General features: G+C 43.3%; 2 protein-coding genes and 1 long non-coding RNA gene across 5 annotated transcripts in view; 1 reads left to right on the top strand and 2 right to left on the bottom strand.

The window, feature by feature from the left end:
- The window catches only part of LOC309389499, a 43,342-nt gene extending 39,808 nt beyond the window's left edge, over positions 1-3,534 (bottom strand). The window contains exon 1 of the long non-coding RNA XR_014174950.1: positions 3,464-3,534. This is a non-coding gene — a long non-coding RNA (uncharacterized lncRNA). The remainder of the gene's footprint in view (positions 1-3,463) is intronic.
- A 45,754-nt stretch (positions 3,535-49,288) lies between these two features.
- FGFRL1 (fibroblast growth factor receptor like 1) lies at positions 49,289-192,886 on the top strand. 3 transcript variants are annotated; one of them, XM_081947910.1, is made up of 7 exons: positions 49,289-49,474; positions 51,888-51,984; positions 114,049-114,321; positions 176,936-177,016; positions 183,253-183,537; positions 186,272-186,625; positions 188,859-192,886. In XM_081947910.1, the coding sequence occupies exons 2-7, from the start codon at positions 51,921-51,923 to the stop codon at positions 189,266-189,268; spliced, it is 1,467 nt and encodes a 488-aa protein (XP_081804036.1). In that variant the 5' UTR covers positions 49,289-49,474; positions 51,888-51,920; the 3' UTR covers positions 189,269-192,886. The 3 variants fall into 3 exon arrangements, with proteins under 3 accessions (XP_081804036.1, XP_081804034.1, XP_081804035.1); XM_081947908.1 differs by lacking the exon at positions 49,289-49,474 and adding an exon at positions 50,266-50,642; XM_081947909.1 differs by lacking the exon at positions 49,289-49,474 and adding an exon at positions 50,399-50,646.
- Positions 192,887-278,400: 85,514 nt separating this feature from the next.
- SPON2 (spondin 2) lies at positions 278,401-286,487 on the bottom strand. Its single transcript, XM_081947929.1, has 6 exons — positions 286,101-286,487; positions 284,847-285,071; positions 282,825-283,048; positions 281,152-281,343; positions 280,622-280,796; positions 278,401-279,387 (listed from the first exon to the last, which is right to left on the bottom strand). The coding sequence occupies exons 2-6, from the start codon at positions 285,067-285,069 to the stop codon at positions 279,209-279,211; spliced, it is 993 nt and encodes a 330-aa protein (XP_081804055.1). The 5' UTR covers positions 285,070-285,071; positions 286,101-286,487; the 3' UTR covers positions 278,401-279,208.
- Positions 286,488-288,358: the final 1,871 nt, after the last annotated feature.

Genomic DNA, 288,358 nt, shown 5'->3' with positions numbered 1-288,358 from the left:
GACATTGTAATTATAATAGATTTCTTTATATATCAGTGTGTATAATACTATTTTCCCAATTTGTATTCATCTTCTCCCACCCCCACCATTTGTTGGTGTTCTTCTACATTCACAACTTTGTCTTTAAACAACGCCATTCTCTCTTTATGATTCTTTAGCACTTCCTCCATAGCTACATTTAAACATCAATAACATTTCTTTACACCATGCGCTTGTTGTCCCCTGCTTAATCACTAAGATTTTAATATTTTAAAAATTACTCAATACTCAATATATAGAGATATAAATTAATAAGATTATATCTTATTAATAATTGGCTTTAATGGTGTTTCTAGAAAATTGAGATATTGGAATTATGAGTTTGTGGATGGTTTGATGGGAAGAGTGACTTATTCCAAAACCCGACCTCTTCTGATTTCTCCTACCCAAATGATGCCTGTCCTCACCCAATCGAGGTGGAATCATTCCTGTGGGGTTTTGTTATGGAAAGGAGACAATTCTTTGTGGAACTGCCAGAAAAACTCAAGGAATGCTCTCCTGTCTCTTTTGAATTCCATTGCAAAGGAGAAGTTCTCCAGCTGGTTTCGGGGCAGAAGTATATTTAGAATTTAGAATGGAATAGAGCTGGAAGGGACCTTTGAGGTCTTTTAGTCCAACCCCCTGCTCAAGCGGGCATTTCTCCCAGAGAAAAGCTGCCCCAATTTAAAACGGCAAAGCCTTCTCTGAAATAGTTGTGCCATGTTCCATGGGGAGGAGGACATTGTGCCAGGTGAATGTGAAACCAATGTGCCAATCGTGATAAGGGAAAAAGAAATAGCAGATAATCCAACTTGAAATTTTCCACAATGGACCTCTGAATTCCTGTTGTTAGGTGAGACATTGGTTAAGTGTGTTTTGCCCTCTTTTACGGCATGTTTTGCCACCATTGTTAAGTGAACCACTGCCGCTGATCAATTAGCAAGACGGTTGTTAAGTGATTCGGGTTTCCCCATTGTCAGAAGGTCGCAAAAGGGGGTCATGTAACCCAGGGACACAGCTACCGTCGTAAGTCCATGCCAGTTGCCTCTGCATTTTGACCGCAGGATGCTAGAAAGGTCGTAAGTGTGAAAAATGGCTCTGTCCCTTTGTTCAGTGCCATTGAAACTTTGAACAGTTGTAACTCAAGGACTGCCTGCATCTCCTTGGAGACAGAGGTTCAGGCTGCAGGATGAAATCAGACAAAAAAAAATATTCTGTTTTCTCCTGCCTTTCCTAGATGTGCGCAAGTCTTCGGCTGCCCATTTCACCATTTCTGAACCTGCAAGAACATTTGACCTTCACAAGGATGGAAGCAGCAGAAGAATTCCAGGCTGCTGTCCGCAAAGAGCCTGATGGATGGCCTGGAGCCATGGCCAGACGTTAGCGTTGAGTGACGTCAGAGTTCTACCCAGGGCTACGAATACCAGCGAACCCTGGGACGGGCGCAGGGCAGAGGGGCAGCCCGTTTTGCCCTGGTGGGTCCCAGAAGCAGGACCAGCTTCCGCACAGGAGCGCCAGAAATGGGAAGAGCAGCTCCTTGGCATGCATGTGCGCCCCAGGAAGCTGAGCTTCTGGTTCCGGCATTCGCACGTGCATTGGTCACCTGACCTTGCCGTTTCTGGCACATGTGTGCACAAAGACCAACTGGCAGGCACGCATGTGTGTGCTGGAAGCTGGAAGCTGGGCTTCTCAGCATGCGCATGCGCCCCAGGGAGCTGCTCTTCCAGTTTCCCACACATGTGAATACCAGCTGGCTGCATACCAGAGTCTGGAAGAGCAACGTGCTGCAGCTGGCGTGCCCAGAGAAATGGCTCTGTGTGCCACTTCCGGCACGTGTGCCATAGGTTCGCTATCATGGCTATAGGGTCTTCTGCTTGAGCAGGGGGTTGGACTAGAAGACCTCCAAGGTCCCTTCCAACTGTTATTCTATTGCCATGTTTCCACGAAAATAAAACAGGGTCTTATTTTCTTTTAACCCCCGAAATAAGCGCTTGGCTTTATTTTCGGGGAGGTCTTATTATTTTTGAGGTGCAGGAGGCAGCCAGCATGGCCACCTCATGGCTGCTGCTGCTGCGAGGCAATATTTTTGGGGAGGGCTTATTTTCAGGGGAGGGCTTATTTTAATACATGCGCTCAAAAGCCCGATTGGGCTTATTATCCGTGGAGGTCTTATTTTCGGGGAAACAGGCTATTCTGTTGTCTGCTGGAGTTGTGGGTTCTTTACCACTGGAGGTTTTCAAGGAGAGTCTGTACAGCCACTTGTCCACAATGGTATACGATCTCTGACTTTGAGCAGGGGGTTGGACTGGAGGACCTCCAAGGTCCCTTCCAACTCTGTTATTCTGTTGTCTCCAGAAGCTGTGGGGGCTCCATCACTGGAGGCTTTCAAGAAGAGATTGGACCACCATTTGCCCTGAATGCTATAGAGTCTCCTGCTCGAGCGGGGGGTTGGACTGGAGGACCTCCAAGGTCCCTTCCAACTCTGTTATTCTGTTGTCTCCAGAAGCTGTGGGGGCTCCATCACTGGAGGCTTTCAAGAAGAGATTGGACCACCATTTGCCCTGAATGCTATAGAGTCTCCTGCTCGAGCGGGGGGTTGGACTGGAGGACCTCCAAGGTCCCTTCCAACTCTGTTATTCTGTTGTCTCCAGAAGCTGTGGGGGCTCCATCACTGGAGGCTTTCAAGAAGAGATTGGACCACCATTTGCCCTGAATGCTATAGAGTCTCCTGCTCGAGCGGGGGGTTGGACTGGAGGACCTCCAAGGTCCCTTCCCACTTCGTGATGCTGTCATTTTGTGTTGCCAGAGCGTCAAAGCATTTCAGGAAGGACCCCCAGAAGTGGGTCCCTCTACCGTTTTCCTCGGTGCTGATGCCTTGAAGCCGCAGAGCTCCGGTTTTTCTCAGCTCTCTCCTTTCCTTCCAGAAGAAGACCGAAAATGACAACAACCCACCAAGTTGAAACCAAAGTCGCGGAAAGGGCTGAAGGCAACCCCGTGGCTTCCAGGCGTTTTGCCAGGGGTTGAGTGACAGGCTGCTTCCTCTCCCTGCAACATTCCACTGGCTCCCTCCTTGCCCTGACTGACGCCAGCTTCCCAGCTCAACCCCAAAGCAAACATCGGCAATTGGCACGGCTGCCTTGTTTTTCTCAGCTCCCCCATTCACGGTGCCTTAAAATGTTTGGTTCGGTTAATTGGGGTGTGTGTTTGTGTGTTTGTGTGTGTGTGTGTGTGTGTGTAGGGTTGTGCGAACAGGAACGAAAGAAAGCGACTTTTCCAGAGACAAACTCTGCTCCCCCTCCGCCTCTTTAGAAGCAAACACTTTAATAACAGAATAACAGAGTTTGGAAGGGACCTTCGAGGTCTTCTAGTCCAGCCCCCTGCTCAAGCAGGAGACTCCATTCTACAGTATTTCAGACAAATGGCTATCCAACATCTTCTTAAAGACTTCCAGTGTTGGGGCATTCACAACTTCTGGAGGCAACTTCTGTTCCACTGATTAATTGTTCTAACTGTCAGGAAATTTCTCCTCAGTTCTAAGTTGCTTCTCTCCTTGATTAGTTTCCACCCATTGCTTCTTGTTCTGCCCTCAGGTGCTTTGGAGAATAGTTTGACTCCCTCTTCTTTGTGGCAACCCCTGAGATATTGGAACACTGCTATCATGTCTCCCCTAGTCCTTCTTTCTATTAAACTAGCCATGCCCAGTTCCTGCAACCGTTCCTCATACGTTTTAGTCTCCAGTCCCCTAATCATCTTTGCTGCTAATTTCTGCAGTCTTTCCAGAATGACAACTTTTTTTTAAATAACATGGTGACCAAAATTGGTCATGATACACCAGAGACAAATGGCTTGTGTGTTTTGGGGAATAGCTTCATCCCCTCCTCTCTGTGGCAGCCCCTCAAATATTGGAAGACTACTCTCCTGTCTCTCCTGGTCCTTCTTTTTCATTGAACTAGACATGCCCAGTTCCTGCAACTGTTCTTCATATGTTTTGGCCTCCAGTCCTCTCATCAACTTTGTTGCTCTTCTCTGCACCCTTTCCAGAATCTCCACGTCTTTTTTTAATCTTTTGAAAAAAAATCCATTCCGAATTCTTGTGGCCACGCTTGTACTATTTTCTGCTTAAAAGGTCTAATTCCTTCTTTCGAAGGAGAATGATAGTTCCTCTCCAAACAAATGATTGATTGAAAACGATCGACCTGCACCCTGGGACCCCCTATGAATTCCATGCTTTTATCTTTTCCGATAGCCTCGCTTTGATCCCTCCCCCACTCCTCTTCTGTCTGTAAATGTATCCCCAAAGACGGGCAGTCAGTTCAAAAGAGGTTTGTTTGTGGTGGGTAGACCTGTTGAGGGCCCCCCTCCCCCCACTGTGGAGAGAATGACCGTCGGTGGAGGACACGGTGTCCTTGTCTGCCCAAAGGCCAGTCCTGGCTCCATGATGGCGTGGTTGAAGGAACATCGTGGCTTTGGGAAGTCAGCCAAGAAGGAGGGAAACATCTGTGAAGACGAGGCGAGGCGGGAGAATCACCCCCAGGGACGTTCCAGGTCAAATTAGAAGGAGACCATCACAGCTTTTGTCGCTTCTCACCTGCCTGTTGTGCAGAGAAGGGGCAGGAGGACCAGAATAACACAGGCAGGACTGCTAAAAGCAAGGTTAGATGGCTCAGCAGTGGATAAAGACATTATTTTCATGCGATGGTAGATGTCACCTTTGCTGGAAGATGAAGCTTTGGAGAGATGCCACTGTTATATGGGGTATGCAGTCCTTGGGGCCCAAATCAACACTTCCATCTTGGACAAGTTTGTGGGGAAAGAGAAAAAAGTAGAGACAAGTACAAAGACAAGAGGCTTTACTCATAGGTATTTCTCCTCCTTCTCCTTCCTCTTCCCTTTCCTTCTCCTCCTCCTCTAATCCTCCTTCCCCCTCTCCTTCTCCCTTTCCTTCTTCTCCATGCTCTACTTTCCCCCCTTTCTCTTCTTATTCCTCTTCTCCTTCCCTTTCCCCTTCCTCCTTTCCTTTTTCCTCCTCCTCCCCCTTTTCCCTTCCCCCTCCTCCTTCCTCCTTCCTCCTTCCTCTATCCCCATTTCCTTCACCTTCCTACTTCCCCCTTTCCTCCTTCTCCTTCCCCTTCTCCTCCATATATCCAGTTCAGTGGTGGGTTGCCATTTTTTTTACTACTGGTTTGGGCGCACTCACATGAGTCTGGGTAGGTGGGCGGAGCCTCCTCCTGCTGCTACTATCAGTTCACCCGATCCAGACCTAACTGGGAGCAACTCCCCTCTGATCCAGTTCCTGCTACCGTTCTTCGTATGTTTTAGCCTCCAGTCCCCTCATCATCCTGGTTGCTCTTCTCTGCACTCTTTCCAGACTCTCAACAACTTTTTTAGTCGTGGCGACCAAGACTGGATGCAGGATTCCAAGTGTGGCTTTACCTTTAATAAGGATAAATTTACATTTAATAGGGATGAATGACAATTTCCCAGGACAGGTAGTTGATTATTGGCTGGGATTGTGGGCTGTTTTGCAGGTGAGGACACGATCCCAGAATGTCACCTCTGAATCCTTTCTACACTTTCTATCTGGATTAAATGTCAGCCACAAGAGGAAAACGAACCTGGTCTTGAATACCAAAGAGCCCAAAAGTCCAGAGCAATTCGAGAACAGTTTCAGTCGAATCTTATTTTTTTCCCTGCTGCCTTTTGTAGAATAGGCTTACAAATTGATTTGGTGCCATAGATTTTCTTCAGCCTTGGTACATTAGTTGTACAAAGCCAAAACTTTTGGGAAGGGAATCCAAATATTATGCTTCTTGGAAAGCTGGAGGATATGGGGAGCCCCCAACGTATGACCAAAATTGGGACCAGTACTTCCATAGCTAAGTGAGGCGGTTGTTAAGTGAATCACACCCAATTTCACAACCTTTTTTCCCCCATGGTTGTTAAGTGAACCATGTGATTGTTAGGCAAATCTGGTTGGAAGCCAGCTGGGAATTTGGCAAAGGGGAGCAGGGTGACCCCAGGATGTGGCAACTATCATAAATAGGTGCCAGTTGTATAAAGTGTCCAAATTTTGATTTAGGATGGTAACTGAATAAAGATACCTTTGGAGGGAAAAGTGGAAAAATTGTCTACATCAGCTATCAATTTAATTGAATAACAGAGTTGGAAGGGACCTTGGAGGTCTTCTAGTCCAACCCCTCAGCTCAGATAGGAAACCCTAGATCATTGGCTGTCCAATCTCTTCTTGAAAGCCTCAGGTGATGGAGCATTCACAACTTCTGGTGGCAAGCTGTTCCACTGGTTAATTGTTCTAACTATCAGGGAATTTCTCCTCAGTTCTAAGTTGCTTCTCTCCTTGATTAGTTTCCACCCATTGCTTCTTGTCCTGCCCTCAGGTGCCTTGGAGAATAGCTTGACTCCCCCTTCTTTGGGGCAACCCCTGAGATATTGGAAGACTGCTATCATGTCTCCCCTAGTCCTTCTTTTCACTAGACAAGCCACGCCCTGTTCCTGCAACTGTTCTTCATATGGTTACCGGATTTCCAAGCATCTTGCAAAAAAACAAAAAAAAACCACCCAAAATATTACTTGATCTTCTCTGCTGTGAATTGGAATACTTTCCCCTAGTCGTTTTAGGCCATAAATCCTTGGAAAATGTGTTTGGAAAACTGTTCTCTGTTTTTCCAGAGTCCAGGTCAAAGAATGATGGATTGTTATTATAGCCAGCCAGACTCCTGTTGAGTATTAGAAAACATTTCCGAAAAATAGGAGCAATTCAGCAGTGGATAGTTTGAGAGGGGATGAGTTCCTCTGGAGGTGTTCAAGGATAATTTGAATTTGAATTCTTGCCTTGAGCAGAATGTTTAGTCTTGATGGACTAAACGAGTCCTCTGAATTACGGTTCTAGGAGTTTACTGCTTGTTTATAGGAAGTTCCCCCATCTTGCCTGGTAATTTCAGTGACACAAACCTTCCGCACTGCATGACCCACCGACCGGAAGGACTGTGGGACCTAAATAAGCATGGATTTCCTTGGTCCCCCGTCTTGATTTAGAGACCCAGTTTAGGTTAGGAAGCAGGAGAGTTCTTGTCCTTCTATCATTCTATGATTCTTATGCACAAATCCAGCTGGGTGACTTTTGGGCCAGCCCTTTTCTCTCACCTCTAGGAAGGAATAACAGAATTACAGCGTTGGAAGGGACCTTGGAGATCTTCAAGCAGGAGACCCTATACCCATTATGGCAAACCTATGGCACGCCTGCTGCAGGTGGCACACAGGGTCCTCTCTGTCGGCACGTGTGCCATTACCAGCTGCTCTTCCAGGTTCTGGCGCACACATGCGCGCAATCCAGCTGATCTTTGCACCTGGAAGAGACCAGCTGTCCAGCACATAACAGAACCCCGAAGAGCAGCTGGCCGCTGCACACCAGCAGCTGTTCCCCTTTGGGTTCAGGTGTATGCGCTGGCCAGCTGGCCTTCAGCGTACATGTGCGTGACAGAACCAGGAAGGGCAGCTTGGCACCACACGCATGCGCACCAGCCAGCTGGTCTTTTCCAGGTTCCGGTGCTCTGGCACACACACATGCTCCATTTTCGGCACTCAGTGCCAAAAAGGTTAGCCATCACTGCCCTATACCATTTCAGGTAAGGGGAGGTCCAACATCTTCTTAAAGACTTCCAGTGTTGGAGCATTCAGAACTTCTTGTGGCAAGTTGTTCCACTGGTTAATTGTTCTCACTGTCAGGAAATGTCTCCTCAGTTCTAAGTTGCTTCTCTCCTTGGTTAGTTTCCACCCATTGCTTCTTGTTCTACCCTCAGGTGCCTTGAAGAATAGCTTGACTCCCTCTTCTTTGTGGCAGCCCCTGAGATATTGGAAGACTGCTATCATGTTTCTCCTAGTCCTTCTTTTCATTAAACTAGACATACGCAATTTACTTGAAGCTTAAGGACTTGGTTTATTTCATCCATCCTGAAAGGTCATCTGGCAGAGTTCTCCATTTTGTCTGTCTTATTGTGTAAAAAAAGAGGAGGAGAGAAGAAGTCACAGTGTCTATTAATTGGACAGAAGAGACTTTGGTGTGAAACTCTGCTGGCCTAGCCTGGGGAAAGCTGTTGAGAACAGAATAACAGGGGACCCCGGAGGTCTTCTAGTCCAGCCCCCTGCTCAAGCAGGAAACTCAACTACCATTTCAGACAAACAGTTGTCCAAACCCTTCTTAAAGACCACCAGGCCTGGATCATTCACAACTTCTGGTGGCAAGTTGTTCCACTGATTAACTGTTTTCACTATTAGGAAATTTCTGCTTAGTTCTTGGCGATCCTCAAATCTTTGCCAGAAAGTCTGTCCAGGCAGTCACGAAGATTCAACAGTGGCTCAAAGAGACAAACCAGAGGTGTGGTCCTACCGCTTCAGACCGCTTCATCCGAACCAGTAGTGATTCGGCGGCCTGGGTCGCTGGAACCAACGGCAACCCACGCCTGCCTTGCCCCCAAACCGCTTCTCCTGCAGATCTACCATCTTGATTTTCAGTTCTGTGCATAAGAATTGTGCAATTGTAATTGCACAAATTTAATCTCCCCCCGCCCATTTTTTAACATCTTGTGCATGCCCAGACCTATTTTTGTGCAAATGTGCACAAATCGGAACAAAAATTTTGCACGCACCGAACCGGCAGGAATGCCGGGAACAATGCAACCCTGGGACAAACATTTATTTATGTGTACATTTTTGACTTTTATCCCACCCTCTGCTTCAGGGCTCGGTTCCAGCCAGCGTCACTCTCACTTTGCTCGTGGGTGGGCTGGGGGGGGGGGGCATGCGCAATTCAATAGAAATTGTTCTGCCCATGCGCAGAACTAAAAAACAAGATGGCGGCGGTGACTGCGGTGATGGGGGAAACAGTTTGGGGGCAGGGCCAGCATGGGTTGCTGCCGGTTCTGTGACCCAGCCTGGCATGCCACTACCATTTCGGCCAAACTGGGATGAACCGGTAGGAAACCACCCCTGCTCTGCTTGTATCCCAAAGTCTTAGGATCAGCAACGACCTCTGAATCCAGACATGCAGCTGAGGCATAGACAGGATGTCAGAAAACAGCCTAGCGGCCCCACCAATCTTTCCTCTGCCTCCCTGCTTGTGGGAGGTGATTTTGTGCCTCAGTGGTCAAGAATAAGGTGACTTCTTTCCTGCTTAGCCATCTGTCAAGGCACCAATGAATGGGCATAATTAAGCTGGAGAGAGAAAGAGAGGGAGGGAGGGAGGGAAAGAGGGAGGGAGGGAGAGATAGAAGAGAAAAGAGAGAGAGAGATTAAAAAAAACCACACAGAGTATATACTTAAATAAATGTAATATAATATTTTAAATCTTTCCCATTTCTTTATTTCCTTCTCTCTCTTTCTCTTTTTTCTCTTTCTTCTCTTCTATCTCTAGCACCCTCTTACTCCCCCTCTCTTTATCTATCTATCTATCTATCTATCTATCTATCTATCTATCTATCTATCTATCATCTGTCTGTCTGTCTGTCTGTCTGTCTGTCTGTCTATCTATCTATCTATCTATCTATCTATCTATCTATCTATCTATCATCTATCATCTATCTATCATCTATCATCTAATTTAAATAAATATATATTAAAAACTCAAACAATTCATCAACCAGGATTGGCTGACAGATTCTTTTTGTTGTTAGGACTTTCTGGAATTTCTTTAAGGCAGTTTTTCTGGTGAATAATTCTCTACAGTAGAAGGGAAGCATAACCTGGTTTATTTTAATCCCATTCTGTGGTGCCATCTAGTGTTTTACCTCATAGCTCAAACAGTTTACTAAACAGATTCTCAAAATTGCCTTGGAACTCTGTTTTAATGTGCATTTTCTTGGTATCCCTGTATCCATTTTAGAAGATATTTAAAACTGCAGTCCAGCTGAATCTAAAAAAAAGAAAAGGGCCCAATTGTTATTTTGGGGGGATTTGATGGATGGATTTTGTGCCATCAAACCATTTTCCACTCCTGATAATCACAAAGATTTTCTGCAGGACGATCCATCTTTAGTGACGCTCGGAAGTCTTCCAGTGGAGATGGGTCCTTTGTTCACAATTAATGACCATTCCGACATCCTGATCCAAATTCAGACGCTTGGCAAATGACTCATACTTATGACAGGGATCCCGGGATCCCCTCTGGCGACCTTCTGACGAGCAAAATCAGCGGAGAAGCCAGATTCACTTAACAACCAGGTTACCGACTTAATGACTGCAGTGTTTCACTTAACAACAGTGGTAATAAAATGGGGCAAAACTCACTTAATAAACATCTCACTTAACCACAGAGATTTTGGGCTCAATTGTGGCCATAAGTTGAGGACAGCCTGCAGTAAAATATCATTTATGGACAACTTTTACTCTGAATTCATACTTTTGAAAGCGTGGTAAATAACTCCTCTTTTTATTCTCTTTCCTTGAGAATTGGGAGAAAGCCCCATTCATTCGTAGCCTCAATTCTCAAAGTGTTATCAAGAGAGGCATTGCTCCAACTGACAGATTTTTAAGGATTTATTTCTAGTGGGGTTTTTTTAAGAGCCAAAATAACTCCTCTCTGACCACACCATTGTTTTGTCTCACTGGTGCAATTATGATTAAATTGTGCAGAGATTTTATTCCTCTTCCAAGTTCCAAAAAATTCAAGCGTCTTTAGCGAAGCAAGTCATCACCTGAGGAAAACAACGGTAGAACATCTAAAAGAGCGTCTTTATTTTCTAAGCACTGTGGCATGATTTAGTGGTGCTTTAAAAGAAATTGGTGTGTGTATTCACATGTGCACAATCCTTGCTTTAGCAGTTCTGCTTTCTTTAAGAAAAACAGGACTGAATTGTTCCAAGGTAGAACTTGATGGAAAAATTCCAGGGCCAAGTTAAAATTTCCATTTAACTCAGTTCCCTTAGTTGTTGATAAATTTTTCCACCATTAGTAAATGCCATTTATAAAGTAAAGTTTTAGTCCAAACACAGTTAATTCATTGTTAATTTTCTATTAGAACCCGGAACAGAGATTGTTGGAAGGGACCCTGGAGGTCTTCTAGTCCAACCCACAGCTCAGGCAGAGGACCCTATACTATTTTGGACTCATGTAACACATTTAACTCATCATAAATATTAGGCTGAATTGTGGTCGTACGTCGAGGACTACCTGTATATCTTAAGTCACAGGGAGACTACTGAGTGGTAGCTCTACCTTTAGCATTGTTTCTATTACCGTATTTTTCGGAGTATAAGATGCTCTGAAGTATAAGACGCACTAGATTTTGGGGAGGAAAACTCCTTGCAGCAAACAGCCTGTTTCAGTTTCAGCTTCAGCTTCAGCACAGCCTGATTAGCACAAGCAGCTGATTGTCAGTTGGGTCGGCCTCCCAATGATCAGCTGTTTCAATGCTGCAGGGATTGCTATATTGCGGCCTCCGCACACCCAGTTTTCTGTGCGCTCCATTTTCTGTGTGCCCCATTTTCCACCTGCTGGGTGGCAGAGATCAAAATGGGTGGAAAATGGGGTGCACGGAAACGGCAATAGGCAATGGCAATACCTGCAGCCTGAAACAGCTGATGGTTGGCAGGCCAATCCAACCGACAATCAGCTGCTTTTGCTAATCAAGCTGTGCTGAAGCTGAAGCTGAAACAGGCTGTTCGCTGTTTGCAGCAAGGAGGCAAATTGCTGAGAGGCAGAGGCCAAAGGGTAGGGGGCGGTGGGTGGGCAAGGCTACATTTGGTACATTTGGACACACCCACATTTTCACCCTCTTTTTGCGGGGGGAGGGGGGAGTGTGTTTATACTCCGAAAAATATGGTAAATAGATTCACTCTGAAAAGACTATTGCTCTTTTCTTTCTAGTAGAGAATTAGCCTTAATTCTACTCTGAGCCCTAAGTTGACTAAACAGCAGGATCACCACAGTGTAATTAGGTTAAATTAAATATGCTAAACTCCAGAAAAACCTATTTTCAGGGTTGGGGTGAGGAAAAGCTTTAATTATTGATCTCAAAGCTGCCAGGCAGGTTGGTGCAAGCAGGGGAGACAGTTCAGGCGTTTCTCTGTGAGACCAAAGAAGACAGAGATCGCAAAAACCTTTGCTTCCAATCTTTGAAGGTCATTCATTTACTGCAAAATCTTTGTTTTACTTAGGAAGCCTCCTGGTAGGAGATTAGATATTGTTCCAAGAATTTGGGGTTGACTGATGGTGAGGTGGGCAGAATATAAATTTAGTTGACGAATAAATAAAATGAAACTAAAAAAAGAATTATATTATGAAATTGGAATAGAATAGAATAATAATAGAGTAGAATAATGATACGGAATGGAATGGAATAGGATAGGATAGGAATAGGAATAGAATAGAAATAGAATAATAATAGAGTAGACTAGAATGCAGAATTAGAATAGAAATAGAAATAATATAATGGAATACAATATAACACAATACAATACTTTATTGGCCAAGTGTGATTGGATACACAAGGAATTTGTTTCTGGTGGAGAAGCTCTCAGTGTACATGTGAAAAAACAAAGTAATAATAATCATAATATCAAAATAATAATGATCATAATAAGATGATACCAATAAGAGAAGGTAGTAGAACAGACGAGAAGGATCAATAGAACCACAGCCATACTCCATGGGTAAATATACTTAGGCATAAGACAGAGCGGTGGGAATTAGGGGGTCAGCAGAGTGATGGTACAGGGAACACAACTGTCTCTATGTGAATTATCTGTTTTGTCAAATGCAATTTTATGTTCCCTGCGGATGAAAAGAGCATGGATAAACCAACTTCTTTCCAGGAGTATAAAATAGAAAGCTGCATCTTGTCTGCCCTAATGCAGCTAAATTGCATTTTTATGTAGCATTCTGCTGCCCCCTATTGGCCATCTCAGGTCAGCTAATTGAACAACTGCCAGCAATGTCCTCTCTACCACATGTTAGGTTTTTGTGTGTTGCAATCCACAGCTGCTCTTTGTAACCTGTTGAATTGAAATCCCACATTTCTTAAACTATATATACAGAGAGTCCTGGACGTACAGCCACAACTGACCTCAAAATTTCTGTTGCTAAGCAAGGTCATGTGCCTTTTGCCTCATTTGACCACCTTCCTTGCCACTGTTGTTAAGTGAATCACTGCAGTCGTTAAAACAGTCTCCCAGTTGTTAAGTGAATCCGACTTCCCCGTTGACTCTGCTTGCCAGAAGTTTGCAAAAGGGGACCACGTGACCCCAGGACACTGCAGCCGTCATAAATATGAGTCAGTTGCCAAGCCTCTGAATTTTGATCACGTGACAAGGGGGGATGCTGTAATGGTCGTAAGTGTGAAAAATGACCATAAGTCACTTTTTTCACTTTTAACAATCACTAAACAAACTCTTGTAAGTTAAGAACTACATTGTTTTTAAGAGCTTGCATTTTAAATTTGCTCACCAGGTGGCGCTATGGGGCTAGATATGCTAGATAGCTGTTGCTGTAATCCTTATTTTGTTAAGCAGCTGCCTAGCTAGGTAGTTATCAGAGATGCGGAGGAACTTAAGGCTGTAATACTGAACAATCTCTCTTTGTTTCTCATGTTTTGTTTAATCGGGGAAAGCAACGCATCTTTCTGCAGCGGTCTTATGGAGAGGATGAACCAGAGCCTGAAAGAGCCAAAAACATTGGAGTACGTGCCCCAAAGGTTCTTTTTTCAGGAGGCAACTGGACTTCTCTGAAGAAGCTTCTTGGATGAGAAGAGAAACGTCTTCAAGGAAAAAAACCAGAAAATCCAATTGCCTCCTGAAAAAGCACCTTTGGGACAACCCTGGCCTGGAGGACGGAGAACCTCCAGAGACACTGGGGTACATGGAAGTTCCCAGATATCTATAGGATTTTAGCTGCTGCATAAAGAGACAACCTTGTGAGAATCTGGTGGCTTTGAACTACAGGTGGGGTCACGACTAGTTAATTTCTCACAGCCTCGTTTTTAAACCAGGTAATAAGGCTTACGTCTGGTGTGCCCTAGAGCTAATTGCTAAAAATGGGTCTAGAACATAGAATCATAGGGCTGGGAGGAACTTCAGAGGTCTTCTAGTCCAACCCCGTGCTTAAGCAGGAGACCTTAACCATTCCCGGCACATGGCTGTCCAATCTCTCCTTAAAAACCTCCAGGGATGGAGCAGTCAAAACCTCTGAAGGCAACTTCTGCTCCCAATTCTGGATGGGGCCAGTCTCGCTTCACTTGCTCTGTGAATTGTTGGCATTGTTCAGTTTTGTGATATGTGTATCTGCTTGCTGTTGACGCCTCAGCAACTTTTTCTGCCGATGATGGGGAGACCCGAAGATCGGCCACCACAATATTCAAGTTCTAAAAAGCAACTTGTAATATTCAATATTGAAGTTCGGATAAGCAATATTCAAGTTCTAAAAAGCAAGATTTGATTTTAGGATTTTGGGAGACTTTCAAGATGGATCATTTGTGTAGTAAAGTAGAACAACTTAATCTCACCCACACAGATTTTTCCCCCTGTTTCATTGTATATTAAACAAAACCAAGGCAGGATTATTTTGAGTTTCTTTCTCATGTGTCCTTCTATCCCAGCATGTGAAGTGTCTTCTCCAAGTACCAAGTAGATGCTTCCTTCTCCCTTCTCCACTTATTACCTCTTTCATATCCTTCCCGAAGTCACGTCTAAATTTCTTTGTAGCATTGTGGTATCTTCTATATAGCATCCTATTTGGAGGGCATGACTTCACAGGTCTTAATTACTATCAGGAGGAAAAGTGATCAATAACGATAGAAAAGAACCATGGGAAGCCCATGGCAGAAACGGATGGGGCCTATCAGCTTCATTTCTTAAGCCTAACCCAATAGTTCTCAAATTGGAGAACTTTAAGATGCTGGATGAGGAATGCTAGGCATTGAAGTCCACACTCCTAAAGTTGCCCAGTTTGAGAAATACCTCTTTATTTACCTCTTTATTTAATATCACAAATACAAAGCTTTGAAGGGAAGGACTAGGGGTAACAAGCAGAGTTCCGGTACTTGAGGGGCTGCCCCAAGGAAGAGGGAGTCAAGCTATTCTCCAAAGCACCCGAGGGCAGGACAAGAAGCAACGGGTGGAAACAAATCAAGGAGAGAAGCAACTCGGAAGTAAGGAAGAATTTCCTGATAGTTAGAACAATTAATCAGTGGAATGACTTGTCACCAGGCATTGTGGGTACAAGCCAAGATTGTAAACTGCTGATTACCGTCTTCCCCGCTTCTCTTTTTAAATTTTTTTTTCAATTTTATTAACAAACATGCAAGATACAGACACACAAAACTTAGACGTACAACACATTTACACAATGCAATACAAACAGGAGCTTCCTGTTCTTTCTAATAGCAATTATCAATCGATACCACTCACCTTATATTATTTCCCCTTCTATTGTATTTCATTTGGATTTAACCATTCTTAACTCTCTTATTTTACTCATAAATATTATTTTTGAGTTTTGTTACATTCCTTCATAGATTCTTGTTTCTTTCCTCCATCCACCTATACCATTTATCCCATATCTGGTAGAATTCTGATTCTTCTTTTCCCTGAATTTCTTTAATTTGTCCATTTCAGCACAATCCATAACCTTTCTTATTATTTCATCTTCGCTTGGAGTTAGTTTGTTTTTCCATTTCTGAGCAAAGGCAATCCTTGCCGCCGTAATTATATATAGTATTAAATACTGGATTTCTTTTTTATATTTTGCAGACATTATTCCTAATTAAAAAAATTCAGGTTTCCATTCTATTTTAACCCCCGTTATTGCCTCCAGCCAATTTTTGATCCAAATTTTTTTAGCTTCCTCACAGGTCTACCATAAATGATAATATGTTCCGTGTATTGATTCGCATTTCCAACATTTGGGGGAGGTATTTGTTGAGATTTTAGCTAACCTTGTTGGTGCCAGGTACCATCTATAAAACATTTTGTACTGGTTTTCCTTGTATGCAACTGATAATGTCATTTTAAAGTTTGTTCCCCCAAAATTTTCCCATTTGTCTAATTCAATATTATAGCCAAAGTTCTGCGCCCTTTTTATCACTTGTTCTTTCACAATTTCCTCTTCTATTTTATACTTCAGGAGAAATTTATATATTCTCCCTAATATCATCTTTCTATCTGAGCTTTGAATAATTTTATCCAATTCGTGTGGTTCTGTGTCAATGTCGTATAATTTGGTATCTGTATTTAGCTTTGATTTGAAGGTAAGTTAGCCAGTCAACTTTCATGTTCTGTTCTGCCAATTCTTCAATTGTTTTTTAAATTTCCCTGTTTATCAATTAAGTCTCTATATCTTAGCATTTTGTTCACATCTATACAATTTGGATGGGTCGTCCTTTCTGTCGGTGATAGCCAATTCGGAATTTTCACATAGTGGATTTTCTTTTATTATTTTGAGCCATTTTTGCAATAACGCTCTTCTAATTAAATGATTTTGAAAGTATTTGTGTGTTTTATTTTTATCATCCCATAGGAATGTATGTCAACCTGCTTGCAAAATCATGGCCTTCCAAGGTCAAAATTCTTTTATTCTTTAGCTCTATCCAGTCCTTCACCCATTTTATTGTTACTGCTGATGCGTATAGATCCCAATTTGGTAGTGCTAAACCTCCCCTCTCCTTGCTGTCTTGCATTGACTTTAGTTTAATCCTCGCTTTTCGTCCCTGCCAAATAAACCTAGCGGTTATTTTGTTTAATTCTTGAAAGAATTTTTTTACCTGGATTAATAGATGCGGCTTGCAACAGGAATAAGATTCTTGGTAAAATATTCATTTTAATTGTTGCTATAGGTCCCATGAATGGTAGTTGAATATTTTTCCAATTTTCTAAATCTTTATTTGTATGACTAATTTATTATAATTATCATCTTTAATTGTGGAACATTTTGCTGACACCCAGATCTCCAAGTATTTCACTTTCTTAGTTATTTGCATTCTGGTTGTTACTTCCAGTTCCTCTTCTTGCTTTTTTGTCATGTTCTTGGTTATCATTTTTGTTTTGTGTTTATTAATCTTTAGTCCTGCCACTTCGCCATATTCTTCTAATTTTTGAATTAATTTCAGGCTGGATTCTAGAACAAATACTAAGTCTTCAGCATAGGCCTGGGCCTTGTATTCTTCATTTTTGAGTCTTAAACCTTTTATTCCCTGGTCCTTCCGAATTTCATTTAATAAAATTTCCAAAGTCAATATAAACAGCAAAGGAGAGAGGGGGCATCCCTGTCTGACTCCTTTTTTTTATTTCAATCTTCTCTGTTAATTCTCCATTCATCAGAACTTTGGCTATCTGTTTGTTATAAAATCCTTCTGTCATTTTTATAAATTTTTCTCCGAATTTCATCTCATCCAATAGTGTTATTATAAATTTCCAGATTACGTTGTCAAATGCATTTTGTGCATCAAGGAAAACCAGTACCATTTGTTTTTCTGGATGCGCCTCATAGTACTCTATTATATCTAGGATGATTCTCGTATTATTTCTAATGTGTCTGTGAGGTAAAAATCCGTTTTGGTCCGGGTGTATTCGTTCATTTAAAACCTGTTTAATTCTTCCTGCCATAATTGCTGCAGATATTTTATAATCGGAGTTTAGTAATGAAATTGGCCTGTAGTTTTGAATTTCTTGTAGGCTGGTTTCTTCTTTTGGGATTAGCGATATTATTGCTTCTGTCCATGATTCCGGTATCTTGGCTTTTCCTAAAACTTCATTCTGCTTGTAATTTTTGTCAATTTGCATTGTACTTTCTTTCCCTTGTTGCATCTTTGATCCCAAAGCTTATCTTCATTATCATTCTTTTTTACTGTTATTTTAAAACTTTGATGACAAGCAAGTCTGCAATGAGTGAATTAACTAAACCATTTTACACACACACACACACACACACACACACACACGTTTGAGTGCTTGTGCATGTATGTTTGTATGTTAAGGTAAAGGTAAACATTCCCCTCGCACATATGTGCTAGTCGTTCCCGACTCTAGGACGGCCTCATCTCCATTTCAAAGCCGAAGAGCCAGCGCTGTCCGAAGACGTCTCCCTGGTCATGTGGCCGGCATGACTAAACACCAAAGGTGCATGGAACGCTGTTCCCTTCCCACCAAAGGTGGTCCCTATTTTTCTACTTGCATTTTTACATACAAACTGCTAGGTTGGCAGAAGCTGGGACAAGTCACTCCCTTATGTGGTGCTAGGGATTCGAACCACCAAACCTCTGACCTTTCTGATCGACAAGCTCAGCATCTTAGCCACTGAGCCACCATGTCCCTGTGTATATATGTATATATTTCTCCAGGCACCACTTAGTTACAAAAATGCTTGATCTGCATTTTTGGTGACTTTTCAGAGCTGTGCACCAGTTTCAGTTTCCTATGAAATTAAATTGCATGTAAGCCAGGGAAATGCAATTGTTTAACAGCTGGATTGGGAGGTAGCCTGCTACTGTAGAGCTTTCGCTTGAATGGCCCAGCTTCTGAAAACCCGAAATATTTTTCTAAGCTGGTCTTTCTCTCACCAGGAGCGAATGCGTTTGAGCCAGCTAATCACAGCTGAGACAAAGACGCAGGGTGTTCAGAAGTTAAATATGAAACTAATGGATAAGAAATCCCTGAACCACACTTGGAATCAATTTCCTTAAACTTCAGTGTGCAACAGATGGAAGCTTGTTTAACAGTTTTATTTTCACTTTCTGTGCCAAACACCTGTTGAAGTCTTCTAGGGATCTAGAGGTCAGGGGTCACCTTGTCATGAAATCACTCTGAATCGCCTTTCATTTCCTTCAGGGAAGGAGGAAGGAAAGAAGGAAGGAGTGAGGAAGGGAGGGAGGAAGGAAGATGGAAAGCAGAAGGCGGAAGGCAGGAAGGAGGAAGGAAAGAAGGAAGATAGGCAGGGAGGCAGGAATGCAGACAGGCAAGAAGGAAGGAAGGAAGTTTCTCCTTGATTCCAGTTTGCTTCTCTCCTGGATTAGTTTCCATCCATTGTTTCTTGTCTGGCCTTCAGGTGCTTTGGAGAATAGGTTGACCCTGACTTTCTCTGTGGCAGCCCCTCAAGTGTTGGAATATTGCTACCATGTCGCCCCTAATTCTTCTTTAATACCCTTATTAGGTCTGCCATAGTTTTCCTCCCAAAACTTAAGTTAGATGCCTGTTATTGCACAAGACATAGTAAGGAAGACGTACTATTTTCTTTCACCTTGAATGCAAGGTGGCTCACACTTTTTACTAGCCAATGCATTCATCCGTTAAAGTCTGTTCCAGACTGATTTTGAATGGCAGATCTCAGGGACAAAGTATTGGAAGTTTTATCTCTGTACTTTGCTTGTTAGGACTTCTTGAAAATTTCTGGAGAACAGAAAAGCCGCCCTGCCCTTTGGTGCGATTGTGATGGGCCCCAGTACGACTTTAGCTGGTCCAATCGGTGCATTTGAGACTCCTCCTCTCTCCCCAGATGAACCAGCATGGTTATGATGGGCTTTTAAACGACAGGACTGTTTCTTTACAAAAGTTGGAATTGAACAGGGTTGAGTCTTCCAAAGTAGGTCTCAAACTGAAGTCTGTAAGAAAAGAGGGGAAGCAATAAAACCAGCGATTCTTTCCTGCGTGATCTCTTCCATATGTCTGTTGCCCTTATATCTCCCACGGATTTTGAATGGTTTTTTTAAAAAAAGTTCCATCATTACTGTTGATGTTGAACCAACAGATTTCTTATCTTGGCACTGCTAGGTTTCAAATTCTTCCTCCAAATGATAAAATCATTTGGACACTCCTAGTATGATCCCTACAAAAGGACTTAAGTGCGATGAGAAGAACCCCATCTGGTGCTTTGGTCTTTTTGAGTGAGGTCATGTTTGAGCTGATTTAGATAATGGCTGTAAAAGAACACAAAAAACAGAATAACAAAGTTGGAAGGGACCTTGGAGGTCTTCTAGTCCAAACCTTTGTTCAAGCAGGAGACCTTATGCCAGAGGTCTTCAAACTTGGCAACTTTTAAGACTTGTGGACTTCAACTGTACTAGCTCTGCTGGCTGGAGAATTCTGGGAGTTGAAGTCCACAAGTCTTAAAGTTGCCAAGTTTGGGGACTCTTGCCTTATGCCATCCTTGTCAAGTGGTTGTGCAGTCTTTTTCAAAAACCTCCAGTGATGGATCCACAACTTCTGGAGGCAAACCATCAATTGTTCTCATTATTCAGGAATTGTCATGAAATGTCAACAAAACTTCACAAAAGAACGACCACCAAACTTCGTATGAAATGAAAAAGAAGTTGTACTTCCAGAAGGAAAAAGAGGAACATCTAGGAAACACGTTGAAATGGGCACAAGGGCCTTGAAATATATCAAGCATGTTGCTTGCCCTAAAGATTAAAGACATAAAGGCAAAACATCTTTTTGGGGGGGTTGAATTCTGCAGCCAGCAGATGGCAGCCTTATTGGCCTATGATATATTCATTTTAGAACTGATCTTCAGAAGATTGTCAGAGATGGACTTTGGTGTTCCCCAAAATTCACATATTAGGGCCTCGTATGTTTGCAACCAGTTCCGATGGGACAACTTTATAAACATTATAAAAAAGATGTTGAGACTCTGGAAAGAGTTGCAGAAAAAAGCAACAAAGATGATTAGGGGACCGGAGGCTGAAACAGGTGAAGAACGGTTGCAGGAACTGGGTATGTCTAGTTTGATGAAAAGAAGGACTAGGGGAGACATGATAGCAGTCTTCCAATATCTCAGGGGCTGCCACAAAGAACAAGGGGCTAAACTATTTTCCAAAGCACCTGAAGGCAGGACAGAAAGCAATGGGTGGAAACTAATCAAGGAAAGAAGCAACCTAGAACAAAGGAGAAGTTTTCTGGCAGTGAGAACAATCAACTTATAGAATAGCTTGCCTTCAGAAGTTTTGGGAGCTTCATCCCTGGAAGCTTTCAAGAAGAGATTAGACAATCATTTGTTTGAAATGGTGTAGGATCACCTTCCTAAGCATGGGGATGGACTAGAAGACCTCCAAGGTTCTTTCCAACTCTTATTCTGTATATGAAGAAATATATATGTATACGAAGGAGTTGGGTATGTGCAGTTTGATGAAAAGAAGGACTAGGGGAGACATGATAGCAGTGTTCCAGTATTTGAGGTCACAAAGAAGAGGGAGTCAAACTATTCTCCAAAGCACTTGAAGGCAGGACAAGAAGCAATGGGTGGAAACTAATCAAAGGGAGAAGCAACCTGGAATTAAGGCGAAACTTCCTAACAGTGAGAACTATTAACCAGTACTTGCTTCCAGAAGTTGTGAATTCTCCAACACTGGTGGCTTTCAGGAAGAGACTGGAGAGCCATTTGTCTGAAACAGAATAGAGTCTCCTGCTTGAGCAGGGGGTTGGACTAGAAGACCTCCAAGGCCCCTTCCAAATCTATTATGCTATAAATTCTGTAAAACCACCATTTGCCTAATTTTGTCCATACCTTCCTAAATGATGGATGGGGTGGTGACTCTGAAAGAGACTCACCCCTGCTGGCTGAAATGCTACCATGTAATTTTAACTCTATTCCATAGCCATGTTACGAATGCTGAAAGCCATCTCGTACTTCCTTTTGCTTTCCGCACGGGTCAGAAGAAGCGGGTTCCAGGAGAAAAACCCATATTTTTGATAGGTGGATCATTTATTTTGGCTTCTTTTGTAGATCCAGGAACATTGAGGTGGCAGGTGGCCCAAAACGATGCCTCTCTGCAAATCAAATAAGCTCTTTTCCCCGAGAGAAAAATTACAATTCGTTTGGTCTCCAGGATCTCTTTCTTACCATCGGGAAGTGTGTCCAAAGCAAACAAGCTCACCAAGCAGAGCAAGCAAACGCCAGTTATTTGAGAATGCAAAATCCAGAACTGCCCTCTCAAGAGAAGACAAGTCCTTCGTGCCTTCTCCAGAAATCCAACCTTCTCTTTTGCTACCAGAGGTGACCAGTTCTGGAGAACCGGTAGCAGAAATTTTGAGTAATTCGGAGAACCAGCAAATACCACCTCTGGCTGGCCACGCCCCCATCTATTCTCTGCCTCCCGACTCCCAGCTGATCGGGAGGGAATGGGGATTTTGCAGTAACCTTCCCCTGCCATGCCCACCAAGCCACGCCCACCAAGCCATGCCACGCTCACCAAGCCACGCCCACAGAACCAGCAGTAAAAGTTTTTGAATCCCACCACTGCACCACATGCTTCTCTTCAGCAATTGCCTCTCTTTTCATAACGCCATAGGTCACGGGGTCTGATGAACAGCTTCTGCAGGCTGTCTTCAACTTATTACCAAAACAGGGACCATTGTTTGCATCACTAAAGAAAGTTGTTAAGTGAGCAACTCCTGACTTTAAGACATTTTTTTGAGCCATGGTTGTTAAGCGACTCACTGCAATTGTTACGTGAATTCTGGATCCCCTCAGTGACTTATTGAAAGTTGGCTGAGAAGGTTTCAAATAGTGACCACATGACCCCAGGACACCACATATGTTGTAAATAGAGAGCATTTACAACTTCTGGAGGAAAGTTGTCCCACTCATTAATTGTCCTCACTGTCATGAAATCTCTCCTTGGTTCTGGGTTGCTTCTCCCTCTGATTAGTTTCCACCGATTGCTTCTCGTCCTGCTCTCAGGTGCTTTGGAGAATAGTTTGACTTCCTCTTCTTTGGGGCAGCCCTTTAAATAGTGGAAGACTGCTAGCACATCACCAGAGGGCAGGACAAGCAGTAACAGGTGGAAGATCATTAGAGATCCTACCTAGAACTGAGGAGAAGTTTCCTGTCAGTGAGAACAATTAATCAATGGCGTCACTTACCTGCAGAATGAGTGGTTTCTCCATCACTGGAGATCTTCTAGGTTGCTTCTCTCCTTGATTCGTTTCCATTTATTGCTTCTTGTCCTGCCCTCATGTGTTGTTCTGACCTGGGCTTCCTGAGAAAGCCTAAATCACAATCTTAGTCCCAAAAATCTTCTTTTATTTATACGGCTGTGAATTATGGTCATTCACAGCCCGCATGGTTTCATAAGCAATCTGTGAAGATTCTGACAGATGACTGCTCGAGTTGCCACAGTCTTTCAGGGGGAATGTTATTAAGCACCCACCTTATCTCCCTTGAAACTCTGCCAGAGACCTCATTGCCAAATGCAGAGCAAGGCCAAACTTAGCACAGAGTCAAACAGAACTTTTCAAAGCTTGAACCAACCAGAATGAACTAATTGCTTCCTGCAAAGGCTCACGTCCAGTTCGCTCCTCTTTTATGTCTTATGGGAGGGGCCAATCATCTCCAAGCCTTACTCCCAAGTCGACCCTGTTTTCTTAATTGTTCTTGCCTTCTGGCAGTTCTGCGCATGCACACATTGGGAACAGGCTCCTGCTGTTCTTCTACCTCGCTGATGTCAGACTCCGGAGGCAGCAAATAACTCCCAGATGGCCTTGGCCCCCTCTCTGCCTCTGATACAGAGCCCTCCTCAGAGCCTTCCCCAGACTCCAGGACTGACCTATGTTCCACCCCAACCTCCTCACTGTCCGAATCTGCTGCCAGCTCCACAGGCCGCTGGAGGGCCACAACAGGTGCTTTGGCGAATAGGTTGACCCCTATTCGTTGTGGCAGCCCCTCAAATATTTTGACATCTATTCTGATCAGAGTTTGATTCCATTCACTATTACCTCCCACAGATAACTGGCTGAAAAAGGATCAAGACGGTGGCCTACTTCACAACGTGGAATTTGTTACACAAATGGCTTTATGCTTCGTGTTCTGAAGCTTGGAGAAGTCTTCATAGAAGTCTCCTGCACCCAAAGGAAGTCTCTTCTGATCTCAAATAGAGAATTTGGCTCGGATCTCAACAGGGATATCACAAGCATTAGCTGGGGCTTGAGGGGTGAGTTGTCATGCACCATCTGGCCCAATCAAGGATCCTTCAAACATCAAAACAAGATCTAAACAACGGCATGGTTTCCAGAATCGGTGCTGAATCACTCGGTTTGCTCTTATCTTTGATGCTTTTGGCCCTGCATGAAAGCATGGATAGAGGAGAACAAAAATTTGTTGGGAGATTTTCTGGCTCCTCAGATCTTTTGGAGGGGGTGGAAAAAGTGCAGAAAGTGTTGTTTATTTGCACGTCTGAAAGAAGCCGTCAACATTTCTCTCTCTCACTAACGGCTGCCAAGAAAGCTTAGGGAGCACAGAGTGGAAATGTAGAGATTTCCCAGTGAATTATGGATGAGTGAAACAACAGGAATCAGAGGACGTGGTTTGCAACCTGGAAAACCTGTGCTATTTAACCGGGTTTAAATGACATTATAACGGTATAGGTAGTCCTCACAGCCTTTCCTTCAGCAACTGTTTGAAGTGATCATTGTCCTGAAAAAAGTGACTCAGGTCAAGAAGTGTTTATATAAAATATTGCTAGCAATGTAACTGTGAGATTTTGTGTATAGCTCACATACAAAACACATACCATATTCTGTGAATATGGGCTTTCTTTCCTTCCTTCCTTCCTTCCTTCCTTCCTTCCTTCCTTCCTTCCTTCCTTCCTTCCTTCCTTCCTTCCTTCTTTCAATCCCTCCCCCTGCTTCCTTTCCTTTCTGTCCCTTCCCTTCCTCCTTCCTCTTTTCTTTTCTTTTCCTTTCCTCTACTCTACCTCACCTACCCTACTCTACACTCTACACTCTACTCTACTCTACTCTACTCTACTCTACTCTACTCTACTCTACACTTTACTCTACACTCTACTCCACTACTCCCTTCCCCTTCCCCTTTTCATTTTCTGTGTTTTCCTCTCAAAGCCAAGACTTCATAGCTTCAGAAAATGTTCAGCACTAAGTTTTTGGAACATCTCCCCACTTAGTCTCCTCTCCCACACTTTATTCTGCAAAATCCTGTGACCCAGTCCTCTTCCATTGACTGAGCATAGATCTCCATAGAACTTGAGCACTTGTTTCTTCTTTTGACTTCATCATCCTCATATTTTAAAGCCAAATTCGATGCATTTAAGGAATGTGAAACTTCAACAGTCTGTTGAGAAAGCCAGGGAAAAGATCTCATTCAATAAGGCAAGGATGAGTACTCTTCAGGTTGCAATATTGCCCATTTCCACTCCCACAAACTTTGATTTGCCAACTGTGAAAGGTTTTCCTCATCCATCCACAAAGTTCTACGCATAACCTTGCCAACAAGGATGAGAAAAGATGGAAACTATTTCCAAGAAGACTCATTCCTTCCAAAGTCACACTGAGGTGACATGCCACGGAACTGCTTGCCAAGACAAATCCAAAGAGAAACAGATAAATAAAAAGTCCTTAAAAATGAATAGGGATAGTGTTGAGGCAGTCAGTTGGGCCAAACATTCTGGCTGTAATTTTCAAAAAATATGCGGTACACGTTAATGTCAAAACATGCTTTCAAAAAGTCTCAAAGGTGTTTCCCTCCCCCCCCCCCTAAAGGCAACTGGACTTTCTTGGTCTTTTTCCTTGAAAACGTTTCACCTCTCATCCAAGAAGTGGCTTTAATTCTTCATGGGAACTAAATGAAGAACTGATGAAAAGTGAAATGTTTAAAAGGGAAAAGAACCAGGAAAGTCCAGCTGCCTTTTGGAAAAGCACCTTTGGAACAGCCATGATGTGGATGGTTGAGAATTTCCATAGAAATGCTTTCAAAACAGAAGATACAAGAAAAATCTGAGTATGAACAGTCAAGATTAATGCAAATTGATGTAGCATAATGATCGAGATATTGTCCATGAATTAGGAAGACTACTTAACTACTTAAGGCATATCTTAACTACTGCCTGAAATTTACTATACTCTTTCAGCTCCCAACCCAACCCAACCCAGCCCAGCCCAGCCCAGCCCAACCCAACTCCAATATGGGATTAACCATATCAACATATCTTCCAGACCTGTTGAAAGAATTATACAGGAGAATAAACTGTCAACAAAATCATAATAAATAAAAATATCTCTTCAACTCTGTAGAGAGGACATTGAAGGTCTGAAGTGTTAGAATATCCAGGCTACATATCAAAATGCAAGTTTTGCTACCATATTCATTATGCTACTATATATTTGTAAAAAAAAACCTCCAACCCAACACCCCAAAAAGCAACATTTCATTTCTTGGTATTTTCCTTGGAAATGTTTCACTTTTCCAAACTTTCAAGACCTGAAGAAGCTTCTTGGTTGAGAAACAAAATGATTTCAAGGAAAGAACCCAAGAAAGTCCAGAGGCGTTTTGGAAAAGCATCTTTGGGACAACCATGAGGTGGAGGATTGAGAATCTCCATCAACATTGAATAAGGACAATAATAGACATTTAAACTGTTGTGCCCCTTGGGTTTATGAAGGTACTTAAGACAAATTCCTAACTACATTTATGTTGTTTCTCCTTTGCCTTTATGTCTATTTTTCTTCCAGGAATTTATTTTCCATGTTTTACAATTTAATGCACATTAAAATACATACGTAAAAATATATATTTCCCATCTGTAAACTTCCAAATTCATCTCATGCACAAAATTGCCTTCTGGTGAAAACTGCTAACCTACATAACAGAAGTGCTCAAATATCCATGAACATCCTCTGGCTTCAGTTTTACAAAACCCTGGCAATCGATTCATTTCCAATAATCAATAAGGAATCCTGTAGTATTCCCCGTAAGAATACCTGTGATCAGATTATGCAAATGAATAAATAAAAATAATAAAAATGGTCTCACGTGTGACATATTGGTTTCATCAAACTAGCCAAGAAAGAAATTAGAGTATTCTGACAGCTTGCATAAATATTTGCAGGATTTACATTTTAAAAATTGTATTTATATGTTTCATGGCCACCAGTGGCTGAATCAACAGCAGCTGGAATTTGTGCTAAAACGTTTGCTTGGAGGGTGATGAAATCCAATTTGTTCTCTAGCTATTGAGCAAGACAGAACCATTTTCTTTGCTAATGAAGTGTGCGTAAAACAGAGTTATAATCCTCGTTATTGGCTTGGTCCAAGACATGAGTTTTGCAGTAGATTTTAACTGAATGGACAGTGATAGTTTGAAGTGACACCTTCAACACGTATCTGTTAAGTTCTCACCATTCCAAATCCATATTGATGCTTCTGAATGTTGGTGTTAGAGAAGACTTTTGAGAATACTATGGAAAGATAAGAGAAAAAAATGACATCAATATATATTGAGGATGGAAAACAGTAAAGGAACGGCTACTCCTTTCTTGGTCTCATTCAAGACAACAACAAATCTACATACAGATGGTAGGTTGAACAACTAGCCTCGTGGTGCGACCGGAACAATCTCTAACTAAACACACTCAAATCGTAGAAATTGTGGTAGACTTTAGGAGAAACCCTCCCATACTACCACTTCTTATAATACTAGATAACACAGTATCAACATCTCGAGACCTAAAATGGACACCTAATATCAAAAACATCATCAAAAAAGCACAACAAAGAATGTTCTTTCTGCACCAAACGAGGAAGCTCAAACTGCCCAAGGAGCTGCTGATTCTGTTCCACAGAGGAATTGTTGAGTCTGTCCTCTGCACCTCCATAACTGTCTGGTTTGGCTCTGCAACCCAACAAGACAGACACGGACTTCAGAGGATAATCAGAACTTAGAAATTGAAAACAATTACTGCCAACCTGACTTCCATTGAGGCCTTGTACACCGCACAAGTCAAAAAGAGACTTCTCACATCCTGGACATAAATTGTTTCAACGTCTAACCTCAAAACGATGCGAAAGAGCACTGCACACCAGAACAACAAGACACAAGGACAGCCACCCCCCTCCCAATGCCATCACTCTGCAAAACAACAAATTTCCACAACACTGTCAAACTATTTACTAAGAGTGTATTACTATTATCTTCTCATCTTTCCTATCTCTTTTTCGACTAGAACTGTGTTGCTTGTATCTTTACGATTATATTGTTTATTTAGTTTCCTAATATAATTTTGATTGCTTATTTAGTATCCTATGACTATAACTAAGTGTTGGATCATATGATTCTTGATGAATGTATTTTTTTAATGTACACTGGGAGCTTATGCACCAAAGACAAATTCCTTGTGAGTCCAATCCCACTTAGCGAATCAAGAATTCTATTCTATTCTAAAAACTCTGTTCTCTTCTTCTGCTGTGTTAGGAATGCTCACTGTCACTGCAATTTTACTCACGCTAACCAATGCATTTTTAGAGTGAAGAATCTCTTGAGCTTTGACATAAGGACAAGATATTCTCCATCGCATTTAGCAGAAAAAAAATCTACGAGGGTCCATATGTATAACTTTCTGGCTAATTAAGAATTAAGATATGGGTTTTGTCTCAAGTTACAGTTGTTCAATCCTGCAGCCACTCTCCCTTATGGGGTCTGTTGTAATCAGAGAAATCTATATCTGTGGGGTGGACTTGAACTGCCTTTGTTTTCCTGATGAAACGAGATGGCCGTTGGCTTGTTAGGGGTTTGCTCATCACAAGGGATTGTACCTAGAAGGATAAAGGGAAAAATGTTAAGAGCGACAATGCATGAGGTGCACTTCAAAAGCTTCTGATGGAGGCAAACGATGGATGATCTGAAACCGGACCAGGAATGTGAGCATCAAGAAATGTTGGCTTAGGATACGGCCTCTGAAGACTTCGATAGCCTCCCTTGATCTCTCAGCTTTGGAGCAGTTCAGATCTTGAGCCAAGGCCTGGGTGTCTGTGGTCCACTGTTGATATGAAAGTGGTAGGCTTAGCTGAACCTTTTCCCTTATCCCTGGGGTGGGGGGGGAGAGGGGAGAGAGAGAGGGAGAGGGAGGGAGGGAGAGGGAGACCTGCTAATGTTGTAGGTGGCATTGTCATTCTTTTGCATTGTCAAGAAGACGCACTTCCCATCCATATTGGTTCTGCGTTTTGATCTTGGTCGTCCCGCATTTCCACTTTCATCTCTGGAATGGCAGGCTATAAATAAAGATCACGGCTCGGCCTGACATTTGAACTGGCACAGAGGCATGACTGACATTTAGCCCAAGTAGGGGTTTTTGGATGGGTTTGTGGGGGTGTCCTGCTTTGTCCTTCATCGGAAAAACCTTCTTCCACTGAATACCATCCAGCTCTTTCCCCCAACACTTCAAAGGCAGATCTGGGGGCCTCCGACTCTTCACTCTCGGGTGGTTTTTATTTATTTTGGTGGCAGATTATGACTCAACGGGGACAGGAAGAGGCATGTCCGTTAAAAGAGCCATGATGGCCAACCTATGGCACACCTGCCAGAGGTGGGACACAGAGCTGTCCCTGTGTGGGCACACCTGTTGTCACCAGTTGCTCTTCTGGTTTAAAAAACAGACCATTTTGGGGCTCTTTTCAGGCCAAAAAACTGCCTGAAAATGCCCCAAAACAGCCCAAAACAGCGCGGAAAACAGCCTGTAAATGGCCCCCAAACAGCCTGAAAAAGGTCCCAAAACAGCCCAAAACCAGGGATGTGCACACCAGCCAGCTGGTCTTCGGGTTTGCCGCACTCCGGCGACTGCAAACACATACATGCAATACATGTTCTGGTTTGCCGAAAAGGTTCCCCGTCAGTGGTTAAAGGGATTCCTCCAAAGCCACCTACATGTTTGAATTGTCCTTCAAAAGCTGCAATTCCCAAGTAACTTGGTTGCACGCCCTTACCAATCGTATTATATCTGTAGAGAAATGCATTTTTTCTGCAAAAATAAGTATAAACTGTAAAAAAAATAACAGTAAAAATGGGGAAAAGCAATAGCAAAATGCAGAGGAGCCATGGTGGTTAGAATGCAGCATTGCAGGCTGATTCTGCCAACTGCAAGCAGTTCGATTCTGACCAGCTCAAGGTTGACTCAGCCTTCCGTCCTTCCGAGGTGTGTCAAAGGAGGACCCAAATTGTTGGGGGGTAAGAGGCTGACTCTGTAAACCGCTTAGGGAGGGCTGCAAAAGCACTGTGAAGCGGTATATAAATCTAACTGCTGTTGTTATTGCTAGTGCTATTCGATTAGAGACGCAGTTGGACACTGGATGTTGAAGGTGTATTAAACAAAGATACAGAAGAAAATATAGGATTGATTGGGTCTAAATCCACTGTTGAATTTAGCTGATGTAATGAGAGATGTTTCAAGAAACTATTCAGAGAACGACACGTGTACAGAAAAAAAAATAAAGATGTCAGTCTAATTGCACTCAAAATAATCACCTTCTGAAGTTCAGACATTTCTGTTTGAGAATTCTTAAAAGCATTCCAGAGATTTCATTGGGGGTGGTGAAAGCTAACTGGTTAGAAACCAGGAGACTTTTGAGCTTTTCTCCTGCTTTTGGCATACAATGCTAGCTGGGTGGCCTTGGGCCAGTCCTTCTCTCTCAGCCCTACGAAGGAGGCAATGGTAAACCACTTGCCCCCAGAAAGAAATCTCACCAGGAAAACTGCAGAGACTCATTCAGGTGCTCAACGGGAGTCAGGAGTGTATGGAGGGCACCAGCCTGCAGCACTCAAATATGAATTTAATGTCCTTCTAATAAAAATACAGTAAGCAACTTTCACTCAAGATTTCTAACCCAGGAATTGCGAACGTTGCACTGTTTTTTTTTAATGGGGCCTGAAGGATGGACGCAGGAAATGCTGGGGCACTTAGCTTAAAATTCCATCTGGCCTGAAAGTGAAAACAACCAGATATTCAGAAGACTTAACCATAATGAAAAAGAATGATTGCTGCTTCGATAAACACACATTTTAATGTAAGCCTCAAGGTTTTTTCAATGTTGAGGAAAAGGGGGACAGACAAGACCAGACCAGACCTGAACAGAACAAAATAACAGAGTTGGAAGGGACCTTGGAAGTCTTCTAGTCCAACCTCCTATTCAGGTAGGAAATCTTATACCATTCCCAAACAAATGGCTATGCCATCTTTTCTTGAAAATTTCCAGTGTTGGAGCATTCACAACTTCTGGAGGCAAGTCGTTCCACTGGTTAATTGTTCTCACTGTCAGGAAGCTTTCTCCTTAATTCCAGGTTTCTTCTCTCCTTGATTGGTTTCCACCTGCTGCTTCTCATCCTGCCTTCTAGTGCTTTGGAGAATAAGTTGATCCCCCTCCTCTTCTTTGTGGAAGACCCTGAGATTTTGGAAGATGCTATCCTGTCTCCCCTAGTCCTTCTTTTCATCAAACGAGACATAACCAATTCCTGCAACCGTTCTTCATATGTTTTAGCCTCCAATCCCCTAAAGGATACAACGATGACCGACAGATCTGGCCTACTTGACTCTCAGCCTCTTGATCTGAACGTCCAAACAAATTCATCAGCCATGGAATAAAGAAAAAACAGTCACGGTTACAGACCCCTTATTAGGTTGGGGAAAAAAACACAGATGGAGAAAATAGGAAGAAATGAACAGATTATTGCATTCGAAAGGTGTCTGAAACGAGGCTCTGCAGAGTTGGGAGTATTTTTAAACTTGTTTATAAAGGATTCAGGATTAAGAGGGAGCTGTGAGGTAGCCAAGCTTACCGATGATTTTACTGCTGGTGGTAATAAAATAAAAAAAGAAATGACGAAGAGCTGCCAAGAGATTTTTTCCAACCTGAACGAGAAGGCTTTAAAATGGCATTTGTGGCGAAGTGCAAAAGGGAAAACACATTCGTGCCTGAAAAGGACCATATTTAAACATCTGCATTAAGGAAGTATAATTTGGCAGGAAGCGATCAGGTTAAAGTTACGAAAACGCACATTGCGATGGGTGGGTAACACAGCCAAAGATTAATATAATGGAGAACCACTGTGAAAAATGCCATTTTTTCCCCTGCTAGGGATCATTACGAAGACATTGAAAATAGAACGGACGGCTATATAAATCCTTGGTATGCAGACCTTTGGGATAGGAGGCAGCCTTCTGGTTATCTAGCCCATCTTGAACAGGATATTGTAAAACTAGGATAGAAACCAATAATAATGCAAAAATAACAATATAAAACGGACACTTGGGACTTTTAAATTTGGAGAAAAGGCGGGAGACGTAATAAAGATATATAGAATCACGCGTGGTGTGGAAAACAGGGGCAGATTATTTCCTTTTCCGGGACGCTCTGTGTTTTGCTGTCAAATTCTAGACAAAAAAGGGACTTCTGGGGGAAGAATTGGATACCTTAATTTTCCACTTTAAACCATTTTGCAAAAGATGAAGCAGAGCTATGAAAATTGGTGTTATTAGAGCTTATTCACCTCCTTCCTAACTCTAGGACCGTGATGGTGAGCCTGTGGCATGCGTGGCCCTCTCTGCGGGCAGCCGAGACGTCGCCCAGCTGAGCTCCACTGCGCATGCTTGCGCGCCTCCCGCCAGCCAAATTATTTTTGGGTCTCTGCCGCGCATGTGAAATATGTGCACGCATGCGTGGGAGGAGTGCGGGGAGGGGGCACTTCCCGGGTGTCTCGTTTTTGGTCCCAGCAGGCTTCAGGGAGGGTGGCTAGGCCCAAAACGAGGCACGGGGGGTGTCGTGCGTGCCTGCGCAGAGGGCGGGAGAGTATGTGGGGTCGCCTGTGAATGTGCAGGGCATGCGGGAGGGTTGTCTTGCATGTGCATTGCATTATTGGTGTCGCATGCATGCTTTTGGCACGTGAGGACAAAAAGATTAGCCATCAATGCTAGGAAGATGATCCCCTGCGCTCACCTGAGGAGCAAATGTGTTTCTGGTTATGACCTTCTATGCAGATCAGTTGGGGCCTTGGCTTAATCCCACCTGAGGAGACTTCTGATGAGTTCATGCTTTTGTGATTTCATCGTGTCTTTGATTTGTATCTTGCCTTTCCTCCAGGGCTTCTCCAAGAGCTCCTTTCATCCTCCAGGCGATAATAATTATTGTCATGAGGTTAATTCTGTCAGGTAGAGTGTCCTGAGAGGCAACAGTTGGCCCAGAGTCATCCGTGGGGAAGGTGGTCTTGAATCCAGGTTCTGCATGGGCCTAATCCAATGTCTTCACCACTGTTATTCTCTCAGTAAGTCTTCATGAAGTTGGGCTTCATAACTTCACATTTCTTTGAACACATGGTAGCATAAAATGCTGCAGAATGGAACCCTGAAGGCCGTTTTTAGATGATGATGATCTCCTCCTCCTCCTCCTCCTCCTCCTCCTCCTCCTCCTCCTCCTCCTCCTCCTCCTCCTCCCATATCCGTCATTGGATGTTGGCAATCATGTTGGCAAGCCTATTTTTATCAACAGCAGCACAAAATGCTGTTGAGTTTTGTCCAAACTGATACCTTACATTTTGAAGCCATAATGTTATTCTCCTGCCTGGATCTCATTTGCCTTCAATCTTTTCTTGGAGGATTAGGTAAGTGATTTATGCCGTATTCTTCCGGGGGCTGAATCCCATGTCCAAAATATTTTAACTTTTGCTTTTTTTATGGTTTTGATGATTTCCCTTGGCTTTCCCAGGCGGTTTATTTTTAGGATCTTACAAATTCTTAAATCAGAAATTTAAAATCAATTTTCTATTTGTGTCTAACATCGGAACTAGTGACTTCTGTAGCAATGACAGCAGATGCTGCCTGCAAAACTCAATAGGACCTCTAGATGGCAGTATAAATAGACCTGGAAAATCCCTACCTATTTGCTGCCCTCTAGTGGCCATCTAAGTACATTTCAAACCAGAACTGCTGGCTCTAAAATATGTAATACACAGAGAGGGGCAGTCTGAGTCCAACATGACCCAAAAGAGAGGGGGAAATGTGTGTGTGTGGGGGTATGTATGTATGTATGTATGCATGCATGTACTAGCTGATAACTCGGTGTTGCCCAGGTATTTATTTATAGGGGGAAAATGTCTGGACCAAACGTAATTTCTAATGCTGTATTTTCCCCCTTACCAGAGGGAGTTCCCTTGTGGAGTACTGTGAAACCATTACCATTGCAATTCCACTGTGCTGCACAGTAGAAGCCATTTTATGGCAGTACAGTAGAATTCATTTTAAGGCACAACAGGCTGCATCTTAACAGAACACACACCCTGAAGGGTGTTAAGAGGTGTCTTACCCCCACAGTATTTGTTTCCAGAGAGTAAGTCATCTTTGTACCAAGCTTACTTGAAATTGTTCGAGGCCTTCCAGAGTTATGCTGGAACATACACACACACAGCCATTTATAAATAGATGATGATGATGATGATAAAGAAGAAAAAGATGATGATGTTAAAGGCTCTTTCAGTGCTGACACTGCAAACTGCATACTAAAAAGGTCTTTTTCAAGTGTTCTTAAAGTGCCAAGATGCGCTGAAAATCTAACTGTGGCTACAGTGCAGGAAGTTCATGCATCACTTTTCAATTCTGCATCTTCTGTTACACAAAGAGCAGCCACATTTCCCCCACATTTTCCCCAGCAACCGCTCTGTTCCGATGGTTTTCTGTTTCATCTTTAAACAGAATAGACAGAGATTTTTTTTTCAGGAAAGGTAAGAAGAAGAGCTGTTTTTTTCTACTGGAGCGGTGAAGGTCGGGCCAAACTGTAAGAGAAGGGTGCCTGCAGACTAAAGAGCACAGCTTGCTTAGGAAAGAAGTCACACTCAGGTTGCACATGGCTTTTTGAGGAAATGTGGGTCAGATTGGGTTGAGTGTGAAGGAAAAACACATTCAATGTGCGGGGCATAGGATTCCGTTCCAAGCCATGTGCCATTGGCTCCAGGCAAATTCTGTCGAAAGTCTTTTCATCCATTTTCCAAGGAAAGGGATGCATTAATTGGTTGTACTAAATTTAGAAGCCAGCCAGCCAGCCTCAAACACACTGGGTGGCTTAGAGTTCCCAAAGTAACAAACAATGAAATAGAGAAATTCCATTCCTCACCATCCAGTCAGAGTTTGAAGAAGCTGCTTGGATGAGAAGTGAAACGTCTTCAAAGAAAACCCAAGGAAGTCCAGTTGCCTCTTGGAAAAAAAGCACCTTTGGGACAACCATAACCTGGATGATGGAGAATCCCCATAGACATAAAATAGAGAAAAAACATTCATTTAGAATAGCAGAGTTGGAAGGGACCTTGGAGGTCTTCTAGTCCAACCCCCTGCCTAGGCAGGAAACCCTATACCATTCCAGACAAATAGTTATCCAACATCTTCTTTAAAACTTCCAGTGTTGGAGCTGTTAAGTAATTAAGCAAGTTAGTATTAAAATATAGTAGTTTACTATGTAGGAATATAGAGGTATTCAGAGTCCGGTTAATAGTCCAAGTCATACACGGTTCAGTAATTCAGTTATCAAAATAGTCAGTCTAACACACAAAGTATAGCTAAACAGTAGCAAACCACAATACCTCAGTATACACCGATCAGCTTCTAACAAAACAGAGAGAGAGATCTAACTACCTTTCTGGCTCCCTCTTATGGCTGCTTGAGGTAACAAGCTGATTACATCTCTGAATCATTTAAAGTAACAGTAAAGTATTCATAGCTTATATACATTGCCAAGCCAAGCCTAGGGTTACATCCCTAACAGGAGCATTCACAACTTCTGGAGGCAACTTCTGTTCCACTGATTAATTGTTCACACTGTCAGGAAATTTCTCCTCAGTTCTAAGTTGCTTCTCTCCTTGATTAGTTTCCACCCATTGCTTCTTGTCCTACACTCAGGTGCCTTGGAGAACAGTTTGACTCTCTCTTCTTTGTGGCAACCCCTGAGATATTGGAATAATATCGTTGACAAAATTCGTCAAGAAAAAAATCCCACGAAGCTAGCTAAGGAAGGCTCACCTTCCTTTTTATTCATGAAATTAAAAAAAAATGCTTTATTTAAGAAACACATTGCCTTTTCACTCCAAGGTCTGGGAGAATGCCCAGTTTTTCAAGGACTTTAGGGCAGGCACCACAGAAATCTCTGGAAAGCTGCTGCTGCAGAGGGCAGGAGCCACGATGGTTGGATGGGAAAGGTTGCAATCTTGAGATGCTTTCAATGCCCAGCATTTTCATGTGGCCACTTTGGGCCTGGCCAACCTATGGAATGTCAGATGGCCACATCTCATTAGGGATGATGGGGACGAAACCATCATAAACCTGGACGCAGACAGGCAGGGGAGGGCTGACATAATTTGTACATCACCACCACGCTAATTATAAGCGCCACGTGATTACACAACTTACGGGCGCGTGCAAATGTTCCCACACCTAATTACAGTGCATTTCAAATGTGTGAAGCAGTTTCCCCGAATTTGAGAACTCTTGTCTCCTTAACATCTGTCAGTCAATGAAGTGAAGAGGACCATTAAGCCAGTACGGTATTTATTTATTAATGGCTTCAATAAAAATATGAAAAAATCCAATTGTAAACATTTCATGAGACGCTAAAGCCAACGCTGATGAATGAAATGAATAAAACATCAAATTCGGTTAAAGGTTTCATTGAACCAGTTTTGATTAAAGAATTGCCCAAATGCTTATTAAGGGAATAAAATAGCAAATTAAATTTTAATTAAATAATTCAGTCTTTGTTTATTTCCAACTACTGTTGGCAGAGGGGAATGTATGCTTACTTGTGCTCATGTAGATTAGAAAAAGAGGAAAACGGGAAAATGTCAGGAGCAAAAATGTGAAAAACCTTTTCAGGAACGCCAGGGAAAAAGAACAACTTCTCAATATTTCCTGCCTATGGTTTAAAGTCTTTCTATTTTTCTTCTTAAAAATCCCACCCCTCACTTTTCCTTGCAGAACTTGGCAGTTCAGAGATATTCTTAGCCCACCTTGAATTCACCGCATGTTTGAGCTCTTCGGATAGATTTTCAATAATATTCTGATTTGGAGACTATGGAAGCCATTCTGAAATTTGTATTTTTTTCTTCTTCTCAACATGTCCTGTCTTGGGAAAAAAAAGATGGTTGTATTGAAGAATAACCTGTTGTGGCCTGCCAGCTGCCAGCAGAGCTGGCGGCAGCCTCGGACGCTGAGGAGGTTGGGGAGGAACCTGGAGTCCGGGGAAGGCTCCGAGGGATGCTCTGCGTCAGACACAGAGATAGAGACAGGGCCGTCCAACATTTCCCAGCCACCGGAGAGGCAGCTGCCTTTGGAGGCTGATACGAGGGAGGAGGAAGAACAGCTGTGGACAGATGCACAGAGCTGTTAGGAGAGGAGAACAATGGAGGACAAGGAGTCGACTCGGGAAGCAAAGCACATGTGGATGCTGACTGGACCCTTCCTGGCTGGGGAATAAATAGAAGGAAAGGGGAGTGGTTGTCGTAGGAGACAACAGTTCGTATTTCTGAAGATTTTGCTCATTGTGTTTCGTGCCACAAAGACTGCTTGCCAGAACTTAATTTGCAGCCTTTTGTTCCTGTAGGTGAGTGCAATTAATTCACAAGAGGTAAATAAAGAGGGTTTTTTTGTGACAAGGAGTCTGTTTCTTGCTTCAGCTAAGGCTGGGTCAGAACATGACCTTGCGGTACCATTTCTTCATATACAGGTAGTCCTCGACTTACAACAGTTCATTCAGTGACCGTTCAAAGTTACAGTGATGCTGAAAAAAGTGACTTATGATCATTTTTCACACTTATGACCATTGTAGCATCTCCATAGCCAGAATTCAGACACTTGGCAACTGACTTGGACTTATGACGGCCGCAGTGTCCTGGGGTCATGTGATCCCCTTTTGCGACCTTCTGACAAGCTAAGTCAATGAGGAAGCCAGATTCCCTTAACAACTGACTTAACCATTGCAATGATTAACTTAACAACTGTGGCAAGAAAGGTCATAAAACAGGGAAATTCACTTAACAGCGTTTCACAGCAACAGAATGTTTGGGCTCAGTTGTGGCCGTATGTCGAGGACTCCCTCTATTGAAGAATGGCCTTGTGATTCCCATTTCCTGAGCCAGAATAAGAGAATAAGAAAGTTGGAAGGGACCTTGGAGGTCTTCAACCCTCTGCTGAACCAGGAAGCCATTTGAGGATGCGTCTGTTGAATACAAAAATTAGAAAAAATATTGACAAATGGGATTAAGAGTCATGACAACCTCGGCTTTTAAATGACATTTGCTCTGATGGCTTATGAATTCTATTTTGTTTTCCTTTTTCCGGTTCGATAAAAATATGTTAAAAATGTGACTTAGTTGGAAGTACTTGGAATATTCCCTCTTTAATCATCCCGAATAAAAGGCATGCTGTTCCAATGCTTTTAAGGCACATTCACCATCTTATTTTCAATGTAGCATTTATTCTTGGAAGCATCGTGGCCTTCTTTAAGTGCAGCTCAATTCTTCTTTGAGAAATGAAGCTTTTAACCGCAGGGGGAAAAACCATCTATGTTCTGATGTAGTAAAGGGAATATTTTTTCTTTATGCTTGTGCTTTGCCAGAATTATTGCATTCTATTCAAACATGTCTTTTTTAAAGTCTTTAAACACAGTCCTCTTTATTTAGGTTGAGGGGCAGTGTGCTAATCCATTAGATTTTTACACTGAATCACATCCATAGAATAATTCTATTGCAAGGACTCTTGACTGACCGTCATGGTGGAGAAGGACGATGGCAGTGTCTCAACAAACAGGGAGAAATATTTTTATATCTCTGGTTAGGGGGATTTTTTGTGGTTCATGAGAAGCAGAGTAACAAGAGTTGGAAGGAGCCTTGGAGGTCTTCTAGTCCAACCCCCTGCCTAGGCAGGAAACCTTATACCGTTTCAGACAAATGGCTATCCAACATCTTCTTAAAGACTTCCAGTGTTGGGGCATTCACAACTTCTGGAGGCAAGCTGTTCCACTGATTAATTGTTCTAACTGTCAGGAAGTTTCTCCTCAGTTCTAAATTGCTTCTCTCCTTGATTAGTTTCCACCCATTGCTTCTTGTTCTACCCTCAGGTGCCTTGGAGAATAGTTTGACTCCCTCTTCTTTGTGGCAACCCCTGAGATATTGGAAGACTGCTATCATGACTCCCCTAGTCCTTCTTTCTATTAAACTAGACATACCCAGTTCCTGCAACCGTTCCTCATATGTTTTAGCTTCCAATCCCCTAATCCTCTTTGTTGCTCTTCTCTGCACTTTTACTGGCGTCTCAATCTATTTTGAATAATATGGTGACCAAAACTGGCTATGATACACCAGAGACAAATTCCTTGTGTGTCCATATTTGGCCAATAAAGAATTTCATTCTATTCCATAGAGAGCCCTCATCTTAAAACAAATCATCTAGTGATCCTTTGAACATACAAAGGCACTGGGAAAAGGTGACTTATGACCTTTTTTCACACTTATGACAGTTGCAGCAGCATCTTAGTCATATGATCAAAATTCAGATGCTTGGCAACTGACTCATATTTATGACGGGGCGTCCTGGTGTGATGTGATCCCCTTTTGTGACCTTCTAACACGCAAAATCAAAATGGGAAGCCAGATTCACTTAACAACCATCTTCCCAACTTAACATCTGAAGTGATTCACTTAACAACCATGGCAGGAAAGCTTGTTAAATGGGGCAAAACCCATTTAACAAATGTTTCACTTAGCAACATATATCTTGGGGTCAATTGTGGCCCTGAGTTGACCTGCATTCTATTTCTATTCTAAATGACATATACTGTATAGACATGATAGAAATGATAAGTGTAAACAATAAGTCAGTAATTTTCATGCATGGGGAAAAACGTGTGCATGAACGAAGGTGATGCGTAGAGGGAAGGATTGGGGGGGAGTGACCTTTCTGGTCCTTTCCAGCCCCATAACTCTATGATTCTACATTCTTCTCCCATCCTCAAGCTCAACTCTATGACCTGCAGACAATCCAGATTTTCAGGAATAGAAAAAATGGCTTTTCCCCTTCATTTTTCCATTTCAAAAAATTCCGTCCTTCTGTTCTCAGTGCAAAAATCACTAACCCATTTTTTAGGGGGTGGGTGGATCAAAAACATATCTTATTTTTTGGGGGGAAAACTCCTGCAAAAGCAATAAAAGAGGAGAACAGCTGGTGGAATCAGTAAAAGGCAGAACAGATTTTCAAAATCCTGAGTTCTTATTAAGATCCTTCTCTTAGGAGTGAAATTCCAGGGTTGGTTTTTTTCAAATCTGAAGGCAGGAAAGAGGTAAACGGAGACCATTTTGTTAAAACATACTCAGCCTTCCAGTGATTAACTGTCGCAGACATGAACAATATAACAGATGCTGAACGGGAAGCAAGAAAGTGCGTGGAGATTTATGTTAGGAAAAAATGCAATGTTTTTAATATTTTTTGGGGGGAAATGTCTTTGTGGTTGCATGTTCCATTTTTTTTTCTTAAAAAGCAAAGGAAAACTTCAGCTTATGTCATTTGTGTGCCTGGGAGATTTTAACAGGATATTTTAAATTGTTTTCAGATTGTTTAGATAAAAGGAAGCAAGATCTGTGCGTTTGTTTGCTTTTCACCCCTTCCAAATGGAAGCAACCTTCAATTTTTCACCTACTTAAGGACTTTTGGACACTGCTAAACTTAATTACTTTTTGTGTTGAGCTGGCTGGAGAAGACATTGAAGGGATTGGTTTAGAAAAGCTTAGTGTGTACAAAGGATATTTAATGTGCACACAGGATATGTGTTAATTCCTGCCTAGCTAGAGTAGATAGTTGTGGTTTTCAGTATGTTTGTTTAGGGCTCCCTTCTCTAGTTAGAAGATAGCAGAAAAAGCCTAAAATCCTGCCAAGATTAGAAAATATCAGCTACATTTCCTATGAGGAGGAATCTCATCTATCTTAAAATATTTTTCTGGCTCTGGAAGAAAAAAAAAGAGGATGTCTTCTTTTAACTGGATAACATTTTGTAAATTCTAGACTGGGGGTCCCCAAACTTGGCAACTTTAAGACTTATGGATTTCAACTCCCAGAATTCTCCAGCCAGCTTGAAGACCTGCGTTCTAGACATTGGGCCATACACGATATCAGGTGCAGAAATACTGAAGATGATGCTGAAGCTTCGTTGGCCACCAAATGAGACGAGGGGATTCCTTGGAGAAGACCCTGATGGTGGGAAAGATGGAAGGCCAAAGAAGGAGGAGAGAGCATAGGTTAGATGGTGTCATCAACACAATCAACATGCAAGTGGGGCACACTTTGGGAGACACTGGAGGAAAGGACCACAACCACATCATGGATTTTCTTCATGCCACCTGACCTCAGTCTGTTCTTCAAATATTTCAAAGGTGTACCTATCATCGCCACAAATAGTGTAGGGTCTTCTGCTTGGGTGGGGGGCTGGACTAGATGACCTACAAAGTCTCTTCCAACTCTGTTAATCTGTTAATTGCTGCAACTGAGTCATCCAATCCACTGATTCTTCTTCTTCTTCTTCTTCTTCTTCTTCTTCTTCTTCTTCTTCTTCTTCTTCTTCTTCTTCTTCTTCTTCTTCTTCTTCTTCTTCTTCTTCTTCTTCTTCTTCTTTTCTTCTTGGTTGTTGTTGTTGTTGTTGTTGTTCTTCTTCTTCTTCTTCTTCTTCCTCCTCCTCCTCCTCCTCCTCCTCCTCCTCCTCCTCCTCCTCCTCCTCCTCCTCCTCCTCCTGTTTCCTTCTATCTTTCTTAGAATCACACTTTCCCCACAGGCCAAGACTGTCTCCTAATGTGTTTGAAATAGGAGTAACTCTTTGAGGGAGATGGGTGATTCAGAAAGGTGAAAAATAAGTAAATAACTAAAAATACTTTGAACTTGGTCATTTGTGATTCAAGAAAGAATTTTGGGTTGATTTGGTTCATTGTCCATTGGTTTGTTTCTTGGAAGTCCCCAATGTTCTGAGGAGTCTTCTTCAACACCAAAGTTCAAAACCTTCAATCCTCTTTGTGCCCAGCTTTTTCAAACTCCATCTGTTGCTTCCATTTTATCTGGCTAATTATTCCTTTTTCGCCCTTTACATAGTGTTGGTTTTCAAAAAAGAAAAAAGAAAACCAGATAATGGTTAGGAATAAGTGTGAAATCTATGTCAGAAAGAATTTGGTCGCACCGTTTCATCTAATATGTTTTATTAAAATGCTTAAAATTTCAGGTGTTTAAGTTCACTTCATTAGATCAAGAGAGATCAAAAGCTGACACATTAAAAGATATCTAAAGGTCGCTTATGATTAAGGTGTCAAATAGCTTCAAAATGTATTGTGTAAACCTTAACATATTAAATCTGATATCCATCCATCCATATAATCTCTTATCTATCTATCCATCCATCCATCCATCCATCCATCCATCCATTTAATCTCTCATCCATCCATCCATATAATCTTCCATCCATCCATAGATCCATCCATCCAATCTCTCATCCATCCATCCATCCATCCATCTATCCTCTCATCCATCCATCCATCCATATAATCTTTCATCCATCCATCCATCCATATAATCTCCCATCCATCCATCCATCCATCCATCCATCCATCCATCCATCCATCCATCCATCCATCCATCCATCCTCTCATCCATCCATCCATATAATCCATCCATCCATCCATCCATATAATCTCCCATCCATCCATCCATCCATCCATCCATCCATCCATCCATCTAATCTCCCATCCATCCATCCACCATCCATCCATGTATCTATCTAATCTCCCATCCATCCATCCATCCATCCATCCATCCATCCATCCATCCATCCATCCATCCATCCATATAATCTTCCATCCATCCATATAATCATCCGTCCGTCCATCCATCCATCCATATAATCTTCCACCCACCCACCCACTTAATTTAGACATTTCTTTCTCAACTCATTTTATTAGGAAAGGATTTTAGGATTTGATGTGACTATTTAGGCATGTTTTTCTGCTTATCCACTAGATGGCAACCGACAAGAAACATTCAAAATCCTACATAAATATGACTTCAGGCTGAGGCTCAGAGCTTCTGTACAGGTAGCCCTTCACTTGCAGTTCATTTAGTGACGATTCAAAGTTACAACGGCGCTGAAAAAAGTGACTTATGACCATTTTTCATACTTTTGATTGCTGCAGCATCCCCACGGTCACATGATCAAAATCCAGATGCTTGGCAACTGACTCATATTTATGACGGCTTCAGTGTCCTAGGATCATGTGATCCCTTTTGCGACCTCCTAGCAAATAAAACCAAGGGGAAATCCAGGTTCACTTAACAACCATGTTCCTTACTCAACAAATGCAATGATTTACATAACAACTGTGGCAAGAAGCGTCGTAAATTGGAGCAAACTCACTTAACAAATGTTTCACTTAACAATTTAAATTGTTGGGCTCAATTGTCGTTGTAAGTCAAGGACTGTCTGTGTAGCTTCCTACTTACAAGTTCCATATTTAATATTTAACAGCAGATAAAGAATTATTATGTACCTTGTGCCATGTAGTGTTTACTAAAATATTTCTTTGAATTGTAATGTTTGGCTTCCCTTTGTACAATCCTAATTTCAGAACTGGAAGTATTTTCTCTCTCTTACCATCAGCCTGGAGTGTGATTTGGTGCTGGCATCTAGCCAAACTTGGCTGATCTCAAAAAGATAAGCAGATGTCAACTTGGTTAATATTTGGTCGATCAGAAAGGTCGGCAGTTGGGCAGTTCGAATCCCTAGCGCTGCGTAACGGAGTGAGCTCCCGTTACTTGTCCCAGCTTCTGCCAACCTAGCAGTTCGAAAGCAGGTAAAAAAATGCAAGTAGAAAAATAGGAACCACCTTTGATGGGAAGATAACAGTGTTCCGTGCACCTTTGGCATTTAGTCATGCCAGAAATGTGACCAGGGAGACATCTTCGGACAGCGTGGCTCTTCGACTTTGAAACAGAGATGAGCACTGCCCCCTAGAGTCGGGAACAACTAGCACATACGTATGAGGGGAACCTTTACCTTTACCTAATATTTGGGTAGAAAATCCCAGAGGTTTTCAAACCTCTTCCTCCAACAAGGCGCTTGCAAATTACTTCTGTATGTCTAGGGAAAACTTCAAGAGTTTTGCTCAAGGAGATTATCTTTTCCTTCAAGGGACACCCAACAATTTTCTGGAAAAAACAATAATACCCTAAAATGCAAAATTGTAGTATTCTTACTAAGGGCTCTCTGAAAGAGACCAAACAGTGTTTCACTGTTAGTTGGCAAGAATTTTTTTTAAGGGGGAAAAAACATAGTTTCTACAACTTGTCTTATAGGTTCCTTGTCCTGAACAAAGTTCACATTTGCCTACAGAAACCACTGGAATGCTGCTGAAAATTTTGACCCCAAAATGTGTCTGTTTACCAAGTCATCACACAGAAGTCCTTTTTCTCAGGCACAAAGCTGTTCTTAGTCCAAACTAAGATGTTGTTGAGACTCTGGAAAGAGTGCAGAGAAGAGGAACAAAGAGGATTAGGGGACTGGAGGCTAAAACATATGAAAGACGGTTGCAGGAATTGGACGGGTCAAGGGTTTCCTGCATAAGCAGGGGATTGGAGTAGATACAGTGGTCACCAACTGAGGGTCCGTGAGAAAATTTTGGTGATCTGCAGAAACATTATTTGCAATTTTTACATTGCACTAAATCAGGGGTCCTCAAACTACAGCCCCTGGGACGGATACATGCAATGGACGTTTGTGTTGCTGCAGAGAGTCCCCCACTTCGGGGTCTCTTGGGGCAGGTTGGAGGGGGGCAGAAATTCCAACTTGGAGTCTGCTTCAGCCTCCTGGTGAGGGGCTTTGGGCGAAGGCTGGAGGGCCTCGTTCCAGTGGGATTGCATCATGGCCTGGAACTGGCTGACCATCTCAACCCGCTGAGCCTCCAGGTACTGGCGCCTGGCCTTGCACTCCCGCAGGTCTTCCCTCTGCTTGGAAAGCCCATGCTCCTAGTCCTCAGTGAGGTGCTTCTGCTGATCCTCCTTCTCCGCCAGATCCAATTGGAAGTGAGCTGTTTTGTCAACTCTTTCTCCTGGTGGCTGCTTAGCTCCAGCAGCTGCTTCCTGTTGGGGCCCTAAGGAGCCCGGGCGGGCAGGTGAGGAGTGGCTGGGAGGAGAGTGGTGAGGGGAGGCTGGTGAGGGGGCCCTAGTCACATGACCACCTTGCCACACCCACCCAGCCGGTTATTAGGCAGATTATATTAGTGGTCCGCGGGATTTAAAATTATGAATTTAGTGGTCCCTGAGGGCCGAAAGGTTGGGGACCCCTGGATGGAAGTCCTCCAAGGTCCCTTCCAACTCTGTTAATTCTGTTATTATCTGAAAATTAATCTACCTATTTATTTCTGGGTACTTGCAAGCCGTCTCCTTCCTTGCAGCTGGTTCTCTTACTGGCTTACCGTGTGGGCCCGTCCTACCTCTCCCGTGTTCGAAAGCCATTCTGGCAGCCTTGGGATTTGGTCTTTCAAGAGTGACAACAAATGAACAAAGGAAGTGGATGAGCGTGCTAGGACTGGCCTGATGCATTCATGGCAGAGAATAACGCTTGGGGCTACATCTCGCTGGTCGCAGCATTGAGTAAGGAACCTGCTTTGACTGCAGGAGGAAGGAAGAATTTCCATTGTGACAAGGATAGAGAGTAATGGCCTCCAGCTGAGTGGAGCAAGGGGCTGCTTGGCTGCAGCGTGCGTCAGAAGAAGGCTGGAGTGAGAGTCCCAGGGTGGGAAGGGATCTGAACTCCTTAGTGATAAAGCATAAAACCGTTGGCATGTCACGAGTGATCGCAGTGCTTAGCCAGAGAGGAAGAGCAGGGCCTTTCAATCAAATCTTTGGTGATTTCGCAAGTGGGTATATAGAATCAAAATTGAATAGAGTAGAATAGAAAATAGAATAGAATAGAAAATAGAATAGAATAGAAAATAGAATAGAATAGAAAACAGAATATATAGAATCGAAGAGAATGGAGAATAGGATAGGATAGAATAGAGAATAGGTTAGAGAACAAAAAATAGAATAGAATCTAGAATAGAATCTAGAACAGAACATAAACACAATAGAATAACAGAGTGGGAAGGGACCTTGGAGGTCTTCTAGTCCAACCCCCTGTTTAGGCAGGAAACCCTATAGCATTTCAGACAAATGGTTATCCAACATCTTCTTAAAAATCTCCAGTGTTGGAGCATTCATAACTTTCGGAGGCAAGTTGTCCCACTGATTAATTGTTCTAACTGTCAGGAAATTTCTCCTTATTCCTAGGTTGCTTCTCTCCTTGATTAATTTCCATCCGTTGCTTCTTGTCCTGCTTTGCGGGGCTTTGGAGAATCGCTTGAACTTATTGATATTGTATTATAACACCGTCCTTTCAACCGTTCCAAGAAGGTTACACACCCATTTGCCCTGTTCAGGTGATCCTGAGGGCAGAGATAAACCTCCAAGTGGCTTTTGCAATTCTCAGAAATAGCGCTAAGGACCGGATGGCTGCAAGGAACATAAATCCTTTAGTCAGAACTGAAGAAGCAAAACCTCTTCAAGGAAAAATGAAGTCCAGTTGCCTTTTGAAAAAGCACCTTTGGGACAAGTCTGTACATAAAAGCAAACGAGATGGAAACTCAACTTTTCACTAGGAAGAAGCGTATGTTGACATCACACCTTGAAGCCGTGTTGATGGCCAATGCTGGAATTATTGTTGCCGTTGTGGGTTTGCACCTGCCAGGCCCTTCGTTTGCTTCGTTCAGGATTAATTCAATGCTTAAAACAAGAAAAGTGTTAATAAAAAATGGGATGTAAAAGATAAAATAATAGCAACTACTAAATCAGAATGAACAAAAATTATGCCTCCAGTAGTTCTGCTTTAGCTGCAAGGAAAGGCTTAAATCAAATATTTGTATGGATGCCGGACTCTAAGAGAAACATAAAAAGCTTTGGTTTTGTTGGGGAATTTTTCATCAAATCATCAAAACATCAAAGCAACAACAGTTATTTGTGTGTCTTAACACATCCCCTTTCCTTGTATTTAGTCTATTTTGTGAGTGTCTTTGGATGGGTTTGTGTTACCCGGATTCAAATGGAACATTTCCATGCAACGGTATGTGACACCACATTAACACGGAATATTATATGACATTCATTCCTACACGCAAAACACATGATTCTCTTCAAGAACAGATACTTTACTCCCGCCGTGAGCCCATCCCACTTAAATGATTTTTTCCCTACTGGTGAGCCAAATTTTGCCATTTTGGGGGCATATCAGTATGTTCCCCTTCTCACTGGTGTCAGAAGTGTGTTGTGTGTGTGAGAGAGAAAAGCAGAAATGGCAAATTGGGGGGTAATTATAACATTAAGAAAAGATTTCTGATGGAAAGAACAAAAAAGAAAGTTATGAAGGGGAGGGGGAAATGCTGACTGCATAGGAGCTCACTGTACATGGAAGGTTATTTTCCAAAGCACCTGAGGGCAGGACAAGGAGCAACGGATGGAAACTAATCAAGGAGAGAAGCAACCTAAAAATAAGGAGAAACAGTGAGAACAAGTAACCAGTAGAATGACTTGCCTCAAAGATATTTTGGGTGCTCCAGCCTAGAAGCCTTTAAGAAGACATTGGACAGCCACTTGCCAGAAATGGTACAGGGTCTCCTGCTAGAGCAGGGGGATTGGGCTAGATGACCTCCAAGGTCCCTCCCAACTCTGTTATTCTAAGGAAGAAGAAGACTCTGGGGTCCTTGGTACTCTCTGAGCTTGCTTGTTTTCTTATAGATGTTTCATTACCTAACTAGGTAACATCATCAGTGTTAGAAGGGAATGGGGATTGTGGGGAGGAGGAGGAAGAGGAGGAGGAGGAAGAAGAAGAAGAGGAGGATGAATTCCAGTGACTGGTATTTTTAATAATAATAAATAAATAAATAAATAAATAAATAATAAATAAATAAATAAATAAAACAACAACAACAACAACAACAACAACAATAATAATAATAATAGTAATAGAAATCGTGTGTTGTCCCGTTTGTAATTGGAGCCCTTGGAGCAATACCTAAAGGGGTACCTCGCTATTTGAAAATTCTAAATTTACCTGACTTGAACATTCTGATTCTACAAAAAGCTCCCTACTTGGAACAACTTATATCCTCCGACGTTACCTTAACAGTTCCTAGGTCCTTGGTTAGGACTCCAGCTGTTAGGCTACCAACCAGCCCCAAAGGCTGTGAATCTCACCAAAGATTAACCAAATAATAATAATAATAATAATAATAATAATAATAATAATAATAATAATAATAATAATAATAATAATAATAATAATAATAATAATAATTTATCGGTCGCCGAGAAGGAATATGAAAAAATCGCAAAATACCAGGACTTAAAAATTGAAATTCAACGATTATGGCACAAACCAGCAGTGGCAATTCCAGTGGTAACCGGCACACTGGGTGCTATTCCAAAAGCACTGGAATTACATTTAAAACAGTTAAAAATTGACAAAATCACCATCAGTCAAATGCAAAAGGCCGCACTGCTTGGATCCGCACACATATTACGAAAATACGTTATGACGTCCTAGGCCCCTGGGTGGGGCCCGACTAGTAATTAATGCCAAATCCGGCAAAACAACTGGCCGCTGTGATACAATTCTGTTGATGCAATAATAATAATAATAATAATAATAATAATAATAATAATAATAATAATAATAATAATAATAATAATAATAATAATAATAATAATAATAATTTTCTGCAGTCCTGATATAATCAACTGTGCATATGGGAATTCTCTTCCTTTGGGAAGAAATAAAAAGACATTTGCTTCTGAAAAAAGTCTTAGGCAAAAATATCTGCCCTGATAATCTTATTTGCCAAATTCTTTGACATCTGTCAGTTCTCAGACAAGATTTCTGTCTTTCTGAAAAGAAGATCTATTCTCTGCGGGGTGTGTTCCTTTGGTTGGCTCTGAGCTTGTTTGTTTTCTTGCAGATGTTTCATTACCCAACTAGGTAACTTCATCAGTGTTAGAAGGGAGTGGGGATTGTGGGGAGGAGAGGGGGGGAAGAAGAAGAATAGGAGGAGGAGGAGGAAGAGGAGGAAGAGCATTGTCCTTGGTGCTCTGTGAGCTTGCTTGTTTTCTTGCAGATGTTTCATTACCCAACTAGGCAACATCATCAGTGCTACAAGGGAGTGGGGATTGTGGGGAGGAGAGGGGGGAAGAAGAGTTTTTGAGGTCTTTAAGAGGCTTGCTCCAAACTTTCCAAAATAATAGTAATAATAAAAGAAGAAGAACGCTACAGTCTTCATCTTTAGGGAGAAAAGAGTATCGATAACCGGAAAGAAAGAAGGGGTCTCCCTTCCCAAAGAAGGTGGGGGGGGGGCAAAGCACCAAGGTCTCGTTTCCATCCGTCCAAGATGTGTCACGGAGGAGGAGGAAGAGGAGGAGGAGACAAAGCGAAGTGCACTACCGACTTCGGAGAGCCAGCAGGGGCACGGAGAAGCTACAAGGAGAGCTGGTGGCGTCGACGAATCTCTTCACCCAAAGCGACTACGCCTGCCTTTCGGTCAAGCCTCCCCTTCGCGTGGCACTCTATCTGGGACCCAGCCTCGGGGAGGAGAGAAATCCAGGTGCTTTTATTCATTCTCTCGGATCGATCCCTTTTTCTGCTCGGACTGCGTGGCGAACCGCTCGCCTTCTCAAGAGGGTCTCCGTCCGAGGAGGCTCTCTGGCTAAAGGGGCGTCAGATGTTTCGGCTCCGAACCGCAATCTAGACGATCCCGCTGCAACTGCGACCGGAGCGGGGGAGGGGGTCGGGGTGTGTGTGAGCGGGGAAGGGGGTCGGGGACGGGACCCTCGGAGGGAGGGGAGACTCTGCATCGCCAAAAGACAGACCGGCTGAATAAGGGGGGGAGGAGGGATGTACCCCCAATTTACGCACCCCCCCAACCCCCGTGTGAATTCAGGCTGTTTGGAGGAGAAGCTCCCGAATCGGCGGTTCCTCGGACTGCATCGCGGCTTCCCACGGGGATTCTGGCTTCCCGGCACGCTTTCGTCACCTGCAAGGTCCGCGGCGGGCGGGCATAGGAGGGAGCCGCGTCTTGGATCCGCGGCTGCAGGCGCCACCGAGGCCGGGGCGGCCGGCGCCTCCTCCTCCTCCTGCTGCTGCTGCTGCCGGGTCCCCCGAGAGGGCGGGGGGCGCTGGGGGGGGCGCTGGGGGGGGGCGCTGGGGGGCGGGGGCCCCTCCCGCGGGCGGCGAAGCGGAGGCTTAAGGGCGGGGCGAGGGGGCGGGGCGAGGGGGCGGGGGGAGGGAGGGGGAGAGCGGCGATTGGAGGGAAGTTGAGCCGGGGGCGGGGCCGGGAGGCGCGCTCGGAACTGCGGGCTGGCCAGGAGCCCCAGCCGGGAGGGGCGCTCAGTCTGCCTCGCCCGCCAGCCCAGCTCCAGCCGCCCCCGCCGGCCCTCCCCTCCCGCATCCCGCCGCTGCGGCTCCGACACCGGCCGGGCAACTCCGGCAAGCAGGCAGGCAGGCAGAGGAGGGGCGGCGGAGAGGCAGCGGGGCTCCTTTGTGGGGTTCTTGGCTGCCGGGGCGCTCGGAACTGGGCGGGGAGCGGCCCGGGCGCTGGAGCCGCGGCAGGTCCCGCCAGCGAGCCGGCTGTCAAGAGCCGAGCGGGGCCGACGGAGGTGAGAGCAGCCGCTCCATGGGGCGCCCCTCAGGCGGCGGAGGAGCGGTCCCAGGGAGGCCGCCGGCGCGGGATGCAGCGTGAGCCGGGCCGGCGCGGGACTGCGAGGAGGCGGCAGGTAGGTAAGCAGCCACCCCGGCCGCCCCGAGCGCCGCCACTTGTCCGCGCGGGGCTGCAGCCGAGACGGGCGGCTCCCACGTGGCGGGCGGGCAGTGATGGGCAGGTTGGCCAGGTGCTGCTTTTTTCCTTCCTTCCTTCCTCCTTTTCACTTTCCTTTCCTCTCTCCCTCCCGTTTTCCTCCCTTCACCCTTCTTTTCTCTCCTTCCTTCCTTCCTTCCTTCCTTCTTTCCTTCCTTCCTTCCTCTCCCTTCTTCCCTCCCTCCTTTCTCTTCTCTTTCTCCTTCCTTCCCTCCGCATCCCTTTCGCGGAGGCTCCTGTCCGGGACTTCGGGGCTGGCGATTCGGGGCCGGCCGTCTTTCGCTTCGGCACGGCTGCTGCTGCGGCGGCCGTGGGGCTGGAGCGGCTCCTGGCGCTGAGCTTTGTTCGGGCGAGCGCGGAGCCGGGAGCCAAGAACTGCGCGGGCGGCCAAGTTCGGGAGCTCGGCGGCTGCTGCTCTCTTGCGGGGCTGCTGAGTCGGGGCGGCCGAGCGGTGCCTGCGCTCAGGGCGAGCGGAGCGAAGCCGCTTTGGAGACAAAGGCTGCTCTGTGGTCTTGGGGGGCAGGTTCGCTCCGGCCGCCGTTGGTTCCGCGGGGATGGGCGCCTGGGATCCCCCCTTTCCCGAGAGGGTCCTCTCCCCTCCGCGCCCCTCCGCCCTACCGGCCCCCAACCCAGCCGCGGGAGCTCCAATTTGTCGGCTAATGGCTGGGCGTAATTGCTCTTCTCCTCGCTTGACGCTTACATGAGTTGTTGGGTGTCCCGAGGGCAGACAAGGGGAGGGGGGCAGCGGAGCCTCTTCCAGAGGGAGACGGGAGAGAAAGAACGTTGCGGGCAGGTGCAGTCTACCTGCTGCGACTCAGGCTCCCCACGCCTCTCCTGCCCGTCGGGGCTGCGGGAAGCCTTGGGGGGGTCTCCAGCCTGCCTCCTTTGCAGACCAAGGAAGAAAAAGTCGGTGGGTGGCCTGATCCGGCCATACAGACCTGCCCCCCTCCGCCCCCCCTCCGCCCCTGTTCCTGGATTGAGGTTCGCCTAGAAGGGACCGAAAGCCTAAGCAAGGCTCCCCCGGCACGGAGAGGGCTTCTGCCCACGGCTTCCCCGGGGATTCCTGGCTGAAAAGTCCGTCTGCAGCCTTTTGCTTCTCCTTCTCGCTGTTGGGTTTGGAGCTGACGAGGCTCTGGGTTCAAGGTTGGTGTCTCTTCCCTTCCAGGCGTTGGAGAGTCAACTGGGAAGAGCGATCAACATGGGACTCCGGATTGCGCTGCTGCTGCTTCTGGGGAGCTTGGCGTTGGCCGAGGCAGCCAGAGGTAAGGAAGCCAAGGAAATGGTCTCGGAGGAGGAGGAGGTTTCATTTGTCTTTTTTTATTTTATTCCTAATGACTTTTCAGAAAGTGCCTAATAGTGACCCTCAACATGGACTCTTTTCTCTTCTCTTTCCTTCCTTCCTTCCTTCCCTTCCTTTCCTCTTTTTCCTTCCTTCCTTCTATCCTTTTCTGTTTTTTGTTCCTTCCCTTTTCTCTTTTCCTCCCTCTCTCTTTCCTTCCTCCTTCCCCTCCCTTTTCCATTTCCCTTCCTTCCTTCTTCTTCTATCCTTCTTTTGTTCCTTCTAACCTTTTCTCTTTCTCATTCCTTCCTTCCCTCATTTTTTCTTTTTTGTTCCTCCTTCCCTCTTTCCTTCCCTTTTCTCTTTTTCCCTCCCTCCCTCCTTTTCCTTCCTTTAATCTTTTCCTTCCTTCCTTCTAGTCCTCCTTTTCTCTTTCTTCTTCCTTCCCTCCTTCCCTCCCTCCCTCATTTTCTATTTTCTGTTCCTCCCTCCCTCCCTCCCTCTTCCTTTCCTATTCCTTTTTCCTCCCTCCCTCCTTCTTTCCCCTTTTCCTTCCTTCCTTCCCTCCCTCCTCCTTCCTCCCCTTTTCTTTCCCCTCCTTCCCTCCCTCCCTGCAATGGAAGGGTTGCCCCTCAATCACCCCTCCTGCCCCCTTTGCGTATTTCCACCCTGCCCACGCAGGCGTGCTCTCTGTGGCTTTTCCATGGCTGTTCAGTGGGAGGTGAACACGTTGGGCTTTCCAGTTTGCAGTCTGCAGGACGAGGAAAACAATTGCATTCCTGGGTGGATCAGGGCAGCCTCTCCCCTCCTCTAATCTCTCCCAGCCCTGCTCTGCCTAATTCTCCCAATCGCGCTAACTAAACAAACAAATCCATTAACTTCCCAGGAGTGACAGACAAATGACAGTTCTCAACCGCCAGCGAGAGAGAGTGCAGCCTTTAGCCCCGTGGCTCCAATCCACCATCGGATCACCCTGCTCTACACTGGGCCCTTAGAGCAGGGCTGGGGCTGGGGGCTGGGCTGCAGGCGGGTGGACAAATGTGAGATTAAACTAACCAAGGTTTAAAGAACTGGCCCAGGTTTAGGACAATTCCTGCCTTTCCTTATCGGAGGACTCAAAAAGAAACTTTTTAGAATTGGCCTCCTTTCTTACTAAAGGAGCCGCCTTCTTTTTAAACATGGGAACAGCCCCGTTTACTCCCCCTGCCCCAATTGAAGTTACTTTAAAGTACAGGTTGCCCTCGGCTTTTCATTTAGTGACCCTTCAAAGTCACCATGGCACTGGAAAAAGTCACTTAGGACAGGTTTTTGGATAATGACCGTGGCATCATGTGTGATCAAAATCCAGATGCTTGACGACTGACTCATATTTAGGATGGAGTGGGGGGGACGGGGACTCACGAGATATCTTTTTGCAATCTTCTGATCAGCAAAGTCAGTGGGGAAGCCAGGTTCACAACCCTGTTGCTAACCTCTAAGCTGAGTTACCGTCATTAACTGAGGACAGAGGGCATCTTCTACAAAAAAATCCTTTTCTGCAGGCTTCTGGGGTTCTACCAGAAAAGGTCCATGTTCCGCTGGTGAAGAGGAGGCGATCCAGCAGGGCATCCGGATAAATATGGGAGCAAGGCCTTGGTCAACGGTGGGTGGAATCACCAGTGGGTTATAGCTCTTTAAAGCTCCAGCTGACAGCTTCTCTCTCCCCACCCCTCTCTCTTCCTCCCACCCTCTCTTCGCCTCCCTCCCTCCCTCCCTCCCTCTCTCCTCTATGAGTGGGCAGAGAAGCCATCAGGCTCCCCACGCCAAGACCCAAGAGTCATTTCCAACTCTCTTGACCCTCCATGACTTGGGACTTGACCCTAGACCCCCGCTTGGCGAGATCAGGGCTCTTCCTGCAGATAAGCACCAAGTCACGAAGGGGAGTGGGCTGACTGCTGCTCCCCATCGCTAGTGAGAGTGCAAATGCTTTGATGCCTTCAGGGAGTTTGAACTTTTGTTGTTTTTAACTCCCAACTTTCCTCCGAATTAGCAGAATCTTGGCAAGGTGCTTTTGTGCTGGAAACTGAGCGGGTGTTACATGTTTATATAGGCCTGAGAACTTCTGGTTCCCCATCTCATCTCTCTCCCTCCCTCCCTCCCTCCCTCCCTCTTTCCCTCCCTCCTTCTCTCTCTCCCTTCCTCCTGCTCTCCCTCCTTCCCTCCCTCCTCTCCCCCTTTCATCTCTCCTTCTCTCTCTCTCCCTCCCTCCCCCTCCTTCTCTCTCTCCCTTCCCTCCCTCCTCTCCCCCTTTCATCTCTCCTTCTCTCTCTCTCTTCCTTCCTCTTCTTTCCCTCCCTCCTTCCCTCTCTCCTTCCCTCTCTCCTCTTCTCCCTTTCATCCCTCCTTCTCTCTCTCTCTCTCCCTCCCCCTCCTGCTCTCCCTCCTTCCCTCCCTCCTCTCCCCCTTTCATCTCTCCTTCTCTCTCTCTCTTCCTTCCTCTTCTTTCCCTCCCTCCTTCCCTCTCTCCTCTTCTCCCTTTCATCCCTCCTTCTCTCTCTCTCTCCCTCCCTCCCCCTCCTTCTCTCTCTCCTTCTCTCCCTCCCTTCCCCCACTCAAGGTTTAAGATGAGTGTCCAAATACCCAAATATGGATGCTTCTTCCTGGTGTTTCTCAACCTTGGCAAGTTTAAGATGGCTGAACTTCAACTCCCAAAATTCCCCAGCCAGCATGCGGAATTCTGGGAGTTGAAGTCCACCCATCTTAATCTTGCCAAAGTTGAGAAACACCAGGGAGAAGCATCCATCTCTGAATGTAAACAGAGAACTACCTTCTCTTGGGAATTGTTGAGCTTTCCCAGAGGTCAACCATTGAGTATTGACAGCAGCATTATTACTATGTTGTAACCACAGTTGCCTGCAGCCTTAATCTAGCCAACAGGTGATATATTTGGACTGCTTTGGGAATAGAGGGACTGTTTCTCATGACAAACCAACCATGTCTTAACTCTAGCAGAGGAGGAGGAGCAGAGGAGGAGGAGCGGGAAAATGCTTGTTAGCCTTTAGACAGGTGACAAAACTCAGAATTTGAAACTTTCTTCTCATAATGGCCTAATGGTGAGTGACCATGCCCTTTGGCTACAGATCAAAACATTATTTTTCATCCAGATATTCTACATGGGATGGGTGCAAAAAAAGGAATAATTTTTGGAGAATGATCAGAGTACCCAAATGAGAGACTTTGAGAGCAGGGGGACCTAGAAACCTCAACCTTGAGAAAATTGAGTTTCAGAGGACCTGAGAACACTCTTTAAATACCCCAAGCCGATCATTATCTGTCCTTTGTCATCTCATCTTGGAATGAAAGGGTCTGAAATGGTGTTAAAATGACTGGAGAGCAGTTTCAATTGATGGCTTTGAAAATGTGTTAATGGGATGAGGAACTTGATAATGTAGACTTTGCTCAAGAAGCTGATGGATTCATTATTGGACCATCAAGTCATTTGCAACTCCTTGTGACAAGATAGATTGTTTTTTTTTCATGGTGATCTGTCCCTGATCCGTTCTTTCAACTAAGGATGTTGAGCCTTCCCTTAATTGGGCCTTTCCAAATCAAGGTGGATATTCAGGGATGCTTCCCTTGGATTGGCTGGCTATGATTCTCTTAATATATGTTTTTAAAAAGGCTATTCCTTGGCGAGCTCTAAAAAGTATTTATATTTTATGTGTTTGTTTATGCAATTTTTGTTGCTGCCTACTCGACCAAGTGACTCTGCACAGCTTACAATGCTAAATCGATGAAACAATTCAAACAGTAAAAAAAAAAACAACCACCAACAACCATTTTTCTTAAATAGTAATACAGTAAAAACATATTACTTTGGAAATGTTTAAACTCAGGCATTTCTAGACTTTTCATCAGAGAAATGAAAACTGCAGGGGTGTGTCCAATTATTTAATTTGGCCAACTAGTCCTCAATGCTTGTCCTCAACATTTTTCATATGTTTTTTTATGGAAGTGAGGCCTCACCACCGATTCTCAAATCCCCAGTGCTCTTTATTTGACTGTCATAGATAAGAACATCTTTCAATATTCAACAGAAGTTAACATTACTTAAGTTTTTCCTGAAATGAAGTCTTATCAACATGACAGCTGCTTTACACAGTGCATAGCAACCATCAATCAGAATAGAGCTGGAAGGGACCTTGGAGGTCTTCTAGTCCAACCCCCTGCTTAGGCAGGAAACCTTATACCATTTCAGACAAGTAGCTGTGTAATCTCTTCTTAAAAACCTCCAGTGATGAAGCACCCACAACTTCTGGAGGCAAGTCCTTCCACTGGTTAGTTGTCCTCACTGTTAGGGAGTTTCTACTTAATTCCAGGTTGCTTCTCTCCTTGATTAGTTTCCATCCATTGCTTCTTGTCTTGCCCTCTGGTCCTTTGGAAAATAAGTTGACCCCCCTCTTCTTTCTGGCAGCCCCTCAAATACTAGAAAACTGCTATCATGTCCCTCCTAATCCTTCTTTTCTCTAGACCAGAGATACCCAATTCCTGCAACCATTCTTTGTATGTTTTGGTCTCCAAGCCTTTAATCATCTCAGTTGCTCTTCTCTGCACTTTTCCCAAAGTCTCAACAACTTTTTTGTAACTTGGTGGCCAAAACTGGATGCAGTATTCCAAGTGGGGCCTTACTAAGGATTTACAAAGCGGTATTAATAATAATACTTCAAGTGATTTTGATTCTATGCCTCTGTTTATGCAGCCCAGGATTGTGTTAGCTTTAGACAAATCTTTTCGACCAATCTTTGCTTTGTCTTTTACAACACGCTCAGCATAAAATGGAAGCTACGAACTCTGCATTTCCAGACATTGGGCTCGTCACCACGTTTGCTCTTGATTCGCTCCATCTATCTTTATAAAAACACCCCAAAGAAAACAAAACCAGAACAAGAAACTCTCTCTCTGTCTGTCTGTCTGTCTGTCTGTCTGTCTGTCTGTCTCTCTCTCTCTCTCTCTCTCTCTCTCTCTCTGTGTGTGTGTGTGAACAGACTCGCAATTCACTGATGATCTGGACGGAGAAAACATCTGTAATTTTTATTTGGCGCATTGGAGCAAAAGGTGATAAATCCTCGCTTTATATTCCGAAGCGAAGCCCATGAATATGTGGGATTGTTTCAGGTCTGAAGCAGTGCGGGTGTGTTTGCACAAACCGTGCCGTCCAAGTGTGAGCCCTGTTCAGGTTCTCCCCTCCTGAGTTCACAAGTCAGATAAACATCGTCTGTCTCGCATTTGGTGTGTTGCCCTGATTGCACAGTCTCCTCATTGTAGTTTTGTAAACATGGCAAGGAGCACTTTGACTAATCTAACGGTTCCATTTCATCAAAATCCATCCAATTTTCAGGAAGAAATCCAGCCAATAACTCCAGGCTACCTTCTTACATTAAGTGCTTAAACTTAATTTTGAGCGTAAGGAAGAAAAATGTAAATTGGGAACAGAGACCTCTTGGAATAAGCTTTGATTTGTCTAAGTTTCTGCCCTTTTTTAGTCCTCTCTTTCGCTTTTCCCCTCCCTCCCTCCCTCCCTTTCTTAGCTGCTGAAGAAAAGGTTCATTCTTGGCTGGAATGAAACAATATATATATATATTTCTGGGCCTGGTAAATTTATTTTATGAAAGATTTACACAATCTTTGGTATTTGGTGGTTATGGGGCTCTGGAGGGACTGTGGGAAGACGTGCCATGAAGCAATCAGGTTCTCCTTCTTTTTAAGGGTTCAATCTTGGAGATTTCTGCATTTGAATAAAAGAGGTCAGATTACTAATATTTCCAGATACAATTTGGGAAAACCTTATTTACTTTGAACATGGCAGGACCTCACCGCTGTTATCCTTTTGGCCAGGTTTATGGATCTCGTGTAAAAATGTGGTTTTGGAAAGCTTAGCAAATTTGTACATCGTTGTGTTCCATCACTCAGTGATTCATGCAAGACTCATTCTGGATTTCTTTCAAAAACTAACTGTGAGTGAACCTTGACTTATAATAGTCCCTTTGAAAATATCCCATTGCAAGCCCCAAATTTCTCCTCCCCAGTACAATTGAAATACGGTAGGGGAAAAAATGTTTGGTAGCTGTCGAAAGTATTTAAAGATGATATCTATGAATTAAATTCTTGAAAATTTACATCTTTGCTAGCATTGAAGCAAGAAAAGGGAGTTTATGTACAGAACGTGTGTTTTTTAATCCTCTCCTAAACAAAGCTGAATTGGAATGCAGTAGCCCTCGATCTATGACCACAATTCAGCCAAAAATGCATGTTGCTAAGCGAGACATTTGTTCAGTGAGTCTTTGCCTCATTTTATGACCTTTCTTGCCACGGTGGCTAAGTGAATCGTTGCAGTGGCTAAGTTAGTAATCAGGTTGTTACAAAAAGGGGCCACGTGACACTGTGACCGTCATAAATATGAATCGGTCAATCTTGATCACACGACTATGGGGACCTTGTAGCGGTCGTTAGGAAAACAATCATAAATCTCTCTCTCTCAAGCGGCCTTATTATAACTTTGAATGGTCAGTAAGAAACAGGATTCTGAGTCGGACTATCTGTATCTCCTCTACATCATAAATCAGGGGTGTCCAAACTTGGGAACTTTAAGAGAGTTGAAGTCCACAAGTCTTAAAGTTCCCAAGTTTGGACACCCGTCATAAATGATCCAGGCTCAGGCCTGCGTGTCACGTGGTCATTTTAGTCATGTGACACGGGGATGCCGCAATGGTTGTAAGTGTGAAAAATGGCCCTGGGTCATATTTTCCTTTTTTCTTTTTGTTACAAATTTTAAATTCCTTTTACAAACGAAGCGTTGTGCTAGTTTTCCCCCTTTTACATTCTGTCCTATACATAATTGCTTTAACATCACGTTTCTTTTTCCAATTTCAGCCCCATTTATTTTCTTGCCATCTTCCCACCTTAAACTTAATTTTTTTTCTTAACACTTAAACAATATAATTTTTCGCCCTTTCAGAAAATTTACCAAATTTACCATTTCGTTTTCTATTCGTTATTTCTAATTTCTATAGGTAGCATATATCCTCAAATTCAATTTTTATGTAACAAGCGTTTTACTTAATTGGCTATCCACAATTAACAGTATCATCTTATTTAACTATATATATATATATCATTAGCAGTAAACTATTCTCCAGGGCACCTGAGGGTAGAACAAGAAGCAATGGGTGGAAACTAATCAAGGAGAGAAGCAACTTAGAACTGAGGGGAAATTTCCTGACAGTTAGAACAATGAATCAGTGGAACAGAAGTTGCCTCCAGAAGTTGTGAATGCCCCAAAACTGGAAGTCTTTAAGAAGAGGTTGGATAGCCATTTGTCTGAAACAGTATAGGGTTTCCTGCCTAGGCAGGGGGTTGGACTAGAAGACCTCCAAGGTCCCTTCCAACTCTACTATTGTATTGTATTGTAGTATTAACATATTTCATTTTCCTACTGATACATCCCTTCTTTCCCTTCCTCCTTTCCTAACCATTTTCTCTTAACTCATCCCTTACTCTCTTTGATGTTCCATTTTTCTTCAGGTTTCTGCTTATCCTTCTATCCTCTACTCTTAAATTCCCTTCCCCCTCTTTATATGCATTATATCTTTTCTTCTGTCATATTCATACATCGGTCATATTTTTCAGTGTCTTGTAACTTCGAAACAAATGGTTGTAAGTTGAAAACTACCTGCATGCTAATGGGGATGATGGGCTTTGGAGTCTAAAAATGGTGAGATGACCTTGGTTATCCCAAAGGTGCTTTTCTGCAGGAAGCAAAAAGGTGACCCTGAGGACACAGAGAAATCTCCAGGTGTCCTCAATGACCCTATCAAAGGCTGCAAATGACCAGCTGTCTGCAAGGAGTATTAATCCTTCCCTTCCCCACCAAATGGTCAGAGGTGAAGAAGCTTTTGGGATGAGAAGCGAAATGTCTTCAAAAGAAAAACTGAGAAAGTCCAGTTGTCTCTTGAAAAAAGCCCCTTTGGGACAACCATGACCTGGATGACTGAGAACTTCCATAGACATTCATTTGAAAATGTTTTGCTTCTCATCCAAGAAGCTTCCTCAATTCTGCAGAACCGAAGAAGCTTCTGGGATGAGAAGCAAAACCTCTTCAAAGAAAACAAGAAAGTCCAGTTGCCTCTTGAAAAAAGCCCCTTTGGGACAACCTGGATGACCGAGAACTTCCAGAGACATTTAAGACTGTGGCACGGTTGACAGCAGGAGCCAAGTTCCATGTTGTGGCTTTGTGTGACGCTGCCTTCCAAACTATGTTGAACGGAGGTCATCTAAACAATTCCCAGTTCCCTTCATTGCTTGGCTCTGGAGCAAGAAAACAGACCTGGTAGAAATCCTTGCAGTAACATGCCTGTGCTTGTGGTCAGGAGAATTAATGGAGCCAAACGGAAACGCATCCGGACTTCCTTTTTGTCAGGGATTAATCTTGGGGCTTTTGCTGCGAAGAGGAGCCACGGAAAAAGGTTTTGTTTCCCCCCCCCGGGTGGAAATTAGATGAAGGGAGTTGAATCCCTTCCTTGTATGGCTCATCGGGGAGGGAGGGACGTTGGCTGGCAGCCCCTCTTTCACAACCGCTATTTATGCTTTCCTTACCTTAAGGAGGCAGAGAAATGGGACGATTTGTGACTTGACAGATTAACAGAGCCGGAAGGGGCCTTGGAGGTCATCTAGTCCAACTCCCCCCACTCAAGCAGGAGACCCTACAGCTGCGATGGCGAACCTATGGCACGCGGAGACTTTTCTGAGGCCACACGAGGCTTTGCCCTGTCAGCTCCAGCGCCCATGCACACCTGGGCCAGCTGATTTCGGCCTTGATGCATTGGGCTGTTTTTCGCCCTCCGGAGGCTTCAGGGGACTCCATGAAGCCTCCAGAGGGCGGAAAATAGGCCAACACGCAAACCAGAAGTCTGAAAATGAGCCGTTTCTGGGCTTTGGGGGGGCGGGAGAACATTTTTGCCCTCCCCAGGCTCCTAGAAAGGAGTGCAGGGGGTTGTGCATGAATGTGGGGAGGGGGGCAGATAGAATTAAGGGTGGGGGCATGCACACACAGTACCTGACCCCCACACTCCCCTCGCTTTTGGCACGCAATGGCAAAAAGGTTAGCTATCTCTAACCCTGCACCATTTCTGACAGGTGGCAGTCCAATCTTTTCTTAGAAACCTCCAGTGGTGAAGCACCTACAACTTCCGGTGGCAAGCAGTTCCACTGGTTGATTGTCCTCAGGAAGATTCTCTTTAATTCCAGGTTGCTTCTCTCGTGGATTAGTTGCCACCCATTGCCGTCTGGTGCATTGGGGGATAAGTTGATCCCCTCCTCTTTGTGGCAGCCTCTCAAACGCTGGAAGACTGCTATCGTGTCACTCTTAGTCCTTCTTTTCTCTAGACTGGCCAAACCCAAATCCTGCAACCGTTCTTTGTATGTTTTAGCCTCCAGGCCTTTAATCATCTTAATTGCTCTTCTCTGCACGTTTTGTGAAGTTTCAACATCTTTTTTGTAATGTGGTGACCAAAACTGGATGCTCTATTTCCCGTGAGTCTATAACAAGACATGAGAGAGCAGTCTTCCAGTATTTGAGGGGCTTCCCCAGAGAGGAGGAAAGGGGTCAAGCTATCCTCCAAAGCCCCCGAAGGCCAGACAAGGAATCGTGGATGGAAACTGAACAAGGAGAGATTCAACCTGGAAATAAGGAGAAATTTCCTGACAGTGAGAACAATCAACCCATGGAACAGCTTGCCACAAGAAGTTGTGGTTGCTCCATCACTTGAGACTCTCTGGACTGCCATTTGTCGGAAATGGTGTAGGGTCTCCTGCTAGGGCTGAGGGGGGTTGGACTAGATGACCTCCAAGGTCCCTGCCAACTTTGTTAATCACAAGTGAGACCTGATTGGAAACCACTTTTTTCAGCACAGTGGTAACGTTGAACAGTCATTCAACTGTCCTCATAAGGACTACTGCCCTATATTGGTTAATGTGAGTTAAATGTTGCAAATATTTAATGTTAGTCCACTTCTCAAGGCAATCCTAGTTTCTGGAAGGGTTTTCTTTTCTGGGCTGGCATTTTTCTGATGTAGCAATAACCTTTGGTAGCTTTTGGCTCAGCCACATCCTGTAATCGCATCGATACATTAATATATTACATTTGAACCCAGGATCTGGTTGAACAGGTTCTGGTTGCAGCTATTTTAACTCAGCCACTGAATAGAGGAGACTTCAGGCTTTGCTGCATTTCCTTCCTGAGGTAAATAATGTTGAAATTCAGGCCATGGAGAGACTGATAAACTGCCTACGTTTTCCCATTAGAATATTTGGCAATTGCTTGTGGCTACTAGAGTAACGAAGGTGCAGCTTTGAAACCAGGTGGATGGTATGAAAATCTCAGTGGGGAGGGGGTTTTGTTAGCTGTTTTTGAGAACACCCAAACAATATGTAGACTCCTGCAGAGAACTGAAAATAAGCATCTCGCCTAGACAGTTTTCTACCCTTCATTGATAATGGACTTTATTTGGGGGCCAGGAAACAAATTGCAGTCACCAAATACGCAAAATATCTTGAAGTTTCTACTTTAAAGAGTGACAGCTTTTTAAGAGGAATCAAGGAAAATGATTCTTTAATCGTCTATAGACTTCCTTCCTACTTCCTCCCTCGCTCTCTCCCTCTTTTCTCTCTCCTTCCCCATTTTCCTTCCTTCCCTCCTTCATCTTTTCCTTCCTTTCTACCTTTCTGTTTTTCTTCCTTTCCTCCTTCTCTCCCTCCCTCCTCTTTTCCTCCCTCCCTCCCTCTTTTCTCCCTCTCTCTCCATTTTCCTTCCTTCCCTCCCTCTTTTCCTTCCTCCCTCCCTCCCTCCCTCCCTCCCAGTTTTCCTTCCTTCCCTCCTTCCCTCCCTCTTTTCCTCCCTCCCTCCCTTCTTACCTGGTTTCCTTCCTTCCTTCCTTCCATCCCTCCTGCCTCTTTTTCTCCCTCTTTTCTCCCTCTCTGTTTTCTTTCCTTCCCTCCCTCCTCTTTTCCTCCCTTCCTTCCTTTATCTCTCCCTTCCTGTTTTTCTTCATTCCCTCCCTCCTTTCTTCTTCATCCCTCCCTCCCTCCCTTTCTCCCTCCCTCCCTGTTTACTTCCTCCCTCCCACCCTCTCTCCCTCTTTAGATCTTGGTTGAAGTTGACATTCCCTTCCCATAATATATGGGTGAAAGCTCCTGAGATGACAGCTAAGACACCTGAGAAATGCACCCTTTAGTTTTCTGGATTCCCCGACTTCACCAGCTGTCCATCAAGTTGAAAGCCGGGAAAACGGTTCCATTTAGGCTCCTCCCAGAGCACTCCAGGTGTCGGGTGCAAGGGATACCTCTGAACCCTGAAACCAAAGCCCCTTCCCCTCAAGGGGTCCGCCTGTTCCCTCCTCCTTCTCCTCCTGCTTCCTTGTAACAGACTCCTGTTTACATTTCTCTCCCCGCCTCCTTCCCCTCGTTTATGGTTTGGCCAGAGGAAATGAATTAACATAATTTACTGTTTTAAAAACAAGACACATGCCCTGCCCAGGCGCCCAGCGGGAGAAACCCTCCGGTGGGTCCATTCAGAGAGAACAAAGCCACGATTATGGAATGCAGGTTTTCGATTCACGCCCCGTTTGGAAAGGAGCTGCCAAGATGGTGCCCAGGAGCCTGCAACAAACCCTAAGCCACAGTTGGCACAAAAGGGGCAGGCATTGTTCTTGGTGGAAATTGGGCTTGGTTTTTTTTAGAGCGAAAGAGTCTGGAGCCAAGTCTTTGAGATGGCAAAGTTTGGTCACAACCTACAGTTTTGGAGTCTCAAGAATAATTTCTAGAAAGAGGGTGAATTTTGAGATGGAAGCAGGAACCGGGGGGAAAGTTGGAGGGGTAGGAAAAATGCAGTGAAATGGACCGGATACTGAAAGTCTCAATAAAAAAAAGAGAGAGCAAATTTTCCATGATGTCTTAATAAACTGCCACAGTTCTGCAGCAAAGGCAAAGGTTGCGGCCTCCTGGGATGGGCCTCCTGAATCCCATCTTTTCTTGAAGTGGCACCAAAAAACCTCCTTCCTTTTCTACCAACAGAATTGGATGCACAGAAGGTTACAATGTCAAGTGAGACTTTGCTTTTGAATTCTGCGGGGCCGAACTGAAGCCAAACACACTGTTGTTTGTGCGTTGGCTTCCAACAGGCGGGCGAGGGGTGCAGTTTTATAGCAAACTTTGTCCTTTTTTAGTCTCGCTGCGATGCTGGCCACGTTCCCCCCTCCCCCAGACCATTTTGGGTGCCAGGGAAGAGAAAGGTAAAACGAGGAGAAATTAGATCCCTCGTTCGGCTTTTGTTATTCCAACTTTGGTTGTCCACTTTGTGGATGTTGTGGCACCTGGTGGACGTGGCAAAGTGGCACTTTGCAGCCTTCAGTCCTACCTAATCTTATGTACAATCGTAGTCATGTAGCCCACAAAACATGGTGACATCCAAGAGTCTTCAACATGCCTGCACAGCGTAGGTCTCTCACAGAAGATCAGGAGTTGGTGATGTATCTCAGATACTTGGGGCACTCAATGGCCCAGAGCAGGGATCTCCAAACTATTTAGCCACTTGAAGATTTATGGACTTCAAGACTTGGCAATTTAAAGACTTGTGGACTTCAACTGCCATGCTGGCTGGGGAATTCTTGGAATCGAAGTCCACAAAGCTTAAAGTTGTCAAGGTTGGAGACCCCTGATCTAGTTGTTTGACTCTTGGGCTTCCAAAGAGCTTCTGCTAAAGGATCTTACATAAACTTAATAGTTGTAGAATAAAAAAATTGGTTAGCAGGAGGCACAGGATAGTAGTGGAGTTGAGGAAGCTGGTATCTCTTCCAAGAAGCTGATTTTGTTTCTTCATACACATCCCTGCCGCCAGGATGGTGAAATCTGGATCTTCCTAAGAAGATCTTCAGAATGTTCCTTTCTGTATATAAGGAAAAATGGGTAACAAAATGGCCCACATATCGTAATTTGGGAGCATAAAGTGACACTAATAGAGCAAAACACTTTTTAAAAATTTCACATGTTACAAGGCATTAGAATCAAGATCACGTGAAGTGTTAATACCACTTTATAATGCCTTGGTAAGGCCACACTTGGAATACTGCATTCAGTTTTGGTCACCACGATGTAAAAAAGATGTGGAGACTCTAGAAAGAATGCAGAGAAGAGCAACAAAGAGGATGAGGGGACTGGAGGTAAAACATACGAAGAACGGTTGCAGGAACTGGGTATGTCTAGTTTAATAGAAAGAAGGACTAGGGGAGACATGATAGCATTGTTCCAATATCTCAGGGGTTGCCACAAAGAAGAGGGAGTCAAGCTATTCTCCAAAGCACCTGAGGGTAGAACAAGAAGCAATGGGTGGAAAGTAGAGAAGCAACCTAGAACTGAGGAGAAATTTCCTGACAGTCAGAACAATTAACCAGGGGAACAACTTGCCACAAGAAGTTGTGAATGCCCCAACACTGGAAGTCTTTAAGAAGATGTTGGACAGCCATTTGTCTGAAGTGGTGTATGCTTTTCTGCCTAAGCAGGGGGTTGGACTAGAAGACCTCCAAGGTCCCTTCCAACTCTTTGTTTTTCCGTTATGAGAGATATAACGGGATGGGGAGGAAGAGAACAGCAAAATATTTTGCGGTCTTGGATAAATGCAACTCAGTGGCTAGGAGCTGTGAAAAAGTCAGCCCTTTTTTGAACATTTCAATGTGGCCTGTTTCAAATGATTTTTTTTTCTTCATTTGAGGTTGTGGCATGTAACGTTGGTTTTAATGCTTTGTTTAAAACCTGTGATTGTTTGCTTTAGTGGTTCTTTTTATTTTATTTTGTTCAGCTGAAAGCTCTTGGATGCCTTTTTGTAAAACCAAACAGAACCAAAACAGCTGTTAAATTTATTCCAAAAGAATTCGGTTTGTTTTAGCAGGCGTAACAATGAGGGATTTTTTCCCCCTTAATGGTACATTAGTGTCTGTTGGGAAATAGGGCTTCTTTCAAAAATCTTGGAAAGGAAAAAAAATAAAGGGAATGACTAAACTCAGGTGGTTTTCTGAGGGCTTTTGAGAGTCAAAATATTTCTATAAATAAAATTAAAATACTTAAGAAAAGGCTTGAAAATTAAAAACAACAATATACCTGTATTTTCATAAAATTCTATGATACGGCTACTTTGGAAGGTGGTCTAAAGTGACCTAGAGATAACTCAAAATAGCAACTACAATCCAAATACAGGCTGTCCTTGACTTATGACCACAATTGAGCGTAAACATTCTGTTGCTAAATGAGACCTTTGTGAAGTGAGTTATGCCCATTTTTCGACGTTTCTTGCCACAGGAGTTAAATGAATTGCTGCAGTTGATAAGTTAGTAACACAGTTGTTAAGCGAATTTTGCTTCCCCTTTGACTTCGCTTGTCAGAAGGGCGCAAAAGTGAGTCGGTAACACTGCAACCATCATAAATGTGAGTCGGTTGCCAAGCATCTGAATTTTTATCATGAGACTTTGGAGACGCTGCCAGTCACAATTTTCAGAGCTGTTGCAACTACGAACAGTCACTAAATGAGCCATGGTAAATCAGAGACTACTATTTATTATTTAGCAATAAACTAAACTACCTATTTAGGGTTTTTTTTTTTAAAGAGAAAGGCCTTAAACAGCTGCGGTTTTGCAGTTTTGGACGAAAGCTTTACAGTCCTCTCTTCAGATAATTAACATTGCCTACATTTTGGACCTGTGTCTCACCTAGAGAATGGATTGCAACAAGAAACAGATCTTCTCCTTGGCTGCCTATATCAGTGATGGTGAACCTATGGCACGCGTGCCGCAGGTGGCACGCGGAGCCATTTGTCAGGGTACGCGAGGCGCTGCCCTGTCAGCTGAGTTCACCCTTTTTTAAAGCCATTTTTTGACCTCCCCAGGCTCCAGAGGCTTTATAGGAGCCTGGGGAGGGCAAAAAGAGCCTCCTCCGCCCCCCCCGGAGGCCCTCCGGAGGCTTCAGGGACCGTCCGGAGGCTTCCCTGAAGCTTTCGGAATGCTTAAAACAACCCTCTGAGCAAACCGAAAGGTGGGGGAGGCTCTTTTTGCCCTCCCCAGGCTCCTATAAAGCCTCTGGAGCCTGGGGAGGGCGAAAAAAGCATGTAAAAATGGGGGGGGGGTGTCGCGCGTTGTGCACACATGCACATGGGGGGGCGCATTGCATTATGGGTGCGGCACGCCCGCACACGACCCCCCTGCGCTCCCCCCCCTTGTGGCATGCGAGCCAAAAAAGGTTCGTCATCACTGGCCTATATCATTCCTTCTGTTCAGATTTTCCCAAGATTCATTTGGCTGGCTGCCCCCCCCTTTTTTTGGCTGAAATCCATATTGTTGTGGCCTGCCAGCGGAGCTGGTGGCAATGGGGAGGTTGGGGAGGAACATGGGCCAGTCCTGGAGTCTGGGGAAGGCTAGGATGAGGGCTCTGCGTTGGAGGCAGAGAGGAGGCCAAGGCCATCTGACGGTTATCAGCTGCCTTCGGAGCTGGAGATCAGTGAGGCAGAAGAACAGCTGGAGCCTGTTCCCAGTGTGCGCATGCGCAGAGCTGCCAGGAGAAGGGAACAGTTAAGGAACAAGGGCTGACTCGTGAGTAAGGCCACAGGTGGATGGTGAATGGCCCCTCCCACAGGGAATAAAAGAGGAGCCAAAGGGGAGGGGAGTTTGCAGGGGACAATTAGTTCAATGCATGAGGGTGAGGATCTGTTCCTGACTTCTTGCCAAGTAATTGCTACTACAGCTTGCAGTTTGGAAGATATCGGTCTGGCAACTCTCCAAATCTGATCAAGGTCTGTAGCTGTGAAATCTCTTGAAAGTCTGTTGGCTGGGATTTGCTGGAGAGGAATTCCCTTTAATCCAAATAAAAGAGGTTTTATTGGGATGAGGAGTCGGCTGCATGATCTTGGGAAGCCTAGATAAGAACACATTTTTTTGGGCCACTTGCTGATGTACACTTGCAGAATGAATGTGCTGTTAATGGGTAGAACCTCACTAAAAATTGTGGGCTCTTTATTGGAATACTTGCCACATTCCCTAACCATAGTTCCTTCAGGGTTGAAGAAGGCCTCACGTCTCAACGTTTTGGTCCACCTTGACTGTTCAGGAGCCTTGAGTGGGTAGATGAGACCTTTAACTCAAGTGCTCTGTTGCAGCCCCATCGAGAGGATTCCAAAATATCATTGAATAAGAAAACTAAGCTTGAAGCGCTGACCCCTTGGGTTCAGGTCAACCCCTACCATGCCTGATGTAGAAACCTGACAGCTGGTTTAGTTAAGGGAGTTGAAGTGAGAAAATGTCAGGAAGAAACGAGTGAGGTCTTAACCCTTTAACCCACCCAACCTCCCAACTTCTCACTCAAAATGGCCCTAACATTTCTCTCCAAGCTTGAAGTTGGAGGAACGAGGTTTTTTTTTTTTTGGACATTTATGGAAAAGAGGACCACCTGGAGCAACAAGATGGGGATGGGGGAGGAGGAGAAATCTCTTTCCTAACAGAATAACAGAGTTGGAAGGGACCTTGGAGGTCTTCTAGTCCAACCCATTGCTGAAGCAGGAGATCCTATATCATTTCAAACAAAAGGTTTTCCAATCTCGTCTTAAAAACCCCCAGTGATAAAAAGCACTGTTCATCACTGTTAGGAAGTTTCTCCTTAATTCCAGGTTGCTTCTCTCCTTGATTAGTTTTCATCCATTGTTTGTTGTCCTGCCTTCTGGTGCTTTGAACAATAAGTTGACCCCCTTCTTCTTTGTGGCAGCCCCTGAAATATTGGAAGACTGCTATCATGTCCCCCCTGGTCCTTCTTTTCTCTAGAATAGCCATGCCTTGTTCCTACAGCCGTCCTTCATATGTTTTAGCAATTATGGACCCTCCATCTCTAGCCTAAATCCCCTTCCCCCAATTCAAACAAAACCAGTTATCAAACTTCTCTTGCCCTTATCTGAATATGACCTCCATGTATAATGGTTTGATTCATTGCTGCCATCTCTGCTATTGAAAGTTTCCCTCTCTCAATTTGGAGAACATTGTAACATGTTTAACTCCATCCTGCTTGCTTTGCGAGCGCTTATTCCCTCAGTTTCCCCATTGTTAGATCTTGATCTTCCCTTATATATTTCTTTTCGTAATCAGCGTCAGCACATGGAATTAATTTCAAGAGCACACTTTTAACAAAGGTAAAAATGGATTGATAATCTAAGGGAGAAAAGGAGGAAGGGAAAAGAGAGGGATACATGTCTGCATTTTTCCCCCAGCAAACTGTCTATTACAGTATTATTATGGCTGCAAAAATTGTATATACTTAGCGAGGAAGGGTTAGGGTTAGAAAGAGAGATGTAGTCATTTAGCTGTTATCGCCAGGATTATTCCTTCGTAACATGCATTTTTAAGATTAGCAGAGCATAATTTCTCTCTCGCTAATTCCTAACTCTGGCTGCTACTTTGACCTCTTTGAAACTTTCTATATCACACAGAACTAAAATTACCTTTGTCTCAGAAGGAAGCCAGCGTGACTGACAATATAAATAAAATACCTGATGCTCCAAGAAGCACAAAGCGTGGGCCTCCCTCACAACTATACATTGATAAAACAACCTGGGGTAGTTTTTGAATTATAACCATTGATTTGCAACCGTTTGAAGTTACACCAGCCCTGAAAAAAAAGTGGCTTGCAACTGGTCCTCGTGCTTATGACCACCGCAGCATCCCACGGTCACATGATCAAAATTTGGGCACTTGGCAACTGGCATGTACTTATGACGGTTCCAGTGTTTTGGGTCATGTGACCTTCCTAGCTGGCTTTGGCCAAGCAAAGTCAATGACAGAAGACAGATTCCCTTGACCATTCCAGCAATTTGTTTAAAAACTGGCAAAAAAAGGTCGTAAAATGGGGCCCAACTCATTTAACAATTGCCTTGTTGAACAATTTTGGGGTCAATTGTGGTTATAAGTAGAGATCTCCCTACAAGTCGGTAGAGATCCTCCGTCCTCCAGGTCCTGGTTGTCCCAAAGGGGCTTTTTCAGGAGGCAAATGGACTTTTTTGTTTGTTTTCTTTTAAAGATGTTTCGCTTCTCATCCAAGGAGCTTCTTCAGCTCTGACATTCCCCATCATCCAGTCAGAGCTGAAGAAGCTTCTTGGATGAGAAGTGAAACGTCTTCAAAAGAAAAACCAAGAAAGTCCAGTTGCCTCCTGAAAAAACACCTTTGGGTCAAGATCTCCCTGTATTTTTTGTGCATTTTTTAAGGCTCCGGAAACAGGAGGAATTTACATACTCTGGGAAAGGACATTTTCATGCTCCTAAAACGGCCGGTGTCTTCAACCAAACTCACCTCTTTTGCAATCCCTTTGCTATCTTCCTTTTGAGGCATTCCCTTCCGTCTTAGTAATTGAATTTACAGGGACCTCCTGGTGGAGTTAGATCATTAAATCCACCCAGAGGATGGATCAGAAGCATCCATGGCGATGCTGAGATAAAGGATTGTTAGGGTAGAATCACAAATAGATAAACAGAGTCGGAAGGGACCTTGGAGGTCTTCTAGTCCAACCCCCTGCTCAAGCAGGAAACCCTACACCACTTCAGACAAATGGTTATCCAACATCTTCTTGAAAACTTCCAATGTTGGAGCATTCACAACTTCTGGAGGCAACTTCTGTTCCACTGATTAATTGTTCTAACTGTCAGGAAATTTCTCCTCAGTTCTAAGTTGCTTCTCTCCTTGATTAGTTTCCACCCATTGCTTCTTGTTCTACCCTCAGGTGCCTTGGAGAATAGTTTGACTCCCTCTTCTTTGTGGCAGCCCCTGAGATATTGGAACACTGCTATCATATCTCCCCGGTTCTTCTCTTCACTAGACTAGAAATACCCGGTTCCTTCATATGTTTTAATCTCCAGACCTTTAACCTCTTTGTTGTTCTTCTCTGCACTCTTTCTAGAGTCTCCACATCTTTTGTACATCGTGGCAACGAAAACTGGATGCAGTATTCCAAGTGTGGCCTTACCAAGGCCTTGTAAAGTGGTATTAATCCTTCACGTGATCTTGATTCTGTCCCTCTGTTATAAGGATAAGAGCAGTTGCTTAAGTAATTCCCAATCTTTCTGCAATTCTAATCTCCCCCTCTGAAAAAGAGATATACAGTTCAGCCCTATCTCCTGTTCCCACCTCAGGATGCAAAAAAGCAGGAAGGGTGATTGGATCTTATCAGATTCCCAGAGAAGAGATGCAAACAATGAGATCATTTTTGTAGATTCTGGGAAAGGATTAATGGGGTTGCTCACCAGGTTTACTCTAGGCTGATCAAACTATAAACAAAAGAAATGTTTCTTTGAGGTTATTCACTCGGGGAGCCTGCTTGGCTAATCTTCCAGATCTGCAAATCAAGTTAATTGGCTTATGTCTGACTGCTTTGCTGGAGCAGGGAGCCTAAAGTGGGAGCTGGCCCTTCCATGTTTTCCTCCCCAAATAGCTTTGACACACATATACATTATCCTTCCATGTATTACTAATGGTAGAAATAATCTCTGCATCCCCATGTCCGTGTTTCCCAGGAGACAGGCAGATGGTGTGATTTTAATGAAATGGAAAAAGTTTAGCGGAAAAGATTCTATCGGAGTTTTGGACAGAAATGAGGGATTTTTATGTTGTGGGTTAGAAGGCCAAAGTTTGTCAAAGTTTGCCTTGCATTTTGGAAAAAAACACCCACCTGGTTTTGACCGGCCCTGTATAATTTGGACAACACTGAAGTCAATTCGCACTGGTTGTGGTAGATGTGCAGAGGCCCTCTATCAATGGTGCAAAATACCACCAGCGAATTGTGACTTTGGGGCTGAAAAGCAAATTATCCAACAGAGCTGGAGAATCTTCTTGGATGAGAAGTGAAACGTCTTCAAAGAAAAACAAAGGAAGTCCAGTTGCCTCTTGAAAAAAAGCACCTTTGGGATAACCATGACTGGATGACAGAATCTCCATGGACATATTCCAACACAGGATGTCAGAGTGCCAGAATGAAGGCTATAATGGAGTCTGAAGTTGTAATCCAGACGTATGTTTATATTTTAGATTTTGTATTTCATATTTTGCATTTTTTTCTCTTGTGTTTTTAATCGAGAGAGGTTGTGAATGAGCCATGCCATAAACAGGAAGCCGTGAAAATCTGTGCAAAAACCTTTCCTTGTGGGGATTGTATCCCTACTAACAGAATGACAGAGTTGGAAGGGACCTTGGAGGTCTTCTAATCCAACCGCCTGCTCAAGCAGGAGGCCCTAGAGATCATTTCAGACAAATGGTTGTCCAACATCTTCTTAAAGACTTCCAGTTGGAGATTCACAACTTCTGGAGGCAACTTCTGTTCCACTGATTAATTGTTCTGTCAGGAAATTTATCCTCAGTTCTAAGTTGCTTCTCTCCTTGATTAGTTTTCACCCATTGCTTCTTGTCCTGCCCTCAGGTGCTTTGGAGAATAGTTTGACTCCCTCTTCTTTGTGGCAACCTCTGAGATATTGGAATAATGCTATCATGTCTCCCCTGGTCCTTCTTCTCATTAAACTAGACATACCCAGTTCCTGCAACCGTTCCTCATATTTTTTAGCCTCCGGTCCCCCTATCATCTTTGTTGTTCTTCTCTGCACTTTTTCTAGAGTCTCCACATCTTTTTTGTAGTGTGGCGACCAAAACTGGACGCAAGCGTGGTCTTAGTAAGGCGTTATAAACCGATACAAATACTTCGAGTGATCTTGATTCTCTCCCTCTGTTAATGCAACCTAGAACCATGTTGGCTTTTTTGGCAGCTGCAGCACATGGCTGGCTCATGTTTAAGCAATTGTCCACTAGGATTCCAAGATCCTTTTCAGAATTACTATTATCGATCCAGGTACCACCTGTTCTAAGCCAGGTGCCCTCTATTATTTAGTTTAGCACTTCTCTACCGACTTTGGAAAGTTGGATAGTGAAAATTGAAGCTACCTGTGCTTGAAAGGTATACGTTTGCTCTGAAGTCAGCAGGCATTCAGGCACATCAATGCTCTCTGCTTTGTGGCTTGGCTACAGATTGATACATGAATGATGCTCACTGAAGATGCTGAATTGAACTTGTTCCATAATTGAATTATTTAAGCATTGAACTCCTGGCACCAAATAGAGAAAAACTTATTTTTTCTCTCTCTGCTGCCGTTCCCTTCCTCAGAACCAGAGGCGAACCGATTAAAGGCTAGGAAGAAATCTTTTTTTTTTTTAAAAGCCCATCCCTTTTGTCGTCCATCCCTTAAAAAAAAAGGATGATTGAGTATTCATTGGAAATCTCCCATGGATTTCACTTCTTCCTTTGTTTTGTTTCCCAGTAAAAAGCTTGATGGAAAGTGAGGGTGGCAGCAGTGATGGCTGGCTGGTTTTGGGAAAAAAGAAAGGAAGAAAAACAACTCTGTATCTTTTGAGACACGTTTTTTGTTTGAAAGAGAGAAATAAGTGTCCGTTATCTCCCGTTAGAATTATTAGCAGGAAGGGATCCTTTGTCTAGGATCTCTTTTACCAGAGAGGTTTTCCCCCACTTCCCCAAAGCATTTAAACGTTAATGCCACCTTTGATTTCTCCTAGTAATGAGGTAGACATTTGCAGGGTTTTGGAAATGAAATCTTTTGATTCTGTGCTTTTGGCAATTGGCAGATCTACATCCATCAACAAGCCGTTTTCCCAGCTAATTTTTCCTTTTAAGGCAAGATTTTCTTTTTAGCTCAATATTTGTCCTTTTTTCCTTCTTCCTTGTATCGTTTAGCAGATGGTTGCATAGATTTTCCCTTGGCATTTTGTAATCCTGATGGTGGCTTTTAAGTGCTGTTTGTTTGCATCTTTTCAATGCACCGTTTACCTGGGAATGAAATGTCTCTCGTGGTGTTGAGATTCATCGCTTGGGGGATAAAAAAGTTAGCTGAAGGGGCTTAGTGATACAGATATTGTAAGGAACTCCCCCATTTGTCAGCCTTACACCCCCATAATCCGCACCTCAACTTACAACAGTTCAATTTAGTGACGGTTCAAAATTACAACAGCAGTGAAAAAAGAGACAGTTTTTCACACTTTGTTGCAACCTCCCCCTGTTCACATGATCAAAATTCAGATGCTCTGTGAGGGATTCATATTTATGACGGTTGCAGTGTTCTTGGATCATGTGATCCCTTTTTGTGACCTTCTAACAAGCAAAGTCTAGTGGGAAGCCCGATTCACTTAACAACGGTGGCATGAAAAATGGGGCAAAATTAACTTAACGATGGTCTCACTTAACCACAGAAATTTTGTAGTCGCATGTCGAGGACTAGCTGTATAGAGTTATGCTGCCTTCTTGCTCTTTGCTAGTCAAGGGAATGAACTGGAGCACAAATTTGTCACCATACCTACTAAGGGTAGTGAATATCAGGTTAAGGCATCCATCACTCATGCTCGATCACGCATGAAGTTAAGGTCCATGGATGTGGGTCAGTGAGCTGAAGGAAGTGAACCGGCTGAGTTGTGTCTCTTAGTCACAGATTTGCAGTAGCCACGAAGGCGAAATCTCAGTGGTTTTCCATTTCTATAAGTAGTTGGTCTTGCAAATCAGAAGGTAATTAGATCCCTGAAGAAGTAGAGTTACTGACCAAAATTAAGCTGATAACTTTTAGTTTTAACTCTTGTTTCATTTTTAATTCATCATCAGTTTCATATGCCAAAGGTGCTTTTTCAAAAGATAACTAAACTTTCTTTGCTTTTCCTTGAAGATGTTTCTCTTCTCATCCGAGAAGCTTCTTCAGTTCTGAAGAAGAGAACTGAAGAAGCTTCTTGGAATGAGAAGTGAAACATCTTCATGGAAAAAACAAAGGCCAGTTGCCTTTTGAAAAAAGCACCTTTGGGACAACTGGATGACTGGGAATCTCCATAATTTTGTCTACCACTGTTTATTTTGACTACTCCTTCTGTGGAATTGTGTGTTTTAATTCCGAATTCATTCTGAAGGGTCTTAATACAATAGCAGAGTTGGAAGGGACCTTGGAGGTCTTCTAGTCCAACCCCCTGCCTAGGCAGGAAACCCTATACTGTTTCAGACAGATGGCTATCCAACATCTTCTTAAAGACTTCCAGTCTTATTATGACTATCATTGAATAAACTGAACTGAAAATACCTGAATGTAACTCAAGGCCCCTCAAGATCCGATTTAAACAAGCCATTTCTAAGATTTAAATCCACCCAGGCTCACTTATGTAGCAAAGTCTAATGTGTACGCCATGAAATCAACAATTTGAGCATGTAATGTCTCTCCATTGTGCTTAATCTTTGAGGCAAAGACGAGTGTGCAGAAATAGGCAGAATCCTGCTGTAGTTACAAAGCTACGATGACTTGACCCAGCTGTTGTTCCTACCTCTTGTTCTTTCTGCTGGCCTTTGAGTAAGGAGACTAGAACTTACGCTGTGACTCGGCCTTCTGTGGGAGCATAAGTCCTAATAGCGCTTTATAATGCCTTGGCAAGACCACACTTGGAATATGCGTCCAGTTCTGGTCACCGCAACATTAAAAAAAAGTTGTGGAGACTCTGGAAAGAGAGCAGAGAAGAGCAACCAAGAGGATTAGGGGGCTGGAGGTTAAAACATAGGAAGGACGGTGGCAGGAATTGGGTTATGTGTAGTTTAATGAAGAGAAGGACCAGGGGTCACAGGGATAGCAGGGTTGTAATATCTCAGGGGCTGCCCCAAAGAAGAGGGAGTCAAGCTGTTCTCCAAAGTACCTGAAGGTAGGACAAAAACAATGGATGGAAACTAATCAAGGACAGAAGCAATTTAGAACTAAGGAGAGACTTCTGACAGTGAGAACAATTAACCAGTGGAACAGAAGTTGCCTCCAGAAGTTGAGAGTGCTCCAACATTGGAGGCTTTTAAGAAGGGATTGGACCACCATTTGTCTAAAATAGTTTAAGGTGAGACTAGAAGACCTCCATGGTCCGTGCCTTCCCTTCCCTTCCCTTCCCTTCCCTTCTCCTCTCCCCTCCCCTCCCCTCCCCTCCATTCCATTCTATTCTATTCTATTGTATTCTATTCTATATTCTCTTCTCTCTTCTGTTCATTTTCTATATTCTATTCTATTCTATTCTATTCTTTATTCTCTTCTATTCTTTATTCTCTTCTCTTCTATTCTTTATTCTCTTCTCTTCTACTCTACTGCACTCTACCCTACCCTACCTCTACCTCTTCTCCATAGGGCTGTATTTCCAGATCCCTTATCATTCTGAGAGCTCTAATCCGAACTGCCTCTGTCTCCTCCACCTGTTTTCCAAAATGCAGAGCCCAGGCGTGGGTGCAGCGCTTCAAACGTGTTCTACCTAACCACTATTGAACACAACGGAGCAATTGTCCTCCGAAGAACCGACCACGGGGCTCATGCTTTACCTTTGGGAGGGCTGCCTTAGTCACGGCCTTGTCAGGTTCACCTGGTGACCCCTTAGAGCTCTCCCAGCCGCTGACCCCAGGCGGTCTTATTCCCTCCCTGCTGAGACAGAGGATATGGGCGCTTGTCAGAGGAGCAAGTTAGCCTGTGAAACTTAAGTCAGCGCTCAAGTCTTACTAGGCGGTTTTGAACTGTGACGTTGGTCTTCTGTTAAGTGGTCTCCATTCCTGGAAGGTGGCTTAGATGTCTTCTTCATGTATCTGGTGCAGAAGCCGGATTCTGCTCTCCTCCTGAATCTTCAAACAGAGTCCTTTCTTTCTTTCCTACCATCTCCGTCTTGTTTTTCCACTTTGTTCCCATTCTTCAAAGTGGAAATCTGGACTTTCTTAGTGAGATCCGCTTTGAACAATTGGAACCAACCCTTCTTGGACCTTCCTCAAATCAGAAGAGGATGCTGTTCCACTTGGTTTGGGGAGGGGGTTTGTCCTTGCACTTTTTCCAAGGTAAGGAGGAGAATAGAATAGAATCGCAGAGTTGGAAGGGACCTTGGAGGTCTTCTAGTCCAGCCCCCTGCTTAGCAGGAAACCTTACACCACTTCAGACAAATGGTTATCTAACCTCTTCTTGAAAGTCAGGGGAAGTCTGTGCAAAGCCCACCCTCTCCTCCTCACAACTGTCTCTCTCCCCCTCCACTTCCCTCTCTCCTCTCCTCTCCCCTCCCCTCCACTTTCCTCTCTCCTTCCCTCTCCTCCCTTCTTCTTGCCTTCTCCCCCCTCTGCTTCCCTCTCCTTCCCTTCTCCTCTCCTCTCCACTTCCCTCTCCCCTTCCCTCTCCCCTCCTGTCTCCCTTCCTCTCTCCTCCCCTCTCCTCTCCACTTCACTCTCCCCTCCCTTCCCGTCCCCTCTCCTTTCCTCTCTCCTTCCCTCTCCTCCCCTCTCCCTTTCTCTCTCGTCTAGTCTCTCCTTCACTCCCCTCCGTTCTTCTTCCCTTCTCCTCTCCTCCTCTCTTCTTCCTTGCTCTCTTTCTCCTCTCCACTTCCCTCTCTTCTTCTCTTCTCCTCTCCTCCATTCCTCCTCTCCCTCACTGTCTGTCTGTTTGATGAGTGAAAGAAGGCAAAGAGGAGATTTTCACCAAGCTCTATGGAAGTGCTCTTACTGTAGGGTTGTTGTGAACTATGAACTCCAGAGTTCTTGCCTTGGGAGCACTTCAGCTTAGCCAGTTGTAGCAAGTGACCAACCCCCCCCTCCCCTTTCTAAGTGATAGTAAATTGGTCACCAGGAAAATTAAAGCATGTTGTAGGGCTCCGTACCATAAACCCTTCGAGTGTGCAGTTTTCTCGAAGGATAAAGTAGACGGAATCTTGCATAGGATCATCAAATTACATTCTCTGATTTTCAATCTACAGATGGATCTACTCACTGGGAATTTAGATGTCTAATCAAAAACACTTGCAGACCAGCCCAGTGCTTATTTATCCAAAAGGAAAAACAAAATAATAATAGTGTAACAACCAAAACTTGGTTCCCCCCCCTCTTTATATTATTGTTTTAATGTTTCACACAAGCTGCTTGCGTTGCCTTGACTTTGCTTTCTCAATAATATCCAGCATGTATTTATCATAAGTGCCATGAAGCCTAATGGTGGGGCCAGCTAACCATTTAAATTACAGGGTGTTTTCTCCTCCACATGTGAGCAGAGGTGGAGAGAGATTCCTTACTCAGATTTCACCCAGTAGCTCCCAGCATTGAGTTGATAAGAGCTGTGGGGGCCCCGGTGGTCAGAATGCAGCATTGCAGGCTGTCTCTGCATTCCCACTGCCAGCAGTTCGATTCTGACCGGCTCAAGGTTGACTCAGCCTTCCATCCTTCCGAGGGGGGTAAAATGAGGACCTAGATTGTTGGAGGGAAAATGCTGACTCTGTAAACCGCTTAGAGGGGGCTGTAAAAGCTCTGTGAAGCGGTATATATCTGCTTATTGCTATTGCTATAAAAACATTCTCACTGACAGCAGTTCGATCCTGACCGGCTCAAAGTTGACTCAGCCTTTAGGGTGAGGTTGGGGACCGTATGCTGCTTAGAGAGGACTGTAAAGCACTATGGGGCGGTGTATGTACTCCTCGACTTACAACAGTTCACTTAGAGACTGTTCAAACTTACAACAGCCTTAAAAAAAAAGTTACTTAGGACTGTTTTTCACACTTACGACTGTTGTACTTTGTCACGTGATCAAAATTCAGACATTTGAGAACTAACTCACAACATTTATGACGGTTGAAGTGGTCCCAGCACCTGTGAAGGTGATTTTTGACATCAGGAGTTCTTCTAAGCTGCTTTGTATGAATGTCATTCATTCCAGAGATCGGGGTGGCTACCGTGGAGACAGGTGTCGCCAGTTGTGCTCTCTCTCTCTCTCTCTCTCCCTCTCCAGCTGCAGGCATGATAAACGACGCCTTTTAAGTGGTTTCCCAAGAGTTGAACATTCACTCTCAGAAATTCTAGATGGCAAACTGCCCCCCCTCCCCCCCGCCTCTCCGGGGAGTTAAGGAAATTGGATTCCCTTGGCATTCCCCAGCTGGTAAATTTGTTGTGACTCAAGAAAAGGGAAATGGCTAAAACGGGCTCTACCTGGACAGAGGAACTCACCGCTTGGATGTTTCAATGAGATTTCCTTCCAAAGAAGTCTGGGTGTAAAATGAGAGGGAAGGCGGAAGCAGACCAAAAAATAAATAAATAAATTGTGCTCACCATGTTCTGTTCTCAGTCTCTGAATGTGCAAGAATAACAGGATATCAGAGAATGACAGAGTCGGAAGGGACCTTGGAGGTCCCTGCTCAAGCAGGAGACCCTGTGCCATTCTGGACAAGGGGTTGTCCACTCTCAAAAACCTCCATTTATGGAGCACCCACAACTCTTCAAGGCAACTTCTGTTCCACTGGTTGATTGTTCTCACACTTATGGAAGTTTCTCCTTAATTCCAGGTTGCTTCTCTCTTTGATTAGTTTCCACCCATTGCTTATTGCATTGTCCTGTCTCTTCTTGAAAACATCCCATGATGGAGCATTCATAACCTCTGGAGGCAAGCTGTTCCACTGGTTAATTGTTCTTCTCACTGTCAGGAAATTCCTCCTTAGTTCCAGGTTGCTTCTCTCCTTGATTAGTTTCCACCCATTGCTTCTTATCCTGCCTTCAGGTGCTTTGGAGAATAGAATTAACCTTCCACTAGACTAGACTACACTAGACTAGACTAGACTACACTAGACTAGACTAGACTAGAATAATAGAATAACAGAGTTGGAAAGCACCTTGGGGGTCTTCTAGTCCAACCCCCTGCTTAGGCAGGAAACCCTACACCAATTCAGACAAATGGCTATCCAACATCTTCTTAAAGACTTCCAGTGTTGGAGCATTCACAATTTCTGGTGGCATGCAGTTCCACTGGTTAATTGTCCTCAGTGTTAGGAAGTTTCTCCTTAGTTCTAGGTTGCTTTTCTCCTTGATTAGTTTCCACCCATCGCTTCTTGTCCTGCCTTCTGGTGCTTTGGAGAATAGCTTGACTCCCTGTTCTTTGTGGTAGCCCCTCAAATATTGGAAGACTGCTATCATGTCACCCCCTACTCCTTCTTTTCATTAAAGTAGACATTAGTAATTCCTGCAACTGTTCTTCCTATGTTTTAACTTCCAGACCTTTAATCGACATCTAGAGACTCAACATCTTTTTTATATCGCAGCGACCAAAACTGGGTGCGATATTCCAAGCGTTATCCAAGAAAAACCATCGCTGGCTTTGCTTCCCTACTTGATGAAATGAAATGGGATTAAAAAATCGCTGTGGCTCCACTGCTTTGCTTGATAGGCTTTGGGTAATAGGAATGTCTTCTCCTGCTCCAACCTACCCTGGTTTTCATCTCTGGTGGGCTCCTTTTTGGTTGCCCACCATCCCTCTGTAATCTTGTGGTCCTTCTCTAATGCTAGACCTTGCAAACTACTTTCCGTAATTACAAAGTGCGCAAGGCAGAAAGACCAGCTTAGAAAAACTCTGCATTTATAGCTCAGCTCATCTAAAAGGACCAAGCTAGTGAAATAAGCTAGTGAAGTAAGGATGGCGGTAAGGGGACGAGAACACACGCACACACGAGGAAATTCAGAACAGATGCCTGGTGCTTTTTGATTCAAGCTGTAGGATTTCGAAACGTCAGTTTCATAGATTTTGTTTTTCCTTTTAGACCGTCAGTTGCCCAGATCCTAAGCAGTCCATCATTCTCTGGGACTCGTATTTCTTGTACCAGGGCAACGGTCAAGATTGAACGCAATACTAAAATCTGAATCAAAGTATCGTACAATGCATCTTGCAACCATTTGTTTACTCATTCAGAGTTACAATAGCATTGGAAACAAAGTGATTGACAACTGGATCTCACACTTATAAACATTGCAACATCCCCATAGTCACGTGATCTGGAAATTGGTGTGCATTCATGATGGTTTTTGCATCCTGGGGTCAAGTACTGGAAGACAGCTGCACGTCACCTCTCGTACTTCTCAGACCAGACCTAACCAAGCTCCCTCAATTGCTCTTCATAGGATTAGCCTCCAGACCCTTCATCATCCTTGTTGCTCTTCTCTGCACACTTTCCAGGGGTTTCACATTCTTTGGGTATTGTCGTAACCATAACTGGATACCATGTTCCCAGTGTGGCCTCGTGCAAGAGCACTAATGATGATGATGGCATGTCGATTCTGAAAGGCATTTTATTCCGAAAACTCCTCTGTATTGCAGAATGAGGTAAATGTTCGGTTGTGATTTGGGGCTGCTAGAAGTTCCACAAAGAAGCTGTCTTGGGAATAATATTACTTGTTTATTAGACTCTTAGGCCATATTTAATACTTTACAAGGAATTTAAGGTAGCAAACGTCTCTAATACTCCTTCCTCCTTGTATTTTCCCGACAACAACAATCCTGTGAGGTGTGTGGAATTGAAAGAGAGACATTAGGTGAGATGGCTTTCACGCTAGAACTCACCGTCTCCTAGTGATTGGCTCAAAGTCACCCAACCAGTTTCCATGACTAAAGTCGGACTAGAACTCCCAGTGCCCTAGTGATTGGCCCAAAATCACCCAGCTGGATTTGCTGCCTAAAGGCGGGACTAGAACTCACAGTCTCCTAGTGATTGGCTCAAAGTCACCCAACCAGTTTCCATGACTAAAGTCGGACTAGAACTCCCAGTGCCCTAATGATTGGCCCAAAATCACCCAGTTGGATTTGCTGCCTAAAGGCGGGACTAGAACTCACAGTCTCCTAGTGATTGGCTCAAAGTCACCCAACCAGTTTCCATGACTAAAGTCGGACTAGAACTCCCAGTGCCCTAATGATTGGCCCAAAATCACCCAGTTGGATTTGCTGCCTAAAGGCGGGACTAGAACTCACCGTCTCCTAGTGATTGGCTCAAAGTCACCCAACCAGTTTCCATGACTAAAGTCAGACTAGAACTCCCAGTGCCCTAGTGATTGGCCCAAAATCACCCAGTTGGATTTGCTGCCTAAAGGCGGGACTAGAACTCACCGTCTCCTAGTGATTGGCTCAAAGTCACCCAACCAGTTTCCATGACTAAAGTCGGACTAGAACTCCCAGTGCCCTAGTGATTGGCCCAAAATCACCCAGTTGGATTTGCTGCCTAAAGGCGGGACTAGAACTCACAGTCTCCTAGTGATTGGTTCAGTCATCCAACCAACTTCCATGCCTAAAGTGGGACTAGAACTCCCAGTCTCCTGGTTTCTAAGGCCAACCCTTTAGCCACTACACCAGACTATTGCTCCTGTGCCAGCCCAATTAAAAATATCACCTCTTTTCTCAAAGCAGATAATCAGAATCGGTTCTATTTTTCCGTCTACATCCAGGATTTTATTCTGGAAGTTTTAATGCTCCGAAGTTGGATGTTTTTTTTAAAAAAAGCCAGACAGAGAAAGAAACACATTTGTGGATCTCAGGAAAGTAGCCAAGTTTGAGGCAATTTCATTTGGTGATGACAAAGCAGCTTTCAAGAAACGCAACTCTCCTTTTCAGAGATAATTCCCAATCGCTCAGTTTTGGTTTTAGGGGCGACTCTGACTCCCCCTCCCCCTCCTCGAGTTAGCAAGATAAACACTTATTTGATTGAAGGTGAAAATGGGGAGAAGTCGAGGCTGTGGAGGCCCTTTTGGCCAGGTGCCTAATCCCTGCCCGGTGTCTGAAGTCGCCTATCTAGAAGAATGAATGAAGCCATTCACTCTCCTTGCTTGGCCTCCGCGGAGATCAAGAAGGAGTTGTAGTACAACAGGTCACAGAGAAATATCATTTGCACCAGGGGTGGGGAATTTGTCACCAGCCAGATGCGTTGGCCTCTCGTCTCCCAGAATTCTTCATCATTAGCCATGCTTGTTGGGCCTTCTTTTTTGACATCTCGGCAACATCTGGAAGGCCAGAATTGGTTCTTCGCTCCTGTGGCCCAGCTATTTGACTGGGATGGTGGAGGGCTGTGATTGCAAACCCATGGCATGCGTGCCACAGGTAGCACATGGAGCCATCCATTAGGGTGCACAAGGCATTGCCCTGTCAGGTCCAGTGAGCGTTGGGCCATTCTTCTTGCTCTGGGGGTTTCAGGGAAGCCTCCCGAAGGCTCCGGAGGGCGAAAAACGGCCCTACGAGCAAACCAGAAGTCAGTTCCCAAACTCCCGGTTTGCCGATAGGGCCGTTTTTCATGCTCCGGAGGCTTCAGGGAAGCCTATGGAGGGCCTCTGGGGGGAGTGGGGGAGACTGTTTTTGCCCTCCACAGGCTCCTAGAAACCCCCTGCCAAAAGTGGGGAGGAGGGCGGGGGTCACGCGTGCATGCACGCAGGGGTCGAACTCATAGCATTATGGGTGTGGGCATGCCTGTACACAACCCCCCTGCGCTCCCCCCACTTTTGGCACGCGATGGGAAAAAGGTTAACCATCCCTGGTGTAGCGTCTCCTGCTTGAGCAGGGGGTTGGACTAGAAGGCCTCTGAGGTCCCTTCCAACTCTGTTATTCTGTCATTTTGTTAAGAGAAGTCTGTAGAGATTTTCCGTCCTCCAGGTCCTGGTTGTCCCAAGGGTGCTTTTTCAGCAGGCAACTAGACTTTCTTAGGTTTTTTGGGGAAGACGTTTCGCTTCTCCTCTAAGAAGCTTCTTCAGCTCTGACAGGATAGTGGGGAAGGGAAGGATTTGTTAAGAGAAATAACCTTAAACAAGAGTCACATTCTGTCAAGGCCCTGCTTGAGCTTTCTGGATTTGCCAGACAAGTGAAAGAGAGGCTGTGATTAAACTCTGAATGGGGCCTGTGTGAGGAAGATCAATCTTGGGAGACCGTAAAAAATGTTAAATCAACACAAAGGTCAGCTGACTAATGAGAAGAGAATCTAGGCATAGGGGCCGTTGTTGCTGCTACTACTACAACCACGTCAGAGCAAAGACAGACTGAGAACGGCCGAGAACGAGGGAGAGATTTCTACAATGGAGTGACTATTCTAATGGGAAGCCCCCCCTTCCTCCTCCTCCTCCTCCTCCTCCTCCTCCTCCTCCTCCTCCTCCTCCTCCTCCTCCTCCTCCTCCTTCTTCTTCTTCTCTTCCTCTTTCTCCTTCCTTCTCCTTCTTCCTTCTCCTTCTCCGTCACCTCCTTTTCCTTCATCCTTCCTCTTTCCTTCTTCCCTTGTTTCATTTTCCTGCCTGCGTTTTCCTGCCTCATTATCTCCTCTTCAGGATCCCATTATCGTCTGCACAAAATCCCACTGGGAACTACAGATTGTTCATCCCTATTGTGGCTGCGTCAGCCAAGCAAGAATTAAACCATAGTTTATGAGCCTGGCTTGTTCGCTCACCAGAGTGAGGACATAAGAGGGAATTCTGGTTAGTTCAAAAGTCGAAGTGGTTCTTAACAGGTTTTTTTTTGTTCCGTCCAAAATGAGACTATGTGTTGTCCAGGCTCCTTCTGGATGCTGTCATTATCCAGAAATTGTTCCTGTGAAAATTGCTGCCGGGAAGTTGCGTGCCTTTCTTATGTGAATTTCTCCCTGGGGAAAGCATTGTATGTATATTTGGAACGTTAAGCAACAAAAAGAGATTTTCTAAAGTCAATTATCTTACTTTGCTTAGGCTGATTGCATAGGAAGCTGTTAGCTGATCTGATGCATATCTATGGCTTGTTGATGGCCACATACTGTTTTTGACCCAGGCTTATCATCATCAGCCCTTGGCTTAATGTGACATGATGAATTCCTAGCCCAAACTCTGTGGATAGTTAGCCGCTCTGTTTAGTTCATCTGGGTTAACCAAAAGTGAGTTTGCACTCTTGTCTGGCAGGAAGAGTCTGCAAAAAAATGAAATATTCTTCTATTTTAAATTTCTTAAAATTTCTATGGTCAAAATTCTCTAGTTGTTCAATAGGAACATCTCCTAGGCCACATGGTTAAGTTCCAATTAAACTGATTTATTGCTCATGCCTAGACACAGGAATCTACTCAACTAATGGTCAGGACTAAATTGACTTTAGATAAGAGTGAATGGAATTCAAGAGGAGTTGGACTTAGACCAGGGATCTTGGAGTCCTACTAGACAACCATTTAAATAGGAGCCAGCTGTGTGCAGCAGCTGCCAAAAAAGCCAACACAGTTCTAGGCTGCATAAACAGAGGAATAGAATCAAGATCACGCGAAGTGTTAATACAACTTTATAAGGCCTTGGTAAGGCCACACTTGGAATCCGGCATTCAGTTTTGGTCACCACGATGTAGAAAAGATGTGGAGACTCTAGAAAGAGTGCAGAGAAGAGCAACGAAGATGATTAGGGGACTGAAGGCTAAAACAGATGAAGAACGGTTGCAGGAACTGTGTATGTCTAGTTTAATAGAAAGAAGGACTAGGGGAGACATGATAGCAGTCTTCCGATATCTCAGGGGTTGCCACAAAGAAGAGGGAGTCAAACTATTCTCCAAAGCACAATAAATCAGGACAAGAAGCAATGGGTGGAAACTAATCAAGGAGAGAAGCAACCTAGAACTAACAAGACATTTCCTGACAGTTAGACCAATTAATTAATAGAAAAACTTGCCTCCAGAAGTTGTGAATGCTCCAACAGTGGAAGTCTTTAAGAGGATGTTGGATAGCCATTTGTATAAAACGGTATAAGGTTTCCTGCCTAAGCAGGGGGTTGGACTAGAAGACCCCCAAAGTCCCTTCCAACTCTGTTACTCTATTTCTATTTCATTTGTGAGAATGAAATGATTCCAGATTGATTCCTCTCTTGACTCTGCCTGTCCTTATCCTACATCTTCAGAATTTCCCCCTTTTAAATCTCAGCTACAAAATAGACATTAATGATAGATTTTTAAAATTATTGTGGAAGGGTAGGGAGAAAATTATTCCACCAGTTGGTCACTGAAAGTCTCGCTAGCAAAAGTTCAAAAACCTGTGAGCATTTGGTTTAGTGGTTTTTCAACTAGATATAGAATGGTTAGGGTGTTACGGTGAAAGACCGAAATTGGTGAATGTTGACATTCACCGGTGAATGTCGACATTCACCAATCTCGCTTGGTGTATGTCCGAAATATTTGCTTATTTCTGACTTTCACCGAGAGGAGCGTTTTCGCCTCTCTTTGCGAGAGGAGCGTTTTCGCCTCTCTTTGCTTATTTCTGACTTTCACCGAGAGGAGCGTTTTCGCCTCTCTTTGCGAGAGGAGCGTTTTCGCCTCTCTTTGCGAGAGGAGCGTTTTCACCTCTCTTTGCGAGAGGAGCTGCAGCTGCTTCTCTCAGCGCAATATCTTGAACCGAAATCTCATTTATGGGAAGTAACTTTTCTTTACAAATTACGAACGGGTTAGGGTTAGGGTAAAACCCTAACCCTAACCCTAACCCTAACCCTCAAAGAGAGGCGAAAACGCTCCTCTCGGTGAAAGTCAGAAATAAGCAAAGAGAGGCGAAAACGCTCCTCTCGCAAAGAGAGGCGAAAACGCTCCTCTCGGTGAAAGTCAGAAATAAGCAAATATTTCGGACATACACCAAGCGAGATTGGTGAATGTCGACATTCACCGGTGAATGTCGACATTCACCAGATTTCGGACTTTCACCGTAACAAGGGCACTTCTGACTACAAAGACAGAATATTGTCAGTTAAAACTTGGCAGAACAATAGTAGTTAGGAAGAAAAATAAGCCCAATACATTTAAAGCTGAAGGAAGAACAGATAGGGATAAATTTGAGAGAAACCCCCACACACAGCAAACTATGCACAGCTTGAAAGATAACATTATTCAGCTCTCCAGTTCATTGTTGAATAATAGGTATACAAAAAAGTTAATTAGGTTTGCATTCTGAGAGTCACTTATTACTGTACATTTTAATTTTAGGAAGAAATCAATCATTAGTTCATATCCTTTTGGCACAATCCTCCATCATTGTTCCAACAGAAAGTAACTTCTTCATAAAATATTTAAGTGCTTAAAGAAAGTGAGAAAAACTGCCATTGGCTCTTATCCCATTGTGAGCAACTTATAGAAATGAGTACAAATGTAGAAGTTTTTTCCCTCATTAACAGTATTTCCAGGAAACAGATAGTAAAAAAAATTGATGGGAAAATTAACCACTTTTGTTAGTTCAGATACATTTTAACAGCGAATGCTCAGAAAACCACAGTCTTAACAGGCAGTGATTCTTTAGATAGGATGCAGGATGTACTTAAATTGGCTGTTGGAGTTACTGAGGCCAAGTTTAAAGACTGAAAAGGAAAAAGCAGATTATGAATCATTGCTCTAAAATCTTAGCAATTACATGTGGATGATACATCTTAATGTTAAGAGGAAGAAATAAAACTGCAAACCAATAACACGTTGGAAGCCCTGCTTAAAAAAAATTCAAACTATGGCATAGTTGAAAGAAAGCTTCTTTAGAAAATTAGCAAAGAACGACTGTTTTAATTGAAAGCTCATGAGGTACTGACAATGCTTTCTTCTAGACAGGCTGTCTAGAATCTCATTTTAAGGATATAAGCCCATGTAGTATTTATACCTGAAGAAAACCTACATTTTATTTCAGTAAGAGAAGATAAACTTGCAGAAAATGATGGTTCTGTCCATATTTTATTTACAATCAAGAGCTATTTACATTTATCCTGGAAAGTTTAAGCCTATGGCTACAGATAGAGGAAAGTCTAAACAAACCATGTTTGTGCCTGGGGCAGACATGTGGGGTTGGTTGTTCCAGACCAGAATAGCTCCATTGACTGGCACTGAAAGCCTCCAAGATCGAACAGTCTCAAAATAACAGGACATGTGAGAAGAAGAGAATCACAGCTGGAGCAAAACTAGGGGTTACAAAGAGAGAACTGATAGTAATAACAGAAATAATTAAGGATATTTCTTTTGGTTTCTGTCTCTTTCAATTTATCATCGCATTTTCCTGTTTACCCACCAGTTGGAGATAAGTTGAGCAGGAATGATACTAATCCTGGCCCAACAGTTTGAGGTGGGTGCTATTTGGGAAAATAAGAGGTGGATAAGATTTACGTCTCAGAGTAAATTTCTCAATTTGTCCTCGAACTTGCTTTGTAGTATAGGTAACATGCAAAGCAGCAGAGAAGATGGAAGTCCTACCTCCCACTTTAATCCTCCTATTAATGTGAGGGGCCAATCCTGTAGTAAAAATCAAGTCTCAGTTCTTGGTGATGATTCCATGACTACGTATAGTTTCACTGTTAATAGCACAGAAGTACCTCTCTTTTTTTGCCTTGAGTGTCTTCTCAAGGAAGTTTTATAATTTGTTTATTTTACATCTCAGATTTGGAGACTGCCCATTTCCCTCCCATTGTGGCTCTTTGTGACTTTCCCTTTACGCCTGAGAGCCATTGGTAGCATTTTTGTAGCGTTTCTTAGCTAAATATTATTCAGGCCCAAAGTCAATGATGAGATACTACTTAGTTGGGGCGAGGAAGAGAAGCATGACCCAAGAGGGATAAAAGAACACAACTAAGGTCATCTTGACCGTAACCTGGGATGCATGTTCAGCTGCTTACAAATACGGTGAAGGTGGACTCCAAAGAACTCAGCTGATGAGATAAGCTTTCTGATCAGGAATGTGTTCGGGGGAATTACGAGCACTCGTTTTTTGGGTAGGTCTTTGGGGCTCAGGTTGCACGCTCTAGGATGATGAGCTGGATGCTCTATGATATCAGGAGGCGGAGCTGGCGTGTATTCCCACCCTCTCTACTCAGTTGTGTTGCATTGAACTCTTGAAGAGGGTTCTGATGGAGCTATCCAAGGTCCTGTACCTCAGATCTAACCCTGCAGCCTCCTTTCTTGAACATACCCCCTCTTCTTCCTCACTCTTCTCTCAGTCTTCTGTTCAGAGAGGTCCCATGACGATGGAGTTGAAATATTGCCTTCTGCAGCAGGAGAACCAGGTAACCCTGAATTAGTTCAGACAAATGGCTGCCCAGTCTCTTCTTAAAAACCTCCAGGGATGGAGCACCCACCACTTCTGAAGGCCACTTCTGTTCCATTGATTAATTGCTCTGTTAGGAAACGTCTCCTTACTTCCTGGCTGGATCTCTCTCGGGTAGCTTTCCATCCGTTGCTTCTTGCCTTGCCTTGCCTGCTTCGAAGAACAGGCTGACTCCCTCTTCTTTGATCCTCCCCAGGTAGAGTCCCCTTGTTGAACCCAACCTACAAGCATCCTGCTATGTTTCCATCAGCCGCAGGGCGCTAGGCTTTGGGAAATGGAAGCCAGCACTGTGCATCACTACAGCTGAAGATAATGTACGTGCGACACACCCGTCCCACCTGCGCATGTGCGCATGACCCCCCCTGTGCCCCATTTTGGGCCTAGTAGGCTTCCCTGCAGCCTACTGGCACCAACCCCCCCACACTCCCCTACCCCCGCGCATGTCTGCATGACCCCCCTGCCCATCGTGCAAGTGCATGCGCCCCCCCCACCTGTGCATGCGCGCATGACCAAAAATCAGCTGGCTGGTGGGCGGTGCACGGGCATGCGCGGTGGAACTGAGCTGGGGCGATGGCTGGCGTGCCCACCGAAAGGCCTCTGTGTGTGCCACCTGTCTCACGCGTGGCATAGGTTCCCCATCAGGGTTATAGGATGTAAGTCATCCATTCTCGGACCCCGTTTTTTTTATTCCTCTGCTGGATGTATTGGGAAGAACCAGGCAGGTCGGCCTTTGGGGAAGGTCTGAGAAAAACGCCCAGGGCCCTTCTTCATCACCGGAGCTTTTGGAAAGAGCCACTGGCTGCTACGTCCAGCCTTGTGTGCCTAATTCCTGAATCCCTGGCATCCTTCAGGCCTTCTGCTTAACCTCTGCTTAATCTCATCTCCCTCTGAAGGTTTCCACGAATCCTTGGCCCTCGTGCCCCTCGCGCGCCTGATAAACGGTGTCATTGCTTGGATTCCAGCAAGTCTGCTTTTTGCATAGTTTCGCTATCGACAGAAATATAGCAAGATAATAGCCAGGGTTTGGAGTCCCTATCAGGGCAATTTAGATGCCGGGGATACACAACAGGCTTGGTCGGAAGGCGAGGACGTTTAAATAGATCCAGTGTTGTTTGTGAAAGATACGATGGCTGGCAAGATGGGCCTCCTCGCTAGTGTTTAAAACAGCCTGCATGTTGACGGCTCTCCCTAGGCCCAAAGTAGGTGGCCTTTTGCAAATTACAAAACCCTGTTTAGAAAACATTTCAAGGAACCCGGTGCAAGGAGGACTGAAGAAGGTTACGATGATAAGAACCATTCTGAGAGGCCTCGTTCTGAAAGAGACGTAGCACCAAGGATGTTGCATTAGGAAGTGTTTTGATTCATTACTCTTGAGCCTTGGTGCTGTTTATTTTACTAATACTCAGCAATAAGACACCCTATCATCTGATTGTCCCAAAGGGGGAGAGGGAGAGAGAGGGAGGGAGAGAAGGAGGGAGGGAGAGGGAGATAGAGGGAGGGAGAGAGATAGATGTGGGAGGGAGGGAAGGAGAGAGAGAGTGGGATTGAGAGAAGGAGGGAGGGAGAGATAGAGGGAGGGAGAGAGATAGAGGTGGGAGGGAGGGAAGGAGAGAGAGAGAGATGGAGGGAAGGAGGGAGAAATAGAGGGAGAGATAGAGGCAAGAAAGGAAGGAGAGGAAGGGAGGGAGAGAGAATGAGAGTTTTAAAAGGATTGTCCAAAGCAGGGACAGAGCACTCACCTAAGTGTATTAAAAACATATAAAGGCTACAGTACTGGGTTTCTCAATTGGGTTTTTTAAAAAAACCCTCTGTTTATTTACACGAATACTTCCTCAAATCTCTCTCTCCCCTCCCCAATACAATATCTAGCACTTTAGAAACATTTCCAGCACAAAATCCTTTCAAAGATCCAAGTCTAAACCTTCTTTAAAAACACGCAAGCATTGGTTATTTTTTAGCGTTAACACCCTTTCAGGAACGATGCAAGCCCCCCCCCCCCCGCCCTCCATTTATTCTTCCGAGGGCAAGAAGCCTCATTTAGTCCTTTTCAGCCTTATTTCGAAGGCGGAAGGATCTCTGTTGGGAACTCCTCTTTCCTCCTTTTATTCTATTTCTACAAGAAGAAAGAAAGAAACTTTACGAACAAAAGACCTGTGTGTAGTTGCCAGGTTGTTACACAAGGCTGGGACCCGTGTGGAGTCCTGTTTTATCAATCAAAACGGTGTGTGTGTGTGTGCCCGTGTGTGTGTGTGTGTGGAGAAAGAGAGCATCATTTTAGTGCTTCTCTTGTGGTTAGACACTTGTACTGGAATCCATTCAAGTTACAGCACAGCGAAGGAATGGGAACAGGAAGCTCTTTAGAATTGTGGGTGGTTTCTACACACACTCACACAACCACAGGGAAATGTCTTTCTCGTGATGCTCCCCCCTCCCCCCCCGTGTGATGTTGTGACTGTGGGTGGGTTACACACCAGGAGGCAAGGAGTGCCCATCGCACAATCCTTTTCATCTGCAATCTCTGGCTTGCTCTGGTGCTGCCTCCCTCGCAGGAACGCCGCACGGTTTTAGCGCGACGAAGCCTATTCCTTGTGGTGGTGTGTCTGTCGCTCACGTTTTTCTCTGTTTAAATTTCCCTCAGTTCTTCTGGCCATCTAGGACCAGAGAACTCGGCTGCCATTATAAGTTCCCAAGTATTTAATTTAAGCCTCAAGGGGGAAAAAAGTGGCATGTTGGTTTTCTCTTCTGTTAGCTAAGCTCTCTTCATTTCAGGAAAGGAGTCGGCTTTCAAATGATGTAAAGTGTGAGAAAAAAAAATAGAGATTGGAAGAAGTATTTTTTTTTTCAGCTGACATCATTATGTGGTTATTGCGTTTCATCAACACTTACAGGGCAAGCTACCAGTACTAGTATATAAAATGACAGCAAACTTTACTGCCTACTAGAACTGATGATGTTACCTAGTTTGGTAATGAAATGTCTGCAAGAAAGCAAACCAGATATCCACAAGGCCCCCTCTCCTCCTCCTCCTCCTCCTCCTCCTCCTCCTCCTCCTCCTCCTCCTCCTCCTCCTCCTCCTCCTCCTTTTCCTCCTCTTCCTCCTTCTTTTCCCCCTTCTTTTCTTCCTCTTCCTCCGCCTTCTTTTCCTCCTCTTCCTCCTCCTCCTCTCCCTTGCAGGCCTTACTTCCTTCTAGCACTGAGTATGTTCCCTAGGTTGGTAGTGAAACGTCTACAAGAAAACAATCAAGCTCCCAGACCCCACAATCCAACCCCTGAGCTACAAATATTCTGTCAATTATTGTGTAAACGGTCAGTGTGAAATGCCGGAGAGCCTCAGGTGTGCAGCTGGGACAGAGAGGTATTTCCACAGCTTTAGAACAATGTTTTTCAACATTGGGGTAGGATCGTTGGGGTAGGGTTTGGTTTAACAGGCATGGCAACTGCACATCTGGAATGGATGCTTTGCCCAGAAATCTGTGCAGCATTTCCGATTCAGAAAGCAGAACTGCAATTCCTTAAGACAAACATTTGATTTTGGGGGAAAAACTCAGCCAATTTAGGCACTGCAGAAAATGCAGCAGGGATCCCAAAGTATCTTTCTGCCTTTGAATTAAAAAGATTGCCTTCTGGAGAGATGTGGCTTTATTTATTTATTTTTTTGCATCCTGGGAACCCTTTGTCTCTTTGTTCTTCCACCCCATGCAGTCGTTGGTGCCTGTGTGTGTAGATGCTCAGTCACCAGCCTAGACTTTCAAGCATCATCCTGCACAGGGAAGGTTCAAAACCCCTTTCAGGTTTATTGGAGGGTCTGAAGAAAGGAAGAAAAGAGTCATACAAAGTCAGGGGAGCCTCATGCAATTTTAAAAATAAGAAGCCACCTCAAAAGCACCCCCAAAAAAGCAGAGCGGAATGAACCCAGCCCTCTGGGTTTTTGCCTTTGATTTTGGCTATTCCCAGTTAAGATTTAAGCAGGGGCGGGATTTAGCTGGTTCGTACTGGTTTGGGCAAACTGGATGCTAATTTTGTATCTCGTTTGCCGAACTGGTTGTTGCAGGAACTGGCTGGCCCCGCTCACCCACCCCCTCCCTCCCTCCCTGCCATGGTGCACAGTGGTTAGAATATAGTAGTGCAGGCTAATTCTGCTGACTGGCAGCAGTTCGATTCTGACCGGTGCAAGGTAGACTCAGCCTTCCATTCTTCTGAGGTAGGTCAAATGAGGATCCAGATTGCTGGGGGCAAGAGGCTGACTCTGTAAAATGCTTGAAGAGGGCTGTGAATTGGTATATAAGTCTAAGTGCTAATGCTATTGCTATAAAAACCATGCCCACTGCCAGCAGTTCGATTCTGACCGGTGCAAGGTAGACTCAGCCTTCCATCCTTCCGAGGTGGGTAAAATGAGGACTCAGATTGTTGGGGGCAAGAGGCTGACTCTGTAAAATGCTGAGAGAGGGCTGTAAAAGCACTGTGAAGCGGTGTATAAGTCTAAGGGCTATTGCTATTTAAGGGCTTGTCATGCGGAATTGGAAGTGGCGATGTTTCATACGTTGGAAGAACTGCCATTGCTAAGAGAGCGAAAACAAAACGAAAAGACTGAACAGTTTAGAAAAAAAGGTTAAAAGATGCGTAGGAAATAGTCCCTTTGTGAGTGGGGGAGTTTGGGGAGGGGGATTATGGGATACCCGGCTCATATTTCTTTCCCGTTATGGACCTTCTGCTTTGATGGTTCACAGGGGGCATTGATAAGTCGGCGTTACGGAAGGGAGAGAGGCCACACTTAGCATTGCAAATCAGGAAGGGTTCTTCATCTGCAGACCTTGGAGGTTATCAGTTCTTGGCTTCCCCGGAGACAGAGAATTTCGGGGGCCCGATAGTTTTCTCCGAATGGACGACCCGACTGATGACAAAAAGACCTTTCTTTATCCGTCTCCTGATTATTTTAAAACCTCATTCTGCAGGAAGGGTCGGGCCCCCATGCTGTACGGGAGGCCCTATCAGGTAACGCTAATGTTCAGCCGAGATAGGGATCCCGTCTTTGGGGCTCTTTGAAGAAGCAGATTTTTCACAATAGCGAACGCAAAATGGGCTCCTCCAGTTACTTTTCGGTAAAGCGTAGCCGGCACTTTATCAGGAGGCTTGGGTTGGTTTTTTTTAAAATGGATTCGAAGGGTAATTGCAGAGAATACGAAATGCATTTGTCTTTTCAAAGGGGAGGAAAGCAGCAAAGGGGAGCTTCAGTTTCCTTGGTTCACATTAAGGCTGCCCGTTTCTCTTTGTTTCCGTGAAAAGACGTAGAATAACTTTATTGTCACTTTGAAGGGTCACCAATCGGCATACAGTCAAATGAAATTTCGTTGCACGCAGCTTCCACAGGGTCACCGCCTCCAATAGACACTGAAAACACAGGACAAAATAAACACAAAATTAGGTCTATAGAATAGAATAACAGAGTTGGAAGGGACCTTGGAGGTCTTCTAGTCCAACCCCCCGCTCAAGCAGGAGACCCTAGACCATTTGAAACAAGTGGCTCTCCAATCTCTTCTTAAATACTTCCAGTGATGGAGCCGCTATAGCTTCTGAAGGCAACATCTGTTCCACCAATTAATTGTCCTGACTGTCAGGGAATTTCTCCTTAATTCCAGATTGCTTCTCTCCTTGATTCGTTTCCATCCGTTGCTCCTTGTCCTGCCTTCGGGGGCTTTGGAGAAAAGCTTGACCCTCTCTCTATAGCAGGAATTGGAAGCTATCATGCCACTCCTAGTCCTTCTTTTTGTTAAACTGGACATACCCAATTCCTGCAACCTTTCTTCATATATTATAATAGAATGGTAGTGTGTTAAAGGCACACATAAGCAGTTCAAAGGGAGGTTAAATACAGAGGCAAATACCCCACTCTTAAATTCATTTACTCCAAACTAAGCCTCCTGCACTGTATTGAGCTCTTTTTAGAATATATTCTGAGAGTTACTCATATCAAGAATAGAATAGAATAGAGGAGCAGAGTTTGAAGGGACCTTGGAGATCTTCTAGTCCAACCCCCTGCTTAGGCAGGAAACCCTAGACCGGTGATGGTGAAACTGCGCATGTGCCAGAGTACTGGAAACCCATCGATCAGCTGGCTGAGCTGGGGCGACAGTGCATGTGCCCACAGAGAAGGCTCTGTGTGCCACTTCTGGCATGCGTGCCATAGGTTCACCATCTTTGCCCTACAGCATTTCAGACGGGTGGCTGTCCAGCTTCTTCTTAAAAACTTCCAGGGTTGGAGCATTCACAACTTCTTCTACTGATTCATTGTTCTAAATGAAAGCCCGAGGAAGCCAATCCACACAATTGCCAACTTACCTCATTGTACAGGGAGTCCTTGGCTTACGATGGTTCATTTAGCGACCATTTGAAGGTTCAATGGCAGCGTCAGGCAAACGTCCGAACAGGGTTACAGCAGGGCAGTTTTCTGCACGCAAAGCAGCAACCAAATAATATTTCCCATTCCGGAACACAAAAGACAAACCCACATTGTGGTTTCTCTCAGGGAAAACAAAATGAGAGTTGAGAGTTTTGGAATGTTTATTGTTGTTAGTTAGAAAACGAGGTTAAAATGAGGTTGAGCATTTCGAACATGCTTAACGTGTGCTCTTCAAAGGGAGAAGGCTTTACCATTTGCGGTTAACTGTGGCGTAGTTTCAACCATGTTTTAGGTCGCAAACCACAATTGTCTGGGCTCATTCACCATCCGAACCCATTAAGTGTAATTTACAAACCTCAGTGGCTGCGTTCCCACAACGGGCTAATCCCAAATGAAACAAACAATACAAGATTTAATACAAGATACGAATTCGGTGAAAATGCCTCTAAATCTTGAGCTGTTCTAGACAGCTTTATTCACTACTAAAACTCTACTGTCTCCTTTTTGCTTTGGAAAGGGGTGGCAGGGATGTTGATGGAGAAGAAGAGGAACAGGGTGCTGTTACAAAATTATGAGCTCCTTCCATAAGTTGCTTGTTCTCAAGCAAGGTATGGATTTTAATGAAATTCGAGGAGAAAATTCATGTGCTAGTCTTGCACTGTCTATATTGGTTTTCTCAAATGTGGAGACCTGAAGATGTCCCGACTGGCTGGTTAATTGTGAAGGTTGAAGTCCATACATCTTAAACTCAACTAAGTTGAGAAGGTCTCTAGTTGTCCATTGAGATTCTCCGTTCTCCATGTCCTGGTTTTCCCAAAGGTGCTTTTTTCAAGAGGCAACTGGACTTTCTTGGTTTTTCCTTGAAGACATTTTGCTTCTCATCTAAGAATGGAGTAGAATAGAATAAAATAGAATAGAGAATGGAATTGAATGGAATGGAATAGAATAGAGTAGAGAATGGAATGGAACAGAACGGAATTGAATAGAATTCTTTATTGGCCAAGTGTGATTGGACACACAAGGAATTTGTCTTTGGTGCAGATGCTCTCAGTGTACATAAAAAGACAAGATACATTTGTCAAGAATCATCAGGTACATCACTTAATGACAGTCATAGGGTACAAATAAGCAATCAGAAATCAATCAATATCAATATAGATCGCAAGGATACAAGCAATAAAGTTGCAGTCCTGCAGTCATAAGTGGGAGGAAGTGGGTGATAGAAATGATAAGACTAATAGTAATAGTAATGCAGCCTTAGTGAATAGTTTGACAGTGGTGAGGGAATTATTTGTTTAGCAGAGGGATGGCGTTCGGGAAAAAACTGTTCTTGAGTCTAGTTGTCTTGGTGTGCCGTGCTGTATAGCATCATTTTGAGGGTAGGAGTTGAAATTCACTAAATTCTGTAAATTAACTGAATCCTTGTAGTTTTATTGGGATTACAGGAAAAAGCTGAACCTCACACCTAAAACCTTCTCATCAAGTGTAGCTATGGCATCATTTCTCCCCCACCCCATGTGTAGCTGTGTTAACATCGCACACCAAACGTTCAAAGCTCACTGGCCATCAGAAAGCTTGAAGAAGAAAGGAGGAAGGAGAGGAGGAAAGGGGAAGAGAGAGAAGGGAGGTTGGGAAGAAGGAAGGAGTGAGGATTGTTGCAAAATAAGATGGAGATGCAGGGGTGGCAAGAAAGTGAACCCAATGGTCTTTTTTATATTTTCAAGCAGATTGTGATAAATGCTAGAAGTCAACAGATAAATGTGAAAAGTATCTAGGAGAATATGTATATTTGTGAATGTATATGGAAAGGAAAAAATAAAAACTTTTTTTCAAATAAAAAAAGGAAGTTTGGAAACGATGGGGAAAGCTGCAGGAAATGTTTGCTGTTGCCCTTAAAATGAAAATGAATTAAATCAGCTTCTCCGCAATCTGGGATTGAAAAAGAGGCGAGGATCGGAACCGTCCCTGAGAAGAGGAAAGAGGGAAATTGTACGGAGGCGTTTCGTGCGCCTTGTCTCAAAATAGAGCATCGAGGCCTTGTTTTCTGCGCACGCCTGTCGTGTCTCCCCATCTTGCTTGGTGTGTGGCCGTCTCTCTTCGCAGTTAACCTGAGGGGCTACTTTCCTTTTCTAATTTGTAGGAAGTGGCTGATGACATCTGTTGGGGCCTCGGGCGACTTTTGGAAAACTTTTCGCTCTTTCCAGGTTCCTTCTCTCGCCCCCTCCCTTTTTTCCTTGCGGAGCAAAAAGGCCGTGAAGTTGTATAGCAACCAAAGGATCTTTTTTTTTCAGATTGTAAAAGAAGAACTTAAAAATAAATCCTAAACTCCTCTTTTATTGGACTGAAATACAGAGAGAGGGTAATCTGTGTCTCGCTTTAAAAGATCTTTGAGGGGAAAATCTCCAAGAAGAATGGCTGGAGCATGTTGGTTGATATAGAACAGAACAGAATAACAGAGTTGGAAGGGGCCTTGTCATCTAGTCCAACCCGCTCCCCCCCCCAGTAAGAGACCTTACACTACTTCTGACCGATGGCAGTCCAGTCTCTGCTTGGAAGCCTCTCAATAGGCTAAAGATACAGAAGGATCTTGACAAACTTGAACATTGGGCACTATCTAACAAAATGAAATTCAATGGTGAAAAGAGTAAGGTTCTACATTTAGGCAAGAAAAACGAAATGCACAGGTACAGTATAGGTGATACCTTGCTCAGTAGTAGTAACTGTGAAAGGGATCTTGGAGTCATAGTGGACAACCATTTAAATATGAGCCAGCCGTGTGCAGCAGCTGCCAAAAAAGCCAACACAGTTCTAGGCTGCATCAACAGAGGGATAGAATCAAGATCACGTGAAGTGTTAATACCACTTTATAATGCCTTGGTAAGGCCACACTTGGAATCCTGCATTCAGTTTTGGTCGCCACGATGTAGAAAAGATGTTGAGACTCTGGAAAGAGTTGCAGAGAAGAGCAACAAAGAGGATTAGGGGACTGGAGGCTAAAATATAGGAAGAACGGTTGCAGGAACTGGGTATGTCTAGTTTAATGAAAAGAAGGACTAGGGGAGACATGATATCAGTCTTCCAATATCTCAGGGGTTGCCACAAAGAAGAGGGAGTCAAGCTATTCTTCAAGGCACCTGAGGGTAGAACAAGAAGCAATGGGTGGAAACTCATCAAGGAGAGAAGCAACTTAGAAGAAATTTCCTGACAGTGAGGACAATTAACCAGTGGAACAACTTGCCTCTAGAAGTTGTGAATGCTCCAACACTCGAAGTCTTTAAGAAGATGTTGGATAACTATTTGTCTGAAGTGGTGTGGTGTTTCCTGCCTCAGCAGGGGATTGGACTAGAAGACCTCTAAGGTCCCTTCCAACTCTGTTATACTATTCTATTCTATCTTCAAAAACCCCCAGAAAGTCCAGTTGCCTCTTGAAAAAAAAAGCACCATTGGGACAAACATGACCTGCAGGACTGAGAATGTCCGTGGACCCTGAGCCACAGGCTGACCACAAGTTACTTTTATGCTTGCTTTGTATGCTTTCTGAATTTAGTCCCCATGTCAGCCCTGCATGAATCAAAAAACCCAACTGGACAGAATTTGCATCGTCTGTCGTGGCTTCCAGCATTTCAGCAAACACTCGGCAATCTTTGTGAGCCCAGGAGTTAGATGATGAGAAAAGATTGCTGGCTGCAGTTCTCTATGCCAGAACCACAGATGGAGGCGAAAGCAAGCAAGGAGATTTCTTCTGACAAGCCTTGCAAAAACTGGCAAGGGGAAGGGAAGGGGGGAAAAGACTAATCCCTGTTACACGACTTGAAAAGAATGCCTCTGCTATAATTCCCAATTTTAGAGTAATGGTTATGATGAATGATCTTGTTGGCGCCTTGCCAGCTCCTGAATTTTGCTCTGTGGGACGAAACGGGAATTCTGGGCGCAGAAGCTGGCTGGAAAAAATGCTGAGGGCAGCGGAAAGTTACACATTTGGTTCGATCCTACGGGTGGGGGGATTTTGGGCTGAAATAAGTGGGACCTATTTCTATCAGGGGCACGTAGGTTTGCACCCGTAGCAACTGGAAATAGTGATAGGGCTGCATCTCTCAGGAAAGAAAACTTCTTTTATTTTCTTTGCAAACAGAATTGGGAACCCAAAGAAGCTCCTTGGTCAATCAGAATAGAACTGGGAGGGGCCTTGGAGGTCTTCTAGTTCAGCCCCCTGCTCAGGCTGGAGACCCCATACCAAAAATAGAGCTCTGGTGGCACAGTGGTTAGAATGCAGTATTGCAGGTGGACTCTGCCCACTGCTGGCAGTTCAATTCTGACCGGCTCAAGGTAGACTCAGCCTTCCGAGGTTGGTAAAGTGAGGAATCAGATTGTTGGGGGCCGTATGCTGACTCTGTAAACTGCTTAAAGTGGGTTATAAAGCCCCGTAAAGCAGTATGTAAGTCTAAGTGCTATTGTTATTTTAGACAAGCGGCTGTCCAATCTTTTCTTAAAAACTTCCAGTGTTGGAGCATTCACAACTTCTGGAGGCAACTTCTGTTCCACTGGTTAATTGTTCTCACTGTCAGGAAATTTCTCCTCAGTTCTAGGCTGCTTCTCTCCTTGATTAGTTTCCACCCATTGCTTCTTTTCTTGCCCTCAGGTGCCTTGGAGAATAGCTTGACTCCCTCTTGTTTGGGGCAAACCCTGAGATATTGGAAGACTGCTATCATGTCTCATGTAGACTGGCCATACCCGATTCCTTCATCCAAGAAGCATTCCCCACCGTTCAGTCAGAACTGAAGAAGCTTCTTCGATGAGAAGCAAAATGTTTTCAAGTAAAACTCCCCTCTCCCAAGAAAGTTCAGTTGCCTTTTGGAAAAACACTTTAGGGGCTACGGCTTTGTATGTTTGAAACCAGCTGTGCCCCCTGCGCATGGATAGGTGACCCCTCCCTGCTGCCCCGCACATGCGCGCACAGCTTTTTTGGAGCCTGGGGAAGGCAAAAATGGCCTCCCCTGCCTCCCTTGGAGGCCAGAAATGGCCCATTTTCCGACTTCTGGTGGGCCTGGTGGGTCTATCTTTAGCCCTCCCCAAAGGCTTTCTAGGAGCCTGGGGAGGGTGAGAAACGGCCCAACACGCAAACTGGAAGTTTGGGAACAGACTTCTGGGGTTGCCCGTTGGGCGGTTTTTCTCCCGTGGGAGGCTTCAGGGAGGCCTCCAGAGGGTGAAAAATGGCCAAAAATCAAGGCTGAAAATCAAGTGGCCAGCGCACACATGCGTGCTTGAGCTGACAGGGCAATGCCTCGTGTGCCCTCAGAAATGGCTCTGCCTGTGCCATAGGTTCTCTTCTCTTCTAAGCCAGTTATGACGGCTGTCAACTCTGATGAGGGGGGGCAGGTCTTCCATCCCTCCGCATGAGAGCCTCCCAGCATATTGAGGAAACAGAACCGACCTCCAACTGTGGGGAAATCCAACCACCGTTGCTTTCCCCGCAACCAGACAGCTGCTCTTGAAGGCAACCAGTGCTCACTTCCCCAACTTGGGAGAGCTGTAGATTTTATTCCTGAAAAAGCTACTTTCAACTGCTCCAAAAGGACCTCTGTTTGGCTCAGGAGCAGCAGAGTTAAAAAGTGGTCAACAGATAACAGCGACAATGCTCGCCATTGTTTTCACGGCTTTTGAGCAGGTGTTTTGTAGGGTTCGACGGACTCCTATGTGCTCAAGAAGGTGATAAAATCCTCCTCCTTGTGCCCAGGTAAACAAAGATGAGGCAAGGGACAATTTCACCAACTTAACCCACAGGCCCTACCCTTCCAGGGGCCTCAAATGACTCATAAACAATAAAATGATATGAAGCCATCTGCAAGCCTTTTCGTCCTTGCGAATTGCACGGTCAACCACGAAGGAAAGAAATTAGTTTCCTGACCTCCCTTCAAAAGATCTTGGGTCTTTCTTTTTTTTTAAAAAAAGTATTCAAAGTGATATTTTTTTTGAAAGGGTAAGATTTATTTCTCCTCTCCTGTAGCCCAACTCCATCACACCAATGCACACTCTCACTGTCAAAAGTACCGTGATTTGATACTATGGATATAATTCATTCCTTTTTGTTTCAGCAGCCCAGGAAATCCAGAGTTATGCTGGAACACACACACACATAGAGACACCTACCCACATCCCAAAGGGCGTTAGGGGTGTCTTATCCCCACAGTATTTGTTTCCAGAGAGTAAGTCATCTGTGTACCAACTTTAATTGAAATTGGTCAAGGCTGGAACACACAGACACACACCCACACCCACCCACCCACCCACACACACACACACACACACACCATATTTTTCGGAGTATAAGACGCACCAAGAATTTGAAGAGGCAAATTAAAAAAAACGTTTTTGCACTCTGAAGACCTCCCAAAAATGGCCCGTTTTTTGTGAAAACAGACCTGTTTTTTCCCCCAAAAAAAGGGCATGCATAGCTTTTAGAGGCTTGTAGAGTGCTCATGGGGGGTGGGGCAAAAACGAGCAAAACTGGACCTTTTTTTGCTCATTTTTGCCTCAGCCCCCAGGAGCACTCTGGAAGCCTCCTAAAGGCCCTGCATGGCCATTTTGGTGAAGGGTTTCAGGAGGCCAAAAATGCTGTATTCAGTATATAAGATGCACCCAGATTTTCAGCCTCTTTTTTGAGGGGAAAAGGTGTATAGAAGAAGAGACAGGTGTCTTGGAAGCCAGTCCCAATAAAAAAATAAATTAGGAGCGCAGAATTATCGATGTCATCTATCCTGCCTCAGTCTGCAGGAAGGATGCATTAAGAAGGTAAGAAGAACCACTTTAAGCGCCTGGAGGAATTATGGCACGTAGCCATAATTCCTCCAGTAGTAAAAGGCGAGTCAGAGAGACCTGGAGGAGTGAAGGGTAGAGTTGAGGGTAACGGTATTCTCCTCGCTTATTCGCATTTTCCTCTCTGCATGCTTAGGATGAGTTGGAGTAGACGGAACTGACACCAAATAACACAGTGGGTACTTTTCGCCTCCAAAACAAACAGATTGTGCGGGGTGTGTGCTTGGACACGTCTAAATGAAGTCCCAAGTTGGATCCTCTCTGCATTGCTCGTCACCCCCTCACTGCTGCTTTGCAAAAATACTAAATAAACAAGCTCCTGAATTCAGAAGAATTTGCAAGAGGCAGCTCTACAATTCCCTCCCCCCACCCGCCCTCTGTGTGTGTGTGTGTGTGCGTGTGTGTGTGTGTGTTTTCTTTTACCGCAAAGTGGCAGTAAGGCATAACTCATCCAGAGGCCTTCTCTTGTACTGAATGGCCACCATTCAGCCCTCACAATCTACTATTTTGAGTTGAGGATTTAAATTCTCCTCTCCAAAAACATTATAATTTTAGGGAAAAAAAACATTCCCAGCCAGAAGGTCAACAACAAGCAAGGGTGCACATTTTTGGTCTGGAGGTGAAATTGCATTAAAGAATGCATTTTTTTTAAAAGAAGAAAACTTGCTTTTGTTTCTTTGTTTTGGGAAAAAAGGTAGATCCCAAATTATCCTGGTTTTAATTGTGAGTGTAAGTATATACTGGCAGGGAGGAAGCTTAATTCTTCTGTTATTTGGTTGATAACAGAATTATCCCTTGAAGAAATATTTCAATGGAAAGTGTGTCTTTTGTAACGATCATATAAATTTATTGAGCTGCGGTGGCTCACTGGTCAGAATGCGATATTGCAGGCTAATTCACTGCTCATTGCCAGCAGTTCGATTCTTACCCGCTTAAGGTTGACTCAGCTTTCCATCCTTCCAAGGTGGGTCAAATGAGGACCCAGATTGTTGGGGGCAAGAGGCTGACTCTGTAAACTGCTTAGAGAGGGCTGTAAAAACACTGTGAAGCGGTATATAAGTCTAAGTGCTATTACATTGATAATATATATTGATAAGATTGAGCGAGTCCAGAGACAGGCAGCAAAAATGGAGTAAAGTGCTATGAAGCGGCATATAAGACTAAATGCTAATGCTATTGCTACAAAAATCATGCCCACTGCCAGCAGTTCGATTCTGACCGGCTCAAGGTTGACTCAGCCTTCCGACGTGAGTAAAATGAGGGCCCAGATTGTTGTGGGAAAGAGGCTGACTCTGTAAATCGCTTAGAGAGGGCTGTAAAAACACTGTGAAGCGGTATATAAGTCTAAGTGCTATTACATTGATAATATATATTGATAAGATTGAGCGAGTCCAGAGACAGGCAGCAAAAATGGAGTTTGGAGGAACTGAATCTGTGCATCCCGGAGGACAGTTGGGAAGGGAGGACATGATTGACACCTTTAAATATATTAAGGGTAGGAAAAAGATTCTGGAAGGCAATATTTGGCAACTTCCAACCGAGAGGAAGGAAGGGAGTTTAAAAGTCATGTTAGGAAGAATGACTTCACAGAAAGAGCAGAGAAAGCTGGGAACCAACTTCCAGGGAAGATAGCGGGTCAATCGTCAGGAACTGAGTTTAAGCATTCTTGGGATTACGTTGGATGCCCATCATCCAACAAAGATTTTAAAAAATAAAATAAATACACTCGAAGGGCAGGATCCGTGGACCAGTAGCTCTTATTCTGCTGCCAGTTTTCGTGTAGCATATTGTGGCTGGAGGCAGGTTTTGCAGGAAGCAAACAATTAAATCCCATCCCTTAGATTTGGTCTTTTCTCAAAAATTCCTGCTTAATATGTTACGGTCGCTTTACAAGGAAGGTTGACGTATGAAGAAGCATGTACAAAATGGGTTGAACACACAACATTGTAAGAGGATTGTTACTGAAACAAAGTGTTTGTGTGTTGTATGTTGTGTGTAGTGCGGAGGACACCAGAGATGACCTTGGAGAAAATAGGCAGACAGATAATTCTTCTTCTTCAAAATGCCAGATAAATGACAGGTTACATAAAGTGAGAGAGTGATGGATGTGAGAGGAAGATCAGGAATAATAGCCTGATTCTTGACGTAGAATTACAAGCAGAATCTATCCAGATGTTACTTAGAGCTTAATTGGATCTCGGTAGCATTTAGTTCTGTCTCGCTTTTTCCTTTACTTTTTGCTTTCTCTCTCTCTCTCCCCCTCATGTCCTCATTATATCAAACAGAAACTACCCCTTGGAGGTTTGATTTGGCCTCAGGCCAGGCCAGTTTGCCAGCAACAACATCAACAAAAGAGATTAATTTGTAGGTGAATCCGTGTTTCCTGGAGGGGACGGAGGCAGCACTCCACGTTCCTAAATGTCAGCTAGATTACACAGCCTAGATAAAGAAGAGATTTATTCACAATTCACAATTCACAATTTAGATTTATTTAGAAACACTTCCGAAATAATGACTGAAATCTTGTTTCAAAGAAACGCAGAACATTTAAACATCATTTTTTAATGGAGGTTCTCCGTCATCGAGGTCACGGTTGTCCCAAAACTGCTTTTTTTCTGGCTTTTCCTTGAAGACATTTCGCTTGTCATCCAAGAAGCTTCTTCAGCTCTGTCTGCAAGGAGCATAAATCCTTCCATTCCCCACTATCCAGAGTTGAAGAAGCTATTTGGATGAGAAGCAAAACATCTTCAAAAGAAAAACCAAGAAAGTCCAGTTGCCTCTTGAAAAAAAAAGCACCTTTGGGACAAGTTCACCTTTGGTTCCATTTGGATGCAACCAACTTGAAACTCTTCCATAAACTAATTTTTCAGTTCATGCAAACTCTAGTTTTGAACATTTTGGGAAGTGTTTGGAGAAGGCTGTTCCACCCGGATTTCTGGATTTTTGTTACTCTTCTGCAAAGATTTGATGTTTTTCTATTATATTGCATCTTTCTATGGCGCTAGCAGCCCTCCTACTATCTGGTCAATGGGAGAACAGAAAAAATATGGCCACTGGACTGGAGTCTATCTAGTTGCCTCATTGTTCTTGTTGCTTTTCTTAACGACATTGTTTTCTACCAGTTGTGCCCACAGGAAGGAGTTGGGGATGGAGTTGGAAGAAGGCACCCAAATATCTCTGTCTGCCGGTCTGTCTCTGTCTCTATCTCTATCTCTGTCTCTACCTCTCTGTCTCTGACTCTCTCTCTCTCTGTCTCTGACTCTCTCTGTCTCTGTCTCTCTCTCTCTGTGTCTCTCTCTGTGTCTCTCTCTGTCTCTCTCTCTCTCTCTCTGTGTGTCTGTCTCTCTCTGTCTCACTGTCTCTATTTGTCTCTGACTCTCTCTGTCTCTGTCTCTCTGTCTTTCTCTCCAGCTACCCTTTCAGTAGTCTGTTGGCAGGATTAGAGTCAGTAGTAGTCCAGTTCTCCACACCTAAGTGAAAAGCCTGAGTGAGTCAGCACAATGACCTTGAAGGCAACTTATTCAAGTTTTTGCCATGGCTCTTCTGAAGATGGTCCAGGAGTGCTGGAGAAGAGATGGGCAGTGGGTAAAGCTGTGGAAGCTTCCTCTTGCATGCTCCTGCTTGCTGAGATATGGGGTTGGGGAGGGTTATCAGGCTTCTAACTAGACGGATGTTTCCCAGCTTTGGCAATTTTAAGATATGTAGACTTCAACTCCCAGCTCCTTCTGGTTTATTTCATGGAAATCCAAAGCTGACTTGTCTCCATTCAAACAAACCAGACTTAGAAACCCCTGTTTGCTGCTCTGGCTTTCCAATTTCGAGCCAGAAGAAGCGATGATGTTTAAATGCTTTGCAACATCCCCGTTTAGGGTATCACAGTTCTCTCTTCAAAGGGAAAACTAACCGGTTGGGTAGATGAGCAGGGATGTGATTCCAATTAGTTTTTGCCTGTTGTTAATGTGCTTCAAATTCCTGTGCAGTAACAAGAGCTGCAGCAAATAAACAGGAACCAGATCACAATGACCTGCTGAAGGCTTCTTCTACCTCTGAGGTGAAGTTGAACACAATAGAACATATTTTTCTACGTGCTGATCGCTTTGCTCTACTTGCAAACCCAGGCAAGGCCCCGGAAGGGTAGATGTTCTCCCTGGCCTTTTCCACACCTCCAACTCAGAAGTGTTCCTATTAGCCTTCAAGAAACTGTGATGTGTCCTCTGCTTTCTGACTATTCTGTGTGTGTGTGTGAGAGAGAGAGAGAGGGACACACAGAGAGAGAGACACACACACAGAGAGACAGACAGAGACAGACACACAGAGAGAGACAAAGAGAGAGAGAGAGAGAGACAGAGCAAAAGAGAAAGAGACACAGAGAAAGAGACAGACACAAACAGACAGAGAGAGACACACACAGAGAGCCAAAGACACACACACACACACACACACACACACAGACAAAGAGACACACACACACACACAGAGACAGAGAGAGACAGACTGAGAGAGAGAGAGAGAGCCGAAAACCCTCTGGTGTGACAGGTCACGAATGTGACAAGTGGAGGAATGCTGGGAACTGAAAGACCCATGAAAGTTTCCCATCGGATGCCAAGGGTGTCTGAGAAGCAGCACCTTGACTTCTGCATCTACCGGTCCCAATCCCAACTCCACGATGTCACCGCACTGGCGAAACCGACTGCAGGAGATGCCTACCTGATGAATGGGGAGACCCTGGCAAACTGGAATCCCACTTAATGGAGCCGGCTTACCTCACAGTCTAGCAATGCGAAGTCCCTGGAGCCCCCTTTTTTTGAAGGAGGCACGGGAAGTTTGCAACAAAGAACTCTTAAAAAAAAAACCGAAAACTCCATCTGGAAATGTAAGAATGAATTGAAACGGGCCTTCTAACCGCTTCGCAGACAACAGACAAAGAATCTCTCACTTCCGCTGGCTGGCTGGCTGCGTGCGATTGGTCATGCGAGAAGCAGCAGCTGCCTCAGTTTCCCTAGCTGGCTTCCTTGAATGACTACAGTGGCAGCAAGTTTTGAGCAAGGGGTTGGACTAGAAGATCTCCAGAGTCCCTTCCAACTCTGTTATTCCGTTGTTCTGTTAATCTGTGACTCTATTATTCTGTTAAGAATGAAAAGGGAATTCAGGGGACTGTGACTTGCAAGCTATCTGAATGCAACCAACCAATTCAGGAATTCATTGGCTCCCTATGTGCTTAAGCTTATGGGACATTTTATTTAGCCCCTGATTGTTGAATTAAAATTTAATCAATCCATGCATTGGTGGAAACCTAGCTCAGTGCAGAGCAGATGCTTTATGGCAGTGAAAGGTTCGATTGAGCTGTTGAATACTGTATTTTTCGGACTATAAGACGCACCAAGATTTTGAAGAGGTAATTTTTTTAAAAAAATGTTTTTGCCCTCCCCGGCCCCCAGGAGCATTCTGCAGGCCTCCCAAACCCTCTGCACATTTAGTTTAGTTTTGCAAAAAAAAGGGGGGGCATGAAGAGGGTGTGGGAGGCCTGTAGTGTGCTTCTGGGGGCTAGGGAAGGCAAAAACACCTCCATTTTTGTGAAAATAGGCACTTTTTCACTTGTTTTTGCCCTCCCCAGCCCCCAGGAACATTACAGGCCTCCCAAACCCTCTGCGTGTACATTTTTGTGAAAAACGGGATGCACGGGGCATTTTTGGAAGGCCAAAAATGCCATATTCAGTGTATAAGACGCACCCAGATTTTCACCCTCTTTTTTGGGGGAAAAGGTGCATCTTATACTCTTAAAAATATGAAAATTACAATTAAATTCGATATTTCTATGCTTCGAGCAACACACAAACACAGCACCTTTGTATCCTCTGGGCTGCTTTAACGGGGAGTTAAAAGAGCTCTCGGTTGTGATCTCTGAAACGGTTCCTCCTAAATCCGTGTTTCTCAACCGTGTCAGCTTGAAGATGCCTGGACTTCAACTCCCAGAATTCCCCAGCCAGCGAATGTCCTCAATCTTTTCAAAGTTTCCACCACTCAAATGGAGGTTCTCTTTTGCAAACTTTCTGTAACTTCTGGATACACGCAGAGTCTTATTGAAAGGAAAGAGGGGGGGAAAAAACCCCACATATTTTTTTAAAAAAAAGTTTTATTTTTTATTTTTCCATATACGGTACATTCACAAATATATATTCTTTTAGATACTATTAACATTTATCCATTAACTTCTAACATTTATCACAATCTTCTTAAAAATATAAAAAGCATAATCAGGGTTGCTTTCTTGCCACCCCAAATATCCATCTTATTTTGCAACAGCTCTGCTCTTTCCTTCTTCCCAAGATCCCTTCTCTTCCTTCTTCTTTCCTCCTCTCCTTCCTCTTTTCTTCTTCCCCTCTCTTTCCCCCTCCTCCTCCTCCCTTTCTCTCCTTCTTCCCCTCTCTCCTACACTTGCTTCCCCTCCCTTACTTCCTCTCCTTTCCCCTTTCTTCTTTTCCCTCCTCTTCCTCCCTCCTTCCGTTCTCCTTGCTTGTTTCCTTTCTCTGATGGAACCACACGTTTAGTATAAAAGAAATTGTTTAGCCCAGCCTGTTATTGTGATTATAATAATAGTCCTAATTAATTTACCTCCTTTATTTTTTTTAGCCATTTCAGGAAAGGTATCTCTCTCTGGAATTTCCGCTCTTGTTGTTTGGTTGAAATGTGTGTGTGTAAAAATCACTTGGAACTCAATCAGGGCTAAATGGTCTCGTAGGATGTGGTTCAGTAATTGTACGAGAGGGTCCCGTGTGAAGATAATCACTCCTTTGCAGTAAAAATAACAAGGCTGAATCGAAACAATTGTTGATGGGGTCCTCCTGCTTGCCTCCACAGAACAATAAAGCAAGTTCTCCGCGCATTTCTGGAATGTGTGGGGCGGTAAAAGTACTTAACCTTCCATTTCGGAGTGTTACTAAACTCTGCCCCTCCGTTCAAATCCCTGTCAGACCTCGTAGATCTGAAGACATTTCCTGCAGCATCGTAAATTGTGTTTTATGTCCTGGCACAACCTGCGTGGCTGTCTGAACTCTGCAATTCAGTTCAGAGGATGTGTGAGGCGTTGTGGAGTTTTCTGAAAGGAGAAAAGGGGGCAGAGGCTGCAGCCCATCAAATTGATTTAAAAGAGCTTTTTTTTCTGCTTCTGGGACAACAAGAACAAAATGTCTGGCAGAGCTGGTTTGGGTTTTGGAGGGTTGAATAGCCAGGTTTCGCTGGCTGCCCGGCTGCCCTGGCTTTTTGAAACCGAAGTGGCGATGGGTTCAAAAGTACACCCCTGTGAAGTAGGCTTTGAGGGGTTGCGAAGGATGAGAAACGATCTTGGCAGGAAGCAGCTCTTTTTACAGAGGTCCTGGGAATTCCTCTTCTGACCGTCTCGTGTTCGACTCAGCCAAAAGAAAGTTTCAAAGTTTTTTTCTCCCTTGTCCCTTCACCTTGTTTTGGGATTGAACCACAGATTTGAGAATAATCCACTTTTATTTCCCAAAGCATCCAAAGGCAAGACAAGGAACAATGGATGGAAACTAACCAAGGAGAGAGGCAACCTAGAACTAAGGATCCCAGAGGTGCTTTTTTTTCAAGAGGCAACTGGACTTTCTGGTTTTTCCTTGAAGACGTTTCGCCCAAGGAGCTTCTTCAACTCTGACTGGATGGTAGGGAAGGGAAGGATTTATACGACTCATTGCTAAAAGGATGCAAATGAGCAGCTGTTTGCAAGGAGTATCAATCCTTCCTTTCTCCACCATCCAATCAGAGTTGAAGAAGCTTCTTGGATGAGAAGCAAAACGTCTTCAAGAAAAAAAACAGAAAGTCCAATTGCCTCTTGAAAAAGCATCTTTGGGATAACCAGGAGGATGGAGAATCTCCATAGACATCTAGAACTAAGGACAACTTTCCTGACATGAGAACAATTAATCTAGAGAAGCCCTCTTGAAGTTATGGCTGCTCCATCATTGGAGGCTTTTACGAAGAGACTGGGCAGCCATTTGTCCAGGCCGATGTAGAGTCTCCTGCTTGAGCAGGGGTTGGACTAGATGACCTTCAATATTCCGAGTTCCTAGAATTTATCACAATTGTAGATCTGAAAAGACATTTTAATGCATCTCGGGAAGTTTTCGTTGGAAGGAAATTAAGAGAAGGATAACTGGGGGTGTTTTGTGAGAGGTGTGAGCTGTTGTAGAAGAGGGTGAAGGCCTTTTGCAAGCCATCCATCATAATTACGGCACAACACGTCTGTGTGATGGATGCTGAAATCTGGAAGCAGAAGGTCAGGGACTGCCAAGTCACTCATTTCAGCAAAAAGGACTTTTAGATGCGCCCGATGTGGTCCACTGAAGCTCTCTGGATGATCTCTTAGTTTGGAAAGGACATTTAGCTAATGAAGAGCATTGAGTGAGGAGGAAAGAACAATGGTAGTTGATGTTCGTTGCATAGGTACTTGTTGGTCAACTTGGTTGGAGAGAGATTGAGCCTTGTTTGATTCCTAACATTCTTTGCAAACTGTAGATTCCTACTCAGACACGTCTGTATCTACAGGGAACATTACAATGCAGAGCCCAGGATTTCCAGGGCAGTGTCTGATGTTGAGACAAGCTCTGAATCCATGATGTCCCCAAGTGCCTGCAATTTCTTCAACACTGTGATCACCTGCAGATGTCTTCCATCAGGTGTGACAGTTCAATGCATTTCGGTACAAGAAGGCCCTGCCAATAGAGAAGGCAAGGTGGACAAAATGGTAGTTGTGTTTAACTATCTTGTGAGTATTGAGAGATGGAAGGATTGGTATCACATAGAAATCATAGGGCTGGAAGGGGCCTTGGAGGTCTTCTAGTTCACCCCACTGTTTAAGCAAGATGCCCTATAACATTCCAGACAAATGGCTGTCCAACGTCTTCTTAAAACTCCCCAATGATGGAGTACCCACAACTTTTGAAGACAAGCCATTCCAGTGGTTGATTGTCAAGAACTTTCTCCTTAGTTCCAGGTTGCTTCTCTCCTTGATTAGTTTCCACCCATCGCTTCTTGTTCTGCCTTCAGATGCTTTGGAGAATAGCTTGACTCCTTCTTCTTTGTGGCAGTCCCTCAAATATTGGAAGACTGCTATCATGTCACTTCTAGTTCTTCTTTTCATTAAACTAGACATACCCAATTCCAGCAACTGTTCTTCATCTGAAGTATAGATAAGGAAATTTAATTAAATAATAATTAAAAGAGATGTTCCTTCGAAATACCATATAGACTTAACGAGTTGCTCCTGACAGCTGGGAAATTCCTTTCTGGTATTCACCATTCTCCTTCGATTTCAGAATTCTCCTCGTGTCAAATATTCTGTCTTTTTAAAATGCATTTTTAAAGGCTTGTGTCCCAAATGAAGTGGCTACATCGGGTGGGTGAAAAACAGGGGAAGACATCTGTATGCTTTTAATATTTCAACATAGAAAGCAGCTAAATTCCCTTATCTGTGGTAGAGGAGCAGAAACTAAATTCAAGATGGGTCAGCTGTTCCTTGTAACAGGTGGGCTTCCCCCTCCTCTTTTTAAATAACCGGACTATGCAAGTATTCCAGTTGTAGTCCCAACTAAGGGAAATAAATCAGTCCATCTGTCTGCTGATCTTTAAGCCAAGGCATTGAAGCAAATCTGATGATCTTAAACCTTTGCTTCTTGTGTGCTGTCAAATTTATAAAAGCTCGCAAGTCGCTTACCCTTCCACTGGATAACACTTTTCCCCAGACAAAGCAAGCAGGACATGTTGTTGTAGGAGTCTTATCAGTGTCCATCAAGATGGAAGAGAAATATTTGTGCCCCTTATTGTTCCTTGGAAACATAGTAATGGCAGCGTTGTAAACAAAACCTCAAATTCCTTACATGAGTTTTCAGGAGGCTCTCCAAATTATGGGTGTTTAAAATCATTTACAATCACTGTAAACCAGGGTGAACCAGCGGGGATTAAGAAGGGAGTCAAAATTAAGAGTGCGATTGGATTTCATATTTGATTGCTGGCCATAGAGGGTGGGAGGCAGGGAGGAGAGAAGGAGACATTGTTAACGTCATCTTGTAGATGCAGCAATGTATGGACACAGAAGAGCCACAAAGAGGATTAAGGGAGGGGAGGTTAAAACAGACGAAGAACAGTTGCAGGAACTGGGTATGTCTAGTTTAATGAAGATGAGGACCAGGGGAGACATGATAGCAGTCTTCCAGTATCTCAGGGGCTGCCCCAAAGAAGAGGGAGTCAAGCTATTCTCCAAGGCACCCGAGGGCAGGACAAAAAGCAATGGGTGGAAACTAATCTAAGGAGAGAATTTCCTGAGGAGGAATTTCCTAACAGTTAGAACAATCAACCAGTGGACAGGAAACTTCCTCCAGAAGTTATGGGTGGGTGAAGCATCACTGGAGGTTTTTAGAAGAGATTGGACAACCATTTGTCCACAATGGTATAAGTACAGTGATGGTGAACGTTTTTCTGCTCGGGCGCCAAAAAGGCGCGCGTGTGTGCCCACACCCATAATGCAATGCCCTGCCCCCGTGCGTGCATGCACAATCCCCTCACGCTCATCTCTGCGCATGTGTGCAGGCCTCATTGAAGCCTCCAGACTTCCGGTAGGCCCTTCGCCCTCCCCAGGCTTCAGGAAACGAGCTTCCAGTTTGACTGTTCAGGCTTTCCTGAAGCCTGGGGAGGGCGAAAAACGGTCTAACGGGCAAACTGGAAGTTCGTTTCTGAACTTCTGGAAGGCCCATTGGGTCCATTTTTCAACTCTACAGGCTCCGGAGGCTTTCATAAAGCCCGGGGAGGGTGAAAATGGCCTCCCCCGCCCTCCAGAAGGCTGAAAATCAGCTGGCCAGTGCATGCATGCGTACTGGAGCTGACAGGGCAATGCCTCGCATGCCCTAACAAATTGCTTCCCGTGCCATCTGTGGCACGCGTGCCATAGGTTTGCAATCGCGGGTATAAGGTCTCCTGCTTGAACAGGGGGTTGGACTAGAAGACCTTCAAGGACTCTTCCAATTCTGTTATTCTTTTATTAAGTCCACGACCATGTTGGTGTGAAGACAACATTGGAGGTGTACAGTAGGAGGTCCTTGTTTAGCGATCATGGAATGATCAGTTATTGACTCTTAAGGCAGATGGTTTATTTTCTATTAGAAAGATACGAACTGCCAGTTCATAGTTGATCAGCCCATTCTGTCTCCTTTTAAGCAAAATAAACATCAACACCTAGCAGTCATTCTGACAGGCTTTCATCATCATTTCTTTCTTTGTATAAGACAGGATCTTATTTTCTTTTGACCCCCCCCCCCCCAAACAAGCGCTTGGCCTTATTTTCGGGGAGGTCTTGTTATTTTTGAGGTGCAGGAGGCGGCGAGCGGGGTCACCTCACGGCTGCTGCTGTGTTGCAATCTTTTCGGGGAGGGGCTTATTTTTTGGGGAAACAAGGTATGAACAAGAATACAGGCAAACAGTGAAGAAAACTATGTTGTTTTGCTGCTGGTTGACATTCCTAATTTCGGTTCCAACTTTTGTTTCAAACGATTGGTAGCACGTGCCCATGAAGGTGCCTCGTTTCCTCCGAGGATGAGGTACAAACTGAGGCTTTCAACTTCCATTTGTAACCGGGCCAACACGATCGGGGCTTCTAAGCAGCCATGTGAGATTTGAATCCGTTTATTAATGTGGCGGCCAATGGCACCTTTGGGACAACCATGACCTCGGATGATGGAGAACTCTATAGATATTCAGAAGCAGAGCTTCAAAGTCCCTGACCAGAAATGACTGATTTCCACGTAATCCATGCAAAACATTATCTCCTACTTTCCAGCCCCATCGCCAAATAACATATGACTTTCCTTCTTTCTTCTCCAGGACCACCCAGAATTGCCGACAAAGTAATCCACCGGCAATCGGCCAGGTTAGGAAGAACCATCAAGCTTCTGTGTCCGGTCGAAGGCGATCCGCCGCCTCTCACTATGTGGACGAAGGACGGGAGGACGATCCACAGTGGTTGGATGAGATTCCGTGTTCTCCAACAAGGCCTGAAGATCAAGGAGGTGGAAAGCGAGGATGCAGGGACCTATATCTGCAAAGCCACCAACGGTTTTGGCAGCATGAATGTGAACTATACCCTCATTGTGATCGGTGAGTAGCGAGAGGGAGGGAGAGCTCAGCGTGTTCCATGCAGGGTGAGATTATATCCACTCTGTAAATAATCTACCAGGCTCCAGACAAACTCCTTTGTCCCAAGGTTTGTGGCAAATGGGGGTGTTGCACCTCACCCTACCGCTGTCAGTTGTGTTCAAGATAAGATTAGCCAAGGCTGGGGAGTGGGGGTGGGCAAAGGATAGGAATAAACAGGGGCGATGGAGACACAGATCTCCGCTCCGGAAAGATTTGGGTGATAAGGAGAAGTCGCCGCAGGCTTTGACGTCTCTGGCGAAACACGGTGCCTCTTTCTTTACTCAGTCGTTACTCGACGTGTGTTTCAGTCTCTGCAGCAAGGACACGCAGACTCCCCTTATCATAAAAAAAATAACAGTAGGTGCTGGAATTATTTACCAACTTGGCAGGAAGCCTAAGTGTGTTGCGTCCCTATCAGTGGTTTTCTTTTTTTAAAAAAAGGAGAAGGCATTTCTGTGTCACAAGATGCAGAATGGGCAAAGAAGGAGTTTTGACTTGCACCACACAACGTTCTGCTTATCCACCCTTTGTCCCTCTTTTCTTGGGGCCCATAAAACAAATCACTCGAGAAAGCAAGGTTGGCTTTCCTTCCCCATAATCTCTATTTGGCCATCGAAGTTGGAGCGTTTTTTGCGGTAAGTTCTCCAACTCGGGTTTCACGTTGATTGCACCCGATGACGGCCTCTTGCTTTCTGTGGGTCACGGATGACATTCATTCTCCTGCTTCGACTTCAGGTCTGTTAGGATTGTAGATTCTAAATCCCAAAAATCTGGTGCTGCTCCACTTTGGGGGAAGAGGGGGTAGCATGATCTGCCAGCGAAACCGTTAACTAGGCTAAAGAGAACGAGGCTTTTTTTTTCTTCTCATGGTAGAGAGCTTGGTAGTCTTGTGGTTTACCACAAGCCTCGAGATGCTAATTATAGTGGAGGGAACTGGCCTCCTATTTAATCAGAATTAACATTCTTTGGATTAAGGACAAGAGTCTGTTATCCTGCAAAATTACCTATCTTCCCTTTAAAAAAACGTGTGCAAAAATATGCAATTTATGTTTAAAATAATCCACTTAAGTTCTTTCCTTTGGCAAGTACTGAATGCTCTTTTGTCGTCGGCATTAAAAAAAAAACCTGGTCATTTGGCAGTGGCTCATTGAAGGCGAATTGGTACCATAAAACATGCATGCATTTATAGTCATCGATAAATCTGAATGTTAGCAGATGACAATCAAATGCAGATTGCAATCAGGACTTTTGTTTCTTAATACTTCAGGCAATGTAGAAAAGCTGAAAAGCAAGATTTTTTTTAAAAAAATGTGTTGTCTCTTAATTCACGGGCCTCAACTTTTATCCTTTTGTTTTCTGGTAGTGTTTTTCTCTTTGCATAAGGCTTCTGTTTTATGAATTGCAGTAGTGAAAATTAATATAAACTAAAATTAGAAAAAGAGAAGAGAATGAAAATAAATTATTGAAAGTGCAGGGAAAGAAAGAAAGAGAAGAAGAAGAAGAAGAATAAAAAGAATTAATAATAGGGGAAGATGAGAGAAATATGTAAAGCAGTGATTCCCAACCTTTATCACAAATGTAAATAAATTTAATCAAACTATTCTCCAAAGCACCTGAGGGCAGAACAAGAAGCAATGAGTGGAAACTAATCAAGGAGAGAAGCAACTGAGGAGAAATTTCCTGACAGTTAGAAGAATTCATCAGTGGAACAGAATTTGTCTCCAGAAGTTGTGAATGCCCCAACACTGGAAGTCTTTAAGAGGATGTTGGATAGCCATTTGTCTGAAACGGTATAGGGTTTCCTGCCTAGGCAGGGGGTTAGACTAGAAGACCTCCAAGGTCCCTTCCAACTCTTCTATTCTATTCTATTCTATTCTATTCTATTCTATTCTATTCTATTCTATTCTATTCCATTCCATTCCATTCCATTCCATTCCATTCTATTAACTGCTTGTCTTCCTTCTGATGCACAACTACCCAAAAAGAATAGTGGAGGAGTGTTTTTAAGGGATTCCGTAGATTGTAACATGGAGTTTGTGTCAGGTCTGGCCTTCTCTTGAATGCAGAAAGGAAACAGGGCATGGCGTGGATGTTTTCAATATTAATTCATTTTCAATATGAAGCAAAAATCAAGAACCCAGGGGACGAACCTCAAACTGGCAGGAGGGAAGTTCAAAAGTAAAACTAGGAAGGAAGGATGGCTTCACAGAAAGCGTATAGAGCAGGGGTGTCAAAAGGCCCGCGGGGTGTTTATTTCTGGCCTGGAAATGTCAAAGGACCGGTCCATGAAGCATCCACACGGCCCATTTTCGGCTGGCAGAGTCCTGCTGGGGGCGTCCATCCCATCTCCCCACGCTCCCCCTCCCCCTCCCACCACCCGCGGAAGGAATAAAAAACTCCAAGGGGGGGACCCAAAATGCATGATGTGGAGGCCACGTGTGCCCCCCCCATGCCCCATTTTGGCCGGCAGGGTGTTGCTGGAGGCATCCATACCGCCTCCCCGCCCCCCCTCCCACCGGCCCGCGAAGGAGAACTCCAACGCTGATTCGGCCCTGGAAGAAATCCCATTTGACAGACAGAGGAAGCTCAGAAACAGCTTCCAGCAGAGACAGCAGGTCAATCAAACACGCATCCATCATCCGACAAAGAAAACAAGTAGAATGAAAATATGACTTCTTGGGCTAGGGATATTTTTTTCCCTTTTGTCTTCACTGTGAGTTGTATTGTGTTGGGGGGGGTACGCACTAAGGGAGCTCAAGCAATCTCATTGTACATACATTGTGCACTGACAATAAAAAAAATTATTAGTAGTAATGGAATGAAAAATCAAAAAAGAATTAATTCAAGAGAAAGCAAAAACGAAGGAAAAACTCCCAGGGGAGACTCGATGGACCTGGGGGTGTTTTTCTGCTGTCAGTTTTCTAGGTTCTCTCTTGCCCCATTCCCAAAAAAGGGAACATTTAATTAATTGCCTAGAGAATCCTTTCCGTTTTTCATGTATGGCTTGTCCTCAACTTAAGGACCATTTCTTTAGCTTCAGTTCTCAGTTACGACAAGACTGAACACAGGCAGGTGGCTTAATTCAATTCAATTTCAATTTATTTGTGCTTCTAGACCGCCCCCTCTCCCAGAAGGGACTCGGGGCGGTGTACAGTCCATAGAGAATATCACAAAAATACAATAAAAAATTAAATATGTACAGTTTGGAGGCTGACCAGCAGCAGCTCTGTGGTCACGGGATCAAAATTCAGAGGCTTGGCAACTGGCATGAACTTATGACAGTTGCAGTGTCCCGAGGTCACGTGATCCCAGAGCCCCCCCTCCCCTCTGAGGGAAATGGAAGGTTAAGGAGTATGAAATATAAATAATAAATATAAATAAATTAATCTCCATTTGTGGACTTCCAGCTGGGTTCCAACAAGCAAACTTAATGAGGGAAGCCAGATCCACTGAACAGCCATGCGATTCACTTAACAGCCATGTGATTCACTTAATAACATGATTCGCTTAACAGCCATGTGATTCACATAACAACAATGTGATTCACTTAGCAGCCATGTGATTCACATAACATGTGATTCACTTAACAACCATGAAATTCACTTAACAGCCATGTGATTCACATAACAACAATGTGATTCACTTAGCAGCCATGTGATTCACATAAAATGTGATTCACTTAGCAGCCATGTGATTCACTTAACAGCCATGTGATTCCCTTAACAACTGCGGCAAAAGGGGGTGCAAAAGGAGACGCAACTCATTTAACAACTGCCCCACTTAGCAACTGATGTTCTAGCGTCGTAAGTCGAAGACTACCTCTAGTAGGTAAAGAGCATCAGATGTAGCCCTTGGCAATATTAACTTCATTTGTTTGTTTTAATGTTAAAATAAAGCTTCCATTCACGCTGGTGTTTCTTTTCTTTTCTTCATTTCTCTAACAAATTCTTTTTCTCGTTCACTAGCGGTTATTTGATTTTCTGACTCGCTTCACAGCGCAACTTGTTCACCCTTTGTTTGTTTGCCAACAAAAATCTCTTTATTTTCAACTCAGTTCTTTTTTCTTTCTTCCTTTCTTTCGATTTTAATACGGGAGTTAAGTTAAAGAGGTGATAACACCTGTTGGCAATTTAAAGGAAATGAAAAGATATATATATATATTTTCCACGGATGTAAGCATGAAATTCATACATCTACATACATGGATACGGTTTTGCCAGCATATTCCATTCTGTGGAAGACAAATGCAAAGCTGAAACTCCTGCCAGGGTAAATTGAGGCCCCGAACGACATATGGAGATGCTTAGTCTGCAATTCCTTGCAGATGTTTGGGGCTTTGGGGCTGCCATTACATCGAGGCCTGCGTGATTATATTTATTATTAGCGTTCCTTTAAAAGAAAGGAAAACAAAACTCTCCACCAGTCTTGACATCCAAGGAGTATCTGGATGGAATCCATCATGCATCGAGCAGAAATCAAATCGCCCTCTAAGCTAAGACCCCTTTCTCAATGGGACGATCGGATCGCCCCGTGCCAGTCGGTCGAAAGAGATCTGGACCCCCAAAAGTTGTGTTTGAAATGGCAGGAAATGGACGTTTGGTGGGGAGGATGGCGTAGCTCAACCTCAGGATCTCTTTTTAAGAGCTCTGGACTTTCAGCTGCTGGTCAGTGTGGGAAGTACGCAGATCTTGGCCAGGAAGCCCCAAAGAACAGACTGGATCCCAGATCTGGAAGGGCAACAAGAGGACATTGCCTATCTGCAAGTAGTTCTCGACTTATGACCACAACTCAGCCTAAATTTTATGTTGCTAAGTGAAACAGTTGTTAAGTGAATTTTTGTCCCATTTTACGACACTCCTTGCCATATTGGTTAGATGAATCGATGCGGTTGTTAAGTGAGAAACACAGTTGTTAAGTGAATCTGGCTTTGCCCTTGACTTTGCTTGTCAGAAGGTCGCCAAAGGTGGGGGTGGGGGTGGGGTCCCATTTTTTCCCATGTTGCTCCTTGACTTTTATTACTAGGGTTTGCATTTTCGACTTTCAAGTTAAAATGCCATTAGCATTCAAGTCGTTTCCATGCAGAATTCGGCTTCTGGTTTCAACAGAATATGAAAAATTACACTTTGAATCCCCTTTTAAAAGAAAGTGGATTTCAGAGCTCGGTTTGCTTTCATTCCAATAACATGATGTGTTTATAAAAAGGACGGTTTTGCCCAGCCTATTATTTTACATTAATCCACAGTTTTAAATGCGCTGTGAATGTTTACATTGCATCACTGCAAATAACAGCCTCAAAAAGTCCACACCGACTTTCCCAATCAAAAGCTCCAGTTTCTTGTTGATGTGTGAGCAGCTGAAGGCATATAAAAAGATTTCTTTGTTCCAAACACTTCATCATACAACTTAAGCTGCTGCTTCTTTCTTTCTTTAAATAAGAGCTTGACCTGTTAGCCTACTAATTATGATGGATTTATTATATATTAACATTGATATTGTGCTGGGTTCATTACATTATGGAGGCCCCACCATGGCACGACTGTAGTTTATTTCTGTTCTCAGCTTCCTAGCTTTTGGGTGTCCTTCTACTAGGATTTGTGCATACAACTTAGCAGCTGTAGGACTCCGGGGTTGAGAAGTCAAATGTTGAAAGCAGGCAGCAACATCTGTCAAAGTGCATCATCCATTCCATGCTAGCTTTCTTTGGCTAGATGAGATAGGAGAAGAAGGCCGTCCGTCCGTCCGTCCATCCATCCATCCATCCATCCATCCATCCATCCATCCATCTTCTCTTTCGAAGTAAACAGAATAATATAATAACTCACGACAGCAGGGACCACCATGCAACGTTTCCAGTTCCTTCCAAAGTTTTTTTTCTTTTTGCTTTCGTCCAAATAAACCTTGGACTCCATGATTCTGCAAAGAGTCATCTGTAAAGAATATTGGAACGAGAGTCGCAAAGATGCTTCCCCCCCCCCCAAATGGGCATTGGATGGATTTTCTTGGGTTTTTTCCCTTCGAAAACATTTTGCTTTTCATTCAAGAAGCTTCTTCAGCTCTGAGTTCTGGATGAGAAGAGAAATGTTTCCAAAGGAAAAGAAGCAAGGAAGTCCAGTTGCCTTTTGGAAAAGCATCTTCGGGATAACCCTGACCTGGATGATGGAGAAGCTCCATAGATGTCAGAAGAAGAGACAATCTACGCTATTAGAGAAGGAAGACAACCTTTTTTTCCTTCATACAAACATCGCTGTCTTGATTCTGGCTTGGATGTTGCCACACACACACACACACACACACACACACACGCACACACACACACACCACGGTACAAGAAGAAGTCAAATAGAGTCCAAGAGTGAGGCGGTTCATATTTTCACTTCATGGCCAACAAACGGCATCAAACTAAGACAATAATGAAAAGGGATTTTAATTTTTCCATTCTGAAGCGTGTTTCTATTTTCTCGCCTCCTAACTTGGACCCAGATTTTGGCAGGATCTCTATGGAGATTTTCCGTAGGTCAGGGATGTCCCAGGGTTGCTTTTTCAAGAAGCAACTGGACTTTCTCTGTTTTTCTTTGAAGATGTTTCGCTTCTCATCCAAGAAGCTTTTTCAGCTGGATGACTGGATGGAGGGGAAAGGAAGTCTTCAAAGAAAAACCAGAAAGTCCAGTTGCCTCTTGAAAAAGCACCTTTGGGACAGATTTTGGCAGGGTTTTTTCTTCTTTTAAAAGTAGGCTTCCATCACTGGGAAAAGCATGATTTACAAATGTTTGTGGAACCCAGTTTCTTTCAGAGTCTGTGTGTAAGAAGGAGGGCAGGACTGTCCCAAAAGGGGCTGGGAACAAGAAGGGGCTTGAGAGAAAAAGGAAATGTAGATAATTCTCCACTTATAGCTATAATTGAGCCCAAAATTTCTATTGTTAAGCAAGACAGTTGTTGAGTGAGTTTTGCCCCATTTTATGACCTTTCTTGCCACAGTTGTTAAGCAAGTCACTGCAGCTGTTACATTAGTAACATAATTATGAAGGGAATCTTGTTTCCCGATTGACCTTGCTTGTCACAAAGGGGGATTGCGTGACTTCGGGACACTGCAACTGTCGTAAGTACATGTCAGTTGCCAAGCATCTGAATTTTGCTCATGTGACAGTGGGATGCTGCAATGGTCATAAGTTTGAAAAATGTCCATGAATCACTTTTTCCTCCACTGCTGTTGTGACTTCAAAGAGTCAGTAGATAAATGGTTGTAAGTCTATGCTCCTTCACCTTGATCTAGAATAGAATAGAATAACAGAGTGGGAAGGGACCTTGGAGGTCTTCTAGTCCAACCCTCTGCTTAAGGCAGGAAACCCTACACCAGAAATGGTCTCTTCTTTAAAACCTCCAGTGTTGGAGCATTTACAACTTCTGGAGGCAACTTCTGTTCCACTGATTAATTGTTCTCACAGTCAGGAAATGTCTCCTCCATTCTAAGTTGCTTCTCTCCTTGATTAATTTCCACCCGTTGCTTCTTGTCCTGCCTTCAGGTGCTTTGGAGAATAGCTTGACTCCCTCTTCTTTGTGGCAGTCCCTGAGGTATTGGAAGACTGCTATCATGTCTCCCCTTGTTCTTCTTTTCATCCAACTGAGGGAGTTCACTGTCCCTCAGATACCCGGGTGTGAGTCCCTTGGTGTGAGTTGGGGCCCAGGGAGGCAGTGGGGCTTGCTGATTGTATACTTGGCTCCTCGCTATGCATCAGCAGCCCTGCCCGAGCTCCTCGAGCTAATCTCAGCGACGGCAGTTGAGACTCCCAGACTTTTGGTCATGGGGGACTTCAACTTGCCGTCAACGGGAGCGGCTTCCGAGGTGGCTCGGGAGTTCATGGCTTCCATGACGGCCATGGACCTGACCCAATTAGTGCAGGGCCCCACTCACGAAGGGGGCCACACACTGGACCTCATTTTTGTATCTGAACAGTGGACGAGTGATCTGGGAATAGGGGATTTAGTCATCACGCCCCTGTCATGGTCAGACCACTCATCCCTCCGGCTGGACTTCCCTGGCACTATCCCCCACCGCGAGGAGGCGGAACCAGACTCTATAAACTGGTACCGCCCCAGGCACCTGATGGAATCTGATAGATTCCAGACGGAGCTTGGGCCAATACCTGTAGCCTTGTCCCGCTCCCGCTCCGAGGACCTAGTGACCGCCTGGAACAGGGCGACGACTGGGGCCTTGGACCGGGTTGCGCCTTTGCGACCTCTCCTGCGGCATCGACCCACCCGGGCTCCTTGGTTTACTGAGGAGCTTAGGGTGATGAAGCGCCACAGGAGACGTCTAGAGAGCAGGTGGAGGTCCTCACGCTCCGAATCTGACCGAACACAGGTAAGAGCCTATTTGCGGACTTACCTTGTGGCAATAAGAGCGGCCAAACGTAGACATTGTGCTGCTCTTATTGCGTCCGCGGATAACCGCCCTGCCGCCCTGTTTAGGGTGACCCGCTCCCTTTTATCGCAGGGGGCGCGGGAGACACCCTTACAGGGTAGAGCAGAGGAGTTTGGAGAATATCTTCAGGACAAAATCGATCAGATCCGGAGCGGGTGGGCCTCCGTCAGTGGACCAGACGAGCTGCCAACAGCGAGTCTTGAGAGACCATTCTGGGAGGAGTTTGACTCTGTTGCCCCCGAGGATTTGGACAGGTTGCGTGGACGGCTGCGACCTACCACATGTTTAACGGACCCGTGCCCCTCCTGGCTGGTACTGGCAGCCTGGGAGGTGACACGAGGCTGGCTCCTGGGCCTGGTGAACGCCTCATTGGGTGAGGGATACTTACCTACCGCCTTGAAAGAGGCGGTGGTGAGACCCTTGCTCAAGAGACCTTCGCTCGACCCAATGGAGCTAGCTAATTATCGTCCAGTCTCCAACCTCCCCTTCGTGGCGAAGGTTGTTGAGAATGTGGTGGCGCAGCAATTTCCACGACACCTAGACGAATCCGACTATCTAGACCCACGCCAGTCCGGCTTCCGACCCGGGCACAGCACTGAGACAGCCTTGGTCGCGTTGGTTGATGATCTCTGGAGGGCCAGAGATAGGGGTTGTTCCTCTATCCTGGTCCTATTAGATCTCTCGGCGGCTTTTGATACCATCGACCATGGTATCCTATTGCGCCGGTTGGAGGGGATGGGAGTCGGAGGCACCGTTTTGCGGTGGTTCGGCTCCTAACTCTCCAACCGGAAGCAATGTGTGTTGACAGGGGGGCAGAGGTCGTCCCTGAGGCCACTCACTTGTGGGGTGCCACAGGGGTCGGTCCTCTCGCCTCTCCTGTTCAATGCATATGTGAAGCCGCTGGGCGAGATCATCCGTGGTTTTGGGGTTGAGTACCACCTTTACACTGATGATACTCAGCTGTATATTTCAACCCCAAACCACCCCAACGAGGCTGTCGAAGTGATGTCCCGGTGTTTGGAAGCCGTCGGGGTCTGGATGGGAGACAACAGACTCAAACTCAACCCCTCCAAGACTGAGTGGCTGTGGGTACCGGCGCCTCGGTTCAGCCAGCTGACCCCATCGCTGGCCATAGGGGGCGAATAGCTGTCCCCTGTGGAGCGGGCGCGCAATTTGGGCGTCCTCCTCGATGCCCGGCTGTCAATGGAGGACCATGTGGCAGCCGTGGCAAGGGGGGCGTTCCACCAGGTTCGCCTGGTGCGCCAATTGCGCCCCCTACTGGACCGGAGTGCCCTGCGCACGGTCACTCATGCGCTGGTGACGTCTCGCCTGGACTACTGCAATGCCCTCTACATGGGGCTTCCCTTGGGACGCATCCGGAGACTGCAGTTAGTTCAGAACGCAGCCGCGCAGGTTATTATGGGAAGTACTCGTTACTCCCACGTAACACCTCTCCTGCGCGAGCTGCACTGGCTACCTGTGGCCTTTCGGGTGCGTTTCAAGGTATTGATTACCATCTTTAAAGCGCTCCATGGCATAGGACCTAGGTATCTGCAGGATCGCATCCTACCACACACGTCCCTGCGACCTATCCGCTCACACAGAGAGGGGCTCCTCCTGGTGCCGTCTGCTAGGCAATGCCAGCGGGCGACACCTAGGAGTAGATCCTTCTCTGTGATGGGCCCAACCCTCTGGAATGACCTCCCCCCAGACATTCGAACTACCACCGACCTCCGTTCCTTCCGGCAAAAGTTAAAGACTCACCTATTTCAATCAGCTGGCCTGGCACTTTCTTAGTTTTACCTCCCGGGGATTTATTCATTTTAATTGGGTTTGGGGTTTTAATAAGCTTTTAATGTACTATATTTATTATTCTATATACAGTCTTGCAACCTCCTCCAGCTACGTATTTAATTATTTAACTGTTTTATGTATGTATTTTATAACGCATTTTAGTGACTGTACACCGCCCCGAGTCCCTTTCGGGAGAAGGGGCGGTCTATAAATACGAATAATAATAATAATAATAATAATAATAATAATAATAATAATAATAATAATAATAATAATAATAATAATAATAATAATAATAACTAGACCCACCCAGTCTAGTCATACCTGGTTGCATGGGGGTGTCCATTGTTATTGGAATCTAAGCGGACTTTCCATCAAAGGAATTTTAATGCCAAAGAGTGCTCTGTTTTGATGCTCTGGGATGGTTCAAACGGCGCAGTTATCAGGAGTGAAGCTAAACAAGCTGTTGGTCCAAATGACGACATCAATAAAAGTCACTCTGTGTTTAGTGTTTTAGGAGGGGTTTCTCTTCTTTTCCCCTATAAAAGGGCTTGTTGAGTGTGAGGTTTAATGGGCATCTGGCAGATGGATTTAGGAAGCATCTTTTCAGATTTACACTTCCCTAGTTCATCCGAATGGGACAGTGAAAGCAGCATCTGGAATTCATTCAGTGAGCTGATTCTAAGTAAACTTTAAATATACATATGTTGATTTCCTCAGTACTGGGTTTCCTCATGCTACTAAGCTTAACTAATGTTGTCATGTAGGATAAAACTAATGATAAAAGCACAGCTAATATAAAAGGTTCAGTCCGGATTTATTTGCTCCATTATCTTTTAGCCTCCAATTCCTCCTCCTCCTTTCTTTCAATAAACCCTCTTCCCTTCTAGCACTGATAAGGTAACCTAGTTGGGTAATGAAATGTCTGTAACAAAACAACCAAGCTCAGAAAGCATCAAGGACCCCACAGTCCTCCTCCTCCTCCTCTTCTTTCCCTCTTCTCCTTCATCTTCTCCTCTCCTCCTCCTCCTTCTCCTCCTCTTCCCCCTCCTTTTAGAAAGTGTGACATACATACTTGCCTATATCCTTATCAGTGAATCAATCCATCAGTTTTATTCATTCATTTGATTGATGCTGCTAAAGACAAACCAGTTGATTCTTACTGGGCTACAATCTGTAGTTTGCAATAAAATGCCCACTGGACACACATCAAAAATAAATCACACTCTTACCACACAAAAAAATATGTCCTAAAAAGTGGAAACAAGAAACAAATAACTAATTAGTTCCATTTCGGCATCAAAAACCCCTCCTCTTATGTAACTCTGTCTTTAATTTTGATACTTTTGGCATAGTAACATCTCTGTAGCTGGAGCTTAAAGAATGTAGAATATAGAATAATAGAAGGGACCTTGGAGGTCTTCTAGTCCAACCCCCTGTTTGGGCAGGAGACCCTATATCATTTCTGACCAATGGTTGCCTAGTCTTTTTTTGGAAAACCTCCAGGGTAAAGCTTTTTGGGGAAAGCTTTACTGTATCTGAATGACAGAATTGAAGGGCCAGTTCTTGTAGCAATACTGAAGTCTTCCTTTTGGGAGATGCTGTGGTCACTTCTCATATGATCCTGCCTCCCCATGCAACATTTTACGTGGCTTTGGGCCTAAGCACTGGGATTAAACTCAGATTCTTTCAGTGATGAGGTGCTAAATTTTGTCTTGCTCCTGTGGAGGTCAAACTCCTGATGGGAGAAGAAGAGGAGAAATTGTCTGGTGTTTTATTATGGTTTGGAGAGAATGGGGTTGATGGTCTTACTGTGTGTTTGTGCATGCATGCTTGGATAGATCATTTACTGTTGGAATGTGTGTGTTCATTTTATTTCGATAATACAATCGTCCAATGAGGACTACTATATGTCAAGTGAGAAGATACGATGGCCTTTCTCGGTTGGTTGCAATCCTGCTAACTTTGGAAGAAGGTTTTTCAAATACTGCCTACCTTCAAAGTAAGAACTTCTTCACTCTTGAAGGACCTGGCTACCTAGGTTGGAGAAGGAGCTCCTGGAAGTACCTGGTTGAGGAGACAGGTGACATCCTCCAAAGGGTCTGAAGAAGTGGTGTGAAAGAAGGAATAACAGATTAACAGAGTAGGAAGGGACATTGGAGGTCTTATAGTCCAACCCCCTACTCAAGTAGGAGACCTGAGACCATTTCAGACAAATGGCTATCCAACATCTTCTTAAAGACTTCCAGTGTTGGGGCATTCACAACTTCTGGAGGCAACTTCTGTCCCACTAGTTAATTGTTCTAACTGTCAGGAAATTTCTCCTCAGTTCTAAGTTGCTTCTCTCCTTGATTAGTTTCCACCCATTGCTTCTTGTCTGGCCTTCAGGTGCTTTGGAGAATAACTTGACCCCCTCTTCTTTATCAAAGTTGAAGTCATAATAGATCTTTATGAAATTTAACCCTGGATCTACTCAGATGAGTAAACCAGATCTGTAAAAAAAAGAAATACCCTGTTATGTCCCATAATGCATTAGCTTTCAAAAGGCTTTCTTTTTTTAATAAACAATGAAACATACAGGCAAATTATTGCTTTCAATAAAAACCAAGATGATGGAGGGTGGGGGAGAGAGGGGGGAAGGGAAAAGGAATGCAAGGTCACAGATAAGCTTGTTTTTACAAACTCGGTTTAGTCTAAATTATGTATTTGGACCCTCTACTTTGCTGAAAATATAAGCTTATGATGCAAATCCCAAACCGCTTGGTATTTAAAAGAGTATTACTTTAAAAGTATTATTTTAATACTTTTAAAACTTTCTAAATATTAAAATTTAGTGGGTACAATAAGTAAAATTAATAATAAACAAACAAAATTGCGGAGAATTCTTTTTCTTGGGCTACGATTTGAATATAGGTCATGTCTAAATCCTTTAGAAAGAGTCTTGATACTACAATACGAGAGACACGAGGCATTTAGCTCCGTATTCTTCACAAGTCTCTTTAATAAACTATAAAGTGGTTACATTTTTATCTTACCTGTTTTCAAGCAAGGAAGTTTAGTGTGTCAAAAAGTCAAGATAGTGAACACAACTATCCTTGTTTACACACATAAAAAAAGGATGGCGTTTTGCTTGCATGGTGGCTGCCTGGTTGAGTTTTTGTGTGCGCGCTTGCACAGGCGCTTGCTCCACCCACCCACACCTCTGCTTTCAAGCAAATTTATGTTTTTTACGATATCAGGATCGCAAGATCCAGAAGATCACTAGGTGGCAGCAAAGAGTCATACTGTATGTTCTTGAATCCCTTTGCTACCATCTATTGGTTGTCTCTAGAGATGCAACCTGCGGCGCTTTGTCAACGCCAATAAGGGAGGTGCTGTGTGGGCTCTCCTTCTGGACTTTCCACTTCTCCTTGCAACCTCTGAGTTGGTTATGACACTGAAGTGGTTTGCATGCAAAGCCTTTGAAAGAGGCAGAAAGACGGGCTGTAATCTCCGCTACCGCTTCGGAACTGGGAGCGTGCGTGCGTGCTTTGCTCGCGCATGGCGCTTCAGCGCATACACAGAACCTTCTAGAGCAGTGGTTCTCAAACTGTGGGTCAGGGGCCCTTTGGGGGCCGAACGACCCTTTCACAGGGGTCGCCTAAGACCATCGGAAAACACGTATTTTTGATGGTCTTAGGAACCGAGACACCGATTTTATGGCTGGGGGTCACCACAACATGAGGAACCGTATTAAAGGGTCACGGCATTGGGAAGGTTGAGAACCACTGTTCCGGAGTGTCTTGGATGATGTCTCCCACTACAGTTCACCTGAAACAGGGAGAAGCGGCAGAATACTTTTCAGAATACCTGAAAACACAAGGCTGCTTTAATGAAAAGAGGCCACGTGCATCCAATTTTGTGTGAACTGCAAGCCACGGAAGAGAGGGTGTCTGCTGGTCCTTGGCTGCTTTCCCCCTGGAAAGTAGGGGTCATAGTTTGGGCCCCTCTTGAAGACCCCAGAAGAATGGTTTCTTCTCGTACTGGCTAGTGTTTGTCCTTCTCCAAATGTGGGGCTCATCTCGTTTTCTGTTCCAGGCGAGAGATGATGGTCATGTGCTCCATGTGGAGATGCCACTGACTGCCGCAACCACAGGACACCACTCCCAGGTCAGCTGCCGTGGCTGCAAACTCTTCACAAAAGCCAGTTCCAAGTACTAATAGTCCTCTTGGAAGTCCTTGATAATGTGAGGTCAAATACTTCCAAAGCTCCTCCGTGCCAGGCCTGGTTCAGCTTTTGTGATTGCCCCTGGGACATTGTTTACCGAGAGATTAGATTAGTTCTCCCACCCTCCTCCCTCCCTTGTTTGCCTTCTGTGGTCCATGAAGCTGCGTTCATTCCAGGCAGCTTCGAAGCAGCTCGGCCTGATTTTTTTCGGCTAGGTTTTTATGATAGGGCCGGAGGAAAAGCGGGGTTGTAACTTTGATTACGGTTTTTTGCTTAGGACTTTTTAACCGAGGACAAAAAAAATAATAATGATCGGGAGTCCGACTCCTTGCTTAGTAGGAGAACCTAAATTAAAGCCATTTGGGTCGCAATGACAGATGGATGTCTAGCTTTAGCTTGGACATCTTCATCTATGAAAAGGAAGTCACTCCTTCTATGGGTCACTGGATTGATAAATCAATCAGGGATTTTGTCAGGATGGGCTTTACGTTTCTCCACGACCTGATGACACACATTGTGTCTTCTTCTTACAGCAGTTTATGATTCTTTAATGAGTAGGACCAAAGACCCAAACCGATTCAGACTAGTTTCATAGGACGTAATTGAATCCAATCTTAATTTGAGGACTGCCTTGGACCACAAACTAGCCAAACAGAATGGGTCTGTTTGCAGAATGAACTAATACACACACACACACAAAGATCCTCAAGCATGATTAGCCAAACTGAAAATACGGGTAGCGGTCCTCGTTTAGCGACTGCCTTGAGTACTGGCTGTTTGCATTTATGATGATGATGAAGAAAAAGTAATTTTGCAAATAATGTACTTACGACCTTCACTGAAATTTTAGCAGTATTTCAGAGGCTGCCACAAAGAGGAGGGGTTCAAATTATTCTCCAAAGCACCAGAGGGCAGCACAAGAAACAATGGATGGAAACTAATCCAGGAGAGAAGCAACCTGGAATTAAGGAGAAACTTCCAAACAGTGAGGACAATTAACCAGTGGAACAGAAGTTGCCTCCAGGAGTTGTGGATGCTTCATCACTGGAGGTTTTTAAGAAGAGACTGGACTTGTCTGAGATTGTATAGATTCTCCTGCTTAAGCAAGGGGCTGGACTAGAAGACCTCCAAAGTCCCTTCCAGCTCTCTTCTATTCTAAATTCTAAAACTCTTTCTCTCTCTCTCTCCCAGTCTTATGCTAGAATGCATTGTGTGTAAAATTGTAAGCACAACTGCAATCGTGTGATTTTTTCACTTAATGATGACTACCTGTTTTTGAATTCAGCCATTAGTCCTCTAAAGGGAGAAAGATTTGAGTTGAAATCAATTTCTGATGATCCCAGGAAAAGCATCTGCAGTTTTCTTGCCAGCAGGATGGAAGTGATTTCCAACCCCCTTTTTCTGGGATGTGGTTGTGACAACTTAGGTACAAATCATCCAGGGATTTCCAAGTACTAATCAGGATGGATCCTGGCTCTCTCTCTGAGACCAGCTGAGGTCAGCTTGGAGCTGGGACCTGAACTGGCCCAGATCTTCTGCGAACTAGCATCCCAGCATGGCGTGCTGTGATCTTTGACCTTTTGCTGTGTTCCTAATTCAGTTCCCTCCCCCCCTTTTTTTCCCCATGCTTGGGGTTAGTGGTCCCAATGCAAGTCCTCCAGTGGGCAAAATAGTTTTCAAGCAGGACAGATGTGAAACTTGAGACAAAAGATTGAAGCATCTCTACCTCCCTTCTACAGCAAATGTCACTGTGTAATCTGGCCCTAAACCTCCAGGATTGGAAAAATCGAATTTCATTTCCACTTGGCTAATGCCATATTTTCTTTGCAAGATGCTCCAGAAGTCTTCGCAGAGCTGCACGCTTATCCGGCAGCTCCGCTTTGATCTGACAGCTTGGGGATTTTTTAAAAAAGCACTTTTATTTTTGAGAAAAGGAAACTGATCGTTACTGAATTAACCAGCCATGGTTTTTTTCCCCTCTCGTTCGAAAGACGAACATCTCTGAATGGTCCATCGTACCACAGGCCTTGCTCCAGGTTGTAAATACTGGGAATGAATATCAGAGATAGAACATGGAATCATAGGGCCGTAAGGGACCTTGGTACTGTCCATGGGGTTTTCATGGCCACTTAAGAAGGAGAAGGAAGGACTCCCTGGAGAAGAGCCTCATGCTGGGAAAGATGGAGGGCAAAAGAAGAAGGGGGCGACAGAGAATGAGGTGGCTGGATGGGGTCCCCGAAGCAGCAGGCGTCATCTGAAATGGACTCCAGAGGATGGGAGAGGACAGGAAGGCCTGGAGGAATGTTGTCCACGGGGCCACAATGGGTCGGTCATGACTTTGCAACTAACAATAAAGGGACCTTGGAGGTGTCCTTCTCCAAACTTCTGCTTGAGGCCTTATTCCATCTTGGTCAAATGGTTGGTTGTCCAATCTCTTCTTGAAATCCTCCAGTGACGGAGCCCTCAACACTGTGGGAGGCAAGCTGTTTCATTGATGGATTGACTGGGGAGCATGGCCACCTGCACGAATGCCAGGGATCATGTGACCCCCATTTGCAACCTCCCCAGGTGGCTACTGGCAAGCAAAGTGAACGAGGACCTTTAAAAGTGTCCTTGCTTAGCAGCAGAAATTCCTGCTCTTAATTTTGGTCATAAGTCAAGGACTATCTGTATATCATTTTCAGCAACCTAGGGAGCTAGTTGGAGAAGGGAAGTTTATAGGGATTGATGTAAAATTCAAGATATAAGAAATATTTCTTCTTCTTCTTCTCCTCCCCCTCCCCCTCCCCCTCCCCCTCCCTTCCCTTCCCCATCCTCCTCCTCCTCCTCCTCCTCCTCCTCCTCCTCCTCCTCCTCCTCCTCCTCCTCTCTCCAAAGTCTAAGATAGGGCAATTTTTCTTTTTCATGGCTGCCTCCTGTCATTGCCCTGGATGCTTCCAATGCATGCACAGCCTAGAGGAGGAAGAAGTGCTCCATTGTGTAGCCCCTGAAGAAACGCCACTGAGGAAAATGTGAGGAATTCTTAGCCCATGATATGTTTGGACGAGGAAGCCGGGGACTTTCAGGAATGCAGGCAATGGTTCCAAAAATATTCCCTGCAATAACACGGTTGGTCAGTAACTGTTATTTGGATTGACCCATCGGTCTTCAACAGTGGCTGTGAAGTCATTTTTCGTTTCTTCTGCGGAGGAGCGAGTTGAAAAATGGCCTGGAGTTTTCCAGAAGGGAATGTTGACAACCAAGCAATGTGAGTTGTGGCATCTCAAAACTACACCTCCCTACTACCCCTGCCTGCTGGAAAGCTTCTGCAGAAGAGATAAAACCAGGAATGAGACCATAAGAGAAAGAATTGGTAGAGAGCCAACCTTGATCTACATAGAAAAACAGCAAATAAAGTGGTCTGTTCACTTGGAGAGAAGGTCTTGGGATTCCATACCATACAAGGCATATACGAAAAGAGGAGAAGGTCAAAGAACATGAGGCTAACCCAGAGGAGGAGGAGGAGGAGGAGGAGGAGGAAGAGGAGGTGGAAAAAGAAGAAGTTTAGTTTAGTTTAGTTTATTAAATTTATAAACCGCCCCCTCTCCCCGAAGGGACTCAGGGCGGTGTACAGACAATAAATATACAATAGACAACAAAGCAAAACACAAAACCCAAACAAACCAACTTAAACACACAGTCTGTACAATAACCAAACTAACAATAGTTAAAATAGTTCCAATTAAAACCAATTAAAAACCCCAAAATTTAAAAATTTAAAATGCCATCCAGGAAGGTCAGGATTAGATTATATTATATTTCTGATTACAATTACAATTGGGCCAGGCCAGCTAATTCGAACAAGTGGGTCTTGAATTTCTTACGGAAGGAGCGGAGATCAACAGTAGTTCTAATATCGGGGGGGAGGTCGTTCCAGAGGGTTGGGCCCATCACAGAGAAGGCCCTACTCCTGGGCACCGCCCGCCCGCATTGCTTAGCGGATGGTACCCGGAGGAGTCCCTCTCTGTGAGAGCGAATTGGTCGCAGGGATGTGTGGGGTAGGATGCGATCCCGCAGGTAACTAGGTCCTGAGCCATGGAGCACTTTAAAGATGACAATCAACACCTTGAAACGCACCCGAAAAGCCACAGGCAGCCAGTGCAGCTCGCGCAGGAGCGGTGTTACATGGGAGTACCTAGTACTCCCCATTATTGTCCGCGCGGCTGCGTTCTGGACCAGCTGTAGCCTTCGGGTGCATCTCAAGGGGAGCCCCATGTAGAGAGCATTGCAGTAATCAAGGCGGGAAGTCACCAGGGCATGAGTGACTGTGCGAAGGGCGTCCCGCTCTAGTAGGGGGCGCAATTGGCGCACCAGGCGAACCTGGTGGAACGCCCCCCTAGCCACGGCCGTCACATGATCATCCAGCGACAGCCGGGAATCTAGGAGGACGCCCAAATTGCGCGCCCTGTCCACCGGGGGCAATTGTTCATTCCCAATGGCCAGAGATGGAACATATTGGCTAAAGCGGGGCGCCGGTAGCCACAGCCACTCCGTCTTGGAGGGGTTGAGCTTGAGTCTGTTGTCTCCCATCCAGACCCGGACGGCTTCCAGACACCGGGACATCACTTCGACGGCTTCGTTGGGGTGGCTCGGGGTAGAGATGTATAGCTGAGTATCATCGGCATACAGATGGCACTCAACCCCGAACCCTCGAATGATCTCGCCCAGCGGTTTCATGTATGTGTTGAACAGGAGAGGCGAGAGGACCGATCCCTGCGGCACCCCACACGTGAGTGGCCTCAGGGTCGACCTCTGCTCCCCTGTCAACACACATTGCGTCCGACCGGAGAGGAAGGAGGAGAACCACCGCAGTACGGTGCCCCTCACCCCCATCCCCAGTGAAGAAGCAGCAACAGCGGAAAAAGAGGAAGCTGAAGAAGCAGACACAGACGCAGAAGAAGAAGGAGGAGGAGGAGGTGGAAAAAGAAGAAGAAGAGGAAGAAGAAGAAGAAGAAGAAGAAGAAGAAGAAGAAGAAGAAGAAGAAGAAGAAGAAGAAGAAGAAGAAGAAACATCAAAGACACACTAACAATGGTTGAGGCTTCCAGAAGAGCAAGACCCAGAACTTTCAACATAACACAATAACAAAGTTGGAAGCGACCTTAGGGGTCTTGTAGTCCAACCCCCTGCTGAGACAGGATACCCTATATCAGGGCTATCAAATGTCCAGCCCATAGGCCAGATGCCTCAAGCACTGGACATGCACACATCCAGTTTAGCAAAGGGGAAAAAAGTCCCGATACATCATGTGACACTGCCGTGACGACATGGGTTTGACACCCCTGCCCTATACCATTTCAGAAAAATGGTTGTCCAATCTCTTCTTAAAAACTTTTGTATATCCCTTGACAGCTGGTAAAGAGGAGGAGGAAGAAGAAGAGGAAGAAGTCATCCTAGGAAGTCCTCCTAAGAAGGTTCCATGTTCTGAATGAAGGTAACCTACCATTGGACTATCTCAAATGTGTGTAGAGAACAACAAGTCTTGGACAAATGTGAAATGCTGGAAATGAACATCACACATAGATTCCTAGGGATGGAAGGGACCTTGGAGGTCTTCTAATCCAACCTCTTGCCCAACTCAAGAGTCCTTATACTATCCTGGACAAAGGCTTCTCCAACATTTGGTGGATTTCTTGGAAACCATATAGAAATGCTATCCTAGTGCCTTCCTATTTTTTGTGACTTTCCAGTCTTGTCTGCAGCCATACGATTTCTCTGCAGACCCTCATCTGACACTGCTTAGCTTCTCTTGAGGGCAACTAAGGTCACATTGAGCTGACATCTGCAACCTGCAATGTTAAGACTCAGTCAAGTTCCATTTCCAGGGTCTTCATGGAACTAGAATTAGATGTTGAAGAGCACTGCTGGCCCAATTGCTAACTTTGAGGTACTCCATTGCATGCGTCCTTCCATGCAGTTATACTTCTATTGAGGACTACACACTGGTTCTACTAATAGATTTCAAATGAGCATGTAGGACAGTAGATGAGAGAAGATGCCCTGAGCTGAAGAGCTCATCATTTGGGGTCTCTACTTGGCAAGACCATCGATATGATTTTATGGTCTGTTGTACTTAGTGGGTCTGGCATATAAACAAGAGATGTATAGAATCTCCATTTATAGCTGCTTAGTCATGAACAGATCTCGTGCTTTTGATCTCGTGAGTGGTTCTAATGTTTAAAAATTCAGTATGGGACCCTGTCCTTCTGTATGTTTTACACGGGGAGCAACTCCGCACTTAAACACGAAGAGAGGACTAATGTTGGCTGATGATGGATGTGACTTTCTAATCACAAGTGATGGATCATGTTATTAAAATGCCTGTCGTGTTTTTCCTCTGAATTACTGGTGCGATTTTTGTCCTTGTCCAATGTTCACAAGGGAGTAAAATCAAAAGAAGAAATACTTAATTTAAGCTTGGGTTTAATTCAAGCCATGGCTAGGTTTCCCTGAGAAACTGAGGCTTTTTTAAAAAATCCAATCATTATTACTCTCAGTCTATTCAGGTAAAACTTGTTCCTCTTCCACAACGTCTTATAGACACCTTCGCGCCAAGAGGCAGATTTCATCCTCTCAACAATATTAAAATTAATTTCTGAATCTGTTTTTCCCCCAAAATTAACCTACAATTTGTCCAATGCTAGTGTGTGTTTACTTTATTCTGTGATTGTAAATTAATCTCATCATAATATGTTTTTGTTTTTAAAAAATCAAAACAAAAGCATTTTCCCAAGGGAAGGATTCTTTATAATCAATTCCAAAATCTTGCTTTAAATTTATTGAGACCTGAGTCAAATTGTAGCCTTGTGACCAATAAAAGAACAGAACTGAATAACAGGCATGGAAGGGACTTTGGAGGGCATCCAGTTCAGGGGTCAGCAAACTGCAGCTCTGGAGCTGCTTGTGGCTCGTTCATCCCTCTGCTGTGGCTCATTTTGAGAGGAGCTTCCGGTTGGGAGTGGGGAAAGCAGAGCGCTCCAGGCGGAGACTCTATGGCAAGGGGTGGGTTTTCCGGTCAGCTCCACAATTGATAGGTCTTTTGGTTAGGACAGGTAGACGAAAAAGGACACCGCACTAGGAGGAGGCTCTATGGTGGGGGAACCGGTCAGCTCCAGAATTGAACTGGGGTCGGGGGGGCCTTCCAGTTAGGATCTTTGTGGCCGTTTGAGTCTTTGCAACCCCATGCTCAAGCAGGAGGCCCTGTACCTGTGATGGCAAACCTATGGCACACAGAGCAGTGATGGGTTCCTAAATGGTTTACTACAGGTTTGCTGAGAGGGCATTTTGCACATGCGCTGATCGCTTCACTCGTGCTCTTGCACACTGCATATTGCTGCGCATGTGCAGTTGGCTGAAAACTATTCTGTGCATGCGCAGAAACATGCTGGCAATGGCAGAAGAGACCCGAGAACGCGTTCAAGAGCATGGCAAGCCTGGGCTGCTGCTGGTTCCAGTGACCCTGCCCACCATACCCCCCAGTTCGGCTGAACCAGTCCAAACCAGTAGGAACTCATCACTGATGCAGAGCCCTCTCTGAGGACATGCGCACCATCACCAGCCGCTCTTCCGGGTTCCATCGTGTGCCTGCGCACGGACCAGCTGCTCTCTTCCAGGTTCGGGCACTCTGGCACATGTGCGCATGCTCCAGTTTTGGCACTCGGTGCTGAAAAGGTTAACCATCCCTGCCCTACACCACTTCAATCCATCTCTTCTTAAAAGAGGCTACAGCTCCCACAACATCTGGAGGAAAGTCATTCCACTGATTGATTCTTCTCACTGTCAGGAAATTTCTCTTTACTCCTAAACAATACTTTCTATAAACTATTACTTTCTAAGATTAAAATTTAGCCGTTTATTCTCCCCCCAAAAAATCTTTTAAGGTGTTTAAACTTGTTCTTAAAACTTTATTTTGCTAAGGACTGTAGGAAACTCACCTGGCAATGTCAGACTTGTCGACGCAAAGATTTCCGATAGCTGAAAAGCAGTGAATGAGCAATTTCTATAAGTGATTAGAAAAGGAAGTGTGCAAACTTCGTGTCCTTTCAAAGGCACCGACCGCTGTTTGAGCAAGGTGGCTGTTCCATTATCTCCCAGAACTCTGCACCTGCCAGAGATAGCTATCGTGCCATTTCCTCATGAACAGCGGGTGTCTGGAGCCCTTGTGGGCAATCTCAAGTCCCTCTCCTTGTCCAGAGAGTTTTCTAATTAAAGAGACAGTCAACTTGCCGTCTCTTCATTTTACCACATTGTGGGCTCTGATTTTAAATATCATTTTTATACAGCATTTTTAAACATTAAAATCACAATTACACTTTTACAGCTTTCTGCTATTGGTATTCTTTTTTTTAATTTCTACTTTTCCATTCCATGGCCTATTGTTTCATACATTTACCTCCTTGTTTCATGATTTTATTTTTAGAATATATACAACCTATATACAACATTTACATCTCTACTGATTTCTGAATATACACCATCTGCTTTTGTAATATTTTCTATGCACTCATCATGCATTAATTTTACATCTCTTTTTGTGGGCTTCGTTTTTATGACACCATCTTCCATCCGCCATTTTTTTCCTCCGGAAGTCACTCCTTTTGAAAATTCCAAGCCAGGAGTCTGATTATTATCCATGTTATCGATTAGCTGATCACGATTCTAATCCCTTCGATGCACAGTTGGTAAATTGTATGTCTCTGTCTGTGCCACGCACGGCTTACTAGACTGAGAAATACTGCAACAGAAGTTTAATACATAGCTGATTATAGTATTCATGTTTTATTTTAGCCAAACGCTGGTAATTGACTGCCATAAAACAACTTTATCTTATCCTGCTCCTATAAAGTTTGTTAAGTGGCAGTGCCAACCGAGTGCATTTGAAACAGCTGTCTAGACCTTGTTTTATGCTTGTAATTCATACAGATTAGTCCCTTCCTGTTATAAACAAAGCAGTGATATATATAAACTGAATTATGCAGGGCACAATTCAGACAAATATAAATTGTCCTACTTTCACTGATTTGAACGGGGGCATTTAAAGAACACAGAGAGATACAGTATATCATGACATCGTGAATCATTCTCTCAGTGTTTGCTACCTGTTGAATTGAAAGGGATTTGAAATTCATTTATATCATATTTTCTTGTAGGGTTCCAGACCCCCTAAATAGAATTATCCTTGCACTAGAATAGAATAGAATGGAATGGGATAGGATAAGATAGGATAGGATAGAATAGAATAAGGGATAGAATAATAATAGAATAATAATAGAATAGAATAATAATAGGATAGAATAAGAATAGAATAGAATAATAATAGAATAGAATAGCAGAGTTGGAAGGGACCTTGGAGGTCTTCTAGTCCAACCCCCTGCCTAGGTAGGAAACCCTACACCACTTCAGACAAATGGCTATCCAGCATCCTCTTAGAAACAGACAATTGCTCTGTGTGCACACGGGTGTGTGTGCGTGTCTGGCTGTGCATATGTGTGTAGGGGAAATGATCTCTCGGGTACTTAAATTATTGCAGCTGCAGCTGCTCTGTGTAACAAAGCAGACAAAGGAGCATAACAAAGGACGGAATTAATTTGCCGTGTTGTTATTGTGGGACAGTGTTCAGATCTGCTCACTGCCCTTTTTAGCAAATCTCATTTGCAAAATCAAACCCTCCTCCTGCCCCAAAGCCACAAACCCTAATAGTCCACAACTTGGGTTTGTATGTTTAGGTTTCGGTCTGACAACCCAAATCCTGTGTTCTTGTGTTTATTTAGGGCGAAGGCTGAATACAACCGAAGCCCCTGTTGGTGTTTGGTGGATCTGGGGGGGTTTGGCAGTCTGAGCTTTTTGTCATGTGGGATTGTGCCTTCCATCCCACTCCCAGAGACGGCTTTTATCCTCAGATGCAGTGCATCATACTGGACTCAATCAATCAATCAATCAACCAAAGACATAGGGTTAAAGGTCCATGGAGATTCTCGGTCTTCCAGGTCCTGGTTGTCCCAAAGGAGCTTCTTCCAAGAGACAACCAGACTTTGTTTTTTTCATTCTTCCATGCGGATATACTTCTATTGAGGACTGCATACAGGTTCTACTGATAGATTTCAAATGGGCATGTAGGAGAGTAGATGCGAGAAGATGCCTTGAGCTGAAGAGCTCATCATTTGGGGTCTCCACTTGGACCATCGTGTATGACCATCCTAGAACATCCATGTGAACCTCAAAGGACTGATTTTCTTTCAAGTGAACGAAATGTATTTATGAAATTCATATGCCAATTAAATGGAAGAAGACAATAATATTTGGCTTTAGTGTTGGGGCACCCACAACTTCTGGAGGCAAGCTGTTCCACTGATTGATTGATTGATTGATTGATTGATTGATTAAGAAAGAGTATGCTCTACCCTTTTTGACATTTTTGTTCTTCTGACTTGTTCAAAACACGCTGGGGGGTCCACCTTTGGAAACGGAGTGAAGGCTTCCAATGTAAAGGTGGCACTCCTGTAGCCACCAAGCTCGTCTTCTCCTGTGAAGTTGTGTTCAGTTAGGGCAGTGTGTCTCAACCTTGGCAACTTTAGGTCCCGTGGACTTCAACTCCCAGAATCCCCCAGCCTGGGGGATTCTGGGAGTTGAAGTCCACAGGACTTAAAGTTGCCAAGGTTGAGAAACACTTGAGTTAGGGAGATGAAAGAGAACAGAGAAAAGTAAGACACCTGTCTTGCTTTTTTCTCCCTCCATATTTTGGATGTGTGCAATTTCAGCCATGTGAGAAGGATTAACTCCATTCTGGGTTCCACCACTTGGATGATTGGCAGTTCTCTCTCCTGGCCTTTCGGGATAGAATAAGGCACAGGGAATTCTGATCCTGTCACATCCAGCTTGGGCCTTCAAGAGTCTAATTTGAGCATCGGTATTAAGGGAGCGTTGATTTTTGGATGAAGCGATGTCTGGAGGTTACATTATTGTCCTTAGAAGCCAGGAGTCATGCAGAAGGCTGGGCTAGAGTGGAAGCTCCCTGTCCATGAATAACCCAAGGGCCTGGGACAAAGGATTTGTTCAGAGCTGTGACGGCGAAGCTATGGCACACGTGTCAGAGGTGGCACACACAACCCTCTCTGTGCGCACATGAGCAGCAGCCAGCTGGTCTTCACAGGTGCTGGAGCACCAGAAAACAGCCCCAGAAGCACCAAAAAGAGCGTTTTCCGGACCATTTTCAGGCCTTATTCGGGCTGTTTTTCAGGCTGAAAAATAGCCCCAAACAGTCGAAAACAGCCCCCAAATGGTCCCAAAACGGCCTAAAATTGCCCCAAAACCAGGCATGCATGCGCTGGTCAGCTGATCTTCTGGCACTCCGGCACGTGCAATTGCAGACATGTTCCAGTTTGGGTACTCGGTGCTGAAAAGGTTCGCCATCCCTGGTTTAGAGCAATTGTTAAAAAGAGAAGAAGAAGAAGAAACAGGTTTTTTCCCCCAGCATCAGGCCTTCTGTGTATCCGTTCCTTGGCTAATTTGGGGGACTTTTGGGTTCTTCCTTTTGAGAGGAAGAGCAGCAGAGGGAATGAAACCACTCCGAGCAAGAGTCGGTTGTCCTGCGGAGGTTTCCAACTGGTTAGCTCTCTCTTGGAGGTGAAAAGAAGCCAGAAAAATATAGTATCTCTCAAGAGGATTCTGACAAAGTCCTGAAAATTGAAGCCTTGGGACAAAAGACTGTCTCATTCCCTTCTAGCACTGAGGAGGTTACCTAGTTGGGTCATGAAACGTCTGCAAGAACACAACCAAGGTCAGAGAGCACCAAGGATCCTACAGTCGTCCTCCTCCTCATGAAAGCCACTCTCTTCTGCATTGATGAGGTTACCTAGTTGGGCCATGAAACGTCTGCAAGAACACAACCAAGGTCAGAGAGCACCAAGGACCCTACAGTTCTCCCCCTCCTCCTCCTCTCCCTCCTCCTCCACCATCATTGTAAGACTGGATGCTGGATTAGACAACCCTGTGCTTTAATCCAGCACAACTCTTAGGCTTTTTAAAAAATACCTATCCCATTATTGTCTAAGCTTTCATCTTGTCACTGGACTTTGGTTCTTAGGGTGATTGATGATGAGAGATTCCTTGAACTTCTGTGGACTCTCGTGTTACTCGTAATGAGCCATCCTTGGGTCGGGGGTGGGTGGGGGGGCAGAACGTGCAACTTTCAAGGAGAAATGATAGCGTTGAAGGATAGAAACACAAGGGAGTTAGTTGGAAAGGAAATGTTTAGTGAATATTTGCGTTACATATAGAGAACTCTGCCCCTGGTCGTGGTAGAGAAGAATGATGTGGCACCATCTACGACCGACGTCTGTTCAAAGCAGATAAAATGTTTGCCTGACTCTCTCAGTAATCTTCAATTTACGACCATAATTGAGCCCAAAATTTATGTTGTTAAGCAAGACCTTTATTGAGCAAATTTTGCTCTGTTTTATGTCCCTTCTCATCATAGTGGTAACGTTAGTAACGTGGTTCTTAAGTGAATCTGGCTCCCATCATAAATCGCATCACCCATCATAAATATGAGCCAGTCGCCAAACATTCAAATTTTGATCACGTGGGGAATCCTGCAACGATCGTAAGTGTGAAAAATGGTCCCAAGTCACTTTTCCCGGTGCCGTCGTAACTTTAGAGTGATCACTAAATGAAGCATTGCAAGTTGAGGACTCCCTGTACAGCTTTACAAGTTGTAAAAAGGTAAAGCGCAACAATAATTATTCATAACGGACATTCTGTGACATTGTTTTTCTGAAATGATCTTTTTTGCTAAACAGGATAGTTGTTAAGTGACTTTGGCCCCATTTTACACCCTGGCTTGCCGGAGTTGTTAAGTGAATCACTGCAGCAGTTAAGTTAGCAACCCAGTTGTTAAGTGAATCTTGGCTTCCTTGATGATATTTGCTCATCAGAAAGTTTCAAAAGGGGATTGTGTGACCCTGGGAGAGACACTGCAACTGTCATAAGTACATGCCAGTTTCCAAGCGTCAGAATTTTGATCACAGGGATGCCACAGAATAACAGATTAACAGAGTTGGAAGGGACCTTAAAGGTCATCTGGTCCAACCCCCCACCCAAGCAGGAAAACCTACACAGATGGCAGTCCAGTCTCTTCTTGGAAGCCTCCAGTGATGAAGCTCCCACAACTTCTGAAGGCAACTTCTGTTCCATCGGTTGATTGTTCTCCCTGTCAGAAAGTTCCTCCTTATTTCTCCTGGATCAGTTTCCCTCCATTATTCCTTCTCTGGCCTTCAGGTGCCTGGGAAAACAGCTTGACCCCTTTCTCCTCTCTGTGGCAGCCCCTCAAGTATTGGAAGATGCTCTCCTGTCTCCCCTGGTCCTTCTCTTCTCTAGAGTAGAATAAACTTCCTGAAAGCTCCCACAATTTCTGCAACAGTCCTAACTGTGAAAAATGATCCCAAGTCACTTTTTTAAAAAGTGCCATTGTAACTTTGGGCGGTCACTGAACAGATGGGTACCAACGGGGGACTCCCTCTACACAGGATTTACACTTGGTTGCAAGCAAGGCACTTTTCTTCCCCATGTTTCCTGACGGCTGAGGATGGAAAGAGAGGCACGGAGGGCCTCCATCCATCGCCCCGCGAAGGAGCTGCTAGTTCTGACAGGTAGAGCTGGCAAAGGTGAGCAGAAGAAGACAAAGCCCCGTGTCAGCTCCTGACAGGAGATGGGGACAGGTGCTCTTTTGCCGCTGTCATCCAAGCCCCACCTGACTTTCAAGATGGATTGCACCACCTCTCCACCCCGTGCCTTTCGGAGTTTTGCAAGAAAAGCAGCTGAAGTCGGGTTTTGCAAGAGGTATGCAGGCACCTGAAATCAAGCAGGAACAGCTCCCCTCCAGAATGTCACCCGACACCCTTTTGCAAATATTTGTTTTTCCTCGCCCGACAAAAGACCCTCCCACGTGACCTTCAGAAGAGACAATGGCCCGGTGCTTTTTTCTTTCTTCTTCTTTTGGGCACAGGAGGTCCTACCTGCGAGTAAAACCCTCTTGGAATCGGCGGGGTTCAATGTTGAATAGACCTGTGTAGACACACACACACACACACACACACACATATATAATCTTGGAGTCCTAGTGGACAACCATTTAAATAGGAGCCAGCCGTGTGCAGCAGCTGCCAAAAAAGCCAACACAGTTCTAGGCTGCATCAACAGAGGGAGAGAATCAAGATCACGTGAAGGGTTGATACCCCTTTATAAGGCCTTGGTAAGGCCACACTTGGAATACGGCATTCAGTTTTGGTCGCCACGATGTAAAAAAGATGTGGAGACTCTAGAAAGAGTGCAGAGAAGAGCAACAAAGAGGATGAGGGGACTGGAGGCTAAAACATATGAAGAACGGTTGCAGGAACTGGGTATGTTTAGCTTAAGAGAAAGAAGGACTAGGGGAAACATGATAGCAGTGTTCCAATATCTCAGGGGTTGCCACAAAGAAGAGGGAGTCAAACTATTCTCCAAGGCACCTGAGGGCAGGACAAGAAGCAATGGGTGGAAACTAATCAAGGAGAGAAGCAACCTAGAATTTAAGGAGAAATTTCCTGACAGTTAGAACAATTAATCAGTGGAACAGAATTTGTCTCCAGAAGTTGTGAATGCCCTAACACTGGAAGTCTTTAAGAAGATGTTGGATAACTATTTGTCTGAAGTGGTGTAGGGTTTCCTGCCTAGGCAGAGGGTTGGACTAGAAGACCTCCAAGGTCCCTTCCAGCTCTGTTATTCTATTCTATTCTACTCTACTCTACTCTACTCTACTCTACTCTACTCTACTCTACTCTACTCTACTCTACTCTACTCTACTCTATTCTATTCTACTCTATTCTATTCTACTCTATTCTATTCTATTCTATTCTATTCTACACACACACACACACACACACACACACACACACACACTTATGGTCAAAAGGAGGTTGTGTTTGTAGCAGTTTGCAGCTGTCGTGTTTTGAGCTTAACAATTGTCTCTTATTTTATAAATTTAATTTGTCAAACGTGTATGAGGTAACAGGTATAAGTATAAACATGGACATGAACACAGGAAATGAGTACAAATAAATGGGGACAGAAGGACAGGGACGGAAGGCATGCTGGTGCGCTTATGCACGCCCCCTTTACGGACCTCTTAGGAATGGGGTGAGGTCCACGGTAGACAGTTTGAAGTTGAAACTGTGACGGTTTGACGGATGTAACAACGGAGTCGGGTAGAGCATTCCAGGCGTTGACCATTCTGTTGCTGAAGTCGTATTTCCTGCAATTGAGTTTGGAGCTGTTTCCCTTGGTTTGGCATCTATTGTGTGCCCGTGTGTTATTGAGGTTGAAGCTGAAGAAGTCGTTGACAGGTAGGACGCTGTAGGAGACAATTTTGTGTACTGTGCTTAGGTCAGACTTCTTCTTGTCGCTTGTTTTAGGTTCCTTCTGTTTTCGATTCTTGGGGTTTAGTGCCTTCAATCTGCAGAAAATGCTCATAGGGGGAATATCAAGCATATCGGTCTTGATGCAATATCTAATCCTAACGCAGGAAGGGGGAAGAAAAGCAGGGGGTCCTCACCTTATGACCACAATGGAGCCCGGCATTTCTGTGGTTGAGTGAAACATTTGATAAGTGAGTTTTGCTCCATTTTGCAACTTTTCTTTCCACTGTTGTTAAATGAAACGCTGAAGTGGTTAAGTTAGGGACCCAGGTTGTTAAGTGAATCTGGTTTCCCCATTGGCTTTGCTTGCCAGAAGGTTGCAAAAGGGGATCACGTGGCCCTGGGACATTGCAACCTGTCATAAATATGAGTCAGTGAGGGCATCCTTGGCTCTCTCTGAACTTGCTTGGTTTTTTGCAGACGTTTCATTACCCAACTAGGTAACATCGTCAGTGCTAGAAGGGAGTGGGGAATGTGGGGAGGGGGAGGAGGAAGAGGAAGAAGAAGAGGAGGAGGAAACGGAGACTGTGGGGTCCTTGGTGCTCTCTGAGCTTGCTTGTTTTCCTGAAGACGTTTCATTACCCAACTAGGGAACATCATCATGAATTTTGATCACCTGACCACAGGGATGCTACAGTGGTCGTAAGTGTGAATAACAGTCATAAGTCACTTTTTTCAACTTGGAAAGGGCCACTAAATGAAGTGTTATATGTCAAGGATGTATGATTGAACTCGGTGGAATGTTCCAAAATTGCGTTTTGAAGAGGTCCCATCATTTACACCCAACTTTCAACTTCCAGTATTCCCCAGAACAAAATAAACACACTTCCTGTGCTCAGAGGCAGCAGTGTGGGTCAGTAGGGGATTCTAGGAGGAAAAATACTTTTTTGTTACTACAGATTGTAAACCAAGCTGACCCATCATTGCTGTCTGGAAACCATCTGGAGTTTTATAACTTCAGGCTTGGTCTCGTTGAGGTTCCTCTTCTTGCTGGAAAAAAATGCTAAAAAGTCAAAACTTTTCTGTCCTTGTTTGTTTCTCCTTGGCTTCAATTCCCTTTTTTTTTCTCTTTTGGTTCAAATATCTTTCCCAAGAAATAAAAAGGGAAAAGAATCCCCTTTTTGTTGGTATAAGTTGGTTGCAAAAAGTAGAAAGCACTGCAAATTCAGGTCAGTTTTGCACAATACGTTGTAAGTTAATAAGAGAAATTCAGTTTGCTTAAAAGTTGCTTAAAACAATGCACTGAGTTTTCATATCATCATCTGTTTCTCAGAGGTTTCTTACAATTTGAATTGGGGATTTGCTCAGTTCTGTGATTGTTTTTTTTCATCTCTGCTAAGTGCAAATTTTATCTTTTCCTCTTTCGGGACAGGTAGAGAAAAAATGATTGTGACCCAGGCAGAAAGCGGAGTTAACTTAATTCAGCATTGCTTTATTGACTCGTTTATAATGATTTTATCTCATTTTTAATTCATTGTTAGCCACCCTGGAGTCTTGTATTTTGAGATCGGAGTCCATATAAATAAATGTGTGTTTCAAACTGACAATTCAGGTGGATTTTTCGAAGGAAGAAGGCATATAAGGGCCATCAATTATATCAAGAATTTCATTTCTATATTTTTTGTGAAAACAGAGCTTTCTTTTTTCTTTTTAGTATGAATGATGCTTTGGTTTAATTTTCCATCCTGAAGAAATAAGATAGAAAAAACATTGAAGGACAGGAAAAGTAATCAATTCTCAATAATGAATAGCACATGGGTAATAAATCTTGCCAAACCTGGAAGATTTGAATATAAGTATAAGTATACTCTTTATTGTCATTGTATAAAATACAACAAAATTGGAATATAGGTTTTCTGTACTTTTGTTTGTTTGTTCTTGGCCTTATTTTTTTATTGGTTCAAATATTTTCCCCAAGGAATAAAAGGGAAAATTAACTCCTTTTTGTTGGTGTCAGGGAGGCTGTGAAAAGGAGAAAAAGAACTGCAGATTCAGGCCAGCTTTGCACAATACTTTGCCAGTCAAGAGAGAAATTCCTGGTTTGTGTATTTTGCAAGATAACAACCGCACAGTCAGCCCTTTCGTTGTACGTTACCAGGAAAAAACTGGGTTTGTTTTTTTTTACAGCAGAGGTCGAAAAACAAGCCTTGAGTCTCTGTGGCAAAGATTGCATGTTAATCCAAATTAAATGTGGGGGTAGTTTTTCCCTTTCCATAAAATCTCCCCAACTCTTAGCTGATTCCTTTCCATTCAATATTTAAGTAAACTTAGATGTGCTAAATGAAAAAATTGTACAGTTAGTCCTCGACTTACCACCACAGCTGAGCCAACATTTCTGTTGCTAAGCGAGACAGATGCTAAGTTAGTTTTGCCCCGTTTTACATCCTTTCTGGCCGCAGTTGCTAAGCGAATCAGGGCATCGGTTGCTAAGTGAATCTGGCTTCCCCATAGACTTGACTTGTCAGACGGTCACAAAAGGGGATCGTGCGACCGTCATAAATGTGAACCAGTGGAGAAGCGTCTGAATTTTAATCACGTGAAAATGCAGCAATGGTCATAAGTGTGAAAAACGATCCCGAGTCACCTTTTTCAGTGCCGTTGTAAGTTTGAACATAATGGTTGTAAGTCGAGAACGACTTCTATACGATAGCTGTTGTCTTCTCAGAAACATTCATTGGGGCTCAATATTGTTGCTTGTGGGGCACAAGGGAACAACTTGACTAACACAACAGGGCTGTGTCTTTTATCCCAGGTCCCAAAGGTGCTTTTTCAGGAGGCCACTGGACTTCCTTGTTTTTACTTTTGAAGAGGTTTCACTTCTCATCCAAGAAGCCTCTTCAGTTCTGACTGGATGATGGCGAATGGAAGGATTTATACTCCTTGCAGACAGCTGGTCATTTGCATCCTTTTTGAGGGTCGTTGAGGCCACTTGGAGGTTTCTCTGTGTCCTCAGAGTCACCTGAGTGGTGGAAATGGTTCATTGAAGACTACAGGGACCATTTGCACTTCTTAGGTGACCTTGAGGACACAGGTAAACCTCCAAGTGTTTCAATGACCCTCTAAAAGGATGCAAATGACCAGCTGTCTGCAAGGAATATCCTTTCGTTCCCCGCTATTCTGTCAGAACTGAAGAAGCTCCTTGGATGAGAAGCGAAACGTCTTCAAAAGAAAAAAAACAAGAAAGTCCAGTTGCTTCCTGAAAAAGCACCTTTGGGACAACCAGGACCTGGATGACGGAGAATCTCTACAGAATTTTATCCCAGGTTACTATGACTTTAATAAGCAAGTAAAGTTGTGGATGGAATGACATCAGCCTAGCTGGTTGCAGCTCCTAAACCAACGATTGCATTGAGCTTCTAGCCAACCTCTGTTTTAATAATGATAATAAAGAATAATGATAAATAAAAGCACATGTTTTAAACCTCTTTAAAATATAAAGGCTTTGAGCGAATACCTGGGTTAGAGTTCACCTATTCCCCATTGTTAAGACAGTAACAACAGAGCTATTGGGAAGCACACATACTTAGGACTACCATGCTTGCTTAACAACTGCTGCTGCAAAAAAAAAATGTAAAAATTGCGTCAATCATGTGACTGACTTGTTTATCGCCTATTTATGATACAGGCTCCATTTATGGTTGTATGTTGAGGACTGCCGGGAGTTGACACAGGGCTGGAGTTTATGAGGAAAGAGCATAAAAGGGCTTATTCCAGTGCAACAGAAAGCACATTTGGTTAAATTAAAGATTTGTTTGGACGGGCTTGGGATACGGCATCCAATCTGGTCACCACGATACCAAAAAGATGTTGAGAGTCTAGAAAGAGCAAAGAGAGGAGCAGCAGAGATGATTAGGGGGCTGGAGGCTAAAGCATGATATGAATGGTTGCAGGAATTGGATAGGTGTAGTCTAACGAAGAGAAGACCTAGGGAAGACAAGACAGCAGTCTTTCAATATTTGAGGCGCTGACACAAAGAAGGGGGAGTCAAGCTATTCTCCAAATCACCTGAAGACAGGACAAGAAGCAACTGGATGGAAACTAATCAAGGAGAGAAGCAACCTAGAACTGAGGAGGGATTTCCTGACAGTGGGAACAATCAACCCAGGGAAGAGAAGTGGCCTTCAGAAGTTGTGGGAGCTCCATCACTGGAGGCTTCCAAGAAGAGACTGGGCTGCCATTTGTCTGGAATGGCCGAGGGTCTCCTGCTTGAGCAGGGGGTTGGACTAGATGACCTCCAAGATTAGAAGACCTCTAAGTTTAATCTTACATAAAGATCCCCGAGGAGATGCCTGCTATTCAAAGAGAGCTACAGATGAGCCCAGCAGAGTTTAAATAGAATTTCAGCCAAATAAGATGGTAAGAAAAGACATTTGTTCACCATCAAAGAAACAGTCTTGTTACCAAGAATTCCTCCCTTCCCAGATCTCTGGCCCCACATTATTTACTTGTAATTTACTAGCTTCCTTGACCCCCTCACCTCTGTCAAGAAAACTATGGTGTAAACTCACTCCTGGAGCTGCAAAGCAAAGGAGGCTAGGACAGAGGGCAGGTGTGTGATTAGACAAATGAATGGCTGGAAAAAAAAGCTATTGTGTGTACCTGCAATGAACCCGAATCTCGGGCTTAATCCAAAGCTCTTGCAGGATTTTTGAGTGAACAGGTGCTATGCTGGCTTCATTCAATCTCTTTTTCCCCTCAAAGTGATGATCTCAAAATATTAGTTGAGGAGTGTTGACGATGAGGTCTCCAACCCTTATTTTGAATGATGCTTTAGTTGAGCCAATTAAGTAATTGTTGGTCACAAAGTACCAACAAAGAAGTACATTCTTTAGAGTTGAGCATTGGTTATTTTTGTTTTCCGCACTTGTTCCCGATGAGGGATTTCAGAGACTCACCAAGAATGGTCACACAAGAGGAAAGTAGCCATCAATGCAAATGTCTATGGAGGTTCTCAGTCATCCTGGTCATGGTTATCCCAAAGGCAGCTGGATTTTGTTTTCCCCCCAAAGATGTTTCATTCGTCATCCAAGAAGCTTCTTCACTTCTTCTTTTAAAAGTTTCTAAACTTTTTATAAAAATGTCAAATCAATGCGTGAAGTGTGGCATCTCTGCGCCACACATTCCAACACAAACTAAACTGATCAAATTAAGGATTATTGTTACATTCAATCAATTTATGAAATTCCCATTACAATACACATCTATATTAGGTTGCAATCTATCATTATTCAATTATTCCGCCTCATTATTACTTCCATTTTATCAACTAAAAGTGTAATACATTAATATTCCCTTTATTTCTATCTCTTACCCTTTAATCATATCATCCTATATTCAAAAGCTTTTTCTTTCTTTCCTCTTTAACTTCTAATCATCTCATCGCCCTACAAGAAAAGAAAAGAAAAGAAAGAAAGGGAGCAAAGAGGGAGAGGCAGGGAAAGACAGTTCAAAACAGCAACCAGGAGCAGGAATCACCCTTCCATCATCTCCACTTCTTGAATGAGAAGTGAAACATCTTCAAGGAACTTCACATTTTCGGATCAGTTCAGAAAGGACAAAGTCCAGCTGCCTTTTGAAAAAGCATCTTTGGCTCAGCAATAAGTGTAATTTTGAAGATGTCAACCAATATTGATGAATGGTTTTATGTTGGGTGCACGGCCACATAGTCAAGGGCATTTGAGGACATGTTGCTGCATGTTAATGGCGCTAACATAACATCTATTTGACCATTGGCCACACTCATTCAGAATAACTGATGTACAAAAATTCAAAAGAGCTATTTAAACAAACAAATCAACAAACAGGAAACCTGTCCAGATCTCTGTTCTCTTGCTGACCACAAGAGGTCAATGGGAAGCACAAAAACTGGACAGAAGTGTTGTGTAGTTTCCCACTCAGGTTCTCTAACAGTTGGTTCTGAGAATCCGGTCACATTTTCACAACTATCCCTGTGGGCAAAATATCACCCTTGTGAGTAGAACCCTTTGATGCTTGGTTGGTGTGTCTAATGACATTTTAAAGCTGCCCCATTATTATATTTTCTAGGTAGTAATTTTTCCTGATTTATGAGTTGACCCTATCAGGAAACAACTGATGTTAGCCCCAATAAAATAAGAAAATAAGATAAAACGGAAAGGAATAGGATAATGTAGAGCAAGATAAGATAAATTGGGAGAGATAAGACAGACTGAGATGAAATAGCACATAAAGTACAAAGAAACACAGTAAGTACTTAAAGAAGTGTCAAGTAGGATGACCAATAAAAGTTAGGGTATTGAGATGAATTCATCACCTAGATTTATTCAGACAGAGCAAATTCTGATATTGCATTGGAGAATGAATGTCCAAATCAAAGAGATATTTGGCAAACCTTTGTCACTCGTTGTTTTTCCTTGCTCTAAATAATGTGGTGACCTTGAATTCTAAGTCTCTGCTTATCCCTAACACCATGTCCTTTACGGACAAATAGAATAACATCAGCTCTGGTCTGGACCCTTTGGAGACCACCTGAGGCCCATGCCCTCTTTAGAAGGGCTTGTGATTTCTGAAGACTCTGCTTGATCTTCAGGAACCAGGCCGATTCCTAAAAACAATCCTGCTGGCCATAATCTCTGTGAGTTATAGTCTGAAGTCAGGAGGGCTTTACGCTTGGAATTAAAAAAAAAATCAGATTTCAGGCAAGTGGGAGGATTGAGCTGAGCTGAACTGAATTGGCAGGTGGGAGTGCTATCTTGCTCTTCTGTTTAATAGTGCATTGCACTTCTTTGTGTACACACAGGGGCCTAGAGGACCTTGAGAGAGGCCCACAAAAGGACCGCAACAAATTTCACAAATGGTTGCTTTGCAGTTCCACGGAGAGAAAGCCAGAGAGTTTCCTAAATAATCTGAACAGATCTCATCTTTAAAGGCTACTACTACTTTATGACAAGAAGGAAAAGTTTACCCCTTGTCCTAAAGATCAAAGAGGTTTAGAGGTTTTGGGGACACGTGCCTTCAAAATATTGTTTTGATAGTTTCTTTGAGGGACAATGTGGGATGGCATATTGGAAATTTGTGCAAAGGGAATAGCGATTGTAGGGAATCCCAAGAAGCGATTGGACAGACATTTGTCCACAATGGTGTAGGGTCTCCTACTTGGGCAGGGAATTGGGCTAGATGACCTCTAAGGTCTCTTCCAGCTCTCTTATTCTGTGTTCTGTATAATGTTACCTGGGTGAAAACAGTGGAAGATTGTTGGGGATAAGGACAAATGTAAGAGATTAACAATTTCCCCCCCTACAAAATCTTATCTGTTATAAGCCAGTTAAACATCTCAGGACGTAGAAAGAATCTGCATAGCTATAATATGGAATTTATGATAAGATTATTCAATGTACCTAAGACACTTATGATTGGGTACCAAAAATAATCTGATTATAGGAGTTAAACCCACCAGCTGCAAACCACTGTAGTCCATCTGAGGTGTCTCTGTGTGGAGATTCTCAGTCATCCAGGTCATGGTTGCCCCAAAGTTGCTTTTTCAAGACTTTGTTTTTCCTTGAAGGTGTTTCGCTTCTCATTCAAGAAGCTTCTTCAGTTCTGACTCAGTTCTTCAATCAGAACTGAAGAAGCTTCCTGGATGAGAAACGAAACGTCTTCAAAGAAAAAAACCAAGGAAGTCCAGTTGCCTCTTGAAAAAGCACCTTTGGGTCCGCCTGAGATTTAAACTTCACTCAGATCTTAGGGACTAGCCCCCTTCCAAATACAAAATCACTAATGAAGACTCAAGTGAGCCTGAATTTTCATTTAGTCTGGGGGCCCCTTTCGTTTGGGTATTTTCTCTGTTGGTTAAAAAAAATTCTGCCCAATGCTGCATTTTCACGAGTCATTTAGCTCCTGATTACGAAATGTAGTTCATCCCAATTTATTCTGCATTTTAAAAACCTTTTGAAACCAGGTTTCGGGGACAAGACCGCTGAGATCTTTTCCTAGTAGAGGGGAAGAATGTGCTCCTAGCACCACTCAAATGCCCATAAAGCCTCTGAAGCCATAAGTTGTATATAAAATAGTCTGTTTTGAGTCAACACACACACTTGTGTTTTCCCAACAGAAAGTGGGCTTTGTTGCAAAGCCAGCGTAGCGCAGCCGGAGAAAGGGAGAAATGCTTAATCTTTCCTTAATGAGTGTGTGAGTAGGTTGTGCTTCTGGTTTCATTAAACGGGCCTCGTGGAAAGATGAAAGGACTCCCGATTAATCAATGTTGCTTGAGAGTCATGCTCTAATTGTTTAGCAGCCAAGTAGCCAATACAGCCCCCTGCTCCTCAGTTGCCAATTGGGTACACCAAGAGTCCTTCGTGTTACAGAGGGCGTAACAGTTAATGAAAACAAAATAATGCCCCAGTTTGGTTTAATGAGTGCCATGTTGGAGCCAGGTGCAAGTTCTCAGCAAGGATTGGATGGCTGTTTATAGTTGGAAAAAGTAGCACTTTCTCAAGGAACCAGAGAAAAATAACCGCATGGGGCACGTAAAGCTGAAAAGGAAGAGTGTGAAACTTCCTAACAGTCAGCACAATTAACCAGGGGGACGATTTGCCTTCAGAGGTTGTGGGTGCTTCATCACTGGAGGTTTTTAAGAAGAGACTAGACAGTCACTTGACTGAAATGGTATGGGGTCTACCGCTTGAGCACGGGGCTGGACTAGGGGACCTCCAGGGTCCCTTTTCCAGCTCTATTCTGATTGATTGATCTGATTGAAACATGAACAGTTTTGCAGACTTTGCAGTGATTGAAGGACATTTGTGAAAGCCTTTTCAATTGTGTCCTGCATCCATCTTTTCTCTGTGGGGTCCTTGGTGCTCTCTGAGCTTGCTTGTTTTCTTGCAGATGTTTCATGACCCAAGTAGGTAACATCATCAGTGCTAGTAAGGAGTGCTGTTTGCTATCAGCTTATGTTCTGGTGACTTGCTTGCCTGTGTGTGGGTGGGTGGGGGGGGTGATGGCTCTTTGGCAGTTTCTAGATTTGGGCATTACTTACTTGATTGTTGATCTGAAGTTGACCTTGGAGTTAATCTATTCTATGTTGACCCGGGTGCTGTTTACTGATGGAGAAGTGCTGGATTTTTCTCTCTATTTTGGGCTGGTTGAGTGTCTCTTTTGCATCGTCTGTAGATGGTTATTAACATCTATGTATCTATTGATGGCTGATTTGTCAGAGTGCCAGGCTTCTAGAAATCCCTTGGCATTTTTGGACTTGGCCTGGTCTAGGATTGTGTCACGTTTTCCCCAGTGGAAACTAGGCTTCAATCTGTCTATATGTCATGAAATCAAAGAATTCTCATCATGCCTTCTGACGGCCACTTGGTGTCCGTGGATGCCTCCTGCCAGTCCTCTGTTTGTCCTGCATGGGGGTTGTTGCAGTCCTGACATTGTGTGTTGCAGATGACTCCTATTTTGTCTTCTTCTGGGATTGCTGGGTCAGGCTTGAACTGGGGGGCTCTCTGAGCTTGGTTGTTGCCTGTCAGTGATGACATTATTAGTTGAGTAATGACTCATCTGCCAGCCAACAACCAAGCTGGGAGCCCACCAAGGATCATCGCCTACTTCAAGCATTCTCTTTCTACGTTTGGCCTTCAAGATTTGGATTGCCATTTTGTTATGCCTGAACAAAATTCCTTGTGTCCTTGTGACTCATGGCAATCAACCGATCGATCGGAATGGAGCTGGAAGGGACCTTGGAGGTCTTCTAGTCCAGCCCCCTGTTCAAACAGGAGACCTTCCTTTGACCATGTCCAGTCTCTTCTTAAAAACCGCCAGTGATGGAGCACCCACAACGTCTGGTGACAAGCTGTTCCACTGGTGAATTGTCCTCCCTGTTAGGAAATTTCTCTTTCCTAGCAGTGAGAACAATTCCTAAGTGTCTCACTTAGCAGCAGACGCTTTGGGCTCCATTGTGGTCGTAAGTTGAGAACTTTGCCTGTATTCATAATGGCTGCCCATTCCCAACGTAAATTACAGCACAAATGAAAATAAGCCCCTGGAAATCTTTCTGGCCCGTATTGAATTGGACGAGTGAAAGGGAAGAATTGGGAGAGAAACCTTTTGTCCTCTCAAGGCAACCTGAGAAAGCGTTTGGCCGGCTGTGTCTTGTCTCGTATTTCCAAACGGATTTTGCCTTTTGATTTCTGCTTTACTTTTGGCTCCAACCAAAATTAAACGGCTCCCTTCTCTGCTTTGTCTTCTTTACGTGTTACTGAAGAAAAGGTATTTTGTGTCACGGAAATGAAGATAATTGCAGCAAAGGGACAAAAGTCTCATGTGTTGCTTTCGGGACGGCCTTTGTCTTCTGGATGCTCATTAATTGCTTTTTATGCTCCCTGCAAGGTTACGAAAGGCCCTTCAAGTAGACTTCTTGAGGTGTCTTTTTTCTCTCCTCCTGGGATTCTCAGAAGCCCAGCTAACGCCAAGAACAGTCCGCAAGGCTGCACAATTGAGGACAAGAAAACAGATTTGCTAGCTAAGACGATGAGGAAATAGGATTCCTTGCTCATAGATTGCTCGATGCCTCCCAGGGGTGACTGCAAGGATGGAGTTGAAAAATGTCAGGATGGCAGGTGTCAGGGGTGAAATATCAGGACCATACGTGAAGTCACAATTGCATTGTGTTGTTACTACTCATGCTTATGCCCATGAATCTACTCAGCTAATGGTTAGCTGGCTAAGGGGGGACAGAATTCAAGAATGCTTGGACTTGTTTCTTTTGTGGTGTTGTGACCCAGCCTTAGCTGAAGCGAGAAACAGACTCCTTGTCACGAAAAAAACCCCTCTTTATTTACCTCTTGTGATTTAATGGCATTCACCCACCAAAAAGTCCAGGCAAGAGTCCTGCAAGGAGTTAAATGCAGCAACAGACCTTATCACTTCTTTTGCGATAATTGCAAGGCCATGGGCTCCCAGCTGAAAAGCTGCAAATTAAGTTCTGGCGAGCAGACTTTGTGGCACGAAACACAATGAGCAAAATCCTCAGAAATACGAACTGTTGTCTCCTACGACAACCACTCCCCTTTCCTTCTATTTATTCCCCAGCCAAGGAGGGGCCATTCAGCATCCACGTGTGCTTTGCTTCCCGAGTCGACTCTTTGTCCTCCATTGTTCACCTCTCCTAACTGCTCTGCGCATTCCCGCATCTGGAACAGGCCCCAGCTGTTCTTCCTTCTCACTTATCTCAGCCTCTGAAAGCAGCTGCCTCTCTGATGGCTGGGAAATGTCGGACGGCCCTGGCTCCATCTCTGCGTCTGACGCAGAGCATCCATCAGAGTCTTCCCCAGGCTCCAGAACTGGACCAGGTTCCTCCCCAACCTCCTCATTATCCAAGTCTGCCACCAGCTCTGCTGGCCACTGCTGGACCACAACATGTGGCTATGTAGCGACTCTAGGCTAATGTCTCTTTTGACTCCGTCCTCAGGTTCTGCCACTATTTCTCCTACAGCGCGGCTGGGTATGACATGGCCATGGGGCCCTCTTGATTTCTGGCCTCTCCTACCCAGAGAGAGGTGGTTTGGTGGGGTGGTTAAGGCACCAGCATAGAAACTGGGAGCCTGTGAGTTCTAGTCCTACCTTAGGCATGAAATCAGGTAGGTGATCTTTCTCCAATCACTCTCTCTCAACTCCAGGAAGGAGGAGGGAGGGAGGGAGGGAGGGAGAAAGAACAAATGAAAGGAAGGAAGGAAGGACTAGAGCATGAGGAAGGGAGAGAGGGAGAGAAGGAAGGAAGGAAGGAAAATATAAGGAAGGAAGGAAGGAAGGAAGGAAGGAAGGAAGGAAGGAAGGAAGGAAGGAAGGAAGGAAGGAAGGAAGGAAGGAAGGAGAAAAACTCTTTCAAAAATGCCAAGAAACTTTATCATAGACTCGTCACCAGGAGTGAAGAGTAAGTTGCAGGCACAAAGCCGTAAGTTGTGCTTCCTTGCTAATAGGGGTAGTTGGCTGGGAATGAAGATCCTGTTTTATGCCATGGACAGGATGAGAAGGACTTAAATATCTTTTTTTTAATGGCCTACCAATGTCCTGCAGAAATAATAAGGGCAATGGGTGCTGAGAAGAACATGATCTCAAGCAGCTGATCTGAAGTGGACCTTCCATTGGCGGGGAGATTTTCTCCTGCATCTCCCCCTCCTCACACACAAGGAAGAGGCTTTGAGTTGACCTCATGTCTGACATTCGTTCCCTTGCCATTAGGCCCCAGAAAGAGGTGGGAAAAGTCTCTCTCTTTTAGGTCCAGGAGAAGAGAAAACTTGGAGCTCATTAAGTGGCAGCAAAGAGGTTGGATGGAGGACCTCACTTGGAAAAGAGGCTGGGGGGGCACTTTCTCGCCTCTTCGGTGGTCCTTTCATGCTTTCCTCGTGGAGAGGTTTGAGGGAGGTAGAAGCCATTCCTGACAGAACAATTAATCATTGGAACAGCATTTGCCTCCATAAGTTGCCCCAACACTGGAAGTCTTTAAGAAGATGTTGAATAGCCATTTGTATGAAACGGTATAGGGTTTCCTGCCTAGGCAGGGGGTTGGACTAGAAGACCTCCAAGGTCCCTTCCAACTTTTATTTATTTTATTTATTTCTTAGATTTTTAGACCGCCCCCTCTCCCAGAAAGGGACTCGGGGCGGTGACTCTGCTATTGTATTCTATTTTTTCTTCTCTACGGGGTTCCTCGTTCTTCTGCTCTTAGCCGTTGGTCCCCTCCTTGCTCACAGTGGCTCATTACGGGAAGGTTTGCAAGTTTTACCTCTGAGTTGAAGAAATTAAAAGAGGAAGGGAGGCGGGAGCCAATTAATTTCAAAATATTCATGCCTGCGGCACCAGGAGGAGAAGGAGGGAATAAAAGGGATAGGAAAAAAAGCCTTTTGCCAGGTTCCTTTTCAAGTTTCGGCTGAAATCTGAAATGCCAGGGCTTTGATTTTCTTTTCTTTTTTATCGTTCTAACGTTGCCTTTCCCTTCCGTGGGCTTTTCGTGGCTTCCCGGTGGCATGTTTGACAAAAGTAGAAGCTTCTTCTCTTCTTTCTCTCTGGGGCTTTCTCCCTGCGTGCGTTTTCCACAGCTATCCATCTGGCTGGTGGGGTAAGACGTAGGCTGCCAATCAAAGGTTTCCAGATCAGGCCCATTTCTAAGGAACAGCAGCGCCTCTGAAAGGGGAGCTGGCTTTGCTGTCCCAGTTGTCCAACGTTGACATGAAATTTTCTTCCTTATTTGAGGATCCTTCAAACGAGCAACTGCTAGATGGAAAAGGGAGTGAAGTCATGATGGATGGATCTATCTATCTATCTATCTATCTATCTATCTATCTATCTATCTATCTATCATCTATCTATCTATCTATCTATTTATCATCTATCTATCTATCTATCTATCTATCTATCTATCTATCTATCTATCTATCTATCTATCTATCTGTCATCTACCTACCTACCTACCTACCTACCTACCTATCATCTTTCTATCTATACCAGGGGTATCAAACTCGATTTCATTGAGGGATGCATCAGGGTTGGGTTTGACCTCAGAGGGCTGGGGGTGGGCATGTCCAGGGTGGGCGTGACACTTAACAACCGGGCTACTAGCTTAACAGTTGTACTGATTCACTTAACAACCGTGGCAAGAAAAGTCGTAAAATGGGAGAAAACTCACTTTACTGTTTTGCTTAAGAACAGAATTTTTGAGCTGAGTTTTGGCCGTCAGTCAAAGTAAAGTCATCTCTTCTATGGAGTTTGGGTTGATTGGTTTTGTGCCATCAGGTCAATGACACCAACTAGATAGATTTTCTCCCTGAGTCTGGAGTTCGGAGTTGCTTTTACGCAAGTTAAAATTAAATCTGTTGTTTATTGCAAAACGGTCCTCTTAGGATGCCCAAGTCCCTATAGGTCAGGGGTGTCCAAACCTGGGCACTTTAAGACTTGTGGACTTCAACTCCCAGAATTCCCCTGCCATAGGTAGTTCAAAAGTGTATGTTATGTTTGGGGCCTAATTCTGACGTTCCTTCTACTCAACCAGGAAGACAAGAGTTGGGGTGTTGCGTTTTTAAGGGACGGGCAGGTAAAGGGGTCTGAGTAAAAGTGTGACATGCCAGAAGTGTGAGATGAAAGCAGGAAGAGCAGCCTGCCAGGTGGGACGGAGTAGAGCCCCTCCCTGCCTGCCTACTCCAGGAGCAGATTTTAATACAAGGATTAGCACTTTGAACGGAACCTGGGAATGAAAGGCAGAGCAGGCTCCGGGGAACACCTGTTCAAAGCTCCACCTGGAGTACATTTTAGTAGCGCGATCATAGATAACATGGTGTCAAGTTCCTATTTTGTGTGACGGGCCTGGCCAGTTTTTTTGTTCAAAGCCGATAATGGGCACTTTAGCTGATAGACAAGCCCTGGGAAATTCAGCCCCCAGCAGCCCCCCCGTTCAACAACCCCATCCTTACACGGGGAACTGTGAGTCTCTACCAACAGGTTGTCGTCTCAGCTACTCCTGCCCTGAATCCTCCCAAGAGCCTCTTGGTCTCCTTTTGGCCATTGGAAGTCTCCACCTTTACAAGGAGCCTTTTGGGTGTCTTTACAAAGAGGCTAACAAGCACAACGTTTGTAACTGAAGGTTTGAAATGTTTGGTCTGTACAGGCGGCCCTTGACTTGTGATTGCAGTTGGGACCCCTAATTTCCTTTGTGGTTAACAGAGACATCAAGTGGCTCCTTCGCTCAATGACCACAATCCCGGCACGCCTGACGGTGATGGTTATGTGGTCTCCTGGGTTATTGGGTGGGTGGCAGGGAAGAGGAGGTGAAATCCTCTGAAGGGTTTCATTATCCATTGCATCTCCAGGGTTTGGACACGCTTGGAGGCATAGAAGTAGGGTTTGCCATTAGACAAGGAAACCATAATTAACAGCATGTTAAAGTCTGCCATTTTAACTTTCTGTCCATCTTCCTGCTTTCAAAAACCCTCCCTTCCCTCCCTCCCTCTTTCTTTCTTTTCCTTCCTTCCTCCCAACCCCTCCCACCCTGCCTCCCTCCTTCTCCCATCTCCTCCCTCCCTCCTCCCACCTCCTTCCTTCCTTTCCTCCCTTCCTCTTTTTCCCATTCCCTCCCCCTCCCTCTATTCTTTTCCTTCCTTCCACCCTCCCCCTCCCTCCCATCCTCCCTCCTTCTCCTATCTCCTTTCCTCTTTCCCATGGCCTCCCTTCTTCCTCTCACCTCCTTCCTTCCCTCCCTCCCTCCCTATTTCCCATCTCCCCCCTTCCTTCCTCCCTCCCTCTTTTTCCCATCACCTTCCTCCCTCGCTCTTTCTTTCCCTTCCTTCCTCTCCCCCTCCCTGCCTCCCTTCTTCTCCCATTTCCTCCCTCCCTCCCTCCCATTTTTGTGTTCAGGAGGTCATGGGTTCCTATAAAAAAAAAACACCTAAATTCCAAAGATCATTTTTATCCCCATCAGTTCAAACTCTTTATTTTCCTTTTGTGGGGGAGCCCAGAAAGACTCCGTCTGTGGGTTAAGAGCTCCCTTTAAGGCATATTTTTAGTTTTTAACTAGCTTTACTTCATCCCATTTTATTTCATGTTCATCTCTCTTCTTGTTGTTCTTCTGCTGACCGTTTTGGAATCTGAAATACATTTATAGCTATAAACCTTGGAATGGATTTCTTCCGATGGCTAGAAAATTTGACCATCACCTCTTTCAGTTTGGTAGTTAGAAAAAGGTTCACAAAACCCTTTGCAATTTTAACTCTCATTGTTTCTGAAATTCTCTGCAATCCGTGCTCTTATCACAACCATGATCAAGAACTAGAAGGGGTGGGGCTAGACGGTATGATTGTTTTTAACTAATTTGCAAAGAAGTTGAAAGTATAAAAAGTTCAAGCACATAAATAAATTAGGAGAAAGGGAAGGAGTTTCCAGGCAACTTTCTATTAAGTTAAAATACTTTGAAGCTTCAATTACCTGTTCTGCACTGCGGCTGGAATGGAAATTAAATGGCTAATATTTCTGGAAAAATGCTAGGGCAAATAGCCCTTTGTCACTTTGTTTAAATTATCAAGGGCATTTCCAGTTTATGAACTTGGACAGATGCTAATGTGCATAAAGGCTGAAGTTTACTTGATGGGCTTTCATTGTGGTAAACCTGAAATGTCAAGGAAAGAAACAACCTGGAATGAAGGAGAAACGTCCTAACAGTGAGGACAACCAAGGAACAACTTCCCTCCAGAGGTTGTGGGTGCTTCATCACAGGAGGTTTTCAAGAAGAGATTGGACAACCATTTGTCTGAAGTGGTATAGGGTCTCCTGCTTGAGCAAGGGGTTGGACTAGAAGACCTCCAAGGTCCCTTCCATCTCTGTTATTCTAAGTCTAACAGTGAGAACAATTAAGCAGTGGAACAGAAGTTGCCTTCAGAAGTTGTGAATTCTCCATCACTGGAGGCTTTCAAGTAGAGACCGGACAGCCACTTGCCTGGAATTGTATAGGGTCTCCTGCTCCAGCAGGAGGTTGGACTAGAAGACCTCCAGGGTCCCTTCCAGCTTCATTCTATTCTGATTCTTGTGGTCTTCTAGAGAATGGCCAAGAACCAGTCCTCCCCCTCTAAAAAAAATCTCTGCAGACCCAAGGAGGTGAAATAAGATCTTATATATAAATATTGTGTCACAACCCCTGGTATGCCCTAATATGGGAGGGAGCATACAGCTTCCCTTTTCTGTCTATCGGCTCACCCTGGGAGCTCACCCTGTTCTCCCTTTATTTATTTATCAGCACAAATGCAACACACACACACACACACACACACACACACACACACACGAATGAATGAGTTGGTTCTGGGTATCACTCATATTAATCCGATTCACAATGCCAATATTAGTAATCCATATCACATTTCTCAAATATAAGTAAAAAAAATGCCTAACTCCTCCTCTTTATCTCTCCCTTCATCTATAACGTTCTTGTTCTATCTAAATATTTCATTTATACTGATCCATTGTTAATAATCTCTACCACATTTATCAAGCTTATATAATCCTCATTATATTATACATCTCCTCTTTAGTGCTTCAATTCTTATCCATTTTTCCCATTTTAATCCAATTCACAATGACTGTAGGATCTGCTATTATCGTTGTTCAGGGCTACGTACATGAGTGAGAAATCCTGATTGACAGCTGTCAGAGGGTAGGTCCTGAGAGATGAGGAGCTTGACCCCTTCCCTGACAGCATCCCCCTGCCCTAAAAGACAACGTGGCTCCCCACAAACCCTCTTGAAACCTGGTATGTCAACCCCAGGCTGCTCAATCCGAGATGGATATTGGTTTCAAAGAGAATGATGACTGAACCAGTATGCTAAATATTCTAATTCAGGGAAGCCTCCCGTTTCTCCTTGATGTTTGCTAAAGTTACAGCCAGCAGATGCAGGAGGGGGGAAAAATTGGTATAAGGAAGTGAAGAAGGCTCTGGCTCTTCCTTTTATTCGGGTAGCTATAAACCTCAGCCTTGGATGGGTGGCCAGTTTGCACCAGGTGCTCCCTCCATGGCTTTCTTCCTCCCGAGCAGTGGCTGAAAGCTTTGTGGGCTGTGACTGTGTTGGTTGGGTCAAGTCAGAACTTATTCATGGATATAGAGGGATTTCTCAACGCTGAGCAAAGAAGTGGGGGCGGGGAGGGGGAAAACCTTCCTTCTATCCTTAAAATTAGGTTACATTTTGTATCTTGGGGTGGATTCAAAATTGTGTTTTTCTTTAAGAATGAATCTGTATGAGTGGTTCTCGACTTGCAAGAGTTCGTTTAGTGACCGTTCATAGTTACAATGGCACTGAAAAAAAGTGACTAAATGAAAATCAATTTGGGAAAGGTAAAGTAGGCAAGAAAAGCCAAAAAATACACATACGGACTGGGTGAAGCCAGGCTTAATAGCAGGGACCGGGAGGGGGATCTTGGAGTCTTAGTGGACAACCAGCTAAATAAGAGCCAGCCGTGTGCGGCGACAGCCAAAAAAGCCAATGCGATCATAAGCTGCTTTAATAGTATATATCAATATACAATCAAGATCAAGTGAGGTAGTAATACTACTCTATAAAGCCCTAGTAAGACCACACCTAGAGTACTGCATCCAGTTTTGGTCCCCACACTATAAAAAAGATGTGGAGACTCTAGAAAGAGGGCAGAGAAGAGCAACAGGACGATGAGGGGACTGGAGACTAAAACATACGATGAACAGTTGCAGGAACTGGGCATGGCTACTCTAGGGAAGAGAAGGACCAGGGGAGACATGATAGCAGTCTTCCAATACTTGAGGGGCTGCCACAGAGAGGAGGGGGTCAAGCTATTTTCCAAAGCACCCAAAGGCCAGACAAGGAACAATGGATGGAAACTGAACAAGGAGAGATTTAAACCTAGAAATAAGGAGGAATTTCCTGACAGTGAGAACAATCAACCCATGGAACAGAAGTTGCCTTCGGAAGTTGTGGGAGCTTCATCCCTGGAAGCTTTCAAGAAGAGACTGGACTGTCATCTGTCAGAATGTCTCACTTAGCAACTTTTGGGCTCAATTGTGGTCATAAGTCAAGGGCTACCTGTACTTTCCTATAGATTCCTAAATAGTTGACACAGAGAAACGCAAATACCGACGGTTTTATCAGATGAAGGGGGAGTTTTATTTGTTAAGTGAAACATGCAAGCAATAGCTTTCCTATTAACTTTGACTTCTCAATCTTTGTTTTTTCTTTTTCTTTTTACGAGATCCCTGCTCCTTTGCAGAATTTGTTTCACATAATGACTTTTTCCCCACACTTTATTCCTTGGCATTGTTGACTTTGAATGCTCTACGCTCCCTGGAGCCACCCTGTGTGAGTTGGGCAGCCCTAGAAATGTATTTTAGAAATAAATAACACTGAGAGTCCATTGTATGGCATCTCCCTTGTCTTGCAGTGAAATTCCTCTGCTTAATAGCTCAACAGAGGACAAGTTAAAAAGGGATTCTTTTATGTTTTACTATTACTTCCAGTCCCTTAGAGTTATCTTTCCTTTCCTTCCTTTTTCCCTCCCACCCTCAACTCTCTCTTCTTTTCTTTTCTTCTTTTCTTCCCTTCTCTTCCCATCCTTTTTCTCTTCCCTCCCTTCCCCTCTGCTCCCCCTCTTTTCTTTTCTTCTTTCCTTTCCTTCCCTTTTCCCTCCACTCTCTCTTTTCTTTTCTTCTTTCCTTTCCTTCCCTTCCCTTCCCTTCTTTTTGCCCTCCCCTCCCCTCTCTCTTCTTTTCTTTTCTTCTTTTCTTTTCTTTCCTCCGGTGTGCGCGGATATAACGTCAACTCTAAATAGCTCTTTGTGCCTCTCTGGATTTAGCAGCTGCTGCATCTTTTTACAGTTCTCTAAAGATGCGAGGAAGAGAATACGAGGCGGCCTAATCCAGAATGTCTCCAGGAGGGACATTTGAGAAGCAGCCAGGGGAGGAAGAGGAGAAAAGAGAGGGGCCGGGCAATGTTTAGGCAGCTTCAGCAAATGGAGGAGGGGGATTTCACTTCAGGAGCCTGATCAACTCTTCATTTGGGAGTTGGAGACATGATTTAAAAAATAGATATATATCTTGCTTTTTGGCCAACAGGGGATGCTTCTTGGGAGAAGGGGTTGCACTTTCTTAAAAATTCCTCTTTAGAGATTCTCCCAGGGGTGAAATCCTTCCGGTTTGGGAGGATTTCACAGGAAAAAATGCTTTAAAAAGTGGGGGGGAAGGGAGCTTCCAACGATCATGTGGCTCACAGCTGATCTGTGTGATCGTTGGAGGCTTAAATGAAGCTGAATAAGCTGCCGGTTTTTTAAAAAATGCTTTAAAAGCGAAAAAAGAGCGTTCCCCCACTTTTTAAAGCATTTATGTCCTGCCTATTCGCCCGAACCAGCAGGAAAAAAAATGTGTTAAAAAGTGGAAAAAAAGGTTCCATGACAATCAGCTGTGGCAGGCAATCGTAAGAACCTTTTTTTCCCACTTTTAAAAGATTTTTTTTACTACCTATTAGCACGAACTGGTAGTAAAAAAAATGATTTAAAAAGGGGGGGGAAGGTTCCCACGAGTGCAGGGCACAGGTGAACCTTTTTTCCCCATTTCTTTTTTTAATTTAAAAAAAAACAGACAAGGACAAACAATACATAAAACATAAAATCATCATCAATTACATATACATATAGCATGTTGTTTGGTTATAAATCGTTTGTGCATCACTGCTTTCATTATATATAAAGTCACAGATTGTCCATCAGGTATACACAGGTGCATTATTGTCATTGTAGATCATATATTCAATTACAGTTGTTATTCCTTCATTTTAAACTAATATTCTAAAGATTAGATTCATGTATATACCAGCATTCCATTACATCATTGTTAGCCTATTTAATAATAATATATCTTTATAGTATCACCTATTTTATTTTGTTATTCTTACAATATGTAAAACTTCTCCAACGTTTTTCATTTCCATGTTTTTTTTTATCTAGCTATTGATAAAACAAATCCCATACCTTATAAAATTGTACATCTTCTTGTTCTCTAATTTCAAATGTCAATTTACTCATTACTACACATTCCATTATTTTTCGAATAACCTCCTCCTGTGTTGGTATTTTCTCATTTTTACAATTTTTTCATTTTTTTGCAAATACAATTCTAGCTGCTGTTAAAACATTTACAATCAAATATTTCAAATCTTTGTCATATGTTTCTGGTATAATCCCCCCCCCCCCAAAAAAAAAATCTCTGGTTTAAGGTCTATGTGTTTTTGTATCATTTTCTCCAACCACATGTGGATTTTAGTCCAGTATCTTTTAGCTTCTATGCAAGTCCACCACATATGGTAATATGAACCCGGTGTCTGACGACATTTCCAACACTTTTCCGACTTGTTCTTGAACATTCTTGCTATTCTCGTTGGGGGTAGGTGCCACCTGTAAAACATCTTATACAAATTTTCCTTATATGCTATTGACATTGTCATTTTATAATTTTGAGACCACAATTTCTGCCATTTCTCTAGTTCAATCCCATGTCCAAAATTTTCCCCCACCAAGCTATCATAGTTTCTTTAACTTGTTCTTCCTTCAACTTAACCTCTAGTAAGTGTCCGTATAATTTTTAATTACTTTTTCATCAGCACCTGTCAAAATTTTATCTAATTCAGTCATTTTGTCTTAAAAACCTTCTATTTTATGATCTTTGTCATATCTAGATTGTATTTGCACATATGAAAACCAATTCATTCCTATTCCTTTCATTTTTTCCCCATTTCTTAAAGCATTTTTTACTACCGGTTCGGGCAAAAAGGTAATAAAAAATGCTTTAAAATTTTAAAAACTTGGCCACGCCCATCCAGTCACATGACACACACACACACACCACCAAGCCACGCCCAGAGAACTGGTGGCAAATGTTTTTACATTTCACCACTGGTTTCTCCCCAACTCTAGGAACTTCAAGGCTCATTCAGAGGCCTGAAGATTTGTGTCATCCCTCTGGCTGAGTTTATTAATCTAGGTACAGAGTATCCAAAAGATAATAGAATAACAGAGTTGGAAGGGACCTTGGAGGTCTTCTAGTCCAGCCCCCTGCTCAAGCAGGAGGCCTTATACCATTCTGGACAAATGGCCATTCAGTCTCTTCTTAAAAGCCTCTAGTGATGGAGCACCCACAATCATTGAGTCATTGTATTGATTCGGGAAGGTAAATAGAAACAAACCCAACATATTTCCACATTTTCATGCTTTAAATATGTGTGATTTATTTAAGGTAGAACCCTTTAGAGCTTCATTGAAAGTAATTACGTATGTGTCTGTTACACTGAGAAATATTTTATTTAGATGTATTTCCAGGCAGTGCCAACAATTAATGGATGCTGCTTTGAACTTTTAGTTCAAAGGATCTGTATGTGTGGTTTGGAGATCTAGGATTTCACTGTGTATTTTTATGACCTTTCTATACCGAAGCAAAGAAAAGATATTTTTCCATGACTATTTATTAATGTTAGTTTATGTAGACCAGCAGCCAAGATAAGAAGCCTGGAAGGATTAACTTGTGAAAAATAAGTTCCAGAAGTATGTTTAGAAGTCAGTGGGAAGACATGATAATTGTCTTCGTGGAGCTGAAGCAAACCATGGATTTGATGCCAGAAAGAAGAGGGGGGGTCAACTTATTCTCCAGAGCCCCTGACAGTGGGGCAGGAAGCCATGGATGGAAACTAACCAAGGAGAGAAGCAACCTAGAACCAAGGAGGAGTGAGGGCAATCAACCAGTGGAAAGGCTTCCCTCCAGAAGTTCTGGGTGCTCCATCGTTGGAGGTTTTGAACAAGAGCTTGGACAACCATTTTTCTGGATAGCCACAGGTTCTCCTCCTTGAGAATGGAGTTGGTCTAGAAGACTTCCAAGGTCCTTCCAACCCTGTTATTCTGTTATCTGAAAGGCTGACATGTCAAAGGTGAATTGTTCTGAATTCTTCCCCAAAACAGGAGTAGAACAGTTGAGTTTCAATTACAAGGGACCAGATTAAAATTGAACGTAAGGAAAACATCCCTAACAGCAAAAGGGGTCTATGGAGATTCTCCAGTCATCCAGGTCATGGCTGTCCCAAAGGTGCTTTTTCAGGAGGCAGTTGGACTTTCTGGTTTTTCTTTGAAGACCTTTTTTCCCCCTTCTACAACACCTTACAGTCATTATATCAACATTATTATGTCATCATACCTGTACATGTAAATATTATTTCGCTTCTATGTTTATAAACCTTTATGCACAGTTATCTATCTATCTATATTGTTTTTCGGATTAATTAATTTTATTCTTGTTTTGCAGCCATTTGTACCAATTGTTCCAAATTTCATAATATTCCGACTCTTCTTTGTCTTTTAATTTTAGTGTTAATTTGTCCATCTCTGCACAATCCAAAAAATTTTCTATCACTAATTTGTCCAAGGGGATATTGAAGACTTTTTACTTCCCATCCAAGAAGCTTCCTCAGCTCTTGGAACAGGAAAAGTTGTTTACAATGGAAATCAAATGAGATGTTGGAAATTCATACAGCGGAGATGCTGGAACAAGAGTCAAGAATGATCTGGCAGTGGATTCCTGCAATGGGGAGACAGTTGGATCACACGATCTCCAAAGTCCTTCCTTGTCTCTTCTAGGAGATTATCTAGAACAGTGATGGTGAAACTGTTCGGCACCGAGTGCTGAAAAGGAAGAGTGCACGCACACATGCGTTGGGGCCCCTAACCAGGAAGAGGACCATGCAAATGCTGAAAAATGGACTTCCGTGGCCAGCTAGCCTTTGGCTACTGGCGCACATGCACGCACCATGATCAGCTGGCTGGTGCGCATGCTCAAGCTGGGAAAGAGAAGACCAGTCCTTCCACTTTCTGGCACTGCCGCATGCATGAAGGCCAGGTAATCACCACACATGCATGCGCACCAGAAACCCAGAAGAGGAACGGGCAACGCCACGCATTCCAGATGATATGGCTCCATGTGCCACTTCGGGCAGATGTGCCATAGGTTCACCATCATGGAGCGAGAAGATTATTTTGGAGGTGGCAAAGGCAGGAACCTTTGAGTCTACGGCTATGAGGAACATTTTTCACGGGTCCCGGATAGATTGCATTTGGGTAAATGTGGCAGCGTCGCCAGAAATGGTATTACTGAATGTGCTGCAGAAGTGATGGGAAGAAGTAGACATTGTGGTCCAGAGTTTGCTTAACTTCTATGCTGATGCCTATGAAATCTAGCGCATGCCACGCACAGTGGTTTAAAGTGCCTGAAATTCCATTCGGTTTTGACGAAATGCAAAAAAAAAGTCACAGGCACTTGAAAAATTTGGGATTGTAAACAAATGTAGCAGGGCATCACGTTTGGTGCAATTCACGGTCAGCCATTCGTAAGAATCTCACTTCCCTGGTGAATTTTGTACTGGTCTGATTAAAAACAACAACGTTTTAGCTTCCAACGGATAGGCTTGTATTTCTCGTGGTGGATATAATGGACGGGCGTGTACATTCCATTGATCAAATCCAACCTCTAAACCTCCTGTTTTTCTTTCCAAACTGAATTGAAATGCCAGTTCAGATCATCGAATCAGATGTCTTTGCATTGATGGGGCTTTTCCCAGTTCAGCAATCTGATTCAAAGCAGCCAAATTCAGTTTGAGTGTCCACATTAACTAGGACTTTCCTAACTGTCAGAATCAGTCTCACATTGCAAACTGATTGACGGTTTAAATTAGATGTTGCCTGATTTATGTGAACCTAAGCAGACAATAGATAAATGAAGCTCCAGTTTTTACAAATAACGCTTCATAATTGAAATTTTAAAAAAGCACAACAGCCTCTGAGGACAAACTTGTCCCTGGGCCAGCCTTTTCTTTAACCTATTCTTTGTGCTATTTCTATTAGTCCTAATTTGGAATTTCAGAGGAGGAGAAAGCTTTGACACCAACCTTAAAAAAAAAAACGTGTCACAATCAAGAATCCATTTTCTTTCATGCAAACATTGTGTTGTTTTTCTGTGGAGACAATGTCCTTTGCCATTAAACGGGTGGGATAAAAGGATAATTAGAATACAAAAATTCCTTACAGAGAACCAACAATCTTACTGGTCAAAAGAATAAGCTGCAGGAATTATAAAACTAATGTAAAATATTTTTTTTTAATCATTTTTGTCCAAATCAAAGTTCTACTGAATAGGTCTTGAGCATTTGTAGCAGAGAGATTTTGCTAAGAATTTTTCTCATGCTGGTTGCCAGTGAAATTATATCTGCACCGATATTGTTTTGTCTTTTTTTTCAACGATGTTAACAATCCTTCACCCCCAGTTTCACCTCTGAGAATTTTTGGCAGTTTTAGCCCCATTTTTTCTCTATGCTTTGCTAGCAGATACGTCTCAAATATCACTGTTAGACAGACTGGTGTGAGATTATGCTTTGCAAATTGCTGTCTTTGGATAACGGTATCCGTTTTAATCAAGTTCAGCAGTTAAAATATAATAATGGGCTGCGGTCATCACTTGCTCTCTGGAGAAAAAGTTTTTAAAAATTAAAATCTGTCTGAGATTGTATAAGGCTCCGGCTTTGAGCAGGAGGTTGGACTAGAAGACCTCTAAGGATTCCTTCCAGCCCTACAATTCTATGTTCTAAATCACAGACTGAGAATGTACTTTCTGTATGAAATCTATTCACCTTGGGATAAAGAATCTTATATTAAGTTTAGATGCCATATTGCCAACACAAACTCTTCTCTTTCTCTCTCTCTCCTTCCTTCCTTCCTTCCTTCCTCCCTCCCTCCCTCCTTCATCCTTCCTTCCTTTCCTCCCTCATCCTCCCTCCCTTCTTTCCTCCCTCCCCCTTCCCCCTTCATCCTTCCTTCCCTCCTTCCTCCCTCCCTCATCCTTCCTTCCTTCCTTCCTTCCTTCCTTCCTTCTTTCTTTCTTTCTTTCTTTCTTTCTTTCTTTCTTTCTTTCTTTCTTTCTCTTTCTTGTATAAGTGGGTCATATTTCAAAGCACTATACAGTATCTCCTTTGCACTTCCAAGCACGCTACATTTCAGTTCCCCCAAATATCCCTTTCTGAAATCCTGTGGAATTGCTATCAATCTGTATCTGCCTGGAGTTTTCAACCCTGTGTAGTCACACACCAGTTAACTTAATGGCCGCCTTGCTTGATATGCACCCCGGTTTCTGCCCTATCTGATTTTTTTAGTAAACACAAACCCAAATTACTTTAATAATAAAAAATTAACTGGAGTCTGGAACTTCAGTTCCTGAGGCATTCTCAGAAAAAAACCAAAATGGTTTAACTCATTCTCTATGTTTTTATTTCGAAATGTGCAGGTGACAGGCTCAAAATGACGAAAGTAGAATTGTAAGAGTCCTAAGTTTGGGAGATGATTGAGGGGCTCCATAAAGGGGACGGAAAGAGGCATCGGGAAGTATCTTCATGATGCCTGCAGACTGATAAATGGTTTTCGCTTGGTGATCCCCATCCTGACAGATGTTTTCGTGACCCAAGAAGTTTACCTACGGTGATTATTTTTTTGCTCATGCTGGGCTGTTAAAAATGTCCACATGTGTCCATTGGATTAGCTCCCCTATGGACTCTTCACAGTGACTAGAAGTTTTTAGAAGTTTGCTCACTTCCTTTGAGTAGGGCTTCTCAAGATGCCCTACTCAAAGATGTGGGGACTTCAGCTCCCAGAATTCCCCGGCCAGCTTTGGAATTCTGGGAGTTGAAGTCCACACATCTTCAAGTTACCAACGTTGAGAAACACCTATTTACAAATTGTTCTTTTTCCGTCTTTATGAAATGGGCCGTGAAATAAAATTCCAAGATTCCTAGTCAAAGAATGAATCCTAATTCTTTCGTCCTTCCTTGCCTTAAGCGATAAACACTGCCACCTTTTTGCAATTTTGATATTCCCAAGGCAATCAAATACTCCAGCTTGATTTAAATTCACCTTTGTTTAATTGCTAGCTTTTAGTCTGCTTTCTTTTCTGTTCTCCGTTGACTTAACCATCAGGCGTGAATTGGCAGTTACCTGGTTATTCTTTTTTTTAAAAAATATCCCTTTGAAATCCAATTTTATAATAATAGCTAGCTAATCGGTATCCTAAGCACAGGCAATGATTTGCTTTGTTCAATCTGTAGAAAGAAACTGATCCACCTGGTGCCAAAAACTGGTTAGTAGCTTTTCTTGTCTTATGGCTTAAAAAAAAAAACCAGAATGAGAAGTCAGTGAACCTGGGTAACTTTCTTAGTTGAATGCTTCATTTTATCTGTTTTTTCTCTATATTCTCTTGGATATATACAGTAGGTCAGTTACCTTCCTTCCAATATAGAGGGGTTTTTGTGTCCACAAATATTCTGAAATAAGCTATTAATCCAGAGGTTTTCCCAAAATAACAGCTGTATAAACAGAGGTGCATGTTTTCTTTGGGTGGGCAAACTTAAAACAAGTTCAGGATTTCAAAAGCATGAACAGTATTAGAGCTCAAAAGTTCTCCATGAAGCTTTGGAAGAAGATGTCAATTCTCTTAATTGCTTTGTCTCCTAAGGATTCTGAAATCGTGGCTTAATGCATGTCTAATGGTGAACAATTTCACTTTGGCTTGGAGGTTACGTTTTCTTTGGAGTCTGATCACAGATCTAGAGAAAAACGGAACAGAATAACGGAGTTGGGAGATACTTGAGAGGTCTTCTAGTCCAACTCCAACCCTTGCTGAAGCAGGAGATCTTATACCAAAGCAGACAAATAGCTGTCCAATCTCTTCTTTAAACATCTGGTGATGGGGCACCCACAACCTCTGGAGGCAAGTCCTTCCCTGATTAATTGTTCTCACTGTCAGGAAGTTCCTCCTTATTTCTAAGTTAATTCTCCTGCTATCAAATGTTTTGTGGGAGAGGTTGACTCCCTCTTCTTTGTGGCAACCCCTGAGATATTGGAAGACTGCTATCATGTCTCCCCTAGTCCTTCTTTTCATCAAACTAGACATACTCAGTTCCTGCAGCCGTTCTTCATATGTTTTAGTCTCCAGTCCCCTAATCCTCTTTCTTGCTCTTCTCTGCACTCTTTCTAGAGTCTCCACATCTTTTCTACATCGTGGCGACCAAAGCTGGATGCAAATATTCGAAGTGTGGCTTTTCCAAGGCCTTATAAAGTGGTATTAACCCTTCACGTGATCTTGATTCTCTCCCTCTGTTGATGCAGCCTAGAACTGTGTTGGCTTTTTTGGCAGCTGCTGCACACGGCTGGCTCACATTTAGTGATTTTCCACTATCTGATAGTGGAGTTGCCTCTGTCTTTTGTCTCTCCATGAAATTCTCATTTATAATTTTTCAAACCTGAACGATACATCCCTTTCTCTCCTGCCTCATGTCCTGTCCAGCCTTTCATTCTCATTTACCATATTTTTCAGAGCATAAGACACACCAAGATGTTGAAGAGGATAATTAAAAAAAAGTTTTTGCACTCTGCAGGCCTGCCAAACCCTCTGCATGCCTCGTTTTTTGTGAAAAATGGGGATGCAGAGAGTTTGAGAGGCCTGCAACGTGCTCCTGGGGGCTGGAGGAGGGGCAAAAATGAGCAAACAGACCATTTTTTTCAAAAAACAGGGCATGCATAGGCTTTGGGAGGCTTGTAGAGTGCTCCTGGGGGTGGGGTGGTGGTGGCAGAAAGGAGCAAGAAATGGCCTATTTTGAACTTGTTTTTGCCTCCCCAGCTCTCAGGAGCACTTTGCAGGCCTCCCAAACCCTCTGCACGTCCGTCCATTTTTGTGAAGGGGTTGGGGTTTTGGGAGGCCAAAAATGCTGTATTCAGTGTATAAGACACACCCAGATTTTCACCCTCTCTTTGGGGGAAAAGGTGCGTCTTATACTCCGAAAAATACTATACTTGTTCATTCATTCATTCCCGTCCCTTGATCTTCCAAAGAGAACCGCTTTGAAGTGCGATCGTGATGTATGGACTGGGTTGACGATTGCTTCACTCTCCATTCAGCCTCCTCCATTAGCTTTGAAGTGTGCTCAACTCTTGGACTTCTGTTCAAAGGTCTCTTGGTTTATTGATACAAAATTGGTCCATCTGTGAAATGGAACTTTCAAGGCCCCGACATCAAATGCTTCCACACCAGCCGTAATGACTTAGGGCCACGATAGTCCTCAATGCTCCAGAAAAGGTAAATGATAATGTAGACCACAGAAAAACACTGTGGATATATATTTTTAGCTAAAGAAACTGGGCCATTGTTTTGAGCCCTGATCGGAATCTGCCACGGGCTTAAATCACTCCTTGCTGAAGTGCAACAAGCTCAGAACATCAGATACAAATTCTTTCTGAAGGAGACTCAAAAGTACCTAGTGATTTTGCTCCTTTAGATTCACTTAAAACCAGACATTTTACGCCAGCGTGGAATTTGTTTGGAATAGAACTGTCGGTTGGGAAGGGACTGGGGTTGTAACTTTGCTTTTTGAGGAATGTCTACATGGATCTCCAGGGCAATGTCTCAAGGTTCTCCAGGAAGAGATTCATCTCAGGTTGCCTTCCAAGGTTCTTCTCCATGGACTAGAGCAGGGGTCTCCAACCTTGGCCACTTTATGACTTGTGGACTTCAACTCCCAGAGTTCCTCAGCCAGCAAAGCTCAGGGAAATTCTCTCTCACCTGAAGTTCTAAGGAGATTCTCAGTCATCCAGGTCACGCCTGTCCCAGCTCAGAACTGAAGAAGCTTCTTGGATGAAAAGCAAAACATCCTCAAGGAAAAACAAAGTCCAGTAGCCTTTTGAAAAAGCACCTTGGGCTCTCTCATCAGAATGCCTACTTTTACTGCAGCATATGAACTTCCAGAGGCGACCATGAAAAAGGAAGAGAGCTCTTCTTCTTAGATAAAAGTCTGTAGAGATTCTCGGTCATCCAGGTCATGGTTGTCCCAAAGGTGCTTTTTTTAGCTATACAATTTGGGATGGACATCCTTGGGATGGTGTGGGAGTAGGAAGGGATTTCCAGAGCAAAAAAAAAAAATGCAGAATACAGGAACCATTTCCACCACTCAGGTGACCCTGAGGACAGAGATAAACCTCCAAGTGGCCTCAAGGACTCTCTAAAAGGATGCTAATGACCAGCTGTCTGCAAGGAACATAAATCCTTTCATTCCCCACCATTCAGTCAGAGCTGAAGAAGCTTCTTGGATGAGAAGCAAAACGTCTTCAAAACCAGAAAATCCAGTTGCCTCCTGAAAAAGCTCTTCTTAGCTTTCACTCTTACAGGATTTGCCATGGAAAGCTGTTGTGTTTCCTCAGTCAAGACGTATTTTGAAGTCCAGGGAAGTTACCTAATCTGTCTGTCTGTCTCTTTAAAAAGAAAAATTCAGCCCCTCCCCTTCATAGTTCTTCAGGGAGGGAACGTAAGGAGTGGAATTTTCGCCAGTGCAGTTGGAAGATTCAGGCCGGCTAGCGAGCAGAGACGCATCTTCAAAGGATCCGGTGCACTTGCCGCACTTAGCTACACATGAAAGGCTTGGCAACGTCTCAAGTATGGCTGAGCATGCCAATTAGGTGGCGTGCATGAGTGCAGTTTCAGGCACGGAAGGGGGAGGACGGGTGGTGGGCTGAGCATCGGTGGACCCTTGGTAACCTGAGACTCCAGACAAAGGAAGGGAGGGCGGTCTTAGAAGAAGACCCTCCGGGGGGGGGGATTAAGCCCTGATTGACAAAATGCTTAAAATCTGCAAGGATGTCTGAGAGCATTTAGCGTTGTTTCATCAGCAAAGAAAATGTGCAACTGTGTAGGATTTGTATCTTCAAATTCATGAGCATCCTTCTCCATGTTTTCACCATGCAACCTTCTGCTTCAAACTCTCCGCGTTGAGGGCATCCCAATATGTCCTGCGTAGGAAGCTGAAATGTGATGCTTGAAGCATCTTTTCGTCAGTTACTTCCTAAGAAGTTGATGTCCTTCCGTGTTCATTCTAAGACCCACATTAATAGTAATTGCGGCTTTTGAAAGCATCGTCTCCAAGTGGATTTCAGAAAAACACAACTTCTTTTAGCCGTACAAGTAAGCCAAGAGGCAGGACAGGCCAAATATCATCTAGAGGGCTTTGTGAATGTATCAATCAATCAATCAATCAATCAGAATAGAGCTGGAAGAGACATTGGAGGTCTTCTAATCCAAACCCCTGCTCAAGCAGGCAACCCTAAACAATTTCAGACAATTTCTTAAAAGCCTCCAGTGATGAGGCACTCAAAACTTCTTAAAACCTCCAGTGATGAGGCACCCACAACCTCTGAAGGCAACTTCTGGTCCCCTGATGAATTGTCCTTACTGTCAGGAAGTTTCTCCTTAGTTCTGGGTTGCTTCTCTCCTTGATTAGTTTCCACCCATTGCTTCTTGTCCTGCCTTCAGAGGCTTTGGAGAATAGGTTGACCCTCTCTTCTTTGGGGCAGCCTCTGAGATATTGGAAGACTGCTATCATGTCATCCATAGTCCTTAAATCTTGGAACTATTCTTCATAAGTTTTGGTCTCTAGGCCTTCAATCATCTTTGTTGCTTTTCTCTGCAGTTTTTCTAAAGTCTCATCTTTTTTGTAATGTGGTGAGCAAAGCTGGGCGCAGTATTGTTTTCAGATTGTGAGTTGTGAGATTGGAAGTCAGATTTTGAATCCCGATCTCTTTGGGCTTTTTCTACAATGTGGTCTCTTGCATCCACCCAAAATCTTGGTTTGGCGTTTTAACAGAGAACTTCAGTGCAAAACAGAAACCCACAATTCTGGAGTTCCCCCATAAGAAGACGATTCAGGCCTGTGCCAAGTTGGATGGAAACCCCTCCTCTTTTAATCTAATATCCAAGAAAGACAAGGAGTGCAGTGATCTCTTTTGGGAGTAAATCTTTCAGCGGTCCATTTGAGAACCTGGCAGTCTAGCAATGGGGGGGAGGGGGGTTTGATTTGGAACCACGAGAAGAAAGAGGAAGGCAGTAGGAAAGCTGGGGATATTATGGGCCTCTGGCTGCTTCCTTGCAGGGAGCTCAAAATGGTAGAATTGGTGAAGGAAGAAAATCTATTTAGCTCAGGACTGAACTGTGGAGTTTTTGATGCTCTCTGAGCTTGGTTCGTTCTTTGCTTGCAGACGTTTCAAGACCCAACTAGGTAACATCATCAGTGCTAGAAGGGAGTAGGGGTTTGTGGAGAGGAAGAGGAGGAGGAGGAGAAGGACAACTGTTGGATCCTTGATGTTCTCTGAGCTTGGGTGACATTTCATTACCCAACTAGGTAACATCATCAATGCTAGAAGCGAGTAGAGGTTTGAGGAGAACTGTAGGGTCCTTGGTGCTCTGTGAGCTTGGTGGTTTTTCTCCTAGACGTTTCATTACCAAACTAGGTAACATTATCAATGTTTTAAGGGTTACCTACAGGGTTCCATTTTGACTCATTCCTGACCTAAATAAGCACAACATCTTCAAAGTGGTGAATATTTCAACAACTTTTCCACATCTTGATTTCTTTCTACGCGTCAAACTATGACTGATTCCCAGAAGTTTCTATTACCTTTTCTGCTGTAATTTTGAGTGATGCCCTCATTTGCAAGGAACGTAAAAAGAGTTCCATCTTCTCCCGGGGAACATGAGCCATAAACATAAACAAAAGGTCTTCAGTTGACTATTAATGGTAGCATTACTTACTCTGCCATCATGGGAGAAGCCAGTGGAAAAATAAATTAAAAAAAAAACACCAGGAAAAAAAAGGCACAGGCAAGAAACACATTAACTCAGTTGGAATGGAATAAAATAGGTTCTTACTACTGACTCAAACACTACTATGTTTTAAAAATTAATGTATTTTTCTTTTTTCCTTTCTTCCCTTTTTCCCCGGGTCTACCTTCCCTCCCTTCCTTCCTCCCTCCCTTCCACCATCTTCCCCTCCACCCTCCCTTCCTTTCTTCTTTCTCCATCCATCCATCCATCCATCCATCCATCCCCCTGCCATCTTCCTTCCTTCCTTTCTTCCCTCCCTCCTTCATTCCGTCATCATCCATCCATCCATCCCCTGCCATCTTTCTTCCCCCCTCCCTTCCTCCTTCCCTCCCTTTCTTATTTATCCATCCATCTCCCTGCCATCTTCCTTCCTTCCTTCTTTCCTTCCTTCCTCCCTTCCTCCCTTCCTTTTCCTCCCCAGATGATGCCAGCTCAGGAAGGGAGCGTTTGGGACCTGAAAATCCTAACAGTGAATCAGAAGACCCTTCAGGGAAGCTATGGGGTAAGCCCGGATCTACCCCCTTCTATCCCCTCTGCCAATGTTCAAATGCAAAAGGCCATCCTCCAGGGGGACTTCAGTTGTGCCAAAGGGAGGAGGACCCACCGACCCTGGGGTTCAGCTCAGCTTGCCTATCCCCTCCTTGGAGAGACGGTGCCTGAAGTCCTTCCACCTGTGGTGAACTCCTGAAGGAGGAGAAAAGAATGTCTTCCATCCTTGGCTGGTGGCTCTTCCATTCATATGACAGCAAGACCGCATGCTAAGAATGCCACGTATAGTTTCTGCCACATTGGTAGTGACGTATTCCACAATCTCGGTGGAGAAGACCGGCATTCTTAGGATAGCTTCGCCTTTCTGTGTGTCAGAGTGACTGTCTTTTTATGGCATTGTAACACCCGTTTGCCTCTCTCCCTGTATGTGTGCGAATGCCAGCTCAATAAACTTCAGCTGAACGAACTCCTAACCCTAAGCAGAAACCTGGAAAGAAATCAGGGCCATTAGACTGGAATGGAATGGAGTAGAAGAATGAAGAATAGAATAGAATACAGAATAGAATAATGTTAGAGTAGGATAATGGAATGGAATAGAATAGAATAAATATTGGAATGAAGAAAGAATGGAATGGAATAGAATAGAATAGAAGAATGAAGAATAGGATAGGATAGGATAGAATAGAATAGAATAGAATAGAATACAGAATAGAATAATGTTAGAGTAGGATAATGGAATGGAATAGAATAGAATAAATATTGGAATGAAGAAAGAATGGAATGGAATAGAATAGAATAGAAGAATGAAGAATAGGATAGGATAGAATAGAATAGAATAGAATAGAATACAGAATAGAATAATGTTAGAGTAGGATAATGGAATGGAATGGAATAGAATAGAATAAATATTGGAATGAAGAAAGAATAGAATGGAATGGAATAGAATAGAATAATGATAGAGTAGGATAATGGAATAGAATAGAATAGAATAGAATAGAAGAATGAAGAATAGGATAGAAAAGAATAGAAGCTGGAAGGGACCTTGGAGGTCTTCTAGTCCAACCCCCTGTCCTGGCAGGAGTCCTTATGTGCCATTCCAAACCAATGGGTGTCCAGTGTCTTCTTAAAAACCTCCAGGGATGGAGCGCCCATGAACCCTTAAACAGGAGGGCTGTCTGGGGGTCCCTGCTGAGAAGCCCCCCACAAACATCCTCCGTGTCCTTTGCACAATCCTTGTGTCTGTTCAAGCAAACCGTGAGGCCATCAATCTAGGTCAGTGGTAGCAAACCTTTTTCTTGTTGGGTGCTAAAAATGCAAGGCCGTGCGTGCATGCATGCCAGCACCCACAATGCAACGCACCCCCCCCCCATGTGCATGCGCACAGTGTTATTTTGGGGGGGGGTGCCAAGAAAGTAAAAATGCAACAACTCCCACCTTTTCCTTTTCCAGGTGGATGAGCTGCCTGTGCTCTGAAGGAACCCTTCCATGCAGGATATTCATGGCTCCTTGTCATATCCATGCGGGCTGCTCTGTTAATGCGCTGCCTCCTTTTTCATAGCTTCCCCTTCTAGGCTCCTGCTGAGGTCAACCTCCCAAAATGAGCTCAGCTGCTGCATCGTGTCTCTTGTAGCCACTTGAGTGCTTTAGCCGACTGGAGCAGGTCTTTTCTTCTTGGGAACTCATGAAGCCATCCGTTATCTAAGAATCAGCCCATGAGCCCATGAGATTTTGGGCCCCATCAAGATGGGCTGGATGGTGGATTTGCCCATCTCCTGCCTAGGATGCTCCCTGCGCATCCATTAAGAAGAGAGTCCTGGTTCCTTCAGGCTCCAGATTTCTTTCTGCGTATCTTTTGGCTCGATGATTTTAAACAACAGGGTTGTTTCTGAATTGGGGGCAAAAAATGCCCATCTCATATGGGACTTCCAAAAAAAGAATGCAACTAAAGCAGGATTTTTGATTGAGAAGTAATCTATCATGGAAGGTTTTTTTAAAAAAAGCAATTCCCTCCCTCCCTCCCTTCTTTCCTTCCTTCCTTTTTTCTTTCCTTCCTTCTTCCCATCCGTCCTTCCTTCCTTGTTGTTCCTTCCTTCCATTGTTCTTCCTCCATTCCTTCCATCCCCCCTCCCTCTTTCTTTTTTCTTTCTTTCCTGTTGTTTCTTCCTTTCTTCCACTCTTCCTCCCCCTTCCCTCCTTCCTCTCTCTTTCTTTCTTTCCTTCCTTCTGTTGTTCCTTCCTCCCATTATTTCTTCCTCCCTTCCTTCCATTCTTCCTCCCTCCCTCCCCTCCCTCCCTCTTTCTGTCTTTCTTTTTTTCTTTCCTTCCTGTTGTTCCTTCCTTCCATTGTTTCCTCCTTCCTTCCATTGTTCCTCCCCCCTCTTTCTTTCTCTGTCTTTCTCTGTCTTTCTCTTTCTTTCTCTTTCTTTCTCTGTCTTTCTCTTTCTTTCTCTTTCTTTTCTCTTTCCTCTTTCTTTCTCTCCTTCCATGTCACTCTCCCTCTCTGTCTCCCACTCCCTGCCTCCCTCCTCCCCCGTAAGTATCCCTCTCCTCCTTTCTTACCTTCCTTTTTTCTTCTTTTGAAAGAGAGACATTTCACAACTGTTTAACTGGAGATCTGGTTTCAGTGTCTCACACCAAAGAATAGAGAGGAGCTTTCAAGGGGAAGGTAATCACTTCACCCATTTCAAAAGGGGAAAGAAAGGAAAGGAGGAAGCTACAGAGATATAGTCTTACCTCCAGGTTTTTAAAAGTCTCTCTCTCTCTGTGTCAAAGAGAGACAATGACTAAACTAAAGGCTTGAGAGCGGGATGAAGAGAGAGGGGAGTTCAGAGAAGGCGCTGTCAGAAGTCTGATTGTTCTCCCAGGAGCAGGAAAAGCTGGTCTTTTATTCTTATGAAGCAAACGGAAACCTCCGAAGAAGGACTCCCAAAGGTGCTTTTTCAAGAGGCCACTGGACTTCCTTGCTTTTTCTTTGAAGACTTCCATTCCCCTCCATCCACTCAGAGCTGAAGAAGCTTCTTGGATGAGAAGTGAAACTTCTTCAAAGAAAAAACAGAAAGTCCAGTTGCCTCTTGAAAAAAAAGCATCTTTGGGACAACCAGGACCTGGGTAGCCAGAGCCCTTGAGGCTTATATAACCGCTTCACCGTGCTTTTACAGCCCTCTCTAAGCAGTTTACACTATCAACCTCTTGCCCTCAACAATCCGAGTCCTCATCTTACCCAGGCGTGGTCTTACCAAGGCATTATAAGGGGGCACTAACACATTGTGTGATTTTGATGGAGAGTATTTGTAGCTTAAGGCTGAACTCTGGGGATCTTGGGGCTGCCTGGAGCTTGGTGGGTTTTTTGCAGACATTCCTTTATCCAACTAGGCAGCATCGTCAGGGCTAGAAGGAAGTGGGTTTGCTCTCTTTTTATATATTAGTGGTTTGCTTGGTCAGTCCATTAAAGGAGAATCAGCCCCATTCTGCCTTCTGGCACTGATGATGTTACCTAGTTGGGTAATGAAACATCTGTAAGAAAGCAACCAAGTTCCAGAGTCCATCAAGGATCTCTGGATTCCCCTGGCTCCATCATCAGTCTTAAATTGTAATATTCTAATAGGATTCTAGTTTTAATCGGCCAACTTATTTAATGTGGGTTGTATTTTTACTGCTATTTTTGTGACCTCCCAACAATCAAAATAAACGGGGAAGCCAGAGTCACGTAATCAAACAATGGAAGTGATTCACTTAAGAACTGTGGCGAGGAAGGTCATAAAATGGAGCAAAGTTAATGGAACCCCTGTCTCACTTAGCAGCAGAAATGATGCTTACGACTGACCATCTTGAAGGGCAGTGTTTCTGCTGCCTCCCCTTTCAGGATCATGGGGGAAAGAGCCCTGCATTTGCAGACCCATCTTTCCCAAAAGAGTCAGGGTGTCACACATGTCACTCCAGCTGTCTGCCTGGTCCTTCATTAGGTTACACATGAAAGCTTCGGAGTGAAGCATTTCGCCGCAAAGCAAGAAGAAGAGATTGAAATCCAATCTCCTGATGTAGCTGAGACCCAGAAGGTGGAGATTGGGTGGAGGGACGAGGCATTTGTTCTTCCTGGGGCTCAAAGCATTTTTTTGGGAGCGCAGAAGGAGATGTGGAGCTGGGCTCCCCCTTGAATGCATCTGAAGTATGAAGTTGGCCGTGTGTGTGTGTGTGTGTGTGTGTGTGTGTGTGTAGGGAGGGATGAGCTGACCAGGAGGGGAACAGGGTGAAAACCAAGAGTGAAAACCTCTGCTTTGATACTGACCCATCTAGCAAAAGGGGCAAGTGTCAATGGATCAGAATAGAGCTAAAAGGGACCTTGGAGGTCTTCTAGTCCAACCCCCTGCTCAAATAGGAAACTCGATATAATTTCAGACAAATGTTTCTCCAATCTCTTCTTAAAAACTTCCAGGGATGGATTACTCACACCTTCTGGAGACAAACTGTTCCACTGGTTAATTGTCCTCACTGTCAGGATGTTTCTCCGGATCAGTTTCCATCCGTTGCTTCTTGTCTCATCTTCGGGTCCTTTGGAGAATAGCTTGACCCCCTCTTCTTTGTGGCAAAGAAGCTATAAGTCCCTCAAATAAGTTACAAGTTTCATTTATAACAGAATAACAGAGTTGGAAGGGACCTTGGAGGTCTTCTAGTCCAACCCCCTGCTCAGGCAGGAGACCCTGTCTAATTTGAGACAAGTGGCTGTCCAGCCTCTTCTGAATTTCTCTTATCTGGGCCATCACAGCTGCCAGACGATGGTGCTGAGATGAAGCTGTTTCTCTCCAGCCTGTTGAAAAGCATGATCGGCCTACAGTTGACACCTTAAACTCCAGCCTATCAAAGCGTCTTTCTTCAGGGCCCCCGTTCCAACCTCACAATCTAAAATAATCCTCCATCATCACAATCCCTGGTGCCACTTGGGGAAAAATAGATTCTACAAGTGCCACAGTCAGATAACGTTAGCCTGCCTCGCTGGAAGATGATGATAGGTTTAATCAAGCCAACGCAAATGGAGTTCCTTTATTTCCTTCAAGATAATCTAAGCCATCTTAACCCTATAACAACCAGACACGAAACCTGACAGGACGAGATCAGAACGTTTGCTGGAAGACTAGTGAGGGTGGGCGTGCCGTTAAATGAACTAAAACAGTCACTCCAAAAGATGCTGAGCAGTTGAAAGTAGCAGAAGTAGAAGGTTAAACCAACCTAGGTTTATCTTAGGTCTTCTGCATTGAAGAGAAGTTATTCTTTGCCTCCAGGATAAAAAGATCATAATAGAATAACAATGAGCTTAAAACTATCTGAAAGGTTATTTATGATGGCTGCATTGTCTTCATTCTCGCTCAGTTTCACATCTAGCAGGAACAAAGGAAGTAAAAGATCAATTTTCTCTCTCAGTATTCTTGTGTATTTCTCTCTCTCTGTGTATATATACAGTATAGGTACATACATACAATGCACATATACTGAACATACACAATGTGTACAATAGCAGAGTTGGAAGGGACCTTGGAGGTCTTCTAGTCCAACCCGCTGCCTAGGCAGGAAACCTTATACTGTTTCAGACAAATGGTTATCCAACATCTTCTTAAAATCCCCCAGTATTGGAGCACCCATAACTCCTGGAGGCAAATTCTGTTCCACTGATTAATTGTTCTCACCGTCCTCAGTTCTAAGTTGCTTCTCTCCTTGATTAGTTTCCATCCACTAGATCTGATCCTCTTGAAAAATAACATTTAGGATCTACTAAATTTCATTCGCTTTCCTGCCACTCTTTAGAGAGAAATACATGATAGATGTAAGTGCCTTCCACAAAGATAAAAAGCTTGCCAAATTTCATACATATCAGGCTGGAATCTTCTGAAAATCTTCTGTAAACAGCAACAAACTCCATAGCAGAAGAACACAAAGCAGGGCTTAGTACAACCTGTTGTTTCTATCAAACTGTTGCTGAGGAAAATGTTTGTCTGTCTGTTGGTTGTGTTTTGTGATTTATATTATGCTGTGTTGGAAAGGTCTGAGCTTTGTGTTCTAAAACACAATCCTATATTATAGACGAAGGCTTCGTATTATTCTTTGCTATCAGATTAATGACATTTTCCCTCAATGATTCGTTTTCTGATAACAGAATAACAGAGCTGGAAGGGACCTTGGAGGTCCTCTAGTCCAACCTCCTACGCCTTGCTCCTCTTTATTCTCTAATAATAATTCTGTCGTTATTATTCTTTATAGCTCGACCCAGATTCACTCAGCCTGCGAAGATGAGACAACGGGTGATCGCCCGTCCGGTGGGGAGTTCGATTCGACTAAAATGTGTGGCCAGTGGCAATCCCCGGCCGGACATCAGCTGGCTAAAAGACAACAAGCCCCTCACATCGCAGGAGATGGGTGAGAACAAGAGGAAGAGATGGACACTTAATTTGAAGAACCTGAAGCCGGAGGACAGTGGGAAATACACCTGCCGCGTTTTTAACAGGATGGGTGAAATCAATGCCACCTACAAAGTGGAAGTGATCCGTAAGTAATGACTGAGAGTTGGGCATGACAAGTGGTGTGTCCGGTCAGCCACCGGCCCCTCCAGCAGCCGAATCAGAGGAAGAGAAGGCGTGGCAGTCAGGGTCAGCATCAAGGCAACCTGAGAGCTCCGAGGGGGAAGAGGGAATGGAGCTGGCAGAGAGAGGGAGAGGGAGAGGGAGGGAGGGAGGGGCAGAGCCTGAGCTGTCCATCAGCCCTCAGATGGAGAGTCAATAGCCCCCAGGTTTGGAGGTGGCTGATGAGGAAGAGGAGGAACAGCTGGATCCAGTGCCTGATGCATGGATATGCAGAAGGCAGAGGAGAGGAGAGCAGTGGAAATCTATGGGCCGGTCCTTGGATGCAAGAGCCACCACTGCTAGTGAAGCCCCACCCTAGCTCTGGGGATAAAAGACAGGAGGCAGAGATGAATTTATCAACAAGTGATAAATCATCATCATAATCATAAAATACATTCATCGTAAATCATTAGATACAACACTTAGGGATAGTCATATGCTACTAAATAAGCAATCAACATATATCATACTAGGATACTAAATCGACCAATTCGCTCTCACAGGGAGGGACTCCTCCTGGTGCCGTCCACTAAGCAATGCCAACGGGCGGCGCCTAGGAGTAGAGCCTTCTCTGTGATGGGCCCAACCCTCTGGAATGACCTCCCCCCCGATATTAGAACTACTACCGACTTCCGCTCCTTCCGACAAAAACTTAAGACTCACCTGTTCCAATTAGCCAGCCTGGCCCACTTATAGTTCTACTCTTACCTCCTGGCGGATATTTTATTGGGATAATTTTTAGGGTAAATGTTTTATAATTTTAAAATTTTAATCTAACTTAACTAAACTGTACAGTGAATCATTACTACCTCCTCCAGTCCTATATTTAATTTAATTTTGTATTTATACCATGTATAGTTATTGTTCATTTATTTTAATATGACTGTACACCGCCCCGAGTCTCTTTTGAGAGAGGGGCGGTCTAGAAATTGAATAAAGTTAAGTTAAGTTAAGTTAAATAAGACAATTCGTATAAAGCGTTGATATACAAGCAATGAAATTATAGTCCTAAGAAGATAAGGAAACAGTAATAAGAAAGAGGAGAAGGGTGATAGTAATACAGCCCTACTAGGTAGTTTGACAGTGTTGTGGGAATCAGTTGTTTTGGCAAAGGGCCATGAATCACATTTTTTCATTCCTGTTGTAACTTCGAACAGTCCCTAAACAGGTGTTGGTAAGTCCAAGGCTGCCCATACTTCCTACTCAAAGGCCAACCTCTCCAATCAGAGGATGTGAAGCAGCCCATTGACGGCGACGTTTTCAGCTATATAAAAAATGTGAATGAAAAGCACATGTGAGCATCCCTGTTGCGAGTGGATGATACAAGACCGTCCCACATCTGGGACTGATAAAGACACAGCTGTGCGGAGCAGTGAAAACATGTGTTTACATTAAAACCAGGAGCAGAAACAAGGAAATGAATCAAATCACAGCTCCGTGTAGGATGTAGCATGTAGCATTTTCCCCTTCATCAAAACCAGGCGGGCGTCGGTCACAGCTCTGCTCTTCCCATTTATCTTTCGTTCCCTTCCAGATCCAGAAGGAGAGCATCTTTGGGTTCAAACTCTACAGAAAGCAGCATAAATTGCCAGATTTTTGCTATTAAGGAGATTTGAAGGCTGATTACCCTTCATGTATCCTAAGGGATACAGAAGAGATTTATCATCTGATGTGCTGGCTGTTTTGCCTCAGCTGCTGGGAATCCTGTCTGGTTCAACTGCCTGTCGAAATCTGGTCTTTCCCGGAGTTGATTGTCACCGTTTCCATGTTCATTTTGGTGTAGTTGACAAGCTACATCTTATGATCTGTTCTTTACTGCAATGGCCCTGAAATTCATCTTAGTAGATCTCTTCCGGGTTTTATTATATATGTCATATATTTTATTACATATTCATAATGGAAATAAAGAATGACAGAGTTGGAAGGGATCTTGGCAGTCCTCTAGGCCAGCCCCTTGCTTAGGCAGGAAACCCCATACCGTTTCAGACAAATGGTTATCCAACATCTTCTTAAAGACTTCCAGTGTTGGGGCATTCACAACTTCTGGTGGCAACTTCTGTTCTACTGATTAATTGTTCTCACTGTCAGGAAATTTCTCCTCAGTTCTAAATTGCTTCTGTCCTTGATTAGCTTCCACCCATTGCTTCTTGTTCTACCCTCAGGTGCTTTGGAGAATAGTTTGACTCCCTCTTCTTTGTGGCAGCCCCTGAGATATTGGAAGACTGCTATCATGTCTCCCCTAGTCCTTCTTTCTCTTAAGCTAGACATACCCAGTTCCTGCAGCTGTTCTTCATGTGTTTTAGCCTCCAGTCCCCTAATCCTCTTTGCTGCTCTTCTCTGCCCTCTTTCTAGAGTCTCCACATAGTTTTACATCGTGGTGACACAATTGATAGGGCTTTCGGTTAGGACAGGTAGAGAAAAAAGGATGCCGTGCTAGCAGGAGACTCTATGGTGGGGAAACCGGACTTCCGGTCAGCAGAGGAAAAAGGATGGCACACTAGGAGGAGACTCTATGGTGGGGTAACGGAACTTCCAGTCGGCTCCAGAACTGAAGAGGGGGCTTCCGGTTAGGACCTTTGTGGCTCTTGGAGTGTTTAAGGTTGCCGACCCCTGGTTTGCCAACAGCTCTTAATCAAATTAAAATGTGTATTTATTTCCAGAAAGGACACGATCCAAACCCATCCTCACTGGGACACACCCTGTGAACACAACTGTGGACTATGGAGGAACCACCTCCTTCCAGTGCAAGGTGAGGAGTGACGTGAAGCCGGTGATCCAGTGGCTGAAGAGGGTGGAGTACGGCACGGAGAGCAGATACAATTCCACCATCGATGTCGGTGGGCAGAAGTTTGTGGTGCTGCCCACTGGGGACGTTTGGTCTCGTCCAGATGGCTCCTACCTGAACAAACTCATGATTGCACGTGCCAAGGAAGAAGATGCTGGCATGTACATCTGCCTGGGGGCAAACACCATGGGCTACAGCTTCCGAAGTGCATTTCTTACCGTCTTACCAGGTGAAATGTTTCTTTCAATCGATTGGCCATTGGGTCTTTCTTTGATGTAGTTCAGGGGTGTCAAACTCGATTTATTTGTGGGCCGGATCGTTAGTGGGTCGTTAGTGGAGGGGAGGTGCAGGCGCGCATAGCAGCCAGTGGGCCCATGAGCATGCGGGCACTGCCCCCACCATCCTGGTTGCCTCCCGTGTGCATGCGTGGGCTGAGCCTGTGCATGTGTGTGCCCTCCGCCTCCTATGCGTACATATGAACGCCAGGATTAGGTGGGCCTGGCCGAAGCAACCCAGGCCAGCTCCTTACTGTTTCCAGGATGGCCGCACGGGCTGGATCCAACCACATCGTGGGCCAGATCTGGCCCGCAGGCCTTGAGTTTGACACCCCTGATGTAGTTATTTGTTGCTTTTTTAAGCTCAGGGTCTTTTTGAGTCAGGGTCAGGTGAGTTTTGAGCTCTCAGTGCAGAATCGCCATCTCCAAATCAACTTCACTCAAGTCAACATTTGGCTAACATTTCCACCCTTGAGGATGGCTAAAGGCACCTAAATTTTCAGCCGCCACAATTGTCCTGGAAAATGCTTCTTGCCAAACCTTGGACTGGGAAATGGGAAATACTTATTCAGCTCCTGTAGAACAGGAATTGGAAGCTCATCATCGTTGGAGACGAGCAGATCAAGCTAAGTCTGGCCCATCTCAGTATCTACTGGATGGGTGGACATGCCCAGCCGTTGACTGTTTTGCATGCAATTTTTTATAACAAAGGTGCAAAGCACTGTCTGGAAAGGAAGGCCCTGCTTGTATTTGAAAGACACACTTTTTAATCATTATTTCAAGTTGAAATTTGCCAAGATTGTCCTTTAATTGTCTTTGGGTGTCAATCCCATTTTATTCATTCCAAAGATGAATATCTTTATCCTAACAGATCTAATTCTAAGATATGTCCCACAAGCATGGCCAATAAAAACAAAAGCATTGCTTTTATTCAAAACCTGGAAAACGCCTTATTTTGGGGTGTCAATTAATGTTGTTGTCTACACACAACCTTTTACCCAGACCAAAATAAGACATTGAGAAGGTTCCAGCAATGGATTATCGGGAGTCCTTGGTGCTCTCTGAGCTTGGCCTTTCTTGCAGATGTTTCATTACCCAAACTGGATAACATCACCAGGACCCCCCATTTCAACCCTGAACTATATTATCAGCTATGATGACCACCAGGGGTCACCAGATGACCAGTTTAAGCCTTACTGGGACTCCTCAGAGATGGTAGCCAGGCATTATTCTGGGGAGTTCCAACCAGAATACTAGGAATTGAATTAATTAAACTTCATGCTTTAAGTCAGAGGTCTCCAACCGTGGCAACTTTAAGCCAACTTGAACTTCAACTCCCAGAAATCCGCAAGGCTTAAAGTTGCCATGATTGGAGACCCCTGCTTTACGTGACTATATATAGTGCATCAGTGCAGGAGTGAGCCAGATGGTTGGTGTTAGCATTCCAAATAGCATCCAAAAGTGAACCAGAGTCCAAGGCAAATTATTGCTCAAAGTTCCTGAATCTGAAAATTTCCCAGTTTTCCCCACCCAGTTGAAAGTTCAAGATCTTGTCCCCACACCCACAAGTCCATCCCATGGTCTAATCTCCCACTGCCATGCTGGCAGCTTCCATCCATCCAGTTCCGGTCAGGTGCAGAGGTGCAAAGAGAAAGGATGACCTTGGCTTTCTAGAAAGAATTTTGTTATGGCTACATAGCACCTAACTCCTTACAAAATCCCCCCTCCCATTTCCCCACAATAGAAAATGCATAGCAGAATAATAGAAAGTGTTTCAGGCCAAAGATCCCAAAGAAAAAATGGCTGCAGGCCTGACAGTTGGATCAATTGTTGGCAAAGGCTTTGAAACTAATGGAATAAGATCTGGCTATCAACCTCTGATGACAGTTTATAGATGTAAAGACAGTTCTCTCCATGCATGGGGGGCAGAATATAATGGGAACATCTCTGTATCTCTGGGCTCCGATTGCTGAAGGGAAGGAGGCAAATTGCTGGGAGTCAGAAGCAGATTTTTCCCCCCTTGTTTTCCTCCCCAAAAGCTAGGTGCCTCTTATACTTCGGACTGTCTTATACTCTGAAAAATACGGTAATTCAGAGAAGTGGAGACCAAACGCAGCTCACTATTCTGACATTTCCTGGCCTGCTTCTAATTCCTCTTCTCTTTTTTTGGTTCTTTCTGTCACGCAGACCCCAAGTCCCCGAGTGAACCGATGGCTCCTTCTTCTGCCAGCAGTCTTCCGTGGCCTGTCATCATTGGGATCCCAGCTGGGGCTGTCTTCATCTTTGGGACGATTGTCCTCTGGCTTTGCCAAACCAAGAAGAAGCCATGTTCTCCTCCCGCCGCAACTCCAGGGCACAGGACGCAGCCCCGAGACCGGGTTTGCACAGCCCAGGTCTCCGATAAAGACTGCTTGTCCTCCCTAAACTATGAGGAATATGTAGCTCAGCAGCAACACTTGCTGACCCAAGGGCCGGTCCCGGCGTCCAGCGCGGCTTCCAAAATGTACCCAAAGATTTACACAGACATCCACACTCACACCCATTCACACGTGGAAGGCAAGGTACACCAACACCAGCACATCCACTATCCGTGTTAAAAAGACCGCCATTTTAGAACGCTGCGACACGGAAGTCTGATTCGCTTTGGATCAGTGGAAATGGCCGGGGTGTGGGGCAAAATAACACAACACAACAGAACACGGTGTCTTGTTCGGTGTGTGTGTTGTTACTGTGACCAGGAGCAATGAAGGAATTCCCAAATGGCAAAGGCCTTCCTTTAGGAGCCCTCTCTATCTTGGAGAAAAGCTGCTTCAGATGCCTACAAGGTCAGAAGATGATTCAACCCAACCCCCGTTCTCCTTCAAGCAAGCAGCACAATGCCAAAGTGCCAACGCCCAAAGGGAAGCATTTGAGTGGCCTTTTACCAAGGAAGATGGATGGATGAGCGTGTGGGGGCTCTGTGTGTGTGTGTGTGTGTGTGTGTGTCAGTGTGTTTCAAAGTTGTGAAGCCGAGAAAGGCTGCCTTATAATTAGCAATAGCCAAACTCCTCAGTCTCTAGAAAGCTTCCTGAAAAACCATGGAAACCTTCCCTTGCTCCCCCCCATAAAACTCACTTTTATATTTATATTTAATTATGATCAAGCTGAATTGATAAATGATGATGATGATGAACTGGAACTGCTGACTTTTTTTAGAATTTAGGGTCAGGTTGGCCTTCAGAGATACGGGGATGTTGACACAGCCAAGGTGGAGCCCTTCAATGGGCATGGCTGCTGGTCTCCTGCTTCAGGCCTCCGTCTCAATGACGGCCAGCATCTTGGGGGGCTCTGAGCTCCTCTGTGTCCCCACAGCCCCCCCTAATGTTTTCACTTCCTTGAGGTGTAAACCCTCCTCGTCCGATTTTCATGGATTACAGCAGAAAAACCTCTTTGTGGCAACACACGTAAGCTGAAGTGTCTCGAAACGAATGGAATTTCTTCTGTTTCTCAGAAACAAATTCATTTCTGTACTAGGTCGAGAGAGAGAAAGAGAGAGAGAAGAGGGGAAGGAGATCCATCTTGCTAATTTCACTTCACTTCTGAGGGGACAAACAGGCAAAATGTGACCGTATTAAAATGGAGTCAAGGCAGATTCAGTTTTTAAGAAAAGAAAGGAAAAAAAGAGAACGTAAACTTTAAAAAAAAATCTATATAGAGTTTAAGCAGAAATCGTGTATATTTAATTTATTTTGTAAAATGTATATTTTCTTCCAAAGTAAGCATTTCTATCCCTGTCTTTTGACCGCGGTTTATTTTACCCCAGATTGCTGTGAACGGCGGGCTCTAAAATACGAGGAAAATAAATTTTAATAGCGTCTTTAATGTCTAATGTTTGCAGCAGAAACTGTAACGGGGCCCAGGATGTTAGCATCCTTCAGGGGGTAAACCATCTGTTGACATTTGGATCAGTGGGGGGTTCTGGATCCCGTCGCAAATAGTATGTTGTGACGGGGCCAGACATCCACCTCGGAAACACGCATTGCACATACAAGCGCACAACAGCACCCTGCGATGCCACAGCTGCTTGGCAAGGTCACGCAGGCACCACACGCTGTGCGTGCAGGTGCAATTGGCCCGTTTCCCTCAAAAAGAGGTCAGGAATGTGGGCAGGCGGGTGGGCCCAACGAAACAGCATTCCAGTACAGGGGTGGCTGCTCCCAGCTGCCACCAGTATGCCTGTACTGGGCCGTACCGCCCGGAACCACCACTGATTTGAATGCCAGCTCTGCCCTTTTTATATTTGCAGCGGAGGTGGGTTTCTACCAGTTTGTACCAGTTTAGACGAACCGACAGTGGTAATTTGGCCTCGGTCACAGAACCGGCAGCGACCGAGGCTGGCCACGCCCTGAACCAGATTCCCGGTGTCTGCTGATGTTGCCGGCATGTTTTTTAGTAGTTCTTCATGTTCTTCGCGCATCTGCAGAACAATTTACAGTGAGCAGAAGTGAAGCATGCGTGAAGCAAATGGGTACCAATGCCGGTAGAAACCCACCCACCTGGTTTGCAGGCATTATTATGATACATGTACACAAAGGAAGGACTTCATATCATGTCACAACGCATGGTTTATCCTTCTGAAGTCACCAGAATTAGAAATGGGCGCCTCTAGGCTATTGCTCATCGTTTTCTAGGCAATTGTCTTGTTGGTTCAACCAAAGTTGAGGGCTGGTTGTTTTGTTCCAAGAAGCCGTTGTTTGTCTTCCACTGTCACCAACGAGTAAGCAGGGCTCCGTCCCTGAAACAAGAGGGACTTTTAAATGAAATAAGCCTATGCTGGCAAAGGGCAGAACCAAATATGAATGAAGATTTCAATGCCAAGGTAATAACTGATGCCAAAGGATTTCACTCATGAGATTTCAGCTATTCAATGTTTCGCACTGAAGAATGTCAAATGAAGATGAATGTTAGGGATTCACCTTGATCAAGATGAAGAAAGCTATCGTTGTATTCCATTCTTTTTCATCACTGGAGTCCCAAAGGGGCTTTTTTCAAGAGGCAACTGGACTTTCTGGTTTTTTCTTTGAAGATGTTTCGCTTCTCATCCAAGATGCTTCTTCAGCTTTGACTGGATGGTGGGGAATGGAAGGATTTATATCCCTTGCAGACAGCTGGTCTGGTCATCTACCTCCTTTTTGAGGGAAGCAACCTCCAAGTGGCCTCAAAGACTCTCTAAAAGGATGCAAATGACCAGCTGTCTGCAAGGAGTATCAATCCTTCCATTTCCCACCATCCGGTCAGAGCTGAAGAAGCTTCTTGGATGAGAAGCGAAACATCTTCAAAAGAAAGAAAGTCCAGTTCCCTTCTAAAAAAGCACCTTTGGGACAACCAGGACCTGGATGATGGAGAATCTCTACAGACTTTCATCAGTGGAGGTTTTCAAGAAGACACTGTACAGCCACTTGTCTGAAATTGTGTAGGGTCTCCTACCTTAAGTATGGGGCTGGACTAGAAGACCTCCCAGGTCCCTTCAAGGTCCATAATGTTTCATGTTCATGACTGCAGATACCATGTTTTTCAGAATCTACTCCTACTTTGATGGAGAAACCTAAATTTTATGGTGTATGAGGAATACAACATCCATTAAATTAAATGCCGCTGTGCTATAGAATTCCTACCGGATAGATATGCAGGGAGCCAAAAATGCCATCCGATTCTTGCCTTTGTCCAAGTAGCACTTCAATTGTCTTTTCAGAAGAACTTTATTGCTGGGGAAATATGATTTCCTCCAGATGGAATTTCAGTTTGGGGTAAGCTTTTTTTAAGCGATTTTCTGAGAGTCCTTTACAATCCTAGCGCTGGAGGACTTTATTCCAGTTCAGAAGAGCCGGGCAGTGAATTAGGGGTTACGATCAAAGTATTTTGCATATATGCCTCCTGAAAACCTTTTAGGCTGTTAGGGTTGACAACTTAAAGTTCATATGGGATAAAGTACAACTTGTCTTGCTCTCTTAATCACTGTGTTGGTTTAGAAAGCATCAAAACATGGAAGAACAGAGGTGCATCCAGATGTTCATAATAAGATCAGAAATATAAGGATAACTGAGCATTACATTGTTAGCTGATCAGAGCAATACACTAAAAGTATTGAAAGTGACAACTATGCAATTTTTGTTAACATATACAGAACCATGATGAAGGTGTGATTGGTTGATGGAACAATAAATAAATTTTATTCACACACTGCCTTATCAAGTCTTTATGCCTTTCGAAGTGATCAACTGGGTTAACGGTGATTTAAAATTGGTCTTTTATGAATTATTGGCAGGCAACCATTGATGGAAATTTTTCTTAGCTCTTAGAATGGTCTAAATTAAAACCTTAGTCCAATAGCACTAACCAAGTATGTTGAATTAAAATCAATCTTTCTGCTTTGAAAGGGAGAAACTTGATTGAAAGATTGTTGGAGAACTTGGCAAGATTTTGAGAGGGAAGGAAGGGAAGAAGGAGTGAAGAAGAAACATATGTTTATGTTTCTATAACCTTATCAACCTTTTTCCTTTCTATATATCTGGATAAAATAATCCCTCAATTTAATCTTAATCTTGGTGTCATAGCTCAATTTCTAGGCTGCAAAGATTAAACTGGCCACTGGGTGGCAGGAGCCCTGCACATAAACTTCTTATCTCTTTCTTGCCATCTTGTGCTCATTTAGATTTTTGCAGCTTGGTCAAGGATGCCCTCTACTGGACCTACTGAAGAAATATAGGCTTGGTTATTGCTTCCCTGGTTAAATAGTTGTATCTTGATTAACACAATCTATTTTTAGTCCATGGTTCAAACTATTGTTCAAATCAAGAAAATGGTTAAATTTATTAGTCAACCAGGTTTAAGCGTATTGTTGGAACACAACCTGTAAATATTTTGGTGTGCCAGTTTTTATTTTCATGCATCTTCTCTTATTGATGAGCATCTCTAAGAGGGGAAGTGTTCCTGGACACTTTGGCTGTTCTGTTTTAATAATTCCACACTACCTTAATTCCAGCAAGCTTTGCATAAAAGGAGATTCTCTATTTTGAAGGTTGTCACCTAAAAGGAGTCAAAATCTCAGTGGCCACCAAGGATGCCTGTTCTTCAGGGCTTATAATTTAGCTGATGGGTGGCAGAAAATACTGCTAAATTTACTCCGAGAACAAATTTCATCCTTCCAGTTTGCTTGGAGTTTTGGTAGCCTGCATTGTCACTCAGACATAGCCCCATAATTCCAAGCAAAACAAGAAGTGAATTTATCATTTGTTTTGCAGATGTTGGGCGCTCCATTCTTATTTCTGAGCTTCCAGGGAATGCATTTCATTGAATTAAGCTAAAGTGCAGGATTAGAACTTATCTTCTCTTCATGCATAGATTGTTATGTTCCTTAAAATTGTTGGCTTTTCCCCTTTGGAGGTTGCCTCCAGAGATGAGAAGAATGTCTACAGAGCTGACCAAGAATTCTATCCTTCCTTTGGGGGCATAATTGTATAATTGCTCTGGCCCATTGCTCACCAGAAGTGACAAAACAAGACAGCAGTTGTGCCATCATTTATTTTAACAGCATAAACTGTTTTTACAGACCCAGAAAAGGGCTAAAAGTTGGTGGCATCTTTAATGGAGATAAGAACTTGAGCTACAACTGAACTACAAAAGTAGCATTAGAGACAAATCAAACTTCAGTCATAAATTCCTTGTTAATAGGGCCTGGATCGTAAAAATGAACTTAGTGTCTACGCCTGAGTGTCTCTTAAGTTTGTTTTGATAATCTTGTATTTGAGGTGAGAGCTTTATTGAAGAATCAAAGAAAATGCGAAGTAACTGAACCGTGCAATTTATTAAAGACATGATAGAAAACCAGAAAGAATGGAGATACAGAGGAAAAAGATGGCATTGATTTACGTATGCAGCTTATGCCATTATTAAAACGTTATTGGGGCACCATTTAAAATTACTGACTGGGATCAGGAAGTTCTCAGGGGAAGCGTGGTTGAAAAAGTCAAAACGGCAGCTACAACTTCACAATGGCTACTACAACTTTACAATGGATTTCCTACCACTGTTTTACATCGCACAAGTGATCATATGTGGTCAAACGAAGTAAATAGCTTTAATGCTTCAGGTGACTCATTGTGTCTTCTGGAGTGGAAGAATTTTGGAAACTCTACAGATAGAATGTGATTGTAACTTTGTGAAGTAACAGATACTCACAGCCTTTTAAAACTGGGCTGGGGGTAGGGAGAGTGAAGGAAGAGACTTGTAGTCCAGAAACAATTTCTTTATTCCTTGCTCACTTTCTCAAACCAAATAAGGATACGACCTCTCATTTTGGAAGCATGAAGAACGGTTAATCCAGTCTGTGTTACTGGCAACAAGCATGGAAATGTTGCCACGTTGGGGATTTTTTTTCTAACCGTCCATACTGTCTTCTGTCTAAGATTTGAGCCTGTTTATCTTCCAAGCCCAAATAAGCTTGGTCCTCTGCATTGGAAGGAAAAAGAGACAAGCCCCTGAGGGAAATGGAAGGCGGGGTAGACTTCAAGCAGTGACTGACAAAATTGAAGAAATTGAGGATGTGCATTGACCATTGTCTGCACTTCAGAGCCAACCTTTCACTGTAGGCTTGGTTTTGTTTGGTTATACACACAGACACTAACAGCTTCTGAGCAGCCCCAAAGGTGCTTTTTTCAGGAGAGAATTGGACTTTCTGGGTTTTTTTTTTTTTTTGTGTGTGTGTGTGTTTTGAAGACGTTTCGCTTCTCATCCAAGAAGTTTCTTCAGCTCTCACTGGATGGTGGGGAGTGGAAAAATGATAGGATATCCTGTCAGAGCTGAAGAAGCTTTTTGGATGAGAAGTGAAACGTCTTCAAAAGAAAAAAAAACCAAGAAAGTCCAGTTGCCTCCTGAAAAAGCCCCTTTGGGACAACCATGACCTGATTGATGGAGAATCTCTACAGACTTTTACCTATACAATTTGGGATGGATACCCTTGGAAAGGGGTGGGAATAGGAATGAATTTGCAGAGGGGAAAAATTGTGGACTACAGGAACCATTTGCACCTCTCAGGTGTCCCCGAGGACACAGGGAAACCTCCAAGTGGCCTCAAAGACTCTAAAAAGGAATGCAAATGACCAGCTGTCTGCAAGGTACATAAATCCTTTTGTTCCCCACCATCCGGCCAGAGCTGAAGAAGCTTCTTGGATGAGAAGCGAAACCTCTTCAAAGAAGAACAAGATAGTCCGGTTGCCTCTTGAAAAAAGCACCTTTGGGACAACCGGGACCTGGAGGATGGAGAATCTCTACAGACTTCTGAGCAGCTTTTTTGCTCACTTGACCAACTTGAGTCTATGAATTTAATATCCCCAAGGCAGCAGAACTGTAAATAAGGAAGGCAGCTGATGAAAAATGATGGGCTTCCAGTCCCAAAACCCAGAGTTAAGGCCTCCGTTCAAATGAGAAAGACTTCCTAGAACAAGGTTCACTTGGCTGGGCCAATGTCAAACGCTCCTCGCTCTGTCTTCTCTTGATGTACCCAAAGCGCCTTTGTTGACTTACTCCAAGGAGTCACATACGATTCTCACCCTGAATTGTGAGTCATGAAACTGCAGAAGGGATCACAAAAGATCATTTGGTCCAAAGGGCAGGGAAACCCAAACCACCATTAGCCTTAAAGGAACTGGTCGGCACCCCGTGGCAAAGAGGCCACCGTGGGGTGAGGTTTCCCCATTGGGCCAACAGCGTCTCCTGTTTCCAGGATCAACTGGAAGTACCAGGAAAGGCTTCTGTTCAGCCAGTTCAGAAACTGGAAGTGACGTCACTGGGCAGGAATGGCTTTGGGAAGGGCAAAGAGTCCCGTCCAGGACTGTTTTACATCCCCCCCCAGACACACACGGACATATCTCCCAAAGTGAAAGCAACTTACTTACCTACCTACCCCTTCCTCCCTCCCTCCCTCCCTCCCTCCCTCCCTCCCTCCCTTCCTTCCTTCCTTCCTTCCCTCCTTCCAGTGGTGGGTTGCAAATATTTTTACTACCGGTTCGTGCATGCTCATGTGTGCACAATGTTTCTGCACAGAAACATCTGGGTGGGTGGGTGGGGCCTCCCACCACCACTACTACTAGCGGTTTGGCCCTCCCTCTCTCTCTCCTTTCTTTCTTTCTTTCTTTCTTTCTTTCTTTCTTTCTTTCTTTTTTTCTTTCTTTCTCTCTTTCTTTCTCTCTCTCTATCCCTCTCTTTCTTCTTTCCTCTTTCCTCTTTCTTTCCTCTCTCTATTGGATCCTTGGTGCTTACTCAGTTTCTTTTCTTGCAGACATTTCATTACCCATTTACGTAACATCATCAGTGCTAGAAGAGAGTTGACTTGTTCTCTGAGGGCTGATGAGGTTCCCTAGTTTGGGTCATGAAACATCTGCAAGAAAGCAAGCTAGCTTAGAGGCCACCAACAATCCCTCATTTGAACCCCAAGCTGCAAATATTCTCTTTTATTGGTCCCCTCCCTCCTTTTCTTTCTTTCTTTCTTTCTTTCTTTCTTTCTTTCTTTCTTTCTTTCTTTCTCTTTCTTTCTTTCCTCTCACCCCTCCTTTTTATTTATTTATTTATTTCTCCCTCCCTCCTTTTCTTTTTCTTTCTTTCTTTCTTCCTTCGTTCCTTTCTCTCTCCCTCCTTTTTATTTATTTATTCATTCATTTCTTCCTCCCTCCCTCCTTTTATTTCTTCCTTCCTTCCTTCCTTTCTCTCTTTCTCTCTCTCTCCCCCTCCTTTTTATTTATTTATTTCTCCCTCCCTCCTTTTCTTTCTTTTCTCGTTTCTTTCTTTCCTGTCTTCTTCCTCCCTCCCTTCCCTTTTGCCTTTCTTTTTTCCTCGGCATTTGCAAAGTAGCTGTCGGAGGGCTTGATTCAAGGCAGAACAAAGGGGAAAAAATCTACCTGTGGTCACTTAAGAGTCCACATCCTCAATCAACCACCATTATTGAAACTAACAAAAGGATCCCTTTCTGAAGATGTCACAAATAGCATCGAAAGCCAGAGAAGGGACCCCGCGTTGTATGAAGCAAGCCACAACTGACACCCATTAGCAAGTTTTGAAAAAACCCCAGGTGGCTTAAAATTAATCTTCGCCATTTATTGCAAGATGTTTGTGAGTGAGGGGAGAGTATTTGTTCCACTCTCAAGGTGGGGAGGGGGATACGGAATTATGAGTGATGTTCTCCTGTTTGCACTTCGCAAGCAGAATCCCTTGTTTTATATATTTTTTTCTCCTTTTTTTGAAGACGTCCAACTCTGAACTAAATGGAATTGGAGCATCTTAAGGAAGTGGATGCAGCGTGGGGTTTCTGTGAATGGAACTCCACTTGAAGATATTGCAACTAAGATATTGCTGAATAGCAGGGACTGGGAGAGGGATCCTGGAGTCTTAGTGGACAATCAGTGAAATAGGAGCCAGCTGTGTGCGGCGGCAGCCAAAAAAGCCAATGCGATCCTAAGTTGTATGATCAGAGGGATACAATTAAGATCAAGTGAAGTACTAATACCACTCTATAAAGCCTTAGTAAGGCCACACCTAGAGTACTGCATCCACTTTTGGTCACCACAGCATAAAAAAGGAGTTGAGACTCTGAAAAAAGTGCAGAGAAGAGCAACCAGGATGACGAGGGGACTGGAGGCTAAAACATATGATGAACGGTTACAAGAATTGGGTATGTCTATTCTAGTGAAGAGAAGGACCAGGGGAGACATGATAGCAGTCTTCCAATATTTGAGGGGCCACCACAGAGAAGAGGGGGTCAAGTTATTCTCCAAAGCACCCGAAGGCCAGACAAGGAACAATGGATGGAAACTGAGCAAGGAGAGATTCAACCCGGAAATAAGGAGGAATTTCCTGACAGTGAGATCAATCAACCCATGGAACAGAAGTTGCCCAGAAGTTGTGGGAGCTTCATCATTGGAGGCTTTCAAGAAGAGACTGGACTGCCCTCTGTCAGAAGTGGTGTAAGGTCTCTTGCTTGGGCAGGGGGTTGGACTAGATGACCTACAGACCTCCAACTCTGTTAACCTGTTAAAATAGTCAGAATCTAGGCTACTGTTAGATAAAAGATCCCCCAATCACCATCTCCTACCCATAGATTTTTTTAAAACCCCAACCCATGACAATTGCCCAGGGAGGGACAGTCCCTACCGTTCAACCCAATGGGAGATATTGCTCCCTCACCGAATTCTCCTCACTAAATTATCTCAGATTTTTGGAATCCTACGTGCAGCTCCACCGGAGACCCCAAAAATCTCTTCTGAAGTTTGCCAAGTGGCGTCTCCCGCTCTTCTGAAGCTCAGTCAAGTTTTTCAATGAATGTGAAGAACGCAGAGCATTCCTGCCACCCCCGCCCTCCTCCCATTCCTCACATAACTGATGCAAATATGTAGATGCATGCAAATAGCCCCACTTTGGGCCAGACGTGGAAGGTCAGACTTGCTTTGATCTCGGGTCTCAGAAGACGGACTTCAAACTGGAGGGTTCTTCAATTACCCTGATCGGTGGCTGCATCGATTGGATTAGAGCATCAGTGGAAACTTGTGTGGCTTTTCCCGCAACCGCTTTTGTTATTTATAGGGCTTTGGAAGAAATTTCTGTTCCACAAATTAGTTCGATCAAAGGGCACTTGAAAATTGAAATGGGGCCTATTTCAGGGCAAAAGAACGGTGGTTTTAGTGTGATTTGCAGCCTTTCTCATGATGAATGACTTTTTTAAAAAAAAAACAGTATCTATTAAATTTTCCAACGTTTAAAAGACAAAACACCAATTTACACTTGTAACAGCGTTTCCATATCGGTGGCTTCTATCACCAGACAGAATGGCTAAGATGTTCCCAAACAGATCACCAAAGTGCTGGAGGTATGGGTAAAAACAGGGAATGTCCATCACATGTGGTGGACTTGCCCCAAGGTTGGAAAATACTGGCGTAAGGTAAGGAAGTGGCTGGAAGAGATATCTGAGCAAGGGATGGATCTGCAGCCGGAATTGCTTCTCTTGGGAATCTTTGATGGAAAAATGGAGAAAAAATTACAATACATAATATTGCACATATTAACTGCAAGTAGAATCATACCAGCACAGAACTGGAAACAAACGGATACTCCCCCCAGACCCAATTATATCTAAAATCTATGAATGTGCAGAAATGGATAGACTGCCTATGGAAATGAAGGAGAGGGGTAGAAACCGAGTACCAAATTTGGAATAGATGGAATTCCTGGCTTAAGAGTAAATGTAAAACTTAAGGCATAAAGCAGTGGTGAAATTCGAGGTTTTTTTAACTACTGGTTCTGTGGGCGTGGTTTGGTGGGTGTGGCATGGCTTGGTGGGCGTGGCTTGGTGGACATGGCAGTGGGGGGGGGGATACTGCATTCCCTCCCCACTCCAGGGGCAGCCAGAGGGGGCATTTGCCGGTTCTCCGAACCACTCAAAATTTCTGCTACCGGTTCTCCTGGTGGATTTCACCCCTGGCATAAAGGGTAAATGTATGAATGTATAGAGAGTATCTAAATAAGGATATAATTTAGGATAATGATACAGAAATAGAGTTTTTTGTAAATAGGATTGTTACGAAAAGATGGATGACTTTTTCTATTACTTCTGAAGTTGCTGCAGATAATGCTTGTCTGTCTACCAGATGTGGGTTTCTGCCATTTGGGCGAACCGGTAGTGGCGACGTTGGGAGGCTCCGCCCAGACACTTCTGCACATGTGCAGAAGCATCGCGCAAGCAAACGCGAGTAGTAAAATAAATTGAAACCCACCACTGCTGTCTACCTTCCACGAGCCGGGTAAAACAGCAATCACAAACTTTTGGGAGTTCTCCTGTAAACCCAGAGCAAGGGAGGGATTAATCACAAGTCTAGGGCAGCCTAGCTAGGTTAGGAAGATCATAACCAATGTGGAGATTCTCCTCCTGCTTCCTTTTAAAATTGTGTTATATATATATTTTTAATTGGAATAAAGTGCTTTCTGCATTGGCTGAATAGACCTTCCCTTTCGGCTCTCGGATGGATGGTTTGAAGATGCTTCTGCTGGTTTTTTTCTAATCTCCGTGATGTCTGTCGGAAATAAGGCACGGAAGACTAGGTCAGAAAATTATCCTGGTGAAATCCTTGAAGGGTGAAACTTGGCTGAATGAGTGTCCTCTAATGGCCCCATCCCAACTATTTTCCTAACCTGAGGTCCAATGAATTTGTAGGCAGACGAGCAAATAATCCTAAAAGTTTAAGAGCCGTGGTGGCGCAGTGGTGAGAGTGCGGTACTGCAGGCTACTTCTGCTGCCTACCGGCTGCCTGCAATTTGGCAGTTCGAATCTTACCAGGCTCAAGGTTGCCTCCCATCCTTCCGAGGTGGGTAAAATGAGGACCCGGATTGTTGGGGGCAAAATGCTGACCCTGTAAACCACTGAGAGAGGGCTGTAAAAGCATTATAAAGTGGTATATAAGTCTAAGTACTATTGCTGTTGCTTTTCAAAGGTGAACCTGGCAACTGGCTGGTGAAAATGACTACTTCAAAGTGGTCAGTTCAGTTTGGCCACAACTGTAGGTGTCAAGTTGAGGTTGGATTGACCTTGGCATCTCTCCCTGACCCTCTTCCTGTTCCTCACCACAATACCCCAGTAGGTCCCTTCCTTCTGGAGAACCACCAAGTAGCACCTACAAATGGAGCACAAAGAAAAACATTCAGCCACAAGGGGCCCAGAAAAAGAGAGGAAAAAGAGAGCAAATTCCCAGCTGGATTGGAAGCCCAGCAGAACTCCAAATCCATGGGAACTAAACATAAACCCTGCAAAGCACCGGGCGATGTTGCTTCTCGTTTGTTGAAGTAGCGGGTGAGAAGGGGGTTTATTTCAAGTTGTCCATTTGCACAGCCGTTCGTTTCTTCAAAGCTCAGTCATTTTACTGCGGTCTCTGTTGTCTTTGATGGGGCTTTGGATCTGGTCCTAAATGGTCACCATTTCTCCGTTCTCTCAAGGTAGATTAATTCTCTTCACTCCCCTTTATCTCAGCCTCAACAACGTAAGGTCATGTTTCTGCTCTGCCCTGTTAGGTAGAGATCCTTCCTCGCGTGGCTTTCTTCCCCTCCCTCCCCCCCTCCCTCCCCCCTCCCTCCTTCACTCTCTCTTTCTCTCTTTCATCTTTCTCTTCCTTTCTCTCTTTCCTTCTCTCTCTCTCCTCTCTCTCTTTCGTTCTCTCCTTCTCTCTCTCTCCTTCTCTCTCTCTCCCCTCACTCACTCCTTCACTCCCTCTTTCTCTCTCATCTCTCCTTCTCTCTCTCCTTCTCTCCTTCTCTCTCTCCTCTCTCTCCTCTCTCTCCTTCTCTCTCTCTCTCCTTCCCCCTTTCTCTCTCTCCTTCTCTCTCTCCCCCCTCACTCACTACTTCACTCCCTCTTTCTCTTTCATCTCTCCTTCTCTCTATCTTTCTCTCTTTCTCTCTCTCCTTCTCTCTCTCCCCCCTCACTCACTACTTCACTCCCTCTTTCTCTCTATTCTCTCCTTCTCTCTATCTTTCTCTCTTTCTCTCTCTCCTTCTCTCTCTCTCCTCTCTCTCTCCTTCTCCCTCTCTCCTCTCTCTCTCTTTCTCTCCCTCCTTCTCTCTCTCTCCTTCTCTTTCTCCTTCTCTCTCTCCCCCTCTCTCTTCTTGAGTAGCCTCTATAAGTGGGGTCTTGGGTGTCAGCTGCATTCACTCCTTTGAAATTTGATTTGTTCCATTGGTCTCAGGGCCTGGCTATAGGCGGAAACTTTCATGTGACTCTCGCAACTGGTAACCGTGTGTATTTGAAGAATGCGGTGTAACAGAGACTGCCGGATGGTAGACAGCCACAAGTTTCCATGGATTCCACAGCTTTTATTGTTCATTTGTTCTTCTACCAAGGGATTCGCTGCAGAACAGGTGGGCTTCAAGTTCAAGAAGTCAGCGTTGCAGCCCTGCTCCCTGGGCAAAGAAGGAAAGAGAGACCTCTTCAAGGAGACCTCGCTGGCCACCGGAGCCAGCCAGTGCATGATGGGACTCCAGGATCTGATCCAAGGGCAAGAGACTGAGCAGCAGCTAAGCAGGCACTGGGCCATCAGAACAGATGGGACATCCATGGAGTAGCCAAGAAACTCTGTATGTACATCAAGTGTATTTTTGAGCTGGATTCCCAGCCAAGAACAGCTGCCCACCCTTAGTTGAGATTCCTGTACTTTAGTGGGGGATCTACCAGGGCTAATCCCAACTTCAGAGCAGGTTTAAACTTTCAAAAATGTAAAAATAGCTTTTCCTGCAAGAGAAGCTTTTTTGACCTTCTTGAAATCTGATGTGTAGTTAAGAGGGTTCGGTTCTCAGTAGAGATTAGAATGCCGTATTGCTGCCTAACTCTGCCCGCTGCCAGCAGTTCGATCCTGACCGGCTCAGGGTTGACTCAGCCTTCCATCTTTCTGAGGTCGGAAAAATGAGGATCCGGATTGTTGGGGGCAAAAGGCTGGCTCTGTAAACCACTCAGAGAGGGCAGCCTAAAGCACCGAGAAGCTCTCTACAAGCATAAGCGCTGTTGCTTTCTCTTCTGGGGTTCCCTCAGCATCTTCTGGCAGAAAACTCCGCTTCTCTTTGGAGATAATCCAGGGCAGAAGAAGGATGGCTGTGCAACCAACAGCCCAGAGAAATCGGTTTCATTCGGAAGGTTGAAGGGGATAGAGAAATACATGGGGATCAGGGGTGGGTTTCCCTTTTTTTTTACTACACTGGAAGTCTTTAAGAAGATGTTGGATAGCCATTTGTCTGAAGTGGTGTAGGGTTTCCTGCCTAAGCAGGGGGTTGGACTAGAAGACCTCCAAGGTCCCTTCCAACTCTGCTATTCTATTCTATTCTATTCTATTCTATTCTATTCTATTCTATTCTATTCTATTCTATTCTACTACCGGTTTGCTTGTGTGTGCGCGCTTGTGTGCTGATGTGATGCTTCTGCACATGCGCATCCAGGCAGCTGGGCGGAGCCTCCCACTGCCGACACTACCAGTTTGCCCGGTCCGGGCCAAACTGGGAGCAACCCACCTCTGATGGGAATGTCTTTACCAGGTTCATTTAGTGACCGATCCAAATTAACAATGAAAAAAGGGACCATTGGACTATTTTTCCCAGTTACAACCTTTGTCGCTTCCCCGTGATCATGTGATCAGAATTCAGAGGCTTGGCAAACGGGTTCACATGTACGGCCGTTGCTGTGTCCCAAGGGCCTGTGAACAGAAGCAAGGAGGAAAAGGTGAAGCTCTCCCTGTCCATTTGGGTCCGACTCCAGAGGGCTCATCCCTGTTTTTTAGTGGAGGGAGCCAGCATTGTCCGAAAGCATCTCCCGTGGTCATTTTGCCACCATGACTATACGCCGAGGCGCATAGAAGGCCGTTACCTTCCCGCTGGCCTATATATCTACTCGCGTTTGCATGCTTTCGAACGGCTAGGTGGGCAGGAGCTGGGGTGAGGACAGGAACTCACTCCGTCGTGCAGTGTTGGGTCTGGAACAGGGACTGTCAGCTTTCCGACTGACAAACTCAGGGTCTTTAACCACTCCACTCCTCAGTAAAAGCAAAGAACATGAATAATCAAACAAGGTGGATACAGCTGCTTTTTTAACTTCACAATGTTCCTTGCCAGCATTTTTCTGTTTGCAATGGGAGCGAATATCTGTAGCTCAGGTGTCGGATGAGGATGAAGATTCGTTCTCTGACCTTGTGGGTGGTTCCTGGGTGTTTCGTTACCAAGCTGGGCAACATCTTCCGTGGAGTTTAAGGGCTGTCTGTCTGTTAAGTATTTTTTCTGTTTTGTCATGCCCCTGTTGGAGCCTGAATCTGCAGAGGAGGACAAGTTGGAGCTGGAGGTAACGGAGATCAAGGGGGCAGTTTGTTGGCTTTGAAGGAATGTGGGGAGGAGCAGGCTGAGGTGGCCCAGGGCCCCTCAGGATTGGGACAACTTGCTAGCAGGGAGGAAGGGGGGGGGGCAAGATGGCCAAGAGAAGTGGAAATGAGGAGTGACAGAGCTCAAGCGATGAGCAAAGACCACTCGCTCCTGATCCAAGAGCACGGAGAGTGGAGAGAAGGCGAGAATAGCACAGGCCAACCCGACGACATTTGGACTTTAGTCCTTGCTTCCTGGACTAAATTGGCTTATTCCCTTGTTCCACTGGATTTCTTGCTTTGCAGCTGTTGTGCTCATAGCATTGTGCTGGACTACTGGCAGCCAGAGACTGCGAAGTGTGTGTGTGTGTGTGTGTGTGCGCGCAAGAGAGAGAGAGAGCACAACTGGTGACACCTGCCTCCAGGGTAGGGAGGGAAAGTTGGAGCAATAAAGGGACAACTCAGATGACTGCATTGCCTCTGTGCCTTGTCCCAAGTCATCACATCAACACCTGCTGAAGATGTTACCCAGCCTGGTAATGAAACGTTTGGAAACCAGCCCACAAGCTCAGAGAGCGAACCGTCGCCCTCATTTTTCTGTTTATTATATTTAGAAGGGACATACAATGGACACTTATGAAACGAATTCCATGGTCTACCGTGAAATTATTTCCCAAGAAGCCTGGATTTAATTATAGTCTAACCAAAGTCCTCTTGGTCTTAGTAGCTCAAAAGGGTCAGTTCAAAAATAGTTTCCCCCCCCCCTTTTTTTTTTGCAGTACTTAAAATAAAAGTCATGGCACTCTTTGTTACCAACAATAGCCAGAGTTATTCGAAACGTGTCTTTTTCGTAACCATTTTGGAATAGTTTCTTTTCCTGGCATTAATAGCCTCCCTCCCTCCCTCCCTCCCTCCCTCTCCCTCTCTCTTGAAATAATCCCTGGATAACTCTAGTTGGAAGATGACAATACTCTGAAAACACGTTGTTATGGTTTTTACATGGTATTGTCATTATTTGAAGTATTCACAGAAAGAGCCAAGTGCCTGATCTATGGGATTCGTTAAACCTAAATGTCAATAACAGAGGAGACAAAAAAGGAAAGGAAGAACAAAGAGAAGCAAAATCTTTTTTAAACAATCTTTTGGTTGACTTTGATTTTACTGGGAGGAGCCTTTGTATTTAAGCAGCCAACATCCTATTAGTGTCCATTTGGATGCTAAAAATATGATGAATGGTTGCAGGAATTAGGTTAACAAAGAGAAGATTGCAATATTTGAGGGCTGTCATAGAAAAGAGGGGAGGTCAACTTGTTCCCCAAAGCACTTGAAGGCAGGACAAGAAGTAACAGGTGGAAGGTTATCAAGGAGAGATTCAACCTAGAACTAGAAGCTAGAACTAGAAGCTAGAACTTGAACATAGAACTTCCTGACAAGGAGAACAATCAACCTAGAACTAGAACCTAGAACTTGAACATAGAACTTCCTGACAAGGAGAACAATCAACCTAGAACTAGAACCTAGAATTACAACCTAGAACTAGAAGCTAGAACTTCCTGACAAGGAGAACAATCAACCTAGAACTAGAAGCTAGAACTAGAAGCTAGAACTAGAACCTAGAACTTCCTGACAAGGAGAACAATCAACTTAGAACTAGAACCTAGAACTAGAACCTAGAACTAGAACCTAGAACTTCCTGACAAGGAGAACAATCAACCTAGAACTAGAAGCTAGAACTAGAACCTAGAACTTCCTGACAAGGAGAACAATCAACTTAGAACTAGAAGCTAGAACTAGAACCTAGAACTTCCTGACAAGGAGAACAATCAACCTAGAACTAGAAGCTAGAACTAGAACCTAGAACTTCATGACAAGGAGAACAATCAACTTAGAACTAGAAGCTAGAACTAGAACCTAGAACTAGAACCTAGAACTTCCTGACAAGGAGAACAATCAACTTAGAACTAGAAGCTAGAACTAGAACCTAGAACTTCCTGACAAGGAGAACAATCAACTTAGAACTAGAAGCTAGAACTAGAACCTAGAACTAGAACCTAGAACTTCCTGACAAGGAGAACAATCAACCTAGAACTAGAAGCTAGAACTAGAACATAGAACTTCCTGACAAGGAGAACAATCAACCTAGGACTAGAAGCTAGAACTTCCTGACAAGGAGAGCAATCAACCTAGAACTAGAACCTAGAACTTGAACATAGAACTTCCTGACAAGGAGAACAATCAACATAGAACTAGAACCTAGAATTAGAATCTAGAACTAGAACCTAGAACTTCCTGACAAGGAGAACAACCAACCAGTGGAACAGCTTACCTCCAAAGTTTATGGGTGCTCCCTCACTGGAGGCTATTAAAAAAGAGATTGGTCAACCATTTGTCTGGAATAGTATAAGTTATCCTGGCTAAGAAAGAGGTTGGCTTAGAAGACCTCTAAAGCCCCTTCCAATTCTATTGTTTTGTATTGTATTCTGTCTACTTCTCTGGACTTTTGGAACTATCCTCTCACTCTACTTCCATTGCTTACATCCAATGGCAGTGCGCACAATCAGCCTGAGATAGCAACCTTTGTAACCTAACTATGCTTCCTCCGCCGCCATCTTGAATCTGATCTACCCCTTTCCTTGATCTTTCTGCTTAAGAGACCCTCTACTCAGGATCTCACCACTCACTGTTGCCAATTACTGGTGATCTAATTGCAGGGCACAGGAGACCTGAGACCAGAGGTGGTATCCAGCAGGTTCTGACCAGTTCTATAGAACCGGTAGCAGAAATTTTAAGTAGTTCGGAGAACCAGTAAATACCACTTCTGACTGGCCTCGCCCCCCCCCCATCTATTCTATGCCTCCCGAGTCCCAGCTGATCAGGAGGAAATGGAGATTTTGCAGTACTTCCCCTGGAGTGAGGTAGGGAATGGGGATTTTACAGTAACCTTCCCCTGGAGTGGGGAGAGAATGGAGATTTTACAGTATCCTTCCCCTGCCACACCCACCAAGCCACACCCACAGAACCAGTAGTAAAAAAATTTTTGAATCCCACCACTGTCTGGAATATCTAGAAGGTTTCAAATCAGAAGAGTTCTCTTCATGTCATCTTAGGTACATGACAATCTATTCATCATAACCCCAGTTCGACACAGGATGTAGGTGCAGGGGAGTTATTTAACTAAATAAATCAATGGAGAAAGTCCTGAAACCTGGAAACATGTCTACATCCAAGTTCTGTTCAAACACTCTATTAATCTTTGTAATGAGAAAATGGGATTTGTGTTTTGCTTGGAACACTGAAATTATGAAAAGAAAACTCAGCTGAGGATGGGGAAAAGACCAGCAGAGAAATATTAAGGACCTTCTGCTTAGATCTGTCCCATTTTAATTGTCCCATCAAGATCGCATATCATTTTTTAAAAAAAAAATCGGGCCAATGCTATGTATTTCTGTATAGAACAGAAGTCCCCAGCTTTGGCCCATTGGAGATTTGTGGCCTTCAAGTCCCAGAATTCCTCAGCAAGGCATGCTGGCTGGGGAATTCTGGAAGTCCACACGTCATAAAAAGTCTCAAAGGCTATAGAACATCTATCTTGGCTCTCTGGAATCAGCAAGATTCCCTGAAATCCAGCGGAATGTAATTTCCAAGAAAACCATTTTAGCATTTTTGATGTCAATGGGACACTACTTCAGGAGAGGTCCTAACGGTCCCAGGAATGAAGAGGTGACCTTTTGAAACCCCTGAGCTAATTTACAACACCATTGATTTTTGCTTGTGTTAATCTCACTCCTTCCATCCACCAGGGAGAAAATGAAATGTTTTGTACCCAGGCATTTTCCGGTGTCCGTTTTTGGCAGTGCAAAAGCCCCCCTTCCCCCCCCCCAACCTCCTTCCTGCACCTCTGGCAACAATTGGGTTACATAAAAGAACGAAGTTGGCTTGAGACGAGGCAAAATAAATGAACGATGACATTTATTTCACTCCCCAAGTTGTGCGCCTGCCTCTCCACCACCTTTCCAAGATTTCGAACTGGGCGCTCTCCAAATCCTATCCATCACAGTAAGATTTTGGAACAATAAAAGGATGAAGTAACCTCTGATGCGATCTTTGGAGGCTTCACTGAGGTAAAAAAAGGGATATTCATCTGCAAATCCATTTTTCAAGAACTTCTGGCTGAAGGCCGTCCCTTGGGTGTCTTCTCTGCACAGTCCAAAGTATGACATCAAGGGTAAATTTAGACATTTGCCATAAGTGAGGATGAAGAGCGGCTCCAACTGTTACTGGTGCCCACAGCAAAAGCCGAAAAGTCTTCATTCTTTCTCTCTGAAAAGTTGCACGTGTTACCCCTTCCAAGCAAAGGGAGTTTAGGGGGAGTTTAGGGAGGGAGGGCAAAAATGTCAGGATGGCGGAGGTGACAATGCAATGCAACCAAGGCTCCAGGGTTTTTTTTCTAATATGTTGTCAGACACGCAACACCTGGAAGAAAGAGGCGGATCCTTGACTGCAGAGTCACAGCTGCCAATCTTGAGTCTTTTGATCCACTCCACTCCACTGCAGAGAAGGAAGATCCTATGGGTACAGGTAGTCCCTCTTTTACAACTCTGCTTTCCTTTCCTTTCCTCTGCTCAGCAGGGCATTTTAAGGGAATCCTCCTATTCCCTTCTAGCAGTGATGATCTTACCTAATTTGGGTCATGAAAGGTCTACAAAGAAACTACCAAGCTCTGAGAGCACCAAGGACCCCACAATCTTCTTCTTCCTCCTCTTCCTCCTCCTTCTCCCCCTTCTAATACTGAGATGTTCCCTAGTTGGGTCGTGAAACATCTGCAAGAAAAGCACCAAGCTCAGAGAGCACGGGGGACCCCATAGTCATCGTCCTCCTCCTCCTCCTCCTCCTCCTCCTCCTCCTCCTCCTCCTCCTCCTCCTCCTCCTCCTCCTCCTCCTCCTCCTCCTCCTCTTCCCCCTTCTAATACTGAAGATGTTCCCTAGTTGGGTCGTGAAACATCTGCAAGAAAAGCACCAAGCTCAGAGAGCACGGGGGACCCCATAGTCATTGTCCTCCTCCTCCTCTTCCTCCTCCTCCTCCCCCTTCTAATACTGAAGATGTTCCCTAGTTGGGTCGTGAAACATCTACAATAAAAGCACCAAGTTCAGAGAGCACCAAGGACCCCACAGTCTTCCTCCTCCTCCTCCTCCTCCTCCTCTTCCTCCTCCTCCTCCTCCTCCTCCTCCTCCTCCTCCTCCTCCTCTTCTTCCTCCTCCTCCTCCTCCTTCTCCCTGTAATCCCAATCCCAATTCCCTTCTAGCACGGATGATGTTACCTAGTTGGGTCATGAAACATCTGCAAGAAAAGCACCAAGCTCAGAGAATCCAAAGAATATTTGCTACAAATATTCTCTTTTAACGTATATTTTCTCTTGCTGTTCCTCCCCACCTTTAATCACCGGAGGAGAGAAATGAATGTGTGAATCATTGTGAGTCTCTGCAGCAGCCTTGCCCATCCTGCAGAATTGCTCTATTTTTCACGGCCTTGCATACCTCTTCAAAATCCTGTGGCTTCTTTTGATCACGGCAGCGTTTACCTTTGATTTATGGAGTGAGGAAAGCAAAGTCTTAGGTAGCTGACCTGGTTTTGGAACCAAAGATATGAGCTGGAAGGGAAACAACTGTACGCTTTGTCCTGCGAAGGCTTGCGCAAGACCTTACACGCATGTTCACAAGGATTCATGACACGCGATCCCCGCAGCTTTGGATACAAGTCTCACTTTTTGACTTGGGCAAACACTTACAAAAGAAAACCTGCATTAAAAATATTTATCCCTAGATTTTTTTTTTACTTTAATTTGTCTTTACAAATCAAGAGACTCCCATCCATGGAAATAGTTGTAAATTGGAACAAACTTATTGCTTGAAAAAGATATCATGGTACACCAGCTCCTTTTTTGGGGGGCATATAGTTTTTTATTTTTCCAGTAATAAACATACACAATTTGGGGCACATCATTGACTGGGTCAAATCTCTTTTGGACATGAACAATTCTAATGCAAATAGTATGCAAAATTCTTATCTTCCAACTTCGACAATATTTCTCTCATTTCATATTTCCTTTACATTTCCCCATTTATTCATTTAAACATAAATAACATTTCTTAGCACCCTATATTTGTTATCTCCTCCTAGGTATTGTCCTTCAACATTATGAAAATCATTCATTATTCCATCATAGCCTCAATGTTCCAAATGGGGTATACTAGCTCCTTTTTTTTAACCAAGTTTTTTTTTCCTTACATCTTTTAACTTATTTTATGAACGAAGTGTTGTCCTGGTTCCCCCCCCCCCAATTACATCTTCTTTTGTGCATATTACATTTTACATTGTATTTCCATTTTACATTTCAGTCATCTTATTTTTTTCCATATTCTCCCTCTTAATTTAATTTTTTTCTTAATATATAAACAATATCCTTTTTTAATTTTTAAACAGTCATAAAACAAACAAACAGAGACACACACAAAAGTATAAAAACCATCCTCCAATTTCCTACAGTGTGTTGATTTGTTACCAAGCTTTTGGGCCTCCTCACAATAGTCTTCACTTGCAATTTACATAAAGTCTCATATCATCAATCTAATATATATGTATACAATTATTATGATTATTAAACATTCATTAACTACAGCTATTATTACATCATTTTTATGTGAAATATTCTAAATTTAAAATAAATTTATATTATGGCATTTCATTACATCATCCTGAAATCATCCAGTAGTATTACATCTTTATATTCTATTCTATATAATATTGTTTATCTTTTATAACAACATCTTTTCAACATCATCTCCATAGTCCTCACTTACAATTTATGTAGAATTCCATATTATCAATCTAATGTGTATGTATGTATGTATGTATGTATGTATGTATGTATGTATGTATGTATATATATATATATATATATATATATATATATATATATATATATATATATGCATTATTATCATTATTAATCATTTATTTGACTATAACTATTATTACTTTGTCTTATACATAATACACAAAAGTTTAACTTAATTTTTATTATGACATTTCATTTCATCATCCTGTATCCTTCCAATAGTAGTGCAGTCCTATATCTCCTGCCATTTGTAGAATTTGTATTCTAATTGTTTTCTTGAAAAGTCTTATGTGGACTTCTCTTGGCAACTTGTTGTTCATTGTGTATCTTATAAAGACTCAAAACCCTCCACCTATTCCTTCCATCAGCTTGCCTTTAGTTATCACTGGTGCTTCTGCCAAAAATTTTCTCATTGTTTCTGCCAAATTTCCTCCCTTTTCTTCTTCCATATTTTGAAGTCTGAGATAAAGTTCCAGTTCGTCAACCTCTCCTTTCAATATTCCACTCCTATCATTTCCCTCCACGCTCGGTTTGCTGTCAATGTCAACAATTTTCTTATCACTTTGTTCATATTTTCCTTCAATTTTTTAACTCTATCCTCAAATTTCATCATAGTTTTGTAAATATTCTCAACTCTTCCCTTCATTCTTTCTGTTCTTTGTTCTATAATCTCCAATCTTTTTTCAATGTTTTCTGTATTTATTTGTAGTTTTTGAATTTCTAGCATAATTATTTGCAATGTTAATTCCTTTTCTTCTTCATGTTGTGCCATTTTTTCAGGTTGTAAACATTGCCACTAAAACATCCAACACTTTTACTAGGTTTCAAACAGATTCAGTATAATCTTTCAAGTCAAGGCTTTCTCTTTACTCCAGTCCAGCTACTGATAGTACTCCAGAAGAGCACCTGTATAAACAAACCATACTCTTCCCACTGTCCCTTTCAATAAACAAAGTTAAGAGCCTTGAAATATAAGATGTTTCCAAGCCTCCAGCCTCTAGGTGGCAGTGTTACTTGTTTTTCCTCTGCTTTTACCCCTCTCTTTAAATTCCAAAATTGAGAAGAGAAAAAAAATGCTTAAAAGGTATAATCCAGCTGGGCATTGAAAAGAAAGAGATTCAATCCACAAATACAAAAAATGGAGATAAATAGAAGAAGAAGGGGAAAAAAGACCAGTCCAATTTAAAAAAATAAGAGGCATTTGTAAAAATTCCATCCATAAAAAAAAAATTAAAAAAAGAAAGATAACACACTAATATTAATCCAAGCTTAATTCGCCGTTTGCTTTCTTCTATCTTCAATTTTAATTTTACTCTAAATCTTTTTGGGTGTATTCTTCTCTAATAGTAAAATTTATCTCACCATTTCAACACACTCTCTCTCCTGCTTTTCTTCCATTTAGGGGCTGTCCCAACCTTCTACAGCCTCAATGGCTGTTTCTCTGTGGCCGGAAAAAAGGGCGTCTCCTGGATCTATCAGGGACTTTGTGATGTCCCTGAGAGCAGCAGGACATGCCCTTCTCTATCACCATCTCTACGGGATGGCTTAGGGCCAGAAGGACCGCCCAGCAGCAGAGATATCGACAGCAATCCTGGAGCTCCAAGTCAAGCCCCACCTCCTAAACAATATCCTTTTGCCTCTCAAAGTTGATCAAATTTAACATATTGTTTCCATCTATTATTCTTATTTACTATTAATGTAGTAATTAATAATACATATCATCAAATTTAATTTTAATTTTTTTTTATGGCAGCCACTGAGAGCCAAAAAATTATTTTTACTTTTATTTTTTGAGGGGGAAAAAACCCCAGCAAGTGAACAGGACCACAGGAGAGAGAGAGAGAGAAATTCTTGCAAAATTTCCATCTGTTATCACGAGGTGTTCGCCATCTTAGTTTTATTTACTTTTTAATTTTTTTAAAAAAATTTTTTGGGGGAAAATATGTTGTTTTTTTAATTTAAATGTGATTTTTAAAGTTGTAGATAACTTTTTTATTTTTAATGTTAAACATCTGTCATATCGCAAGAAGGTACACCCTGGTGCCTAAGGTTGGATATGATCCCCTGCAATATTGAAACCCTTCATTTAACCGAGTTATTTCCATGCTCCCAATTGCTTTGAAACAAAATCAAAACACTTTGGACGATAGTAGTGTTTTCTATTAACCCCCCCCCCCCATTCACAGCCCTCTTTAGATCATGTTGCCCTAAGATCATTTGTCAGTGAAAAATACCTCCTGTCCTACCCGTGGTAGCGTTTGAATGCAAATTCTGCATTCCCCAGCACTTGGGATAGCGGTAACAGCTTTATTTATAGTCAATAGGCCTGTCACTGCCTTTTAAACACAAATATAGCAAAAGTTGATTGAGGTCTCGCTGGATTAAACGCACTTGTCTTTTGAGTGCAATTTCGAAGACACAAAAGTTGGAACAATTGGAACGGCATCAAGCAACATTGCTGAAATAGCTGAGCGAGGACAGTAATAGTAATTGAGGGGCTGATTCCTTCCATGACCTTGACAAGGAAAAACACACCACACTTCATTCACAGCAAATAAAGACAAGGAAAGTAATGGACTGGACTGACAGACAGGCGGGAGAGAAATTCTTACACGCCGGGCGGGAAAAATTGTTGGGTAGATCCTTGAAGACTGCACCAAGCTTTGGCTGGAGTCACGCTGGGCGCAGAGATAGTGACTCTCTCTATTTTGTACTGTAATCCTGATTGTCCCCAACCAAGTGTGATCCATCACGAAGTCCTAAGGCAGAGCTTCTAGATTGCTCATGGAACGGGACTCCTTGCCTGGCCATGGAAAGGTGCGCAAGGAAACATCATTAGAAGGAAATATGCTTTGTGGAGTCTTTGGGACAGTTGGTAGGATAGGATAGAGGATAGAGGATAGAGGATAGAGGGAATAGAATAGAATAGAATAGAATAGAATAGAATAGAAGGGACCTTGGAGATCTTCTAGTCCAGCCCCCTGCTCAAGCAGGAGAACCTATACCATTTTAGATAAGTGACTTTCCAATCTCTTCTTAAAAACCTCCAGTAATGGAGCACCCACAATTTCTGAAGGCAAGTTGTTTCACTGGTTAATGGTCCTCACTGTCAGGAAATTTTTCCTTAATTTCAGGTTGCTCCTCTCCTTGATTAGTTTCCACCCATTGCTTCTTGTGTTGCCCTCAGGTGCCTTGGAGAATAGCTTGACTCCCTCTTCTTTGTGGCAACCCCTGAGATATTGGAAGACTGCTATCATGTCTCCCCTGGTCCTTCTTTTCTTTAGACTAGCCAGACCCAAATCCTGCAGCTGTTCTTCGTATGGTTTAGTCTCCAGGCCCTTGACCATCTTAGTTGCTCTTCTCTGAACTTTTTCCAAAGTCTCAACCTCTTTTTTGTATATGGTGACCAAAATTGGTTGCGGTATTCCCGGTGTGGTGGTTCTAGGGTTTTATAAAGTCTCCCTGAGCTTGATTGTTCTCTCCCAGATGTTTCATGACCCAAACAAGGTAACATGATGGCTGGGTACCAACATCAGCACTGAGGATGTTATCTAGTTTGGGTGATGAAATGCCTGCAAGAAACCAACCAAGCTTTAAAAAGCATCAAGGAGCCCTCATTTCAAGCCTGTGCAACAGAGATTCTCTTTTATCAGAAGTAACATTTTTATACATGCATTAATTGATCCTGTTTTCTTTTATATCAGGGATGGATGCATGCAGGTCCAGGAAGAACCTTCACAAACCAGACAAAGCATCCTGGTCCTTCACAGATGAAAGAAGAAGCAGATGGAATTTTAAGTTCTTTATCCAAAGATTCCAAGAAAGAACTCATGAAGAACGGAAGCCACTTCTGGTGAAAGCTACATAATTTGTTAAGAGATATAAAAGTTGAGATGCTCCTTTTTATACGACATGCCAATCACTTCTGGATGTAACTCCAGGGATCCTATCAACCCAATCAAAACCAAATGTAACTTTTTACAACCCAGATACAGAAACCCATGCTTTTTAAATACTATTTATTATTATTTTGTTTATTATTTGATTTTTCCAACTGTAGGGCTTCTCCCGAGATTGTGCATACCTAAAAAGTATCACCCACTTTGGAGTATTTGTAGGGGCCTGTGCAGTCCGTGTTGAAAAAGTTTAAAATATGGCTAACTAGAATAATTGCATAAATTATACAAACGCTGCTTTTTCCAGCTGATGAGAAAAAAGACACAGTTTTGGCTCAGAAGGTCTTCCTCTTTGACATCAGACATCATAACAAGCAAACAAACAATTTAATCCTGGTATTTGACCCTTTTACATTCATAAATATATGAGAAAACATCAAGACGCAACCCAAACGTGCTTCAAAGATCTTCAGTTCCATGATGACTTTTGTAACATCCCTGAAATGTTGCATTTATTTGGGAAAATCTCCATTTATATGGACACAATAAATGTGGAATTTAGTTTCAAAACTGAATTAGAAATCATTTATACAGCAATACTCACGCAATCCTATCTGTCTGTCTGTTGGTCAGTCAGTCAATCTATCAATCATCTGTCTATATGTCTATCCTGTTTCCCTGAAAATAAGCCCTCCCTGGATCATAAGAAGCCCAATCGGGCTTTTGATCGCATGCGCTAAAATAAGCCCTCCCCGAAAATATTGCAACACAGCAGCAGCTATGAGGTAACTACACTCCCCACCTCCTGCACCTCAAAAATAATAAGACCTCAGCGAAAATAAAGCCAAGCGCTTATTTCGGGAGTCAAAAGAAAATAAGACCCTGGCTTATTTTCAGGGAAACACAGTAGTTCTCTCTCCCCCCTCTCTCCCCCCCTCTCTCGCCAATTACTAGAGTCGATATAGGCAACTATAGGTAGTCCGCCCTTTTCCCCCTCTTTCCTTCCCTCTTCAGCCTAAAAGCAATATTCAGTTACCCACGGCTCACCTAATTATGGTTTTCTCAATTTTCTGGGTTTACATCATACACTGAACCACAAGGCAACCACAATAGCTTTGTTTACACACTACCGTAGGCTTAAATACGGTGAACCACTCTGTGGTCCCACAGTTTCTGCAAACATAGCTGCTATTCCGAGAAGGAAGCTACTGTGGGAGTGGGAGTGTTTGTGTGCATAGATATGAAAGATACAGTCATGCACGGATTTGACTAAATTCTGAAGCATCTCTTTGGGGCATATTTCTGGGGAACAAATAAAGTAGATTTAGTACAAAGTGAGCGAGACAATCCCAGGAAGCTTATTAGCTCACTTGCTGCTTGAAAACGTTGTAAAAGAGGGAGCTGATGTGGCCGCAGAATCTGTGCCAGTGTCTCTAGAAACAAGGCTTTGGATAAACATCAAAACTCGATTGTTCTATTTTCTCGATGACAACCAATAAAATAGATCTACTCAAACTTCATTCATATTATGGCACAGAGCACTATTTATTCCCTCCAAATAAGGCAATTGTTCGTCTTCCGTGTGTGTGTGTGTGTGTGTGTGTGTGTGTGTGTGTGTAAGAGAGAGAGGGGGGGACTCTTTTAGTTTCAATTTCTTGTCTGTGTGTGTTATGAAGAAGAAGATAAGCTATCTTTCTCCACATCTATGGAGATTCTCTACTATCCAGGTCATGGTTATCCCAAAGGTGGTTTTCCAAAAGGCAACTGGACTTTCTTGGTTTTTCCTTGAAGACGTTTCCCTTCTCATCCAATGAGTTTCTTCAGTTCTGACCGAATGATGGAGACTAAATCTTTCCATTATATAAAAAAATCCATATAAATCCTCCTGTTCTTTCAGTCAGAACCGAAGAAGCGTCTGGGATGAGAACAAACATCTTCAAAGAAAAAGCATTTTTGGGACTATCTTGGTCCACATTCTCCTCCTCCATCCATCGTTCATAAATCAATGAACTGCCAATAAAAATAGTCTTACCTTAATGGAGTCTTGTTTATGGATGGGGCCATAGGAGGAGGGCTTTGAAGATGCCTTGCTGGTGTTCACTTTGGATGACATCTCATACAACAAAAACCCAGTGAAAAGAGAAGATAGTAAAGCCATGTCTGTCATATGGTGGGAGCTAATCTAGAAATCTACAATTTAAAACACCCATCTCCACGCTGTAGTACAACTGACTTCAAAACTAGAGAATGGAATTCTCTACGTTGCAATTCTTTGCCCAGTTTTGTCATTCTCTTTTGACTGGACTATCCCAGTGGTGAAATTCATTTTTTTTACTACCGGTTCCGTGGGCATGGCTTCGTGGGCATGGTGTGGCTTGGTGGGTGTGGTAGGGGAAGGATACTGCAAAATCCCCATTCCTACCCCACTCTGGGGCCAGTCAGAGGTGGTATTTGCCGGTTCTCAGAACTACTCAGAATTTCCATTACCGGTTCTTCAGAAACTGTCAGAAACTGCTGAATTTCACCCCTGGGTTTGAGATCAGGACCTGCGGCAAAGTCATAGGTTAATAGAAATTGGAAGTGAATATTTATTCGTTATTCTGTTTGGAGATGTTTTCCAGAACCAACCAAACAAAAAATCTATGCAGAGGACTCAAGCCATGTAATGTCTTTGAGGTGTCTACGGTTACACAGCTCGCCCCAAAAATATCTCTCTGTAATACATTCAAGTTTAGTAGAGCTTATCAAAGAATGGGTGATTCCTTTTGGGGTGGATCCTTCAAGATTCTGGCTTCATTTATCCCTTTAGGATGGTTTGTGGTCTCGGTTCGCCTCGATCTAACACCAGAAACTCCACATCTCCCTGGTGAAACCCCAAGGAGAAAACCGGAGCAGGCGTGCTTTCCAAATGCCAGTGTTTCAGTCTGCAAGGAGGCACATTGTTATCAGATAGTTTCCATTCAAGTCATTCAGAAACGCTGGCCACGTTCCTTGGACTTCAAAGGAGAGGCTTCAAGTGGGTATGCAGCTCAGGGAATCGAGCGTCCACTTAGTGCCTGTGTGTTTTTCAGATGCCCCTGCCAAGGGTTAAAATGTTTACATACCCTCTGAATTTAAATGGCCCGTTACATGTCAAATGCCAATGGGGAAGACAGCTGGAGTAACTAAACTGAGTGCTTTGATCTTACTATCCGTAGAAAGAGGTCATTTGGTTTGCCCAAGGACCACAGACTTTGAGATGATCCATGCACAGCTCATGCAAGTATATAACTGCCTCCAATTTCTGTTTGTATTAACCCGTTTAGACGAAACACCTACTAAATGCTAAGGTTGTGCACTTCCTTTTGCTAACCCCTTCTGTGTCAGGATCAACACTAAACATGCTTGTGAATAACCCTTTGCAGAAAGTGGAGCAGTGTGACTGGGTGGTGTGTTTTGCTACAAGTCGGGAGGTTGGAGTATTTCCGAAGCAGGAAGATAATGGTGATGGGGACTTTGGGTGGACGGCTGAAGGAGGTTGAGTTGCATAGAAACTAAATTGTAGTCCTGTCATGGGACTGAAGTCAAGGAGATTTAAACTCAGCGAGTCCAAAGCAAGAAATAATCAATATGTGGTGCAGAGAGAAGCTTTAATTCCCCCTGGGAAAAAGAGATGAAAGAGGAAGTCATCAAAGGACTCCTTCAAAGAACGAGGTAGTCCCACCTCAACTTGGTCTGAGGGTGCCAGGGGCAACAGGACAGTTTTGAGACAAGGAGCCAGGAAAATTTGGGGAAATTGCTCAGGGCTTTTGGATCACGTTCTGTTCTTTTACCTTCAGCAACTTTGAGATGGCCATAAAGATGATTGCTCTTCTCTCTTTAGTACATTAATGCTGATAATGAAATCAGCAACACGTTTTAATGCAACGTGTCAGGTTTATGTTTGAAGAACTGTGGACATTATGATTTTTCATGCTGCCCCACAAGCTGAATCGGAAGAGATGATAGAGAGATAACCTTGTGCAACCCCATTTGGGGAGCAAACTATTAATTGAGCTTTGATGAAGGTGAATTTTGTCCCTCAAGGAACATGCCACAGATTTCGTCACATGCGAGTGGCACGACCAGGTGAGACCTTCTATGAGAAGAGATGTGGTTGCTGGAGCATAACCTTCCCCATAGTCAACTCAGGCGAAACTTAAAGAGGACTCTGCCATCTAGGGAGGACCCTTTGCCCTCCCCGCCCTCCAGAGGCAGACGCCTAGCTATGCAGACGAAGATTCTAGGTCTCATCAGGGACATGACACAAGGGCGGTCCTACGACGGTTGTTTTCCTCCATACTTCCGAATCAGATTAAGGGAATCGAGTGGCCAGTTCTGCTCCCTCTGTGAGTAAGGAAACGCAAGTAAACAGACCATCTCACTGTGCTCAAAACCTACGAAGGAACGCTTGCAGGAACTGGATGTGTCTAGTTAATGAAAAAAAGGACTGGGGGGGGGGGGTGATATGACAGTAATGTTCTGATATCTAAGGGGCTGCCACAAAGATGGGGAGTGGGGTCAAAGCACTTGAAGGCAGGACAAAAGTCAACGGGTGGAAACTAATCAAGGAGAGAAGCAACTTAGAACTGAGGAGAAGTTTCTTGACAGTGAGAACAATGAATCAGTGGAACAGAAGTTGCCTCCAGAAGTTGTGGATGCTTCAACACTGGAAGTTTTTTTAAAAAGAAAACACTGGGCAACCACTTGTCTGAATTGGTAGAGGGTCTCCTGATTGGGTTGGAGTAGAAGACCTCCAAGGTCCCTTCTGATTGTGTTATCCTGTTATTCTGCTTCATGGCAGTTTTCCTGATTCTGAAAATCTGGGATCTGTGAAAAGGTTTTTTTTTTGATCCATGGTTCCTCTGCAAGGCAAGCGGAGACTAGCTTCCTAACTGGCCAACTGTTGCTACCTCAGAGGAAAGGAAAACATGAATCAATCTTGCCTTGGCTCTTCTCAGAAAATTAAGAAGCTGCTTAGTACTGGGTGGGAGACCACCTTAGTTTGGGGAGGGGGCTGGGAGCAAGTCTGAGATGTTGGAGAAGGATATTGTCAGAAGGCAGGGCATACGATGGCTGCCCCGCTCCCCCCAAAAAGACACTGAGTGGAGTTAAGTTCCACTTGAAGGAGACTATACTTTCCCCATGTCTACCAGACCTTCAACTCAGGGACTGTCCCTGACCACAGATGCATTTCACCCTTTTAGAGTTAGATTGTTGGTTTTCCATAACAGATAAATCTACATATATAGATATAGTTACAGAGTAACAGAGTTGGAAGGGTCCTTGGAGGTCATCTAGTCCAACCCCCACCCAAGCAGGACACCCTACACCATTTCTGACAAATGGCAGTCCAGTCTCTTCTTGAAAACTTCCAGTGGTGAAGCTCCCACAACTTTTGAGGGCAACTTCGACAAATCTGAGATAATTTAGTGAGGAGAATTCGGTGAGGGAGCAATATCTCCCATTGGGTTGAATGGTAGGGACTGTCCCTCCCTGGGCAATGGGTTGGGTTTTTTTTAAAATCTATGGGTAGGAGATGGTGATTGGGGGATCTTTTATCTAACAGTAGCCTAGATTCTGACTATTTTAACAAGTTAACAGTTGGAGCTCTGTAGGTCATCTAGTCCAACCCCCTGCTCAAGCAGGAGATCCCTACACCATTTCTGACCGATGGCAGTCCAGTCTCTTCTTGAAAGCCTCCAGGGATGAAGCTCCCACAACTTCTGGAGGCAACTTCTCTTCCATGGGTTGATTGTTCTCACTGTCAGGAAATTCCTCCTTATTTCCAGGTTGAATCTCTCCTTGGTCAGTTTCCATCCATTGTTCCTTCTCTGGCCTTCAGGTGCTTTGGAGGATAGCTTGACCTCCTCCTCTCTGTGGTGGCCCCTCAAATATTGGAAGACTGCTATCATGTCTCCCCTGGTCCTTCTCTTCACTAGAATAGACATACCCAATTCTTGTAACCGTTCATCATATGTTTTAGCCTCCAGTCCCCTCATCATCCTGGTTGCTCTTCTCTGCACTCTTTCCAGAGTCTCAACATCCTTTTTTATAGTGTGGTGACCAAAACTGGATGCAGTATTTCAAGTGTAGCCTTACCAAGGCATTATAAAGTGGTATCAACCCTTCAAGTGATTTTGAGTCTATTTCTCTACTAATGCAATTTATATTGATAGCAGCAGAACAAGTATTGTCCTAAGAGAGATTTAACTCTTTCCTCCTTGCTTAAGTTACATGTAAGTGCACAGTTGGCTCTCAAAGGAAGGAGAACTTCTATTATGGTCAATGGAAACTTCTTTTTCAGAGTTAAGGCTTTGAGGCTGAGGAATAATTTCATTGAGGCTACAGTAAATGAGGAAAGGGAACTCATCACAGGAGTCTACTCCAGCTTAAAATAAACATTTTTACAATAAAAACAACAATAATTCAGTTCTAAATCCCTGGGCGTAGTTATTTGAAAACAGAAGACTGTTTTGCAGTGCAGGGGGGGGGGGGGGAATAACCAAATGGCGCGTCTGTTTCTGCATCTCTGGCTGTAGGATGGTGTTGAGTTACTCTTCAATCCACGAGGGTGTTGTGTTGTGTAAACACCCAACTCTGAGTATTGAGATGATCCGGCTGACTTAAGACTCTGAATGTTTTTCAGAAACTCTTTAAGAAGCACTAGTGCCTGGTCCAAACTGTCCTCCCCCCCCCCCCAAATGAAAGCAACCATGTGACTTTTTCAGGGTGTATTATATGCATGGAAATTCTTTCTCATACTTCTGCGCGTGAATGAAACTGTCTTGTTTGAGTCAAGAGCATCTTACTCCAAAATGGTTATCGAACTCAAATAAGGGACTGGACAGTCGTTTGTCTGACATGGAATATAGAGGGACTTGCTTGGAGATTGGAGTAGAAAACCTCCATGGTCCCTTTCCAATTCTGTTATTTTGTTATTCTGTCTGTCTGTCTGTCTGTCTGTCTGTCTGTCTGTCTGTCTCTCTCTCTCTCTCTCTCTCTCTCTCTCTCTCTGGTCTCCTGCTTGAGCAGGGGGTTGGACTAGAAGACCTCCAAAATCCTTTCCAACTTTGTTATTCTGTATTCTATATTCTGTGGCCAATGAATCACTTCTCCTCTCTTTCTCTCTTTCTCTCCTTCTCTCTCTCTCTCTCTCTCTCTCTCTCTCTCTCTCTCTGTCTCTCTCTCTCTCTCTCTCTCTCCCTCTCTCTCTCCCTCTCCCCCCCCTCTCTCTCTCTCTCACACACAGATTATTTCTTTATCCAGAGATACTCATTATGATCATCTCTGCCTCCATCCTCCTCTGGTCGAAATGTGCTGAGCCTCCCCTTAGACTTTGTACACTCATTTCTTTTTTTCCCAAAGCTGGGAAGTTAAGTAGAAAACCAGGGAGATAAGTAGAAAAACAGAAAGGATGCCTTGATAGTTCCTTGCATGGTGATCTCGTTTCCTTTGAAACTCTGATGCATTTTCTTCCCACTCACCCTCACATGCATATCCTTAGATGCACAGGTCTCACCAAATATGCTGACATGCTTTTTACAAGGAAAGAAAAAAAGGCAACCTGGGGAAATATCCTAAAGCGCCTTCAAGATCCAAACCCTGTTAAAGCGTGTTGCAGGAGGGCTGGAGGAGGAGGGCAGAAAATGCAACGTTCAACAGAATGAGGAAGGAGAGCCACTTCATTGAGGAGCCCTTGGTGCTCTTTGAGATTGGTTGCTTTCTTGCAGACGTTTCATGAATCAAACTAGCTAACATCGCCAGTGTTCACTGATGATATTACCTAGTTATGTTCATGAAACGTCTGCAAGAAGGAAAAAAAAAACAGCCAAGCTGAAGAGCACCAAGGACCCCTCAATTCAGCACTGAGCTACAAATAGTCTCCTCTACCGGAGAAAAAATCATTTTCAGATATTGTCATAGCAAGAGAGAGGAGGAACCCACAAACTGCTACCATTTCTAGGATCAAGACTCTTACTGGGTGTGTAAGGATTTATATTCACAGCTTTGGATCTTGTGAAATAGATCCAGTATCACTGCAATGGCAACAGCATGGAATAATCTCATTTATGAATAGATCTTGCTAAGAAGCTTTCCCAAAAAAATTCATGACTTCATCTGTCTGTCTGTGTCCATCCATCCATCCATCCATCTATCTTCTCTCTCTCTCTCTCTCTCTCTCTCTCTCTCTCTTTCTCTCTCTCTCTCTCTCTTTCTCTCTCTCTCTCTCTCTCTCTCTCTCTCTCTCTCTCTCTCTCTCTCTCTCTCTCTCTCTCTCTCTCTCTCTTGTCTCCTGCTTGAGCAGGGGGTTGGACTAGAAGACCTCCAAGACTCTTTCCAACTGTTATTCTGTATTCTATATTCTGTGGCCAATGAATCATTTCATCCATCCATCCATCCAACCATCTATCTATCATCATCCATCTGTGTGTCTGTGTGTGTGTGTGTCCCTCCCTCCCTCTCTCCCTCCCTCTCTCTCTCTCCCTCTCTTCTGGCCTGAGAGAAAGTGGCTAGTCATTGTGAAATATCAAGGAGCAGCTCAAAGACATGTTCCTCATGAAGTTGTCACTCTCTGCTCTTATTATGGTTGCACTTTATGGATGGAGAAGAACCTTGCCTGGTTTCTCATAACCGTTGGGAGTCCTGCACCGCAGAAGGTAACTGTCCTGCACTCGGTGCTTGCTCTCGAGAACAGCATGATTTGTCTTAGCAAGTTGTTCTTTGAATTGCAAAGCAACAGGAAATCTGTTTAGGGGGTCAAATTTAATCTGGGATGGAGCAGAGCCAGGGAACACTTCAGGACATCATCGGAAGGTGGACCTTGCTGTCTAGTCTACTTGAAGAATGACACCATTTCACACACACACACACACACACACACCAAAGGCGGAAAAGGAGGAGGAACCTCTGAACTGTTCTACATAGCAGTCAGATATGACAGAGATAAATTTCTCAAACGTCCTTAGATTGTTTCCCTTCTTGCTGTTGATGTGGTTTTCAGAAGATATTTTAAACCAGGTTGTTTGAAGTAAAGAGACTTTTCCTCAGCTCAGCAAAATGCTCAATGTCTCAGTGATTGAGGCCTCAGAATAACAGAGTTGGAAGGGACCTTGGAGGTCTTCTAGTCTAACCCTCTGCTCAAGCAGGAGACCCTATACTATTTCAGACCAATGGCTGCCCAATCTCTTATTTAGAACCTCCAATGTTGGGGTATTCACAACTTCTGGAGTAAAATCCTTCCACTGATTAAGTGTTGTAACTGTCAGGAAATTTCTCCTTAATCGTAAGAAATAACTTTACAAGTTCTGAGAAGCATGCTCTTCTCCTAGGTCCATTAACGATGTCCAAGTATTTTTAAGGTTTAGACATTAGTTTTAAGTTTTCAATTTTGCCATATTTAAGACCAATGATGCCATAGAACCCATAATATCAATTCAAGGGGCACAATTTTATTCAGGAACAGCAATGGGATTTACTAACAGTTTGTCCTGTGACCTGGGTAGGATAAGATCTAGCTAAGAGAGACGGTTATCTTTTTCTTTGAGTTCTTTTAAAGTAATTCCTTAGATCCATTTTTATTTCTTATTATTGGGAATATCTTACTATGACAAGAAAATGATTTTTTAAGAAAAATATTCACAAGGCAATGAGCTTTTAGCTTCGGTTTTAGTGCTCTTCCAGAGCATGTAACAAGAACTTATTTTAAAAAGTTGTACAATGATCTGGGAGGTGAGTGTAATTCAGAATTTATATAAGACAGGAACTGTTGGAACGATATTCATTCTTTTACAAAAAGTCTCTGTTCAAACATGGCACCAAAGGTCTAAAGATTTTTTTTAATCATCTGGAAATATTTAAGATTTTGTGCACTGTAAGGGAGCATAATATCACGTTTGTGCCGATAAACCTTAATGAAAGGAGAACTCATTCATGTAAAATTCAAATATTGTTTTACCCTGCCATGCCACAAACCTATATTAACTTCCTAAGCTAACATAAGTTCATATTTAGGAAGTTGCAATATTGTAAAACCAGTTCATTGAATGTGAGAGAAGAATATATAATCTTGCAACATTTTCTAAATTATTACTTTATTATCATTATTAATCAGCTATCACATTCAGTGAACTCACAATCTTTACATTAATTAATTCCAATAGATTAAAAATATACAAAAGACTCAAGCCTTGAAGCCAACTGATTAAAAGAAAAGATTTCTTACTCCAAATAAAAATCTAATCATACATACAGTATATTCTATATTGTTTACTGCAAATGCAATTTTTGTTTATTATTATATACAAATATAATAAAACTGCTTGTTGGTTGATTACATATTAGATAATATATTTTACACAAATTGTACACTTCTAAGTTCTTCAGCATTTACCCAATTTTTTTAAAGAAAAATCCTGGGCCATGAACTTATTCTACTTAATTTCTTTGTAGTTAGAATAGAAGTCAAACTGTTTGTGTCTTCTTTAATTTAGTCACTACTTCATTTATTTACTTTCCTGTGTTATTTTTGTGTTTTTAGTTATTCTTTGCTTCACACTTTAAAACAGGACAGTCTACATTGTTTGACGAAACTCACATTTTTGTAGTTAATGTTGTATATATTCTTCCCTTAAAATCTGTACCTATATTTTGAAGATTTCCTTTAGAAGGAACGCAGGACTTAATGAAATTTCCCCTTCGGCTCTCCCTAAATTGTCTTTGGGGATAAAATGTTTCTTTTGCAGATAAAGCTCTATGACAGACACCTAAAATTATGGAGAGTTTGTAAACTGAAGAATGTAGTTTTATCAAAGGGAGAAATTGAGTATTTCTCAAACACAGTAACAAATTCTCATTCTGTCATATTTCATCCAAATTTTGCATTACGTGGTTACGTGCCTTTTAAAATGTTCTATGGCCGTTCTCTCTCTGTTTATCTATGTTGAGATCAGTTTATAAAGTTATATATTTTTTCACAACTTTGGGGCACTTTTCCCTGACCCATGCAGTTCTTCGTGTCAGTTTGCACACAGACCGGGGAAGTGCAAATCTGCACGAGTAAAACTTAAAATTCCTGTACTCCCATTCTGAATGAGCTGAAATGAAGATATTTATGGTCAAGAGGAAACTAAATTGTTTGGATTCAGAAAAGAAAGAAAGAAATCCGGGGGTGGAAAGTGGAATGGTATGCTTAGAAGGATCTTTTGTCATATCCAAAGGGGAGTTGGGTTTTTAGGTTGGCTGGGTTTGAAGAATAGGAGCTGAATTCTGGCTGGGCTACTGTGTCCAAATGCGAGGACTGTTGGAGGCTACACTGGAAACACAAATGTTTGTGTTGGGTGGTAGGAAAAATTGTGATTGATCTCACTCCAATATTACCCAGAGATCTCATCCACTTTCTCTTGCTCTCTGGAGTGAAAATGAAGGCGTACCACTCTTTCTCTCCCTCTCCCTCCCTCTCTCCCTCTCTCTCTCCTTGGATAAAGTGATTGCTGCTTTTATAAAACTAAACACCATGTTTAATATTAGTTTTCACCCCAAATTTCTGTTTGCCTTGGATATATGTTTTGTTTTGCTACGAAGTGCCCAGTTTTCAACATTTGGATTTTTGTGTTTATCTTCTGAAATGTTTGCAATATCCATAGATCTTATGTTCCGTTTCATTTTCTTCTTTCTCGCACGGTTGTAGACTTTGATCAAGTTTAAATCCTCAGTTACTTACGATCGTCACAGTGTAAATTCAAGAGTTATTTTTTTTTCCTGAGCAATTTGTATTTCTGGTGCAATGGTATATAAGGATTCTATGTCTCCCCTAAGGCAATCAATACAAATATTTCTCAGAGCCTTCCCCCCACCCCTGGATTTGTTCAGTAAGAATTTCAGTTCATCTCAATCCATTTTTAAAGCTAGTTATTTAAATTCAACCAAGTTAAGTTAGTTGTTTAACTTCCCTAACTTTGCAGTAGAAATCAAAATAGCATGAAATGTCAAATTGGATGCAAAGTTTTTCCAAACGTCCTTCCTCGGTTAAAGTTATTTAATAAAGTTAGGGTTGGGGGCCATTCTGTCTATACAAGCAAGAATTTATGTTCCTGGGAAGTAACGCATGTGTAGAAATGTTGAGTCTCTGTGATTATAGAAATGACTAACAAGCTATGCTTGAGCCAATAATATCTGGTTCTGAGGCTAGCATCATAAAGTGGAACATTAATCTTAGTTAATTGACCGGTTTGCTGCAGAAAATGTTCTGGGACCAAATTCCATCCAGAAATGAGTTCTTTTCTTAGCTTCGATATTTTCATAATTTTGGGTGCTGATATTTATTGATCTTTCGTAATCTCATCCTTATTTTTCCAAACTTTAAGAAATGATTTCATACCTGCGAAGAGCCAAAAGCAACACTCTCTTATCCTGTTTACCGATTCTGCAGGAGTTACTAATCTGTACAATATGTTTTCTTTAAGGCAAACTCCTCTCTTTATTTATATATATTTAGCGATGGAATTTTGAAGTTATTGTTCACTTAAATCAGAGCAAAAAAAAATTAAAAACCCAAGACCTTAAAACATAGGGGCCTCACCCTTTCGTGGAAGAATTCCATGCATTTAGGATGAGAATAAGAGTGAGTATTTACTTTATACAGTGACTATGCAGTAACCCATTTCCACAATATTCCGCATTTTTAAGACTGCTTTGATATCAAGGGATGTGAAAAAAAGACAAGAAAAATGCTTTCACTAGTTCCTTAAAATCAACTCCTTGGATTAATTAGCTTTTAAAGACAACTTATGGATTTAATACGTGTTATAGCAATTTAGAGTTAGCATTGCTGTATTATTACAGTATTTATGGTTCATAGGAGTATTGGAATCCTTCACTTTCAGTTTCTTGTTTTTGAAAAGCTTCATTTGCTGAAATATTTTTTTCTTTAATCTTTTTTAAAAGTTAAAAGTTCCATGATGTGACTGCAGTCAAGATGGGTTTATGCTGCCCTCTGCATCGGATCTGGTGCTCTGGATTAGCAAAGGTCTTGGTAACTATGATTAGGGTAGACTAAAAAAAGAAGAATAATTTCTATAGGAAGGTTTAGGATTTTCTTGGGTTGTAATGGACATAAAAGAGCTCTTAGTTTACTTTGGAAAAGACCATCAACGGACTTAGCTCTATGGAGCTACGATTCATCACCTACTTTGTTTAGTGTTTCATTTTTTTTAATGGGCTTCTTTAAAAAAAACAACCTTCAATTTGTAAAACTGATTTTTTTTAAATCTAGGAGCATATATACATTTTCTGCTTTTGTTTCCAATTTTGCAAATATTTTCCAGAAGAGAAGCATTCATTCATTCATATAGATATATTTTGTAATGATTTTTCTCTAGCATTTCCTTTTTTAAAGTGGACAAACTTCCCAAATCTAGAGTAGTATAAATCTTAGCTATAGTTGTAAAAATAGGAAAATGGTTAAAATTATATTCAGACTAAAAACAAAATCCCTTTTCCTTGGGATATACACGTATTTAGTTATTTAAATATTTCTAATTCAGTATATATAAATGGATTTCATGACAGGGTGCAGTGTTAAAAACAAACAATTTGCTATTATCTGAAATTCACCAAAATACCATCAATTTAGAGATGCATTGATCAAATAACAAAATTAAACAACTTCACAGTTATGCTACTATTCATAAAACACCACACCATGTTTTAAAAATAAAAAGACACCTTTTATTTATTTATTGTTTTTTAAAAAAATCATTTTCTCCTCTTTATAGATGCACCCACATAGAAACAGATAAGTGGGCATGTATATGCACAAAATGCATTGAGAGAAGGAACATGTTACTAGAGAAAACTACAGTGAATATAAAGCTAAGGTCCAATGAATTTGAATTCTAAAGGTTTTCAAGTCTATACTGTCCACTGAGAAAAACTTTCTTCCTTCCTTCCTTCCTTCCTTCCTTCCTTTTGTCATTCCGTCCTTCCATTTTTCCTTCCTTCCTTCTTTCCTTTCTTCCTTCCTTCCTTCTTTATTTATTTGCTGGTAAATAAGTGAACAATGGACATACCGTATTTGTTTTACGACTACATCAGATGAGAGAATTTAAGACAAACTGTGTAAAGGATGTAACACAATGGGAAAGGGGTGGGGGTTTTTTTTGGCCAACTTTGTCTTCTCCTTTCCACATGGGATCCCTCACATAAATTCTGCCTTTGACCCTTACTCATAAAGATTGTAGGACAATGCTTCAATCTTTAAGTATCTACTCATAAACTAAGTGTGACTAATAGCTTAGCAGGGAGTATCGAAAACTGTATTCCAAGAGTTTTCAAAGGTCTTAATTTATCACAAAATGAAGACGGGGTTAAGGATGTAGAAGATTAATTTTATCTTCATCGTCATTAAAGCATGATATGAAGGGCTTGTGGTGATCCAACTTTAACAAGAGACCATCTTCCAGAAGATTTCTATCTCGTTCTTTCTGCATTTAGCCAGGAGAGGAAAAGTAAATTTTAAATGTAGAAAACAACATCCCAGTCACAATTCAAAGCTCTTCAGACTTCTGGCTAGAGATATTTTCCACAAGCACCGGTTAAAGGCTAGGAAATAAATTATTTTGCATTGATTAGTAATTTGGGACTATCCCTCAGCTTTGAAAAAAAAAATCCACAGAAACCGAGGCCAACAAGACTGATTTTAAGCCTAACCAATAACAGTATAGTTATCATCATTTCATTGAGGTGTTTTCTTCTGGAAATAATGGATCACAGTGGAAAACCTACTTTGCTTAGATTTGAGGTGTTTGATTAATGCAGAGCATAACTGAAAGGCTGATATTTTAAATATTTATTTAAATATTTCAGATTTGGTGCCATTAATTTGAAAAGGGACAAAAAAAAAGATTAACAGTAAATGACAGCAATATTACAGTAAATTACAGGTAAAAACCAGTAAGTTCCAATCAGTCATATTAGTAGGATTGTAATGCAGTGGTAATTGTTATTATTTTATTAGTAAGTAGGGAGCAAACGGTGCCTATTATTTTTTCTAATGCCTGTTATAGTAACATTATTTTTTTTAAAAAATACATGATTTGGATTTTTTTGCTTGTCAAGTTCCATAGAATTTCATAGTCTGGTTTGCATTTTCAATATTTAAATAAAGTTTGAAGCAAGATCAAGAAGATTAATCCTATATAATTTCCATCTTCTTTTTTCTCAAAAGGATCCTAAGAATATTTAAAGATCATAGTCTTTTAAAGAGTATTTTTCCACAAGTAACATTGCTGTCTTCTTTTCCTGAAATATTGGACAAAGAAATATGACTGTTTTTTATCAAATCTGTTTCGTCTCTCTTCTTTTCCAATATTGGTTCATTTTATGTGATCTTACTAAATGAAGAGATACGGTGAATTTTGAAATCAAAAGCAGACATGTTCTGAACCTCTAATGTGAAATCCACTTCTTCCTTTGCAATGTTCCTTATTCACCCTCTTCATTTATTTAAAGGCAGCTAAATTTGCTAATTGTGGCAATATTGTTAATATTCTATCTTTGAAAACATGAGATCTTTTTGGTTTCATTCTATTTATCTTGTTACGCACCACAGACCAGGTATAACTTCAAAGAAACTGAGTTACCTCATTTTCCCCTCTAAATAATGACCTCAGTTTTGTACATGTTCAACATCAAAATATCCATTTGGTTCTTTTTGACATTATCTTGGCTGACAGAAGAATTCCTAACTCCTTCAGGTCATTTTGTGCTATAAAATCTTGTAGCAATAGTGCTCTACGAATTTAAAATCTTGTGTCATGTTACTCTGCTATAAAGAAAATTTAAGCATTTTCTTTCTATAAGATTTCAAGAATATTTATACCCAAGAATTACTAAAGGAATGTAGCCATATGGCTTATTTATTTTTGATACACTCAGATTTTATTTGTATGAATAGAATCAGCCGTTCCTTAATGACTGAAATAGAATGCCAACTTTTTTAAAATAAGAAAACATTTAAAGAAATCGCCGTTATCTTTATAATTGATTGTTGAAATGGTGAGCCACGTTTCTATCCAAAATTAATCATGACACATTTGAGAGATGCTTACTCAAACAACTTTGTTTAGATTTATTGTTTAGATTTTATCTTTATTATAATTTTTTATATCTATTCCCCATATTGCTTTATTTAATTCTAGGGGTAGATTTTTTTTCCCCAGCTTATTTGAACACACCCACCCCCCCAATCTAAAGAAGTGACAGTATTTCTAGGGAACTTATTACTGTAAAATTCTCTAGACATGATTAATTCTCATACTTTTTTGATTGGATCAAATAGATCCATTCCATCTAAGGAAAATTATTCAAACAATTGTTGACATTTTCATAACTTCTAGAAATGTTTTATTGGCTAGTCTTGATAAAATTGAAATTAATGTTCTATCATTTCTATTGCAAAGCATTTAATAGCAGAGGAGCATGGTTAGACATACAGTTTGTTGATATTCATTTCAAAATAATTTACACAACATAAATGTAAATATGCTGTTATCACTAATAGTATAATGCCTATTATAACCTCACTTCATGTTATTAACTATGGTGAATACTTTATGAATTTGAGTCAGTAATTATAGATTATTACTATAATTAATGTAGTCACACTTATTTGTATTAGTCTGAAAATTATGTTCTTATTCTTCAACTGAACACGCCTAAGTTTCAACATTATAATGGAGAATAAAGAATATCTATCTAATATCTAAAAGAGTATCTAAAAAGATAGTCATCCGTGATTTCCATCTTAAAGCAAATGATATTCAATTAAAAAAAAGTGTGATAACTATAGCAAAACTATAAATAGCAAATAAAGTTGAGACACTTTATTTTAAAATGCATACTACTTTAATGAATACCTGATTTTGCAGTAATACATTCAAGAGGTATACTTTATTAATAGATGTTTATTGAACAATTAGCTTTATTGAGAAGAAAGGAAGGAAGGAAGGAAGGAAAGTTTACATTGCAATTTCACAAAACAATAAAACTTATAACAGCTCAGACAGACCACAAATCCTATTACATGAGTTTCTAGTATTCTCTGCGATGTTCTCTTCTTGAACTTTTATTTCACATGTGAGTAGACAGCCACCAGAATTTAAAGGAAATGCTTTGTTTGTTGTGGTAGATATCCCCAAAACAGGCCAATTCACTTCCTTATTTCTTGATTAGATTATTTTGGTAGAAGCTGCAGAAATCTGTTTTGTTTTGCTTGCAGTGGTTGTGGAGGCAACTCCAGAGAGAAAAGCCACTTGAGTTTCTATCTTGAGCGTTTAATTGGGAGAGACATAAAATTATAGGGTTGGAAGGGATCTTAGAGGTCTGAGACAGAAAGAGAAAAAGAAAGGAAGGAAGGAAGGAAGGAAGGAAGGAAGGAAGGAAGGAAGGAGAAAGAGGGAGGGAAGGAGGCAGAGAGAAAGAAAGAAAAAGAAAGAAAGAAAAAAGAAAGAAAGAAGAGGGAGGGAAGGAGGGAGGGAGATACAGAAACAAAGAAAAAAAGGAAGGAAGGAGAGACATAGAAAAGGAAAGGGAAGAAGAAAAGAAAGAAAGAAAGAAAGAAAGAAAGAAGGAAAGAAAGAAAAAAGAAAGAGAGAAAGAGAGAGAGAAAGAAAGAAATGAAGTAAGGAAGGAAGAAAGAGAAAGAAGGAAAAAGAGAGAAAGAGAGAGAGAAAGAAAGGGAAAGAAAGAAAGAGTTAAAGTTTTGGGTGAAATATTTCTGGATGACTAATCAGCTCTTTTTCTCAGGGCAACGGATAAAATGACTGAGTTTTGTGCTTAGGCATACATTTTTTTGCTTCACAGGGTGCAAATATCCATTTACTGCAATTTTAGTTCACAGCAAATTGTGAATTACGTAGGATAACACCCTGGCCAATGTCCTTCTGCCTTCCCTGCTGCCTGGCTGTCACTGGCTGAGATAAAAGGAGCCAAGGAGAGCCGGCATTGCTGCCCTTTGGAGGTTCTGGATTTGTCAAGACGGAAGATGCACCCTTTCATATCCTGAAGCCCACCACCCAAAGATACGTTGCGCAGAGAAGATGAGGTTTTGCAAAAGCCCTCTTCATCCCCCTCTCCTCATCTAGCCCTATAAATCTCTGTGAAATAGGAATTTAGTTCCATGGTTCTTGTTCTTTTTGCCTGGATTTCTCTCTTGGCACAGTCCTGAGATTTTTGTAAATAAAACATGACAGGGACTAAGCATTGATTTGGACACCAGAGCAGGATTTGAAAGTAAACGGATAGGAAACAACTTAATTTCAGCTCTTAGGAATAAGGAGTTATTTTGGACAGCAAAGGCCCTTCCTCTCATTCCTCTCAACTGATCTGGAAAATGCATTTGCAGAAATCTTTCTCCGGCCAGTATTTCAAAGGGGAAAAAAAGAGAAAGGTGTTAAATTAAGAATTGACTTCAGTGATTGACAGGCACATCAACATACTTTGACTCAACTGCCACTCAACCTTCAGAACATGTTTCGCCTTCTGGTGGCTTGTAGCCGGAAATTTTACTCTAAATCCTGCCTACTTCTACCCATTCTGCCCCAGACAACTCTGGGGAGTCCAGAATATAATATAATAGAGTAGAGTAGAGTAGAGTAGAGTAGAGTAGAGTAAAGATGAATAGAATAGAATAGAATAGAATAGAATAGAATAGAATAGAATAGAATAGAATGGCCATTTCTCTAGGATGATCTGAGATCTGCTGCCTTGGGTTGGAAACTGGACTAGAAAACCCCCAAGATCCTTCCAGTCCTACATATATATGATTCTACACAACTTTGTGTCCTTTCTCTTTGCTTCCATTTCTGGGCTAATTTTGTGAGACAACCATTAGAGCACCAGATTTTACTATCTAAAATAAATTAGGAACAATCAGAAAAAGAGAAATATCAATCAATCTGAATAGAGTTGGAAGAAACCTTCAAGGCCTTGTAGTCCAACCTCCTCCTCAAGCAGGAGACCCTGTAGTACCATTTCAGATAAGGGGCAGTCCAATCTCTTCTTAAAAACCTAAAGTAAACTTTTGGTGGCAAGCTGTTCCACTGGTTAATTGTTCTCATTATTAGGAAGTTTTTCCTTAATCCCAGATTGCTTCTCTCCTTGGTTAGTTTCCATCCATTGCTTCTTGTCCTCCCTTCTGTTGCTTTGGGGAATAGGCTGACTCCCCTCCTCATTCTGGCAGCCCCTCAAATACTGGAAGATGCTATCATGTCAAACTAGTCAAACCCAAATCCTGCAACTGTTCTTCATACGTTTTAGTCTCCAGGCCTTTGATCATCTTAGTTGCTCTTCTCAGCATTTTCTCCAAAGTCTCTACATTGTTTTTGTAATGTGGCGACCAAAACTGGATGCAACATTCCAGGATATAAATGATAAATAACATAAATAATGATAAATAATATAAACATTGATCATGTCACTTGCTGATGGCTTCTCTATCCACCTCCTTCCTCATTTGCAGTATTTAGTGTATTATATTTAAATGACACTCATTATTCCTAAATGGATGTATCTGAACCTAACCTTAAACCATCTATGATTTTAATCTCTCTCTCTCTTTCCTGCCATTTTGCATTTTTTGATCTACATTTCTTTTCTCTTTTGGATTCTCTTTCAGTTCTAGTCATAAAGTTCACTTGATTAAATATGATCAGAGATTCAGGGTGAATAAAAAGATTGGTCACTGCAACATTAAAAAAAAAACAATTTAAACCATCTTCTTCAAATGTTGAAAGTTTGAGAACATGCACTTTTTGCAAAACTTTCACGAAGCTGCATCAAAAACATTGAACTGAATTATTCCTACTGAGCTTTTTTTTTCTTCCAAGGAATCCACAGCCCCGTTAAATCCATTTAGAACTTCTTGTAAAAATAACGCTGATCTCCGCGTCCTTATTAATTTGTTTGAAAACATCCAGAAGAGCTGAGGGATGCAACTGTTAGAAAGTCATTTGATTTCTGGTAGATGAGTTTCTAGATAGACTGGGTGTATGTAAGTATTTTATTTTATTATTTTATTTTAAATTTATTATTTTATTTTTAATTATTTTATTTTTAATGACTATTTATTTATTTATCACCATTTATTTTGTTGTTTAAACAAAAAACTCTGGAGTTTGCTCCCAGGTAAATAAAATCTACAGGTTATGATCTGTGCTCATTTGAATTATATACACATGGATTTATTGAGAGCAAATAAGATTGTTATCTTAGCATTCGTTAACAAAAGTAAAAATAAATAGCTTCAGACAATTTTCATATTATAACCAGCATATATATATATATATGTTGTGAAGATACTTCCAATTCTACGCGGGAGAAAACCCGAACAACCAAAGACCTACATATATATATATATATATATATATATATAAATATATATATATATATATATATATATATATATATATATATATATATATATATATATATATATATATATATATATATATATATATATATATATATATATATATATATATATATATATATATATATATATATATATATATATATATATATATATATATATATATATATATGCTGGTTTTGTTGTATTCGGGTCTTTTCCCGTGTAAAGTTGAGATTGTCTTTGCAACGTTTCGGCAGGATCTCACCTGCCATCTTCAAGCGTAGGCTCAAAATGTGGGCTTAAAATGGGAACGGAGCTGCCGTCTTTCTGTAAGTCTTGGTGGTAGGGGATGGGGTGCTGGCTTTGTTTCAGTAAGTGGAATGATTGGTTGTGTGGTTGTATCATGATTGGTAGATTGGTGCTGATTGGTGCAGGCTGCGTGTGCATTGTTATTTTGTATTACTTACCACTTATATATATATTGGTTTGGCCAAAAAATTGGTTTAAAAGTTATAAGATTTCATGTAACTTGTTATTCCTCTGATAAGTTTCTAATTAATGAGGTATGAAGGAGTTGAAAGAGGAAAAATTTCAGTGCCCGAAATTACGGCATTGAACATATTTAAAACCCCCAAACTGAAACTGTAGATAAAACCCCTCTCAGTAATTATTTATTATTTATTTGATATTTAATGAAAATGTCATTGAAATTAATGGGCTTTTCTGAGCTCTTAAAACACCTCTCAGGCATTTCTGAAGGACCGTCATAAATATGTCTTTATTTATTAAGCGAATACACCAGCCATCTCACTCTCCAAAGCGACCCTGGGTTGCTTACAATGAAAATCATAAATGTAGAAATAGCAAAAACATTAGATAGAGAGACAAGAAGCAAAAGGAAAGATCGGTCAGGTGGTAGCACTTTAATCCCTCAGCCATCTCTAACATATGGGAACCCTTCGACAGGAGTCATAAAAATTGGGAATTCATCAGAAAAAAAATATGTGTTCATAGTTTAAAGATGACCAACGTCTCTAGAGAATATATTTTATATTTTCTTCCTTAATAATTTCATTTTGAAAAAAAATTCCAGCTTTCTCAGACTGAGATTCATTCTAGAACACAGTCGACATTCTAGAACTGACCACTCACATTCTAGAACCTTCCATTCACATTCTGGAACTTTCTGTTCAGACAGCTCAATTACTTTTTCTTTCAGATTTGTATGCCATTTTTCAGAATATATCGTGGCTCTCTTGCCAAGAGAACGATTGTTAACAAGCCTGCAATTTTGCAGATTATTGTTTTCTAGCTTCTCTAGATCTCCCCCATGACTACGAAAGATTGATGATGAATAAGATGATTTTGTTGCTCCTTTGTGGTTCTGCCATGATTGTAGAGAGAAGACCGTTCTTTGGGAATCTCTACAGAATAGCCAGAAAATTGTTGTGGTCTGTAAAATACCCTCATGAGAAGCACATCTCATTCAGCATGCTGAAACTTTTTCTATTTACCACCGATGCACTGTATTATTCAGAAAATGTTAAGACTTTAGTTATCTATATATCTATATATATAGAGAGAAATAGATTTCTGGATATTTCCATTTTCAAAGTACCAAATAAATTTTACGCTATCAATTTTAAATAGAGAGACTATAAATATTGGTTCTAGTAAGAGTTATCTATTAATGCATTTTAAATAAAATTAATTTTATTCCTAAATACAAGCATACATATCAGCAAGGGACTTATTTTTATTAAATTCTTTTGGACTTTGACCTTTATAAATACATTTTACATACTCAGAACAATAAAATATTGCAATAAAGTGAACAGGAAAAAAATTAAATTAAATTACGTTACTAGAAAGCAAATTGCTACTACTTTTGTTTTTAAAAAGCATTAGAACAATTAAATTAGTTATTCAATTAAAAATATTTACTTTAATATATATCTAAGTCTAATATAAATACATATTTTGTATGTGTATAGTTTGTATGTTAAATGAAAAAGGGTTTTATATAAAATATGCACAGATAAAAATGCACTTTTAATATTTAAATATTATTATTATAAATCATAAATATTTTAAAGATACTACTTCTGAATACCATATACTTAATTAGTACATATACAATTATAAAATTAGATAACCAATATTCAAATATTTAATTTTTAGAAAGCTAATTGACATGAGTAGATACATTTACATAATAATGTTAGAATGAATTATTTTATCAGGTTGGCAAAATGGTAACCGATTTGCTAAGGAAATACTAGCAATGTTATGAATTACAAATGGAATTTAAAGGACATCTTTTGAGTAAAGAAAAGAATTTGAGAATATGGCACTAGTAGTGTTATACATTCATATCTAGAAGAAAGATCAAGAGAGGTTTTTTGGTTGTACATTACTCAATATTCAGGAAAAGAATAATTGGAATAGAAAGAAATTGTTATATAAACTGAAGAGAGAAAATAATGATTACTCAATTGTATGACTGCAGTATATAACAACATATAAAATCTGACATAGTAAAAACAATAGAGGAAAGTAATATTTGTGTTAACAGAACAGTTTATGGTAGGAATATTTGGTAATGCATGTAAATTTACAAAGTATTAACTATTTGTTCATAAATAGTATCTTTTCTAATTGATGGCCTAGCCTTGAAATATTTTATTGATTTTATTTATTAAATTTATTTACCACTCATCTCACTACAAGGTGCATCTGAGCAGAAAAAATGTAACTAGGATGTTAAATAAATATCAGCATTAGGTTTACCACTAACATATGCTGTAGCTCAGATGGACTACACCAACTGGGAAATAAATTTTACTAACCCAACAAAACTTGCTTTTCAATTAAATTCCCAATCATGTTTTGAGCAGAATAATATTGTTGATGAGTCAAATACATATTGCATAAATCACGAGTGAGTTTTATGTTTATAACCCTTCTTGAGCACAAATCAGAATTTATAAAAAAAAAATCCATAGTATAAGTCTACAGTATAATAGTGATGATCTTGATATCCAAAATGTACTTGGTTTATTCATGTTTTCCCCTTGCCAAAATGGAGGAGTAATTTAAAAGATGTATATTATACGTAAGTGTATATACACATACAAGCATTGTGTATACACAAAACAACATATATTGTTTGAAACACCTGATTGCTTCCTTCAGTCGTTCTACATCTCATTTCCGTGCCCCTATCTCAATATTAAAATAATGTTTGATGATCCCCAGGAGAGATTCTTCTGGATAATGTTATTGCTCCTCTTGATGACGTCAAACTCTAGACCAACCGGAGGTGAACTTCAGGTTTTACGGATGAACCAAAGAGTCAAAAAGTGTGAGACGTTGACATGTCAGCAAACTAAAATAAAAATAAAAATAAAACTCAGCAACAGCTGTGTGGTATCAGCTTTGCTTGATGCTGTAGAGACCTGGAGCATTACGCACACTGACCAGAAAAACTTTGATGCATTTCCTAGCAGGTGGCTGGGAAAGATAATGCATAATGCCAAACGGCACTGCTGGTTTGAGACATCAAGTTTCAGGAGATAAAAGGAAAGGAGATGACACACTTCCTATCTGGGGTGGAGCTGAGGTGGACTACCAGGACTAGGCAGCCAGTTTTCACCTCACAACATCTTACATCCTGCAACTGTAGTCTAGGCATCTGGAAAGCAAGCTAATAAGGAAGGGTATTAAAACATCTGTCAACCCTGAAGCTGACCTGATTGAAGCCATTTTTAACCATTTGAGTGTTGCGCCACTGGAGCTGAGAGATAAGGAGGGGGGAATTGAGACAGAGGGGAACATGTAGCCAAAGCAACATATTTTCTCTTGGGAACCAAGGACATTTGCGCACCTGGTCCAAGGAAGGCAGAGTAATGCCATCCGGCCGCCTGCCTGTTCTGTGATTGGACCATGTGACTGATTGTTTTGAGAAGATGGGAAAACTTTTACTTAGGTGAAAACTGCAGGAGACCTCAGAGTCGGTTTTCTCAGATATGTGCCAATATGATCATTCCAAATAAAAGTATTCTTTGAGGAATCTACATGCCTCGGAGTCTTGCTTGCTATGGATTTATTACTTGGAACCTGATAACATCACACCACCTTGGCTGCAACAGTAGCATAAGGAGCAATTAGTTTCTTCTTGAACAGAGGTGTCCAATCTTGGAAACTTTAGGATGTGTGACCTTCAACTTTCAGAATTCTCCAACCAAAATGTTTCAGCCTCCAGTCACCTAATCGTCTCAGTTGCTCTTCTCTGCGTTCTTTCCAGAATCTCAACATCTTTTTTATATTGTGGCGAATAAAACTGGATGCAGTATTCCAAGGGTGATCTTGCCAAGACACCATAGTTGGTAAACGTTAGCTCTCCTTCAGCCAAAGTTTCCCCAATAGTACCACTCAATCATCCAGATGCTCAATCATCCAGGTCATGGTTGTCTATCATCTATCTCCATCTATCTCCAGTCTACAACACAGTCCTTGCAACAGTTCCAAGAAGGCTCCACATTCATTTGCACAATTCGGGTGACCCTGAGGACACAGATAGACCTCCAAGTGATCTCAATGACTCTCTAAAAGGTTGCAAATGACCAGCTGTCTGCAAGGAGTATAAATCCTTCCCTTCCCCACCATCCAGTCAGAGCTGAAGAAGCTTCTTGGATGAGAAGCAAAACATCTCCAAAGAAAAAACAAGGAAATCCAGTTGCCTCTTGAAAAAGCACCTTTGGGACTACCAGTCCCATGCTGGTTGGGGAATTCTGGGAGTTGAAGTCCACAAGTCTTAAAAGATAGCAAAGTTGGAGAGAGAGACCTGTTCTTGAGAACTTCCTTACAGGCTTGGGAAGATGTTGTCCTCTTGAATTGCTGATTTCCACCATCTGCGCTTCAGAGCTGGTTTTCATTAGGATTTGGAGCCGAAGTTTGCACAAGGCATCTTCTGGTTAATTGAGTGAAACTGACCACTTTCAGGGAACCAGCAAGCATAAAAAGCTGGCCATGATCCAGAGCCCATTCACGGCTGTTCGTTGTCTATTGTCACGGTCTGTTTTTCAATCACAGTTGCCGAGGGAACAAAAAGCAGGTGCCTGCTATTGTTCGGAGGTTTCCTTGCTGCGTTCCGTTGGCAAACGGCTGGTCATGGTGGAAACAGAATGCAGTTTGGCTTTTTAAAGAAGTTCTCTCTAGGGCCTTGGATCAGTAAGCATTCTCTGTTGTTGGAGATGAGAAACAGTCGCTTGCACAGTTGCTGTCGGTTGTGTTGCTTTTTCACACAAGAAGCATGTAGTGGTCCATATGCAGAAGAAGAGAGGGAAAAGCTGAAAGGACAATGAAAAAATGGTGTAGAATGACAGGTTGGTTGTGCATTTATGAATTAGAATGCTTTCTCATTCAAACAAAAAATCATGATCAAATGATAATGTTGCACAATCCCCACAAACATCCACTTCACTGTAAGGGTGACTAATGATCGAGTCTAAGTTACCATTTAATGTTTATTTAAGAGGGCATGTTTTTATCATAAAGGTGTAGTATATAAAATAAGAGTAGAGTTACTAATAAAGGAGAATATTTCTAGCTCAGGATTGACATAAGGGATCATTGGTGATCTCTCAGCTCTTCAGTTTATATAACAATTTTTCTTTTCTTGCAGATGTTTCATGACCCAACTGGGGAACATCATCAGTGCTAGAAGGGAGTGGTGTTTGTGGAGGGAGGAGGAGGAGGAGGAGGAGGGGGAGGGGGGGAGGGGGGGGAGGAGGAGCAGCATCTCCTTGGTGTTCTCTGAGCTTGCTCTGTTTTCTTGCAGACGTTTCATTAACCAATCAGCGCTAGCACTGATAATGTTACCTAATTTGGGTGATGAAATGTCTTCAAGTAGACTAGAGTTACTTTAGGGCTTGAAGCAACATACAAATTGATAAAGGAATGAAGGAAACGTAAGGCACAAATTAATTTAGGGGAGGACTCATAAAATGCTGCAAATTGATGGATTCAACTCATCGTGTTGGCATTTTCTTGTTTCTGCTCTTTTCTAGGACTTCTTCAAGATTCAAGGTCACCTACAGCAGGATTGGCAGGAGTTTATCCAATTTTTGTACCCTGTTCCTACGGAAGTGGTCCTTTTATGAAGCTTCTGTAAGACATTCCTCCCTCAGAAGCACAAGGGCCATTGAAGGTCCCAGCAACCTGTTCTACATGAGATGGATGTCCAGAAGGAGTTAATTTAAATCCCACATAATCCCAGGCTTCTGTTGGTGGCTTTAACTGATTCAAAACCATCATGCTGCCATGTCCTCCCTCAGCCCATCTGATCTGATCCATGCTGCACAGAAATGCAGATTCTGCAAGATACTTTGAGCCGATATTTGTGGGTTACACACTTCACACAATCTTCTTCTTCTTAGGCACTGCCCCTAAGAATACACATGCAGGGGTTTGCTTTTGATTTAAGGTCTTCTATTCTCATTTATTATGGGACGTGGTCACTCAGCAGCTAAGATGCTGAGCTTGTCGATCAGAAAGGTCAGCAGTCTGGCGGTTTGAATCCCTAGCGCTGCATAACAGAGTGAGCTCCCATCACTTGTCCCAGCTTCTGCCAACCTAGCAGTCTGAAAGCACTTAAAAATGCAAGTAGAAAAATAGGGACCACCTTTGGTGGGAAGGGAACAGTGTTCTGTGCGCCTTCGGTGCTTAGTCATGCCAGCCACATGACCACGGAGACGTCTTTGGACAGCACTGGCTCTTTGGCTTTGAAACGGAGATGAGCAGCACCCCTAGAGTCGGGAACGACTAGCACATATATGCGAGGGGAACCTTTGCCTTTAACTCATTTATTTAAGGTTTGTATTCTGTTCTTCCTTCTGGAATCTCACACAAATGAGGCAGCTAGGCAAGGTTGTGTCTCAACAACTTGTGTTTTCACTGAGGTCCATGGCTGAGGGACGAGGTGAGCTTGCCAACCTTAGTCCAGTGCTTAAAGCAGGACCCCAGGTTGCTTTAGAGACACTTCATTTCATGTTTCCCCATCTGAAATCATTTGGTGTCGTCTACCATTGGGTGTTCTTCACTGCTCAGCCGGGAAATTAAAGATTATAAATAAGGCCAAATATAGGAATTTATGCTTCCCTCTTTTATAAGGATAGCATTTTCCCTTTGAGAAATGATGGGTTTTTTCCTCTTTCTTCTGCTTTCTGTTACTTGTGGTAAGGCTTTTGTGGGAGGAAACAAACGTCAGAAGAAACACTGGAACACAACTTTATTGTTTTAGGGTATAACAAAAGAAACTTGAAACTCTGACAGCATTAAGTTCTCACCCCCCCCTTCCCCCAATAATATTAAGGAGGATCAAAGTTAGCAATCCTGACTTTTTTTCTGACCCCTCTTCTCCTTCAGGGAGAAGATGACAATTAATATAATCATCCTTCTATTCTTTCTTCAGGTCTCTTTCCATACTTCTATGCTTAGCCTGGAAATTCATTCTCTTATCTTGTGTTTGGTAATATTTGGAAACCTTTGGCTGGAGAGGGCTTACGTTTACCAGGTACAATGCCTTGGTAAGGCCACACTTGGAATGTTACATCCAGTTTTGGTCACCATGATATAAAAAAGATGTTGAGACTCTAGAAAGAGTACAGAGAAGAGCAACCAAGATGATGAGAGGACTGGAAGTGAACACATACAAGGAATGGTTGCAGGAACTGGGGCATGGCTAGTCTAGGGAACTAGGGGTGACGTGATAGCAGTCTTCCAATACTTGAGGGGCTGCCACAGAGAAGAAGAGGTCAACCTATTCTCCAGATCACCTGAAGGCAAGACAAGAAGCAATGGATGGAAAGGAGAGAAGCAACTTAGAACTAAGGATAAATTTCCAGTTTGTGAGAACAATTAATCAGCAGAACAACTTGCTTCCAGAAGTTCTGGGTGCTCCATCACTGGAGGTTTTGAAGACGAGACCGGCAGCCATTTGTCCAAAATGTAGTAGGGTCTCTTGCTTGAGCAGTGGTTGGACTAGGAGACTTTCAAGGTCCCTTCCAACTCTGTTATTCTGTTATGCTGCTATGTCTGTTTCAGTCATAAGATGCCTGTTGGAGGACTTTTTAATGGACCACAGCTCGTCTCTCACACTTCTTTCAATCTTGAAAAATCCTTCAACAGTCTATTTAGTTTTAGGAATTCCTGAAGGCCTTAGAACATTTGAATCAAGATGTGTCAAACCAAGTCTTTGAGCATCAATGTAATCTGACTGTTTTTCTTGGAAACAGAAGGAGGCCATTGTTGGCTACCCTGCCGTTATATTTAACATGATTGAGCGGGTCCAGAGTGTCAAAGGGGAAGTTCCACCCTGAATTGATGAGGTGTTGGATCTTGGCTCTCCTAGTAGCATACTTCTGAAGACAAGCAAAATAAAACTCGAAGCATTTTATTTTTTTAATACAAAATAAAATAAAAATACAAAACTGCTAACTCAATTAACTACAACTCTGCAGAGTTATGTTGCCCACCCTCTTGGCAGGCGAACGGAAGATCAGAAAAGAAAGTAAGGTTGGAATGTGAATGAGCATGCGTACTAAATCATTTGTCAGATAAGAACTGGAGCATGCGCAATAAATTTCAACACAGCTAAGCAAACCAATTAACGCAGTGACACAGAGGTATTTCATGAGAAGAGTACTCCACTCCTCTACTTACAACAGAATTCCCTATGCCGTCAGACTTGAAATTTTGGACTTGGAAAATCTGGAATTACACCGCATATGGTCTGACCTAAGCGCAGTACACAAAATTATCCACTACAATGTCCTACCTGTCATCGACTACTACTTCAGCTTCAACCACAATAATATATGGGCATACAATAGATGCAAACTCAAGGTAAACTGCTCCAAACTCGATTGCAGGAAATACGACTTCAGCAATAGAGTGGTCAACGCCTGGAAAGCTCTACCTGACTCCGTTGTTACATCCTCAAACCCCCACAGCTACAACCTCAAACTGTCTACCGTGGACCTCACCTCATTCCTAAGAGGTCCATAAGTGGGCGTGCATAAGCACACCAACGTATCTTCCATCCCTGTCCTACTGTCCCCATTTACTTGCATTTATTTCTTTCATTTACTGTATATCTATGTTTATATTTATACCTGCTATCTTGTAGATGCTTGACAAGCTAATAAATACAAATATTTCAATTTGGGAAAAAGAAGAGAGTTTCGCAAAAACTCAAAATGGCGGCCCCCAACGGCATGATTCAATCCCTGGCTATTTTTAATGTTGGCCATCTTGACTTGATTTCCCCTGTTTTAATCTCTAATTATTTCACCAAGAACATATGCTGAGCTTTTGTCTTCCATTCATGCTTCTTCTGTTGACAGTTAATCGCCTGCCAAAACCCAGCAAAATATTTTAATTCAATATATACAATTCCCAGGAATAATTGTCTGGATAATATAATAAGATTTTCTTTTTAACACTTTGGCCTTACAAGAAAGAGAAATACTCTTGGAGCGCTAGATCAGACAGAAGACTGTGAAACTTTCTGGAACCAACATGCTAAGCAGCAGCAGAAGACAAAAATTCCCATTTTTCTCACATGCTCTCTTTCACTCATCTAAAGGACTTTCAATAGTTGTTACTTCAAGGTTCCTTGGTGCGGAACTTCTACTCAAGGATTGACGCATCTTTTAGTCTCAAGACTCCGATGGCCTGAAGGGGTTCATCTAATGTCAGAGTGGCTCAAGTCAAAACTCTTGGTCTTCCACTTGTATGGAGGACTTAGACTGATAGTAATCGAACAGAATAGAATTCTTTATTGGCCAAGTGTGATTGGACACGCGAGGAATTTGTCTTTGGAGCATCTGCTCTCAGTGTACGTAAAAAGACAAGATACATTCATCAAGAATCATCAGGTACATCACTTAATGATAATCATAGGGTACAAATAAGCAATCAGAAAACAATCAATATCAATATAAATCCTCAGGATACAAGCAACAAAGTTACAATCCTGCAGTCATAAGTGGGAGGAGATGGGTGATAGGAACGCTGAGAAGACTAATAGGAATAGTAATGCAGCCTTAGTGAATAGTTTGACAGTGGTGAGGGAATTATTTGTTTAGCAGAAGGATGGCATTTGGGAACTGAGTCTTTTCCCACAGTAGATGCAGTTGCTATCTTTGAAAATAAGAACAGGTATCATTTGTTGGAGGGGACCTTGGAGATCTTCTAGTCCAGCCCTTTTCTCAAGAGAAGACACCATACCATTTCAGACAAATGGATGACCAGTCTCTTCTTGAAAACTTCCAGTCATGGGGCAAACAATTTTTGAATGCAAATCTTTTCAGTGGTTGATTGTTCTCAACGTCAGGAAATTCCTCCTTAGTTCTAGGCTGCTTCTCTCCTTGGTTAGTTTCATCCATTATCGATAGTTGATAGACTCAATGAGAAGATGAGAAGATGGCTTCATTGCATCTGCACCCAGTTGACTCCATCTGCGGCCTGTTGATCTTAGACCCACAACAGCAAAGTGATTAGTCCATGGAGATTCTCCGTCATCCAGGTCATGGTTGTCCCAAAGGGGCTTTTTCAAAGGGCAACTGGACTTTCTTGTTTTTTTTTTCTTGAAGACACTTCACTTCCCATCCAAAAAGGATGAGGATCATTTGCCCAGAGGATGACTGGTTGCCTTCTCCCCTCCTTGGAAGAGTTTTATAGCTCCAGCTGACTTAAGAAAGTTCAAACATTCTTAAAGATCCATCTCCTCCTGGGCAATCTTTTTTTGAACTTTTACCATCTGGCAGCCGGTACAGGACAATCAAAACAAGGACAAATAGGCTGAAAAACAGCTTCTATCCCAGAGCAGTAACCATATTGAATTTTATGGTATAGTGCAATATCGGGTTTTCAATTTCAATTATATAGAAAGTAAAGGATGTACCGGGTATGTTTGTCTTTTTATTTTTATAGTTATGATGTACACTGAAGACGGCATTTTATTTCGTTGTACCGCGTGCAATGACAATAAAGTAAACTAAAACTAAACTAAAGCTTTTTCAGCCCTGACAGCTTCCATTTCCCACCATCCCTGTCAGAGCTGAAGAAGCTTCTTGGATGAGAAGCGAAATGTCTTCAAGGGAAAACAGAGTCCAGTTGCCTTTTGAAAAAGCATCCTTGGGTCATCAAAGAGATTTCTTCCCTTCCTGAACTTCTCTGAGTTTTCATTTTACTTCATTTAAATTCTTCCACTGAACATTCCCATAATAGGGAGTGAAATTGGAGCAGCTGCTGAAATGGCAAAAAAAAAAAACCACATTTGCATTAAAAATGTAACATCAAATGTTGAATTTGCTTGTTAAGAATAACTTAATACCTTATATATTTGCTCAGGCACAGACTTTTTACTAAAAAAAAAAAACACCTTACTGGCAATGTCCTACCCATGCACAAACAGGCGCACATTTCCAAATAAATGAAATGTATATAAATAGGGTCTTCTTTCATAGGTTATGAATGCCATTAAATAGGTTTAATGTTACTTAGAAATCTGTTCCTGTATGTTAAAGAACAGAAGTTAAATACTCATTTTTCATCGTTAAAAATGCAGAGGTTCTAGTTCAGGCCAGTGTTGGTGAACCTTTTGAGCACCGAGTGCTGAAACAAGAGCAGAGCCACGCGCATGGGGGAGTGCCGGAAATTGGAAGAGCAGTTCCCTGGCATGCATGCGCACGCTGGGAAGCTGAGCTTCCAGTTCTGGCATGTGCATGTTCGCTGGTCACCTGGCCTTCCCGTTTAAGGTGCACATGCGCACACAAAGACCAGCTGAAGAAGAGCAACCAGCCATGGCTGGCGTGCCCAGAGAGATGGTCCTGCATGCCACTTCCGGCACCCGTGCCATAGGTTCACCATCACAGGTTTAGGCTATCAGATCTGAGTTATTCTGGGCTGGGGCAGCACTGGAAATGTCTTAAGAATGAAGAGAAAAGATTATAAGAGAAATGAAGTGCCTGAGAGACTAAGAGAAAATGGTTAAAAGGAGGAAAGAAAGAGAAGGATTCGTTAATTAGAATAGAATGAAATTTAGTGACTCCAGCCAAAGGTTTATGTTTAACACAATGTGTGAGAAATAGATTAAAATTACTATTTGTGGATAACTAATTAAATGAAATGTTTAATATACAAAATTAAATTTGAGGATGTATGTTATTAACAATAAACGAGAATAACAGATGGAAATGATATGTTAAATGTGATTAACTTGGAGAGGCAAATAATGATATTGTCAAAATATTAAGAAGGAATTAAAATTAAGCGGGAGACTATGGAATTAAAATAAGATGACTGAAATGGAAAATGATAAAGGGGGGAAACCTGGACAACACTTTGTTTATAAAGACGTTTAAATATGTAACAATAAATAAATAAACTTGGCTTGTAAGAATGAATGAAAGAATGAAAGAATGAAAGAATGAAAGAATGAAAGAATGAAAGAATGAAAGAATGAAAGAATGAAAGAATGAATGAATGAATGAATGAATGAATGAATGAATGAATACCTCTTTTGATTTCTGGAAGGTTACATTTTCGTTATCTCTTTGCTACCACCTAATACTGCTTGGAATTACTGAAGACCAGATATGGAATTCTAATTCTCAAAGTAGGAATAATACTCTTAACTTAGCAGGTTTCACTAAGATTGACCCTTGCTAGTTTTTGCCTTTTCACACACACACACACACACCAAGCTGTTCTTTTGATGCACATCTGAAAGGGAAGAGTTGGGGTGAGACCCAGCCAATACCACAGAGCCCCACGTCTTGTGTTAAACCCCAATGTTCAAATTATTTGAGAATCCTTTCTTGCCAGCTCTCTTTCTAGAATAGGGTGGGGCCCCTTATTGTTGCGAATGTCATCCGCCCCATGATTTGGACCACCCATGTGGAATCATTGTGTTGTTGTTGTTGTGTTGGAAGAGACTGCAAGGTTGATCTATTCCAGACATTTGCAATTGGTAGCAAAAACCAATGGGACCATGAAGAGATGGATATCCACCTTCTCCTTGAAACCGCTCGGAGATGGAGAGCCCAAAGCGTCTGCTCCTACAGATCTTTAGAAAGATTCTTCTTGTATGTCAACATGCAACTGCCACTTAGGACCGGTTTTTTGTGTCCCTAGATCTGTGGCCATGAACATCTTCTTTCCATCACTCACACAAGCCAACTTTCTTTATTTCTCACCCTAAAACATTCTGTCTACGTTCAGAAAAGATTTGTAAGTCTGATCTCCACGATGCTGTCTTTGAAAGAAATGTTACTTTCTTTGTGACTATGAGCTGCCGAACTTAGGGTTAGATGGGGCCATCTGCCCTATCTAGAGGTCAAAAAAGTCAAGATGGAGTCCATGACCCCATAATTGAAGCCCTGACCCAGGGGTGAAATCCAGCTGCTTCTTACAGGTTCTGGAGAATCGGTAGCGGAAATTTTGAGTAGTTCAGAGAACCGGAAAATGCCACCCCCGGCCTGCCCCCCGAGTGGGGTGGGATTTGGCAGTATCCTTCCCCTGCCACGCCCACCAAGCCACACCCACACCATGCCCACCAAGCCACGCCCAAAGAACCAGTAGTAAAAAAAATTGAATTTCACCACTGCCCTGGCCCTTTTTAATGTGGTGACGCACACAAAAATCTGGCAGTTCAATCATGTGACTTGTTCAACCATGGCCTCTACCTTAACTTTCTGGCCCTTCCCTGAGATTGGGTATCCCAGGTTGACGACCCTTTCCAGATGCATGAGAAGGCTGATGGAAACAACAAGAAGAAGAAGAATCAATTATGGGTCATGCTTACACAAGAAGTTGATTGCAGCTTGCAAGAGACGCTGGATTTGGCAAACCTGAAAGAGTACAAATTGTGTTGGTGGAAAAGGAAAAGCCAGCTTCCTTCATGGCAGGGGTATCCAAACTTGGGAAGTTTAAGACTTGTGGACTTCAACTCCCAGAATTCCCCAGCCAGTTAAAGTTCCCAAGTTTGGACACCCCTGCTTCATGGAAAGTTACAGAAGGACAGTAACCAACTCTGGGAGTCCGTGAAGGCATCCTCCAAGAGGGGTTGGCAGCATTTTCGCCCTTCTAAATGGAGGCCTTGGGAGTTCTAACAACATAACTCCAAATGACTATGTTCCTAAGCCTTATTATGTCTCCAAATAAATAAATAAAAATGAGAGAGAAGTTATGTCTGCACAGCATATTTCTTGCTTCTGTAATCAGAAACAGAATCCCCTGTTTGGAAAAAAAAGGAAAACAAGAAATGTTTGGGTTTTTTCCTCTCTTTCTTTTTTTATAAAAAGAACTACATAAGTTCATAAGACTTTACATAAGTTTGTCATAAAGGATATTTTCCCACTTCCAAGTGTTTAAAAAAGCCTTGGGAGAATTGAGGAAACTCTCATCAAATTCAGCAAACCTTTATTAGGGGGGCTTAACCAAATCAACCTCCTTTTGATTTAAGGCAATCTGATATTTTAAAAATTAAGGCTGCTATAACACTAAAATGAGAATAGCCATAACACTTTTGTCCTGAGGTACCTATTCCTAGGCTAAAACATGTAAGGAACCATTTCAGGAACTGGGGATGGCTAGTCTGATGAAAAGAAGGACCAGGGGAGACAGGATAGCAGTCTTCCAATATTCAGAGGCTGCCACAAAGAAGAGGGAATCAACCTATTATCCAAAACAACAGAAGGCAAGAAAAGAAACAATGGATGGAAACTAAACAAGGAGAGAAGGAAACCAAAACTAAGATGAAACTTCCTAAAAGTGAGGACAATTCATCAGTGGAACTGCTTGTCTTCAGAACTTGTGGGTGCCCCATCACTGGAGGTTTTTAAGAAGAGATTGGGCAACCACTTATCACAAATGGTCTAGGGTCTCCTTCTTGAGCAGCGGGTTGGACTAGAAGACCTCCAAGGTCCCTTCCAACTCTGCTATTCTGTTTTGTTCTGTTAAGGACACCAGTCCTTCTCTCTCTGATATAGTGGGTGTATATTGATTGCAAGTGATTGGCTCCAAGACCTTTCAGCAACCATTTATCGTTTCTCATCCTGCTTCTCCACTCACCATTGTCAGTTGAGCATCTTCCTCTGCATTTCAGCCATGGGTTTAGAAGCCCCTCCACCTTCTGCACTGAGGCAGTCTCCTTCAGGCCATCGGAGTCTTGAGACTAAAAGATGCGTCAGTCCCTGAGCAGAAGAAGTTCCGTACCAACGAACATTGAAGTAGCAACTATTGAAAGTCCTTGGCCAAGAAGACAACCATGATCCAGAGACACATTAATCATATAATTTATGAAGATAGAAGCCTCAACCTACCCATTACGTGGCTTGAGGAGAGGTTGATGAAGGAATCTATCAGGATCAAACCAGGAGAAAGAGCTATGCTGCTAAAGGCCCCTTCCTCCTCTCATAGAGCATGCAAGAAAGCCACTAGACCACCACCTCCCCCTCTTCCTTCATCAACCTCTCCTCAAAGCCTCATCGATGGCCTGAAGATGTTGCAACCTCATCCTAACAGTTCCTCACATCTGTTTTGCAAACGAATGGTTGACCCCTTGGCCAAGAAAAGAACCATGATCCAGGGACACATTAATCATATAACTTATGAAAACAGAAGCCTTAACCTGCACATTACGTGGCTTGATTTTCTGGAAAGGAAAAGTGAGGAAGAATGCTGGGGCTTTTAAGCAAGAGGACAGTGTAAAGAGAAAGTTCAACCAAGTCCTGGCTTGATTTATATGAGAGGATGGAAGCCGAGAGCTGCAGGAATACATTGGAAGACTACACACCCTTTGAATGGATGGTGTGCCTATTTATCTGGGATCAGTCCAGACCTTTTGGCCTCAGGGCCCTGGACGTGATCACAGCCCCAGGATATTTGACAGTGAAGCAAACCAGCTGCAAAGCGTGAGGCCTCTGGGGCATCAGGAGGGATCTGTGGTTCTGATCAAGGGAATGGGGAACTCTTTAGCAATTGGGGGAATGAGACCAACAGAATAATAGAGTCGGAAGGGACCTTGGAGGTCTTCTAGTCCAACCCCCTGCTCAAGCAGGAGACCCTAAATCATTCCAGACAAGGGGCAGTCCAATCTCTTCTTGAAAACCTCCAGTGATGGAAGTCTGTAGAGATCCTCCGTCATCCTGGTCCTGGTTGTCCCAAAGGTGCTCGTTCAGGAGGCAACTGGACTTTCTTGGGTCTTTTTCTTTTGAAGATGTTTCGCTGCTCATCCAAGAAGCTTCTTGGATGAACAGATTTCCAGAGGGATGAATCTCAGACTACAGGGACCATTTGCACCTCTCAGGTGACCCCCGAGGACACAGAGAAACCTCCAAGTGCTTCAAAGAGCCTCTAAAAGGATGCAAATGACCCGCTGTCTCCAAGGAGTATAAATCCTTCCATTCCCCACCATCTACTCAGAACTGAAGAAGCTTCTTGCATGAGAAGCAAAACATCTTCAAATGAAAAAAAAATAAGAAAGTCCAATTGCTTCCTGAAAAAGCCCCTTTGGGACTCCAGTGATGAAGCACCCACAATTTCTGGAGGCCAGTTGTTCCACTGATTAATTGTTCTGATAGTCAGGAAATTTCTCCTTAGTTCTAGGTTTCTTCTCTCCTTGAATGCTTCTTGTCCTGCCTTCTGGTGCTTTCCAAGATCCCTTCTTCGCTGGTTGGAAAATTGTCACCCACCATCACCAGTGGGAAAAAGCACATGGCTTTCCCTCTCCCTCCTGAACATCAGTGAGCATGTCCCAGAAAGGATTCTTTTGATCTAACTTTTGTCATTCCCAGAATGTTGCATTTGACCCTTTGGACATCAGTGGACCTCTCTTGGGCAGCTGCAAATTGAAGTAAAGCATTTAATTGTTCTTCTGTTTCAGCTTTTCCTAATCCGAAGGCATCCACTGACTGGTGTCAATGGGAAATAGTATTCTTCACAGCCTTATGGCAGGTACTTCCCAACTTACGACCCCAATTGAACCCAAAGTTTCTGTTGCTAAGCGAGACACTTGTTAAATGAGTTTTGCCCCATTTTATGACCTCTCTTACGACAATTGTTAAGTGAATCCCTGCAGCTGTTCCATTAGTCACTCGGTTGTTTAGCGAACCCGGCTTCCCCATTGACTTTCCTCATCAGAAGGTCGCAAAAGGGGGTCACTGCAACCGTCATAAACACGAGTCAAGCGTCTGGATTTTGATCATGTCACCACAGGGACGCTGCAACAGTCATAAGTGTGAAAAAAGTGTGAAAATGGTCACTTTTGTCATTGTTCTTCAAACAGTCACTAAATGAATTGTTGTAAGGACCACGGGTCTTCTATTTTCCTGAAACCCAGGAAGGTGATACTCACAGACAGATTTACGCCTTGGTGACTTCTGACGAAGGAATCTTCGTCTGTAGAGAGTCGCCATAGTTTGGCAGTATATACTTCATGCTTCCCAAGCCTCTTTATTCAAGTCAAAAAGTACAAGGATTGGGGATTCAGCAGCCAGAGTGACGCTGTTCAGATTTCATGGCGGAACTCATTCGTGGAATTACAAATGAATTTTCAAGAAACATGAAACTGTTCTAGGAGCTGCGCAGCCCGATTGTCTTTCAGTTCTAGCCAAGTTCTTCATTGTGCAATATTAGCTACAAATCGGATCGATTCCTAGAAGGAATGGGAAAGGAAGGGCCCAGGGAGGCCAAAAGGGGAACACAGAACAATGGGTGGCAAGAGAGACAGTAGCTAAAGCCAGGATGGTTGGGGCTTTTTTGTGGCTTCCAACTTCCTTCTAGTCCGTTTTATTTCCGAACGTTCAGTCAACATATTGAAACATCTATTCCTATTTCTTTTATAACCATGAATGTTGCAAACACCCTCTTTTTCAGCTAACAAAAGTTAAGGGTTTTTTTAGGGCTAGAGTTTCCATTGGTCAGGGACGGAGAATAACTTGGAAATCCTTGACTTATGACTACAGTTGAGATCAGAGCTTTGGTTGCTAAGCAAGGTGCTTTTTAAGCAAGTCATGCCTGATTTTACCAACTTTTTTTTTTGCCATCATTGTTAAGTGACTCACGGAAGTTATGTGAAATCAGAGTAATAGAATATCAGAGTTGGAAGGGACCTTGGAGGTCTTCTAGTCCAACCCTCTCCTCAAACAGGAGACTGTATACCATTCCGGACAAACGGCTATCCAATCTTTTCTTTAAAATCTCCAGCGTTGGAGTACCCATAACTTCTGGAGGCAAATCCTGTGGTTGTGAAGCGAATCTGCCTTTGTTTGTTGGAAGACAGCTGGAAAGATCAGCGATGTTGCAACCATCCTAAATACATGCCCGTTTCCCAGTGCCCAAATTTTGATCACATGATTGTGGGGGAAGCCTGAAGGTAATATATGGGAGGAACAGTTGTAAATCATTTTTTCCAGTGCTGTTGTAACTTTGAACAGTCACTAAAAGGATGGTTGTGACCTGTTCACAATTCAGAAAGCAAATCATTTAAAACTTTTCAGGCTGAACCAGGGCAAGAGCCGAGCAGGAGAAACGAGAGTCCTTTTGCTTTCTCTTCCCACAATCTTTCCCTCAAGAGGTTCACCCAAGCTTTCCCCCGCACTCAGATTGTTAGATCTGGGTAACGAGAGACAGACTGCGGACACGAAGTGACTTAATAGCTCTTTATTAGTGATAGTAGTGATCCAGCTTACTCTGTGGTCGGAGGGTTCCCCTTTTATAGGGATGAGGCACGCCCATTGACCAATCAGAGGAATACCTGTTTCCCGCTGTAGGAGCGGACCTGAGGGAAGACTTATCCCGATATATGCTAATATCTAACACCCCTCCCCTCCTAGATGGGACGTTGCGGTAGGTGACATAGTCCTTTAGGTAGGTGGGTGTTTGTCTTGCTCGGGAGGAACGTCGGAGTTCAGGTTGTGTTGAAGTACTTGCAGGATTGGTTTCCTGTTGGTTTGAAGTAGTTGCAGGATCGGGTGCTTTTTCTGTTTCTGGAGGTCTTGCGTTTTCGATGCTCTTTTCCCTGGTATCTTGTTCGGCTGCGATGACGGGGGTTTGCTCAGCGGCTGTGATGACGGGGGGTTGCTCCGCTGCGTGCGTGATGTCCTGTCCCCCGCTTAGCTCGCCAGTGTCGTCGTTTCCTGGGATGAAGTTTCCCTGCGGTTGTCTTTCTGTGGACAGGAAACTTTCGCCCTCATCCCTTAAGTTGGAGTGTGCTAGGCGACCTCGAAGCTGATCGATGTGCCTTCTCCAATTCCGCCCATCTTCAAGCTCTAACAAATACGATCGAGGGCCCATGATGCCAATGACCCTTGCCGGTATCCACAATGTCCCCCCTGTGTAATTTTGAGCATAAACAGTGTCTCCTTCTCTAAAAGATCTGACCTTACTTGTAGAGTCTGGGGGAGCCGAGGTAGAATAATTCGGGTGGAGCCTGTCCAGGTGAGATCGTAGGCGGCGACCCATTAGTAGTTCAGCGGGGCTTCTACCCGTCGTTGCGCTCGGGGTAATGTGTTGAATGAGGAGGTAATGGTCAATGCGTGTTTGCCAATCCCCCGGGCCCATCCTGGCGAGGGCCTCTTTCGCGAACCGCACCATTCTTTCTGCCTGACCATTGGACGCTGGATGGAATGGCGCGATGAGGGCGTGTCTGATTCCCAACCCTGCTAAAAATGTTTCGAACTGCATGGCCGTGAATTGGGGCCCGTTGTCCGATACTAACAGATCTGGTAGACCATGGGTGGCGAAAAGCCGCCTAAGAACCTTTATAACTGCCTCTGCCGTGGTTGATGTCATTAGGACTACATCCAACCATTTAGAATAAGCATCTACAACTATGAGGAAGGTTTGACCCTGGAATGGCCCTGCAAAATCAATATGAATGCGTGACCAGGGTGCCTTGGGTTTCTCCCATTCTGTGGCGGGCGCTTCCGGGGGTGCTGGTCTCGACTCCTGGCATGGATCGCAAGTGGCCACCCACTCCTCTATTTCTTTGTCCATATTGGGCCACCACACATAACTTCTCGCTAACGCTTTCATTCTCACGATCCCCGGATGCCCCATATGTAAAGCATTCAATACCTTTTTTCGTAGCGCAAAAGGAATAACAACTCGATCCCCCCACAACAAACATCCCTGTAACACGGAGAGTTCGTCCCGTTTAGACCAAAACATTTTGAATTCCGGGCCCACATTTCCCTTTGGCCACCCCCTCCATACCCAAGTTTGCACTTGTTTTATTAAATTGTCCTTCGAGGAGAACCTTGCAACGTCGTAAGAAGAAACCGGTCCCGAATCCAAACAGTCAATGAGCAATACCGGTACTTCTGGAGTGGGGTCTGGCAAAATGTCTGGTAATGGGCAACGGCTGAGCGCATCTGCGTGCCCTAGAGTGGAGCCCGGTCGATGAATTAACTTGTAAGAGTACGCAGCCAGGAAAACAGTCCACCTGGTCATACGTGGAGAAAGGGAGACCGGAGTGGGGCGATTCCCCGCCAAAAGTCCTAACAGCGGTTTGTGATCAGTAATGAGTTCAAAATCGCGGCCGTAGAGGTATTCATGGAAACGTTTCACACCTGCAACGGCAGCCAATGCTTCTCTGTCCATTTGGCTGTAGTTCCTTTCGGCCGATGAAAGAGTTCTGGAGTAGAAAGCAATGGGTGCTTCTTTCCCGTCGGGCATCCTGTGGCTGAGGACTGCTCCAACCCCGAACGGCGATGCGTCGCAGGTCAATACCAGCGGGAGGGTCTGACTGTATTGTACAAGTAGTGAGTCAGTGGTGAGCAGGCGCTTTACCCCGGCGAATGCTGCAGCTTCTGCTCGTCCCCATCTCCATGGTGCGTTCCTCTGGAGTAGACGGTGTAGTGGCTCAGCAACGGTCGCCTTCTGTCTCAGAAAAACGCTGTAGAAATTAAGTAATCCGAGGAAGGCCTGCAACTCGGTTTGATTTCGTGGTGTGGGGGCGTCCTGGATCGCCTTAATTTTCTTTTCAGTGGGGTGAATTCCCTGACCATCAATTCTATAACCCAGGAATTCTACGCTAGGCACGTTAATTTGGCATTTTTCTTTTTTCAGGCGGAGACCCTTCTCTCTGATTCTGGCCAAAACCGATCTGACTCTTTTGTTTAGTTGCTCCTCGTTTGCAGCGGACACCAAGATATCGTCAAAATATGGGACGACTCCCGGTATCCCTTGCAACAGTCGTTCCATGACGCTCTGGAACAATCCTGGAGCAATACTTACGCCGAATTGTAGCCGGTTGCATTTAAACGCTCCTCTGTGCGTCACTATAGTCTGGGCCTCCGCTGTGGCGCTATCTACTGGCAGTTGCTGGTAAGCTTGTGCCATATCTAATTTAGCGAAAACTTTTCCTGGCCCCAATGAGTGCAATAGGTGCTGTACTACGGGCACCGGATATGCGCTCTGTTGTAGCGCGACATTAATTGTGCATTTATAGTCTGCGCACAAGCGGACTGATCCGTCTGGCTTGACTGGGGTCACGATGGGCGTTTCCCAGCGCGCGTGATCTACCGGCTCAAGGATTCCTTGCTCCACTAACTTATCTATCTCTTTGTCTATTTTAGGGCGGAGTGCAAAAGGCACTCGTCTTGGTTTAAGTCGGATTGGCGCCACTTTAGGGTCTAAATTGAATGATATTGGTTTACCCACATACTTACCAAGACCGGGGCTGAACACATCCTCGAATTCCTTAAAAATCTGTTCAGCGCTGCTGTTTCTTACGGCGTTGATCCCGGTGACTTCTAACCCCAGGGCTTCAAACCAATCAAGCCCCAGAAGGTTCTGCAATGGCGCGCTGGCGATGGTCACGGGCAGCTGGGCTTCGATGTCCTTGAAACGGATGTGGAATGTGCCTTGGCCCACGATGGGGACTTGGTTCCCCTGGTAGTCTCGTAGCAGGACGTCTGGGGCGTGTAGTTGGCTCTTTCTGAGGCTAGGGATAGCCTGCTTCATGGATGCCCATGAAATGATCGTCAGGGTTGATCCTGTGTCAACTTCTAGCTCGCAGGGTGAGCCCTCCAAGAGGACTGTGACTCTCAGCCTTTTTGGCCGCTTAGGGCGGACCTGATGTATTGTGGTGAGATACGTTCGCAACTCCTCTCTCTGGGTCAACTCTATCTCACCGTCAACATCCTGAAAATACTCTCGTTGAGCGTCTTGATAGAACGCTCTTTCAGCTCTTTGTGTGTATTCTCTCTGGGGATACGCTCGCTCACTTTCTTGTGAGTAATCTCTCTGGGAATACGCTCGTTCAGCTCTTTGGAAATTTTCTCTCTGGGTAAACACTTGTGGATTTCTCTCTGGGCGCCCTTTTTGGTTCCGCCAAGCCCCTGGGTTGGGCTTCTGTTGGCGGTACATGGGTGGCTGCCGTGAGGCAGGGACTCCGCTCCGGCACACTCGTGCGATGTGCCCAAGTTTGTTGCAGTGCGAACAAACAACGTTCCTGAACCTGCAAGTAGACCTGGGGTGATTCCCTCCGCAGCTTGCGCAGGGCGGCAAACGGGATCCGGGTCTCCCCCCAGGCCTCAAGTGACTGCTCTGCATTAGGTGACTGTCCTCGAACTCGGGATCCTCGTAGTCGGGGCTTGTGTCCTCATAGTGAACTCTGGTTTGTCTCGGTGCTGGCTGGTATGCGCTGGCCCCTCGTTGTATGGTCACCGCTGATTTCTCCGCTGATTCTGACGCTCTTGCTTCGTTTAACGCTGCCTGTAGGGTTAAATTCGGGTTTGCCAACATCTTCTTTTGCAACGAAATGTCTCTTACCCCACAGATGAGCCGCTCTAAGATGTGCTCTTCCAAATCTCTGTATTCGCAGTGAGCTGCTGCTTTTCGTAGGGCTGCAACATATTGATTGATTGATTCTCCCGCCTTCTGAGTCCTCATGTTGAATTCCTTGCGGCAGACATGGCGGGAAGGTTTTGGCGCGTAATGAGTTTGCAGAGTTTGTTGCAACGTCGTCCACGATACTGCCTGTATTGGAGTAGGCGCAGTGAGGTCTCTGGCCGTATTGAAGACTTCCTTTCCGCAGTAGCCGAGGAAGATGTTTTTCTTCCTCGCATCGGTGATCCCCGTGTATTCGTTTGCTTCGAGGAAACACTCGAAACGAATCATGAAAGCTTCCCATTCGTCGTTTTCTGGGTCGAAAGGAGCGGGGGGAGCATGCATCGCCATCTTCTCAGTTTGAATTTGCCGCGCTGCGGTGATCTGAGATGGCTGTCGGAATTGCTGCCGAATTCCTGGGCTGGATCAAATCCGGAGATTCTGGAGTAGCGTTCTTCGTCCTATCTGACTCTCAATCCCATCCTCGTCGCCAATGTTAGATCTGGGTAACGAGAGACAGACTGCGGACACGAAGTGACTTAATAGCTCTTTATTAGTGATAGTAGTGATCCAGCTTACTCTGTGGTCGGAGGGTTCCCCTTTTATAGGGATGAGGCACGCCCATTGACCAATCAGAGGAATACCTGTTTCCCGCTGTAGGAGCGGACCTGAGGGAAGACTTATCCCGATATATGCTAATATCTAACACAGATGTGGGAGAAAAAAATAAAATAAAAATAAAAGGATAATCCAAAGAGAGAAATTAAAACCCTGGTGAGGGGGAGGGGAGAAACGAAGGAAAACAGAAAGGATTCCAGAGGCTTATTAAGCTCCAAATCTGGCAAGGGATTTGTTTTCCGTGGACGTCGGTTGGGGATATATTTTTCAGCTGAGGAAAGTAATGAGTGGGGTTTGGTTTCCATCCATGGATTTATGCCCTTCCTTCAGGTCTTAATGCAGCTCAAATGTTCAGGACGAGCTGAAGCTCCCACGTCCACACGCAAGGATCTTCCAATGGACGCTAAGGAGCGAACGGCGTTTTATGTTAAGTTATGTCGCAGGTGGCACCCCCTCCCTCTACTTTTTGGCTATTCCAGCACAATCATATGGAGACTCAAGCCAGGTTGGCATCATGGTTGCCCTCCTACCCGTGTCAGGACCACAAGCAAAAGTTATGTTCTCTTCTGTGGAGTTGGAGCTTCGTGTTGAGAAGAGCACAGGGCTGGGCAAAGGTTCTTCCACAGAGCCCTCAAATTCACACGTGTCTGGTAGAGAAACTGAGGCACAGACCATCTAGACCAGGGGTGTCCAAACTTGGGAACTTTAAGACTTGTGGACTTCAACTCCCAGAATTCCCCAGCCAGCATGCTGGCTGGGGAATTCTGGGAGTTGAAGTCCACAAGTCTTAAAGTTCCCAAGTTTGGACACCCCTGATCTAGACGGATGAGAAGATATTACCTATTGTCTGCCTGCCTGCCTGCCTATCTTCCTACTATCTATCTATCTATCTATCTATCTATCTATCTATCTATCTATCTATCTACCTATCTACCTACCTACCTACCTATCTTTCATCCATCCATCCATCTATGATATGCTATAATATGATATGATTCTATACTTCTATGATTGATTCGATGATTGGTTCTATGATCTTACATGATGCATTTCTTTTATTCCCACCCTGGTCGGTCTAGAAGAGAATTCCTTTCAAGTTCATCCAATGGGTGTTGTCACCAAGAAGGAATTTGAATTCCTCCTCCTAAAACCCCAACATCATTGTCTACTACATAGCAAGAATGGCAAAGGAACTGAGGTCTAGATTTCCTGAGGAGGCCTCGAGGACTGCATGGTGGGCCTCCTCAGACTCATAAAATAAGAACTCATTCTTATTTTAAGCCACCCCAACTCAAGGCTCCATTTTTCCCCCTAGCCCGTGGCTAACACAAGGGAAACTCCTATTGTGAGAAGGCACTGAATTTTTGGAACTCAGCCCTGCTATCTGGATTTCTTCAATGGTGAATGAATCCTCTGGAGCATTGTTGTTGTCGTTGTTGTTGTTTCAAAAAGGTAGAAGTTCCTACTATCCTTTTTTTCTAACATCAAGGGAAGTAGGATTAGCTAAGACAAAATTACCAGAACGGCTCACATCATTTTTCTCATGATGTCATATGGATACCAGCTGGGCTTTGAAATACGATACAAACAGCCCAATGATGAACGCACAACACTTCATTACAGGGTCTGTTAAAACAAACCAGCATTGTATCAAAGGCTGAAATGTCAACCCTGAAATGTTCATGGCCAGACACATTTGTTCCACCCACCTGGATGTGAGGATATAGTAGCCGCCTATATAATAAGTTGTAGAGTCCTGAGGTAACATTGACCAGGACAAGTCTGGAAAATCAAAGAGCACAATGTGTGCGTGTGTGTGTGTGTGTGTGCGTGCAACACACACACACACACACACACATATACACACACCCCCCCGGTACAGTGTTTGCTTTCACAACGGAATTGAAATGAAATTAATACCGGAGTCTGGAGAACAAAAGAAAGCGAGGGCCAATTATCAATCTCCTTTGCATTATTTATGGTGCATTAAATTTTTTAAGCAATGCCTTCCTTTGCCTGTAGAACCTGGAAAATGTCAATTCGTGGCTGGGAAAACTAAGGTTGCTAACCATGAAGAAATATGCAGTAACACTTATTTATTTCCTGGCAATCTTTGCTATGGGGACCCGCAATTGATGGGCTGTTTTATGAACTCCGTCACTGAAGAAGTGTGGTCTCAGTTCTCTGGTGGGTTGGGAACATAAGCAAGAAATTTAAAGGGTGTTGATTCACCTTCTACATCTCTGAAGGTAAAAGAAATTCAGTCTCAGAGAAATGCACAACCAAGTCTATGTACTTTTGTATTAGTTTACGCTTTGAATTTATCTAGATAATTCTGCGAGACCAAATACGTGAATTCCCCAGTAAGAGACTGTTGATTTCTGAATACCCTCTGAAGAGTTTTATTGAATCACTCTATGGGAGACATTTTGCACAGCAGAATTTGAAATTATTGTTGAATTATTCCCCGGTTTTGGGGAATAAAGGAATCATGTGTTCAAACAAAATGGCCAAATATATAAGATTTAATTCTTCACTTCCGAAGACAGACAGGAAGATTTCCGTAAAAGGAAAGGTTCCAACTTTGTATTAAAAGAACACAACACTCATTTAATTCAATTGGACTTGGAAGCATATGTTCTGACCTGGGCTTCCTGATACAGCATAAATCACAATCTTAGTCCCAAAAGCCCTCTTTTATTTAGACGGCTGTGAATTACGGTCATTCAAGGCCCGTAATGATTCACCAACAGTCTGTGAAGAGTCCAACAGATGTCTGCCTCAGTCTTTCAGGGTAAGGCTGATAAGCGCCCACCTTTATCTCCCTTGAAACGCTGCCAGAGACCTAATGGCCAATTAGTTTTGCAAGGCCAAACGGAGCACAGAGTCAAACAGGGCTTCTCAGAGCTTGAACCGACCAGAATGAACAAAATTGCTTCCTGCAAAGGCTCACGTCCCATTTGCTCCTCTTTTATGCCTTATGGGAGGGGCCAATCATCTCCAAGCCTTACTCCCAAGTCGCCCTTTTTGTCTTAATTGTTCTTGCCTTCTGGCAGTTCTGCGCATGCGCACACTGGGAACAGGCTCAGACTGTTCTTCTGCTTCACTGATGTTAGACTCCAGAGGCTCCAGAGGCAGCACATAACTCCCAGATGGCCCTGGCCCCCCCTCTGCCTTCCACGCAGAGCCCTCATCAGAGCCTTCCCCAGACTCCGGGACTGGCCCATCTTCCTCCCCAACCCCCTCACTGTCTGACTCTGCTGCCAGCTCTGCAGGCTGCCAGTGGACCACAACAGCATAAACCTGCATTGGACAAAAACATTATTTTAGCCATTTGACTTTCCATAAATGCAGTCCTGTGTTCTTTAACTCATATATGGGCAAACATGTATGAACGGCAGCTCAACCCTCTAAAGTTTTGGCAAGAAGGGTTGTGCAAATGTTCCATATATTAGCACGTACAACATAAATACTGTGAAGCCTGCTTGAGGAAGGTAGAAGAGCTCTGTAGCATAATCCTCTCCAACTTTAAATTGGCCAGGACTTCAAAAGAATCGGTGGGTTGACATGGCAGGAAGTTCTCCAAAGCAATCAGAAAAGTATTGATTTGTGCTGGGATATATTGGGAACACTGGAACACTCAACTGGGAAGCTGACCATCCTAGACTAAGTCAAGTCCAAAAATGCTAGGAAATTTCTAGAAGCCTGGCACTCTGACAAATTAGCCATCAATAGGCACATAGACATAAATATCTGTAAACTATGCAAAAGAGACAATCAACCGGCCCAAAAGAGAACCACAGGACTCCAGCACCTCTCCCAGAGATCAACTCCAAGATTAATATCGGAGCAACAATACCCTGACTAGGTGGCTCAATGTCAATCAGAAAGGTCGGCGGTTCGAATCCCTAGTACAGGTCTCCTGCGTGAGCAGGGGGTTGGACTAGATGACCTCCAAGGTCCCCTCCAACTCTGTTACTGTTAATGTAGGTTGTTTTTACAGTAGTACACATGGTCCTTTAATCTGAACAGTGACTTTAATAAAACAATCAAGTAAGCAACAGCTGTGGCAAGGGGGGCGTTCCACCAGGTCCGCCTGGTGCGCCAATTGCGCCCCCTATTGGACCGGGATGCCTTACGCACAGTCACCCATGCGCTGGTGACGTCTTGCCTCGACTACTGCAATGCTCTCTACATGGGGCTCCCCTTGAGATGCACTCAGAGACTACAGTTGGTCCAGAATGCGGCCGCGCGGGTGATTATGGAGAGTACGAGGTACTCCCATGTGACACCTCTCCTGCGCGAGCTGCACTGGCTTTCTGTGGTCTATCGGGTGCGTTTCAAGGTTCTGATAACGATCTTTAAAGCGCTCCATGGCACAGGACCTAGTTACTTGCGGGATCGCATTCTGCCCCATACATCCCTGCGACCAATTCGCTCGCACAGAGAGGGACTTCTCCAGGTGCCGTCTACCAAACAGTGTCGGGGGGCAGCGCCTAGGAGCAGAGCCTTCTCTGTGACGGGCCCAGCCCTGTGGAATGACCTCCCCCCTGATATCAGGACTACCTCTGACCTCCGCTCCTTCCGTGCAAAGCTCAAGACCCACCTCTTCCAAGTAGCTGGCCTGGCTCAACCATAGTTTTACCATATCGCTCCTGACGGGTTTTTAAATTTTGTAACTTAATTGAGGGTATTTTAAATTGTAAATTTTAATTCCATTTTATTTATCTGCTACCTCCTCCATGCATAGGTATATGTATATGTATATGTTTATTTTTATCTGTATATGTATTGTTTATATTTGTATATTTTATGTGTTTTTATTGTACGCCGCCCCGAGTCCTTCTGGAGAGGGTGCGGCTAACAAATAAAATTTATTATTATTATTATTTAACACCCCAACCAAGATGTCCCAAAGGCGCTTTTTTCAAGAGGCAACTTGACTTTCTGGTTTTCCCTTCTCATGCAAGAAGTTTCTCCAGTTCTTCAGTCAGAGCTGAAGAAGCTTCTCACAGGAGAAGCAAAACGTCTTCACAGAAAAAACAGAAAATCCAGTTGCCTCTTGAAAAAGCACCTTTGGGGGAATCAGGATCTGGATGATGGAGAATGTAGAGTTCCCATCAGCCTACACATTACCAAGGAAAGATGGCACTGTGTGCTTATGCTCCCTAACTCAGCCTGTCCCATCCCAGTTAGACATCCAACTCTCTTCTGACTAGGTTGAAAGCATTTCAGTTGGACTTTTTCAATTCCTCTCACCACTTGTACCCCTGCAGTCTTGCGTGGCATCACCTCCTCTTCATGGAGTAATTTTTGGACTCACAGTCGGGTCCAGCTGCTTCATTTTGCTGCCACTGTTCCAAATACAAATGTGTGGTTATTGTGACTTGGGTATACACAAATAAAGTCAGAGGCAATCCAACACAATTGAAGGTGTCCAAGGAGACATATTTGAAGTTTCTTTCCATTTACAAATGTACCTTTGAGAACTTACAGAGAAGCACTAGAGCAGGAAAACTCCAACCCTGGAAATTTTAAGACTTGTGGATTTTCACTCCTAGAATTCCCTAGGCAGCATAGTTGGCTGAGGAATTCTGGGAGTTGAAGTCCCCAAGTCTTAAAGTTGCCAAGGTTGGAGATCATCCCTGCTCCAGATTAAAGGACTGGGTCCATGTTTTAATTAATTAATTATATGTTTTAGTGTTTAATGGCATAATTTTTACAGTATGCCACTATGTATGCTTCTAGAACAACCGTTTGCTTCAATAGCTGTAAATTTTGAAGTGAATTTTTACCCACGCTGGGCAAAGGCCAATATAAATTAAATACTGTAATAACATCTAAAAATAGCTCTATAATAAAATGTATGAAGACGAGGTTTCTGCTATCTGATGAGTTCCATAAAGAGATCATTTGTTTCTAAAATAGAAAGGGGGAAATGCATTCATGTGTAGACGCTGCCCAAAAACCACTGACCAAAATCCACAAAAGTTTCAGAAAACATTTAGAGTTCTTTCATGTCACCTCTATGGCACTTCTCACATTTTAAAATATGGAATGTAGTCATTTTTCAGCAGTTCTGGACATTTAAGAAAAATGTTCTTGAGAAAACAAAATGGAAACTTGATATTTTTGAGATTTCAGAGTTGGGAAATAGAGTAACATAGAATTTTAGTCCAAACAAAACATTTTAAATGGATATTTGGAAGATTGAATGGGCATAGTATACAAAATTTAATAACCACTTCACTAGAAGCTAATCTCCAAATAGGACAATTTATGCATAATGGACACCGGCTATGATGCAAAACCTTTAATTTCACAACTTATGGAGAGACCTAACCATATTTTTCAGTATCTGGGATCCCACCTCCGAGGGAATGGCGACATCAATGGTGAGATGCAAGCAAGGGTGAATGCAGCCTGGATGTGTTGGCGAGAATTGCACTGTATGGCACTGAACGCTGGGCAACAACAGCAGGGACCAAAAGCTCTCTCTATGCCATGGAAATGTGAATGCTCCGTTGGGTATCAGGCATCATCTCCCTTGTCAACCACATCACAAATGACAGCATTCGACAACATTTTGGTGTGGCACCAATTACAGAGAAGATGAGAGAAGGCCAGCTCTGCTGGTATGGACATGTCCAGAGAGCAGGACCAAGTAGAGGTCAATGGCAACTGGCAACCTCGTGGCCATCCAAAACAGAGATGGCAAGACACCATCAACAAGCAAGCAGTGGGCCTGTGCCCTGGAGACGCAGCTGACCATCCAAAGTGGCATTCAATGATCTGAAAAGCAGACCCTGCCCTTAGGAAGAAGTAGAAGATCGACAGACTTAGCCATAGTTTCAACTGGGAAACAAGGACCGTCTTAGAACAGGCCCAGTCCAAAAAGGCCAGGGAAAAGCCGAAAGGTGGGGGCTATTAAGAGTGAGTCTGTTTCCTGCTCAAAAACATGTTTCTCCGTTTCTTATCCAGGGAAATATAATATTTGGCCTTTTCAACATTTCCCAGGATATTTCATTCTTCTAGGAGTGGGGTGGGTGCTAACTTCCCACAAAACAAAGTACAAAAAGCTGTGTGATGCCTACAATAATAGAAAAGAAAGGGAGAGAGGAGGAGAGAATGAAAGGAATAGGAGGGAATGAAGAAAGAGGTAAGGAGAGGAGGGTGGAAGGGGGAGGAAGAGAAGGAGAGAGGGTAGGAAGGGGAAGAGGAAGAGTAGCAGTAGGGGAGAGGTAAGGGAAGAAGGAAGGGGAAGGAGAGGAGGAAGGAAGGAAGTAGAGAAGGGAGGGTGGGAGAAAAGAAAGGGAAAATAAGAGGAAGAGATGGTAAATAAAGCAACCCAAACTGTATATTATAACCTATTACATGAAATAATAAATGTATAAGAATGATAAATGTAAAGGAAAATAACCATTATGTGAATGTATACTTAAAATAGTATGTAAGAGAAATAAAAAAATTCAAAAAAAAAAAAGCTGTGGGATGGACATCACAATCCTGGGAAAAACCGGGATAAACATGAGTGGAGAACGTACAACAATTGAGATAAACAATGGGGCTTTCTAGATGAAAGAGAAACGAAGATGAAAAGGCTTCAGATAATGCAAGTTAATCAGCCTGCTGGATCCTCTGAGGAAGCCCTGCCTGGCCCAGCCAACTGACCTTCCCCGGGGAAGAAAAAAAGATGGTTTGAGCCCAGGACAGAAACTGCCCCAGGGAATACCTGAGACAGAGGCAAGCAACCCCCAACACCCTTGAGGGTCTCTGTGAAAGAAGGGAAGCCCCACAGAGACCTTGTGAAGAACCGAAGGGTTCTTGGCCAGAGTTCACCGTAGGTCTTGTTTGGAAACTGATATACTTTGCAACGAAAGGAAAAAGGCAACTCCTTTGGCTGACATTGTGCTTTTTTTGCATTGATGGGATGCCTTCCCATACATCATGCATCGGTGCAAAGAAAAGATAGGACCCCCACAACCAGGATTCCCCTTGGCTGGTGGCCAAGACTTTCAAGATTTCCGCCAAGTTGAAACAACGGCCACCCAAACCCCAGTGTTTTTGTTGGCCTTCTATTATTTTGGAGCCCACCGTCTTCTTCTAAAGCTGGCCTGACATCTTCTCTCAACATCTTTTCTCTGCGGCTCTCTTTGTGATGCTGCAGGGCTGGGAAAGGATGCGCGGAGATCAGAAGCGGAGCCCCTTATCAATCTTTGCGGGATGCCCTGGCCGACTGGCAGCTGCCCTGCTTTGCCACCCTTCCTCAAAGAGGCAGTCAGTTGCTTGGTGAACCTTCAGTCTTCAATTTAGTTCCAATTCACAAGGGAGGAATGGAAGCATGGAAGGGTTCTGTACTCTGTTGTAGTCATAATGGGTAGTCAATCCATCAATCAATCAGAATAGAGCTGGAAGGACCTTTGAGAATAAAATGGACTGGACTGGACTGGACTGGACTGGACTAGAATAGAATAGAATAGAATAGGAATAGGAATAGGAATAATAGAAATAGAAATAGAAATTGTTCCACTGATTAATTGTTCTTATTGTCAGGAAGTTTCTCCTCAGTTCTAAGTTGCTTCTCTCCTTGATTAGTTTCCACCCATTGCTTCTTGCTCTACACTCAGGTGCCTTGGAGAATAGCTTGACTCCCTCTTCTTTGGGGCAACCCCTGAGATATTGAAACACTGCTATCATGTCTCCCCTAGTCCTTCTTTCTATTAAACTAGACATACCCAGTTCCTGCAACCGTTCTTCATATGTTTTAGCCTCCGGTCCCCTAATCCTCTTGGTTGCTCTTCTCTGCACTCTTTCTAGAGTCTCCACATCTTTTTTACATCGTGGCAACCAAAACTGAATGCCATATTCCAAGTGTGGCCTTACTAAGGCCTTATAAAGTGGTATCATGGATACCTATTTAGTATTTAGTATCATATTTAATAGGATCATCCTATTCTTTCTTTCATGGAAGAGCTGGTTCATCCACAAATAGACCAATATCCTTGACCATCTGCTGTTCGGTTTGCGCTGAGTCCCTGTCAGAAATCAATGCCAAAGCGCCACACGTCCATCCAGAACTCCTACAGTGGGTAATTTCTACTGTCTAGATGTGCTAATTCTTATTCTTTCTGGATGAAGACTCTTTTGCTGAGCCAAGGCCGTAGGAGAGCTCCCATTTCATCCCAGGGAGCAATGCTTACATGCTTACAATCAGCCAACCACTTCCTACTTGGCATTCGTGAAACAACAATATACAAGCAACCTTACAACAGGATTGCTCCTTGTATTACAGAGAGAGAGAGTGGCTTGACCAGGGTCACCAAGTGAGTTCTTAGCAGAGAGGCTGTTTAAGGGATCCGCTGAGGTGTAACGGCTTCTTAGCTTCTTGCCAATGTAGGGAAAGCGCAATGGCCCTTCAGCCAAGGACTTTCCCATTTGTCAAGAGATGCAAGGAGATGGATGATGTTGCTGGATGATAAATGCCGAATTCCTGGTGCTTGGCTGGGCTAGCGTTCTTGGCATGGCCGGGGCAAGCCCAGCATGATGCAATGGTGGTGGGAGGCTGGACCACAATTCCACCAAGGTCTTCAGTCCAAGCCTGGCTCCAGAGTCTTGGCACCCTTCACCCAGTTTCTTCCTGGCATGTCTCCAATGATATCTCGATCCGATGGTCTTCTCTACCTTGAGCAGATCCAAAGACAATGTGACAGAAGATTTCTTTTCCAGTACACTGTGGGAGAAAACAAACACTTGTGGTCACAAAATACAGGATGACTGAGGACACTGGAGACATTGACCCAGCTAACACTCAACACACACATACATTAACCATCGGGCGACTCCAGCTGTGGGGACCGTGACAGTTGCCAACTGGACCAAAGTCTGAACCTGGACTGTTCCTGACAATTAATGTGTAGATGGGAGGCAGGAACAGATCGTGGTTCGTCCCATTATGGCCTGGAAGCTCTCCAACATGCTTTGCAGGCTGTGGTTTGCTTGGCTTTGGCCCAGCATGCTGTGTGTGACCCCCCAGGCTACTGTGGCTTTCTGAATAAACCATGGCTTCACATGATGGCAAGCCCAGTATTTACATGACCTGCAAATCTAGCAGCACCTCCTGTGCACGATCCATGCTTGTGTGAACCTGATGGAAACCCAGGTGTGCCTTTTCATTAACAGCGGAGCCTTTGAGTGTCACCTGGCTACATAATCACGCATTGTTCCTTCGGTTCTTGCAGCCTCCCCCTCTACTCCCCCCCCCCCAGAGATCAAAAGCAGATAAAACGTTTATTTTCCCCATGCAAACATCAAAGAAGGGTCCCCCTCTTCTCCTAGGCAATCCTATCTCATTGTCCAATTCCAATGATAAAAAGCTTGCTCTCTCCCTCTCTCTTCTTTCTCTTTCTTTCTCTTTCTTTCTCTTTCTCTCGCTTCCTCCCTCCCTCTCCTTTCTCTCACTCACTCTTTCTTTCACTTTTGTTCTCTCCTTTCTCCCTTTTTCTTTCTCTCTTTTTCTTCCTCTCTTCCTTCCTTTCTTTTTCCCTCTGCCTCCTTTTTCATCTGTCTTTCTCTCCCTCTCCTCTTTCTCTCAATCTCTCTCTTTCTCTTTCTCTCCCTCCCCCTCTACTTTCTAACTCTCTCTCTTTCTCCCTTTCTTTCTCTTTCTCTCTTTTTCTCCCTCCTTCCCTCCCTCTCCTTCTCTTTTTCTCTTTTTCTCTTTCTCTCTCTCTCTCTTTTCTCTCTCAAACTTTCTTTCTGTGTCTTTCTCATTCTCATCCCATCTTTCTCTCACTTCAAGAACCGGAGAATGAACCGTTAGAAAGAAAGGAACAGGAAGACTTGCCTCTTCCATAAATTCGTTCAAATTTTCTTGCAGAGTTAGAGGGCGAGCAAGAACAAGGGCAGGTTTTGAGAGAGAGAAATGGGCCCTTATTTCAGCAACAGCTCGTCCTCTCAGCGGCTCCCTGCTTCCCCCACAGCCATCTTTGGAAAAGGAGCGTCCTCCAGCCGAATGAATGAATACGAGGTTTGCTGCTTTGGAACGGTTCACTAAATTCACACTCGTGGCTCCTTCGATCTGCCCAGGACTGCAGACAGGAGGAACCATTGTCTCTCCTATCTTTGATCAGCCCTTGAAATGGGGGAAGGATGGAGCTGTGGAGAAAAGAATGGGGTATTCCTGAGAGTTTCAGTGTTACTGTTTGTCAGTGGCTGCATTCAGCAATAAATGTGCTGCCCGATAGCATCAGGAAGGTAAGTTTGGCAATTGTCAACAAATCCTGCTATGGAACACACACACACACACACACACACACACACACACACACACTGGTCTTATTGTATTCAGGTCTTTTCCCGTGTAAGATTAAGATTGTTTTGGCAACGTTTCGGCGAGGTCTCACTCGCCATCTTCAGGCTGGGTTTTGGGCTTAAAGCGTGGTTGGAGCTGCCGTCTTTCTATAAATCTTGGTGGAGGTGTGTGGAGTGCTGGCTTTGTTTCAGTAAGTGGATTGATTAGTTGTGTGGTTGTATCATGATTGGTAGATTGGTGCTGATTGGTGCTGGCTGTGTGTCCGTTGTTGTTTCGTGTTGTAACGGCCTGAGTGGTGGGTGGGGCTCGTTTGTTTACCAGGGCTGGTTTACAGATGTCTGGTAGGCGGGAGGTATCATCACGTTTATTCATGTTGCAAGGATGTTTCTCTATTTCGATAGCTTCAATAATTATTCTCTTGTTGAAGTGTTCTGTTTTGGAGATTAATTTGGTTCCTTCAAAATTAATTTCATGTCCTGTAGCTTTAAGGTGCTGGAAAAGGGAGGGAGTTTTTTCTTTTTTTCTTACTGCATTCTTGTGTCCTGCGATGCGTGCATTTATTCTCCTGTTCGTTTGTCCTATGTATGTTGCGGGCCAGATTTTGCATGATATTTCGTAGACTCCTTCGTTTTCTAGCTGGATTTTGTCTTTGGGGTTTCTTAAGATGTTGGCTATTTTTTGGTCAGTGTTGGCCAGTGTCAGTGTTTCCAGACATCTGGAAACCAGCCCTAATCAACAAACAAGCCCCACCCACCACCCAGGCCGTTACAACACGAAACAACAATGGACACACAGCCAGCACCAATCAGCACCAATCTACCAATCATGATACAACCACACAACTAATCATTCTACTTACTGAAACAATGCCAGCACTCCACACATCTCCACCAAGATTTATAGAAAGACGGCAGCTCCAACCACGCTTTAAGCCCAAAACCCAGCCTGAAGATGGCGAGTGAGACCTCGCCGAAACATTGCCAACACAATCTCAATCTTACACGGGAAAAGACCCGAATACAACAAGAGCAGAATACCTACACCCGTAAAAATCTACAAATTAATCAATTTGGCCATTGTGCATGATAGGCCCATTCACCCGCCTCCCACCTGTAATTAGCTTTGTTGTTTTTACATCAGAAAAACATATATCCCTGGTGAATATCATGGACAACTAAAGTAATAAATGTTAACAAAAAATTGAACCCAAGTTCTGGATCACAGGAATCATTCTCTTTCAGGCCCCTGACGCAAAGGCCCATCTCCCTGGAGAAGGCTGGAAAAGGTAGAAGGAAGGAAAAGACCAGCCTTAAGGTGGATGGACTATTCTCTTGTTCTTTGTATGAGCAGGTTTACCCATCCCATCAAGCCCAAAGAAAGTCCAGAATAGCATATGATATCCTGCCATGGGCAGGGGGTTGGATTAGAAGACCTCCAAGGTCCCTTCCAGCCTTATTATTCTATGCTCTAACTCTATTCAGATTCTGTCTTAGGTACTCAGCATTTCTGACTGGTGCAATTTCTTTTGTTTCTTTTCTTTTCTCTCCCATGTCTTCGTTTCTTGATATCATTTTCTCTGCGTGTTTCCCCCCTGTTCCGCTCCCTCCCCACACACCTGCGCAAAGCTAAGATTTCTTTTCTTTCGTTTTTTAAAAGGGGATACAGAATCTGGGCTTCCCAAAGCAGGAAGGTTGCTGTATCTCTTTGCTGCCACCCTGTGGTCACCTCAAAGGAAGTCCAAATCCTTCATAGTCCAGGACGACATGTCTCATAGGGGACACCCAACGGTGCTTTTTTCAAGAGGCAACTGGACTTTCTGATTTTTCTTTGACGGCATTTCGCTTCTCATCCAAGAAGCTTCTTCAGCTCTGCAGAAGATGAGGAGCAAAACATCTTCAAATCAAAACCAGAAAGTCCAGTTGCCCCTTGAAAAAAGCACCTTTGGGGACAACCAAGACTGGATGATGGAGAATCTTCAGAGACATTCCTTTGAAAATGCTTTGCTTGTCATCCAAGTAGCTTCTTCAATTCTGAAGAAGAGTTGAAGAAGCTTCTTGGATGAGAAGCGAAAAGTCTTGAAGGAAAAACCAGAAAGCCCAGTTGCCTCTTGAAAAAGCACCCTTGGGACAATTGTGGACTGGAATACGGAGAGTCTCCAGAGACACTCATGGGAGACAGAAGAAAGGACAGGCTATCTGGGTCTGCAGAGGACAGCGGGCAAGGAGAAGACACCCTCCTCCACATCCTTCAATGACAAAAGTGTGCCACAATCGCACAATCTCTGCTGGAGTCACCACTGCTCTTGGGGTGTCTTCCATCCACGTCATTGTTGCTTCATCCTCCTTTGTGATCTGACCAAACTTTGAGATTCAAGAAGAGAGGCAGGAGAAACGTGTAGTTGCTCTTCAACCAGGAGTGAGGGGAGCAGGGTAGATGATGAGGGGTTCGGAAGATGACATGCTTGTGATGACATCATCCTGCAAAGAATTCGGGTGTCATGACGTCTGATTTGGTTCCCACCATGATGGTGCACCGGTGGTCATTTTGACAGCACTGTGAATTGTGATGGTGAGGGCAGAGGTCAAAGATGGAGGGTCGGACTAGAAGACCTCTAAGGTCCCTTCCAACTCTGCTATTGTGTATTCCATAAAGGTGATGGGTGGGGAATCGATGAAGCTTCTGAACAGCTATGAGGCTGAGAGCTGGGGAGGCAGGCAGACAGAGCACAATATTTGTTCCTGTTGAACTTCTGCCTGTTCTCCGAACACATTCAATTTTAAAAGGTTCAATCAAGGGCATCAGAATGAGAAACAACTCTTTCAAAAGTGTTAAAAGCCTCCCAGATGTGTCCTCCTGACTCCTAGACCTAAAAGTCACTTTGTTGATTTTGCTGGTGTAAAAAAAAATACCTGACAAAGGTTTGATTAATTATCAAGTTCTCTCCCTTGAACTTGTCTTGCCGGTTGTATCTTGAGGTCGGTGAGGGGCTCAGGTTTCTTAGATGTAGTTTAAATATGTTCAATAGGTAGGTGAGAAGTAAAGGGATCGGGTGTCCCGTGTCAAAATTTCCCCTTTTTTCCTCTTGGAAAAAGGACATTTGAGGCTTCCAACTCAGATCAATTTCCCCTGAAAAACATTTACCTTTTTCCTGAATCCACTCAACGAATCACCTTTTTATCTCTCTTTGAAACTCCTAATGAATATGCTAGGGTGGGGTCTCCCAGGTGTAATATTCCTAAAGCCAGTTTAGTGTAGTGGGTGACTGTGAGTTCTAGTTCTTCCTTAGGCACAGCTGGGTGACTTTGGGCCAGTTGCTCTCTCCTAGGCCCTTTGAAGGAGGCAATGGCAAAGCGCTTCAGAAATCTTGCAAGGAAAACTGCGGTGAGATTTCCAAGCAGTCGCCAATAACTCAAAGGCACAACCCTCAGAGTATTCATAGAAGATAGAATAATGGAGTTGGAAGGGACCTCGGAGGTCTTCTAGTCCAACCCCCTGCTTGAGCAGGAGACCCTTGTACCATTTCAGACAACTGGTTGTCCAGTCTCTTCTTAAAAGCTCCAGTGATGGAGCACCCACAACGTCTGGAGGCAAGTTGTTCCAATGGTTAATTACTCTCACCGCTAGGAAATTCCTCCTGGCTTCCAGGTTGCTTCTCTCCTTAGTTTCCACCCATTGCTTCGTGTCCTGCCTTCAGGTGCCTTGGAGAATAGCTTGACTCCCGCTTCTTTGTGGCAACCCCTGAGATATTGGAAGAGCGCTATCATGTCTCCCCTAGTCCTTCTTTTTATTAAACAAAGTCACAGAGTTGGTATGGACCTTGGAGTCTTCTAGGCCAACCCCCTGCTCAAGCAGGAGACCATATGCCATTACAGATAGGTGGCTGCCCAATCTTGTCTTGAAAATTTCCAATGATGGAGCATCCACAGCTTCTGGTGGCAGGATTAATTGTTTTTTTTTTTAAACAGAAATTTTTATTAGTTTTACAAAAAGTTTCAGGAAAGGGGATTAATTGTTATTAATTGTTCTCACTGTCAGGAAGTTTCTTCTTTGTTCTTTGTTGCTTCTCTCCTTGATTAGTTTCCACCCATTGCTTCTTGTTCTGCCCTCAGGTGCTTTGGAGAATAGCTTGACTCCCACTTCTTTGTGGCAACCCCTGAGATATTGGAAGACTGTTATCGTGTCTCTCCTTGTCCTTTGCATGAAACTAGCCATGCCCAGTTCCTGCAACCGTTCTTCATATGTTTTATCCTCCAGCCCCCTAATCATTTTTCTTGCTCTTCTCTGCACTCTTTCCAGAGTCTCCACATCTTTTTTGTATTATGGTGACTAGAACAATACTATCCGGTAGAATATCTCTCACGTTCATAATTTGCCTTGGAGGCATTCACAAACCGCTGGGTTTTATTTCCTTGAGATCCGAGATGAATTAAATAAGAGCAATAGAAAACAAAGAGGATAGCATTAGCATGGTACAGTTTGTTTTAACAAAAGTACCTGTAGCTGAAATTCTAAACGCTCTTATTACAAAGGAAAAGGGATTAGAAATTCAGTCCAACCTTTGAGTAAAGTTCCTGGTTTTTGTTACCCTCGTAGTGAAAGCTTTTGTTAGGAATGGGACGATCTGAGACGATAGAAGCAGAAAAAAGGATTTTGGTTCTCCAGAGGGCTCCTATCAGACTAAATATTTGCCTATCATTTCTTTCCCCTGTGCTTTCATCTAATAAATAAATGCCCTATATGGAATTATTGTAAAAAGGAAAGAGAAGGCAGAGAAAAACAGACCAGTTTTCTGTCTGGCCCTCCAAGAAGGAAAGGATTAGTCCCCTGAATAAACTTTCTCTGAAGCGACGTTGATGTCTTAATCCAAATTTGTATAACTGGCTGTTTTGTTTTATACATTTCCTCGAGGCAAATAGAAGCTTTTCAATTCGCAATCCATCAGGGGTTTCAGGCTACCACTGGAGTGAGTTTTAAAAATAGCAAGTGTTGTTAATTGAATTGAATTAATTAAAATTAAATGAAATTAAATGAATAGAGCTCTTCTGAGGATTTGGGTTTTTTTTCTTTTTTACCTCAGCCACTGATGTCTTCCTGTGTTTCTCTCATCCAACCTCCCATTTTCTCATCAAAACATTTAGGGGGACAAAATGGTCCTTGATAATCACCTTTAATCTTCAAAAGCAGTAAAGATTCAAGAGGTTTTTAAAAAAGGCCAAGATGAGGATCATGAGTGACCTGTAGCCAAAGCTCTGCCCCCCTTTTTGTGAGTGTGGCACGGGGGCCATGAAGGAAGGGCAAGGCTTCTATTGGGGGGGGGGGCTTGGCTGCCATTTTGATAATTTTGCCTTCAGTACCGCAGATGCTCCTGGAAACGCCACAGACACGAAAGGAGATGTAAACACCTAAATGTGTTCATTTGTTTTCTTTATTTTAATTTGTCAACAAGTACAAGGAAACAAGTAGGAAAAACCCATGGAAAAAATGCCACAAATAAACGGATATAAATAAGCGAAAATAAGCACATAAAAAGAGTCCATATCAATGGGGACAGTAGGACAGGGACGGAAGGCACGTTGGTGCGCTTATGCGGGCCCCCCCTTTATGGACTTCTTAAGAAAGGCGTAAGGTCCCCTCTAGACAGCTTAAGGTCAAAGGTATTTGGGGGGGGGGGTTAGAGGAACTAACAACAGGATCAGGAAGGCTGTTCCACACATTTACTTCTCTATTGGTGAAATCGTTTTTCCTGCAATCAAGATTAGAATGGATGACATTTAGTTTGTTTCTGTTGATAGCCCTCGTGTTATCGCAATTGGAATCAAATGTAGAAGCGCCTTTCCACTTTTCCAAGAGATGCTGGGGAGCTATCCGATGGGGAGTAGTTGAAAACCCCACTTCCACTCTTGATTTCTTGACCCAAGACTTTTTCCAACGGGATGTTGAGGAAGTGTGTGTGTTTTGTTCAGGGGTTTATTTGTTTATTTGCAGTCACTCAGGCGAGGTTTCTCAGAACCATGATTAGAATCCTATTTCACTTGCTTGGTCTCATTCCCTCTGCTCTCCTTTCCCAGGATACGTGTGATATATATTTATTTGTTCCTGGGGTTTATACTCCGTTTTTTACCTTTGGAAGCTCCTAACATTTGTGGTGACAGATTGAGAGAGAGAGAGAGAGAAACAGATAGATGATGGATGATGGATGATGGATGATAGATAGATAGATAGATGATAGATAGATAGATAGATAGATAGATAGATAGATAGATGATAGATAGATAGATGATGATAGATATATGATAGATGATAGATAGATATATAGATAGATGATAGATAGATAGATAGATAGATAGATAGATAGATAGATAGATAGGTAGGTAGGTAGGTAGGTAGGTAGGTAGGTAGGTAGGTAGGTAGGCAGGCAGGCAGGCAGGCAGGCAGGCAGGCAGGCAGGCAGGCAGGCAGGCAGGCCTAGATAGATAGATAGATAGATAGATAGATAGATAGATAGATAGATAGATAGATAGATAGATAGATAGATAGATAGATAGATAGGCAGGCAGGCAGGCAGGCAGGCAGATTGATAGACAGTTAGGATGATGATTGATAGATAGATGATTGATAGATAGATAAAGATGAATGAATGAATGATAAATAGATAGATAAGATAGACAGACAGACAGACAGACAGACAGACAGACATAGATCAATAGGATGATAGATAGATAGATAGATAGATAGATAGATAGATAGATAGATAGATAGATAGATAGATAGATAGATAGGCAGGCAGGCAGGCAGGCAGGCAGGCAGGCAGGCAGGCAGGCAGGCAGGCAGGCAGGCAGGCAGGCAGGCAGGCAGGCAGGCAGGCAGGCAGGCAGGCAGGCAGGCAGGCAGATTGATAGACAGTTAGGATGATGATTGATAGATAGATGATTGATAGATAGATAAAGATGAATGAATGACTGATAAATAGATAGATAAGATAGACAGACAGACAGACAGACAGACAGACAGACAGACAGACATAGATCAATAGGATGATAGATAGATAGATAGATAGATAGATAGATAGATAGATAGATAGATAGATAGATAGATAGATAGATAGATAGATGATAGACTGATTGATAGACAGTTAGGATGATGATTGATAGATAGATGATTGATAGAAGATAAAGATGAATGATAAATAGATAGATAGATAGATAGTTAGATAGTTAGATAGTTAGATAGATAGATAGATAGATAGATAGATAGATAGATAGATAGATAGATAGATAGATAAACATAAATGATAGAGAGAGGTAAATAAAAAGATAGATGAGAGATGTTAAATAGATGATAGATAATTATACATAGATATTAGAGAGAGAGAATGATAGAAAGATTACTGAGGCAGAGAAAGCACACTAATAAAATTATAATAAAGCTCTGAATTCTGATGATACCATTCTTCATAAGGGTTTCTGCTCTAAAGCGAAGGCATCCAATTCGGGGACCGTTTCCATTAGTTTGAGGCCTTGTGCTGCCCTCTGCTGAATCCCCACAGCAGAGTGGATTTCATCTGAACTCAAATGCATATCGAGAAGGAAGGAATGTAATCACACTTTTGTCTGACACTTTTATAATGTGTGACTTTATTAGGAACTCCCTCCCGCTGTGGCCGATATGGCTTCCAAGAGAATAGGCTCAAGGATGCAGATTTAGATTATTAACAATCAGAACCAGGAGGTGCTATATTTCACTTAATAATAAGCCATCGTGAAAATTGCTCCTTAGGTTGAAATGTTGCGCATGCATGTTTAATGTATAACCAACCAAATTATAATGTTTGAATTGGGGGAAAAAAACACAATCTCCATCGTTCTATTATTTAACCTGAGGAAAAATGTTCATTTTTAATTAGGAAAAAAAATCCAGAAATATAGAACACTGTCAGAAGGCGTACACCCTACGCCTTGGTATACAAACTTTTTAGCAAATTATTATTACAGTTCTTCTTTTAGGCCTTGTTAGCTCTTTACAGAACGGTAGAAAATTCATAGAAATCTGCATAAAAGCTAGAACTTGCCAACTTTCACCATAGCCAGCCCAAGAGTTTTCAAACGACAGCTTAAAAATTCTAGAATTTTAATTTTACAAAAAAAAAACCAAAATTCTTGGCTTTTTCTCGTACTCTTGAGAAAAACTTGGTTTTCTTTTTCCTTCAAGTTGATTCTCCCTCAAAACTTATACATTTAATTCTCCAGCCTATTTATAAGTCAGTAGAAACTAGCTCATTATTCCTTAGATACATTAAATACATTCCAGAAGTAGCAGAAATGAAAAGACTGTTCCGTGCAGATGTTGGTAACACTAGGCTTACTATTCGAGTTACTACTATTACTACTGTTTCTGACCGCTAGGTGGCACTGTAGGAGTTCACAATAAATGTGTAGAAAGCTCAGATACATAAATAGATCTATCTATTGGATGGATAGATAGATGGATAGACAGCTCTTGAGCTATAAAAAATATCAACGCAGAGATACCTTAAATATCCCCCAAATTACACGAGGTAAACAATTGTCCGAAGAAATGGTCTCAGACACAATTATCATGGTCACAGTGCGTTTCTTCGCTCAGGTCTGGACAGGGGGTTCCGTTGTTGGCAGGCTGAAGGAGCACGTACCGAGTCCGCCTTTTCGTTCCCAAATTTCCACAGGTGCCACGGCAAAGACCCCACGAAGACCACAGAGAGGTCTCACAATCCAAGGGTGTTTCTGCAGGGGAGAAGTGGTTTCAAGTTGTTTTACACGGCTACAAGATCCAGATTTGTTTTGGGACGGTCAGTTGATTTTCTCCAAGACAAACACATGGGATAAATGTGTGGAATTGCAGCACAAATGCCCTGCAAAAGCTTCTGAAAGCAGAAGGAGTAAAGCCAACGGGATCGACCCCTTTCGCAACCACCACCACCCCCAGCAGCGGGATGGGTGGCGTATAAATTCTATAAATGTATAAAATTTAATGAATAAATAAATCTTGTTCATTGTGTTTGCCGATAAGTGATAAAGGACAGGCGATCTGGATCAGTGGTGGGATTCAAACATTTTTACTAGCAGTTCTGTGGGCGTGGCTTGGTGGGCGTGGCTTGGTGGGCGTGGCAGGGAAAGGTTACTGCAAAATCCCCATTTCCTCCAGATCAGCTGGGACTCAGGCGGCAGAGAATAGATGGGGGCAGTCAGAGGTGGTATTGGCCGGTTCTCCAAACTACTCAAAATTTCCGCTACTGGTTCTCCAGAACTGGTCAGAACCTGCTGAATATCCACCTCTGGTCTGGATCACTGGAAATCGCTGATGTTTTTAAGACGAGACTGGGCAGCATTTAACTAGAATGGTATAGGGTTTCCTTTTTAACCAAGGGGTTGGACTAGAAGACCTCCAAGGTCCCTTCCAACCCTGTTAGCCTATGTTCTATGTCTTCCATCTTCAAACTCGTCATTCCTAATAACATTTTATTGAGACAGCTAAATTCTACAACCTTTGGTGTGAAACTTTACATCCAGCTTTCACATCAATTGAGAAAGTTCACCACAGAAGCTCTCATGAATTGTTCCAGACATTGGAGGGTATAGAATCAGGGAATCACAGGGCTGGAATGGATCATGGAGGTCTTCTAGTCCAACCCCCTGCTTAAAAATACACCCTATAGCATTCCGGACAAATGCTGCCCAGCCTCTTCTTAAAACCTCCAGTGATGGAGTACCAGCAACTTCTGCTAATCTAAGGACTAGCAAAAAAAAGGAACTATCGAAAGATTTTACCAATTTCTCAAGTATTTCTACCCTTCACCTTATGTTCCTCACTCCCATTTCCACAATTTCATCCTGTACTCCCAAAAGAGAAGCTTTCAGGTTGGTAAAATATGTTCCGTTTGCCCTTCAGGTAGGCATGTCTTCCACGGCTGAATAATTAAAACAAAACTTTATCTTTATCCAGGAATAAAATCCTTACCCAAGACGGAATCCTCTACTTCGTTATGGGTGGTTGTGACGTTTGGTTGAGAGAAAAGAAAGCCCAATTTCTTTCTTTTGAGTTTTGCCAAAGTCACCCTGGCAATCGGCGGCAGAGTCTTAAGCTTAGGGTAATAAAACGAGTTTGCAGGATGACTTGGAGAGGAACAGGTGATCTGTGAAAATAGGCAGGTGCAAAAAAGGAGTTGTGTTTAGGCAAACAGAAATGGTCAAAGTGTGGAAGGATCCTGATTCTCTTCTTCCCAGTTTCTGTTTTCCACCTTCTATTCTTTACAGGCTTCACTCCTTCCCTCTAACACTCAACCAACGTCCCCAGTCCTCTTCAGCCGATCATAGAAACGGAGGGCTGGGGGGGACCCTGGAGGTCTTCTAGTCCAGCTCCAAAGCAGGAGACCTTATTTCATCCTGGACAAACGGCTGCCTCAATCTTTTCTTGAAACCTCCAGGTGACAGTTGACCTGAGGACATGCAATGGGTCACCCCAAACGTTGATAAAGTAAAGAAACTTACTTGCGTGATTGTATCACGGGGGACTGTGGCGAAGTTGGGCGCGGAAAACGTAAATCCGCTATCCGTTCCAGCATCATAAGGAAATAAGTCTATGGAGACGTGATTCTTCCAGCCATTCTTGCCGCACAAATTAAAATTCTCAATCCCCACAAACCAGTCAGGGCTGGGCACAATTCGTACTGCAAGGGATACCTGGATATTTAGGAAAAACATCCTTTGTTTCAATAAACTGGACGGAATGGACATAGGTAAAGGTAAAGATAAAGGTTCCCCTTGCACATCTGTGCTAGTCATTCCTGGCCCTAGGGGCCAGTGCTCATCTCCGTTTCAAAGCCCAAGAGCCAGCACTGCCCGAAGACGTCTCTGTGGCCATGTGGCCGGCATAACTATATGCCGAAGGCGCATGGAACGCTGTTACCTTCCCACCAAAGGTGGTTCCTATTTTTTCTACATGCATTTTTTATGTGCTTTCAAACTGCTAGGTTGGCAGAAGTTGGGACAAGTAACGGGAGCTCATTCCATTATGCGGCACTAGGGATTCGAACCGCTGAACCGCCAACCTTTCTGATCAACAAGCTCAGCATCTTAGCCACTGAGCCACCGTATCCCCAGGAGTGAGCATAGTTCTCTGTAATTAAGATCGTTTTAATAAACCCTGTGCTAGAATTAGGACAATCAAGACATTAATTATTTTCAAGTTATTTCAACTTATTTTCAAATCAATAAAAAAATATTACATCCCTGAGTTCAAAGCAAGTTGGCAATAAAAATAGAGAGACGCTCAACAGGGTGCGATAGATTAAACTTCCCAGATTATAAGTAATATAAAGTGAAGCATTATTTTAATAAAGTTGGATTCATTGCCGCACGAATCTGAGAGCTGCGGTCTTAGTAATGAGTTATATTTCACTGACGACCTTCTCAATGAATTAAAAGGTTTCCTCAAATAATCCGGCTGTTTTATGGTAATAAAACTCGTGGGTGATGGGCAGGGTCTTTAATCTTCAGTTCAATCAACTATGGGAGGAAATGCCAAGAGGGCTAGTTGAGATATATCCCTGCTTTGAATCCTCTGCTGATTTAATTGCTTACACATATATGCAACCGTCATTAAAGAATAATAACTGCCCATCTTAAGTACAATGGAGAAATAATTCTTTAGTTCGTTTGCAGCTTTGCTGCTCCTTAAAAAGCAAAGGCCGGAAAAAAGGAAGGCAGGAAGGAAGGACAAAGAGGATCTTAACATTTTTCAAGCATTAATGAAAATGCAAGAGCAGAATATTGAATCACTTACATCTGGTTTTACACCTTCAGCCGAGTACTCTTAGTGTATGTTGTGGTTTTTTAATTTTACATTTGTTATCCCGCCTTTATTATTTTTTAATACGTAACTGAAAGTGGCAAGCATCACTAAAAGTCCTTCTGCCTCTTTACCCACCCCCACGACAACAACCCTGCGAGGTGGGCTGGGCTGAGAGAAAATGACTGGTTCAAAGTCACCCAGCCAGCTTTCATGGTGAAGGGAGGACTGGTATATTTTCACAGAAAGGCTTGTAAGTACACTCCGTTGTAAATATATTAAGCCCTAAGCTTGTACAGGAATAAACGGGCCTCTGTTTTACTTGTTAAAAAAAAAAAAAAAAAGCAAAGGCCGGGAGATACTCCCAACTTACTAAGGGATGACCTGGGTCAACTTCAAAGAGAGTTGAGCTCTGTCCTGTTCCGGTGACCACAGGAGAAGCGGAGAAGATTCCATAAACGCTTTGCATTTTCTCTCCAGCTGCTTCAATTTCCTTCATGAGCATCCAGGGCTCCCCCCGCTCCACCAACTCACGCAGGCCGTTGCTGGCATAGCCGCTGGCTTTCCACATGAGGTACTCCGAGTTGTGGGCCACACCTGTCGAACACGAGGGAGACAAAGGGCAGATTTGGATTTGCTTCCTTCACAAAGTTTTGCTGCTTCTCTCTCCTCTTCCCGGAAGGGAGGTCGCTTGGGACTCAAACCCTGGGGTTGACTTCTGCTGCAGAATAGGAGAACCAGCTGTAAACGCCCCCCAGGATTGTGTATTTAGTGCTGTCTCTCAGGGATGTGAATTTGGATGTAGTAAAAGGTAGAGGTCCATAAAGGGGCCGTGCATAAGTGTGCCTAACGTCCCTGTCCTGCTGTCCCCATTTATTTGTACCCATTTCCTGTGTTCTGATTCATGTTTATTCTCATTCCTGTTATCTTGTACATGAGTGACAAACTAAATAACTGAATAAAATAAATAAATAGCTGAAGAACCAGCAAGGGAAGGGAAGAGTGTCCTCCAGGAGGGCCCAAAAAGCCAAGATGGCAGTCTCAACTACTATTCAGAAAGGTTGGAATTTTGAGAGGGTGTACATGTCTGCCGTATTGGTTTTGGTTACTACCCTGTAGTCGGACACGCTTGGGAGAAGACATTCAAAGTGGTGAATGCAGCCCAGAAGTAACATGACAGATTGCACAGCAATGACGAACATGAGGTGAACATGGAAAAGCAAGCACATCCAGCAAATTCCCATCAGTCTGCTCTACCTTGTTCCCTGTAGCTACCTCTGGTTGTGAAAGTTGGGCCTTAAAAAAGCAAGTGAGGGAGGAAATCAACTCACTTGGCTGTGGTGCTGGAGAAGACTTCTTCGTGTTTCACAACAGCAACAAGGAAGTACTGAAACACATGACGCCAGACGGAAAAATCACAAAGTGTGTCTCACTTACTTTGACCCTGTCGTGTGAGGGCATTCATTGGAGAAAGTAATTATGCTTGGAAGAGGTAGCGGTAAAAGGAAACCAGGCCTCCAAAGAACATGGTGGCTTCACGCCATCAAAGGTGACCCCAGGCAGAGCATACATCAACTCAAAGAAGTAGGGCAAGATGGGGAGATGTGAAGAGACCACTTGGCCCACAGAATCACCAAGAATTGGACTCAACTCAATGAATAATATTATCATCATCATCTTCTTCATCTTCATCATTTTATGTCTGGCTATCTACCTACCTACCTATCTTTCTTTCTCTATCATCTCTATATCACTATCTCTATCTTTAAGGTATATCTATCATCTATCATCCATCATCCATCATCCATCTCTATTATCTATCTATCCATCCATCCATCAATCCATCCATATTCTATCATCATACGTCTGTCTATCTATCTATCTACAGTATCTATCTATCTATCTATCTATCTATCTATCTATCTATCCATCCATCCATCCATCAATCCATCCATATTCTATCATCATACGTCTGTCTGTCTGTCTATCTATCTATCTATCTATCTATCTATCTATCTATCTATCTATCTACAGTATCTATCTATCTATCCATCCATCCATCCATCTATCCATCTCTATCATCTCTATATAACACTATCATCTATATCTATCCATCATAAATATATCCATCCATCCATCCATCATCTATCATTGTCCATCCATCCATCATCATCTGTAAAAGGAAACCAGGCATCAAAAGACCACAGTGCCTGGAGACCATCAAAGCTGACACCAGCCAGAGTATAGAGCAACTCAAAGAAGCAGTGCAAGATGGGAAGATCTGGAGAGACCACCTGGCCCATAGGATCACCAAGGGTTGGGCAAGACAGAATGGATCTCATCCTCATCCCCCTGTGGACCCTCTTCTTGGGAGAAGACAGGTGGTTGTCCTTACCTAGGAGAGAGGACCACTGCGCTGGGGGTCTATACAGTGGGTACTGCTTTGGAAAAGCTGCCTGGCTCCATTTCCCCGTGAAGACGATGCTGTAGGTCGTAGGCTCCTCTGCGCCACACAGGGCCTGTCCCTCGAGGGGGATACAATCCACACAACTCAAGAGTGCAACCAGCAGTGTTGCGATCATCTTGTCAGAACCAGGCATAGGTAGTGAGTTTCTCATTTCTTTGCCAATGGGGGTTAAAACAAACACACAAATGAAAAAGAACCACAATTAGTGGATTCCACAAGCAAATGCAGCATCTCTACCTGTACTCCATGAAATCACCAGAGATCACTCCAGACCCAGAGGATTTTTTTTTAAAAAAAAGTCCAAGCAAAGGGGGAAAGGTTACTTTCATTGTTTAACAGAGTTATATAATAACAGAGTTGGAAGGGACCTTGGAGGTCTTCTAGTCCAGCCCCTCTGCTCAAGCAGGAAACCCTATACATTTCAGACAAGTGGCTGTCCAATCTCTTCTTTAAAACTTCCAGTGTTGGAGCATTCACAACTTCTGGAGTCAAGCAATTCCACTGTTCTAACTGTCAGCAATAACAGAATAACAGAACTTTAACGGAGTTGGAAGGAACTTTAGAGGTCCTCTAGTCCAACCCTCTGCTCAGGCAGAAAACCTTATTACACTTCAGATAAATGCTTGTCCAACATCTTCTTAAAAACTTCCAGTGTTGGAGTACCCACAACTTCGGGAGGCAAATTCTGTTCCACTGATTAATTGTTCTAACTGTCGGGAAATTTCTCCTTAATTCTAGGTTGCTTCTGTCCTTGATTCTAATAACAACAATTGGTAATGGGCTTTGAATAGGCTGGTTTAATTTTCTTAACTTATTAGAATCATACATGTGGTTTAATTCTGGCCCCCACTCTTTCAGAACAAATAGGTAGAAGAAGATATAGCTGCATTCTTCTTTACTTTTCTGCCTAAGACATATTTGTTTAAAAATAAGACAAAGAAACACCGAATGCTCACTTATTCCATTCCAACTTGAATTCACTACCTAATGGCAGGGAAATATTTTAGAAAACACCCAGTATTGAATAAAGAAAAAAGAAACCTGCACTGCTAAGATAAAACACTAAAGTTTAACCTTCCTTTTAAAAAAAGGCTTTTCTGCTTTAAGAGCAGAGCATAAATACACAAAGGCTCAGCTCTCATAGCTGCACATGAATCATTTAAACAGGCAGTTTTCACTTACGGTGTTCCTGTGACTGTGAGGTTGTTAGGAGGAGAACTTCCTTTGTCTCCCAGCTGGAAAATCTGTAAAGGGAAGAGAGGCAACCTCCCTATTTATGCCTGCAAAAGTCCCTTCAGTCCAACCGGGACAGTGCTTGGTTTCTCCCCCCCCCCCCCCCCCTCGACTCCCTGAACGCATCTTGTGCTGCTGGAAACATCTGTATGGTTTGTGACCGTGTGTGGTGTGCCAGCTGTGGGGAGGGGGAAACTGCAGGAATGAACTGCATTTCAACTTTTGCTAGCCTCCAAGTTTGCCCCCTCTGCCTTCAAGGGTTTTTGATGGATGGCATTTCTCCACGCTGGCCCCGGTGCCCGTAAGTTGCAGAAAAAAAAGCTGCTCCCAACACAAAACCTTTCTTGTGTGCATCTGGTCGTGTTAAGTTTTATGCCTTTCCCAAAAGCTGATTAAAATCCCTCCCTCGGATAGATCTGAGCACTTCTCTCGGAGTTAGGAAAAGGAAGCCTCCAGAGAAATTGGGGGGCGTTTTGGAAAAAGGCTGCAATGTACATGTCATTTCATTCCTGAGTTGTATCTGGGGGAAGGGTGAAAAACATGGAGCAAACTCTCTGTGTGTGTAGAACTCTGAGGCTTTGTTGTTATTCTTGATGCTAGTTAACCTCAGTTTGACTTACAGAATACGGAATAACAGTGTTGAGATAGATAGATAGATAGATAGATAGATAGATAGATAGATAGATAGATAGATAGATAGATAGATAGATAGATAGATAGATAGATAGATAGATGATAGATAGATAGATAGATAGATAGATAGATAGATGATAGATAGATAGATAGATAGATAGATAGATAGATAGATAGATAGATAGATAGATAGATGATAGATAGATAGATAGATAGATAGATAGATAGATAGATAGATAGATAGATAGATAGATAGATAAGACCGATGGACAGACACAGACAGACACAGACATGATATATGATAGATAGATAAATGTAGATTGATACAGTAGATAGAGATGAAGAGAGAGGGAGACAGAGAGAGAGACAGAAAGACAGAGAGATAGAGATGATAGATGGATAGATGGATAGATGATAGCTGATAGCTGATAGACAGACAGACAGAGATGGATGGATGGATGGATGGATGGATGGATGGATGGATGGATGGATGGATGGATGACAGAGATAGAAAGGCAATCACATATAGCCAGACAAAAAAAGCTTTGATCCTACCATTAGGGCCAATATGACTTTTTGGGGAGGCATCTCTGACCTGCTTTGCAAAACAAGAACTCCCAGTCTCCTGGTGATTGGCCAAGAGTCACCCCTGGCTGGCTTTCATGCTTAAAGGAGGACTAGAACTCCCAGCCTCCTGTTCCTAGCCTGGAGCCTTTAAGTAGATCAAACTGGCTCTCTTATCAGCTTAATGCTGCCCAAACCATCATGCTTTGTAAAATAAACCAGAATTCTTGTTGCACAACTCCTGCATGGTGTGTTCAATGGGACTAAGAAGGACTTAGGCGTGCATGGATTTATATATTTATCTTTTGCTCCTAACACTTTTCAAATTAAAATCCCTTTTTCTTTATCACGTGAATCAGTTAAGCAGAACTGAACCTGTTCTAGAAGTTGAAGTTCTCCTTTGGAAAGCTCGTTACAGGCTGCAAGAGGGTACGGGTTCAATTAAGAAAAGAGGAGGATTATTTCAACCACAAGGCAGAGGAATCGGCTGTGGGAATAAACCAGGAGATTAAATGTCCCTTGTTTCTGAATGAGGAGGAAGCCTGAAGAGATGCCAGCGAGCTTCACCTCTTCACCCAGGAAAGCTTCGGACCAGACTAGCCAGATCCAGCAAAAGCATTTTCTCTTAGCGTTGTCCTGAATATGGAATTAAATGGAGAGAGGAAATATTATTATTATTTTATTTATTCAATGTATAGGCTGCCTGTCTCACTGCCAAGCTCCCTGTGAAAACAATAATATACAAGTGTTGTGGCCCTCGGACAGTGAAGAGGTTGGGGAGGAACCTGGGCCAGTCCTGGGGGCTGAGGGAAGCTCAGACGAGGGCTCTGCATCAGAGGCAGAGAGGGGGCTAGACAGCAGTGAGGCAGAGGAACAGCTGGAGCCTGTTCCCAGTGTGCGCACGCGCAGAGCTGCCAGAAGACAAGAACAACTAAGGAAGCAGGGACGATTTAGGAGTAAAGCCACACCTAGGAGGTGATTGGCCCCTCCCATAGGAAACAAAAGAGGAG

This window comes from Natrix helvetica (assembly GCF_964273705.1).
Source record: "Natrix helvetica genome assembly, chromosome: 3".
NCBI lineage: Eukaryota > Metazoa > Chordata > Lepidosauria > Squamata > Natricidae > Natrix > Natrix helvetica.
The sequence above is the reverse complement of the archived record's forward strand: the minus strand, read 5'-3'. Positions and strand labels throughout refer to the sequence as shown.

Coding starts and splice junctions, on each gene's coding strand:
- FGFRL1 (XM_081947908.1), top strand. CDS start 50,598: ATGCAGCGTGAGCCGGGCCGGCGCGGGACTGCGAGGAGGCGGCAG. Junction 50,643..51,887: donor GGACTGCGAGGAGGCGGCAG/GTAGGTAAGCAG, acceptor CTTCCCTTCCAG/GCGTTGGAGAGTCAACTGGG. Junction 114,322..176,935: donor CTATACCCTCATTGTGATCG/GTGAGTAGCGAG, acceptor TTTCCTCCCCAG/ATGATGCCAGCTCAGGAAGG.
- SPON2 (XM_081947929.1), bottom strand. CDS start 285,069: ATGAGAAACTCACTACCTATGCCTGGTTCTGACAAGATGATCGCAACA. Junction 283,049..284,846: donor GCAGTGGTCCTCTCTCCTAG/GTAAGGACAACC, acceptor CGTGTTCGACAG/GTGTGGCCCACAACTCGGAG. Junction 279,388..280,621: donor AGTAGAGGATTCCGTCTTGG/GTAAGGATTTTA, acceptor TCTCCCCTGCAG/AAACACCCTTGGATTGTGAG.